Source organism: Fringilla coelebs (genome assembly GCF_963513975.1).
Source record: "Fringilla coelebs genome assembly, chromosome: 4".
In the NCBI taxonomy this organism is placed as follows: Eukaryota; Metazoa; Chordata; class Aves; order Passeriformes; family Fringillidae; genus Fringilla; species Fringilla coelebs.
The window spans coordinates 29,151,631-29,439,988 of NC_140032.1; the positions used below are offsets into that span (position 1 = coordinate 29,151,631).

Genomic DNA, 288,358 nt, shown 5'->3' on the forward strand with positions numbered 1-288,358 from the left:
TAAAATAAAATGCTGTTAATGAAAATGTATTTATCCTTCTTTCATTTCATTAAATGTGTATCTTTAAGTGGTAGGAAGTTTTTCTCTTGAGCCATAACACTTGACTCTCATTTTGTCATTCACATCTTGTGATATGAAAATAATTCTTTTAGTTTTGGATGAATGGCCCTAGTGGCAAAGCTGATTTCAAAAGCTCCTGTCACCTTCCAAACCCTCGCTGTGCCTGCTCTTGTTATTTCTCCTGCAACTTGGTAGGTTGTCAGCTGTTTCAAACCAAATGACTGCATGGCCAGGTTCAACCTGGACCAAAATATTCTCTTTAAACACTGATGCCTCTTCCTCCTTCCCTCCTTTTTCTTCTTTTTTTTTTTTTTGTCTCTGTACTCTCACACTTTATGCTGCCCTCAGTCCACAGGGGAATCCAGCAAAACGCTGAACAGAGGACAGTGAGCTGTGACAGCTTGCCAAGGCAGGAGCTTCCTAAGCCATGATGTTTCCACAAACCCTTCATCTTCAAATTGAGGCTTCTGTCTGTTAGAGAAGCTATTTACAAGATTGAATTTTTCCAGAGAGTCAGGAAAAAAGTTTCATTGCTTATATATAATGATCTGACAGGCACTGTGATATGTCCCTGTTCAGGGAAAGGCTCAGCAGCCCTTATTTCTCTTTTGCTGATAAAGGTGCAGCTCTTACAGGCTGCACTTTAGGTATCTGTAAATATTTTTTTAACTTGAAAAGGTGTAAACTGATAGTTTTCCCTTTTATAACTCAGCAGCTTCCCAATTCACATGATGTGCAGATAACATTTTTTTTTTTATTAAAGCCTTTCAAATATAGTGTGCAATTTTCACTTTAAATTAGTCAGGGAAGTTGTTTCTGTGCAGTCATTTCCTGGCTTTATGTACAGCAGTCAAGAAACCAGATTGTATTAAGTGATGCAGTAGGTATTTGTCTGACAACAAGGTCTAATTTGCATATATTTATCTTAGACATTCATGAGCTTTGTGTTTTACTCTACCTTCTTAGAGCTGCTCTTAAGGCTTTGCAGATGAAGCAGCAGAGACCAGCTACTAGAAAAGCTTCCCATCTTACAAAGGTTGAACAACAGCTGAAGCTCTCTGTCCCAAGGAGAACAAATAAAACTTTACCAGCAGCTTAGTTCCTCTAGACATGCTCTTTGTTCAGGTGTTGGCTTTTTTCCTCTGAGATCTCTGGCAGTTTTCAGGCCATTATTTATATCCAGGGTATAATATTTCTGCCTCAATTCCAGTGCAGCTTGTCCTGATCTGTTGCTGAATTCTGTTTTTTCCAGAAAGTTGTAAACACTTAAATATAACCTATAGAAGCTGTAGATCATGCTCAGAAAGTCATCTTGGGTTTATAACTGCACAGAGCAAGGTTCCTTCAGCAAAGTGTGGCTCCAAATATGTTGAGTTTATAGCAGCCCTGCCCATGTAAATACATGACATTAAGGGTGTTCTTTTTTTTTTTTTGACAACTAAGAACACTTTAAATGTTTCTAGAAAATTAATTTTTTTTAATGACATTTTTAGGCTGAAACTGTATTACTAAAGGCGAGAGTCAGTCATTGGGGAAATGAACTTGGTCTGGAATCTGGAAAGCAGATTTCTTTGCTTTTACTGTTCAAACTCGACTCCTGAACTTGCAATTTTAGTATGGAACAAGGAGGGAATGTGAAGCCCTGACACATGACAGGACAGTGACACTCTGCTATTGAATTTGCAGACACCTGGTCATGTCTGTATAACCAGTTTAGCCCTACAGTGCAGCTGCAGTAAGGCCCATGTCACACCAGCTGCACGGGTATTGCACAAATGATTTGACTTGCTCAGGGTGGGAGTGGGATATAAATTCTCTAGGATATAAATTCTCTGCCTAGCAGGTCTGACTCCAACAGGAGGTGTGAGTCTGACTGTGTGCATGCTCAACAGTGCCTGTGTACACACCTCTACTCAGAAGGGTCCCAGCCAGAAATAAGGAAGTTTTCCTTGGCAATTAGCTGGCATGCATATAAAAAAAGACTGATATGGACTATAGAACCAACATGTAATTAGTGCCATTTTCCCCTGTAAACTATAATGCCAGGAAATTACAGGATGCCACTATAATGTACAGGAAATTACTGTTAAATATTTTTGGGGGAGGGGGAATAATTCAATTAATTAACAAAAAGGAAACGTTTAAAATATGGTTTGGGGTTTGAATTTCAGCACTATGTCTTGGTAAAGACAAAGATATTTTTACTAATAATTCAGTCATAATTTAATTGATTAATTAATCTATTGTAGAATATATTTTAAGAAATTGTTAAACTGTGAACAAAATTTCTGGTTTAATATCATGGTTATTTGGTGAATCAGAGATTTTACTGCTGGTTATATTAAGGTGCACATTTAAGAGCTGAAAATAATATTGATGTAGATCATAAAAAATAGAGCTAAATTGCCCTTTAAAGAAGTTGTAACAAATTATTTGTAAGCATTATGATTAAAAAATGTGGTCACACTGACAATGAGGAACATCTACTTTCTACAAGACAATTTTTTGGGGGGAAGAAGAAGGTTAAAGGGCTAGAGGAGAGAGGGCTGCCTGATCAGAGATTTTCTGCAATTAAATAATTAACAAACAAACAGTTTCAAATCCATTCTATTCCATCAAACCTTGAGTGTTGGCATCCAATTTAGAAACCTCATTGCCAATTCGTATAGTTTTACCAAGTAAAGATAAATAAAACCTCTTGTTTTCAAGAAAACATAGTAATGTAACATTTGGTACCTTTTTCTTCCCCCACACTTCTGTCTTAATTTCTGTAATGCCTGGTATATAGGACCCACATGGACTTTTTAAGTCTTGTTAGAAATTCTCAGTACGAGTGATGAGCACATTCTATAGTTTTCCATGTTTCTGCATAAAATGAAAGTGTTTTTTTAAATAATACTCATTTCACTTGCAATCACAGCCCATGATTACTTTTTACCTGGTTTGTTGGGAGCATTTAAGACTAGTCAAAAATTCTTCATGTGAACAATCATCTGCTTAGAATGCTCTCTACAGGGCTGTTTCCAGTTTTGTAGAAATGGAAGAAACGAAGTTTGGCATTTTCTCACTACCCATGAGAAATTTGCACAGTCTTTAAAACTTGCTTAGAAATGTCAGCCAAACTGACACAGCTTTTGTAAACAGTTCAAGGTATGCCTGTGCTCTAGCTTCCAGCTCTAGCTTCCAGCTAACAGATGCTATGTACTACAGTAGGAGGGAAAGACTTACAAGAAGCAATGGAAGTGCTGCAGTGACCTGGACAGAGCTGGCTTTGGTGTCCAGGTACATGACACAGCACATCACCTCTCCTGTCCCAAGTGACCACCAGAACAGATGGAGACCCAAGTCACAGGCTAGAAGAACTCAGTGGGCATGCTTCAGGAGTGGGTTATAGATGAAGTCATTAACATCTACAAAAACCAAAGGATGGCAAGGGGATTGATGGCTCATGAAAACTTACAGGTTAGAGAGGGGCCTGTGAATGACCTCAGTGGTGTGGGATAAGGAGCAGAGATTATGCTGGTTTTGGTTGAGATAATTTTCCTCATAGTTACTGGTATAGTGCTGTGTTTTGGATTTGTGATCAAAACAGTTTTGGTAACACAGGGACATTTTGTTCTTTGCTAAATGGGGATGAACAGTGTCAAGGCCTTTTCTGCTTCTCATTTTGCTCTGCCAGGCAGCAGGCTGGGAGTGCCCAAGAAGCTGAACCCAGATGATGAAAGGGATCTCCTGTACTCCAGGATATCATGTTCCACAAAAAAAAGCTGGGGGAAGATGGAGGAAGGAGAGCTGTAACTTGGAGTTATAATATTTGTACTGTCAAGTGACTGTTACATGTGATAAAGTGCTGCTTTCCTTGGAATGAATAAATATGTGCCTGCTAAAGTGAATTATTCTTTATTTTACTTTTATCGGCACACAGCTTTTGCTTTAGTTATTAAACTGTCTCTATCTCAACCCACAGCTTTTCTCACTTTTACATTTCTGGTTCTCTCTCCATCTCGCTGGGATGAGGAAGCTGAGCAAGCAGCTGTGTGGTACTGAGTTGCCTATGGGGGCTAACCCAAAAAACCCACAGTTAGAGAAACAATGACAACAGCAGCATTGAGTAGAAACAACACTGTGAATGGTTTAAAAAGGAATTACTTTATTTTTAACAATATAGTAAGTCATTTCAAGTAGTGAACAAGTTGTATTATATATCCAGCAAAAATGATATATTTGACATAATTAGAAACCTGTGTTAGTAGGGTTGTTTAGATTAAACAGTCAAGTTTGTACTTCTGTAAATATTGAAGAAAGCTTTCCTTAGTAGCACCATGCTGTCATAGGGCTGAGTGCAAAAATCAAAACCTGGAGTGCAGAGAAACCTCTGATCGTCTTATCTAGAAACTCAAAAAATAAGGACAAAACTGAAAGAGAAAAAAAGCAAAAAAAAAAGGGCGTAACTCTAGGAGGAATCTCTTCACTAGAAAAGTTTTGTAACTTGCCATAAAAGTCAGGTGAAGCAGACAAAAGCCTACTAGAGACTGAAACTTTGTCACCTCCAGGGAAGCTTTTATGTCATTTCAATAATAAAAAGGATTTATTGGGCAACAGTATGTAACAGAAGAAGGTGCTTGGCAGACTGGCAACCTATCCTTGTAAAGAGTTTTCCCCACTCGTCTTCACTTGAGTTATCAAAGATGTTAGTCAATGAGCACCCAAGTCCTGACCTCAAAAGTGGAGATATTTGTCTTCTTTTGTGTTCTGCCACCAACAACTCCGGTCTGTGCACAGTCCTGTCTAAAGAGATTTTAAACAAGGTAGCAGTTGAACACATTTTCACCCTAGCAGTCATATGAAAAGACTTATCCAAGCTTGCCTGCACAGAGGTGTTAGTATACAGAATACAGGGCTGTCATTTACAGCACTAACTACTTGATACTACATCCAGATGTTGGCACTCACAATGACCATTAGTTACAAGCTTGTATAGACTTAAAGTTCCCCTGCTCTGGGTGTATCAGCCAGCAGGTGAAGGCAGACAGCTCTGTCTATGCTGTCTGAAAGAAGAAGAGCAAGGTAATAGAGACACTCCAGTGGAAAGGCCCATTTCTGGATGCAGCAGTCACGTTTGTTTTAGTTTTTCTACTTAATGCAACAGATTAGTAAACCACACTTCATCTAGAAGTGAGCTTAGTACTCTAGGCATCCCTTGCTCGGATCACTTCTCTGATTCACATTATAATATCTGTCTGCCTTCAGTAGACATTCTGGGTATGCAGCCTAGGAACAGATAATAATGATGATAATTATTATCATCAGTAATAATGCTAGAGGAACTATAAACTCACAACCTAACTAATTAACTTAATATTAATCTTAAAAGGATTACCTTGTCATATCTGGAGAAGTAAGCTAAAAAAATCTTTTTTTCTTTTATCTTTAGTAGGGCTTGTTTTAGAAAATTAGTGAAGTATTTGTATGATCAGTAATCCATTAAAAGCACTGCTTTCCCTATCAAGATCCTTGCAAGAAAGATAAACAATTTTATCATTAACAAATTATAGGGCCTACCATGGTAACCATAAAAGAAAGGAGTTATACAAAGTCTTATTTAATTACACATGCACACTGTTACATTTTTATTAAGATAGAATTATGTCAAAATTATTATTATTTCTATTGTGCCTATATAAAGGGAAAATTCAATATAGTACTAAAGCTTCTGCAGTTAGAGGACAGTTTTAAACAGCTGTAAAGCAAAAGCTGCATCTTTTAGATGCCTTTCAAGATTATTTCTGTCTTATTCAGTTGCACTTGACATGTGCCTTTTGTAGTGTGCAAAGCAATCAATAAATTGGTTTTAGAGGAGAAAACAAGTTACTTCCATGCTAGCTTCTGTAACACTCCAACAACTGAACCATCACAGTGTGTGCACTTTGTTTCACAAGCTATAGTGTAAAGTCCTGAGTCAGAAGTATCTTTATTAATGTAGAAATAAGGATTATACAAATTTTACAATCTGGATTATACAAATTTGACAATCCAGAATCAGTCTTGTTAGGGTTCCAGCATGCTCACTGTTAATTACAGTGATCATTGTGATAATTCCTTAAGAGCTACAACTCCTTTTGCCCCTGGCAAGGACCTTCAAAGATGCTTCTAAATCAGGAAGGATAGCTTTCTTGCAAAAAAAGACATATATTATCTCACAAAGGACCATACTCTACCTAGAAATTATGCAGATCTATGCAAAGAGAAAGAGGAATCAACTTCTTTTCATCCAGAGCCTGTGAGGCTTGAATAAGGATGTTGTCTAATTGTAGCCTTTGGACTTGGTGGATCACAGGGATTTCTCCTTTTCTACATTTCAAGAATTGTGAGACTGCTCCAAAAGTGAAGTGAGAGAAGTAGAATCCTTCTTGTAAACCACCTATGTCAACTTGAAATACGTAGAGGAGAGAACATAGGTGATGCATTTGGAGATTAATTACCCGAGCAGCATTCAACTGCCTTGGCTTTATGGTTAAACACAATTAAGAAGGTACCTTGTATGCAAATTATCAAAACAGACTTGATTTACTCATTTGCCCTTGAGGCATTGCTGAGAAAAAACCCAAGTTAATAGTAATTACCTCTAGAAACAAACTAAGCAATGTCTCAACTTATTTCCAAGGGCACATTCCTTCCATCAGTTTCTGAACTGTGAAGTCTTTAAGCTTAGTCATTAACATGTAATTTAGATATTGATTGTGAGCCCTTTAATTCTGGTCATGAAGTGTCTCATCAAAATCTGCTTATGAAGTCTTGCGCTTCCTTCTGATATGGAAACTTTCTGGATCTCACCAGGAATACCCATTTATCATGTGCACTTTTAAAGAATTCCTCTAAAAATTGTCAGCTTGTGCTTTAAACTTCCACACATTAAATACTTCAGTGAAATGTTTTAAAAGTAATTCAAATAAACTCAATTCCTGTTAAGGCATTATGTAACATACGTCCCCAATAAGGAGTACTACATTCTTGCCTTTGTGTTTTGTTCTGGAGATACTGACCCTGCAATTTTTAAATTTCCTTTTTCTGTACAGGACTTCTTAACAAGATGGCTACGAGTTCTATTCTTCATTCAGGATTATGGTGATGTAGCAATAAATAGTTGCTAAAAAATATAACCACTAGCTAAGATATTTTTGTGTGACTGGATGCTCCAACTTTAAATCAGACAAATCTATTAATGAAAAATCTTTTTCTAGGTATTATGACTAAAGACCACCTGAGGTTTCAGGTTACGCCATGAAGAAAAATATTACCATGCGATTTTTGACTTTGTTAATTTCTTGCACTAATTCTTTTCTCTGCAAATATAGTGCATTCTATTAATAGAATTAACCTTTATTCATTAAGAAAATATGTAAATAAGCTTAATATTTTTTTGCATTAATTACAATTGGAATAAAACCACCTCAATTTTCTTACAATTGGCAAATATTTCCAGATACTAGTATTATAGGATAGTATAAGGTAAGATACCCAGCCAAGGTTTTATTGTCTACTACTACTACAAAAAAAAAAAAAAAAGATTTTGGTAAGGATTTTGATTTTTTTTATGGTTGATATGGCTAAATCACAGAAGTATCAGACCAACTCTTACATTTTAACCCATAAATGAAAATTAGAGGAAAAAGAACAGCACAGAGTTGGTTTATCTAAGGAAGAAGGACTGAAATTTATATGCAGCCCTGAAATTAAGGTTTTGGACAGTTTAGACTGATTACCATTAATTAGTTTGGCATGCTCTTGTGGTGAATGGTACATAAGATGGTGAGTTGGGTGGGAGCCAGCCATTGCTGACGCCAGCCTCCCGATGCAGAAGACCTGTCCACACTGTAGTAAAGTCACACATAATCTATTAAGTATTTCTGGGCTCTCAAATAACTGCATGAAGTTCCTTTCCAAAGGACTTGGCCCTTTACATACACCTTTAAATTTTTCTGCTGAAGAAAGTGCTCTAGCAGTTGAGATGTGCATAAGAAGCAGGAGCAACCACATCACTAAACAGAATATCTGTGCTAAAACCTCACCCACTGGTTATCTGCTTGGTCACTTGATGAAGGATACCAGTGAATTGCTCTTGTTGGGACAGAAGCAGAACTATATTTTCTGGCGTTGGGCTCTTGCTGCTCAGATTTTGTCCTCACCACATCAAGTCTCCGACTTAATATGTATACTAGTGTTTGAGTTGATTACACTACATGAATTAAGTAGCTTTGTTTGCAATAATGCTCTACTCAGACATCTGATTGTAGAGTTCAAGTCCCAAAGAAGAAGATGCCTATTATTAGCATCTACTAATGAAACTAATTATTAGTGTCTACTCTGGAACACACTAGTGAATGCAAATGTGGTTCTGCTTTGTAGTTCTGATAATTTATATTCAGACAGGTAATTTTTTACTTGTGTATAATGCCAGAAGGGAGCATTATGTCATCTGCTGTGACCTTATGTATGATATCTGCCACTGAATTTCAGCCAGTTGATGCTGCTTATTGTTTAAAAGGACATTTGGTCTTGTACCAAAAATCAAGTTAGATTCTGTCTCTTCCTATCAGTTTGAGTCAGGGCACAAACATCCTTCTTTTTAAAAATTCATGTCCTCTTTCTACCTTGACTGTCTGGATTCTAGTTATTATGGTTCATTAAAGCTTTTCTTTGCTAAAATAGAAAGATCTTTGATGCCAGGTATCTGCTTCTCAAGGAAATACTTATGCATTGTGTCAAGCCACCCTTCAATCTTCTTTTTGACATGCTAAACAGATTAAGTTTTTAAGTCTCTTCCTCCAAGGCATTTTCTCAGCACTCAGTGATTTTTGATTCTTTCCTCTGCCTTCTCCAATTTGTTAAACGTGAAAAGCAGTAGAATATGCAGTGTTCCAACAATGCAGTCAGGCACACCACCCTGAGAGATTAAGTCCCCACTTTTTTGTTTACAGCCAAGGATCGGGTTATGCTGAGGTAACTGTGAAATGTTTTTCTCTTGTAAATACTTTTCAGGATTCCCCTGTCCATGACCAAGGGCTGAAACTATTTTTTATACATGCATAAAACATTGTGCTCTTGAATATCTTATGCCTGCTATGTGATCTAAGTGATTCAGCAAGACTGTTGATGATAACAGATAGAAATAAAACAGTCTCCAAGTTTTGTCAGCAGTATATCTAGGGAGATTTTTTGTGCTAGAACAGTAACAAAAATGCCCAATAGTAGCATTTAGCTGCTTTCAGCAGGGCTCCATCAGAAGCATTCTGATTTGATGACTCTATAATTTTGATACATGAGATGTAGCTGTTCTAGATCTACATTGTTAAAGCTACTTAAATTGTTCAATATGCAATTGTATTATTGTCTCAAAAGACCAAATGTATTAGATTTACAATTACCTTTATACACCTAAAATAATTCCATCAAAAGCTGAATATAATCCAAGTAAATACATAATATCCCCAAGAATTAAAAACCACAAACATTTTGATGAAGTTTGGAACCGCTGTCATTGTCACTTACCTTGATGTCACTAGGACATTACAATTTTATGGTTGCCATTCCAGTTTTTTTAATGCGCATCTTTGGGATGAAAGTTGCCCCTTTTTCTTTCTTTGTACCTTGTTACCAACAGTTTCTGAACACAGAAAAACATAGTATTGCTTTTTTTTCTCTTGCATTATGGTCTGTATTACAATATTTAACAGAGAATTTCAACAATCAGGAAAAAAATTAAAAAACTTATCAAGAAAACCAATGTACTATTGTCACATGTGTGTGCCTGTAACCCCATTAATGTGTTCAAGTAACTAAATAGATTTAGAAAGCAGCTGGTTGTACTTTTTTTTGCATTTTTAATGTGAAACATTAAAATAAAAACATATCAAGACATCACTAGGATTTCAAATTGAAGCAGGCATACAAAGTGGGATATACCAACAGAAAAACCTCATGCATAGCGTTGTTATCCGAATCCTGACACACTGAAATTTAGATTGCATAGCAAAAAATTGCATAAAATGTCTGTAGTGAAGACATCTTTCACCATCAGCATCTCAGTCTCATCCAAATTCTGTTCAATTATCACACAGGTAATGAAGAAACAAACCCACACCATGATGCAAGGGTAGATAAAGATGTGTGTCTACGTGGATGATAATAGGTACGCAGCTTAAATATGTTGCCTTGCCAATGTGTTATTTTTGATTAATTACTCTGACTTTCTTAAAGCAGAGGTGGCAGGGGTCTCAGAAAAATCTGTCAGTGGCACCAATGAACAGAAGTGGCTGCGCTGCTCTGTGTACCTGGAGCTGCACCATGTACATTACCCAGAAGTGGATAATCCTAGAAGTATTTGCACCACAAGAAGAATCAGCGGGAGTCATTGGAAATCCCATAGCATTGGAAACCCCCTGGAATCACCGGGATAAATAAAATAGCCAGAGGAATTGATGAAGAGCTGATCTCATAACAACGTGTTACCTCTCTTGGTAAAATAGAAATAAAATAGATCAAGATACTTCTACCATGAATCCAACAACAAGTAGGAGTGGATGAACTGCCCACGGCAGTTCTGCCAAAGACCTTGATTTGGTAGAAGAGATGAGTTCTGCACAACATCTGTGAGTGACTGACATGACAGGGTGGTGGAAGCAGTGGAAATGGTCTTGGCCTAACATTACCAAGGAGAAGGACGAGGACCCAAGGTGCAACACAGCCAGAAAGCAGACTGCCCTTGGCACTAGGTCAAACTCAGCCACAGCTTTGCATTAGGTCATGCACATGGTGTGAACCCAGGTGTTATTGTGTGGTTACTGTTAGTAATATTACACTTGGTTGGCAGAGTAGCATTTCTGTTCAAAATATCACAGAAAGCTGGAATAGCAATTCTTCCTCACTTTAAGTTTTATTAACCAAGTGGGCAAAGCATCCATGCAGCTGCCTGGCTGTGGTGGTTTAACTGGGACACTGACCATAGCGGGTAAGTGACAGTAGTCATCAGCTGATGTGCAACATGAACCACAGAGAAAAAGAAAAAAAAGAAACTGGGAAAATAAAAATAGCTCCATTATTAGCAACATGACTAACAGGTGAAGAACATATTAGCAGAGGGCACAGAAGTTTGCCATTTTTCTGATCTCTTGTAACTTCCTAAGCCAACCAAGTGGGCTTTGCTCTCAGAAAACAAGAAATTTCCAACCAGGGAGCAAATCTAAACATAGCAATTAGGAGTTGAAAACTAAACAAAAGTTAGTGGGGAGAAAACCTTCCAGAGCAGAAGTTTTACACTGTCTGAGAGTCTGATCTCAGGGGGTCAATTGACTAAAAGGGAAATAGTGTTATATTTGTTGTAACTTGGTGTGTATCATGTACTGATTACAATCTAACAGAAATTATTTAAAATCCACTGTGATGTGTGGTAAAACAAGCAAACTGAAAACCAAACCCAACAAACAAAACAAGCAATAAACAACAAAAAAATCACTTGAATTTCATCACCTGCAAGAAAAAAAAATAATAGGCATAGTAAAAACACTTCCTTAGTCCATTATGTGTAGCCAGTCAGCTAAGATCCCGTGTATGGAGGGTGGTTTGTATCCAGCACTGTTAATATCTAAAAGCACTGCCTTTCTTGAAGACACTAGTAAGCATTGTCCAAGTTGCTACAAGAGAGGAGCACTCGTAAATGTTCCTTTTTTCCTGCATATAGATTTGGACTTGCTGTTAAAGGTCAGCATTTCTACTTCAAAGTGATTTGAGTAACTTAAGAGAATATTACTCTGTCCAAAGAAAAAGAAAAGAAAAATACAGCATTCAGATCTGATAAAGTCTTTAGGATCAGTATTTTATCTTGCTCCACAAATCAGCAAGCATGAGAATGACATTTTTAAAGGCTATTTCTGAATCTGGCCATCCAACTGCTTGTACTGCAGTAAGTTACTGAGACTTAGTAAGTAGCATGTCAAAGTTAGTTGTCAAAAGTAGTAAGATCATAAGTGCCCCTGTTCTTTCCCAAGAAGGAGTCTAAACTACCCAGTTGAACCTGAAGGTTCAGGCAGGAATTATAGTCTTTCCAACACAAGTGCTTATTGTATTTTTAATAATGAAAGAAAAATTGTGAGTCTGTTACTAATACTGTGTAGGTGGAAGAATTTTCCAGAACATACAATCAGTGGCATTATTGACTCTATCTTTCAGGAGTGTCATGGGGGAGGGCAAAAAGGTAGGAGGAAGACGAATTTAAACACTCAGAGCATAACATGCAAAGTACTCACAGCTTTATTTAAGTCAAGACTATTTAGTAGGATATAGGAGAATTCAAACTCTGAAAACAGACTCTGAAACCTTCCCTAACCATATGTTAAGGGAATTAAAAAGCTAAATCTTCAGATTTCTCTTAAATAATTGCTGTTTTCTGGTATTGCTGATACCATATTCTGTGACTATTGTGCTAGAGGGTTGTACCTGTAGCAGGTACATTACAGTGAAATAGAAACAGGTGATTTTGGTATTTGAGGCTTAATTGCCATCAGCCTGAAATTGTTTTCCCAGAACCTTAGGAGACTCTCAGTAAAGCCTACAATGTTAAGATGCTTACCTCCCACGGAACTGCCATAAGTACAGTTGCAGCAACTTTATGTGTTCCAGAGGAAATTCAATGTAATTTTTTTTTTCTTAAAGATTATATTTTTATATGTTAAAGGTAGTGCTGCAGTTCAAAAGTTGCAGGTATTGTTTTAGTAGTAAAAAGCACAATTCTTGGTAAAAGATGCAGTCACACTTGTCTTGAAGATTAGTTATCTATAGCAGCAGAGGGAAGATGTGCTGGAAAACAAATCCATCTCCTCCTTAACCTGCACCATTCAGGTGTGACACCATCACAAATATGCTCTTCACTTTAAGGAAGGCATAATAATGGTAGGGTTTCAGGAATGAATGGTTTGAGATTGACTTACCCAACAGTGAAATAATGTGCAATATGCTTGTTACAAATATAATGTCAGCATCATTTAATTGGAAAATTTAATTATTCTAGCATCTCAAGTAAATTTGTGTGGGTAATATTAATTTACACCCATCCGATTTCAATGTAACAACAGCCTACTAAATAGGGATGGTAAATGATTTGCCTCTTGCATTGGGTTAAAGCTCTTTGGAGAACTAGGCTCACAGACTTACTTCAATATCCTTTCATGCTGGTGCTAATTCATCTGCAACAGGTGTGATTCATTGAAATATTTGTGAAGAAGAAATGCTTCAGTGTGGGTTTAGTCCAGATGATCAGAGATGCATACATGAACTTTACTGAATGGGATACAGCATGGTGCTCTACTTGCTTTGGCTGCAGTCTGAGACGAGAATGGGATCAAGACCTTGAAATGTAAATACTTAAAGTGTTTAAAAATTTATCTGCCTTTCATTACACCTATGAAGTTAAGTCCTCATACATTAAAGGACAAAATAGTTGGTTCAGACAGAAATAAATATGTACAATGTTTCATATGTATCCAGTCTGGTAGGGACAGGCTGTAACAAGTTAAGATATTAATAATTTTTTTTATTATGCTTTAGCTATACTCCCAGTTTCACATAGAGAAGGCTTCCTACCTAATTTGCTAGTGTATGGAGGTATTTTTTGCAATCTTTAACTTTCTAAGGGACTGCAGTTTTGCTATTGCAAACTGGTCCTTAGGAAAGGACCTGAAGTTCACTGATATTTTTCAGATCTCTTATGTGTTATAACATTCCTGTTCCTTCCAGAACAGAAACCATGTAATTATTGGCAGTTAAAATTTTAAAAAGCAGATCAAGCCAATCATTTAATAGAAACCAGAGCAGGTAAGAGTATGAGAGCTAGGTTGGGTATGTCTGATATTGCCATAACCGATGAATTCCAAGCTTCTTTGCAGGAAGGTGTCTGTTGCCCAGTTTATGGAACAGAGGTAATGAAAAGCAAATGCTTGCTCCCACTGAAACAGAAGACAGTGTTGAAGCATTCAACTTTCAAGAAAAGCCTTGATAATGATTTCAGATGAGACCCCCATCAGAGCTGCATTCAGTTTTCTCAGTCTTTTTGAACTTGCCGTGCAGACACATAGTACAGTTCAGCATACTGGCCTTGGGGTTTTTAAGTGAGACATACTTAGAGTGTAAACATTTTAAAATAGGACTGAATAGTGTGAAATAACCAAAGTTTTAATATTCTCTGGGCAAAATAAACTTTGGGTGCCACTTTCCACATTTCAGGACAACTTTTAGTTGCAATAATACAGATTCCAGTATTTCCTAGGACATCACTGTTTTAACATTTTATTTATATGGTCTGTTCTACAAAACTGCTAACTTCTTGTACCTAGTGCCTCTCAACAGTACACCCTTCTTTTGACTGATGTGTCATTTAGGTTTGTACACATATATGTGTGTGTATGTGTGTGTGTGCTGGAAACAGAAGCAGTATCAGCCAAGCAGTCAAGGTCCCTGCCCTACTGTCCTTACATTTTCTAAGGCAAACCCATTTTACCTGTTTACAATGGGAGTCCAACTATCTCTGGACAGAAACATGCTTGAAACTCAGCTTCTGAATATTACGGGTGAGGCTTTGGAATTTATTTAATTTAAAGTACCTTGTTTTTAAAAGCATTCTTGACTTGCACCTTGTTGGAGGTAGAAGGTCTAGTGTGAAATGTATGTCCAGGCCTGTGCTCAGAAATGTAGTGCCATGTATTCACTGCAGGAACAGTTAAGTAATTTTTCCCTGAATGTTTTTCTTCATAGCTATTCTCGTTCTCTAATGTCTTTTTTGTTATATATTTTGTTCATGACGATAAACTAGTAAGCTCTTCTGAAAGGTAATCCCCTGTTAGCTTTGCAGCTTCTATGCTAATCTCTTGTTAGCTTTGCTGCTGGTATTCCTGAAGCTGATTTGCATTTCCTAATCCAGAGCTGAATCTCTTTGCTCTGGGTACTTACATTTATATGGATATGTATTAAATAATTAGCTGAAAGACTGTCCCTACAGAACCTAACACAGACCAAAGACATTTTGTGTAAGCTGATGTTTAAATGGCTTTCAAACCAAGTATGACTTGTTTTTTTTCTGATTTATCTTTTCATCTGGGAACAGACCAACCATGGTGAGGCAGCTGTGCTCCTGCAGCTCATGGAAACCACAGTGGAGCAAAGATCCACCTGCAGCCCCTGGAGGACCCCTTGCCAGAGCAGGTGGATGCCCAAAGAAGCAAGATCCTGGCAGGACCTGCAGACCACTGGAGAGAGGAGCCTGTAGTTGAACAGTTTGCTGGCAGGAACTTGGGCCACACGGGAGGGACCCACACTGGAGCAGTTAGTGAATAACTGCAGCCTGTGGGAAGGATTCAGGTTGGAGAAGTTGGTGGAAGATGGTCTCCTGTGGGAGGATCCCTGTGCTGAAGCAGGGGAATCATGAGAGAGGTCCTTCTCCTGGAGGGGAAGGAGCAGCAGAGACAACGTGGGAGGATCTGACTGCAGCTTTCATTCCCCGCGACACTGGAGGGAAGAGGCAGAGAATTCAGGAGTAAAGTTGAGCCCAGGAAGAAGGGAGGGATGGCAGGGAAGTATTTTTAAGAGTGGGTTTTATTTCTCATTACCATGCTCTGAGTGAATTAGTAATAAATGGAACTAATTTCTCTCAGTCTAAGTCTGTTTTGCCTGTGGCAGGAACTGGTGAATGATCTCTTCCTGCCCTTATTTTGACCCATGAGCCATTTCCTATAGCTGTGGAGGGCAATGACAGTGGCATCCAGACAAGGTCAACACACCAAAAATTTAAAATTGTTTTACATTTTCACCCTGGATATGTTCTCACACCACAATGCTGATTTGGGTCTCATAAGTGTCTTTTCAAAAGAAATTGTGCAAAAAGGTCAACAGACCCTAACAGACCTCATGATACTTGAGGTAGTAACAGTTCAGTAACATAGAAAGCAGATTGTTTATTGGACTAGCTATAAATTACATTTCTTATATATCTATGTGTACTAGAAAATATGGTACTGATAGAGGATATAATTTGTGATGATTAGATTAATTAGACTGCTGGGATTAATTTTTCTAGATACTCTACTCTTTTCATGCTTATAAACCCTAAATTGTGATTAAACCATCATATTAATAGAGAGCTAAAGAACACTGGCATTTCTTATTTTTAAATACCCCCTAACTGGGAGAGAGGATTTAATTTAAGATTCCCATTAAAGCACTTAATAAAGAGTGCCATTTTTTTTCATTTGCTGTGATAATGGTAAAACAAGCATGACATGATAGATACCTTAACTATACAGCCACCTAATAGTTTAAACCATTAAATATAATATATATCCTAAGAAAATTCTTTTTATGCTAAGATTGCTGGTTTAGTTTCCCTGACTATATGGATTATTCTATTCTGTATGTGTTTGTTTATCCAAGATAACATGCAATGCATTCATCATAATATTATCAAAGCAATTTATGAACAAAGTAAAAGGAAAGTTTACAAACAAAAAAAAGTTTCAAAAGTATGGAGTGTTGGTGTAGATGCAAATTATTTCATGTTGAATATTCAAATCCAACTATTAATTCTTTGCCCACTATTTCTTGGATTCTTTGTTAAAGTCAGTGAAATAGGACAATATAAATATTTACATCAGTAGAACTGAATACACAAATTAGAAGTTTACCAATACTAAATGTAATGAAAAAAACATAGTGAAGTTGGTATGAGCTTTTCTAGTCAATCTGGCTTCTGAGTACTTATCTTTTATATGAGGCGTATAAAGCATGCTATTAAATTTATTTGCAAAAGCAAACACAGTTTGCTTTGTTGCAACTACTATAGCTGTATTCCCAAGGAAGAGATTGGTGTGTCTTGTTCAGGAACAAAACATGATGACTAAAATTGTTAGTCTGGTTTCAATTTAGGATGGTATTTTTCAGCATTACCAGACTGGGCAACTGTTCCCTTGTTTATTTATTTTTTAAACTTTTTAAAATACTTTTTTCCTTTTTCACTTTTTTTCCCTTTTTTCCTTTTCTTTTTTCTTTCCTTTTTTTCTTCTCTTCCTGCCCATCCCTCCCAAAAAGGAGGGGTGAAATAGGTCATTCCATAAACTGATAAGCTGGGATGGCTGACAGATAGCTAGGCAGTTTTATCTTATTTATGGAGAGCAAACAAAGCTCAGAACAGAAATCAGCAATTGCTACACCACTGCCAACCATTTGCATGAGCAGGTTTTTTTCCAATGGCATGCATCAAGATCTGTGCAATGCCAAAACCCTAGAGCCTCAGTATCCTGAAAAGCACATCTGTGAGAAGTAATAGTCCTGGTAAGGACAGCAATTGATTAATGGCACCTTGCCTCTCTGGGAGGCAGCTTCACTCAGCAACTCTTAAGTTTTGTTTTGCACGCTTCATCTTCAACAGCAGAAAGAGAATATATAACTCAGTACACCACCCTTCAGACCTGAATTGGATGTGATGTGGCTCATTGGGTAGGCAGAGATCAATGGGGCTTGAATGAAAAAGGGCTCTCTGAAGGTTGACAGCTGAAAGCCAAAAGAGGATATCTTGAAATTTTATTGTAAAAGAAAATCCATTTTTCAACATTAAAGTTTGCAACTTCTGACTTGTGACTGTTAAATGACCATATAAAAGTAGTGAAAATTTTCCTTAAGACACTGTGTTTGTCCAGAAGTTTGTAATGTATTCTCTTGAGGAAGCCCTTACTACCACCTTTGACACTTTGCCTGTATCATCACCTACACACCACACCTATCTCCTTAGAAGCAGGATTATACTAACTTGAATCAGTCTGCAAGCCCATTATCTCTACAAATTTCAGATGCAGGAATTAGAACAGAAGTATGAATTTCTTGCAGAGCTCTGACACATTATTTATTTATTTATTATGATCCCAGGTCACAATGAAATTCATCTTTTTTTTTTAAATATCCTTGCAGTCTTAATGAAAAGCATAAAAATATTTGAAGGAAGCACATAAGCATCCCCAGAGCTAATATGGTTCATCACAGTTCAGTAAAATTACCAAACTGTATCATTTCATGTCAGTCAAATGTTACCTTGCACTTGACAAATGCAATTCCTCTTTCCATGAAGCTGAAGCATATAAGCTTCACATGACATTTCTCTCATTGGGCCAGGCTGGCACTGTATGTAAATATTCCATAGATGGGCTTCATAAAAATCAAAATGTCTGAATAAGTCTGTTGTTTTGGAGCTTGTAATGCTGTACTGCTGCAAAAAATATTTGTAGGGTTGTGGCAGTTTTTCCAATTAAATCTGGAAAATGACAATACCTGACAATCAGAGCAGTAACTTTTTTTATATGTCTGTATATGGCCAACCCTAATTCCTTTAAGTCTTCTGTCAGGGCTTGATGGGCTATAACAAAAGTCAGATTTAAATTTAAGAAGACTGCTTGAAAAGAAAATAAATGCTGGCTTGAGTTCCACTTATAAACCTTTGGATCTTTATATTAAACTTTCTGGGTCTGTGAGAGCTGATTCTCTTCACTCATGAATCAATAACTAAATATTCTTATTAAAAACAAAAAAGTATGCATGCAAGATAGGAATAACTAATTTTCAAAGCATTACTATGATGCTTTTAATCAGTTCATTATTTTATTTTTTTTTCTCCTAGGGAAGTGCTAGACTAATGTTTCCCCTCCATGCAGCTTCCTTCAGTATTTACAATGTTTTAAATGTTTCTGGATTGCAAGGTCTGATCTGAGTTAGTGATCTGTTGACTTGTCATGTTCATGTTAGCTGCTTCTCACCTCATTCTCCCTAGCCAAGCTTCACAACACTGTTTGTCTCCAGAGCCACATATGGCACCTGCTTACTACTGCACCTTCTCTTCATTTGCTGTTGTTTTAGGTACCTTCTCTCCATTGTCTGCTCCTGAACTCATCCCATCTCTGCTATCTGAGCCTCACACTGCTTTTGTTTTTGGTCTGATAACCCCTCTAGGCAATTCCCCCAGCTCTTCTCTGGCTATTCTATTACATCTTAGGAGGGCTCCTGTGATACTAAGAAAGGCAGTCTTCCACCTCACAGGAGGCTTTTCAACACTTTTATTTAACACATCTCACAGGAAAATTTACCTTCACAAGACATGCATAGGTGACATTTTTTCATTAATAAGCCTTTAGAAGACTTTTACCCAAACTGTGCTTCCCTTGCTGTCCCAAGGTCATTTGCACTTCAGCCCCCACAAACATTCTGTTTTCTAAGGTAAGAATGTCCATTCCCCTCATTACTCTGTTAACAGAGCTAACTCTCAAGAACAATAACACAGAAAATGTAAACCAGTCAGATTTCATGTAATCCTTCACATTAATCTCACCTTCTCTAGCACTGCACTTCTTTCCAGGCTTGTACTCCTTCCTCTTTATATGAAACTCTGAACAGAAAAGAAATAAACCAAAACTGTCCATGTTGATGTTTCCTGCTTAAGGTATGGACTTCAGGTGATTGAGAATTGAGGTTATTGACTAAAAATAAGTGTAAGAAATTTGACAGTTAGAACTGAGTTGTGTCAAATGGGTGTTGTAGTCTTTTCAAGGAATGAAGAGCTCCCAGTTGTTTTCATGTTCTCAGTAGTTTTAATGCTCTTCATACAGTGACAATGTGAAGGGTCTACAGTTTATCAGGCTCAGGAAGATACCAAGAATTTTTCAAACAAGGTTCCAGTGAAATCGCCTTCTGGATTTAGCAAGACTGGCCTGAGATTTTCTAATGAAATTTTATTTTTTAGCACAGTAACTAACATATGCCTCTCCTGTTCCAGTTCAAAGTTTCAATTAAATTTTTATATCCTAACTTAATAAAGACAAGGAAAAAAGGTGTTTTTAAAAACACACAGATCTGATCAATATATATATCCTCTCTCTTTAGAGCAGAGGTCTTAGAAATCTCTGTAATCCAATGTCATGGTTGAATACCACTTTATGGTTATTATTATTGCCCAACAGTGGTCAGAATCTGATGGATGTGGACAACAAATGCTCTGAACTCTCTTGAACTTGTTGTTTGGTAGAATATTTGAATACATTCTACTAATCCTAGGGATAGATGTAACTTCTGAAAGACACGTTGCAAATATAACTGAAGAGAGAAAACTGGCCTATTTAATGTCTTAACTGCTCAGTGCTCAGATGCCAGCTGTGTCATCAGACTAGCATCTGATACTGTGATAATATCACCTAAAAATTCTCTGTCCCAAAAAAGGAGATACTTTAAAACATGTTCTTGGGGCCTCAGCTTCCTATTTCATTGTGGTGTTCTATTATAAAATGCAGAAAACTTTCTAGTGATTCTGCAAGATCTCCAAAGAAATGAACACTTCTGCTTTCTGAGTCTTCAGCACAGCTGTGTGTAAGTAACTAATGTAGCACAGAGTGTACTTGGAATTCTAGGGGAAAAAAAGAGAAGTATGTGCTCATTAATTTAACATTACCTATCCTGCGCACTGCAGTGTGCACTTTCAAGAAATACACAATCACTGATTTGAGGACTGTATCATGAATCAGAATATCAATTTAGAGCTGCACAGTTAATGCTCTGGGAATTAAACTCGAATTAATTGTATCAGCATATTGCATTAATATTATTTTCTGCAAATCTGGCTTTGTGCGTGCCTAATGAAATCTGAAAAGTGTATGTGCATAAACATATGAGAAAGAAGTCTTTATAGTTTGGGTCGGGTTTTGGTGAGGTTTTCTGGTGTTTTGTCTTGCCCACTTTTACAGTCTCGGTCCAGGATCGCACTGTGCGCTGCGGGCAGCCGGAGCATCAGTGAAGCCGAGCCCGGACGGGCAGAGCCCCCCGGGCGGGCAGAGCCCAGCTCGACCCTGCCCCGCAGTCCCTCAGAACTACATTTCCCAGGCGGCGCCGCGCCGCGGGGCGCTGCGATTGGCCGGGCGCGGGCCGGCTCAGCGTGGCGGTGCGGCAGGTGCCGCCGGCGGGGGCGGAACATGGCGCTGGGTGCCGGGGCAGCGCGGCCGCTGCCGCACCTGCCGGCCGGGGGCTGCCTCCCCCTGCTGCTGCTGCTCCTGCTCCTCCTCTGCGGACAGCTCGGGGGAGGACAGAAAAAGAAGGAGGTAGAGACGTTCGCTTCTTTCCCCATCGCGCCCGGCCGGGGGTGCCCCGTCGCGCTGCCTCCCTCTCCGGAGTCCCCGTGTCCCCGTCCGCCCGGCGCCCCCCGCGCTCCGCCGGCCCCGCTCCCTCCCCAGCCCCGAGCGGGCGCCGGTGGGGCGGGAGGCGCCGGGCAGGCGGTGTCCCTGCCCCGCTGGGGAGGTGATGGCCGGCGGCGGCGGCGTTTCCAGGGCAGCGGCAGCGCAGGGAGCAGCGCCGGGATGGCAGTCCCAGCGTGCTGGCCGTGCCCAGGCCCGTGCCCTGCGCTGTCGTGGGCCTTGAAATGGCCGGTTCTGAGCAAAGAGGGGCACGGGCTGGCCCGCCGGGCTGGGCTGGGCTGCCGGGCTGGGCTGGGCCAGGGGGGCCTGGCAGCCAGGAGGGGCGGGCAGCCCGCGGGAGATGGAAGTTAAAGCCGTGCATGTGGTGCCAAGGGAACGAAACGCCCGGAGTTAATAACCAGCGTCAAAGCCATGGCAGCAGGCGTGTGTGTGAGTGCAGGTGTAGGTGATGGTGCTCTCCGAGCTCTGGGTAAGAGAGACGTGGAGGAAGGAGCAGTTTTAATTCAGATTCGTATCAACAGCTTATCCTCACCAACTTTTGTATTTAAATAGGGAAGTGTGCAAAAGTGTGTAGTGTACATACTTGCCTTTTCCAGATTTCAGAGCTGCTAGAGCTGCCTATGGTTCTCTTCCTAGATTGCCCTAGATTTCAGGCCAGGCTTTTGCATACCAAGTGCTCAGCCGCCCAGTAGTGTCTCTGCAGTGTCACTATAACTTCATTTATGGGAGGAGTTAGCTTTTAACCAAACTGTAGACTCTTTATCATCGATTCTTTCTCTGAACTAGCAGCTCAGACAAAGAGAAGGATGGTCCAAATATTTGGGTTTTGCTTGTTTTGTTTTTCTTTAGAGAGCTATGTAGGTTATTAAGGTTTATAGGCCAAAGATGTAAAACAACTGGTGTCCAATGACAAGAGTGGAAGGAGTGGTTTAAATCAACTTCAGGAGGAGTTCAGATGTGATATTAGGAAAGAGATCCTAACTGAGAGAGTGGTTGGGCACACAGCAAGGTATCAAGGGAAGTGGTCTATGCCCCAAACCCGTAGTTGTTCAGAAGCTATATGGACAAGGTTTTTCTGCATATGGTTTGACTTGTAGATTGCCCTGTGTGAAGTTGGGAGTTGGACTCAATGTCCCTTCCAACTCACAATAATCTATGATTTTACAAGCCAAAGTAAGTATGTAAAATTCCTTTTAAAGTATTTAAATAATGGAGTTACTCTGGTCTTACCAAGATAAGTAATCTGATCACTGAAATAAATCCCTTGGGTGTCATTGTGAAAAATGAACACCTTCACTCTAGGCATTCATTGTCTTTTCCACTCTTTCTGGAATGAGTAAGCAGTAAATGTGTTGCCCTTCTGCTGCTATAATTTGCTATAATTAACTTCCTTTCAAAACTTTAACTTATTAGGTTTTCCTAATAAAATGTGTTTAATGTTTGACACTTGATTCTCTCTTGCTGTGATGTGCTGGCACTGCAACTTTTGTTGACACTTTCATGTGGAGTGCCAGCTGTGCTACCAAGATGGCTGAAATCATCTTTCTTTTAAGTGAGATTCTTTTCCTAACAAGTAAATAATGACAAATTAAAATGGACATGTACAACTACTTTTTAGAAAGTTTCCCAGTCCTACTGTGGAGGTAGTATATAAAAGAATGGAAATGCTTGTTTGTCCAATACCTATTTGGTATTGCAGTTCAAGCAGGTATTTCTCATCTGTAAAGCATGTTATTCAGGGCTTTCCTTTTAACTGATTTAAACTAACACATCCCAGTCTTCTGGATCTTTTTGCTGCCATTTTTCATTCCTGTTTAATATTTTGCTTTTAAGGCAATGGACTGCTCATACAGACAAACCCTTGGCTTTATGTAGACATAGACATAGTATCTATGACTGCATCTTAATAGAAACTTACAGTATTGTAAGTTCTTGCTTCACTTTAAATGCAAGCTTAAAATAAAGTGTAACTTGATTTTTTTTCAGGGTTTTATACACTGTATGGTTCTGTGTTTTATATGTTAGAGCTAAAGTCTGACTCTTCTTGCCCCATAACCTTCATGTTAAAAGCTGTAGTAGTTTACCCAATGTATATAATGAGAAAAACATCTGTATGTGAAAAATGAAACTTGTACTTACAGTAAGTAGTTTGGAAGTAACATTTTAAAACTGTTCTGAGGAAAATTACGTGAATTGAAAGAGTGCAGGCTATTGTGCTGTGGGACACTGCTGTTCACACCACTGTCCAGAAGCACAGTGCTAACAGGTAACGGTGACGGAAGTTAAATGTGTTAAGTGAACTGAAGATGTTCTGTACAAAGACTGGTAAGATTGACACAGCTTTTTTTTTTGGAAGTTGGAAAAATGGCTGAATACCCACTGAATTGTTTCAAAGTGAACACTGCAAGAGAAAAGCTAATGTAGTGGGGTTGAAATGTGTATCTCATGAGATAAAATCATCTCACATCTCAGTTTCCTGCTTTCTCTGTGCTTTGTGTGTGTGTTTGTTGACATGGTTGTCCAGAAAGAGAGGTAAAGGACTAGAGAGAAGAAACTGCTTTCCCAATCAATTTTTTTTTTTTTTACTTCATTACTTGAAAACTATTTCAAAATTACAAGAACTTGACATGCTGGAATTAAATCTTAAGGAAGGATAGTATTCTTGGTGAAGACAATGAATTTATTTTTTTATTAATTTATATTTTTAGGTGTTGACTACATAGAAAAGTATGCATAAAGTCTGAATGATTGGAGGTGTCTGGATCAGTTGTGTGAGCATGGAGGAGGTGGAGATGCCTTTGCAGGAAGGAGAGGACCGAGTTAAGATATTACATGTTTCTGAAGGACTTGATGCTAGCAGAGAAAATAACCAGGGAAACTGGAAAACATTGTCATAAATTTGTGTTGATTGTGAAATACTACAATAAAGCTGTATTTAGTAAATGTGCAAGTCCTTAAATTGCTGAAACACATAGTCCTATACAGTAAAATGTTCTCAATGGTAACTGAAGAAACTGTCTTCTCTGGTGAATTCCTGAGAAGTGCTAAGGTTGGTTTTAAATTTGATTAAATTTGCAAGAATTTAAAGAGCTATTTGGAAATAGATTTGAATTAGATTACTAGTCATCTGGTTTTGTGGAAGCCATTTTTAGAATGACTTAATGAACTTATAAACATACAAACATTCCTATTGTTTTGCTCTAATCTTGCTTATACCTCTTCCATATTTTGGACATTCATGACAGTCTTCACAAATGAGGAGATAAATAGAAAACATTGGAATGTCTAATTTGAATATGAGATGAAGAACAACACCACAGCTTTCCACCATAGCTCACACTTAGAAGCTAACTAGATTTGAAAAGCCTGCTTTTATGATTTTAATTTGGCTGCTGAAGAGTACCTTTATTTAAAGTGAAGTAAATATAAGTTCTTGATTGTGAAGTATCAACAAGACACTGGAGAAGGACTGTTCTCTTGGAAACTGTCTGCATAATAAGAGAAATAACAATTAACTCTTTCCACACATTTGAGATTATATAATTGTATTAATGTACATGCATTTTTTGTTCCCTGTTCTTGCAATGCCTTTTATATATCTTATACAAATTTGAGGTGGGTTAAACTATTAGAAAAATTAAAGTAATCAAAGTCATTAACTTTGAAATATACTGCTTGGCTTTCTATTATAGATTTTTCTGTGATTGAAACACATAGAAAGAGAACATTGAATTTGCAATATTAAAAGCATTTCTCATGGAGGATAGTGTTTGTTTTTGAGCTTTCAGGTGTGTGGCTCAGAAGCTTAGTTAAACCATTGATAGGCAATTGGATTAACTTTTTGTGCAGGTAGCTTATCATTACTGTTAAATCTGGCACAGGGAAGGTATCTGTTTAGATACAAGCTTTCTTCAGGTAGAACTATTTTGTTGAGCTGGAGTCTACTAAAAAAGATGCTGAAGACATATAAAAATATTGTAGTAATTTTGCTCTTCTGTAAGGCAAGGTTCTGTGATATCTTAGTTTGCCCTGATTATTTTTAAAGGATTTCAAGATTCATTTATTTATAATGTTCTTTACCTTTTTTAAGGTAAAGACCTTAAACCGTATTTACCTTTTTCTCCCTATTTTCCCCAGATGAGTGTAGAAGTTATGACAGTTGTGAGAAATTGTGGGAGATAGAGTTGGAAGGATGATCTTATTGATAGTTTATCCCAAAGCTCAGCCATACTTTTATTATTTTTGACAAATATGTATGTGATGTGCCACTGAAGTCTTTAGTGGTGGTGACTCTACAACTTCTGGCTTTTTCTTTTCCCCTAAAGATCTAACCTAAATTTCTGGGCATTCATGGCATACATTTTTGACCCTGTTAATTCTTGTGCTCATCATGACCATAAAGAACTGGTTATTGGTTTTTTGGTTGTTATTTTTTAAATTAAATGGAAACAGCTGTATGTTTTTTTTAAGGCTTAAAGTATTAAATATGATATCTTCAGTCCTGATCATACTTTCCTGTTTTATATTAAATTAACTGGGATAGATTGGCACTACCCCCTTGTTTCTGCACCATGAGTTTTTGTTTTCCTCTTCATTGTGAGCCTGTTGTGTTTATCTGCAGTTATTGGTGATTACCATGTTGCAGCCAGAATGGCATCTTCCACTTTAAAATGTTTTTCCCATCTAATTTTTGGTAGTGGTTCACCATAAAGGTAGCAATTCTCACCCATTTAGACCTAGAGCCAGCAAAACCTGCTGTCCTTGCTCTTGCTCCAAAATTGAAAGAATGCTACTTAGTTTCTTAATTTATCTCTTGGTGCTGTTTTCAATGGTCTGTAACATTCTTTTCTTCTGTTCTGTGTTCTGCGTGTGTATTTAATTGAAAGGAATATTAGGAAACATGGTAGAGCGAGCACAGAAAAGGCAAGGAGAGAAAAAAAAAAGGTTTGTGATAAATGGGAAGTGTTTAGCATATATTCAATTTCACATATAGTTTAAAAAACAAATTCTCCATTTTTCAAATCTCTGATACTATTTAAATAATGGTTATAATTAAAACCTAAGTTTCTCCTCCTGATCTACTGAAATTCTGTTTAAAATTAAACTTGAATATAAAGCCTTCTTCATCTTGTAATTGTGAAAATTTTGGGTTTGGTTTCCAGACTGTGGAGCACTGCATGTTTTTCCTTTTGACATAGGATGCATGAAGGCATTTGGCAGTTACACCAATTACAGACTTGCCTTTAAAAACTTTATTAAAATTTGAGATATGGCAAAGCTTTAATCTGTGGAGGGAAACTCAGGCCTCACTGTAGATTTGCCTTCAAACCATTTTAAAGATGTATTTTAAGTGGAGATTTTGTATGCCTTTATGTAAGTGGACATTTTAACTATTGTTGCAATAGAGAGAGGCTTTTTGAAAACAATGTTTAAAGCTTTAAAATAAGTGTTTTCACTTTGAAGTGAAATAGCAGTTCTAACCCATGCCTGAAATTATAAAATTCATTAAATGTAATTCTCCATTTAACATTCATGAAATGTTTTTCTCTACTCTTGTCCTAAAAAGAATGGGACAAGGTAGAGGAAAAAATATTTGCAAAAATTCCTTTTTTCTGCTGTTTTTTTACAACCCCATAGAATATCTATACCACTCTCTCCTTTATTTCTAATTAACTAAAGTTTTGCAGAAATTTGGCAAAATTGACTAGCAGTTCTGACTTTGACCAATCTGTGCAGAAAACTTCAGTGACTGCATACAGTAAGTGAAATAAAGGATGCTTATAGTGGCCTGATAGCATTTTGTGATTGGGTTACTGAAACCTTTTGTCCCAGATGTCTCTGTTTGGCATCCTTGCTGTCGTAAGACAGATCAGTGACATAATTGATCTTTTCCCCTGTTCTGTTCTATAACCATTTATACAGCACATCCTGTGCAAGCACATGGATAATACAGATTGTATCTGCTTAAATTCTACATGCTCTGGAAAAATCAGTCAGTAAAATTAGAATGGGAAAGCACTGGGGTTTTTTTGATATTGGTTTGGGTCTTCAGATTTATTTTCTTGATTTTTAGAAGTGTTTTCAAGGTCAAATTTTATTGTCTAAGATACTGGTCAGAACTAAAGAAGGATATTTACCTGGTATTTGGTTTAGGCCTCGTTCTCTTGCTCTAATAAATCTACTGAATAGAGTAGCAAAAATTACAAAAAACAAATATTTTCTTTTTATCTAGTGCTATGAGGTTTTATAAAAATATATAATAGTATCTTCTAAATTGAAAGATATTTTATAGTGAACCTGAAAGCTACATTTCAGACAGGGAAACTCATATTTTTATTTGTGATTTTCACATTTTGACATTTTCCTTCATATTCTCAGGTGGATAAACAAATTTATATGTGCATTGAGTAGATTGCTTCTGACAAAATTCAAAAAAAGGCCTGGCAATAATTTGATTACAGAAAATAGTCCCGTGACATGGAAAAGATTTGTACCCTTGTTATTGCAGGCTTCTTCATAAAAACACTCTTCTTCCTGAGTGCTAAAGTAGTGGCAGGACCAGCATTTCTCTGGACAGACTGTTCTCCCACCTAATAGGATTTGCTATTAGGATTTTACTTTCTTTTGATGATTGTATCTGATAATACCATTCTGGAATACCCCAGGTTCATAATCTCTTTTTAAGGAATTGCAGTCCTTAGCCCAACTCTGCCATTCCATTAATTTTTCTTATCCTTTGCTGCTGAATCTAAAGCAACTAATTTTTGAATTTCAGATGAACTGGTCATTAAGCTTAGCAGAGTTTGGCTGTGTTGCATAGAACATTTTGTATATCAAGTTCATAACAGAAGTGGTAATTATAGTTATGCAGTCCCTCTGGAATGACATTTTGAGCTCACAGAGCTGCTCAAGGTTATAAGCTGTAGCATCTGCTGCTTGAAGGATAGAAACCATTTTCTACTCTCCTTTTACTTTGGCTTTTTCATAGTTTCCAATCACTATTACTGTCTTCCTTGCTATTTAAAAAAATAGCATGTTCAACTGCTTTTGTTAACCAATTGCCTTAAAAAGGCCAGTTATGAAAGTCTACTGAATCTTGGATATTGACATTTCTGTTTAGCTTTTTGAGATTTCACTGTGTATGTATATTCATGTCTGAGCCATGTAAATATCTCATCGATGTAGATTTTTGAGCTTCAAAAAGCAAAAGTTTAGGTCAAGCAAAAGTTTAGGTAATACTGCAAAATTCCCATTTACAGATTAAGGTTCATTTCTGGGTCTTTTAAAATAACCTATACTATTTTACAATGGGGTATTTATTCCATCATCACTGTACATAGCCACTGCAGCATACTTCCAAGCTAATACATAAACATCACTTCTCCTAGAATGAATTTACATGTCTTTGGCCCTTACCAGAAGTTTTTTTTTATGGTCTTAGCAGATCATATAATGGTGGTTGTATTCACTGAGAGCCCCCAAAATTTTAAGGGACCTTGTCTTCAACTTCTCTTAGGGCATGCACTCTTCACTCTTTTTTTTTGTTACATGACTGCCACAAAACCACCTAGGTTCCTCATTATCTGTTTTTCCACTGGTTCCAGCTACATTTACAATCTACTGTCTACTTCTTCATTCTTTCACCTAATTTCCTAGTTGCTCCTTAAGCTGTATTTTGCAGCTTCAAGGGATCTGAACATTTCTCCCTGAAGTCTGTCATGAGCATTGCTAATCATTTTCCCCTTCAAATGCATTGTAAGCTTTTTCATTTTTTTTGTTTCCTGTAAGCTGAATAAATCAGTCAGTGGGGATGTGTGGCTGTGTGCCTGTATATGCACACACATATTTACACTAGATGAATAGCATCGTGATGATGGTCTAGATGAAATAGCATTTGCCTTGGTGTTGACATCTGTGGGTTTTTGTCCTGTAGCTCTAAGTGCTATAAATTATCAAAATGCTTTAAACAGACATCATGGAGAATGTAGCTTTCAGAGTAAAACTTTAAACTAAAATGCCCTCATGTAACTGCATATTGGTTTGTGAGGCTGCTAACATAATGCAATTTCTTTAAAAGTAATAGTTACCTGAAGTTCTACTTTAGTGCATAAAGGACAGTCTTCATCTGATTTAACATCTTGTATTTTAGCCCATTCTGTGCACAGAAACTAAGCTTTTTTATATCATTGTGTGCTATTAACTTGTAACATTCACAATAGGAGTTAAATTTTCAATTAAATGTGACATCTCAGCCTCTTCCACAGTAGAATTATGGTTAAAGCATATCTGGGAAACTGATACAGTGGGAGCAGTTGATATTAATTTGATTTCTGGGAAATTTTATACTGCTTCACAGAAAGTACCCTGTCTGTCTGTTCCTTTAGGGGCTTGGATCCTCTTAAGATGATCTTCATTGTTGTATTAATTCAAAAAGTTCTTGCTCTGAAGTACATCAGTTGTTTTTTCCCTCTAGAGCATTGTTTGCACTCTGGACTGTCCTCTTACACTGACACAGAGATTTCGGCAGTGTTGCAGAATTCACTGGGCGCAGAGGAGTGACAAGAGGAAGATAATTTTCTAGCTGAATGATGATCATTTGAAAGAGGAAAGTCCTGGGTTCCCACAGCTATTTATACATTTAATCCAATAACTGTTCAGTGTAAAACATTGTAATACAATCTGTTCAAGTAGGTTTACTTGTCCACCATCTGGACATGAGTACTGCCTGCCAAACCAGTTGGGAGGGCAGTGAAAGAAATCAAGGTTACTTTAAAGTATTGAAGGCTTCTAAGGATAACCTCTGTACACTTGCTTTCTCTGTTTAAGCAGCTACCACCTTCTCTGTTGCAACTTTGTGTGACAGTGGAGGTGGCTGAAGGAACTAAGTACAGAGTGCACTACGTCCAGCGCTCAAAGAGCCAGCCCTGGAATATTGAAAGGTAATAGGGGTCTTGGTGGGAACATAAAAGTTCTCAAATCTGCATTTTTCTTTCAGTATTTCAGGCCGTTTGGATGTTACAAGAAAGTAATATCCAAGCAAGGGGAGATTACACAAAATTTGAGCATGTTTTGTAAGTACCTGGTGGCAGACAGGAGAAGCTTGTTCAACTGTAGAATTGCCCACTCTGTTTTCTGTTTCTGTTTGCTGTAGATCCAAATTCCTCAATTAAGTGCTCTGTGTGGATTATTCGAAGTACCTCATTACTTCTACAGATTCCAAGCGAAAGAGTGTATAGCGCCAGATTATAATGATTTGTATAGGTTTATAGGTGGTCACATACCACATTATTTGAATTTGTTTTAATGAAATGATAAATGAGAGGAGAGGTAAAGCTGATAAATTTTAGTGCAAAATTTTTTATACTGTAGAAAACATATTAGCAATTGAGTTCCACCAGGAAGCAACGAAGCCTTAAGTCACCTCACTCTGGAATTCCATTATGTTAGTATTGGAGCTTTAGCCACCTGTAGGGCACAGATGGTCCCACCTGTGTAAGAACTGAATATTTCCCTCCTTATCCCCTTCATAAAGTTAGGACAGATAAGGTGTTCATTTTACAAGAGCCTCAAGTGAGCAGTGTTAGATAGGTTGTAAATTCAAGTATATATTGCACGTTCAGATGACATGTAGAATCATAGGAAGTAGAACTTTAATCTTTAATTTCATTTTTTTGTCCCACCATATTAAAATGATCTAGTTATGGTTGTGTCAGTGTATTGGTCTATTGGCAGAAATCTAGCTGAAGCTGTTCAGTTATAGCAACATCAGTTTTTTTGAGCAATGAATGCATTGTGCTGTCATGCAGAACTCTTGCTTGCTTGGCTGTGAGGGAGAAAATTACGAGTTCATTAGCTGATACAGCAACTTTGTTTGCAAAAGTAATTTGATGTCTGTACTTCTCCCAAGTGAAAATGGAACTTTTCCTGAATCTAATGAACTGTTTTGATAGTAAAAGTGTTCTGGAGGAAACACATGTTTACTTAAGTCTTTACACTGAATCTTGCTTGACTCTACAAAAAATTTTAAAAGTGTGCTTTAAAAGGGGCTTAGAGAGACACTTTTACCCGGTTTCCATCATTAGAACTCTACCAACTTTTTCTAAAAATGAAAAATGTTTAGAATTAGAAATTTGATTTCATGGGGATTTTAGAAACTAATTTCAAAAGTTAAAAAATATAGACTTCATGACAGTATGGGAATGTTTTTATGAGAATGAAATGTAGTTTTGGTAAGCGCATAATATTTTTATTTTTCTATGTAGACATTAATTTCACCTCCAGTTTCCTCAATGTGATTTATTGATTTATTTGCTGTAAGGTACCTGAATTTTTAATATTCAATATAGAAAATAATGCTGAGTATTGGTGTTTAAACAGCAATAACATATTAAAACCATTAGGTTTTGCATTAAAGCTTTCTGACTACTTGTACAGTCATGATTTAATATTCCACAGTGACCTTCTGCTTTAGTCCTACTAATCGCTTTTTTTTTTATTTAGATAAAAATTATGTGCTGGTATCTGTGAATAGTTTTTCCTTAAACTACTTAGAAGTAGATCTAAAAGTGTAAAGTAATTATTTTATATTAAAAGGATTAAGTGCTTTATCTAGAGATAAAGTGCCACTAGAGATTGTCTACCTCCTGTTGTACCACTGAATCCATTAATTAACTTAGCACCATGCTATGTCCTTTCTGTTCTAATAAATGACTTACTGGGAAGGTAGTATTCTGAGTAAAGGAATTTCTGCTCAGGAAAGTGTGATACTTCTGTTTCTTAATGTATGGGTAAATGGCGAGTGTGCCAGAACCTCATGTGGATGGCTAAGAGAGGTTAAAGGTTTTGTCGTTTGAAAATGCTGAGGTACTGGGCACAAGGAAGAATGCTGAACTTAGTGCTTCTGTCATATTTATGTGTGTGTTTTTGCCTCCTGAGAAATAGAATTTGCTAGGAAACTGTGACAATAAAGTGACCAATGAATGCATGGCATAATAAAATAAAACTATGGAGAGTGAATGTCAGAGGTGGCAAAGAATTTATGAATAATCATTAGCAATCAATTGACAGTGAAATAATGTGAGAGTACATGAAGATTTCTCTCACAGGGACCATGACTCATGATGAAAAGTTTGAAGAAAATGTTAGGAGACATAGTACTCTGAAACATACATTAAAATAGGTGAAATGGCTGTAATGTTCACGTTTTCTAATTTTTAAAAGTGAAGCTTACAAGCTTACACTCAATTCATTGTGATACCTTCAAAACTTTCTCTACTGCCTACTTCTCTAGCTTTTTAAAATTGCTTGTAGAATCTCTTTATTGAAATGTTTTATCATAAGGAACAACAAGGAAAAGGATGGTTTTGCATGTCTTGAAAAATAACAGTTTGAACTTGAATCCAAATTTTAGTGATTAAAATAGTTGTATAATATGAACATTTCTGTGTTACAATTTGTCATTTCTGGCAAGAAGAGAAAATGTGAATTTTCTTTAATATGAAGTAGGATTTTTATTACTTTTAATGCTTTTCTTTGGACCCTTCACTTTCTGGTCTGATGGTAGGTTGTCCATTAAATTGACTGGATTATGTTGCTATTGTAAACCATGTCAAGTGCTGTTTAATTTTTGATTGTCTTTGATAATTACTGTTAGTGTCCTAAAGGAGATTGACTGATATTTGGAGAAAAAAAAATTAGAGAAGTTGACTTTGAAACCAAAGTGGGCTTTCATTAATTTCATGTGAAGCAATGAAACACAGTACTGCTTTCTGAAGTCCTTGTAGAAGAAAGAAAATTTGCTGTCTTACTTTTTCAGCTTGAGAGAGAGACATTGATAGGATTGCCCCTAATGCTGAAGTCATCTGCAGACTTTAGGTATTTGAATTCAATTGTTAGATATGTAACTGGTTTCCTGTGTAAATTCTTTGGTTGCTCATCCATTTTATAAACTATAAAGGCTGGTACTTCCCTTTTTTCTTGCTTTTCCCATTTCATAGCAAAGAAAGGAGTACACATTGCTTCTTCCTTGTTTTTCTTTTCTCTTTTTTTTGTTGTTGTTATTTCTGAGGTATGACAACACAAATTATTTTCAGTTCTTCTTGGGAAAAGTAGTGGTCTTTATGGGCTCTGTGCCTTTCTTAATAGCAAATAATGGGTCAAATTTAGTAAATTTAATTTTGGAAAAAAAGTTCTGTAAGTGCTCATGATAGGTTTTGTCAATCTGCAAAAGTCTATTGTACTTAAAAGGGTTTATGAAATAGAGTTCTGTATGTTATGATGTTTTCTGAAAGCAGAACAAACTGAATGTATAATAGAAGTCCATCAAATATTTATGGTTGCACATGGTCAAAAAAACCCAGTTTCCCTGGTGTCCTTTAAAACTTTGACAATGCCAGCATGATATGGTCTTGAAAAAGTGTGGATGCAAGGGTGCCTATTTTTCTAATTTTATGCAGCTCTAGTCATAATGCTCATAAAGAAAAAACATAATAGTAGATCTGTCTCTTACAATCTCCTATCCTTCCTCTAATAGGGATTCTGCAGATTTTTGATGTTTGTAGTCATCTTCTAATACAGTTTTTCATTGCCTTTTTCACCTGTTTTTTTCTTTTGTTTTTCAAGATATAACTTGTTTTCCAAACCCTCTGGGTTTTTATAAAATGCAGATTCACCAGCTACAAACTCCACTTGGTACAGGAGAAGTTACTTTTATTCTTCCTGTGACTACATTCATAGTCTGTTTAACCTAAAAGTCTCCTTATTTCCTTCCTATGTCCCAGATGTGGGGGTTTTTCTGTTTGTGTGTGGATTGATTCTTATAATTCAATTCCTATCTTTTTAGTTTTTGTTATTATCTTAGCTTTTTCTGTTTTCTCTAGAAATAGAATATTCACATATATTGATGCAAACTTGAAGCCTGCTCAACTCAAAGAGCAGAATTCATCCTGGAACATTTGTGGCTGCCCTGGGGAAAGTTATGCATGTATTTTCTGCCAAAAATAGTTCTCTAGTCTGTTCGAAGACAAATTTCAGACTGCCTACATTCACTCCCTATATTAGGTTGTATGTTTCTTGCCTTCAGTGTAATACTGCATTCTTTTTCTTCCAGTCTGTTTATTCATGTTGCAGCTCCCAGTGATTCTACTTTTTCCTCACATGATGGTTTTCCTTTGTATATTTTTTGTCATCATACTTCTGAATTAGTGTCACACTTCTGTGATTATCTAGACGTGTTTCCTTATAGACTTTAGTTTCATCTCTTTTACCATATTTAAAACATTCTTCTCAAGAATTTCGTATTTTAAAATTTTCCCTTCTTTTTGATATTCTACTCTTCTTTGTACGTACAGATGGAGTTTGAAAGTATTCCCACAATCTGTTTTATATCTTTGTTTGTAAGATTGTCAAATTTTGCTTTCCTCTAAGGAGAAAGATGAATGAAATACAAAAGTAGGTTGAGTAAAATTTTGATGTCTCTGAAGAGACCTGTATTGTTTCAGTTGTTCTTTTCCGTGAAACCCTCTGGATTTCTTTGAAGTGGGAGCAGAAAGCACACCTGTAATCATTATAATATCTGGAGACAAATGTGGAAAGGAATTAAGTGTTTGATTTCATTATTTGGTACTTATCTTTTCTCTTACCTTCTGATCTGTGTGAATATTCTAAAATCAGAGACCACGTTCACATTTAATGCTGGTATTTATACAAGTATATCCTGTCAGGACCCAAATGGGCTCAGTTGACAGCATTCAAGAAAGACTAGGTCCTACTATTTTCTTTTTCCTCCTAGTGGCCATCAGCCTATTTCAGTCACAATTTGAGTTTCTCCCTATTGCTGAATTGAGTGAATGCTGTATTCGTTCTTAATTCAGTTATTTGCCTGGTGTCAGCTTTCCTTCCAGGTCTATACCCTTTGCAAGTAAAGATAGAAATTTAAGAATCCCTCTTTTTATTATTTATTTTTCAGCTTTTAACTTTTTAAACTTTCACTTGAATCAATCATTAATTTGTTTCCAGGTGGATAAGTCATTGTTTTAGAAAGTTATCTTGCAGTTCACACTGCAGAAGAAAATACTCAGTTGCTATTTCATGTGATTTTGTCTGTGGAAGTTCCTACTGATACTGATCTGATTGTTAGCATATACTTAAGTGTCACATGCTCTCCTTGTGTTTCCAAACACTGCAAAGTAACAACAACGATAAATCCTTTAGATACCCCAATTACTATTTTTAACTAAAAGATACTAAAGGACATTGAGTTTTACAGATTTTCAACACATTGTTATTCTGTTGGACCTGACTTTTCTAATCATGGCATAAAGTGTGGAAGCTTTCGGAGACTCATCATGATTCTTTTTGTCTGTGACCTTCTTTTGTCTTTGAGATTTAATAAGTTCCTTGCTTTTGACTTGGAGGTCTTCATTGTGACTTGTAGGTTCTAAGTTTGCATTTCTTCCCTGAAAATTCAAACTAGGCTGCATGAATTAGCTCTATAAATTCTTTGTACTCTGCTACACTTGGAGAAGAAAAATGGGATGACATAGTGTGAAATGCTATCAAAACAAATATTTCCTCTTTTACATGCTTTTATTTTTCCTGCTTCAGTCCTTACTGCAGTTCCCTGAAATACATAAAGCTAGTAATGGATTCTGATCTCATCATGATCACTCTCTGCTCTAATATATAAAAGGGATAATTCTCATTCATTAAGCTCTAATCATTGCCTCTCTTATCCATCTATTGACAGGAACCCTTATGGAAATGATTTTTGTCCTGTTGCTGTGTTCTGTTACGTGACAATGGTTCAGATGATATCTCTTCCCAGAACAGGAAACCATGTGCCATATTGTGATAATCAGAAGATATATTTTCTTTTTTAATTCCTTTCTGAGCAGTGGTTTAAAACTACTTTGTGCTTTGAATATTTTATAACATCAAATCATCTATATAATATGGGTAAGAATGACTTAACTCATTCAGTTGGAGTTCACCTCATCCAGTATTTCTTTTTTTTTCCCTAAGGACATCTGCAAATGCGTACCCAGAGAGGGAAGGCGTTATCTCCTCACCAACCTGTAATCTTCCACCCTTCCACTGTTTTCAGTTCTGGTTTTCTTGAGCCTATATTTTCCACTAATGGACCTCTCCTCTCTGAGGAATGCTCAGTCATGAGTAGTTCATCAATGCTAGGTCTTGCATGTCTCTTTCCATGCTTTACAGAATGATGCTGTTAAGGATTCTACATCTGTTGTTACAACTACATCGAGAGAGGATTGACAAGTCTTATGGCTTATGCCATGTCATTTTATTAATCTTCATCTTCGCCAAGTATTTTGCTGTCAAAGAAAGCGAGTGCTTTTCATCTCTCCTACTATCTAGAGTAGTGTTGTCCATTTGACATACTTCTGAATTTACTGAATAGAGTTACTGTTCAAAAGACTTTACAGCTACCTTGCTTCATAGTTAATTTGTTCTTTTACAAGAATCTCTTCTGGCCTGAAGCAGATTTTTTTTTTTCTATGTCGTAACCATGAATATTGAATGAAGTGAAGCTGCCAAACCATTTATATTCAAACTTATTATGTAAGCAGACCTATATTTTGCCATGTACAAAATGGATTGCAATAATGTTTTTACCATTTCCGTGGAGGGGCTTTGTTTGCATCTTAATCAGTGTAGTATGTAAACATGTTCTTCACAGTGGGTCATCATTCTGAAGAGTAGCATTCTCCTTTCCCCACTGTATACTGCACTAAGACTCTACCAAATATTGGCCTCTTTACTGCAGATGCTTAAGAGCCCATTTTCTTATTGAAGCACATACTTCTTTAATGGTAATCGGGTTGATATCTGGATCATTTATTGATGATGGTCTTAGACAGTAAATGCAGTTTCAGCTTTCTGGGACTGAGAGTAATTAAATAACATTGACCCAGGAGTAAATCTCTGATTGTTTGGCCTTTGAATTGGACATTACCTATTTGACTTAGAAGAGATTTAAATTTGCAGAACTGGACTTATATGTTGCTATTATGATAAATACATTTGGTTCTTCCTGTGTGCACAAATAGCTGATATAGCATATCAAACTTAATCAGTTTTTCAGATTGTGTAAGTTTTATATTGTATACGCTTTGAACAGGGATTCTTCCCTTCTGTAGATAACTATCAGTCTGAAAATCATGCAGTTTCTGAATTGCTGAAAGATCAGAGCCCTTCATTTTTTTTCTTCAGTTTTTTTCCCAAGAAACACAAGGAATGGATGTGTTATTCATAATCTAGTAATTTGCATAGTGAAATGACAGAGACAGCCAGAAGGTGCAGGAAGAAGGAAGTTTTCAGTGGAAACTAAAGGGAAAAAATAATGTCTGTAGAAGTTGCAGAATCTCCATCCTTGTAGACTTTATAAACTCTACTGGACAATGCCCTCAGCAGCCCGTGGAAACTCCTGCATTTAATTATTTTTTGAGGTGAATGTTGAATAGGATGACCTCTACAACATTTAAAATTGTAAAAACAATTTTAAGTATCAAGAATGTATGATTTTTAAAACCATTTTAATTGAAACTATATTACATCTTGATAAAAGGAATGGTGCTGCAGTGAATACTCATTAAATCTTGAAGTAACTGATAAGAAATGCTCATTTTATGTGAATGTTTTAAATGAGTTTATACTAGAAGTGTTTTTTCAGTCTAATATATTGGTCATCTTCCATCAGTCATTTGGAGGGAGACAAGTAGGTTTATGCATGACATGGGTTATTTCCTGTGATTAAAAACTAATGGTGCAGTATTTCTATATGTTGTACTCACCCACCTGATTGCTTTGTGTGCTTGGGAACAAAGTGTGAAGGTCGCTTCTACAAGACCATCCTGGAATACTGTGATGGGGGGGATGAGGGGAGAATGGCAGCCATTTGAAAATGATTACCAATTCTAAGCTGATGAGAAGAGGACAATTTTTGAATAAAGAAATGAGGAAGTTATTAGCCAATTATATTATTGCATATGCTTGTCATACTGGCATGGGATAGGCCATCGATAGGTAACGATAACCATTTCCTATATAACTGCTGATGAACAAAACACGGCCTGCGCAACGATAGACTAGATCCACTGTCTTGTTAATCATTGGGCATTGGGTAGTTGAAAGATGGTTGTATATAGTTTTTTAAAATATTAGCCAAATGTTTTATCAAAGTGCTCAGCACTGAAATTTGGTGCTGACATTATGGGGAGAGATAGAATGTAAGAAAATAAAGATAGTTCAGAAGGTAGTCTCACACCTGAGGTATTGCAGCTGTACTAATCACCAAAGATTAGAAGCAGGCCTGCCCTTAATAGGCCACAGCTGTGTCCGATAAGAAGCGTGCTACTAAAGAGTGGGTTATCTGGTTGAAGAGAGAGTTGGAGTTTGTTAGTTGTGCTGTGAAAAAGAGTTGGAGATTGTTGGCCGTGCTGTGAAGAAAAACGAGTCAGTGCTGTGAAGAGCTGCCCAAGAGAAATCACCAAGAAAGTATAGAACTTTTCAATGAGATGACAACAGCATTATAAATGCCATTTGTAGATCTCAGAGTGAGACCAGATGAATAATGCATGTCATGCTTTCTCATAGCTGTTAAATTTTCCACAACCAGAGGAAATCAACAGTGTGCAGATGTCTAATCAATCAATTAATTTATAGGGTTTTCATCACAAGCCTCAACGTTGGAATTAAGTTTTTTTTTTTTTTTTTTTTTAGACCTCATGTAATTTCTCCAAAACTAGTGCAGATTTTCAGTTCTTTGGAACATTTGAACATTGTTTTGTCCTCCTCTGTCCCCTGGTTGGCTTAAATATGCTAATATTATTTAAGAGTAGTGTTTGTTCTTAGGAGAAGATTATTTGCATGCATGCAGCCATTAGTATTCAGTTCAGTGATCTGTCATATCTATCTTAGGATCTTTGCTTGTCAAAGAGGTCTAATGAGTTACCTGAAGTAACTGTATTGGATTAAGTATTTTTAGGAATTACACTTATACTATCACCAGTTTCAATGCCACAATTCATATTTATGTGGTGGTGACACCACTAGAATGTCATTGGTAACTTCCTTGATGATCTTAAGCTGCATTATATGCTACAGTTTGTGCAAGCATATGAAAATAAGGCTGTCCACTCACTGTGGGTGGGTAGATTTCATGCTTAATTTCACATAATGATTAAAACAGCATTATTTTAATCAATTACCTGAGGAAGTGATCAGCTGTGGGGTTGATGATAACTTCTGCAGACTATATTCAGATGCTCTTTACTACTGAGGTCCCTGCCCTGAGAACTAACAGATGGAATTATTGCAAGAAAAGAAATTGGTAGGTAAACTAAAATAAATTTTTCCATACCATTAATTTGGGGAGAAATGCTTTAGGGTTTGCAGAAATTTAATAAATATGCATAAGGTGATATTATGTTTTCCACATCCTTTACATTTATACTGGCTTATTAAAGATTTAATTAAGTTTTCTGAAAAGGGAGACGATGCAGTCTTGCAAAAAAATGTAGATGACAGTGTGGGTTCACAATAATTAGGGCTTCGGGGATAAAATAAAGATTCGCTGCAGTTAATGAATATTAAGGCAATGGCTTCTTTGAAAACTTGCAAAAAATGACAGTGTTTTACTTACCACATCTGTCTCCTGTTTGTTTTCTAGCCCTAGTCCATCAGTATATGTGACAGATTACATATCATTTACTTCTGCAACTATGAATAGTAAACAAAAGTTACCGAAGATATTTTAGTTTACCCTTTCTGTGTGTAAGCAATCTTTTGTATCAACTTCTTGCTTTTCATTATCCTGCATCTTCTTTGTTGTCCATTTATTTAAATCTTGAAAATAAGTATCTCTGGGTTCATTTTATTAATATTTTCCTATTGAAACAGCACATCACAAAGCACTGCAAAAACTGGGTTTTTAAAATTGCTCTTTGAGTCCATTTTGCTGTCAAGTTTCTAAAATCTTGTCTGTGGTTAGACAAAAAATGTGGCAAAGCAACTGTTGGCCATGTTAATCCATGGTTGTCATTGGTCTTTTGTATTCTGTGTGTAGAAATTTATAAATAAGTAAACAACATGTATTTTGTCTTCTCTGGCTTGAAGCTTCCAAACTCTTAGGGACCAGAACTGTCTCTAATGTACTTCTCCAGTAACACACAATTAAATTCTGCTCCTTGATTAGGATTTCTTAGTGCTCTGATTACATAAATAGCAACAATACCAAAAGAACAATTCCTTTGCACAGCTGGTTCAATGTTAAGTGGAACTATAATATTATACTTGAATGTTTAACAATGTATTTTGGCCTATAAATTCTATGTCAGTAATATAATGGAAATATATTGTTCTGCAGTTCAAAGGCTGCACTGAACCCACTCAGTTGTGAGTTCAGTACAGTTGTCATGGATTCTGTTGTAGGCTTTTGTTTAACACTTTGAATGTAACTTCCTGCTTCTTTCAGCTTTATAACACATACTAGAGTATACTGTTCAGCCATATGCTGCACACGTGGCAGAAGCTTGCATCCTTTGTCCTTATAGCCCTCAACCATTTTCCAGGTCTGCTTTCCTCCCCGCATCATTGTTGATCCTGTGCTCCCTTTAGAATATCTCCTGGAAGTCTTCCTACAAAAAGAAATTCAGTTTCTTTTCCATTCTGTATTCTGCTCCAACAGTTCTGGTGGCCCAGTCTGCCATCAGTAAGTCAACAGTACTTACCTCTCCTTCTTCACATTAATATCCATGGGAAAAGTGGATGTTTTCCTAACAATGGGTGATGAAAAAGGTATAAAGTGAAAAAGGAGCTGTAGTGTGGACAGATCAGCAGATAGTAGAGCTTCCTCTAAGGGGTTTCTACAGTTTATTGAGGAACTGAATTCTCTCTAGGATAATTTTCCTTTAAAACCTGCAGCCTCTCTGAAAGCATTGCCTTTTTTCATTAATGTTTTTAAAATATACCCTTTCCTGAAACTTCTTGGATTCATTGAAATTTCAAGTTTCAATTGTCTGAAAACTGCTTTATTTGCTTATTGCTACTTCTCCCTGATAGTCTGTTTAAATGCCTTTTAGAAGTACCAGGAAAGTAAATTTTTCTCTTTGGTTAACTCTGTTCTAAATGGGAACTGTTAATGTGCCTCAAACAGACTATTTGATTTTGTATAAATATGAAGCTTTACTTTAGTGTTGAAAATTCTGGTAACTTATCCTGAAGACAGAACTGTGTATCTACAAATTGACTTAGTCATGCTACAGATTATTTCTCCTAGCCCCATTTACAAGCAGCTGGTGAAAAGCCATCTGGCTCACAAACCATGTCTGTTCTATGTTATGAAATCTTTAAATACTTGCCTTTCTGCACTCTTATTTGTCTTTTGAACCACTTATAAAGGAATATATTCCGATATTTGTCCAGATGGGACTTGTCCGGGCTTGCCTAGCCTCTGCTGCTTGGCCGAAAGGCGGCAACTGTGGTGTGTTCACCTCAGAGACACCTCCAGCTGGCCCTAGGGACGTGCCCAGACACACAAAGCTCTGCTTTTACCTCTGTGCAGATGTTTTAAGGCAAGGTGAGAGAAAGGAGCGCATTCTGCCAGAGACTTCGATCCAGAGTTTATTCCAATGGCAGGCTTCTGAATCCCACAACAGCTTCTAACAGAATCCCAAACCACGTGCTTGCTGGCTCTTTTGAGCCCAAGGAGAGGGGGAGGGCAGGGGCAGGGATCCCACCAAGCAGGTGCAGGGTGGGCAGGTCTCAGGTGCAAGGGACATCTGGGTGGGCCAATGGCCCCCAGGGATGCAGGGCATCCTTTGAACTCTGCCAATCACTCGATGCCCTCTGGAATGCCAGGACTGACAGACAGCACCAGCAGGGGTCAGGGGTGGGGAGAAGGAAGGTTATTGACATCTGGGAAAGGACAGGGACACCTGAGACAAACTATGACATCACACTGCTACAGCCACTCATAGTTTTTGACAAAGTGTACTTTTTCAGAAAAATATGGTCTCTTTTAACCGTGTGCCTCAGAAATAAATTATTAGGTATTTGGCCAAAGCCAGTGAGGCAAACTAATAGTATGTTACTTAGGCAGTCAGATGATTTCAGTCAAGTTGGAGTGTGTGTATAAAGCAACCCATTTGTGTTCTTGGTTAATAATCATCCAGCTTCAGTTCTGCATATGTAAGTCCATGGGTATACATAATGCAGAATATTTAACTGTGTTATTTTTAATTTTTTTTTTTATATTTATTGCGTTCTATATACATTGTTTTGCAGAGTAAATTCAGTTCAGTTTAGCTGCATCCTTGGAGTGGGAGATAAGGACTTGTGTACCAGCAAAGCAAATTGGAAAGTAATGCCTCATACTTATTTGTAAATGTGATTCAGACCTAAAACTTTATAGCAAATCATGTTGTGTTCTTGTAAAAGGATAGGTTTCTGTCAAATGGAGATAAAGTGTATTCTCAGTCTTTGTGTCTGTAGGGATTAGGGCAGTAATTGCGTCTAATTTCTGGTGATGCTTTCTCCTCCCTGTGGTCACTGATGTGTTATTTCACTGAATGTTCAGGGAGGAGCTGAAATGTCTGCAGTGGATTTCTTGAACCTGAATATAATTCCTATTACTTTACTCATCTTTGGGATTGTCAGAATTTCATAACTGTTTCCTTCTAAATATAGAAGGAGCAAACTAATTGTGTACATTGAGAATTTTAGTTAGGGACATGCACATATAGAGTGCAGGGAAAAAGAAATTTTGACAGAGTGAATAATACAGTTCTGCAGAAAATGTATTTTTTTTTAATGTCCAGTTCTTGAACTGTGAAAGCCTGACTCCCTTGAACAACATGGAGTGTAAATTGTGCCAGATGAGAACTGGAATGAATTGATAAGTACTATTTGCTTTTTCTCTGTCATGTTTCTAGACTGCAAGAAGTTTCTGTGATGAAAATCTCCCAGACTGATTATATTTAAAGTGGTGCAACCAGTGTCAATATTCCTGATTGGCATTTTTCCTTGTAATGAGGTGATTTACTGTTTGTTCTTGCATGTTCCATGAATATTCACCAATTCTGTTGCTAAGCATATTGATGTGCTTTGCACTTACTTATCACTTACAATTGGTTTCAGGGCTATCTAATCTTTCTCTCTATGGCAATTATTCTTTATCTATCAGAAGATACTCCCTCTTACTCTATTTCAGGGAGCAGGAGAGGTATGAGCTTATCAAAGATTTTTTCTCACTTGATCTTTCACTAGTTAACATGCCTCTTAGGTTATCTTTATAAATGATTTTGTCTTGTTAAATTGAGAAGTGAGCAGATTAGAACCACTCTGTGCTTTTTGTTCGGTTACTGTTTCAGTTTTTCTGAGTCTTCCTTCCAATAATACCTGCTTTAGCTTAGACCATTGTGCTACTGTAAAAAATAGTAGTGGCAATGTGTCCTGTCTTCTAACTGGCAAACTTTGTTAGTTCTTTGTTATGGCTGCTGTTGCAGCATTTGTAAGGGTGCTAGGGAAGTGGCTTTCTTAGAGTTCCATGGGAGTAAGCGGAGTACGGACACACTCAATAAGGAAAACTTTTTGTAGGGAAACTATTTCTGTTTATTCCCCAGGCTGTAAGTAAGCATTCCTGAGATGCATTTTTTATTTGCCAAACTGACTTCAAAATCTAGATTGAATGGGAGTTGAGAGGGGGAAAGCTGGAAGGTGGTGGGCTAGTGTCTAATATTGACCTTAAAGAATGCAGATATCAAAACTAGAATATTTAAATATAGGATAATATGTTGAATTAGATATGTTGAATCTTTTTCAGCTAGCTTCAAACCAAGACAGGACAAGAATGTGTGCAAATTTCATTCACAAATGAATTGTTTACCTTTTAAAGATTATGTAGTCTTTGACTTCAGTAATTTTTCATTGTTAATTCTTTGTGAAGTTATTTTAAATACAAAGGTGGTGTTTTCTACCTCAGCATGTCCTTGAGATGCAAATGATGAAGGCTGGGAAGATATATACTAGTGTATCTAATATGGTTATTAGTGTATATATTAGTGTATCTAATACATATTATACTAGTACCTGCAATAATACTTGGTTAGTGCCTGCAATAGTACCCGGGTTCTGTGGGAATCCACTACTGCACATGGACTAGGCTGACTTGTGGCCTGAGCTGGTACTGCCTTTGTTATATTCCTATGAGGATGGACTTGGGATGTAAAGAGGACTTCAGAATATATCTGTGTGCATTAAAGTAATCAGGAAATGTGATTCTTGGGAAAATTAGGAAAAGTGTCTTTTTCAACCGGGAAGAAAATAGGGAAAGTGCTTCTCAGATTTATTGTTCTAATTGTTTTCAAAGCAAAGCTCTAGGATGGGTCTGTGGAATATTAAATTTTACAATCATGCTTCCTTTCTCCTTTATATTTTTCATTATTCTATATCAACAGACTCCTTAAAATCAACTACAAAAAGCAAACCGCCAAATAATTTTTTTCTCTCTATTTTTTCTCTGTCCTTAAACACCCTGCTCTTTAAAAGTGCAAGTATTCTTTTTGTTTACCTAAACTTTAGATGCAGAATAATCTTAGATCTCTACTTGGTATTTTACAGAATTGAAGCTTATTATTTCTTGACTGGTTTAGGTCTTGAAATTATGTTCCTCTTTAGCAAAAGAATAATCTAAAAGAGTTTTTTGCTTCTTTGTTTGGGTGGTAGGTTTTTGTTGTTGTTATTTGTTTTGGTTTGTTTTAAATCTGTAATTGTTTTTAACCCTGATAGGTCTTACATTAGCCAAGTCTGGAGTTATCTTTTTTTTTTTGTGAGAACAGTAATAATATTTTGCATAATATTTATATATTTTCTACCATGGGAAATTTAATCCTATGGGTACTTGGGTTAATGGGTAAAACATAAAGAACACATGGAATTTTAAGGAAGAAGTAAAACTTGTATCTGTGGTAGGTAGTTACAAGATGTTCCAGTGCCTTTGGCAGTAACAACTTTTTCCACTCTAAAGATTAATTATTTTGTCTGCAATTTTGATTATAATTTTTTAAATTCTTTAATTTTACACAGACTAGTTTGTGCATAGTTAGATATCTTATTTCAGAAAGTACTTAATTGCCTTGTCACAAGACAGAAAGTGTTAATTACTTATCATCACCACATCTTTCCTCTGACATTACTCTCTTAATTCACTTGCTGTGAAGAGGCAAGTGAGAAATTTAATTCTGCTTTTTTAGCTTCCCAGTGTACTAATCAGCAAGATAACCTTTTGTATTAAGGTGCCAATACAAAATAGGTATTTGACAATCAGTAATACCAAAAAGACAAATTCATTATGTCTGCCTATGTGTTGATTTGTGGGTTTCAGCATTTTTGTTGTTGCTGGGTTTTCTGTTTGTTTTGGTTTGTTTGGTTTTTTTTGATTGGTGTTTTTGGTTTTGATTGTGGTTGTGTTTGCTTTTTTTTTTTTAATGTTTTGGAAGATGAAGAAGCCAGAGTACACATACCCAGAATTTTTCAGCTAGATGCTTTATGTATGCTCTGTATGAGAGACAACAACAACAAACTAGTTGTTCTTTGCTTGTATGGAGAACTCTGCTGATTTGTTGGTTTTGTTAGAGGTCACTTAGCTTCCTCTAAAATTCTTTTATATGATAGGCCCTCATTTTAAATGTCTGTTATATAGTAATAAAGAACATGGAAGTACTCTTGTATTCCTTGTTGGAACAATTTTTTTTTAAAAAATAAGTGTTATTCTTAAGGAAATTCTGTCAGAATTATTTCAGTGTGTTTGATTGAGGTCTCATTGCTTTCCTGTTCAAGTAGTTATATTTCTGATTACCAAACAGTGCTCATGTGCCTTGAAACAATTTAATGTCTGCCCCTTCATTCTGGTATATTTTCCCTCATAGAACCAAATCTTCTCTGATTTATTCTGTATTTACTCAGCATTTTACATTTCAAATTTTGAATTGATTTGTCCTTAAATTCATTCTTTTAACAGTAGCTGCTACTGCCCCTTGCCAGTCTTCCTTTATAATCTAATTCACGTTAAATTCTTGATGCTTTCCCTAGCTAGGCTTTCATAATATTTTTTTAATAAAACTTCTTTTCATTGTAGCAGTTTCTATTCTGTACTTCCAGAGATTGGAAATACAGCATCTGTATTTTAACCTGGTGTTTGGAATAACATAGAAGAGTGAAGAAGAGGAAGAAAGCTTTTTTCTTAGCATTAGCCATGGCTTGGCTGTCTGGGTAATTCTTCAGAGTAGCACAGTGCTTAAGGGCTTTGAGGGATTAGTCTCTATGTGGTTCCACAGAGAAGAGAGCTGAGTTATCAGTGGCTTTGTAAAATGTCTCTCTAGCATGCCTGTTTACAGAGAGCAAAAACGATCCAGTTTCTATTTAATTTTTTAATTTTTTGGGGAGTAAATCCAGTAAAACCCTGAACTTTTGTTGCTCCTCTGGCTTTTTGACCTCTTTCAAACTGTGATTTATTGGTAGCATTCCACCGAAGTCAAAGCAACCTCAAATTTCTGAGGTGAATTACCTCTGTGAAGTTGCTATCATCATTACTTTATTAGCTTTCAACATAAAATCTTGTCATTCCACAAATATGCAGGGAAATAGGCAGTAAGGGATAGAAAGGGAAAGATGATTGGCAGTACTTCAACAGTGAGTCAGTTTGGGAGTTACTTTATTGTGAAACAAGGAACAAATACACTTTGAACAAAGGAACAGTTTTGTTGGTGTCTGTCCATGTCACCTTTTCTCTAGATGCTCTGCTCTGTAAAGCAGAAATTGCTTTACATTAATGAAAAAAACAAAAAAAATAGGATGGAACCACTCTTCAGTCAAGTGATGTCTTTTCATACACATCCTTTAAATATCATGCTTTCCACCTAGTGTTCTGAAGTTGAAAATGTTTTGAGGAAGGGCTGAGAGAGTTGGGAATGTTTATCCTAGAAAAGCAAAGGTTCAGGAGGAGTTATACTGATGCAAATAAGTAGCTGAAGGGTAAAGATGAGAGCCAGAATCGTTGGTGCACAGTGATAGGACTGGAGGCTGTGGGCACAAAATGAAACACTAGAGTTCCATCTGAACATCAGTGATCACTTCTGTACTGTGAAGATGACTGAGCATTGTCAAGAGTTGTGCAGAGGTGAGGGGTGGCTGCTTGTTTTGTTTGGAATTTGTTGTTTCTTGTTTTGGGGTTTTGTTTGGGCTTTTTTTCTGGTTTTTTATTTGTTTTTGGATTTGTTTGTTTTCCCTAAGGAACACACTACATAAGTTATTTGATTTTTTCCTAGGGCAGCATATATCCCAGGGCAGTAATTTGGGGTATATGGGGTACTAGAGCTACGTGCTCTGGTGTGTACAAAACTAGTATATGAGCAATCTGATCCTGGATTACCAAGTTCTTATGGTTTACTCTGTTACACTTTCTTTTTTAATAGTGTAAGAGATTCAGCTGGCAAAAATATTTCGTGATAAAGTTGAGAGGGAACAGCTGATTATATAGCACTGTATGTAGAACATTCAACTTCACATACAGTGCTTGAGAGCAAAAGCAAGAACTCATTTACACATTTTCAAAGACATTGGACTCTAGTTTTACAATGAAGAAAACAGAGAAGTATCTGTAATGTCATACCTTTGCTTTTAGTAGAGAAATACAATTTCTTCAAATGATCTAGGTAAAAAAAGGCTGCCTGCTGATTTCAGCAAGCACTGAAGAAGTGAAGAGTTACTTATTTTTAAACATAAATACAATGTTAATACTGTCTTGAGAAGTCCATATTCTTTGTAGCAAGGAAGAGATACACAAAGTATATATTAGTTCCTGAATTTGCTTTCAGTACTTGACTCATAATTCTACTCTGTAAATTGGAATGCTCTGAGATGACTCTTGGAGAAAGCTGAACTTAACAAAAAAAAAAAACTCCTTGAGGTCCAGAAGTTCAGAATGATAATCTAAATAGCAACTAGTTTAAAAGGCTGGCTTAGTTAAGTTTAATTTTATGTAAAAACCAGAAATATTTGAAAATGGCAGGCCAAATAAGTTGATATTAAACATCTTGATAATCTGCAGGTTTGAGATGTGTTTGTGGATTTAGAAAGAGTTTTGATTTGTGAAATAATAATTGTACATAGAGTTATCTTGAAGTAGCTGCATAAAAATCATAAACTTAGCACTCTGAAAGGTATGGCTGAATCCAATTCCCAGGAATCTGAAAGTTCTGAATATTAAAAAAAATTATACTAATTTAGACTTAGGAGTTTGATCTTAATGAATTGAAATATATGTGCAGAATTAGTTTTAACTTATTGTGCATAATTTTAATATTTAGCTAAAGATTTCTTCCCATCTTTAAGAACTTCTGCAATATTTTTGCTAGGTGACCCTGAATTGTTTTCCACTGAGAGTAAATGGAGCTTTTTTAGCTTTTGTGTATAACAAGCACTCTTGGAATCATCCTGGATGTCCTATATTATGCTCTCCTGAGACTAATATCCTTCCAGTATAAAGGTGACCTAAGCAAAATGTACTTTGAGGTTTAGCTGGTGCTTTTGTTGTAGAATCTTTCCTCTAATTCATAATTCAACCTTTTAATATTTCTCATTATGTAATGAATTACTTGCATGCTTATAAAGGAAAAAAAAACAAAATAAAATTATAGGTGAAAAGCCTATACTCGTATAAGTCATCTTACCTAGGCTTATTTCTGTAAACTTAAACTATTTAACTTTTGTTTATTTAATGCAATGCAGTAGGTATTATCTTTCCTGAAATAAGCTGTGCTCTTGTTTACAGTACTAGCGTCTTACTCTGTAATTCATACTTTTGACCTTATAGGTTTTATTTAAAGCAGATGAAGTTTGTCTTTAAATGAAGTTACTATTTCTAGTAACTTCTAGTAAGTTACTATTAAGTTTGTGAAAACTTGACAAATTGTGAAAATTTTGAAAAGTATTAAATAGAAAACAGGGTGAATTTCTTGTGTTTTGAAATCAATTGTCAATTTTTGATTGTACTCAGTGGAAATTGATGATCTTTGTAAAATCAACTGGACAAAATACATCCATGTAAACCATTACACAGGTTATTTTCAATGTTGCATCTTACACAGTGTAAAAAAATATTAATGTTAATACTTTTATAATGTTCAGAAACTGACAGCTTCATGTAATAGGAAATGAACCAGATTTTTCTGAAACTGCTAATAAAACAACTTATGGGCTAAAATAATAAGAAAAAAAAAGAAAAAAAAAACAATATAGTTTTGATTCTCTGTTCATTTATCTACTCAGCCTTAAAAGGACATTTTTTAGGTATTATGCCACAATGTAGGCATTTTACATAAAGATGAAAATCAGTGTCTCATTCCAAAAAGCAAATCCTCAGTCACAGCTAAATGACTTTCAGTCAATGGAGCATAATATTAAGTCAGTCATACTGTGCCAGCTTACATGGCTTCTCAGTTATGCTTGGGCAATGGCTTTTTGTAAATAAATAAATAATCTGAGAAGGAAAAAAAGTTTCCAAACAGGTTTCTGTATCTTAGTGGTTAGTAATATTTGCATTAATTCATGCTTCTCTTTTCTTGCAGAGGAAAAATTAGAGAAGAAAATATTTGCGGTACTGATAGTCATTCTCAATAGAAGAATTAGTTTATGAGCATATGGCTGCAGAATAAATTGTCACTCACTGGAATATGCAGATACTTAATCTGGGAGTTCTCCATTAGGCCTAGGGTTGTGAATCAAGAAATCACAGTTTGTAACTTTGACATGACCCTGGTTTCTATTCCTGTTTAAAGACAAGTTCAAAAAAGAGACTGAGTATTTTTGATAAAGCTACTGGTGCTGCTTGCATTAATTTGAACAGGAATAAATTTTGATAAAAGTGAAATATATTCAAATCTTTTTCCCTGGGTTTTAGAATAGCTTAGAAAAAATTAGAGAGAAGATTGAAGATGTAGACAGATCAAAGAAATTACCTTTCAAGTCCGTGAGCTATTTGAGATCTTGTTTAGAAGACTTATGCTGGAAAGTAGCCTTCTATCTTCTCCCTTTTTGGTGTATGGGAAATATTGTATGAAATTATCTAAATAAATGCCATTATTGTGTGTTGAGTTTTACAAATGATAGAAATATTTTTATGTGTTCAAGGATACTGATATGTTGCTAGCATAAATTACATTTTTATGCAGACATCAGGTGACCAAGGGACAGCAGAGGAATGAATGCCTGTAAGAACACTTTGAATGTTGAATCTGTCATCTTTCTGCCACCACTTTAATGGGGTCAGTAATTGCATATCTGTGAATGTATCAGACACATTTTTAGAGAGGTTAACTGTTCTTACAACATATTGGTGAAATTGTTTATTAGTGCAATTAGTTTCTCTGTACTATTATTCTTAGTATAATTAACGACTAAAATGGAGTTAAAGTAAATTAGAATTTAAGCTACGTGCATTAGATAGATTTATGAGCTCCTTTACATGCAGTATCAGTCAGTGCAGCCTTGTTTTGTGGTTCGCTTTTTGTTTGGTTGGTTGTTTTTTTCACAATGAGTGTTGTCCTGAAATAATTGTGTACAGAGCTAGCATTTCTTGGGGATTTGATGCACCTGATTGAACAAAGCAGAATTTTCATGAAGGGTGGTTTTTCAATCTGCCTTAGCTAGTGTTGGTAAAATACACATAAAAGAAACATGAAAGTCAAGCCATCTTATTTTTTTTTTAAATTGCAGCATCATTTCAGAAATACTTAACAAAATCTGTAGTTAACTCATCTCCAGTAGCAAATGTAGAATCAAATCATTAATTAGAAACTCCTTTCTTTATTTCTTTCACTACAGAAACTGAAATTTGAAGTGCTGGAGTGAATTGGAATTTTTTATCAGGAAAAGGGAATGGCTCGGTAATAAGCAATGCTTCAGCCTTATTAGTAGATCGATTCCCTGGCTAAATTATACTTTCCCTAGTATCTCATGTCACTGCTTTTGATCCAGTCTTTCTAGAGCTGAGGTCTTAGTATTCCAGGTTCACATGTTGAGCAGTATTCAGGACCCTTTTACATCAGAAAAACCTGAAGCCTCTTTGGAAACCTGAAGGATGTAAAGTGTTAGATCTGGTATTTTTCAAAGGGAAGGAGTCTAATTTGAACACTGAATCACTCAGTAATATCACTTGGACTTAGTTCTTTGCTTCTTTTTTCCAATAGCTCCTTATGCCTTAGATTACCTGTGTCATGCTATTCTAATAGAAGGCAAAGTAAATGAAAGGAATTCTTTAGAAGAAATCTTGAAAATATCAGGGACATCCACTGGACAGACAGAGCAAGGAGCACTTGGGAAAATGTGTGGTATTTTGGTTTTTGTTGTTTGGCACCCCCTGCCCACAACAGTCTTATTTGGACCAAAAGAAATTTAGAAAATCTGGCCAAGAAAGATTAAAAGTCAAGTGAGGCAACACGTGTGTCTACAAGGTGATTCTTGTTGTTTATGCTTTGTCTTGTCGGCACTGTGTCTTGGGAGAATGAATAAGTAAAGCTGTGTTTTCAGTAGCTAATCTGCTAGTCACAGAGAATGAAAGGGAAGGCTTGTAGATGTCAAGCTCTATTGGGTTAAGAAACAGAGAGAAGATATGGGGGATCACTGAGAAGCAGTCCCTAATAGGGAATTGCTTCAGGTGCAGATGCCAGAAGCTTGCCCTACTAGCATCTTTAGTTTCATAACTTGTCACACTTAGCTTTTTGACAGGTAGCTTGGTTGTTTCATCACACCACTGGAAACCAAGATCTATAATAGTTGAAATTTACCTTTTTTTGGTTTTTTTTTGCTTTCTTCATGACTCAATAATAGGGAAAATTGCAAATGGAAAAATCATTTACTAGCTTTAGGGATAAAAGAGGAATTTTTTAGAATTGTTTTCCCAAGCAGCTTTTTTTTTCAGTGGGGAGTGCTCATCTGCTTAAGAGGATTGAGGAGAAGATACCAATGACTGTCACTATTTCAAGATCAAAGACAATTTTTTGTAGGTGATTGCTTTATGAAATAATCCCATTTTCTAAAAAAATTAACAGTTGTACTTGTTGTGTAAGAAAATTCCTGGATTTTGGATTTTCTCAGATTTTAAAGGGTTATTTAGTTTTTTTTTAATGTTGATGTGCCATATATTTTCACTTGGGACAAAATAGTGTAGGAGCAGCAAGTAATGTTGTAGTTCTGTTTGTTTACAGAAAATAGTATTCATTTTCTTTGCACACATAGGTCATACCTGTTCTTATATTCTGCTTGTGGCATCAGCTAATGAAAATAAGTAAATGATACATGGCTGCTTCTTCATTAATTGATTTAATGTTCTCAGTGCTTTTACAGACTGTTATCTGTTGATCCTTTTGTAGCTATTTGCAACATCACACCCAGAGTTTTCTTTATACAGGAAGAATTTCCTTTGCCATACTTAGAGTTTGGGTTTCTTGTTGTTGTTGGGGGTTTTTTTGCGGGAGGAGGTGGGGGTTTGTTTGGTCGTTTGTTTTTTGGGGTTTTTTTTTGTGGTGTTGTTGTTTGTTTGGGGTTTTTTTGTTTGGTTGGTTTGTTTTTGTTTTTGTTTTTTTGTTTGGTTTTTTTGTTATTTTTTCCCTTTAGTGTTTCAACTATAACCCTTTCAGTTATCCACATAAATCTGGTAAGTGTTTGAAGAATTCTGTAAATGAATTGATTTAAATATATGTAGAGTCTTTACTTGGAGAGACTATGGAAAGGAGCAGAAAATTAGAAATCTAGAGTGAAAATGAGGTAGTGTCCCTTGTTGTCTGGATTTGAGTAACAGTTGTTGTGTCTGACATCACTACATATGTTTTGTTAGATTTAGCCATTCTCTCCTACTTCCAGACTTTTTCTGGCAGAAGAATTTTCCCAGGGGGTGAAAAGAGGCAACTTAGTAAAATTTGTAAGTGTCTAGAATCCTAATGGGAATTCACTTTGATGATAATTGTATGTATGGATTGTATAGCTGGACAGTAGAGGGTAAAAGAAAGTATATTTGGTTTCAGTATCTTCATAGCAAAAACAGTTTGGGATAGACCATTTTCTTTTCTAATAGTGCTTTCTAGGATATTAGTAGATTATTTTTCTAAGAGTAGTATGAAAAATTTGCCTTTTCATTCTACATGGTTTTTTGGCAATTTTTCTTCACTTTTCAACACTCTTCTTCTGCACAGGAGAAAATTTTTGACTGACGTAGAGCTCATGCTTTTATTCAACAGTATGTTTTTCTGTTTTCTACGCTTCTGTCTTAAAAAAAAGAATATTTTTACAAAAATATCCAAATTAGATTCTGAATTATGAAGTCCTTAAGACTGGTCTGCTGGCTTCAGTATACATAAAGCATGCATTACCCTGCCCCGTGCCTGTTATCACACTGACCAATTGTCTGAGTGTAGTGTCTGTTAGGTGGGTGCCTTTGTGATCCAAAGCTGAATTAGGCAGATAGAAGTTTAAAATGTGCCATATTTTCTTAAGACTCAGCTTTAAAGTCAAATGCATGGCTAAAATGCAAACTTTGATTTCTCACATTTATTTCTTCGATTTCATTATTAAATGAAATGAGAAAAAGGTTGCTAACTTACTGAGCCGCATATTGTGAAAATATTTTATAATTGACAAAACCAATATCAGACCTTCGTATTTTTCTAAAGACTTACAAGTCAGAAAGACTGCACTGTGAATTCTAGAGATGTTAGTCACAAGGTCTCATCTATTAGTTACTCTGCAAAAGACATCTTCTGAAATAAAGTGTACAAAATATTGGTGGGATATTGAAGTGCAGTCAGTTACCTAAGAGAAGTGTAGCCTATAGCAGAATGTTTTATGAGGCAAACCACTTTCTGCAGTCTATTTCATAACTTTCTATTTGAAAAAAATAGATTTCTGGAGAATGCAGTGAACCAAGTATATACATTGTACCTAATGACTACACTCCTGAAATGTTAGCTTGATTTTACCTACCGTAGTACACAAATAAAGTTAGTGCAGTTACTGGCTTTTTACTTGTGCATGTAGGAAAAACCAAAGAACAACAAGTGATAAAAGGGGTTGAGAACATTATAGTGAATAGTGCACAAGAGCTATGTAAAGGTGACGTTATGCATGGCTGAATCTAAAGGAATCAAGACTAATTTTTATTGGCAACTAGCTTCCAAATAAAACTAGAATTGGGACTTCTCTGAGTAAGATTCTTCTATACAACTGTATTTTATAGAAGCAAATGATGTAGCAGTAATAGAGCTGGATTTTTTTCCCTCTCCTGTTTTTTTTCTTTCTTTCAAGATCCTGCTTTTGCTTTCATACCCTTAATGCTATTTCATGGGTTTCTTTTCTTTGAATAAGGCCTAATCTGAGAAGTATTTGTTTTCCTGTACCAGGTAGGATATTGTGCATCGTTCCTTTCTTAATATAAAAGTTACATCTTTTTATTAGTTCTCTTTCGTTTATCTTTTTGCTTGAATAATTAAAGCTTTTGGATATACTAGTTCCCATCGTTTTTAGCTCCTTATATTTTATTGTGCATTACTGGCTGAAGTGCCTGATGCAAAACGAGTGAATCTTTTGGAATGAACAAGGATTTAATCATGACACTGCTAATTGAAGGAAATCTTACAAATATCTAAGCTTCATTTTTGTGTAATTTGCTTTATGATACTTTTCAAAGAAAAAAACTTACATAATATCTTCTTGAGGCAAAACCACCAGAAACATATGTCTTTTAGAAGAAGAATAATTATAGTTTCAATTGAATCATTGATATTCTCATGATAAACAGAATTGTAATCTCTCCTTCACAGTCATGATTACAAATACCAGCTAAATTCTGAGAAAAGGAACAAAAACTAAAGGATTTTTTAATAGGGTCAAGTAAATGCAGATATTTCAGAACTATTCATGATCCATACTCATCAAAGCTTCTTTTGGACTCAGGCCTTCTGATGATCTGTGCCTAGGGGGGGATAGCCCCTCAGGGGTTCTGATAATTTTGAAGGTGGGAGTTCTGACAGGCAAAATACAATTTTTCTTTGTCTTTGCAGTTCATTCCTTCCTTCCCCTCATATATCTATCTCTACTCATTCATAGCATTACTGATTTGTCAAAATGTTACTAGATGACCTAATTTTCCTACTCTATTCAATTTTTTTAAAAATCTCAGAATAGCCACCTTGTCTTATTGCTCAGTTGTTCTTAGACAGTGTTTGCCTTTTACCTGTCATCACGCTCTCTTTTCTGAGAGTGTCCCTGTTTTAATAGTTTTTTTTAAGCTAGTTTGTTCTATCTCTCCCCAGTGGAGCCTGACCAATATGTAAACCCTTTAACTAATTTGTATTTTAAGATACATTAAAATTTGTATTTTAAGATACATTATTAAAATATGTATTTTAAGAGAGTTCTTGCATCTTCAAGTTTTCTGAAGTTAGTTTCCTCTTTGTTTGGTGTGTCTTCCTTACCTTCTGTTCCTGTCTGCCCCCTTCTCTGTCCTTCTCACTTTCTCTCTCAGCACTTAGCTTCTGAGTTGTAATGTTCTAGTGTCCTCCACTCTTATTTTTAGTTTTTATTTGATAAAGGCAGCTTCCACAGGGCCAGTGAGCATGGAGCTGATGACTTATACCAAGATAGATGCATTAATCCTGATATGCTATATGCAGCAATCCACCTACAGCATGGTCAGTACAAGCTTGCTGAACTTAGGTAACTTAGGAAACGAAACACTTCCTGCTGAGTGTGTGTGGAATCAGGCTTACTTGATTAAAAGAAAAAAAAACAAAAACCAAACCCCTAAATAGATTTTCATAGGAATAGGTAGGTAAAGAGGGCTGGTTTTTAGTATGTCTCATAGCTTGATTTTAAATCATTCATGGGATGGAATGCTTTCAAGCAAAGGAAAGCATTTCAAGCAGATTTTTCTTATACAATACTAGTTCAATCAAAATATTTTCTGCTTCTCAGTGTTGAGATCTACTTAAAACATTGATCTCATAATGGAATGTACCTAGATGAGTTTATATGACAGTGCAGTCTTGTCTCTAGCAAAATACAAAGCTTGCCTGAATTTCAATTCAGTATGATACATTTGTAGGAAATTCTAAACATAGTAACTATTTCTCTCTCTTTGTAGGTACATTTTTCTTTCATTTTTATACTCAAGTGACTGACAATATCCTGCTGTGAGTTTTATTAAATGGAGTAAATACAATATAAGGCTGTGTTTTCTAAAACTTTAGTTTTTTAAATGGAAGTTAAATGATTGCTGTACTGGTAACTTGTAGTAGTAACTTGTAGTTAGGCAGTGATCCTTACTCTACTCCTTTGTCTTTGGTACCAACCTGTTTGATTTTATTTTATGTATTCTTTCTGTTTAAGACCACATTGAATTATTCTTTTAAATACTTAAAGTCTCATTGACTACATGAAAGACTAAATTATGCTATTAGCTAAACTCTGCTACATACAGCTATATATAACTTCCATCTTGAGTCCAGAGAAGTTTGGAGGGTGCAAAGGCAGAATATAGATAAAAAGCACTTAAATTTTAAGCCTAAACAATCGTCATGCTTGTCCTCAATTACAGAATCTTTTGGCTGAGAAAGTGGAACAGCTGATGGAGTGGAGCTCAAGGCGCTCAGTCATCCGCATGAATGGAGATAAATTCCGCAGATTTGTGAAGGCTCCACCTCGTAACTACTCTGTGATAGTGATGTTCACCGCTCTCCAGCCACAGCGGCAGTGCTCTGTGTGCAGGTAATTTATACCTTGGTGACCTTTCTCATCTTCCTTACATTGGTTTTCAAGTGAATGTTGGAATCAACATGCAGTATGCATCGTCGGGTTGTTCTTTGCATGGGGTAGATGCTCACTAATCAACAGACTCGTGTGCTTGTTACAGCATCTTTTCAACCACGTTTCATCCATGTGTCACATTTTAGAATTCGTCCAGGTTTTGATTTTTAAATTGCAGTTGAATAAAATGTACGCAGCTGAGGAAGACTTACTCTTTAAGGAATCAGCTTTATTTTATTATCAGTTAACCATGGTCTTTCCAAAGACATTTTGTGACAAAAGTGATTCATTACCATTTAATAATACGGCACTTCAGTGATTTCTACAGTTAAGAGATGCCCAAGGTGCTCATGCAGATGTCTTACCCTCTGATTTCACAGCTTTCAACAGTTCTTATGTGCTAGCACATTTTTCCATGAGGTCATAGGTATTGTGGAATACTGTCTGTCACAGTAATTTGATGTGTTCTGGTAGCTCCATTCTGAATATGTATTAGAGTGCCTCTGGTAGACTTGTAAGTTCAAGATCTCTCTCTGCAAGTTCCTAGTGCAATAAGTTAATCCAAAAATGACTAATGATAGGGAAATAGGGCCAAGGCACTGAAAGGTAGTCATGCACTTAATTATCTCACTAAATCAGAAACTGTGCTAATAAAACCTTCTTCAGCCAAAATATGCATTAGAAATGACTGTGTTTAGCAATAAATGGGATTATTGAGCAGGGAGCTCTAAACACTATTTAAATAGGCAGCAGAATATTTTGTAAGATTTTGAAAAACGTAGGCTGTATATGAGGTAATACTATTTCTTGTTTTTAAATACATTTATTTAAACTATATGTGAAATTGGTAAATGTAACAGTGTGTTAGATTTCTGGTGTGTTGGAATGTGGCATTTACAACTGATACTTTAACTTGGGTATCTGTAATTGTCTATGTTTTTTATTAGATTTTTCGTTTTTTATATATTAATTTTCTGTCATTGAAGTCAGTTGGTCAGTTTTGAGGGAGAGTATAGAAGTTGTCTTTCCACTTCACCCTCCCTATATGAACTGTGAAGCTGAAGGATTAGGTATAGAAATTGTCCAATATTCTTAGGTGAAGTTAATTTCTAGTTCAGTAGTTTCTTTGCTGTTTCTTCTTTGTATTGCCAGAGTTCAACTTCAGGAGATGATACAGGAGTTGAAAGTTTACTATATTGTTTTATATCATTCCTTATTTACCAGTAGGTAAAGCTACAGGAGAGGCACCAAGTTCAGCTTTATAAGGGTCATTGCATTTGTCATTATAATGTCCATGGCAAATTCTTTCTGTGTTCTACATATAGGTCTTTTGTAGGGCATGTTAAACAATATAAATATTGCTGTTATTAAGGAAGTTTATTTTACTTGCAACTGTATATTGTTTACTGTACTGAAAAAGAGCTTATAAACTTCATCTTAGGAAAGACCAGACTAGATATCTTGTGCAGTAGCAACTGAAAATCTTAAGCATAAAATGAAGGAAAAATCAGCATAGAACTTTCAGTTGGGTTTGTTTAAATAAATGTGAAGATGCGATCCACTTGTTCATGTGAAAGAAAAGGAATTTAATGAGGTTGATCATACTGCACATAAAACCATTATCAGGAAAATCGACATTTTCAAATCGATGGTTAATTAATGGACAGGAGCACTGTAAGGATATATAGAACTGAAACGCATGCATTACTCGATTGTTAGCTGTTCACTAGCCTCTTTGCCTAAAGGCTAAATTGATTTTTTAACTTAATCTGTAATGTTCTGTGAAGATGCTCTTGTTCAAGGTTTAAGTTAACTGCTAGTAGTCAAAATATTTTTGGAATAATGGCATAGAAAGAAAAAATCAATGTCATATTTCAAATATGAAGAAGTACCTAGTCTGAAATCTTTGACTTTGAGTAACTTTGTCACAAGAGTGAGAACTTTTTTCGTCTCTGAAAATTGAGTGTGGTTGGTTTATGAACCACAAAACTATCAAAAAAAAAAAGTTTTCTTTTCCTTTTGGTGTGTAGATTTGACACTTCTGTATTTTATCTTTCTATGATACGTGTAGAAAGCTGACCAAATTCGTCTCACACTATTGGAGACATTTCTGTGCAGCAAGAAGGATGTTACAACATCAGTCACACAAATCATATGATTTGTGAAAGTGAATGGAAAACATATCAATTTAGTCTTAAAATGCTGCATAGAAAGAAGTCTTTGGGACATTAGATGTTTAAATAAAGCTTTTGTATGTAAAAAATATCCTTTCAGTCAATCCTGTCTGAATCAGTCTATTCCTAACACATGAAGACTTCTGAAAACCAGCAGCTATGTATATGTATTAGTAGAGCTCCTAGTCACACTTCTAGAATTTTTTTCAAGGAAATTTTGTCGTTATTCTAAAGTAGAACTCTTTCATCTAGCTTTGTGGACAAACAAACAAGTTCCAGGTTTCTGATCCAGAGAGTATTGAAAGACATCTGATGCCTTTACAGCTGTGTTAGTGGTAGCATAAATGTCAGCTTTTCTGTTGTCCCAGTTATTTAAGTTCAATATGACATAACTGGTGTTAGGAAATGAAGTAGGAATAACTGATTAGGTGTTCAATGTGCTCTCAAACAGAGCTGGAATGTGTTTCTAATGGCTTAGGATGGGGTTTTTTCCATGCATGTTTGGAAATGTGTTTGATTAAACTGTTCTGGTTACAGGAAATTAAACTTAGTTAGTTTTAATTGATTTACCTGTTACTGCTGTTCTTGGTGTATATATTCTTCAGCAGCACATCGGAAGTAGATACTGAAAGGCCTTTTGATGCACTGTGATGATGAATCAGTTTGGATGAGCAGTCAGAAATAATCTCACTCTAAATAGTAACTCAGGATGTAAGACTAGCTTCCTTTTTCCCTTTGTCCTTAGGTCTTCACTCAACTAGATAGTTTATCTCTGTTACCCACATCAGTCACACTACTGAAAAAAATTACTTATGTATGTAAGAAGGAGGAAAAAAACACATTCACTCTGACAGAAATATCTTCACAGAGATGGGGGGACTGTTCCTCAGCCTGTACTTTGTATTGCATACAGGCAAATGATAACTACTGGACTAACTTGAATGCATTTTTTGGGAAAAATTTGCTGCCAGCTTCTGTGCCTTTCATCTTCTTGCATCTTGCAATCTGCTCCCTCATTTTGTTATCAGTACATTTTTCCAAAGTGATCAGCACCTTTTACCAGCCAGAATTCAGTGATCCCCCCCTGCCTCACATGATTAGTGTTTTGATTTTCACCTGCAAAAGGGCTTTAGCTCAAGTCTGCTGGTGCTGACTGCTCCACTGCATCTTCCATTGTTATAATTAGCTCCTTTTTTTTTTTTTTTTTTTTTTTGTTGCTGTACCATCTGATCACTCCATGAACACATTATATGAAGTCTTTTAGTTGCTTTCTAAGGTCTGCTTCTCTTATCTGACTGGCAGAAGCAACCATCTCTGCTTTGAATACAGGTGCATACAAGCGGTGTTTTGTTTGTTATCAAACGGTTCACAATTTTGTCTCATTCATTTTTTAATTCATTGCTGGGGTATTTTAATTTGGAAAGGGATGTCTGGGTCAGAGGAATGAGACTGGTCACTTGAGCTTTTCCCCAACAGCTGAAGCCCATCAACAAAAAGATAGATATTTTGTGTTGGGTTTTTTTTTTTAGTGTTCCTTGAAAAGATGAGAAGGAAATGGAAAAATACATGAGAAGAGATTCCAAATACTTTTATTAGCATCTACCATATCAATGAGACCTCCAAGAGGAGGTTTTTTAATTCTGAAAAAAAAAAAAAAAAAAAAAGGAATTTTCTTGGTTTCCCTGCTTAAAAAAAGTCTCAGAAGACAATCAAGTAGCTGATGCAAGAGTAGATCAACAGCAAGAAGAATTGTGGCAGTCATCAGAAAGAAGAAACACAATCCAATGTCTTTTAGTTTTTTGCTAGCTGATAAAGAGCAGATAGTGAGAAAATCGTTTACAGGTCTCTTAAATGTAGTGAGACCTTTTGTTCAATGAAGGAATAGGAAATTTGGAACAAGCTGTTGAAAGTTCTGCAATTGCTTTTCCTGTGCACTTCAGGACCTTGATAGAAGTATTGATGAGTCCTGCTTAACAAGGCAGTAATTTTATACTTGGATCATAACGGACTCCTTATTCTTCCTGAGATCACAATCTTTTATTCTTTTACTTTGCAATTTCTACAAAAGGGGACCTCATATCCTCTTTTTCTCTGCAGAATATTGAAAATTTCATGGGATGCTGTAAATAGAATAGCATAGATTTTAGCTTGCTTTCTTCTTTTATAGATAGCTAGATTGCAAAACCTGCGTGGTTTTCAACGAGTGTTTATACTCTCTGTTGTGTTTAGTGAATTTTCTGGACACATTTGTAGATTTTTCAGTGCTTTTCATCAAGACATGAGTCATCCTAAACAAAATCAAATAAGCATTCTGAATTTATTGCCTTCTTGACCCTGAGAAGATATCTAAATATGCATTTAGCCCCTTGTTCCTTCTGTTTTGGGGAGCACCATTGTGAATAAAAGCCAGAAGTTGTATTGGAAGTAAATTGCAACAATGATCACAATTTACTTTAAACAGATGGATAAGAATGTGTAAGTAACCTGGTAGTACATTCTGTGCCAACTGTACATTTTTAAGAATTGTACATAGTGTGCCAGAAAATAATGCTTTACTACTTTCTTTCTCAAATAATTCCATACTCATTTATTCTTTTCCTAATATTCAGTTTATGTTTTCCTTACTATAATGTCAGACCAATAGAATAAAATTAATCTCATTAAATATAGCACAAGTTATACAAATCTGATTAACTGCTATAGACACACACATAATTAATCTTTTTAAATAAAACTTTTAATATTTCATGAGCACCTCTTGCATAATGGAAGAATTTCTGTAGAGCATTTGCTTAGCAGCTTACTTTCCAGTAAATTGAATTTTCTGATTAAATCTAGTAGTAGCATTCCCTTTTGATCTGGCCACTATTTTCTGCCAGCTGGTCAATATTACTGTTGTTGTTGCTAGCTCCTGTGTTGCTATTATGATGAAATTCTAAAGAGGTGACTATAGCAGCAATAACATTCAAATCTTCTCCATCTATTAAAAAATCCTGTCAAGCAAGAGAGCAGTGATAACATTATATTCTGTTGAGTTCAGACCAAGTGTAGTTCTTTGCTTTTATGCCTTTATAGATTTTCACATAATTATTCCTGTAATTTTGTATAATTAACATTATTTCCTAGAAACAAGCTGATAGAATGGGTATGAAGTAATTATAGAGATAGGTAGATAAAAACTTGACAGTTGATATTGTCAAGTTGATAAATGATAATTGAAGACTGAGTTTTTTCAGTCAAGTGCTTATGCTTTTTACTGTTATTGTGTCTAAAAAGGAATGAACCAGCACTACAAAAAGTTACTAATGTTATTCTGTCAGAAATTTTTCAACTGGCAATGATATAGTGGTGTGTAGGATGATCTTCAGTTACGTGTGTGTGGTAATCCTTTAACTTCATATTCCTGCTGCTCCTTGTTTCACTCTTTTCCACACCCTTCAAGAGCTTCTATGAGGATGCATCGTAGAATTCAAGAGCTTCTATGACGATGCATCAGTGAGAGGATGAAATTGTGCTTTGAGTCTCTTATAAAAAATGCAGCCTTTTGCAGAATAATACTTTAAATGTTACCCATTAATTCAGAATAGTTTAAAGATGCAAAATATATGGAGATCAATGGGAGCAAGAGACCTCTCAAATAGTGGGGCCACAAGTGGAGTATCTAAATTTCCCAGAAATACTCTTTCATCACAAGTGAAAGGTAGATAAAGAAGAGTGGCATCAAGATGAACTGATTTTCATCTTGTTCTTATAATAAAAATGGTTCAGCTTAAATATAGCAGATTTAACAGAAAAGTGCACTACAGATATTGGTTAAGATTTTACAGCATTCCTTTGATGTTGTCTGACTGCCCTCTTCAGGATGACAATGAATGTTAGTCTGCTTAGTGATAATATCTGTTTCTAGAAGTAACCAATCTAATGCCTAAATTGCTTCTTTTCTTTTTTTTAATTGCAAACTGCCCATTGAGTAAGGGTGTTAAGTAGTAAATTTTACTGAGTCAGGTAATAAGGGTGGAAGTTGAGTTTTATTGTGCTTCATGTTATTTAATTCTTTGCGGGAATAAGCGATCATCAATTTTCATTTTAAGGCTTGGCATTTTATGATTTTTTTTCATGTACAGTAGATTTCTAATATTAGACAACTGTGCTGGAGTTTTTATGTAATATAGTTCATGTCTAAGGTTGATCTCAGTTATGGAGAAATGGGGAAGGTCTTATGATATCTGTGATCCTGTAAATGTCTTCCCCTTCTCTGTTCTCTCTTATATATGTTTAGTGCAGAGTTTCTCTTGCAGCAAACAGATTTTTGCATTTACAGCTTTTAAATAGTGTTCTGCACCATGAAACACATAGAACTGTTTTTCTAGAAACACTGTTTTGAGAAAAGCTGCAAAACACATTTCTACTATTTCAGAATCTTACCGTATGCAAAGCTGAGTTGTCAAGTGGTAAAACACTGGTTTGGACTCTACAGTGGATGTGATTAAACAGTAATATGGAAATTAGCAAAGGAGTCTGTCTAAATGAGAAAGTACTGCAAGCATTCCTTCGTTTTGGGTTTTTTTTTCTCCTGAATTTTTGTTGGTATAGATTTGTCCTGCAGAATAACCTGTGGTTTTATGGCACTGTGTGTTTAGAGGATGTAATTGCTACTATTGTCCTGGCATTCCCTTTGTCTTTCCCTTCCTCTTAGTAAATTCAGAGCAAAATTGTTTGTTTTGGTTTGTGTTCTCTTAGGGTTTTTGATGGACTTGTTGGTTGGTTGTTTTTTGTTTGTTGTTTGGTTATTTTATTTAGAAGGATATTTAGTAGCAAACTACCTTCTAGTGCTGATAGAAAAGATTATATGTTGTATAAAATTACCACATTTAAAACAACTTTTAGAGAAATAGTCTGGAGTTTTTTATGCTGCTTACAAGCCTACTTTTTATTTCGTTAGGATCATTTCCCCAGTGCTTAGCAGTTTCTTTGGCTCTCCTATGGCTGTGCTATTTTAGGAACATACTGCTTTCACCTTTGTGTGTTATTTGTCCCCTGGTTTCAGAATTCTTTATGTATAGCTGTTTCTAACAAGTATATCCTGATAGCACACTCAAGGGCCGCATAAGCATATCCTTGCATGGACCTGCTAGCAGATCTATTTGATACTTGCAACTCAGACCAGTCCTATTTACTGAGACTTTAAATATGCAAAGCATTACTTTTTCTTAATATCATCTTGGGATTTTTCTTGTGTAGTTTAATTTTACGCATTTCTAATTTTGGAGGTGACAAGTTCGAAACAGAAAGTTGCTTAAGGAGCTGAAACTTTTTAGTTGATTGTATGTATGTTGAGAATGATACTGCAAATGTAATTCATCTAACCATTGCAGCTGATTATAGGATATTTTTTGCAAGTGAATGGCGTATGGATATACATTTGTTTCTTTTCCTTAACAGGCAAGCTAATGAGGAGTATCAAGTGCTGGCTAATTCATGGCGCTATTCATCTGCTTTTTCAAACAAACTGTTTTTCACAATAGTGGATTATGATGAAGGGGCAGATGTTTTTCAGCAGGTAAATGTTGAATACTGTAAAGCATTGTAATTTTTAGAACTACATGTCAATTTGTTAAATAATACAAGATAAATTAGTTTCTGTTTGCAGGTGTGTACCCCTGGTTTGTATACAATTTCCTCCTGTCTAAAAACACAGCAGTTTATGTGACATTAGTGAAGATAGACTCTTCTAATAACCATTTCTAGTATTTTCAAACTGTGGTTTATAGTCTATGTTTATAGATTGCATTATATGTCTATATATATGCAACTTTTTTTCTAAGCAATTGTTTAGGCTATTTTTTTAGAATGAAACACATTGTAAGTAACATTTTCATTTAAAGATTTCCTTTATTTTCTCTTTAGGGAAAAAAAAAACTCTTTAGTAAAAGAGCCTTTTAACTGCTTTATGTAATACAATATTCTTCAGCTTCAGTAATATTTAGTCAGGAAATTCTTCAGGGAAAAGAGAAAAGGCTGTTTTACATTTCATTTGTTAGCTGTGAAGAGTAAAAGTTGGAGAATAGTTTAAGGTCTGCTCTGAAATTGAGAAGTCAAGGAAAAAGGCATCTCTTGAAAATGAATACTAAATACTGACATGCTTATCTTTGATACTTGTCCATTGATTGAAGCTAAAAGTACAGATTAGAAGGAGTAAAACTTTGAAGTTATCTGTATATTTTAAATACCTTTTAGTGAAGTGTGTGCCTTAAAATGTTCAGGGAAAAAGATTAATATGTCTTTTTAAAATACTTACTTTTAAAAGTTTAAATAGTGTGTTTAATAAATATTTTTATTTCCAATTGAAATATTAGAATACATTGTTTAAAGAATGGTTATTAGCAGCGTAAGATTTGCTTTAAAACGTAAAGATTTTTTTGCTATAAACATTAAAGGCTTTATAACCTATAGAATATATAGACTGGAGAACTTTATATATGTTGTAACCTGCACGGGTATAATAATATAAAATATTTTGTTCAATCTTGCCTTAAGCCAATCAACATGTTAGAAGAGTCCAGTTCAACTTATTCCTTGTGTAACAGGGCACAAATTCAGTTTATTTCAAATGGTATGCATTTAAAGTCATGTTTACACTTAGACAAAATTAAACATAAATATGTAAGGGGTTTTTTTAAGAGACAGAGTGTTTAGACTTAAGTTATACTAATGACTATTTCAAGGTGGATTTAAGGGAAATGCAGAACTGACTTTACATTTATGTGTACAAAGTCATGTAATACTGATACCAAAGCAAAAAAAAACCCCAGAAAGTAACGTGATTTTGATTTTTGCTGCTTTTGCCATGTTTATAGAGAAATGATAAAGCAGTTCCAGATCAGCTACCTTCAAACGCTATACAATGTCTGAATGTTTCTGTATCTTATAAAATATTTTATTTAACTATTTCCCAACATGTGTCTTAGCCTTTCTTGGAATATTTTTTATTTCCAAATAATTTCAGTAAAGAAGAGGGCTATTTTTTTTTTTTTGCTTAGATGGAAAATATTTTAATAGTTGGTAATTTCTATTGATAAATTCAGCTTTGTACTTGATTCAATATAAAGTTTTGCTAATGTGGTGTGAACTTCATTTTTTAGGAATTAAAAAAAACTTACTTCTATATTTAAAAAGCTCTATATTGCATCATCTTTAAGTATTACCCCTGATTTTGTTTATGTTAATTTTCATTTTTTCAAGTGTTTTATTTTATGATTTCAGAAATGGTCTGAATACAGAGGAATTTTATGTAGTAAAATTGTATTTTCGTATACTATCTTGCAAAGCTGAAGTCAAAACTTCAAAAAGCAAATGTATATGTAGATCTACTTTTTTATCACTTTTGAATATTTTTTAATATACTGTGAATAGTTCCAGTGGCATCAACACATGAATTAACAGTAACTTCTAGGGCAAGTTATGTAGTTTAAGCTAGTTATCCAGTTGTTTTTGGATTCCAAAAAAGCCTAGTCACTAGTGGTTAGTCTCTTGTAGCCAAACAATGCCAAGCTACTTTGCTCCCCTAGAATTATAAGTTAATGTACTTTAATAGATTGGTTGGGTGCACGGTCTCTGTTTTAGCAATTACAGGAAAGGTCTTACAGTGTGTGAGAACTTTAAAGCATAAGATACTCTTATATAGAAAAGCTTGTGGGTGAAACATTCTAAATAATTAAACATCCTGAAGAATCTACTGGAAGGAATATTGTGAGCGCTCTTTCTGGAGGACCATCTATGAGAATATTTTAAAAAATGTAATGTATGGAGGCAAGTGATATTTTTATGCTAATTAGATTTTATTGAGGCTATTGTGGTGTTATATTTTGAGGATAAGGTTACTGATTTTTTTCTTGCTGTTTTTCCTGGTTTTGTAGCTGAATATGAACTCTGCTCCGACTTTCATGCATTTTCCTCCGAAGGGTAAACCCAAGAGAGCTGACACATTTGACCTGCAGAGAATCGGATTTGCAGCTGAACAGCTAGCTAAATGGATAGCTGACAGAACAGATGTTCATGTAAGTCTTTCAGCAATTTTAAAAGTGGAAGGTAAATGTATCTTTGTGGTTTGAGACAGGATGACGATAAATTCCATCTTTCCTTAATAACTTTCTTTGTCAAGTGAGGGTTTTACAACACTTTAAAAAAATAACAGTTTTGGTACTTGTGGGAGCTTCTGCAGATTATATTCCATTCTTGCTTTGTTATAATCTAATTCTGGATAAAAACAAGCGGTCATAATTAGTTGTTACTAAATAAAATGTGCTTTAAAAAACTATATACAAAACACTTAGATTCGAAGGTAGCTGCTTTTAGTTCAGACACAACCTGCAAATCTTTTGAAGAAATAATGTTTCAGACTGGCAAATAAATAATGTTTCACAGTTCCAAATTAAACATGAAGATTTTTCATAGTATGTGCTCATAAAAGAAAGTACTTTTTTCCTTATTGAAGTATATTTAGGGACTAGTCTTGCTGACTCTGAAACCACATTTCAGGTGCTCTATTATGTTTGGTGCTCCACATAGAAGATGATCTGTATGTAAGCATTTATTATAATCTGTATTTGCATTTTTCCTTCCAGATTAGAGTGTTCAGGCCTCCCAACTATTCTGGTACAATTGCACTGGCTCTTCTGGTATCTCTTGTTGGTGGCTTGTTATATCTGCGAAGAAATAATCTAGAATTCATCTATAACAAAACTGGCTGGGCCATGGCAGCTCTGGTATGCAGATTTTCCTTACTAATATGTTTTTTATTAATTTCTTATATTAGCATACATTTTTTAATTATTTACAGGGTAAATTAAAAACCATTGCATTAGTTAGTTGTTGAGAATGATACTGTCAGAAAAAGATTCATAATCCAGATTTTGGGTCTAATTCTCATAAGAAGTGAGTATCAGTTACTATGAGTGACTCACTGAAAATTAGCAAATTCTCTGAGAGCTGCAGTTTTTTATTTGAACTTTAGTATGAAAATATTTCCAATAATGGTTACTGATGTTTATGGCTATGGTTCAACTTGCCCTTTTTTGATAAAATCCAAAATGTCAATCAATTGATTTAGCATAGATATTGATGTCAGACTATATAACTTTGGAGTAATGAAAGTTTGAGGAAAAAAACCCAAAGGCTTATATGTTTCTAAGACAGTGATAAAAGAACTGAGAAACAAAGAAAAAGAGGAAATTGTTTCCAAAACTGGTTTCAATAGTACTGACCTTAACATTCTCCTGGTAACCAAATGAGTGTAGGATGATCTTAGCTCTGAGGAAAAACTAGATCTAGCCAAGTGTGTTAGAAATATTATTCAACTAAGTCCTCAAAACCGTAACTAATGAAGGAAGCTTGAATTTGCTTAATAGTGTATTGCACTGTGTTTATTTACATGGTGGTTTTCAAATAACTGAGTAGACTGATGAAAAATGTGGGATGTGCAACTTAGTCAGCTGTCTCAGTTTTAAACAGGAAATAGTATTCAGGGATGGTAGATGTTGGTATAGTGCATCAACAAGCACTCATTTCTCTGATATCCTTGTGACTGACAGAAGAGGAAAAATCTGAGGAGAAGCATCAAAGGCTTAATTTTCAGGGACATGGCATAAGAAGCATGGGTTTCAACACTAGAATAGTCTGTAACATTGAGTCCAATCCAGTATTTTACTGTACTAGTAGTTATGTCAGTGGAGAACAATACTTTGTAGAAATTAATCCACATGTTTTTTGCAATATAAAAAAAGCTTTTATTCTTTGCCATTTAAATGATTATTTATTCCCATGATCATTTTAAAGACTTTTCCTCAACTTGTATCAATGGGAATTAACCTTTCTTGAAAGGACATGGCTATGATTTTATATGGCATATGAGTTTTGTTTCTACATCAACATTTATGTTTCATTTCTCATCTAGGCTCCCTTTCCCAAGAAAGCTTGCACCAGGTGGTCTTTGAGGTCTTTCAACCTGGGCTATTTTATTGTTCTAGGTGTTTTAGTTCTGCTAGACTTAGGTTATCCTAAAGCTGGTTTTTCCTTTTCAATATCATATTACTGGTTTGCTATTCTGCTCTGATTCAAAAATGTGAGAAGATATCTTCTTTTTGTGTACTGTCACCTGATGGGCCTTTGGCAGGCTTTATCTCATAAAGGTCAAAGATAAAATTACCTAATATCTGGTAAGTTCTAATTTTTATGCCTAGATTATTAATAAGATCTTAAGGAAAGCTCTTTGCCCTGAATTCTTTAAGATCTGGCATTAGTCTTGAATAATGGCTACTGACAATGCTGTTTTTTCTCATGTGCTGTCACAGCTTTTCCTACTAGTGTAGGAAAACAACTTTATTTAAGCAGTTTGTTAATCTACACCATACATTGAAGAAGGAATACAGAACAAGTTTTCAAATAAACCACCACTAAGACTAGATTTCAAGTAGAATGAACTTTCCTTTTGATCTAGAAAGCTAGGATCAGAATGTCTTCTCTGTTCCAGGATGTCATGTGGAATATACCCAGATCTAGCTCAGAGTTTTGACATGTCTCTCCCGAAGTCTTTCTTGTTTAGTTCCATATATTTTTCTAGGCTACCATTATTTTTCAATGATAATACTTTCTAAAGATGCTTTACCACCGGTTAATCTCACATTTGATATGTATCAGTCTAACTTTTTTTAATTTCTAATCTTTAGCAAAAGCCTGACTAAAGCAATAATTATCACAAGAAAATAGATACTTGTGTAAAAAAAAATCAAATAAAGATATATAATCAATGATATTTCTTTTGTTTAACTATGCAGCCTGTCTCTGGAGACAGCAATTTCATCTCAATTTCATACCTCAGACTTTTCAGATGAAAAGTTTGTTTCAATGTTCTGGAATTGGTTTTTTTTTTTTTTGTCTTGCAGAGGTTAAAAATTCTTCAAATAGTAGAATCATTCCACTACAAGCTGCAATAAATAGTTGAAGATGTAATAAATTGAGAAAATGAACACATCAATTTTTTCTTAGAATGTTTGCTATTCTCTTTAGAAGAAGCTCAAGAGTTTCCATCTGAACACTCTTAATTGCTGTGTAGAAAATCAATAATGACATTCAGCTGAACTCCTGAGGACAGATCCAAATGTAATCAAATATTTTAAGAAATGTATTATTATCATTCAGTAATTGTCATCCTGCTGATTGTATAGACAAGCAAGTAACAAAAATGGCCTAACTAAAATGGCCTAACTAAAATGTCCTATATTGTTGCTAATACTTTTCCCTGTAAAATTCTGTTTATTTGAAAAATTAATAGCACTTGAAGGATGTTTTAGGAAGTGGTCTTATACTAAAAGTATGTTGTAATTATGGCATTGAGCCTATGCTTTACTATTTTAATTGTGATTGTTCTGACTTCACAATGTAGTAAAAGCCCCATACCCTGTAAAGTGATGGTTTAGCAAAGATCATACATTTACCAGTCGTCCTTTTGGTTTTATTCAGACCTACACAGACGTACAAGTTAATTTTATAACTTCTTCTTGGTGGAATTAGCAGGGACTCCAGATTGCAGGCTTTTGGACAGATGACTTTAGTTAATGACTAAAATTTATTGTGATTCATAGAAGAAAATGGGCAGTCACTAATATAATACTTATTATTATTATTATTATTATTATTATTATTATTATTATTATTATTATTATTATTATTATTATTATTATTATTATTATTATTATTATTATTATATTTTTTATTTTTTTATTTTTATTATTTTTATTATTTTTATTATTAAAGATAAGTGGATGGTGTCACTCTGCCTGATTGAATGATCTGTTGCTATTAGTTAAAAGAAAATTCTCAGCATAAAGAGTCTGTGCTGTTTTGACAGAAGATCCCAGAAATATTAATTTGATAACTTCATTGATATAAAAATGTTGTGTCTCATAGGCAGTATTTCCAGTAGTGTTTTAGAAGAATATTTAGGAATGCAGTTTTTAATGATGCATCTAATAGTTTTGATAGACTTGTACAAGCAAGACCACAGGGTTCACCTCACACATTGATTCCAGTGCCAGCTCACACAAGACCATCAAATTGGTTTTGCCCTCAGTATTAGGTTGCACCACAGCAATATTTGTGATTTCATCCCCTCATTGAAGCACTGCAGGCTCTTATAGTATCTTGTATGCCTTAGGCAGTTTCACTTGCAACATTACCCAGAAGAGTTTTAGGATGGCAAACCAGGATGACTTGAGTCCCAGTACATAATATCCCAAAAGATGTCTTTTGAAATCACATGTAAAATTTATCCCCTAGTTTATTTTGTGCTTTAATTCAAATTCTGCTATTCATCTATGGTTATTTTTCCCTCTGACATGCCAACACAAAGATGACAAAGGACTTCAGTCCTTAGATATTTGCAGACTCCTGTCCTTTTATTCTGGTAACAAGAAGCAATTCAGACTCTTCAGGACCCTTCATTTCTTAAGCTGAGAGAAAAAAAGGTCAGATGGTATAAACTAGGCAAGGTTCTAACAGTTTAGATAAGGAATTGCTGCATTTTAGACAACAGTATGTGTGCTGAGAGTTTCTGTTCTGTTGGCTAGACTGTCTTTTGACAGTGTTTTCTTTACCAGGCTGTTGTTTTCTGCATGTAATTTTCAGTTTTACTTTATGTGTATATTTCAGATTTGCCTATATACCTGTGGAGTCAGGGAAGACAAAATCTGTACTGAGATTGGAAGGCAGCTGCCTCGGATTTAATTCTTTTGGGCAAAATATGACAGGTCACTTGAATGAGGAGACAAAGTGTTTGTTTACTGTTCTCATAACAGTTAATGGGTATGAGAAATGTGTACTGTGTGGATACATTCCCCAGTACTTGCACCACATCGTGGATTCATCAGCAGTTATTTGTCCAAAGGAGCTTGAAGGGTCTAATGGCTACTAGTGACTTTTTCACCCCTTTCTGGAAATGAGGATAAAAAATTAATGTGCATTATTCAAAGATAAACAGACAAACAAAGGTTTCTCTGTGTGATTAGGCGGGCATCCAAAAGAACATCAATAAATTCTGATTATTAATTTTTTTTTCTTCCTATAGTTAGAGGTTTTAGAGATGTAAAATTTAAAGATACAATTCTCTTTGCTTCTGTTTTGTACTCTGTTCTTTAATTGTATATCTCTTATTGAAGAAGCTGATAAGTGATGGATTTAGAAATAGAGTACAGATCTCATAGAATGAGAGCCCTCCTTGAGTGCAAAAGCAAGGCTAAACTGGACAAGAAAGGATTACATTTCTTTAAAACAGTAATTCTGAAATGGTTAGAATTTACATATACAGAACATTATATAAATAAAGTGTGGAACTAGCTGTCATGTGTCCACTTTTTATTGAATCTATGCTTGAATTTAACTGTATTCATAAATGAATGTAAAATTTAATTATTTTTCTTACATTGCAAAGTTTCCCATGTTCTTGGGTCTAAACTTGCAAAGAAATCTCATTATTGGTTTTGTATACTATCTGCTAATAGGAAGGTTCTCTTCAAAAGGCATACTAAATGACTTTTTAAGTCTCCAGCAGTTTTGTTTGATGTGTTAAACAAAACTTAGGCCTTTGAGAAGGGGATGTATTAAACACAAATAAATAATTTGCCAAGTTTGCAAGACCAAGAAGTTTAGATATTCTGCTTATATACCTGTGAAGTTGTGTCTTGCTTGCAATTCAGTGTTCTGCTGGGACTCTTGGTGCTTAAGTTATCTTTTATCTGTTCTTAGAAGCCTTGTGATTTACACACAAATGCACCATGGGTGAGCTTAAAGCAGTCTCCCCCTTAGTGAAACTAAGGATGGAAGCCATCAAGGAAGTATCACTTGTAATTTGTTAACAAGCTCCTGCAGCAGATCCATCTACACATGGACTGTACTTACCTAGAACACCAGTGTTTGGCAACAGAGCCAAATACTCTGCTTGCTTTTATCATTTAGATGCAAAATAAACTACCTAAATCTAGAAGCTCTTAAAATAGCTTAAACCCTGAAAAGTACCCTGAACTCCATTGATAAATCAGGTGGCATGCAGCAGTTAGTGGTGTTCTTGGGGTCTGACAAGGAGAAAGAAGGAGCAGATGGAGGAAAGGGGTGTCTATAGTCTTCCTCTCTGTAGAACTGCTGAAATACAGACTCTGCTCTGTGGAAAAGTGGCATTGTGGTCAGAGATAAGAGCTCAACTTGAATCTTCTCCTTTACTCCAGTTTTCATCATTTGAACTTTGACAGGATCCAAGAAAATGGCAGAAAAGCACAATTTCTCTGCATATGAGAGTAAATATGAACAAGTTGATAATTTGTAGGAATTAATTTAGAAAAGTTTCTAACTGGGAAAAATCAACTCACATTAATGGTTAGTTTGGAAATATTTGGATCCCAAAGATTAGGATCCTATGGAAAATATGCCATTTGTGATGGTAAACTGATTGTATATCAGTGTGAATTACAGATGCACGCATCTGTTCTACAAATAATGGTGTGTATTTTACAGTGGAAGTCTGTAGTTTCCAATGTTGGATTTTTTTACACAGATGATTGTAATTGGAGAATATAGAGCACAGCAAAATGAGCTTTAATGTCAAGCACTATATGTAGCATACTAAATTCTTGCATAAGGAAAATGATGAAAATGCTCTGTTTTTAGGATACTTAAAATTAGATGAAGATTGGAAAAGGACAAGTAGGAACCTGGAAAATGTATTTTGGCTGACGAAAAAGTAATTTATAAAAACACCATAAAAGGAACATGATGGAAGGAAATCCTTGCAGATCCAGTGTGTGGTAGACCAAATTAGTTTTTTTGGTCACTAACAGTCTGAACTGAAAGAATATGAAAGATGCCTTCAGGTTAAATAACCATATTGTTGAGTCCTTGCTTTTTAGTTATGTTTGTACTTGACATTTTCCTCTCCCCACTATTGTGTCTCCTAGTTATTTCTTTTGCTAGATACTATACGGTCTCACAGTGTGGTATTTAAAGCATGAAAGATCTTCAGTAATCTGGGAGATTTATAATTTATTAAATATATGACTGTATATAAAATGGGGTAGACTCTTTTTGATCTTTCCATATGGAAGCAGATTTGGCCCTAGAGAATATAAATTACAAAGAGTAATTTAAAAATGAGAAAAAATACTTCTTATGGGAAGCACACTTTCAGAGAGGCACAGTATGTGTACTCTATGAATGTTATCTTTCCATGTTTGACTTTTCAGCTAATTTTTTGCCTTTCTAAATATCTTTCACCTCACTTTTAATACTTTCAATTTCTACACTTTTGTTCTTTCACCTAAGCTATTATGTGAGTCATCACCAAAATAGCAGTATAAATTTCTCTGCTAAAACAATCTGCAAGGTATAGAAATAACTATGTTACTCTTCTCCCAGTAATGTCACTGTATACTCTTTTCATTTTGTTGCATGTTATTATTAAAAACACAATCCATTTGCTAGCAATCATAATCAGTATGTCTTCATCTGCCATGTTATTTTTTATGCTGTTGCAATCTTAATCCTGTTTAAAGCAAAACGAAACACATTTTATATTAAAAATTAGAACCTTTTCTTATTGTAATTAAAATTGTAACACTACAGCAAAGTAGTAATTTAGCTGTATTTGAAAATGTATATTTTCTTTCTATTACAACAGACATCTCGTTAATTACGCCACAATTAAATCATTCTTCATGCATTTCTTGGTATCTCTTCATTTCTCTTATGTCATGGTTATTCTTCCACGGCTTCTCTCTGGATCTGCAGATTATTCTTTTGCTTTGGGGTGATGTGGTATTATGATGAGTTGTCAGCATTCCAGGATTTTTGCTGGGAGGAGTGTGATGCAGCTGCTTTCTTCCTCCTTGGTTTAGGGTCCATTTGGGGGCTATTTCATGCTTTGTGCTTGCTCACTGATCTGCAACAAAATTTTACATCAGAATTTACAGGGTAAATCGAGGTGATCTTAAATATGTTGGATGCTTCTCCTTTGTTTTCTTTGTTAGCACTAAAACTGTTTTCTACATGCTCCCATGTCTGTGTTTCTTTATTCACTATTGTAATATTTATAGGCTTGGGATCTCCAGTGTAATCCTGTGCATCATTTCTTGTCATTCCATACTGACACATTGTAGCCTATGTTTACACTTTGGCTGTCTCTCCTGTCATCTCATCACTGCTGCAATACATCAATATGTTGGTCATATCTCTTTCATCCTAAACAAAATAGGGGGGAAAACCTAATATGCCAATGTAATCTAAACTAGGTATGGTCACCTGGTCTTTGGAAAAATTGCTGGTTTAGCTAAATAGGTAAAACCTACCAAACAGCAACAGCAAAAAAAACCAAAAAAACAACTAAACAAAAATACCACCCAAACCCCAAATGAAAACAAAACCCAAGGCCAGGAAAGCCAAGACAGATTTGAATAAAGTTTGACAAGATTCCATAGTAAGGCTTTGTTCTTATTTCTAGAGGTAGCAATGCTGCATTTGCAAAGATACAGAGCTACACTAGCTTATATTTACTTCACAAACATGTTGCAAAATGTTTTTTAAAGAAAACACTCCAAAGGGTTTTAGTAAACCCTGGTTCAGTCAGTCACTATGGTACAAATTTTTACATTCATGATCCATCTGCCATATCTTTATGACTTTATGATGCTATTAGGAATAATGATGTACAGTAAAAATGAGCATGTACTGAACTTAAAATGTAGTTTTGTAAAGATTATCTGCACTAATAAAACAAGATATATTTAGATGATACATGTTTCCTATTTCTCTCACTTGGTAATCCAAAATACTATACTTTCTTCTTTAAAATAGTCTTAATGATTCTTGGTACGACTGGTGTTTGTCATGGACATTCTAAGGTCTGATTTTACAGTTGTCATGCATCCCTAACCTAACCTCACACTTTTTTCTGTTGGGAATTTTCAACCTTTCCAGCAAGTCAACCATTGCTATTTGTCATAGCTAAAATGAATCATAGCCATATAGGACAAATAATGAGAATTTCATAAAATAGGACAGTTGTTGTTTTTTTTTTTAAATAACTGGCTTTTTTCTGTTACTTAATTTATAATTTCAGACATGTGAAAACAAAAAGTAAGATAAATATTTGTATAAGATTTAGAAGCAGAAATATTTTAATGGCAGGTTGTATAAATATTGAGTACTGGTTTCCAGAACATTTGCAATGAATGCCTTCTACTGCTGCAAGTACTTATTGTCATGTAGATATGTAAATGTGGCATATAAATTTAGGATTATTTCAAGTGAGATTTGGAAAATCTGGCTTGAGCTAACTCATTTTCAGAATGGTAGAAATCATTAAGAATTTTGTGAAAGTAATGCATCTGAAGATACTATCCTAAAATTCGAATAGAGGTAGATGCTGTGTCTGGTTAGTGAAAAAAAATTACATATCTAAAGCAAGAGTAACCAGCAGAATGGTTTTCTGTTCAGTCCTTCACAGTAAATTAATTAATATATTGTTTTTCTTTTTTTTTTTTCTAGTGTGTTGTATTTGCTATGACATCTGGTCAGATGTGGAATCACATCCGTGGACCACCATATGCACATAAAAATCCTCAGAATGGACAAGTGGTGAGTTGGTTATTTTAATTTTATTTTGAGGGGAAAGGATGTGTAAACAGTCGCTTGCTACAGTGAGCCTACAATTGCAATACTTGCAGATCCATAGGTCTGTCTGAAAGTCTGTCAGAGTCTTAAGTCTAATTGCAAGCAGAGTCTGTTTTGGAATTTCAGATCTTTAGAAGGTGCTGCCACCTTTGATTTGAGCAATGAAGTGGTGGTTGTGTTTTTCAAACTTCTCTCTCTGCAGCTCCTAGCTGTAGTGAATGTGTTAAAAATTGTTCCATACCACACAATTCCCACTGCCCAAAGGCAAATGTAGATGTGGCTTTTGTAGAGATGTGCTTATTCACACAGTGGAAAACAAGTGTTTTGTTTTCTACATTTAGGCTACACAAACTTTTTTTACACAAACCTTTGAGGTTTGTAACCTCTTACCTTCCTCTCTCAATCATTTTAGTTAGAAAAGGAGACGCTCATGTGCTTTATACCATTTTCCATCATGTCTATAACTCTTCCACTTGCTTTTACAGAATGCTTTTTCCTGTATCTCTGTGCTCCTTCAATTTAATCTCTTTATCAGCTTTACTAAGTAGGTACCATTGACTCTTGACAAAATTACTTTTATATCCTGCTACTGCTGCCTATAAAGGATTACCTTATTTGCTTCTTCCTGCTAACAAGTTAACAAATGTTCATCAGATCTCAGAAGAATTAACTCTTTGCCTAATAGGAAAGTAAAAATGACCTTGGCTAGTTCCTAATCACTCCTCGTTATTTACCACTTTTAAAGCAATGTCTTGAGATGGAATCTACAAAACTTGCAATAACCAGGAATATTTTTTTAAAAATAATTCACAGTCCATTGAGCTATTTCCTGTTTTGTCCATCACTAGTTAAAGGAATCTGTATTACATCTTAAAGAAAAAACTGATTTTAAGCTCTCTTTGTGTAATATCTTAGTTGGAGTAGCAAAAAATGATGATTTGAAATTAATTACTGATCTGTGTTTTAGCAGGAATGAAGCAAGTATTGATGTCATAATAGAACAGGATTTCATCTGTGAACTTTGTTATTCAGATATAGATTTGATGATACATAAATAATCTCAATAGAATGCTGTTTATGAAAATTTGGAATTTTTCATTACTGCCTTGCAGGATTAAATTTATGACACTTTTCAGTGGAGTGACAGAAAGAAGAAATACTGAGTTAAAAAAACACTGTTTATGACAAATTAGTTTTTGCCATATCCAATTTTCCACACATTGCCTGTCCTAAACCCCTGTTTTGGAAGTATAGTCTGCATTTTATAATATTAAAATATTCCTAAATTTGCACTCGCTTGTCTGCATTTTCAGAGTGTGAACTCATATCCTGTGGGTCTGAAGTGCTACTACTTTGGGAATGTTAGAACACACAACTAAGTAATGGAAATAATGGCAAAAATGGTTTTAAATTCTAGATACTAATATATTGTACTGGTCAAAATAAATTATTTTCTGGCTTTGATGCATTTTATCACTTCAGGTAAGTTATCTGTGCCTCTGATTCACCTGTGTCTCCTTGTTCATATGTGTCAGTGCTCTGACCACTTTGTATGTGACAGGAAGTAAAACCAGTTAGATTCTAAGAATTAGAGGAATAAATGTGGGATTACCAAGATCCTGCTTTAATTAAGGTATCACTCACCAGTATAGTTGTCATTTAAAGCTCTAACTTGAGAAGTGTTAGAAGCTTAATAAAAGGCTATAAATCCTTACCTGTTTTACATTGTGGTTTGGTTTTTTTTTTCCTTCAAATAATACTTGAACATTTTCCTGTTTCATTTTTCTAACACTTATCTGTGTTTCTTTGAATTTGAAGCAATAAATCTGGTTATCTAGCCTTCTGTGAGATTTATTCAACCATGATAATTCACCATAACACTTTGTGAATTGTCCCTAGTTGCTGTCTTTACATCTGGATGAAATTTAACTCATCACTTTCTTTCCAATGTCTAGCATTTAGTAACAATTCGAAATTTGCATGCCAATTTTTTGCAAGGATTACTTGCATGTAATACTGTGAAACTTTGTCGACAGTCTTACCACAGAAATTGCTGGTTTTAAAAGGACCCATGGAATAGCTCACCAAGCTTAATAGTTTTATTATTAGGTTCAAAATTATGGATTCTTAATTTTTCTTATTTTGTATAAGTTAGTGGTTCAGTTCTATACTAGCCTGATATGCCAACAGACTTTGAAAATAGTAATACTCTGTCTTGACAAACTGTTCTTTGCCTCAAATTCCTCCCATTATGTGCTTTGTTCTTGCTGTAATTTTAGATGACACTTAATTTGTTCTTAAATTCCTGGGGGTTTTTCAAAAGATGAAAGGACATCTGTTTCCTCTGCTTAGACAACACTGCTTACTCTTGCCAGTATCTTGTGCACATAACATCATCAGTTCTTAAAACTTGGCTTTTGCATTGTGTTTATGATTACCTAAGCTGCTTTAACTGCATGACTGCACTCTTTGAAGCTTCGAAATAATTTTCTCTATTTCTGTGTGGTCTGTTCTGTAAAGCTGATGGTCTCTCTTATTGCAGTTGTTGTAGGTAGTTCCTTTATTCCCTACTGCTATCAGCTGATTTCAGGTTTTGAGTCCCCATGGAAGAGCATCCATTTTTATGTAGAAAGTTGAATCAGACTGTAACATTGTTTGCTATTTCAGTTCTGGTTTCGGTTTATGAAACTGTGCTAGTCTTTGACCTTGACACTTAGTTTATTTCTGTTTTACCTCTAGAGTTCTCCATCTTTTGCCAAATAATCTTGTTAGGATTGGGCCCTTATTGACTGTGTTATGCTAAAATCTGAACCTGTTTTACTGGGACTGAGAGTGACAATTAAACATTCTGTTGGTGTCTGTGTGTAAAGCCTTGTGAGACTTCTGATTTTTATTCAGAGCTTGACCTGTATAGAGCTGGTGGTGAGAGAAGTAGAAATGGAGAAAGCAATTACATGGGTTTGAACCTTCTGTAGAGGTAGCTCTGCTGCTATTTAATCGGCCTAATAGCAAAGAATTCTCACTAGATTTTCATCAACTTTTAAACAAATAGCAGCAATGGCTAAGAGAGCATTTATGTATATCCATCCATGAGTTCATGAGTTAGCTGCCTTTTAAATATTATTATTATTATTGTTATTATTATTATTATTATTATTATTATTATTATTATTATTGTTATTGTTGTTGTTGTTGTTGTTGTAAATTCTACAAGTTTTACTGTGCAATATGCTCAAGATTGCATCTTTAAAATGGTTGGAAGTTTGCTCTAAATGAGAACAGGGAAAAGGACAAACTTGTTCTAAAATGCTGAATTAATATGGTTTCCAAAGCTTGTAATTTTCTTGCCTAATCTTAAAAGAAAGTATTAGAAGTTAGAAAAGTTCTTGTTTGAAATATGGTATTTTATTATCAGATATTAGGTTGTTTTCCTGTGTAAATTGATGCTTTCTGAAATGGACAATAGTATTATTTATCACTATATTAATTGGAATTTTTTTTTTGTCTTATATTTAAAAGGTTGTTGAAATTCCTTAAGTATAATACAAGTTGTGTCCTTAGGAAGCAGTTTGTATATTAAAAGATCTTTATATTTAATGTGATATTATTAGGTGTTTACAAAACACCTTATAATGCAACATTAAATATAAATATTTGTTTAAATGTAGAGCTTATTCATCCTGGTTTTTTCCCCTACTTACCTTTTGTAGTTTTATAACCACTGATCTTTATTCACTTCTCTTGCTGATACAGTTATGCAGTAATCTGTATGTTTCTGAAGTTAAATGAAAAATATATTTGACTGCTGGTATATTTTTTAATACAAAACAAAGGTATTCTGAAAAATTTATGCTAAGAATATCGGGATTCTTAATTTGCACTATCCTGTTCTGCTAAGCTGGATAAAATGTCACTTACCAAGGTTAATTCTTCTATGGTTTCTGATACGAATCTAATTAAAATCTATGGAATGGTTTCTTGAAACATTTTTAAATAACAACTCACCCTTTCAAACTCAGTCAGCCACATTAAATTCATTGTCCTTTGGCCTTCAGTGCATCTGGAAGCATGTTTGAAGTAAAGTTTGCCAAGATTGTCTTTGTTATGCCTGACTTTTCTAAAAGTAGCCATATTGATGGTAGCAGTGCAATGCAGACAAAAGTCACTTTACTGTGTGATAAATTGTTTGTCTTTCTTTCAGATAAAAAAAGAGTTACAGGTTATAATCAGTACCTAACATAAGGTATCCCAATTGGCCTGACTTTTGCCACAGTAATATTTTGGTGCATCTGTTGCCACTAATCACAGCCATAGTACTGTTGAAAATGTATCTTAATATTTTATTGGAATAGCCAATTGTTTATAATGGCATGCTGGATGGAAATGAGTGCAATGCTTATGAGTGTTTTTTAATGAAATAGCCTTCCTGTTGTTATCAAAGCAGTGAGTCTATTCAAAAGCTACAAGAAGTAAAGGATTTCTAAAGCTTTTAAATTAAATTTCTGTCATGATTTAGTCAAAAAAGTTATCAAAGTTATGCAATGTTTTTAAGATTGCAAGGGTGATTGTATCTGACATTCTGTATATATAACCTGTGTTTCTACCTTGACATTAGAAAAGGGAAACCTTACACAATATTTGGTACTCTTTTTTTTATTGTGGGAAGAATTTACTAGAATTTACTAGAAGCCATTTACTTTCATTTGGAAGAACTATTTTCTGCAGAACAACTCTTATGTCAGAAATCAGGGAGGCCTCAAATACGTGAATTTTTGGGGTATCTGAAGATGGAAGGATAATGCAATGCTGTAAAATATACTTTAAGGCAGAAAACCAGAATGGCACATGGGAAATAACTGGTTAATGTTCTTCTGTTGCTAACAGAACAAAAGTCATTTTTGTAAAGCCAGCTTAAATGCTACGCAGGAATCTAATTTTTCTGTCTTCCTGGACTTTACTGGTTGTGGAGATGTGTATGGTAAGAGCCTTATCTATTAAAACAATCAATAGGTAACTTTGAAGATTGTGTAGTCCAGCTGCTTGCTCAGAGGTTGCTCTTTCTCTTAGACAAAGAGCTTTGTCTAAGACAATTTTTATTCTCCATGGTTAGAGATTTCCCAATCTATTCCAGTGTTTAACCATCCACAGAATTTTTTTAGTTTTGCCTTTTCATTTGTTTTATCTTTTGTTTTTAATCTCCCTCAGAAACAGTCATGGTAAAATTTATCTTCCTCTTCAGTAAAGCTGATTTAGCTGAGTTCTTAATTACAATTTACCATTGACTTTAATAAAATCTGGTCTTAGGTGAGTGGTACAGATTTTCAGAGCTTCTTTCAGCATACTTTTGCTTAAGTGACACTATGATATCACTACAAAATCTACACTGAAAACAAGAAAATATTATGCCTGAAGTACTCAGAGATGTTTCTCTGTATAGATTCTGCTCTCTCAATAAAGCCATGCAGATGTTCTTCTTGTACCTATTAAGCAATTTTTTTCTTCTAAAATCCTAAAACTTGGAGACTGAGGAAGGCAGAGGAGAGGAAAGGAGCATATTTTCCATGTTGTGCAACACCATCTTTCACTCTTTTTGATCGATTATTTTGTGAATTTTATCTATTCCCTGTAGAAACATAGCCTATATAATGGGTGCAAGATTCTTTTCCTGAAGTAAACTTGCAGCAGTTGGGAATTGTCTTGTGAACTACAAAGAAAGTCTCAAAATATTTTCTATCCTGCAGAACCTTCTAGAGTTGGTGAGCTTTTGCTTTTCCATATAGTTTTGCTAGTCAGCTCTAATGATGTCATTTCTGTGTAACAGATTCACTTCTCTTATGCCTGTGGACTGTGTCAAGAGAAGGAACTTGCATTTGAATGTGTTAATGTAAATGAAGCAGCATCCTTCAGATAGTCCTCCATGGACTAATTCACCCAGAACCTCTGGCTCAGAAAGATACTTTTTTATTGTTGTTACTCATTTTTTATGGTGGTTTTTTATTGAACGCAAGGAACTTTTGGTCGGGTTTATCTTTTTGGTTTTGTTTTTTTTTTCCTGCGAGGCAAAAATTATTTGCTATATGATATTTTATTAAATATTAAATGCTTTTTGTATGTTTTCACTGAAAAAAAATATTCTGACATATTTTTTTTGTCAAGCTCTGGTGCCAGCATTAATTCCTTTCTTTGGCTAAACTTTCATGTTAGCTGACTGTTACTGAAGGAAGATACAGTAGAAGAAGGCATAAGGACTAAATTAAAAGGTAAACTAAAAGGTTTAATTGTACATGCAGTCTCTTCTTCTGCCTTCAAAGGCAAGTAGGGTGGTGCTATATACCTCTCCTGTTAGATATCAAATATTTCTGAGAGTCTGGATATTAAGTATCAGTTTATACACTTTTTTCCATTTTTTTTTCTTTGAATCATTCATTAGACTTTTAATTTTTTTGCTTATAGATGTTGCCACACAAATTAGGTAGATATATGTCGTAGTCAGGGATAGACTCACAAACCTGCTTTCCTTACATTTTTTCATTGTTTTCATTACATATTCTTTTGCAACATTATAAATATTCTCAAAGTTAATGATGCTGTAACTACTATTATTTGTTCCATTGGGTTTGAAATTTAAAAGAGTCTTGCTCTTGGTAGTTTCCTTCTTTTGTTCCCCACTTCTAGCAGAAAAACTGAATTAAGATTAAACAGAGTCTGAGCCCTGGTAGCTGAGGAATCAGTTTTGACTTCATCTGGTGTGCTCAGATAGGCAAAACCTATTCCTATACTAAAATTAAAATAGAATAAGCTGGTACTTGGCAGTGTTATACATGCAAACAGAATGTGAAAGTAGGTGCTCTGGTAAAGGTAGGAGTTGACTGTTGGGTTCAAATGTTTTTGTAGTTGGTTGGAGCAGAAGAGGAGTTGGTGGTGTTTGTGACTTCTATAACAATAGACCTATTCAAAGCAACTGTGAAAATCAGCTTGAAGGAGGAACATGTTTGTATTCATTTTTCTTTTGGCACAATAATGCTTCAATACCAGAAATAAATTTTTTATAGCTTTAGAAGAAACTATGATAATCTTTCAATAAATTAAGGACCTTGTTTTCCGACTCTTCTGTATTTCTCAGAATAATAATTTCTTTATCTAATGTTCATTGGTTGGTGTTGCGCTTCTGTTTAGTCTAATTATTGTAATTATAAAAGAATTTGAATGTATGCATATATACTTTTGTCTTCTCAGTAGTCACTGTAAAATATCCTGGAAATCTGAAAACTATTTTGTAAATTTTTTGAAGCTTGTGTTGCCAGAAGTACCATACAACATGTGTTATTAATATTAAAGTTTTCTGCTCTTCTGTTATGTCCAAAGGACATGTTCAAGCAAAACTATTTGGTGAAAAGTTTGATTTATATTAGTTTCAATTAGATCCCTCTCAAGAATCGCTTACATGGCTCTTACATTATAAATGCTTATATTTAGAAGCAGACATTGCTTAGTCAATTGTCTTGCTATGTAAGCAGCAAGCAGTATTTCTCAAAAAAGTCACCCAAACGTTTGTAAGGGAATTATTGTTTTCAAACTGCTTTGTCCTTATTCTTGGAGTATGAAGAGGATATAATTTAACTTCTACCCTGATTTCTGGTCAGCATTCAAACTTCTTTTATGTCCACATTATTGAGAAGCAAGTTCACAAAAGGACTAGGCTTTACACAAGCTTTACAACAAGGAATTATTTTTGTTTCCCACTAGCCTTTAGGCACAAACACCTCTGTCTGTCACTTAAAAAGACATTGCAGAATTATAGCCCATCTTAGGAGGTTTTGCTTGTGCGTAACAGCTATAATTGATCTGTTCTTTAAAGATTTTAAAGGCATCTTGTGTCAAGCTAATATTATGTACAGAAGTGGGTTGAGGAGCAGATTTTGTGTGCATCACCTGCTCTTAGTATTCAGTACTCACAGAATCAAACTTTCATGTTTATTTGAAATAGACTGTAGTTCTTCTGTATATGTTTGTACTGCAAAAAAGAGGCATTTTTCACTGTTCCCCATAGAAGTCTATCATTAATATTTAAACCAAAGCTGTTAAAGGCTGCAGCTCTTCAACTTCAGTTACAGAGCAAATTAAAAAGAGTTCTTTACTGACAGTCTTGCAAGTCTAGCTTTTGAGCAGTAAACAAAAGCATGAAATAATCTTCTTCGTGTTTACAGGTCCTGGGGTCATTTAGCATAGCAAATGCTCTACATGAAATAAAAATAACACTACCATTTAAAAGAAGGAAGTTGTCTGCATTTACCAGTCTCTCACACTTCTGATATGGGTCAATGGAATGAAAGAAGAATTTGTTTTGGTTTTTTTTTTATAGTCAGTGTTCTAAAAAACATAAGAATTTATTTGAGATCAAAATTGAATTAAAATTATGCTGTTAGTAATTTTAAATCCCAATAAACATTCACTTACATTATTATTAATTAGCTCTGGAAAATATAGAACAACAAGGCTGTGATGTGAATAAATATGCTCATGATGACCTGTGGTCTACTGTATTGCTCTATTGTTTTAAAACCCACTTGATCAAATTCAGGTCTACAAATATTTTGAAAAAAGTGCAAAAAAACCCCAACAGGACAAAGACTTTAATTTGTTTTTCTTCTGGCTTCTTCTGTTTGTTTAATTTGCAAATTTCCTAACTCTGCTAAAATACTGGTAAGCTTCATTTAGTATAGAACAAACAATTGAAATCCCTCTACACAAACTTCTTTAAAGCTGAGGAAAAAATTTTAGAAGGAGTAGGTTAAAGACACATTCAAATCACTCTTACTCAGAGGATTATTATCTGTATAAATTTAAGAACATCTGTTCTGAACATGCTATCTTCCAAAAAAGACAGCGTATATAGCACAGGGCAAAATGCATCCTGAAAATAGACAGCGCAGCTGGAATAGTAAACACAGAACAACAATTTGAAAAAGAAAAGGATAGCTGAGAAAAAATCCCAACAAAACAAACAAAGAGCAGAAATATCTTCCAGCAGGATCCTGGATTTTATTGCTATAGGTGACAAGTATATGTCCACTGATTTATTTAATCAGCCTCTGTTCAGATATTAACATAAATACCACGCTAACAAGTTCAGCGTGGTTGCTTATGCATAATATTTGTTTGAATTTTTTCTTTCTCTTTTGTCCTTTTTCTTTTCATTTGGTCATCTACACAATATTACATAGTTGTGATCTCCAAAATACCTTTAAAGCCTAATTTGTAGTGCATGGGTATGCAGTAGCAGGAGGGTCCTTATGCATTGTCCAGTCATGGGCAAATATATCTTATCAAAGTCTCTCACTTAGGATTTTGCTCCTAGACTCATTTTGCAGTGCTATTTTACCACTTTTTGTATTCAAATGAAGTTTTTAATTATTGGGTGGATCATGCATGCAACACTTTGTACCTTGATTTTGACTTATTTGATCACGTATATTAATCACATTCAGCCCATACTTATAAAATGAATACTTTTCCCTGTCTAAGTTATTTCCAACAGAATTTCTGGAAACCCTTCTGACTTTAGACTCATATGACTTTCAGTTCTTCCAGTGTAAAGTAGTGGTAGTTTTTATCTCAGTTCCTTTCTGGCCTCAGTTGAAATCATTAATACTAATTTTTGCACCCAAGTCATCAACTTCAAATTTCATAAATTACTCCCAAGATATAGACTTCCTTTATGTATTTTTAAACAGCCTCTTCTGTCTCCTGTTGAGCCAGTTATTCAAACTGCTTACTGAGTTTGTTCTAATCCCATTTTTAACACCTTTGAATATAAAAGAATGAAATGCCAAAGTCTAGATAGGGTTTTTTTTTTCTTTTTTTTTTGGTCGGGAGCATTAATTACTTTTGAAAAAAAATATATATCTAATGGATCTGGAACTTATCTCTTAGGATCAAATGTGCTGTATTTCACCTCATTGTTCATGTCCCTTCGCCGGTTTAATTGTTCTTTATTTCAAAATTCATTCAGAAACATTTCATGTTACTGAAATTCTGGTTCCTTCTTTTGTGTTTAATTTCTGTGTATGCTCTTCTATAGATTTCCTCTAACATTGGCAGATAGATTTGTCTCAAATCAATACAAAAAATTGTTACTGGGCTTTAAGACTCATGTACTAGTTTTGGAATTCTGCTTTTTGAATTTTCCTGCAACTTTTTATGTAGTATAGATGCATCTTGCATCCTGTCAGCTATGGATACTTGTGTTCCTTTTATTCATCATAAGCATTCACAGAATTAGGAAACTGGATTATTACCACTATTTACTGCATATTAACTTTTTTTGCAATGACTGAAATGTGAGCTACCTGTTTGCTATGGGGCCACTTCAGTTTGCCTCCTTGCAACTTCTATTTTGTCCTTAAGTTTCTTGACCTTTTAAGAGGGAAATGTATTTGCTATTTATTTTCTTTCCATTCTTTCTGTGCTCTGGTTGTTCATTGTATTCCATAGTGGATTGTTCATTAGTTAGTTCTGGAATTCTCTGAAACATCAATAGTTTATTATTTTGCTTATTTATTTTTAAGGTGTGTGGGATATAAATTCAAGATAACTTAAGGAACTTCAGTGGTTAGTCTCTGACTCTCTCAGTTCACCAAATTTTTCTAGTGTAGGTGATTTCCCTTGTTGGATTTTCATTTCATTTGAGCCCTTTTCAGGTGCAAAAATCCTAAATTCAAAGTTTAAAATGTGTGGCTATTATTATTTCATTTTAGTGAATTAGCTCAAGTCATTTTACCTGAAACTATTTTGTGCTTCCTGTGTCCTTAAAGTGCCCATTTTTATAGAAAAAGCACACTTAAAGTAATATTGATTCTTGTGGAATCAGTGGGTAAATGAGAATGGAATCTGCCAGGTGTCATATACTGATCATTGAAGTCTTCTCTTAGTAGTGTTTGTTTCCATTCTACCTAGAAAATTAGTCTTTAGTCTACCCCAAGTTGTTTTTTTGCTGAACATTTTTCAGTTACTCCACTCTGCAATATCCTTCTCCATGAGTGGGGTCTCAGTTATCTCTCAACTTCATTGTCCTCCTCCAAAGCATGAACTGTTCACTCACATGGGTGCCTAGTTCAGGCAAGGGTTTCTCTTTTGATGCCCATGCCACATTTATGCCCACTTTCTGTACTTTGGTTTACAATAAACAGGGCACATGTCCTATGATCCTTTGGCATGAGATAATGCTAGAAGGTGAGCTTCAGGGATTTGCCTGTATGCTCCCAAATGGGACTGGTTTGTTCAGTCTGTTGGACCAAAGAGGAACTAGTGTGAAATAGAACTATTTGAGATGCATGCAGTGTGTATATTGGGTTTGAAGAATTAAAATGCACTACTTGCTAATCTTAACATAGTCTTTGGGTCCAGCAGCTCAACATAAGCATCTTCATATCAGTAATTGTGGTGTTCTTCCAGTCAAATATTGAAATTCATTCTGATACGAAGAGTGACTTTGTGCAAGAAGCTCTAGTTCCATGAAGATCATTTCAATCACAGATTTGTATCCAATATGCCTGTTTCTCAGAGGTGTGCCTTATGTTTTACCAGGCATATTCTGGTAAAAGATCATTAAAAGAATATGATATTGTATATGATAAATATATGTCCATTTCTTGCTGATAAACATAGATAGATAGATATGAACAAAAGCTATACAGCTTTGAGTCCTCTCTGCTTTTATGTTAGTAGCACTGTACTGCTCTTTTCTCTTATTTCTTGAAAACACCAAGTGTCTGTAGGCTCCTCACAACCTTGACTTAAATGCTTTGCTTTCCTAAGTTAAGGGCTTTGATAGACTGTACATTGGATACAAAAATATATTGTCTACTTAGGTTGAAGATCCTTTCTCTTCTATCTTGTAATTTTTTATTGACAGTAAAAATTTCTCTTTAAATGTATGTTTAGAAAATGAGGATACCAAAGGGTAAACTTCCTTGTTCCAAATTTGTAAAGTAATTTTGGTGTTAGGAGATGTGCTGGGGAATTGGGAGGGTGTCTTGGGTAATTAATAGCTAACTCAAATTCTCAATAATTTTAATTAATATTTCAGTTTAACATCTTGACTTAGTTCTTTTAGAGACAAGTTTGATGTAATTTTTGTTTAATTATCAAATTTAATTTCTCAACTGAGAAACTATAAAACAATTTAAAAGCTATTTATGCGTGATACTAATTTAAAAATATATTGCATCCTTTGTATGTAAAAACTTTTCAGTGTGGATTATCTGTAATTTTTGGAAGTATTAGAGTTGTTGAATCCTGGCCCATTTGTTATTTATTCATTTTTAGTGTACTATGAGGATAATTTGCTTTTTTAACATGCTATCAATACAATTTTTCTGTATTTAACAGGTCACACCATGGAAATATTTTTTTATTCTGTTTCCCCTGACTTTCCAACACAATTTTCAGTCCTTTAGTATTTTTATAATTCTCTAGGACTCTTTGGAAATTTGAGTGAAAATACGGGTACAAGTTGCTACTTAGATCCTAGGCATAATCAGTTTTAAAAGCTTAATCTTTTAACATAACTAGAAAACTTTTTGTATGTATAGGTATATTTCCTAATCACAGTGCTGCTTCTTTTAATTTTAAAGGTCAGTTCTATTATTCCTGAAGTTTTTTTTTTTTAATATGTCAAGTTAAAAAAAAAAACTGACTAGAATACTTTCTGTCCCGCAGTAGTTGCATTTTAATATCTACCCAAATAGAGTGCATTTCTAAAGAAAGAGTTTCCCAGAAAAGGCTTGCTAGATGGTATTAAAAATACCAGTTTCAAGGGAGACAAAAGAATGACCTTCAAACTTTTTCTGACTTTGTCTCTTATCAGTCATGCAAGTGTCAGAGTCATAATGTGAATACTTTGAATTGTCAGTAGAGGGAAGCTTCCTCTTTGAGGTTATATTTGCTGGAACAGAAGAGATAACACTATTATCAGTGCTTTTGTAGTGTAGCCAATTTCTTATTGCATGTACTGAAATTCACTTTTTAATACAGTTTTGATATTAATGTAATGATAAATATGTCAGACTGTTAAAATAAATTCTGAATGTTTCTGTCAATCCTGATACAGTATGAAATAATACTCTGGTGTCTTTCAGAGATTTTTATGAGCATTTTTGGGAAAAAAAAAGTAATTTTTAAACACATTTCTAACCTCCTCTTTAGTAAATTGACATTAAATATGTTTTTTTCTGGGGTGTGTTGAATTACCAAAGAGTTGGAACATCAAAGTTTAGCTCTGGAATGTGAAACACAGAATATAAACAAGCACACTGTGTAATGTACAGATATTGTTACATTCTATTCGTGATCACCATCATAGGAATTTTAGGCGTTTTTTTTATTATGCATTCAAGCTCTGTCTTTGAGAATTTGTTTGAGCAGCTCTTCATGAGCAGCTTATTAGTTTTATTTCTTAAATATTGTAATTTTTTTTTCTGTGGGCTACCTAATGCACAAAATAACAGTGCATTCAAAAGTGTTGTGCAAATTTTGCATGGTAATAAAATTATGCTAAACTTTCACATGGTCCACTTCAATATTGTTAGTATTTACATTGAAATTAGTCAAGGGCTTAACCACTACTGATGGACTGTAGAGAGCTTTGAAGTCTATCTTTTCATTTCCATTGACTTACTGGTCATTTTTAGCAATATTTCTCTTATTATTTGAGATTAACTTCTACAAGAATTATGTGTTAACTAAAAGATATAGGTAGTCTTATGAATAATTACTGCATTTAGGTATTCTGAAGTAATATTTGTGTTTTACTTAAATGAAATTCTGATCTCCTAATATATAGGTTAGCAAATAAAGATTCACAGAACTTAAGATTTCACCAGCAATCACAAATATTTCAAGTGCATGACAATAACTCTTAAATCCAATAAGTCATTCTTAGAAAATAAAAAAATCATCAAATATATTGATTGGAGAATTCTGTGTGGGCAGAATTGTGGCTCTGCTGAAAACTAGACTTTGTTAGTATCACACAAAATTGACCATATTTTGTAATGGTTGGGACTTTTATTACTGAAGACAGTTCTTTTGGTGTGTTAACAGTATCCCAGATCTTATATAGTTGCCTGTTTTCCCTGTTAGCATCACTCAAGAGGCTGATAACAAACATGTTGGTTTTGACAGGAAGATTCCAAATTAATTTGTACAATGGCCTTTAGTTGAACTTTGGATGTTGTGCTAACAATTCTGTAAGTTGTAAACTTCTGTCAGTGTATTACTGATTTTAGCAGGGTACATGGTTGATAGTACATATTTTATAGTGCATGAAAGGTTGGACTTCAGTATTCAGTTTACAGAATGAGGCTAAATTTGGGGTTATTTTTGCTTTGCTGTTCTTAGTTACATTATCTCTTCCCCTGCCAATCCTGCTGCCTTCAGGAAATCAAAAATGGTTGAAGCAGTGGTTAAGTGCATTCTTTCTCAATTTTCCTGTATTCTGATGGAGTAATAAAGTGCACTAAAAAAGATAAAAATATTTAATGTTAAAATCCTATACCTAAACTGGTATTATTTTCAAGTACATATTTTCATATTTCTCTTCATGCCTTAACAGGTTGAATCTTAGTAGATTTTGTTGTTCTAGAAGGTTCCAAAATGTAAAAAGAAAGTAAAGACAATTGAAAGAAATGAAAATACCGACACAAGATGAGATGAAAAATACTTCATTTAATATCCAACTTTTCTTTCAGTTACTTAGTTCATATAATGATAAACAGTATTCTTTGAGGAAGCTTCTGAAGACTGTCATCTACCAGAGTAATTCAGATACTGGTGATTCAAGTACTCTTTTCTGCTACAGAAGGTAGTTGGTTTGGTTTTTTTTTTTTCAATGTGTATGCAAAAGACTGTCTTCAAATTTCCAGGTACATAGGGAACTAAAGAAATTTTTGTTCAAAATGCTCTGACAGCAGCACAGGCTTACTGATAATGTTTTACTTATGATATCACAGACTAACTTTTAAAAGTAAAGGTATTCTTCAGGAAGTCATTGTAAGGTAATTGTAAAGGTATCAATACAGCTGTGCAATTATCCATATTTGAAGCTGCTCTTAGCTTTTTGCTAGACAGTTTACCTGTTTCAAAGGTCATCATAAATAATTTATACAGTGTATATACTAATTCATGTTCCTTGGAGTTAGCAAGGTGTAAAGAGGAAGGGAAGAAGAGATGTGGGCTGGTAGGGAGCAATACACAGTCGTGCTAATACATGTAGTTGCAGTTCATGCCAGCTGTTCAGATTAACTTCTGAGGGACCACAGATCACTGGAGACAGATATTTATACAAGATGTTCACTAATAGGGGGCTCTTAAACTCTTAAGGAAAGACATAAAGATGTACTTTCTAGTGCTGAAAATAGCTTCTATTTTGGAGTGCTTTATCAAGGTAGATGCCATATTGCATATCACTTGAAGGAGTTTTAGGACATGTAAAAGATAGATGGTATTGGCAGAAACTTGCCTCCTACTAGCAGGAGTTGAGAGATAGCAGTAGTACTAGTAGTTGAGAGAATAGTAGTAGCACACAGTTATTAGAGGACTGTGACTCTTTTCCTCCTGATGTGTGATCAGACCTTCCCTTCATAATTTTTGAGAAGGGTGAGCACCTACATTACATACAGAAGCTTCTAGCCATCGCTGTTCCTTGTTGACACTGCTGTAAAAGTTGGAGCTCTATCTCCAGTTAGTTGCATTTTGGAGTAAGCAAGTTATATTCATCATGTTAAAAAAAAAAAAGTATTCTCATAACAAGCAGAGAAAAAACCTCACCTGAGAAACTTCATCTGCTAAATGTGTCATACCAGATTGAATGTGGAACATTAGGAGGGTGTCATTAAACTTTTCTTACATGTTTTTCTTGTTCAGTCACTCAATGTAAGTCATATTTTGGTTCACTAAATAATTAATCTCCAGGTCAGTTTAGAAAAAACTTGGGAGAGAGGCATATCTAACCACCAAAAATGTGTTTGCCAGTTTAAATACTGAATCTCTTGCCCAAGGTCATTTGCAGAGCCTATTCTTCTATATTGAAAGCTTGATTTTTCTTGTGACAGCCAGTTTAGCCTTCTGCAGCTAAATGTTATGTAGAAATAAATGTTATATTGAAATTCTTTAATATAGAGTAAATGGTTTTACTTTATAGTTTGTTCTGTGCAATTAAGTGGCTTACTCAATATTATATATCTTTCTAAATATTAATGTTCTGAAATTCTATCAGCAATAAACCATCAGAATGAAATATTGGCTCGTTGAAATCAATAGCAAAGTGCTTATTGACTTCTTTTGAATCTTTATTTCATCCAAGTTATTTCAGGTACAAAGAAACTTCTTTGCTCTTCTACAAATATGTGGGACTGGGAATCTTCTTAGGTCAAAGTCACCTTGAGCTGTTTTACCTAAAGCTTCATACCTTGTATAAAGTAAAGAGGTGTGTGTTGAAACCTTTTTTTTATTTTTGACATCAGTACTTTGCCTTTTTCTAGTTAATTAAATGTGCTGTTCTTATAACTGAACCATCTTAAATCTTTTGTTTTTCAACAACTTTGCCCAAATTAATAGTACTTGCTTGCAAGCCATGATCTACTAAAGCCAAGAAACTTATTCTCTTACTGCAGAGAAAGAGAATAGTTTATCATGAGGTATTGTTTTTGCTCTCAAAATTCTGCTTTGCATTTCAGTCTTTGTTAATGAAATTCATTGTATAATCTTTGCCTTTGGCCTATAAACCTATTTGTTCGGTGTCGCCTGTTTTTTTATTTCAAAACAGTTACTTTGTTGAAAAGTACAACTTTGTTATTTTATTATTTGAGGCACAATAATTGAACATTAAATAACTGACTCTGATATTTGTAGAATATGACTAAGCTTATTCTCTCCTTTCTGAGCTGGAAGCAAGCTGCAATTTCACAATGAAGTACTTGTAATACTCTTAACTTCCTTGCAAACTGTAGTCCAAGTATCAAAGTCTCGCATGAACAAGCCCTTAAAATATCATAAGAGATTTTTTTATTTCACATCAAATAATTCCTAGTTTTCCTTGTCCCAAATGCACGGACATTCACTGTTCAATTATTTTTTTTTCTCCTCTTCTAGGTATTAATGTATTACTGTAGCTTCTTTAGTAAAGCTAGCATTTAAAAACTTCAATATAACTTTGAATGTAATGATAATTCTGAATGTGTATAAAACTTGTGTTGCTTTTTGCAGTCTTGGAACTTTTCAGTGCTTGACTATTTGGGTGTTTTTCTTGGCGACAGCAGATGGAAGAAGCTTGAAATACAGCTTGTCTTGCTGACAGCAGTATTTGATTTGTATTCATTTTAGGCTGGAGTACTTGATAATACAGCAAATAGATCCAAGGTTTTGTCTCATAACATAAAATTTTTAGTTACTGGTGTTTATGTTATATTCAGTGATTGCCTGACATCATAAACAAAACTTTATAAAAGACGTCATCAAAAGTGACATAAAAGATAAGTGAAAGATTCTTCATGGCATGCACTTCCTTTGAAAAAAATATTCTCACTCTTTATTCTAATAATTAGGAAGCATCTTCTAGTGCATTAAGAAATGCCTTTAAATAAGTGACTTATACCTACCTGCATAAAACATGGATTCAAAGAGTTTGTTACTGTGAAATAAATTCCTATTTGTCAGGTGTGCCTGCTTTCATACTTTATATTCTAAACATGGAGTGATTCTTGTATTCTCAATTTGTCCTAGTAAAGACTTCATTTTACTCAGTTGCTATGTCATGTCAGCAGTACTTCTTCCAATTTGCTAACTAGACCTAATACACCATACACAAAATTGCTCTGGGCAACACTTTTTTTATAATAACTCAGCTGTACAATTCCGATTAGTATAGGCTTATTCTAGGATACTAATAGAAATGTTAAAATCAAGTGCACCAAAAATTATTAGGAATTTGGTTTTGACCCTTTTTTTAGGTATTCAGTTCTATTTTGATTTTTTTTACAATCATGCTAGGCCTGTATTCTTTCTTAGTTCTTTTCTCCAAATGACTGCTTCTTTGTGATCTTAAGTATAAATTAGCAAAAACAAAGAGCAAATGGGAATGATTGTACTGCGATGAAGATAACAAGATGTTAACATCCAATTATTCAGAAATGCTCTACAAGAACTAGGGTGCAAAAGACATCCTATGCCAAAGTCAATAGTAGGGATTTTATTTACCAGTAAAATGGGAGGTAGAGAGATTAGAAAGAAATAGAAAAGAGAGAAGATCAAGAGAGAGGCCAGGAATTGGGGTTAATTCCTTTAAGGCAATCCAAAAGGGGAAGATTGACAAGGAGCCCTACCTAGTTAGGAATTCTGTAATTCGATACATGACTAGTAATAGTGTACCTTCAACAAGACTGCTTGTGCTTACAAAGTTTTCATACAAAATACAAAAAAGTTCCCATATAAAAGGTTTTCATGGAAACACATCTTTATTTACTCTATTCTTCAGGACATAGAGTACACCTCCATGTAATTTGATCCTGACACAAAACAGAAACGGTGGCTTTATTATTGATGGGGTCATAAAGGAAATTATTATCCTTTTTAAGTTTAGCTGCATTATCCCAGCTTGCTTTTTCTTTCTTTTGAATTTCCCCCTTCTGGTCTAGGAAGGGGTACTCAACCATTTTGTATGTAATATTTTCTTTTGTTTTGTCAAGATTGTTTAGTTCACTTGTAATATCTCACAATAAATCTAAAATTTCTGAGAAAGACCTGGGAAGCCTAATTCATTTTCCTTGATTCCAAATATGAATTCTTGTACCAACTCCAAGGCTAAATTTGGTTGAGACAAAATTATACTTCCATAAGATAATGTAAAAGCTTTTCCTTGCACTATTTTTTCAGTAAAAAGACACAGTTAGCAAAAATCAAACTAATAATAGATCAAATGTGCAGTCCTGCTAATATTTTTTTGTGCAGATAAAATGTGCAGTCCTGCTAATTTTTTTTTCCAAACAAGGTGCTTGTGATGAAAACACAGATCACAATAACATTAATAAACTGAAAATACAGGCAGTTATGGTGGCAACTGAAAGTTTCATCCATTCATTACAGCTCAATTTAATCTCTTAGCAGGTTCCTTAAAAAAGAAAAATGACAATTCGTCTACTATAGACCTTTTATTAAAAAAAGGAACAATCTATCAATTATGATAAGGTTCCTGTGCCTACCACAAAAGTAACCAAAAAGTTAAAAGGGCCTAAATAAAAGTGGTTTTCATATTATCTTGGCTGTTTCCTGTGAGCTTGCTCATGTAAATTGAGAGGATGGCAGTTCCCCCGAACTGGTTCCTTTGATCTTCAGTGAGGGTGTTCTGGCTTTATTCCTGGAATAGGAAAACAACACAAGTCTCAGAGGGGTTTGTCCCGATAGATTATCCTTCAGTGTTTCAAGTTGTTTAACCGCCTGAACTTGATATCTCTCAAGGTGGAGTTATAACTTTTATTTCATTAAATGCTTCCTGCACTGCTGGTGGTGCATTTCCCATCTTTTCAGGAGGATCTTCCTTGTTTAATTTGATGTCTGGAAGGAGTGAGATAGCTTGTAAAAGTTCGGCAAGCACAGCTTGTGCAATCATGGGTGAATGTTTATACTTATGCAGTAACCTATTAAAGGTGTATTGTCCTCCCTTCCAGATAAGCACCAATTAAACCTTGTCATGTTCCACAGCATTGGCACTAGAATTAGGAGAATATGAAACCGCCCCAGATGCCTGTATTGTGGCTGTTAGGTTTCCTCTCTTTGGTATTGAAGCTGTTCATGGTTCCAAAGCAGCTATAACTTCATACAATCATTTTGTGCTGCAGCAAAAATACGGCACTGTCATACGCCAGCAGTTCTTGAATTAGAGAGTGCAGGCACCCACCACGGAACAAGTGCACTTCAGTCACTGCATTGCTTTTAGGGTTAAGATGAGAAGACCTGTACTGCTTGCCCAGGAGCCACAAACTAACCTCAGCAGTTTGACAGAGAACACTTCTTGCTCCATTTACTGCAGTGATTTTAACTCTTTGCCGTCTGTATCATACACCCGGGTTCTCAGCATCCCACTGCATTAATGCTGTGCTCCCATATCTGTTAGAAATTTTATTAATTGGTGACAAGACATAGCTGGAATCTGATTGTATGGCTTGATGGTTTTGGGAATTGATAGGATTCCACTTGCTGGATTTCAGTCCCACCGAATTTAGGGCCAAACTTTGATATCTCTGTAGCTGTATACTTCACTATTTTAGTAACATTTTGCTGACCCTGACAATCATCTGTGGTTTCAGTTGTAGTTAAGGGTCCTAATGTTACTTTCTTGTCATCAGATGTCAATGTAAGTGTTTTGGTCTTTATCAGACAACAGACTCATTCACTGTCTCCCAACTCCACTGTTGTTAATTGGATTGTAGCTTTGAAGTAATTTGGCATTGACACCTGCTCTTGCTTCTGCTACAAAGTAAATTTCTTTTTGTTTCTGTTTTTCACAGCCCTTTGATTTCAGCATATTTTGCAACTAGCGTCATAGAAGTCTGTCTGTCTTCATTTCTGCTTGCAGCACTTCAGTATTTAAGTGAAAATACCTCCTTTGCCTCACAGCTTGAAATCCAATTGAAATAACACTTCAAAATTTCAAAAGAGAAAATATTGCTGTTCCCGACTAGAAAATTTAAAACATCTTTTGAGTTATAAATACTATGAAAAGGTATATGGGGTTATGCTGAAGGCTTTATCCAAAATGGCTGTAATTTCTTTGTCAAAAGGAAATATTACAACAGACACAGGAGAACAGAAACTTAAAGATACAAAATTTTTTTTTCACTACTCTTAGATTCTAAACCATAATTTAGAAAACACCAACGACATGAGCTTAGCTGAATGGCTCTTTCAGCTCCTCCATCTATATAGTTTGTAAGGAAACCTTCTGTTCTACTGTACTGTAGCTCTCTTTCCTGTTTTGCCATGATCATTCTTTGTCAGAACACCAATTTTGGGAAGATCATCACACTTCCACACTGTGGAAGAGATAAATATATGGCAGAATCCAGGTACATACTTTGCCTTTAATTTTTTTTTCCTTTTGAGACTAATGAGATTTATCCCATATTGTGCTCAGCATCAGACAGAAAAAGTAAAGAGATATTTGTGAAGTCAGAAAATAGTTGTTATTACAAATATGTTTGTATTTTTAGAGAAAGGACCAGGGAGGTCATTCTTCCCCTGTACTCAGCACTGGTGAGGCCACACCTTGAGTGCTGCATCCAGTTCTGGCCCCTCAGTTTGGGAAGGATATTGAGACGCTGGAGCGCGTCCAGATGAGGCAACAAGACTGGTGAGGGGCTTGGAACACAAGTCCTGTGAGGCACGACTGAAGGAGCTGGGCTTGTTCAGCCTGGAGAAAAGGGAACTCAGAGGTGACCTTACGACTCCCCTGAGAAGTGGACATAAGCCTCCTTATCGCTTCCTGAAAGGTGGTTGTAGCCAGGGGAGGGTTGGTCTCTTTCTCCAGGCACCTCTGACAGAACCAGAGGACACAGTCTCAAGCTGCACCAAGGGAATTATACGTTGGATATTAGGAAAAAGGTTTTTTACAGAAAGAGTGATGAAGTGCTGGAATGGTTTGCCTGGGGAGGTGGTGGAGTCACCATCCCTGGATGTGTTTGAAAAAGACTGGATGTGGCACTCCTTGCTGGGGTGCTGGGGCATGGGTTGGACTCAATGATCTTGAAGGTCTCTCCCAACCTTGTGATTCTGCGAAATGCTGTTAATGAAAAACATCTCAATTTTTTTTGTTTCCTAATTAGAATTATTATGTTTTGTCTTCCATGTGGTATGCAAGCAGTCCATATTCTAGAACAACTATTAACAGTTGAACTTTAATCACAGCTTTTCTTTCAGTAGAATCACTGTTTTGGTTGTCCAGCTATAATTAAATGTGCAGGAGCATCACTTTTCTCTGAGATTTTTTTTACCATTTTTTAAAGTTGATTAAAATGTAGTCAAGTTGTTAAGCAAGGCATCACAATTGCAAAAAAATTTATTTCCCTAGGCAAGTAGGCTAAGCTGTGTCGCTCAAACTTCCCCAGCCTACCAACATGCTGTTTCAGAGATCCTGGAAATCTTCATCTTGGTTGAAGTCTCTGACCTGGGTACTCTGTGTCATATTGCACATTTAGAGGGAAGTTATCTGTTGCATCTGTTCTATCCATTTTGTAACATGGGAATTAAGGCTTTAAGGGTAGCAATGTTTTATTCCTAGTGAGAGGTTTAAGTTCTGTTTTTTTTCTGAAATCCACAAAGTATTATTCTTTGAAGGCTTGCTGCATCTTTTGTTATTTTATTATTTTGTGGTTAATAAATATGGAAGAAGTCCCTCAGAATTAATTCTTATTCAGCAGGTTACATCAAAGCCTCTATATCTGAGTAGAGTGTTTGCAGTTTCTAGATTTGTGAGATAATCTCTACTAGTGGACTCCTTTGATAGTACTCCTAGAAACCCTAAATAATGCAGTACAGGTATAAAAGCTGTCTAGGAACAACCAAAGCAGCAGCATAAACCAGGGTTTGTATGCTGTTTTAAATTATACCAGCTACCCTTTCCAGCCTGCTAGTCTTCAAAAGTAAGGCAGCATTTTTCCACTTTTGTTCTAGGGCTGGAAACCCAGATCATATTCTGTGCTTGGTGCCAGATGGACTTCATGGAAGGCAGCCAGCACAAGCTGTTTCAGCCAGCCAGTCCTATGAAAACTGGTTGCTGTCTCTTGTCTCACTTTTTGGTTTGAGCAATGGTGAACACAGGAATGAGCTCAGGTCTGGAAAATGTAACTCATATTCACTGAATTTAAAAATGAGGGAATCAAAGAGTCTGTATGAGATTGTTGTGTGTATCTGTATTACAAAGAGTCTTCAAAAACCACCAACGCTAAATATTTCTTTAAAAGGGTTGATTTCATCCATAGTTATTAAACCCACCCTTCAAAAGTGGCTGAAACTATTTATGGTCTTGTTTAGTAAGGGAGTCTGAATACTTGCACTGACTGTTGCACCAAGGATGCTGAAAAAATAATAAACACATGGAGTTTTATTTGAGGTCTGGCTGATATTCTAGATGGCCTACTAATTTTTAGAATAAGGTGCTTGAATAAATGGAATAAAATTACTGAAAGTACATAAATACAACATCTAATAATTCTGTCTATTCCTCACTATTTTGTATGTGCTGGTGTATGCACTTCAGCTGTTTTCTTAGTGCTGGTCCTGCTGGTCTCTAACTGAGCTAGATGGCATTTCATGTAGAGATATTGCTTAGAGAGATTGCTTGCTAGGATTATAATACATGAAATTTTCACCAGGCTGGTGAACTGTTGGCTTATATTTGAGTTAAAAATGTTTCTAAAGCTAGTAACTGTTCAAAAGAAATTGTTCATTTCAGGTGGGTTAGTGTTAAATTAAAGTTTATTGTTTCTGTTTATTGTTAAATAAAATGAAGATTCCTAGAAAAGGTGGTATCTCAAATCACTGACTGCACGTTTCTTACTGTCATATGTGGTCTTCATTTTGCTAGAAAGGTGAATTCATTTATTTAGGAGTTCTGTTAGCAGTAAGTGAGTTTAGATTTATTTTGTGTTTAATACTACAGTAATTTTTGAAGCCATTAAGCATCATTTGAAGATGCCCCTTTTATATCTGGTTATCTACAATAATACCAATTGCCCTATTAAATACTTAGACATTTTCCTAACTATTCAATAATAATATGTGATTAGACTAGTCTAAGGTTTCTTTTAAAAAATTAACTAGCTTCAAGATTTCTTGTCTTTCTTTAGTTTTTGAGATGGGATTCATATATTTATTTACTGAGATTCAGTGTTGTTTAATTTCTTTAAAATAAACTCATACCCATATTACATCCGTCTGTCCCAAAAAAAGGTTTATTAATTTGGCAAGTAGCATCCATGTTCTAAGAGATCTTCCCAGCTGGTAGCCTTTCTCACACATGTGAATAACTTAGGCCCAAACCAATATCATCTCATGGTTTTTCACGTCATTTGTCCCAAGATGAGCTTTTTAGGGTTGGCTGCTACAGGAGAAATAGGTCACCAAACGTGCTATCCCCAGCAGATAATAGTATCTTCTGTGATGGAAAGAAAGCAGGGAATTAGGTTAGGCTTCTATTCTGAGATTTTCACAGACCTGACTAGGCCAATAACTTCAGAAGAAGTCCCCTACTGGGCTCGCAAGTGAGCTAAAACTGATTTTCCTGTATGAACTGAAGAAGTACTACATTGGAATTAAAGAAGCATATTTGGAGTGTATGCTTCAAGTGAAGCTCTGTGAAACTGCTCTGGCTTTAGAAACCATAATATTTAAATAGGTGGCTGCAGTAACAGTCAGAAAGCTTTAGCTTTTGAGCTGTATAAGATTTTTTTCTTAATTTTGCTGGGTAGTTTAAGCTGCTTTTGAAGTGTTACATAGTTTGCTTAGAAGAAAACCTGTCTGGAGAAATGCAGGTATGATCATGAAATCACACTGTTAAACATTTATTTATGTACCTTGATGTTTGGTTTCAAAGTGTTTGCTTTACTTAATGAATCATTTGTCTTTCATAAAATGTTTAAGCTTGTTCTGCACTCAAAATGAAAAGGTCTTGAAATGATATTGTGGAACAATGTTTTAGAACTTCTGCTTTTTAAACATTTAAATACTGCTGAATGTCCTGCTGTTCCTGGACTTGGAAATTATGTAAAATCTGAATTAGTAGAGAATGTTGTATGGTTCTTTTTCCCTCTAAATTAAGAGAAAATAACATCTGCTTATATAGAATGAATGTTCTTGGCAAAATTTGTGGTCTTTAATTAAAATATGCCATTCCGAAGGCTCAATCATAATTAAGTAATCCATGGCTTTCTGTAATGTTCCTTTCTCTGATGAATTTCACCCTGAATGTTAATGTGGTGAAAGAAGACAGATTAATAGTGCCTATCCTAATGGTGTGGAATTCATAACTCTCTCTTTGGGGCAGTTAACTACTCTGTTGCTTCATTGCTTTCTACACATGTTAGCTTGAACTTGGCCTGTTGTCTCCTTCAGGGCACAGTCTCCATCTAGGGATTTCTTCAACATACAATCCAAATTCAGTTCATCATTTTCAAGAATAGCTATTAGCAAAATTGTCAGCTTTTGATCAGTTTTCAGTACACTTTTTAATTAGGTGTGTGTCATATCTCGTAAACTCAGGATGAGTTATTTCTCAGTTATCCCAAATTATACTTTGTGAAGTAGCCTTATATTTTAGGCTGTTACTAAACCCAGCTAGGTTTAATCAGCTCCCTTCAGCCTAGTATCTTTCTTGTGCATACTAATGAAAATAAACATTGTGATGTTTGTTTTAAGAAAGCACCTGAAATCATGTTTTAATTTTGGATAGACCTTAAGAATTAGCGCATGACTTGCAGAGGTCTTATTTCTCCTTACTTTGTTTCTGGTTTATTTACACTGCTTTAACAGAAAGGGAAAAAAAAGCACAGATTATACTTAAGTATATTACTGAACCATGACAACTATCACTCTTGAAGGGAAATCACAAACATATGCTGCATTTAGGGAAATTAAAAAGGATACTACATTGCTGTTATCCTTGAGTATTCTGGTGTGGGATTTTATATATATTTATGTATATATATGTGCGTACCATCTGCAGTTCAATAACACTAAATATTTAATGAGTTTATGAATAACAGATAAACATTTAACACAGTTTTGTAAAAATATCTATACATTGAACAATTGTTTGTCACTGCCAAAGAAAATGACCTGATTTAGGGATATGATTATTCCAGTTCCAAATTCAAATAGCCTTTTTGAAATAAGACCTGATATGGGAGAATGTTGGAGTTGGAAAAGGACTGGTTGTTTAAAGGGTGAGTTTCTCAGGTCTGGTTCCTCTGTTAGTCCTATCACCATGACATTTGCTGTTGTTTGTTGTGTGGAAGTGCTAATTGTGTAGCTGTCCAGTTTTCTGCTCAAGCTATGGTTGCCTCTCCTCTGATAGATTTTATCTTTGCATCTTAACTGGTCCTCCCTAAGCTGCCTTTAAAATGAAAGAGAAAATCTGAGTTTATTAATGAATTTATTTAAAGCACTTGCCTAAAGCATTTGCAGCCAGATAGACTTCACAGAGTTTTCAAATATTAAGTGGATTCAGTGTCAAAAAGCAGAAAACTTAGCAAAACCAGAAATTGTACTTCTCAGTGTTTTAATGGTTTGTAGCTTCAAATAAAATTTCATGAGAATGTAATTCAGCAGTTTTGTTATAGCAGGAAAGAACCTCACATGTGATCAGTTCCGTTCTTTAGTTTAAGAATTGATAAATAGGTAATCCTTCAATAGTCCTTTAAAAATGTTTCTTCAAGTACGTTTCTATTTTGGGCAAGTATGAGTCACAGAGGGACATGAATTTCAAAACCTGATGAGTCAGTGGCCATTGCAGTGTACAGAGCTGGTATGTGGGGGTATATTTGCATAAATATGTATCAATAGACATATAATCCATTCTTCAAGTGGCCTCAAAGTATTGCTCTATGCCGTAGGGATGGACACAAAAACAAATGCCATACAGTTCTCACCATTCACTCTTCAAGAAAAGCTGTTTGCCATAATTTTTTACATTAAATACTATTCTTCTGTCTTTTGAAAACTTCTACTTTTTTTTTGTCTTAGAAAGTAGGTCTGAAGGTTCACTGAGGAAAAAACACACCCTGCAGTTCTTTTTGAAATGGTTAATAGCCATTCCTCATAGGAAATGGGATGAGGCACTGTCATAAATTCAGGTGATTCACAATGCCTTGTCAAATGTAAATTATTTTGGTTAATCTTCATCCCTGTCATTTTCTGTACTTACCAAGCATTGCTCCACTTGACCCGTAGCTACAGAGGAAATGTGCCATGCTACTGTTTTGAGCACTTGGAGAAAAATGTCATGGGGAAGCAATTTGAGGACCCTGTTGATCACACACAGATCTATTGCTAGGTAACTTTTAAGAATAATCTAACTAAAAACATTTGTAATAGAACAAAAAAGTTGGTAAGTTGGTAGTTAAAATGATGATTTCTCTTTTTTTTTTTTTTTCTTTTTTTGAAGGCAATACTGTACAGGAAACATTTGCTTTATCTAATACTTGAACAGAGTGGCTTTCAATTAGTTCTTTCGATTACTTCAATTAGTTCTTTCAATTACTTCAACTCTCTGTTGACTTGAGGTCTCCTGACCTCTCAAAGATGAAACTTGGCTTTTGTGTTCAAGATGGCCACTGCCTTTGCTTTTATTCTTTTCTGTTCCCTCTCTGGAAATGTAACAATTGTCTCCTATTGGCTTTTTGATATACACATGAGATTTCCAGAACATCCACTTCCTTGTAAGCAAGGCTGTGCCTTTAGCATTTCACATTTAAAGAAACAGAGTTATAACATGGGTCTCTATGAGAACATTTAGCCAGAAATTAATATTCTAGGGTTTTTTGTCAGGTATTTTGTTTCAGATTTTTGTTTGGTTTGTTCAAGTATCACATTTGCAAATACATTTTCAGTGTCTAGTTCATGGGGTTTTTTTTCTTTATACTGAGTATCAGAGGGCAGCTATGACTCTTATATTTCACCTGATTAATATTGGTAATGAATATAGCTTTATTTTCATTTTATTTTGTTTTCTAAAGGCTTTTATCTTTTGCGAGCCTGTTCGAATTCTGATATAAATATGCATATTTTGCATCATGTAATAAAACTAATTGCTCTGTTAATTTAACCAACAGGCAGGGAAAGATATTCTGCTCTAAATTTTTTGTTGTTATTAGGATTTCATTACAGTGATTAACAACGAATCAGAAGAGAAAGCACTGGGGAGACCGTATTGTCAACTTTCAATACTTATAGGGATCTTGTAAAATGATGGGGACAGATGTTTTAGACCTGATGCAATAGGACAAAGGGTAATAGTTTTAAACTAAAAGAGGGGAAATTTAGACGAGATACAAGGAAGAAGATTTTGTCATGAGAGTGGCATAGGTTTCCCAGAGAGGCGATAGATGCCCCCTGCCTGAAAACATTCAAAGTCGGGTTGGACAAGAGCAACCTAATCTAGTTTATGGTTCTACTCACTGCAGAGGTATTGCACCAGATGACCTCTAAAGGTCCCTTCCAACACACACCATTCTATGATTCTATTATTCTAATGAGAGATTTCTGAGAATGTCTTTTCAACAGCTGAATCCTTATATTATTATGATACATAGCCTGCTAGTGCATTACATTAAATCACTATACCACTTCAGTAACGTTCAAAACCCTGCAGTAAAGTTTTTTTAAATCAGAATTTCTTCCAATACTACTTCTTTTTAAAACCAGAATGTGATTTTAAAAGCTGCAACCATTTAATTCATTTTTGAAGCATTTAGTATTTTTTTGTGGTGTTTCAGCTTTGCATTATAAGTGATCTACATGGACAGTATTGCAGACTGAGTTTCCTGCAAATTCTGATCATCCTTAGATGATAACTTTTTAGATAAATAAGATCCTTAGGATGATTTTTTTAGTCAATTTTTCAAATGTGAATAGCAACTAAAAGATCATGTTTGAGATTTTCAGAGTTGAGAGCATATTTGCTGGCATTTTTAAAACCAACATTACAGCACAGGTTTGACAGCTACATGGTTTTGAAGCTGTCTTATTTCATCAATAAAATTCTTTGTAGTTTTTCTTTTATTCCCAGGTGAAACCAGAAGTCACACCAGCTGGAGTGATATTTTTAAATGAAGTTACTATTAGGGACAATGAAGACCAGCACTTAAAATGTGATTCCTCCCCAGCATGGAACAGGTTTTTGTCATCCGAAGCAATAGCACTTTTTGGAAGTGACTCTCTTCATTCCTATTAGGAGAAAAACTAAAAAATGTAATGTCAAAATAATGAAAGAAGGTCACTATTCACAGGACAGTGGTCACAACTGAATCAGAATACACGATCTATCAAACATTTTAACTTTGTCATTAATTTTATTAATGTGAAATTGTCTCATTTCCTTCCTTTCTATTATGTACATGTGAGCATGAATAGATGTGTGTGTGTAGGTGTATATGTAGCCTTAGTGAAATTTATAGGAAGTCATGCAAAAAAAAAGATCTAGAAATACAGTTTGGCCCATTGTCATATCAGACTTCAATGAGATATTCTTATGAGATCAATGATTTTTATCTTGTTAAAGAAAGAGAGAAATAGAAACTTTAGGTACATTAAGATCTTGCCTGGTTTAGATTTGAATTGGTTATTTGAATGAGCATAATATGATTGAATTTTGAAAACAATAGATAACAACCTACTGAGTATATATAAATTACATGATCTGACACTGCACCTAGCATTTCACTAGTGTGGGTGAAGGCATTCTTTTGTATGCTGAAGCGTCCAATTATTTCAAATCTGAGTTGTTCTGAATCATGACAAGGATGCTACTAAGCCAGAATTATTCAGAAAAACTGAATAAATCACCGCATGTAAGTTAAATAAACAAACAAACCGCTGCATTTAGACTGAGGGAAAAAAGTTTTCTCTTTCTTTACCTTACTAGGGAGCCTTTTTCTTTCCATTTAGTTAGGGCAAAAATTTTATCTATGCCTAAGAATAATATATATATAAATAATACTTTCAGAACATGGATATATTTAATTTCACATAGTATGCTATGGCTAACTGTACTCAATGTTTGTAATTGATACAGGAGAGGAAGACAGATTCTCCCTCATTTCATGCATGTTGACAGTCCTTCAGATTTTTGCTTCTATTATTGTTGTCATAGATAGTTAACAATAAACACTAACAGCTTTTTATTAATATACAACAAGTTCTTAAAATAAATGTTCAATGGGAGCCCATTAACAGTAGTTATTTGGGATAGAGGGCAGTAGACTGTGTTAGACTAGTTTTAGTATTAACATTTATTTTACAATATTTTCAGATAAATAAGATGGTTTATGCATTAGAAACTTTGATGAAAACAATTGTACCTTACTGGAGAATGACAAAATAGACTTTGTGTAAAGAAACTTCACTTAATCTGAGAAAGACTAAAGTAGAATGAGTAGAATGATTTGTTTAAGGCAGGCTCCAGTTTTCACTTTTGTAAAAACCATGCTGTGGCATGCCCTTGATTTCATCACCTCCCTTCTGAAAAATTGTATCACTTGAGCAAATAAATGCATATTCTTTATTCCACCTAGCAGCACTGTGAAAAACAGCCCAGGATAATGCTTTCCTGTTTGAAACATTACAATTATTCCATATATGTGTTTTGCCTAAATTTTTAATATTCCTTTTTACTAAACCTATATACATAAACTGTGCTATTAATTTCTAGCTGTTGCTGCCTGCATTTTTCTGCCAAACAGGTTTTATTCTCACATATCTGCTTGTGCCATTTTCAATGGATTTCTTAAAGAGGAATGTTTTTCATTTTTATTTTACAGAGTTACATACATGGAAGCAGCCAGGCTCAGTTTGTGGCAGAGTCACATATTATTCTTCTGCTGAGTATCCTTCAAACTGGTGATAAACATTAAAAAAACAATATGAGGCACAGTGTGCTGTTGAATAAAATTGCTCTGGCAGTGAATATCATTGAACATTTAAGCAGGTATTGTATTTTGGCTTACTTATTATATGTTGAAATAAATATTCTTTGTTATTTCTGTTTACTGCCAAGTAACACTGGCATTGCTTTTCACCTATGTGCACCTTGATATCTCCTTTGTTAGTCTTGTGCCTGGTTACTATTCTGAATTTTTTTTTTCTTTTCAGTGTTACCTTTCCAGTGGAAAAAAACTAATTTTCTTATTTTTTAATCTTTCTTATAATAGTTAAAAATACAATGAAAAAATAATTTTATTTCTTTTTACCTTGAAGAAAGGCATACAGAAATTTACCAAGTGAGCATAAAGATGATTTGCCCTCCAATAGTCCTTGGATTTTTTTTCCCCCCACCTAATATAAACCATTTACTACTGCTTCTTGAAATGAACAACTCAGTCACTTTTGCTCTGACATCACCTCCTCACAGAAAGACTTTGAGACCTGCTTTTACTCTTTCAGTCTTAATGAGTCAGAGAAAGTTAAGTTCAAGTTTTCGGGGGAGGGCTGGGGTTGGGTCTTTTTTTCTTTTTTGAAAGTTTTAATAAACTGTTAGAAAAACTTCTGTTCTCTCTGGGGTTTTAAAACCCTGATTCTTACTATCTTTCTTCATTGAATGAGAACTAATCACAATTAACCATTTTGAAAGTTCAGTAGTTCCATCATAAATACCTTTCTTTAAGGAGAACAAACAAAAGAAAATTATATATCCCCATCTGCAGTAATAGATGGATCCCAGGTTTATGATCATGGCTACTCTTTTGTTCTCTCTCTGAAGTAATGTTGCCTTGGAACCTGCCCTTCCCCTAACTTCCCTGTCTACCTTCATATTTGGCATTTCCTATCCAAAGACAACACCCTCATTACACCTTCATTGCATTCATTTGCCTGGCATCCATTTTGCTACCTGTGAAACCTTATATGCTTCATAAATAGCCATTATTAATTTAGTTTCAAAGTTATGATCATATTTTGCAGAGCAAATATAATATTTGCAATTGGACTGGAATGCTGTTCCTTGTTCTGGATCTCCCAGTACAGGAATGTTGCAGACTTAAATTGAGCTAGTCCAGCAAAGAGCCACTAAGGTGATAAGGGGATTATCCTGTGAGAAAAGGCTGAGGGAGCTGGAACTGTTTAAACTTAAAGAAGACTCTCTGGGAGATCTCATCAATGTGCATAGATACCTGATTGGAGGATATGAAGAGGAAGGAGACAGACTTTCTCAGTAGTGCCCTTTGAGAGAACAAGAGGCTGTGAACTAAAACTGAAAACCAGAAAAATCAGCTTGAAGACAAGAAGATGCTTCTTACTTGAGGGTGCTCAAGCATGGAAGCAGGTTACCCAGAGGGGCTACAGAGTTTCCATCTGTGTATAGTTTCCAGCTGAAAACTGCCAAGTCAAAACTCAGTGATTATTACTTTTAATGCTACATTTTTTGAAAAACAGGTTTTGTATTTCATGTGAAAAGTTTCTTGTTTATTAGATAGAGTATCTTACGGGTATCATCTTTATGCTTTCCTTCGTAGAGCTGCAATTTATGATTTCACAGTTTTCTGCTTTTCATGAACTGCCACAATTTAAACAAATCTGTTATCTAAAATAATCCCATTGACTGCTTGAGAAAAGTAGGCCCCCAAACCAGAGAATATTAAAAAAAAAAAATTCTGTTGATGACATATTTTCTCTGACTCAGGCATAAAAGTGGTATCTTTTTGTTGGCAGATACTGTCTTTAAACCAGGAAGTTGGCTGGCTACATTAATGCTGCTGTCTGAAAGAATCCCTTCAGTGATGTTGTTCATTGCCACTTGCAGAAAGAATTCTCTAAGGTTTCATTTCATGGCTCAATACTGTTGAGATGAGTTTTTAGTCACACACAAATTTCACAATGAAATCTTTCCCACAAAATCTTGACAGAGTTTAACAGTTAGTTATGAAAATTAATATTCCTTTATTTTTTCATTGTTGTTAGTAATTATGAGCTCAATTGCTTCATTATTTTTTTGTTCAGAAAGTGTTGTTAGAAAATGTGGAAAATAGAAAAAAATATGCCAGATTAATTTTATCCTCTGAAAGATGCATTGAATTTTAAACCAGGACATTACTATTCTGGTAATGTACATGTTTCATTTGGTTGCTTCTTTTTTCTTTGTAGTAGTAAGCTTGTCACTTCTTGCTAGATGTTGAAATGCAATGTTTTATTTCTCTATAAAGTGAATTTTTAATACCTGAGATGAAAAAATATGAATTTCCTTTGCATTTCTGTATTTTTTTTAAGATAGTGATCTTACCCCATCTGCTAGGTGATTTCTGTGTAAAGATCTGGTTTTCCATGCTGTAGCTACATAAATAGGACTTGGAAGGATTTAGGAAGATGTCATATACAGTTTAAGTCATTTCATAAGGCAAAATTAAATTCAGTAACATCTATACCAAGTTACTGATTACCTACCAGGTAGATATTCACATACTGGGTACGCACCGAGGACTGGTCATAGGGGTGAATTTCCTTGGCACTAGGGGTGGGCTGACCCTGGCTGGACAGGAGCCTGCCAAAGCCACTCAGTCACTCTTCAGCTGGTCAGGGGACAGAAAATGTACCAAAAGGTTCGTGGGTCAAGATAAGGACAGGGAGAGACTCAGGGAAATTAATTGAATTTACTACCAGTCAAATCAGAGAAGGGTAATGAGAAATAAAAAACAAATCTTAAAACGACTTTGCCCCCACCCCTCCCTTCCTCCTGATTTATCGACCTGGTTTTCCACAGTGGTGCAAAGGGATGGAGAATGGAAGTTGTGTCCAGTTCATCACAATTGTCCCTGCCTCTCTTTCTTCCTCAGGATGAGGACTCATCACACTCTTCCCTTGTTTCCTCCTATGGGAGAAAGTTCTTAATGAACTTAATGAACTACATGTCTTCATGAACATGTAGCAGAGAACAGTGAAAAGACATGGTTGGATATCTGAGAATCATTAAGGTTGGAAAAGACCTCTAAGATATCATGGTGCTTATACTATACACTTCTGTCACTTCCAGGCTATTACTTCGAGCAGTCTTTGTTATGCTGACAAGATGATTCTTACTCAGTTTTGTTCTTTGGCTCCCTTTTCTCTTGTATTGGAGAGTTAACCTCAGGACATAATTATGGAAATCTTAAAATTGTTGCTTGAAAGGGATCTCAGAAGACTACATACTGCAGTCTTCCTGTTATTGAAGGATTATCACTAACACTGGAACTTTTCTTTCTTGGTGTTGTCTGAGTGCAATTTTTTCAGAACTTCTCAGATGGAGATCTCATAATGTCTCTGGGCAGTTTCAGATGTGAAGTTTTTTTTCATCCAGTCTGAACCTTTCCACCTACAGTTCATGGTGCATTCTGGTATGAATTACAATCTTGTCTGACATAACATTTGGCTTCCCTTTGGATTTCTTTTGCCAGCCTTATAGAATTGGTGGAAGAGCTTTAGTGAAGCTTTCTTTAAAAGATGAAGAGAACACTCTATGGAATAGAAGTATGTGATCCATTATGTTTTAGCTTTTTATTGCTTAGGAATAAAACAAAAGCCAAGGTTTGCTTTTATTCATGCCACATTATACATCATTGTTCACCATAAATAGACAGGTTAAAAAATTTTTAGAAAGAAAATATTTTTATCATTATTTCCAGAAAAAAAGTTATATGGAATAAGAGTTAGGTACAAATTTAATTTGAAATTATATCCATAAAAATATGCCAGTCTTTTCAATCTGCTTTCAGTTTTCTTTGAAATTGGCCAAATTTTACATGCTCTCCAGAAACAACAAGTCCTTGTTATCATATGTAACTGAGAAGGAAATTTTTCCCCACATTATCTTGATAATCAGTGCTTCAAGCAACTGGGTTAAATTTACACACATAATACTTTGGAAGGGGTTGTAGAATTATTTCAGTATAGAGAGTTTCTGATGAAGTAGAAAATTTATCAAAAAGTCAGTACATAAATAGAAGTATAACTGCTGTAGAATAAATATGGCAGATGACACAAAGAAAAAAATTTTAAGTAAGAGCACGGAATAGTTTTTTTTAAAGTGAATTTTGTTTTGATAAATTATATAAAAGCAGTAACATATGCGGAGCTGTGAACATGCTAGGCTTTGTGCAGTCTGTAATTCAAGGTTTTGTTCTTGAAGAGTACAAGTATCTGTAAGGACCCTAGGACTACATAGTTTACACAGAGCAGTAACTTAGTTCACAGTCACAATCCTCGTAAGGCAGTCTAATTGTGTGCTAGATATCCAATTCTACCATGCAAAAAGAGGACATATCTAAACACATTTTGATTTAGCAATAAAGTTTAGCATCTTCTCAAGTTATCATCAGTTTGCATGCACATGTATTAGTGCAGCAATTACTTTTAAGAACATAGAGAAAAATTGTGCAAAACAAAATAACCAAATGGAATAAATAATTCAGGGATTTGAGCCAGATCGACTATAAAAAATGTTATAGATTCTAGTAATCAATTAATAAATTCTTCGTTCTTTTTAATCATTTTTAAATTAATTATAGGATATTATTCTATAGCAATGAATTTTCAGTGTAAACTTCATGTAGTATGCAGAATTTATTCCTTTAGGATTTTTTTAGCCTATTATTTGCACAATAAATGCAACTTTAGTATATGTCATGGGAAGTAGTCCATTCTCTCTCTTTTTTTCCCTTCTATTTGGAGCTTTATAGAGTTCACCAAAGATACTTCTCTTTTGTTCTTTCCAAGTTGAAAAATTCTCTTTCCCCATGCAGAAGATGTTCCAGGCTTGTGGTGTCTGTTCTTGCAGCGCTCTTGTGACACAAATTGGGTCATAGATAAGAGGAGTGAGTTAGCAGAAATGATCGGGTACTAATAAAATTTTTTTAAATGCTGAGTAGGTTGACATTCTTGAAGAGACAAGAAAGAGAAACGAAAGACAAGGGCATTGAAGTACTGTTGCTAGAGTTATTAAGAAGACATAAAGGCAAAAGAGAGATAACTTTGGAATGAAGAGCTGTCATTGCCTAAGAGAAATGACATGCAGTAAACTGCCCAATCAGTATTACTGTTGTAATTAATTACAGTTGAATACAGATAGTGTATATGGCTGTTATATCCAAAAAGGCATTGAAGTGTGCAGCTGTAAATATTGCTCTGGGTGTCAAGATACAGCAAGAAAGATAAGGAATAATAATGTTGAATAAGCTGTGTTGAAGTTAAAAGATTTCTTAAATTCTTTTATTCCTCCTTTTTGTAGACACTACTCAGTATTTCTAATGAATTTTCATCACGTTTTTATGTCATTCCCCAGAGAAATAAAACTGTTTTGAATGTAATATGTCATAGTTTTTTCCCTTTTGTAGTAACAATGGATCCTGACTTTTAGGAGTAAATTTAAAAATAAATACTTTTATTAACAAATGAGTTTCAGTTATTTAACAAACTACTTACTTATATACTTATATAATATATTTATATAATATAGCTCCTATACAGGAGATATATTAACCAAAACCCATTATTATAGGAATTAGCAGTTATGATTAACCTGATACGTTTTCTCATTTTTACTATTAAACTTAGCATGCTGATTAAACACATGCACCTACGTAAAAATAGAAATGTCTTTTCAGTTTCCTAATTTGAATTCCCAAGGCAAAGTTTAATGGGACACCTGAGTAGGTGGATACAAGATATTGATCAAAAGGGAAAAGGACAAAGCTTTAAAATGACACCTATTATGAAGGAGATTTCCTGTCCTACAGAGGAAATTCAAATTGAGTGTATTAAGTGCCTCTGTGGTATGAGGAAACTTTTACATAAGATGAGTGTAAAGAGATGACTTTCTGTATGTAGAGTCACTGAGCATAAGAATCTGAAATTTTGAGTCATAAGTTAGTAGAATAATACTCACTTAGCTCTCAGTAGTAAGATTGTGTCACTTGTGTATCAATATGCACAGCTAATTGTGTGTTCCCCAGAGATTATATGGTAAAGTGAATGAGGATGGTAACTAAAGCAGTGAGAAAGGATTATTGTATTCTTGATCTTAAGGATAAGAAAGAAAGAAGGAAGACCATGGTGGATAAAGTTACAACTAAAAACACGACATTAAAGCATATTTAAGCATGCTTCCTAATTAACTTTGGAAATCATCATCCAAAGCAGGAGAACATCCTGTACATTTTCTGTTATTTACTTGCATTAGCTGCCAGTACTGCCTCTTAACCTTGTAACTTATTCTGATTCTACTGGAAGCTGTCAGATTCCTCCTAAATGTAATGAAGCATAAGGAGATCATAGCTAGAAAAATCAAGACAGTTTTATGTTACCTATGTCTTCTACTGCTTGACCTTAAAGCAATTCATAACGTGACCCTTTAGAAAAGACAGTAAGGTTCCTTAAATGTGAGCAAGATATGCAGAGACCTTAAATTTACAGCTGGGCATTTGTTAACACAACATGAAACGTAATTCATAATCTTTCATCAGCTAATTGCAGTACTCTGGAATTGGTGAACTACTTTCTCATATGGTGTGTGTCCTCTGCATGAATTTACCAACTCTGAATTTCAGTGATTTTCAACCATTTTCAGTTTCTGGTTAAAATTTTCCGATGAAAGTGCAGACCCTTGCAAAGCTAATTTAGCTGTCAGCTGCTCTGGCAATTAGCCCATTTTTATTCACCTTTCACAAACAGCTGGCTATTAGTCCACACAATAAGGGGCATTCACTGACCACAGGCTGAAAATATTTTTAAGGGTTTGCTTAGGCTTCAGTTAATTATTTTAATGGTTAAGAAACATATTAGCTTGAATGGATAAAAGATGCAGAAATCTAGTCCAAAGTTAAATGTTTTACCTTTTGGATCCACAGATACCTCTTACTAAATGGAGTAGCCCTCAAGTGCATTCAGCTAAGAAATAAATTATATTGCCTAGATCCTAGCAATGTTGGAGAGTAAAACAACAGCCTGGACTCAAATTGATGGTGACATATGGCATAGAAAAAGAATGTGTGATATTCTCAAAAATATTTATAGGTTTTTAGGGAAAGCAAGAGAGATTTTGCCTGCATGCAAGTAACAAGTGTGTGCCAACAGATGAGACATAGTAGGTCTAGTGTTTGAAATAATGTGCTTGAAAATAAGGTAGATGTTTGTAATAGTGTTAGAATGCCGAGAGAAAATTATATAGCTTCATAAATAGTTAAAAATAGCTCAAATGAAGTTTGTTTTAGGAAATGCATCTGTTTTTAAAAGTTAAATAAAACTGTTAAGAAATTCTCTCATTTATTTGTTTCTCTGGTATGTTTAACATTAATGTAAGTAAAGTACTGTTATACATCTACCTGTTCTACAGGTGTTTATACTTTTGTTATTTGAATATTTATAAATATTTGAAAATTTAGAGAAATTGATTACAAAATATAAGTAAAGCTAGAAAAAGATATTATGGGGCAAACCACACTATGGAAATTTGCAAGATGGACAGGACTAAACCTGAAATTTCATTAGATGTAATGTACAACCAAAAGGGTCATAAATAATAAATGTAAAAATCATTTCCCCAGTGTTAGTTTTAGCTGATCCTAAATGTGAATAATTAGGATGCAAATCAGGCTGAAAAACTCTGTATGTTTGATTAGTGATTTAACACAAACTTAATCAGGTATCTCTAGCCTCCATTTTGCAGCTGAATTAAAACAAATTCCAGAGTCTTTTTCTTCTTCTGATGCTTTTATGTGGCCTTTCCATTCTCAGAGCTCTAAGAACACCACAAGAGCAATGGTTCCTTCAGATTGTCTGTGGTTCAGAGAGACAAGTTCATAAATTGAAGCTGAAATTAATCAAATTAATAATAAACTTTTTCACTCTAGGAAATTCTGTATTATTTTGAAATCTATTCTCTGCTCTGTTAAAATGATGAAAAAGTATCAAAAAAGAAAGTGGTATAGTATAGTTGGCATTTCTATACTATATAGTGGTATAGTATAGTTTGCAATGGTAGAAATGCAAACTTTGAGCTACTCCACTGTTGTGACATGCATATTTCAAGGAGTTGAGTAGAATCCCATGAGTGCCAAGACTTGTGTGATACTTCATAAAATTACTGAAAAACCATTCAGTTAAGCTGAAGCCAGAAGGTTTCAAACAGAAAGTATATTCAGGGTTGTTGTTAGTATCATTACAACTGGATTTCAGGCCATTAAAAAATACTTAAATACAGCTTCATTGTGTATTCATCCATAAATCCATATTCAGATAAATAATTTTCAGACTGTTCTCTACTTTTTCAACTTCTGATTTAGAAATCATCCTTCTTCAGTGAAATGAAACATACAGGAGTTGGCATCTTAAACATAGAAGTTTAAGTCTCAGTAGAAAAAGGTTAAAATAAATATCTCTATCAGCATAAGGGGCCAGGAAAGAATTTCTCATGTTCTAATCATCACCCCCAGCAAAAAAACAAACCAAACAAAAACTAAAATCAAAAAAGAAAAAAAAAGAAAATTGAAAAATAAAAAGAAGCCAGACAAAACCTCCCTAGATCTTTCCACTGATGATATTACTCCTTGACAAAAAGTATGTGCTTTTATTTGTTCCATGTCTGATAAATTAAACCAGCAATTTTTAAAGATTGCATGTTAATCTATCACCATTTTAGGTAACAGTAAACTGAGCACAGGCTCAAGTGGATGAATATTTTGTTCTCTAGTTTTTCTTGCTCATGTGTTATTAAGCAACTGTGATCTGCATTTTAAAAGGTAGTTTTTCTTTATGTGTCTGTAATGATAATGCCAGATTTTGCACCCTTGGCAGAAAAACAACTGAATATGAATGAGACCACCAAACTTTTTTCACAAAAGTAACCAAATGCTAGTCATGCTATTTTCTCTCTTTCTTTCATTCTTCACTTACTACTAATTATGACTAAATTTTTGACAAAGATATAAATTATTAATTACATTAATAAACTTTGGAATGATCAGGTTTTCTTCCTTTTGGGCATTCTGTGATCAAATTTTCTATTAAAGTATGCTAATAATAAGTATCCAAAATTTACTAGCAATTGGTTTCATTTTGTAGAATATCTATAATTTTGGATTTTATTGATCCAATATTTTTTGTTCTGTGTTGTTTTGGATTTGGTGGTCTCGTTTTTTCCCTATTTCTGATAACACATCTGAATTTTTCAGGGCTCAATATTTTATTCTGCTACTACTGATCATTTTCTGTATAATCTTATAAATTGTGATTATTACTGTCTTTTTCATGTTGCTTTAATACTGTTGTTCTTCCCGTATCAAAATTCAAAACCTTTTCAAAAGCCCTATGTAAATAATATGTTTTCAATTTTTATGAAATCTTGTATTGGCTGGGAAAAGGAAAAGCAGAAGTTTCATATGTAAAAGCATAATAATTTGAGAAGGTATATAACAGGATTTACACCAAAAAATTCAATAGAGGAATAAATTCATCAGAAAACATTTGCTTTCCACGGCTTATCTGAGTGCCACATTCCCCTCATCTTTTCAAAATAGTTTCATAATGCATAGTGAGGCAGATAAAGAGGAATTGGAAAATAAGTACATCTTTTGATGCATCATTTTTTGGAGATGAAAAACTGTTCAAGTAACCACTTGCTAAAATTTTACATTCTTCACTATTAGAGAATTGTGATACTGTAAAAATTATTTTCAGAGGTGGGACTGTTGCTTTATGTTGTATAATATCAAGACATAAGGCATGTGAAGGCATAACATAAAAAGTTAGAAATTAGTGAAAAATAATAACAAGCTATATATTCTGTGGTAAAAGCTAATTATTATGTCAAAATGATAACTCAGGTTGAATTTTTATTTTAGCAACAGAGAGCTGAGGCAAGTTCTGCGCACAGTGTTACAGTGTGGCTGTGAAGCTGGTATCATTGACGGTAAAAAGCAGCCAATGAGGCTGAAAGCTCAGCAATGTTGATTAAAGTTAGAAAGCAACAACTGAAGCAAAAATAGTGACAGCGTTAGGGAGGCTTTAGGGATAATGATGCGAAGCTCCAAAAGAGAGGGGAAGAAAAGCCCAGCACAATTCATGTGGTTACAGACCTAGAATTCTCAGTTGCAGAGCAAACAACTTACTTTTGTGAGATTGTTGTTCCTGATGGTAAGAAAAGTGAATTAAACTCATGGTCTGCTAAGAAAGTAAGAACTGTGTTACAGAAGGGATGTCTCCCAAATGGTTTTTTAGTGTGTGGTTGGTTGGTTTGTTTCTCAGAAGCAGCCAGGTAAGATAAATAGCAAAAAACATTTACAAGGCATTTCAAAACCTTTGAATTTTTTTTTTTTCTCAGCCCTTTTTGTGGCAACTGCCTCAATTAATTCATCTTTATGTTTTTGTAACATTGAAAAATGAAGAATTGAATTATTCTCATTACACTCTCCCCAGTTCTTTTTCCCTGCTGGAAGTATAGCTTTAGAACAGAAAATTCCCAGTCTCATATGCTTGTGAATCTGAATCTTAACAAGTAAAACTTTTAGAAAGCAATTTTTGTATCATGGATTCCAAGATTAATTTTTTTTCACAATATTTTGCCTTTTTTTTTGTTAGTATTTTTTCAAGTGCAGTCGTAAGCTTTTGGAAGACTTGAATGTAACCAATTATTCACAGACTGGCTCTGTGTCTTGCAGCTTGTACATGTGTGAGGAATTTAATATGAGCTACTAGCATGATTTTAATTGGGGCTTAATTTAGGACTGTAGGAAGATGTCTGTATCAAAGAGGTGATGTAAAAAATTATATTTTTATGTTGCCTGTTTGCTTCTGCCATCTTTCACCATTGATGTTTACTTTTAAAAATCTTATTATTCTTCATTTGATTTTTCTCAGTTTGTGTGTGTAAAAGTATGGAAGTCAAACCTGAATCAGGCTGCTCATTTCTTAGTAAGTGTGATTGTGTTAGTATTGGCAGTTCTAAATCCTTTTGCTCAAGCTCAGCTTAATTAAAATTTTACAATGAAAATTTCAGATGTCTTTGAAGATTTTTGTCTAATTTTCAACATTCTTAAAATGAAAAATATAAATATATTATGATTAGTGCAAGTGTGATGTTACGAGATGCTGATATTACTTATGGATCTAGCACATTTGAAGTATCTTCTTGAACAGTGTGCATAAATAATAACATCTTATTCTTGAAGTCTGTAGTCATCATGCCCTGGGTTAAGTATTGTTGCAAACTCCAACCTTATTTGACCATCTGTAAAAGTGTGTTGAAGTTTGTGTTTGCTGCTATTGTGACCTATGGTTCTCATGATTCACACCTGCATTCAGGCTGGCCTCTGCTTCAGAGCAAATGTTATTCACAGTAGTAACTGTTCCTTTTTGTTGATATGGTTTCAATTAAACAATTAGGAGAATGGCTTAAGAGCTTGCTGGATTAGTGAAATTGTTTTATTGTTATGTTCTTGTTCACATTTGTAACAGTTATAATGAGACAACAAAACACTGAAAGTGACTGAAGACTTTGCCTCTGAGATGTTTCTTTGCTAAACTGTTAAGCAATATGACACTAAAGAGGGAGTTAACGTCTTAGCTAAATGCAGAGGAAGATAAACCAGTCCAACTGCTTCAGTTTGCATCAAATAACTGGTGAATTGTGTGCAATTGCAGTGAATGATTTCTGGATCTTACAGTTTTTGTTTTTTAAAACTCTTTTGCTACCAGTATACAGAATATTTTAAAATATTGGGGAATGGCTATTTCCATAACTGTACAAAATTAGTGTCCTACTTGATGACTTGTCCTTTAAAGCTTCTTGAACCTTCTTTGATTTTTTTAAATCCAGAATGCACAAAGATATTTCTGCACATTTTTCCACAGGTGAGTGTATCAGCACAGTACAGATTGTGATATGCAGTTCTTATATATAAATACTTTCTTTCATTATATGAACTTGAGAGCTGTAGTTCATAGATGTACCTTTGTGGCTTCCTGAGGTATCCACATGCTTTCCTTGACAATGGCAATTCAGATGCTGCTATCACCATGGGAATGGTACTCCTGAATGAAGCTGCTACCTCCAAAGGGGATGTTGGAAAAAGAAGAAGTAAGTTGTACTTCATAGTTAAAGTAATGCTTGGACAATTAGAAGACCCTGTGAAATTGCAAGTGAATATCTGATTAAGTTTTCAGATGGTCTCTACCTTAAACCAATGTTTACCTTTAGTTGTTTGGAAAGTAGGAGAGCATAAAAATTCTGTCGATAAAGCTACATTCACATCAAATAGTAACAGTAAAAAAATACTTTAAGCATTTTCAGCCAAGGTATAGCTTGACTCGGTATCTCTACTACATTGCATAAATGCTTTTTGGCTCTTGAATTACATCAGAAGTCAATGATATTAAAGAAGAAGAGTTTCAAAACTGTTTGTTTTAAGATTACAACATCCAAAAGGGTGGGAAAATTCTTTTATTTGTACTCTTGCCAGTATCATGTCTCCAGAGGAAGGTGGAAGCCCAACAGTAGGTGTAATACAGAACATACCTAATCTGAAATGTCTAAAGATATTTAGCTTGAAGTGCAATTTTTAATGTTTTTCTGAATTTGTTGTTACTCAGAATATTTGTGAGATTTTTTTCTCAATGGATCACATAAACACACAATATGAAGGTGTTTTATCCAGAATCAAACTTCCTCACTGTTATGTCAAACAAGGTTTTACTGAGTATGACATAGGTTGAAACAAAGATGTCCATCTGCCTTTGCACCTTTTATATCCCCTTATTTTTCTCATATAAGCCATTGAAGGTCTTTGGAAGATGCCAGATTTCCTACACTGCCTCCTTTTTCTTTTGAGGTCAGTTCTTTAGCTTCCCTGTAACACACAATATTGCAGATAGAGCTGGCCAACTATTTTCTTTAAAAGCATTCTAGAACTCTTCGTGATAACTGAGTGAATGGCTAGAGATATCTCTAACCTATAGTGATTTGAAGGTCTCCTTCAGCAAGCTAGAGATGTGTCATTAATTCTGAATATCTTCTTTAGTAACTAGCTTTAACAATGATGTCAAAGTGATGCCTTAGGTTTTAGCTTTTATATTTTTCAGATTCTGTGCTGCTTTAGTGCGTAGTTCTGAGCTTCCTATAAAGGGATGCTAAGCTCTCTTCACAGAGTAGGTAGACAAAACAATTCCTTCTGTAGCTTGGGACCAAGAACAACCGATCCAAATTTCAGGTCCAAGAGCATAAACAATGGTGGAATGAAGAGAGAAAAACAAGGATGTGACTTCATAACCTAAAGCTATAATTAGATAATTAACTCCAATATGCAAATGGGTCACGACTAATAAAAGTGTGAGACCTTGTGACTGGTTGCCCATTTTGTGACCATTTTGGTTCATCTTGGGTGTAGCCCTGGCTGGGCTCTTGTGCTGCCCAAGGTGGATCCATTGAGGCCTTTTAATAAATACCTGTTTTATTCTTTAGCTCTGTCTAGTCTCTGTTCTAGGACAGCCTTCACAAGGTAGCAAAAGGATACAGTGACATAATAATTTATTTAATTGGAATATGATCGTAGATCTGGGCCTGTGGACACAGGTGCAGTGAAATATCAGTAGACTGCAGTAAAAATTCAGGCTCTTGGCTCTTTGTGGCCATTATACAAATGCTTTCTGTGTATCTGCCTTGCACTGTTCATGCTTCCAGTTTATTCATCCATGCTTGTAAATCATATTTGTGAGTGGTGATTCCTTTATAATGAAGTATGTTTATTAGGTTTGTACCTGGCTAGTTTTCTGAAAATAACTGTAGAAATTTTATATTCCAGTTGACATGTGTCACTTTCCACATGGTCAGCTTTAATGAAAAAATGCGTCATTGTCAGTTCCTTGGCTTCATGTTTTCTCATCCTTCACTCAAAGGCAGCACACTTTTCAAGCATGAATATTGCAATTGAATAGGAAAGGGTTGGCTAAAGTAGGAAAAGTATAAGAGGAGTTTTTAAAATCAAAGTAGCTCACTAGAATCAAAACGTTATCTAATGTAGATGAGCTGCATCTTAGTTTGGAATGTCCCCCTTTTTAAAAAATTATTTACTTGCAATAGGCTAGGCTATTACAATCAAGAAGGTTTTATGCTATTAGTCCACAGGATGCCTACAGATGTTCCAAATTTTGTTGGTTAATTTAGGCATTTACTTTGTTAGTTCATTCTTTGTCTGAAAAGATGCAAAGCACTTTCACCTGAATGGTATTAGAAGATCTGCTTCATTGTTATTTACCTTCAGAACCTGAATATTTATATTGCTACTGAGCTAAGAGTAAAAAGTGATTTGTCTGCCAGCCTTGGAACTTAGAACAGTGCCATTTTTAGCCATTAGTAACGAGATAAAGTAGTTACCAAGCTGCTTTTACTACTACTTCTGCCATAGATGGTTAGCTAGAGACAACATGATTCCATTAGTCAAGGGACATTTTTCTAAATGGAATTTTATTTCCAAAAAGAACAAGCAAATACCTGAAATGACATTATTTGATATGTATAATTTAATGGGCTATTAAATCCATTATCAGCAGTGAGGTGTTTGCATCCACATACATTTGACTTTCAAATTTCTGCTTTTTTCTTGAAAATACATTTGCCCTGACAGGTTATTTTTTCCTAATAACCATAAATGTTATTTCCATATCTGTTTGAAATCCTGTCAGAAGATAGTGGGCTTCAGTAGTCAAGGCAGTAGCATTTTGTATTTAACTGTGTCAAAATTCTCTATATATGATTGACATAAATAATATTGTTTGTAGAGATTGCAGTTTTAAATCTTTTATGTGCTAATAAACAAAGTTATTTTCTTTCCAGTAATATGTCTGGTAGGCCTTGGTCTTGTGGTCTTTTTCTTCAGCTTCCTGCTGTCGATATTTCGCTCCAAATACCATGGCTACCCATACAGGTAATCTGTCTTTAAATTCTCATCCTACTGTAGTAGAAGTTTAAGAATTGCTTTCAGCTAAACAATCTTTACTACTGAAGTCAATGGCAGGTGGTAGAAGCAGGAAGAATGGTAATTAATTTAAGCAAACCAAAAAGGACTGGAATGCAACTGTTAAAGCAGACCAGTTAAAAGGGTTTGAGCACAGATGCGTGACATATGCAGTGCCCCCTGAAAAATGCAAAAAGAAAGCATTCTTTAGTTTGTAAGGCATTATTAGATATTTATTTTTGTATAACTAAGATGTACATAAGACAGGGCACAAAAAACAAAGCACTGTATGGTGCTAAGATTTGACCTCAATAAAAGTACCCTTTTCTTTTGTCAGCCACACCATGCAGGAGAGAAAGGATTATAGTTTTTCTAAATTATACATACACCTGTCAGTTAAACAGTTGCAATTTTTTTGACAAGTGAAAAAGTAGATTTCTCTGATTGGGCCACATGATTAGTACAACAGTCACTTTTGTATTTTTTGTTATATTCCACTAAAAAGGATTCAGCCTTGCAAAGCCAACTTAGATGTAACATTTCAGCTATAACCTTACAATTTTTCTATTAGTTTTTGCTGTAAGATTTCAGAACTGTTTTCATTTTTATAGAGCTTGGTCTCTTTACACTGTTTAATTGACATTTAGGTTGCTTCAGATTAGTTTTATTATTTAATAACACCATACTGAAGACAAGGAAACTCTTCCTGTTGCAATATGTGCACACGGTATGCTCCTGCTTTTTAGTAGTTTCTGGTAAGGGAAGAGGTCTGTAAAGGACTCAGTAGCATCATACTGCAAAATTTCATCAGTATGAAATTAACAGCCATTTGGGATAGACTGTCCTGCTTCTCACCATCCTCTCTGGAGATTATTTGTAGCTTGACTTACTTGGGGTGAAAGGCAGAATCCAGTTTTCCTAAGTGTGAGGTTTTCTTACTTTCCATTAACTGTTCAAATCTTAAACTTTAAAAAAACAGGATTTATGAGCTTAATCTGCAGCTGAAAGCAGATTAAGCTTGAGAAGCATTGCCAAGGAATGGCAACCAATAGTCTGAGCTCCCTTCCAACTTCTCGTAACAAGTTTATTAAATGGAGAAGATGGTGGTGCTGCTGTGTTCCTTGCCATGGAGTTTATCAGTTGCTAAAGAGAACCTGACAGTTGTACTACTTTCATTTTTAGTTCATGTTAGGAACGTTCATATCACCTATTAACAACATGCTTATATATCTGTGCCAGAGCTTGCATTTCTTTTGTGAAAGTTTGCAGTAGGGGTTTTCGGCTGCAGTCAGGTACTGAGCAGCATTGTGAGCATTAGTGTGCTCTGTGAGTTTGCATGCCAACATGATACCATTGGTGTTAGTGCAAACTTAATCACTGACTATATCTTGTAGTATCAGGTACTATAAACTCTGGGAATCTTCATTTATATAATGTAGGGCTTTTCCCTCTTTTCTTGCTAATCTGTTTGCTGTAAATGCTAGGAGGAGTGGAGTTTAAAATTTTATTCTACCTACAATTAATCTAGAATTTATTGAAATACCAGATGCCTTTTAATGGGAGTGTCTAGCAGAAGTTGGAAGCCTATGTAAATTTCATACTTCTCTTTTATTATCCAAATAATAATGTCATCTTCCTCACAATCCCGTAACATTTTTTAGAGAAGCCTCTTTGTTTCTTATGGCTAGTTCTTATGAATTTTAATGAACATGCAAAACACTGAGGAGGACCAAGTATATAAACTCTGTTATTTTCTCTTTCCCCTTTTAATTTAGTGTCTTGCATTTTAACTTCAGTCACATGTGCTAAAATACATTAATCTTTTTGTCTGAATTCCTTAAGATCTTCCAAGAAGTTCCACTTCCACACCTCATCAATTGATCCCAGTGCAGATATATCTTAAGATGTGAAATATGTCTCTCCTTTTCCTTTCACTGGTTGTAAATTTCACCTTGAAACTATCAGTCTTTATGTGATGAATTGTCCTCAGGCTAGCAAAGTTTTGCCTTTAACAATACTAACAACAATGCATACTAATGATCTGTCAGGAAAAAAGTGACATTATGTTGGCCTGCCTAAAGCAACAGTTAAAGAAAACTGAAATTGCTTTAATGCTGTATGCATGACCTCAAGCATCAACTTCCCTATCCTATTTAAAAAAGAAAAAAATTCAAATGTCGTAAATTGTTTCCATTCTCTGGCACTGAACAACCAAGTCAGTCCTTTGTGAAACATCATGCATTGGTAAGAAGTGAAATAGTAACACAACCTGCCTGTGCATCCTCTTTTCTGCAGTGACCTCCATGTAGCAAAGATAAATCAAAAGAGAGGTGGATAAGCATAAAGCCAGAGTCAAAAACTGGAGAAAGACCATTATTTCTTTTTCTAATGGGATCTATAGGATGCTCATTAGAGGGCATGTATATAGGAAGGGACAGGAGTTTTGACAGACTTTTTGATCTGCTTCAGATGTTTCCAATTCTGATTTGATTCTTTCTTTCACAGGATTTTCTTCTTGAAGGCTAGTGTTAGGCAAAAATTGTTTAATTAATATGCTGCTAAAATACTCTTACACAGTATAGCATTGAAATGGGAAAGTTATTCAAAGTGGGGGTCATCATGAAGGTTACTCACTAAGCAAACACAATTATGATAGATGAGCTCACATGCAGCAAATCTTTCTCTTAGACCCATTTTTGCCATGGCAGGAATTTTTCATGGCTGTATTAATCTACCTTTTTTATGGGAATGAGATGAAATTTTTCATTTTGCTAAAACTTTCACTTTAATTGATATCATTAACTATTGAAAAATTATGTAATAATTTTGTGTTATACTCTTGAGCATTTTCTCTTTATAATTCTTTCTGGATAAAACACATGTGCTGATATATCTTAGACAATGTTTTTAGGAATCCTTTTCACCCTATTATTTAAAGTGAATAAATGATATGTTAAATATCAGGTACTCAGTGACTGAGCAATAAAAGGTAACTATAACAATACAGAATTTAATCTGTCAACTCATACACATGGGAGTGACACAGAGACTGTTCTTCACTATATGCCAAAACCATGAACTCTACGTTGATTTTGCAAGTCAGGAAAGAGCTTGGCTTTCTGGAAACCACACCTTGGGCAGTGTCAGCCCAAAAAGCATACAGAATATGAAAAAGAGTGAGAGAGGATGCTAAGAACAGAAGATATCAGTACATAAGCACAGTATTGTATTATTGGGAATTTTAGGTATGTAAATATTTGTTACACTGCTTCAAGAGGACACAGAGAAAAGTTTTATCCACACTTTACTGATATTAAAAAAAAATTGTTTTTTTCTTTTTTTAGCTTTTGCTGCAACTTAAGTGCCCTAGATTGTTTTTTCTGCTTTTTTTTCTGAATGAAACTTCTAGCACAATTTCATTAGTCTTAACACTTTAAATTGTTCTTTCAAGCCTACATTTTATCATTAGTTGTTTTAATCTCAATTTAAATGAAATAAACACCTGAAAATTTTATGTTTTCATAATTTTTCATTAAGTGGATTTTGAATTTTTTCAGAACCTGCCTTGCAGTTGAATGTTTCATTATCTAATTACCCTTCCTAGCCATTATATTTCAGTATTATTTACAAGAGTAATGTGAAATTTTTTTAGTTAAACCATAAAAAATAATCAGCCTTCTGAACTATGTATTGATGGAATGGAAAATACATATTCTTTATTGGCTAGCAGAGAAAATAAACTAAGCTGTGCAAATCATGATAAATAAGAGATGCCTTCTTTTCATCAAAAACTCAAAACCCATAAATGTTAAGTCAGACATAAAGTATTCATTTATTGCTTGGGGAAGAACAGTCAATGCAACAGGACACACAAATTGTAAGATGCCCCAGAGCTTGAAAAATCCTCACATTTACCATATACATATCTATCCCATGTTGCAATTAAATTAGTTTCAGTAAAGAAATCCTGTATAATATTGAAATTGAAATTAAATGCAAGTGACTAAAGTAGAATAGTTATTTCTTGGAAATGTGATGGAAAAAATATTAGTACATAGAACAAATAGTATTTACAGACACATGAAATTAAATGTATTAATAAACATGAGCATACTACTAACAGCTTTTTAGATATTTCATGCACAATTAAATTTATTTACCTTAAGTTTATGAATTGGTTAACCTACTTCTGATAAATACCAGGATTCACAATTTGATCTATAGCGCCCAGCAAAATTAGCTACTTTCTTTAAAACAGCAGAAATCAAGATTATTTTAAAAGACGGGAAAACAATAATACACATTGGTCAAAACAAAGCCTTTACATTTAGTATTTTCTATACTACTATTAATGTGGCTAAATGGAAGGCAACACAGTATAAAGCCCCTCTATTCATCTAAACTAACGCATGCTGAATTCATGAAAAGCCACAGACCTCCATATTCTTCTCTATGGGAAGTGTTGACATCAGTGCTGGTTTCTAATCCTTTAAAAAATGGGAGATCTGAAATCTAGATGTCTGGACCTGGAGCAGGTCTCTTAGGAAAGATGTGCTTCTTACTGCGGCAAACAGTTCGGATGCTCTTCTCCCAGTAGGACCATTCTTCTTTGATTATCACCATTAAAAACACCTCTTTTTGCTTGTATGCCTTTGCTATAAGTCTTACAGTTTGCCATTAACTTTTACCTATTTCTATCCTTTCTCATCTAGTTTATGTCTGGAGGGGCACAGTTTATCCAGGCTTTCCTGTTTTGCTTCACCCTGTTTTGCAACATGTTGTCTTCTGTCTTGTCTGCAGACCTATCCCAGGAGATGTTGTCCAGTTTGTTACTCCTGCTGTTTTAGAAACTGCCCACCCCCCATCTCCTTTGTGGCTACTCAGTGGGGTTTTGGCTTTTTGTAGTTTTCCATAGAGTCAAAGAATGGCTGGGGTTGAAGTGACTTCTGGAGATGAGAATCACTCTTGTAAAGTAGGTTCACTTATAGCAGTTTGAACAAGATCACTTCCAGGCAGGTTTTTTGACAGAAAGAGCCCCCACAACCTCTCTGGATGGCCTGGTCCCCTGCTCTCTCACCCTTGAAATAAGAAAGTTTGTCCTCATACTCAGATGGAACTTGATGTGTTTCAGCTTCCTGCCCTAGGGCTTTTCTTTCTTACACTTGTTTTAGAACTTTCAGTGTTTGTTTTATCTATATTTTGTATCATGTCTCTTAGCTCCTAAAGGAGCAGTTCCCTTATAGACAGAAAGGATCAATAGCTGTGGTAGTAGCATGTTGATCCAGCTGCTGTATTTGTATTTCTTTGCTGTTACAATATTGAGTCTTTTACACCTCTAAAGCCTATCAATGCTAGACTTAAGAAATCTTCAGCCCTTCCTACTCTTCTCTCCAAGCTTTTTCAGTACTATTAGTCCTCTCTCTTCTCCTCTCAGATCTTTTTCTATATCTCACATATCTGTTCTAGAACTGGGTTGTGTTTTCACTCACATGTGCTCAGCATTGCCTTACTTCCCCCTTCAGCCCTGTGCAATTCTTCTCTCCATGAAGTTGTTCTTGCCAGCTTTTCCCTGTCATTAATCCCTTCACCCTCCAGCACCAGACAGTTGCCGTCTGTTTTGCCTTGCTTTCTATGTTTTGCCTAACGAGCTTGTCAGCTTTTTGCAGCAGTGAACATCTTTATACTTACACAGTCTTTTAAGCTTGTGGCACTTACTTGTATTTATGTTTTGTAATGATTAATTGATTAATGCCATGAGTGGAAAAACTGGGGAAATTACTACAACATGTATGCTAGTGCACACTGCATATCTAGGAGTTGAAAGACCTACCAGGCAAAGCTAGAGGCAGTAGTTCTATTTAGTAGTTCCTAGCTTGAGTGTTTGTACAGTCAGTCCATAGTCTTGCACAAGTCTCTGTCTCTCTGGGTTCCCACTTCCCAGTCTTTGTGATTTGTAAAGTACTTAGAAAGGTGTGACACACCATATATATATTTACATTTTAAAAAATAAAAGTTTCTTTCCAGGTGTAAAGAAACAGCAATATCATTGGAAACTTCTTAATTTATTAAAATGCTAAGAATTTAGAGTCTGCAACCCTACAGAGCCTTGCCAATCGCTCTATACTCTCCCAACTCTGGGGCCACTTCAGCAGTAAAAGAAGATGGTTTTAAATAAACCTGAAACATCCCCTGAGAGAGATTTTTCACTTCAAGTAGTAGGAGCAGATGCAGAACTTGATTAAAGAGAACAGATGTTTGAAGAGCGTTTTTCTTTTTAATTTTTTTTAATAGGCAAATTTAAGTTTCAATCACTTATGTTTTATTTGATAACTTTCATGCTTGCTTAGTAATTACTAAATGGAATATAAAAACTTAAGAGATTATTACACAAATGTCAAATGACTTTTCAAATTAATGTTTTGAAGTCCTTGTTTATTATTCTTTTCAAATAATTTCGGTGCTATGTTTTATACGCATTTTCAGCATTTAATCATGTTTTCTTTCTTTTCAGCTTCTTAATTAAATGAATTCAGGTGGGATTCACTTAGAGCTGCTTACCATGAAGATAAGCTCCAACTGCTATTTTCAGCTTACCAATGTTACATGTATTCAAGAATCTTTTGTTGGTTCATCTGTTTTTGTGATAATTTATATAGTATGGTGATAGAGAAATGAATGCAGTTTTATGCAATGAAAGCATAATTTATAGAAACATATAGTAAATATCTCATTGGGAAGTGCTAAAATGTTATGAATATAGTGTGCTCAAGAATTTAAATAAATTCCAGTATAATGGGCTTCTGTTTAAGTCTTCCTTATTAACTGTACTTACATGGATCCAAAGGGTATTTCTGAGATTTTTCACCTGAAGTTTGTTTTGAGATGTGTTTTTGAACTGAACAAAATAACATCAGATCTTTAGCTACAATTAAGAGATACACCCTGTTGGAAACTATTATTTAATGACTTCATCTTACCCTCACTTTGCTTTGTAACAGAGTATTCGTATAGAGTCTCTGATCCCCTCTGACATGCTGAGCCATTAACATAAAATTCTATTCTCTACATTTTCATCCTGGAGTTCTCTTCCTGACTCAGCAGTGTGTAGAATACATACATTACAAGTTCATCTCTCTCTTATGCCAAAGGATGCAATTCATAATGAAATTCATTGTGGAATCTTGAAGGCAAGAAGGCTTACAGCAGTCAGAATTCAGATCCTTTTAAGCTGAGTCTGTGGTGACAAAATGGGAGGGTGGGGAGCAACAATATTTTATAACCTAAAACATGCTTATTTTCTGAAGTAGCAACAGGAGGAAGGTATTATCCTGAATGATGCTTGTAACACAGTACAGGTGAGTCTTTTGGAACTGGGGTTACAGCAGTTGCCAGTTTTATGTGTCCACTGAGCTCTGTGAAAAGCCTATATAGGAATTAATAATGCCATTTAAAAATGCCATTTTTTAGCAGTTCTCATCTCATATTCTGTGAATTACTCATAAATCCTTGCATACACCTCCATAGTATATTTTCAGTGGCTCAGGAAGCATCATCACGAGATATTCTACCTCACTCCTACTTCTTTTCCTCCCTACTGGCTGTTTTGCAACTGGAACTTTTTCAAGTACCAATTCACTATCAGTAGCATTAGGAATTTCTTCATTCATAAGATAAAAATGCCTCTAAATATGAGGATAAGATTGACTAGACTTCACAAATTTACTTTGTCTTATGTTTTTACCTATTTCTTCTCCAGAAATAGGAACTGGTATGTTAAGAACTGGGAAACATTTCTGGACAAGCAAAAAAAAAAAAAAGAAAAAGGGAAGACAGCTTATATCTTACACAAAACCAGAGCAAGACCTACTTGTTACCCTAGTGAAAACACTAGAAGGTTGTAGAGCAATATTTGAATTAGAAACTGAGTAAAATCTGAAACTCAAAACACCTGGTTCACTGACTGATGTGGACTCTGAAGGGGGTTGGTGGCTTTTCAGAGATGCTTCAGCTGTTATTCAGGAAGGCAGATAAGCTTGCCCATGATTCCAGTTGATGGCACATGCCAGTGAAAAGAAGCCAGGACAGAATTTGCAAGATCTTTAGGTCAGTGGTAAAGGCTTGAGAAGGGGATGGAAAAATTAAGATGTATGGTATTGAACAACAGCCCTGGTATAACAAGCACTCAAAGCCCTGGTAGGAAAATTAATAAATCACTAGGACAGTTATCAGGCTAATGACTTAAGGATGGCACAGCTGGATCTGCAGGTGACAAAGTGGGGCTGTATGGGAAAGATTACACAGAGTGCGACAGCACAGACATCTTACAGGAAAAACAAGAAGCAGAGCAGTAAGTTTCCATGGTTGGAAGTTGTATTCTTAAAAAAAGAATTAGAATTGTGCTACTTGATCAAGATGACAAGTGACTTGAAAGTGAAAGAAGAAAAACTGCAAGTTTCAGACAGGAAGTAATAGTGAGAGATCTTAAGACTTAATGAAACTAAATATTTCAGCTTATGATGAGGTAAAGCATTACAGTGACACATGACTGCCTGCTGGAACAACTAATAGATCTTAAATAGTACTCAAATCAAAAGCAGCAGCTTAAGTCGTGCATGGGTGCTTAACATACTATGTAAGAGGTATTCATGGGATAGCTACTCTGTAACAAGAACCAGGGTATAGTAGGGTACATGTTGCAAGGCAGGACAAAGTGAAATCTGAAATAAGTTGGAGTATATTAGAAATAAAGGCAGCTAATAATGCAAACAAACCTACCCCCCTCATACAACAACAAACAATAAGCAAAAAGTGAGACACCTACAAACAGCCTGGTGGCTGTTTAGTACTTCATTAGAAGCATAGATAAAATATGTGCCACAATTCAAAAAGAGATAAAAAACACAGCAGCACAAAAATCAAGTGTGAAAACAACAGGTTAAAAAAAAATCATCTCAAATGACGTTCATCATGCTAGCACAGGCTTCTTAAAATACAGGGAATTAAAGGGAAGCACGGAACTAGTCAGAGTTGAAGACAAAGGTAGAAGAAGGGGCTCCCATTGATAAAGACTGCGACAGAAAAGCCAAATTCTCTGCAGCAGCTAGGCCAGAAGATTTAGGTCAACATGGTCTGGCACATTTTGTATAATTGTCTTAAGTAGATAAGCTAGGTGCTGGTAAGATCTTGGGACCAAATGGTATTTATCAAAGAGCTCTGAAAGAAATCACATGTGAGATTGCAGAACTGCTGAGCAAGGTGCCTTCACCTATCATTACAGATTGCCTCTGTATCAGAGGCCTGACAGATGGCCAACACAGCTATCACCTATAAAAAGACAGTGTAGAGGGAAAGGTAAGCCACAGACCAGTGAACAATTTCCAGTCCTGATGGGATGGTTGAGTTGGCAATAAAGAGTAAGGTTACTGATAGCAAGGATAAACAGTCATCTGAAAAAAAAGTAAAACTTGCATAAAGGAGAATTTAGGTTCACAAAGCTTGTAGATGGCTAAAATAGCGTCTGAAAAGCACAAGGATAAAAATCCCTTGGTCAGGATTTATTAATGAACCTAATATGGAATTGGAATAGATGTCCGTCTCATGATGTGAAAACCAATTAAGATACCAAGAGAAGGATAAGGCTTAGTGGTCACTTTTTATGGCAATAAAGTTAGAAATACAAACTTCCTGAAAACTAGTGCTGGGACCACTTGAATACAGCTTGATCAGTGATGTGTAGAAAATGCATGTGCAGTGTGTAACCTATGTTACAGATAAGCTCACAGTACTGTGCTGATAGGGAGAAAAGTTGCCTAAAACTTTCATGGAGAAGACTGGGATGTTTTGATGGGTAAAAACTTGGGAATACATCTAGAGAAAAAAATAATACCTCATTCAGCTAACACTCAGAAAAAAGACAGCCATAACTGAACAAATTTTAGCTGAGTTGTCAGTGTGCACTGACAGCCAAAGAGAAAATGTTTTGTGTCATCAGTAGAGGTGTTTGGGTAACAAGAGGGGACAACGTTACAACTACACAAAATCTCCGTAGATTCCTGTTGAGTTCTGATCCATACATGCCAAAGACTGAGCAGTTCAAGGTACAGGTGGATAAGCAAGCTGTCTCTTAAAAGAACTCAGATTCTATATAAGCAGGAGTATGGGACTAAAAAACCTAAAGGCAATTTTCACTAGTTCATGTTTGCAGCAGTGAACACCTAAAAACTTTTAATAAAAGAAATCCCTGCTTGAGGATCAAAGTATAGGAGATTCATAAAAGCAAAACCCTGCAATTGAAGTTGCAAAGAAAATTAAAAAAAAAAAAATCACTATTCTTTTTTGGATTAAATTCAACTCCAGATACTCTTCAAAAAAAGCCAAATAAATCTCTCTTCACAGTGATGTTAAGTGACAAGGTTCAGTGTCCTGTTAAGGACCTAGGAATGACCTCTACATGATTGCATGTGTCTCATTAGGCAGAGTCACACACAAATTCAGGACCTCATTGTTAAATTATTTACGATATCCTTGGAGCAAGTTAGAAACTCTGGGAGTTATTCTTCCAATTCTTTGTAACACGTGAACAATTGAGTATGATTTTGCTGTCTATGTTAGGCAGTACTGAATATTCCAGAGAAAAATGTAATATAGATGTATTCTCTAGTGTTAGCTGAAGATTTTATACTCTTGTTGAGGTTTTTTACTCCCCTATATTTTCTAGGTCTGTCCTAGAGGATTTTGACCCCCATATCTTTCATTTCCAGATGCACACAGATATATGTACAAAAGAATGCCTCATTAGGAGTGCTTAATGAAAAGACTTCCTGTTAGAACATCTCAAATCCAAGAGCAAACATTCCACTATGCTCAGTCCATAGGAATGCTATGTTTTTCTCTGAACTATGGATGCACAGCTCTCAGTGTATGTAGCATGTAAGTTCAGAGCTGTCATGTGGCAAACTGAATCCCCATCATCCATAAAGATATGTCAAGCAATTCAAGTCAAAGTTTATTGGACATTGTCATATGGAGACAGAGGAACAGAGCTTTATGGAGTTGTTTTTAATTTTATGTTACCTGTGGTAAAAATTTAAATTCTATGCCCTCCATTTACCCCAGTTAGCTATACCACTACATACCAGATAGATGACATGAATAAGCAACCCCAAATTTCTTTCTTTTTGCAACACATTAAATGTATGATGCCCAAAGAAGCATCCATTTGTATTTTCCAGGGATGTTTTTACTCTGCATTAACACAGGTCTGTATATTTTCATATTAGTAGGTTTCATAACATTAGTCAGTGCTAGTCCCTCTAGAAGTACTTGAATGAAAGAGGGAATATTTTTCTGGTTTATATTTAGCCTTTCTGCCTTGCATTTTAAACATGCATCACAAGTACACAGAGTAATGAAGAAGCCTTAGAAGTTCCAAAGTTGGAAAGCTTTGTTTTATCTTCTAATAGTTACATTTTTGCTCCAGGAGTCTTACTCTAGAGACAAAAAAAGCCTCAAGGTAAGTCATTACCAAGCAGTGCTTCAGGCAAAAACAGTGCAAAATAAGAGTTTATCTAGGCTGGAGAGCACGCACTACCATAAGTATTTGTTTCCCCTCCAGTAGCACTTGGTGCAGGAGTTTCATTCTTTGGTTTTAAGAATAAAGAACAGGAAGCTTTACATTGTGTTTAAAAAGCTGATGGAGTCCTGTTCAGTTGCAGTTTGTTTTGTAATAGTATGTATTTTCATTAGAAATGGAATCATTTAGCAGAATGAAGGTAAACGTTCTGCTACATTACTCCATTGCTAATGAAAATATTTAGGTTTTAGTTATCTAATTATTTAGCTAAATAAATAAATTTATCTGAAAGTATTTTCATTGGTCAAAGCTAGTGGAAGTTATTGTTATTATTTAAAGAAGGTTGTAGCCAGTTTTTGCCCTCAAGAGGGCTATGTACCACCAGCACATCTAATAAATCTCCTCAATTCTGACTTTGGATGTGGCCATCTACCTGTGCCAATAAAAAGTCTTTCACTAGTCAGGGCATCTGAAGCTAGGAATAATCATACCTGGTGCTGAACAACTTTTATCCCTTCCTTTTCTATAATTTCTCACGCTCCTCAGCCGTGTTTAACCCAATTCTTTCCTCCACCTCCATCTTGGATGGAGCCATGGCAGGTGGATGACCCAACTATTATGGCAAAATCCTCATCAGATAATTGCTGTTCAGATGCCCTATTTTCTCCAGACATTTGAATCTCTATCTCACCACTTCTAAGTGAGAGCCACAGAGCTCAACTGGATTGTTCTGTGACTTCTTGGAGAATTCCATTAACTCAGAGGGGGCCAGCCCCAGGCCAAAGCTCCCTCTCCTCCTACACACATATCCCATGACTGCCTGACCCAAGCAACCTTATTTCCTTACCAGCTTCCCTGCAGTTCTCCTTCTAAGGGGATGCTCTCAGAAGAGGTCTGGACTGGCCCAATCCCCCTGCACTTTGAAGCAGAATGATCTTTCCTTACCACATTTTGCATATTGTAAAATTCCAAGAGAAAACAAAGTTAAAAATCAGCCTCTGCTGACTCTGTACAGTCACATCAGTCCAGAGCCCTTCCTGCAGTTAGCAGTGCATTTGTTTCTAGAGGACAGGCTTAAAGCACAACAAAATAACAGATACAGCTTGGCAAAAATAAAAATTTTCAAACAGTATTTTTCATGCAATCATGCAATTACTTGCACCTAAGATGTTCAATTAACATACAGTGCAACAAAAGCTTGAATACAGAGAATATGTAGAAAGAGCAGAGTAAGCATTTCTCCAGCACTTCTCACTCAGGGAGAACAGGTTATAGTCACAGTTCATTGCTTTATAATGCTGCCTCTCCCTGAAGCCATTGGAGGTTCATTTCAACATTACCCTCACAGCTCAGTTATTTAGAAACTTTTATAAGTTCTGGGAATTTTAATGAGCATTTTAAATGCCTCAAGACATTACTGATAGTAATGGTACAACTTCATCCTATATCCCTTCTGTAATCACATCTGTCAAAACATTAGCCCAGCCCTCCTACAAGAGCTATCTTACTGGAATTTCCTCAAAGGAAGATTTTCACAAAAAAAAAAAAAAAAAGGGTAAAACAGTGTCTAAACCACAGGCACACACATTACAGCAAATCTGAAGATTGCAATTTAGTTCACAGAATCAAAATAGTGAAAGCATTCATGCCAGTGCATTATGACAGTGAACGTAGCCACTATAATGCATAGTTAAGGCAGACCGGTAACACTGAAAAATCTAGCCACCACAAATCTGGAAACAGGGTTTTTTCATGTATGAACTGTTGCCAGGTGAGGCAATCCTTAAGAGGGTGAAGAAAATTAGTCTTAAATGGCTACATAGCTAAAATATCAAAATAACATAAGGTCCTAAGACCTCTGTCCCCGCAGAGACTCCTGCTAGGAGAAGTGTGAATATAATGTACCTACAAGTAACCTACACCTTTTTTCCTATATATTCAGGGACATCTTGAATGCCTCTAGAGTGAAAATGAAAAAACCCCATTTTGATCACTAAGAGGTCTTCAAAAGAAATTCATAGTATTACAAGGCACAGCGCAATAAGCCAAGGAGTCCACTATCCCATATTAAACCTGTCTGTCCTTAAAATCCACTAATCTAATGATCTTTCTTTCAGCTGTCCTTTCCTGCTAAATCTTAGTTACATTAAAAAGCCCTTCAAATTTACTGTTCCTTCAAGAGACTCTCTACTGCTAGTAGTGCACAAGTATCATCACTTTTCTTTCTGAAGTGGCTTGGTACTTTCAAGTGTCATTCACACTGAGAGATACCTTAAGAAGTGCATTAAGAGACTTTGTTTTCACTTGGTTGTGCTTTCTGGGTCACACTTCCTTTAAACACCTCTTCTGTCTGATTCATTTCAGGAAAACATTAACATTTAATGTCATTACAGGCTTAAGTAGATATTTATCATCCTCCTGAGGAAAGGAATTTCCTTTTTGCAGGCTGCAATTTTTGTGACACTAATATAAATCAGCACTGAAAGGTGCTCTAGTGTGTCATGTATTAATAAAGACAAAAAACTGGGCAAGATAATAGAGATAAATGAAGATGTATAATGAAATGGCTTGAAACAGACTAGCTTTCAGCACAATTTTCAGGTGGGACAAGGCAAGCAGTAGTACTCCCAGGAATGTCCGAAGTTTAAAAGCAAGAGTACTTCTCAATATTTATATTTACAGTATTGTTATGTCAGTGGATTTATTGACAAATTACGGGTACAAAATGTAGTTTTAATACACACCAGCTCTCAATTATCACATGCTAGCTGCAATTAAATAACAAGTATATCTATGCAAGCTTTCCTGGAGTCTACTTGCCCTACTTCCCAAACCAATGTTTGCATTATGAAGAAATAAAGGAATTAGGTTTCATTCTCCCTATAAATATTATTTGCATTCAGATATTCTGAATTCAGTTTAAATAAATCCATTATTTAAGCTTCTAAAGGTTAGTTGCAGTCAACAGTATCAGGTATTCAGGTAAGTAACTCCTAAGTCTACTCCTAAATAACAAAGTAAACAAAAAAGTTGTTCTGTATGTATGTATAATGTAAGGAACTGCTGACATTTGGTTCTCAGTGCTAAAACATGCACAAAGAACCCAACTGCACTATTTTTACAAGGCAGAACATAAAATTAGGTTTTTACATAGTACTGATGATAGGAAATGTTTGGGAGGAGCTCATTCAGCACAAATTCTCTACAGAGAGGATGCTGTGTGTGATTTGAGTTTATCAGAACAACCGTAGGAGTAATTTGGTTTGTGGATCTGACATGCAGCCTTCTATGTAATTAGGATTACAGCTTTATGAGGTACAAAATAATGAATAATCTTGGCTTATAAAAGCAACAATTACATTTAACATTAATCTTTTCTTATGCAAAGTAGTTGTCTTCCTACTTAGGAATAATTGATTGGTATCCAATTTGCTTAGTTTAGGAGACTGCTGGGCTGAGTTCTTCATGCATGCTACCAGCAGGCACACATTTGTGCTAATTATCAGTATCATCTTCAAAGTCCTGATAAAAAGTGTCATGGCAAGAACAAGAGCACTTAGTGCTTCTGATAAAGAAATTAAATCAAGCTTACAAGTCTCATAATATAAAGCAACTTTATATTTACAAGTTATGTCTCCTATATTTTCCATAGCAGTTATTAGTTTCAACACAGAACTCTAACAGGAAAAGAGATCAGGCAATATAAAATATAAAAAAAAAAAATTGAAAATTTCCAATCATAATCACGTTATGAATTTCCAGCATTTGCAAGCAGATGTGAGCTCCAGAAGATGGTAAAAGTAACTGGAATGTAAACAGATGCAGCTGATAAAAACAAAAACAGAAAAACCCCAATGCATCTATATAGTGATCTTCCCCTCCAGCTGCATGTAGTTGCACGTCACAGGGGCTCTGATGGAAGGTACAGGCTGCATTGCTCCCAGCCAGACACACAGCCAGGAGTGAGGGAAGTGGCTCACTCTCCAAGGGTGCTGCCCCTCCTCTGCTGGCACAGTGTCAGGCTGAGGAGAGGCAAAGGGAGCCAGGTATCCACAGCACAGACTGACATTTGAGGGACTCTTAAGAAGCAGAAGAGAGAAGATTCATACCTAAAACCCACATATGGTAGAGTTCATCCTGTACAAGGAGAGCACAGATAATTTTGGGGGGTCTAAGAAAACCATCAGTGGATCATCATCTGGAGCATGGATACAGTGGGAAAGATAACTCTATGTTAAATGACTCATGTGTTGGTCCATTTTCATCACAGCTCCACACAGAGTACCTTCATAAACCTCTGCCTTTAAAAACTGCGTGGCCTTTGTCATCCTATTCAAGGAGGGAATAGAAACTACTCAATTTCAGCTATCTCTAGTCAAGAAAATCAGGAATCTTAGACACAGCACTTGAAATGGCATCACATGTCCTATACAGCAGTTCTGACAAGGAGACTTGTCCTTTGGCTTGTTGGCTCCCAGCATAACACAAAAAGGTCTGAGTCAACAGGATATGCAAGGAGGGCTTTGATGAAGCTACACCAAACATTTACATACATGTTCATATACCAATTTTCAGAAAGCATCATACCAGTACCATCCCACCCCTGGGCTGAAGTCCCTCAGCTGTGCCTGGGACAACCTCTGCCCTCCTATAGAGCCCCTCCAACAGCAAGGACAGCTGCTGTCACACAACACTTGCTTATAGAACCCATACCACCCACCTCTCTTAGGCTTCCTTGCTCTCTGCAAAGCTTTGGGCTCCTCCTCCTCCTCTTTTATTCCCGGCAGCTGAGCCCATTTCCTTCAGCTGTACTTAATCATGAGGTTACCCCTGGCCTTGCCCCCAGCATGCTTGCAAACCCTGGTGGTGCACGTGTAGGTGTTTATTGGAACCCTAACAGAAGCTCAACTTGTTACATGTGTGAGTGTGGCTACTTTTTAGAGTAGCTAAATTAAAATTAGCATTGGCTATTTTAATTCGAAAGTACTTTCCCTAAAATATGTATACTCATTAATATACTATTGTATAATTAGATATATCTACTATCTTCCTAATTATACTAAGTATATTATATTAATTAATAGGCTTCCTTTTTTTATGGTTCTATTTTGTTCAAAGTAGAGAACAGTTCCAGAATTCAGAACACAGAAGATTTGAAACTATCAATATGAACATAATAATGAAAGCTACTGCTTGCACTTCTTTTTTCCTTTTTTGATTGACATCATTGCACTTACTAATATATCTGAGCTATTGCCAGAATCTCCTGCAAAGGATGCATTCATTAAATTTTAAAGCTCGGGTGTGCAGTGAGTGACTGCCTGTGAAATGAAAACTCTGTTCTAGTGAGATTCAAAGCTGAATACAAGCTCAAAGGAAAATTGCTTCTCTTGTCAAATCCTTCTTAAAACTTTGAGCAGATTTCCACTTAATCATCTTCAAATTCACTTGCTTCCTAAACTAGTAATGCTTATGTGTAGTGTGGCCAAGATTATTTTGTATTTATTGTTGAAGCTGGGCACTACTTCCAGGTTGATTATCAATAACTGGATACCTTTATCTGAGACAGTCCTGGAAGGGGTGTTTGTATTGAAAAAAAACCTGGAAGGGGTGTTTCACTTGAAAAAAAACCAAACAGATAATCTGCCAGACTCTAGCTATAAAGATGAGGCTCCTATTTCTCAGGCTCTGGCTACAAGTGTATGGTCAGATAACACTTTTCACATGCTTTTTCAGAAAGTATCATGCCAAGTACTTTAGCATAAATGTATTTTTCCTTCTTTGATCTAGCTGTCTTTGATCTAACAGCTAGTGTTTAATTAAGACTAATCTGCTAACGAAGAGGAAAAAAATTACAAAAGGGAAAATTAATGGTCGTGCCGTCGCACATAGGTTACCCTCTGACGAAGTCTGCAGCGTTTTCAGTGTGAATCCTTTTGATGGACTTACTGCCTGCCATTACTACTCTTGTCCAATGTCACAGGGGTACAGTCCATCAAAGTAACTGCTCCTGAAGTATGTTGTACTGGTGCAAGCTGCCAGGATGAGAGATGTAGTCACACTACTGAGCAGTACTGTGGCTGAATCCATTTCCTTCTTTTCCCTTTACGCTAACAAGGAAAATGATTAAGAGAAAATGCTAACGACTTTGAAGAACATTACTGTCCTTGCAGCTCCAAATGTTAAACCCCTGCATCCTTTTGCTAATTGCAATGAAATGAAAAACTTGCAAGAATAAAAATAAAATTATAAATAAATAAAAATAATGCAAGTTCATTTTTCTGAGAGGTGTAAAGCTGTCAGTGACACCCTGTAGTTGTACTGCTCTTGGCAGAACCACACAGGTGGATATCCCCTAGCTCTTGTCAAAGCCCTTGATGAGTCCCTGCAGGGATTTAGCACAAATCTGGATAGCCACTCCACTAGGCACCCACTCCCTTTCCCCATCAGGGCTTCCTGCACAATAGACACCATTATCTGAACCCATCCCAGGGATCAAAGAGCAGCCACCCCACCAGCCCCAGCTGACACAGGGAGGGATAAGGGAAAGAGGGAGCATATCACCACTGAGGGTACCTGGAGCTCACCCTTTTTTGCACACTGCTGTCACAGCTCCTCTGTCTGGAAGGCTTCTAGAGAAGTGACCATGTCTTCCCCCACCTCTCCCCTTCTTACCTGCAGTGTTTCCTGCCTCTGGAGACAGCTCCAAGTGTGTCTACCCACAGTGGGGGAGCTTGCTCTCAGAAAGTATAGTAAGTTCTCTGCCGAGCAGTTTACCAAACTCCAAACATTTCATCTTCATGAAATAAACCATTAAATAATACAAAAAGCCTTGCTGCATTTCCTGCATTGAATCCTACAAACTTTGTTGATTCTTGAGGAAAGGTAGGCCCTGAAGTTGTCTAAAGGAGTGAAAGATTTTAGCTCTTTCTGTGAACATCAAGAATATGAATGAAAAGTAGCAGCACCTATCCTAGAGAAATGTGCAAGTCACAGTTGGGGTTTGCCCATTTAACTGGGAAGAAGTAATATGGCCAAGGAAAATGGGAGGTTTTAGATGCCAAAATCTGAGCCTACTTGGAACTATTGATCAGTTAAATCAATAAAATAAAGCAGAAAATAGAATAGAATAGAATAGAATAGAATAGAATAGAATAGAATAGAATAGAATAGAATAGAATAGAAGAATATAATAGAATAATAGAATTGAAAAGACAATGAAGTGAAATGAAGTGAAATAAAATAAACAAGATAAAATAAACCAATAAAGTGGAACCCCCTCCATATTAAATGTCATTAACTGCTGGAGTCTAATCAATATCTTAGAATTGTATCAAATCTACAGAATTCAGTGGCAGTGTTACTGAACTGTGTCTAATAAGCTGTAATGATTGATAAAATTATCCACCATTTGCAATTACACAAAAATATTTTATGGAAAAAAATCACAGTTGCAAAATTTGCTAGACAGAATTACAATTTGTGTACATATTTCAAGGAAATTAGGTGTAAATTGTAAATAGATTTTGATTATTTATGTATTTTTAATGTTTCCTTAAATGCATGTTGACAACTTTTTTTGCTTAGTTAAGTTACACATTTATAAATGTATATTTCTGTTGGCAATAATCTTCCTTCTTCCATTCTCTGTGTTAACTTTGAGAAAAATTGCTGATCATTTCATAAAGAATCTTGAAGAGTTTAAAGGTTCATAAAATCTGATTCTAAAAATCTCTTCACATGCTGATAGCACGTGGAATAATGTATGTGTTTGTTGTCTTATCAATATGTTTGTAAAGCAATAATCTGCATAATTGTTTGGTAGAGATTGGTGTGGCACAACTCTTTTGCCAGGTGTCTTTGCCTTTAGACCTTTCTCCCCTCTGATCACTGTTTGCCCAGCACCAGCTTCTCTACTTTGCCTTGGTAAATGTTGTTTCCCAAATAATACAACGAAACATCATTGACTACAGATTTCCCCCCCACACACAAAAAGTTTTGTTTCACATTAATTTTTACCTGTTACCATTGTGGTTGCACTCAGGCAGGATTGGTGATATGCAGTGTGTAAGGGCAGGCAGCTGCTGGGGAAACTGCTGCAGTGCTCTACCTTTTTCCTCAGAGGGCCACAAAAATCAGTGCATGAGGTGTGTGAGCACACTTTGATGTATTTGAAAATATTTATGAATAGGTGTTTGCAATAAACTTCCAGGGATCTGGAATTTGCCCTCCTGATTGCTCTGAAATAATAAAAATACAATGAGCCTCAACTACATTCTGCCAGTCATTTCACCCTTTGAACCTTTTAAAGTAAATAAAAACTTTGCTGATGTTTATTTTCTAAGCATGTAAATATTCTGACTGAACAATCTGCATCTGCTTTGCTTTGTCTGCATCCCATGAAATCATTACATTGTCTTATTAAACTCTGCTAGGTTCTGAATGTCTCTGTGCTTGCTTGACAGACAATGCCTACATGCATCACTTGCAAGGGACCTCGGGAACTTGCACACAAAAGAGCACTTGGTCCTATCTTTACCGTAATTCCATGATTTTTGTGTTTTGTCAGTCACTGATGTTATCAGAATTGCATCTCGTTTCTGCAATGTCTCAAGAGGAGAAATCGGTTCTAATGCTGTCCCTGATCCATGGAGGCACACTAAAGCAATGGGGGAAAAGCTATGAATGTACTTGAAGAAGGAAGATAAATTTCTCTTCTGATGATGTTGTGAGATGTTTTGCTCCTGACTGCATCTGACTCTTAATCTGCATTCTTTTTATTCTGTAAAGGGAATGGAGCTGCAATTCATAACTACCTTCATGTGCTTCTCATCAAATTCCTTGGGATTTACCCATCAAAGAAAAATGTTTAATTACATTGTCAAGATTCATTTAATTGCCTTTTGACTTGAAATTAATTTTCTAGCATGAATGAAAAACTTTTAAAAAACATAGGTCCCTTAGGAAAATTATTTGAATTCCTTTAACAATGACACTGATATTTTACACACTAGAAAGAGGCAACAAATCTAACTTTGCAAACACTTGGCACAAAAAATCAATGTAAACAATAATATGAGCAAATATTTATAGAATCTGAAAAGGAAGTAAATGTTGCATAAACAAGACAAGAAAAAAGGCCTTGAGAAGGGAAGGAACTGCCAAAATAAAATAAGCTACTGCTGTCAATAGCTTGGCAACAGAGAAAAACTGCTCCCCTGACTCAGCCTGTTGTCACCAGCACTGGCTGAGCTCTGCAGGCAGGATGGAGCAAGCAAGATGATAAAATCCAAGAGCAGCCAGGAAATGTCAGCAGCAAGGCATGGCAGGTGAGCACTCCCTCACCTGGTTTCCTGGCTGTGTTTTAAAGAGAGATGTATTTATGGAGTTAACAGCAGTGAGTACCCAGAAAGCCTCACCTATCTCAAACACTATTTCTGTTTAATCTCTGCCAAGCTGTTTTTCTTAATTCTTGTGCTAGGCTGGTGGTAGGAAGATGGAAATGGGAGGTCTCAGGTGGCCTCAGAGAGGGTATCCAGTGTGAGAATCCAACTTATGGGACTGATGGTATCTACATTCAAAAACCTGGGTACAGGAAACAGTTTCTTACATTCTCCATTTAATCAGATTTCTGCACACATGATGTTCTCCAAAGTCTAATTAACCATTAGGTTAGAGATCATCTTTTACATCTAGGATCATTATAATGATCCCTTACGTATTTCATTTTTGGATACCCAGTGTACTTTACTTTCACTTTTAATCTTTTTTTTTCTTTTTTTTTATTAAATCAAGCAATAAGAGAAACCTGGATAGCTTTAAACACCTTGGTTATAGTTTTTGAACTGAGTCTTTGACTGTTCTTTCTGCTGATTTACAGGAGCTGACAGATGATTAAAGCTATGTGTGTCCAATCACCAAGAAGTTATTTCCCTTTCTACATTCCCTGATTGACGTGAAAGGTGAGAAATGAAAAGTTCAAACAGGCAGTAGCAAATGAGATAATTTTAAATTTATCACTGTGAAGAGAAAGCAGCACTTTGCATTACCAAACAGACAGAAAATAGTGCCCCAAATGTCAAAATTCTGACAGTGTGATAATTTTTATCCAATTATGGTGTTGACTTTCTTTTTTGTTAGCACAAACTAAGATATTATTATGTTGTATCCTAAGGTCAACAAAATGCATTGCAATATATTTATGTGAAATTGAGAAAAAGGGAAGGGAAGGGAAGGGAAGGGAAGGGAAGGGAAGGGAAGGGAAGGGAAGGGAAGGGAAGGGAAGGGAAGGGAAGGGAAGGGAAGGGAAGGGAAGGGAAGGGAAGGGAAGGGAAGGGAAGGGAAGGGAAGGGAAGGGAAGGGAAGGGAAGGGAAGGGAAGGGAAGGGAAGGGAAGGGAAGGGAAGGGAAGGGAAGGGAAGGGAAGGGAAGGGAAGGGAAGGGAAGGGAAGGGAAGGGAAGGGAAGGGACTCTTGAGATAGCTGTGGAAATAATGCCGGTTGAGAAAGATGACAAAAAGATGGATGATATAAAAAGAGTAAAACAAAATCAGAAGTGGGTGTACTTTCTTGTAACTTGATGGGGGCTGCTGAAGCAGGAACTGCAGTTAAATCCTGGGAATGCATTAGACAGGGAGACAGACAGATTCCTTGCAGAAATAGAGACCTCTGTAGCCAGTCCCTCATTGCTGAAGGTGTTCAGAAGTTCCACATGCACAGACTTCTGTTCTTTAATCCCTAGTGGTCCTGGGTTGCAAAATACTCTATTGGGATTATGTGAGTCAATTTATTCCAGACTGACAACCTGTCACACAAATGCCTGAATCATGTATAGATACGGACAAATATGCACACAACTATGATGCAAATTTAGGTGCCTTTGGAAAGAGTACAGAGACTCATACTTCTTGATTATGCTTCTCATGAGACACTAACTGAACAATATCCCTTCTCAGTCTTTATGCTGAAATTCTATTTTAGTGTAAAATAAGCTTATTAAGTTTCCTCTTTTCATAGCTAAAATTAGCCAGCAGACTACAACTTAAGTCAAATTTGGACCACTTTTCTTGTCCAGAAAATCCTTAAACTCAGTATGTGAAATCATCATTGCCTAATAAAGTGCTTCCAGTAGTTTAGATGGCAGCATAATTGGTCCTCACATCATGACAAAACAGGTAGCCAGTATTTTTAAGACTTACAATTTTTTGGTGTTCCTGAAAGGATGTTTGGTGTATGTCAAATTCATTAAGCTGTGACATAACTAATACTAGAAGTTTGTGCCTTGTCTGCAATATTAGATGAATCTATTGGAATATAAATTCTAGTGGTTATCTGTGTCTGCAGAAATAATTCATGTTATTGTCACATTTATACACCGGCAATAAAAAACAAGGAACAAATCCTGATGAATGAGATGCAAGCAAATCCCTCTTGTCTTTGTGTCTCAGAGTCTCAACAGGTATGCACAGCATCCACTCTTTTTTCGAAGCCTCTAGAGCAATCAGGATTCCATGAGATTACATTTCCTGCTTCAGTGAATATTTGGGAATTTATTAACCCTCTTAATCTCATTTGGGATTATTTTAAGACTTGGAAGAATGAGTAAAAGAGAAAAGTAATTAGCAGGCTACACCCAAACTACACAGCCTTGTGTTTGTCAAGCAGGAAACTAATGGCAAGTGACTAATAGGCCCTGTAGAGAGAGTTATGCTCCTTTATTACACATTCTCTGAAAACATTGGGCCAGCTTCCCACTACAGAGGGGTCACAGTGATGCAGAGAAGGAATTCAATGCCACCTCACTTTCAATGTGTCTCACAGTCTCAGAAATACAAAGTATGCCCAGGGAGCCTGTAATGGTTCATGTTGTGTTCTAGGTGCAATCTTACTCCATGTTTTCAACCCTGACAATAATTCTTGTCAGTGAATTCCCTCATGATTTTGGGTTCAGCTGAAAATGCTAATGTATTGGAATGCATTTGCTAGCAGAATAAGAAAGAAATTTTAAACTTTATAGTTACAGATTTTTATTTCAGTCCCAATGTATTTTTATATTTCAAAGTATTTGACACTTCATCTTTGAGATAAATTTAATAAGATTAACCCAAATTTTTATCCCAGCTATTTTAATTTCCATGTAGACTCTATGCAGTGTAGGATTTGGTCATGTTCCAGGCTCATAATTGCCTTACAGCATGGCCTTCTTTGAGAGTGCTGTGGGATCTAACCTTGAAATACTTCCCTAGTAAGACAGTAATTTTTTATACATTTCCCAAAGGTTAGCTACTTGGTAAGGCTTTCTCTTTCTTTTAATGGCAGTTTTACATCTGCAGAGCTCATGGTACTACTGAGTTCACATCATTTTCCCCATAACCCAGTTGGTGTGGTGGACTTTGAGCACATTGCATCCTCCTTTATGTAACATCCTCCTCCTCTATTTGAAAACAGCCTTATGTCTCAATATTTAAGTCTCAATATTCTTGTGTATTAAAAAAAAAGTTTCAGATTATGAAGCTGTTGAGATTTGTATGAGATTTCCTTTAATGTGTCAAATAATTCTTACTTCTAGCATTATCCATGAAAGACAAGAAATGTGAAACATAAGCTCTGTCCTCTGTGGGCAGATTGCCTCTGGCAGCTAAAACTGAAGGAATGGACTTCGTTACCCTACATCTCCAAAACAGCAATAGTTGCAAAAGTCACAATATTGCCTTAAGGTTATTTCTTATCTTACCAAATGCCTTGAGGGGACAGTCAATCTTTGTTCTCTCACACACATTGAAACACAGCTCACATTCATTTTTAAGGGAAAGAGAGGTAAGAATTTTTTACATTTTTAAAATTCTTTAGATTTTTTTTTTTTTAGAATAAATAGGAATAGCTGGTGTCTGGGTATGGGCAGACTGAGAAGATTTCTAAATTTAATGGAAATATTTTATGCTTTTCTATAAACTGTGCAAAACTCCAAAGTTAAAGTACTGATGAAATATATCTATGTTTATATTTTATATTTTTATTTCTATTATTTATATTTTATTTCTATTATTTATATGAAAAGTAAATGCTCTGGCCTAAGAGCAGGGGAGAGCCAGGAGGTGATGTGCTATCATTTTAACAGCATCTAAGATACCACAAGGGCTTTACAATGGAAAGCAAACCAAACGAGTGCCAATGTTCTGCAGTTTTATAGTCTATAGGTAAAAGTTTCCAAACATCTTTTCTAAAATCATCCCAGTCCAAGACCACTGTCATGACTGAATGTCATGCTTGTATGGCAAACACAAATCATGTCAGTGATCTGATGACTTGCACACAATGACACATTTAGTCATTTTAATTTAATATCGTGGACAAGGTGGAGAGAGACAGCTAGAGGCAAGTAAAAAAGGTAGAAATGTGCAGGAAGAAGAAATTTCTACCTTCAAGGATAGTCTAGTCAAAAAGCTTCCTTAAAAGTTGAGCTTTTCCTCCTAGGAAGAAAGAGTAGGGGAAATGCCTTTAAAGTCAATACTGTATCAGTTTCTGTATAGATAAATGTCATTAGGAAGGAACAATGCAATTGAGTCAACAGGAGGTTGTGGGCACACTGGAAATGTTCCTGGATAATGTCTAGCTAGCTCTGAGAGAAGTGAGATATCAAACAGTGGGCCAGACTGAAAAAAAATAAAGGGTAATTTACCTTCTGAGAATACGGAGAGAACAAAAAGTACAGAGAGAGATGTTTTATTGAAATTTCATCACTTCTCAAGATGATGTGTGCTGATTGTTGTGCCAGCATGTGACCCAAGAAGGGAAAAGCATCTAATGTATCCTGTTGTCTGCTTGGGATGCAGCTCTTTCATCTGTTCAGACATCCAAAAAACTTTCTTCCAAGTACTTTTTTCCTGCTTCCTTTTGTGGTATGCCTGAACGAAGAAATATCTTCTGAGATGTAATTCAAGCTTTCAAAATGTTTTAAGTCCCAGTTCAGAAGGACCCAGGCATAAAACATCTTCTTTTATAGCAGAAAGAACCTGCCACCTTGACAGCTAAGACATCCTTGTTCTTTCTGAGCTGGAGGCTTGACAGGAGACAAGGAGAAACCACCTTTCATAAAGGCTGTAACTTTGCAAAAGTTTGTGACTTCCACTGTGCTGTGTGACTTCCACTCTGTCATGGAGTAATCATAAGAAATACTTCCCCCCACAGAAGTCACATCCTACACCTAGAGATAAGTGCTCCAGTCTTTCTGCTTCCCTTGGATTCACATCTTTGTGAGTACAGGAATGCAGATTTGGGGTGAACCAAAGATGGGTATGAGACACCACAGATCATCAGGAATTTGCAATGGGAGTGGTGCTGCTCTGGAGCCAGTCTGCTCCACCTGGAGCTGGGTTGGTACTGCTCCTGGTAGCAAACCACAAAAAATCCCTGTCTCCAGGATGAACATAGGAACAGGAAAAGGAAGAGCATATCATCAGAAATATAATACTCCCATATATATCACCAAGTTTTTCATTTTCTAGTAAGTCCCATATTTCTGGCCCTACCTTTATTTACATTCTATTTTGCAAAGCTGATCCTGGTCATGAGTAGAGCATGCAGGCACAAATGAGAGCACTTTTTGTGATAAAGGCTGGAGCAAATCTGGAGCCATGCATAGCACTGTGTGATTTATTTAATGTTTATCCAGATCACAGCAGTATTTATGGTGACAGCCATTATGCAGTTCTCATTTAAACTAAAAGAGCTACTGTGCCCTAATATTTTTCAAGTAATGTCTGACTTCCTTCGTTATCCTGCTGTAAGGAATGCCATCAGCATTTCTTTTGCATGGTTGTTTCTACCTAGGGTAACAGCCTATATGAGTAAATACAGGTCCTAATCTTATAAAAAAGATCATTACCTGTTTGAAGAACATACTGAAGATGATCAGTAAGTTTCACAGGAGATAATTGTTTCTGCTAATTGGAAACTCCTGGAAAAGGAAAATATGATAGAACCTATGAATTGTATAAGCTTTACTATACTGATGGTTCAGGATTTTTATGCTCCTTTTAATCTTCTGTTCTAAAAATATCCCTTCAACTAAGAAAACAAAAATCAGAAAGCTTCCCAAAAGACAGAAATGCTATTACTAAGAGCATGGCTTTTCTGACAAGTGCCAGCTGACATTGCCAATGATTATAGCTGCATACATAAAATATAAAAGCATCCTGCAAAGGGTGTGATGTTCAAATTCTGTTATGAATTTTAATCATAGAAAAATATGGTAGATGACTGTGCAAAAATAGTTACTTCTATTTGCCTGTGTACATCAGCCTTGTGAATTTTGAGAGACAGTGATTATGTCAATATCTAAGTGTAAATGCAACCAACTATATTCTTCAGTTTATTCTGATTTATTTTGGTGATAAATATTGAAAATGACTAATCCAATGCATCTGTTGTGACAAAAAACCCAGGCTGACTACATGTGTACCTAGCACTGAGGAAGGCAATTCTGCTGCAGATCTAGTTTTATTTTGAGTTTGGGGAAGGTGTTTGTTGCATACAAACTTGACCTGATATTTAATGACATGGGAATCCCCTTGGATCAATTAGTTATTTTTTGTTTACATTTCCATTAGGTGAAATCATTTTCCAGTTTGGCACTGCTTACCACAGTTTCAGAGCCTATGCAGGATTTATGCTGCACATGTTTTCAGCAAATCTAACATATTCAGAGAGATTTTTCTCCACAAACCAAAATTATATTATCATTTTTTAAGCTGCTACTTTTCACTGAGTATTAGATCCAAACTTATGCTCTTTCTGACACCAGCATTTATGATATTTGATGTTTTAAATGGAATATGTATTAACTGCTAAGTCTGGTTCGTGTTGAGTTTAGAAGGGGTGCATGGGCTGTGAAAGAATATACTGCATCTAATGACCTCTTGAAAAAGTGGTGGTGGAGGTAGTTGGGTAGAATGCCACAGAAGGACATCATCTTACAAAAGAAGTTACTCCAGTGACATTACACCTATGAGAATGTTTACCTGCAATTTTCACTCCTCTCTGATTCATTAAAAGTAAACAAAACACTACAACTTTCATTTTCTTGCTGTGGTGCGAACTTTACAAAGTTTTTCAAACTGCAGTGAGGTTTTTTTAAATCTTTTATCTGTTTGAGGGTGTAAATTTAATTCATGTGGTGCAGCTGACACAGGTTAGAAGGCAAAAACCACAGATTTTTTATTTAATAAAATTAAAACAACATCCGATTATTCTCTCCTTGAAGACAAGGATCTTCAGAGTCTTCAGAAAAAGGAATTTCTGGAAGGAAAGGAGATAAGAAACTGGATGGGGATGACTCAGGCACTACTGCTTGGACAACTGAAACTGACAATAAATGCTGACCATGAATGAAGTCTACATGCACAAGAAAAAAGATTAGCATATTTCAAGTATAAGCAAACAGCATCCACTTTAAAGAGTCTTGTTATATATGATAGATGAAACTTTGGTGAAAGGAAAATGCATGTAAAACTAAATAGTGGTAGGGATTTGACTTCTTTATTTCCTTTCAACTGAATCTTTTTCAGTCCAAAGAAGTACGGTAAGTGCTGGTGTGAACTATCACTTTAGGAGGGGTATAGTTTATATTTTCATTTATACAAATACTCTAGTGAATGGCTATGTGACAATCTCATATATTATTGTTTCAATATTGATCAATATTGCAGACGTTTAAGTGTGCTGGAAGATAAAAAAATCATTCCAGCTTTGAATAGAATTGCCAAAATTAAGCATTATCTTGACAAAGAAGTTTCATATCCTTGGACCTGAATCTGGACTTTAGAGAAGTGTGAAGATCACACCAGCCATGTTCCATAAATCCCACCCTTTCAGTTTAATTAACTTTCATACTTTATTCAGCTTCAACGGCATTTAATCAGCTATGGCTTGAATATTGTACCTAGATTTTCCAAAATACAATAAATATCTTGTTCTACTTTTACTGTGATCCAGGGTCTACTTGCTCTTACTCAAAAGACAGCAGGATCATACCCCATAACAAATAACTCCCAGACAGGCAGGGACAAAGACTAAAATTAAGTTTCACTCCATAATGCTTTTACTCACTGGGCTTGGTCTGGTGGGGATGGAGTTAGCTTTCTTTATAGCAGTCTCTGTGCTCCTGTGGTTTTGATTTGTGGCTAAAATGCTGGTGTTCACACAGCGATGTTGAACTGCTGCTGAACAGGACTTGCACGGTGTCAAGGCTTTCTCTGTCTTTCACTCTACCCCCTACAACGAGGAGGTTGGGAGTGGAAACAGCCAGAGCAGCTGTCCTGAGCTGACCAAAGGGCTGTTCCATGCCATATAACATCCTGTGCGTAATTATAAGTGGTGGAGCAGACTTTCCAAGTCTGGCTGCTGTCCAGGGACTGACTGGGCACTTGTCTGCTTCTGAGAGGAGCTGAGTGATTGCCTTTGTATCAGCACAGTTCTTTTTGGCCTTCCCTTCGTTTATTAAACTGTTTTAATCTCAACCCACTTATCAAGTGAATTTTTCTCAGTTTTGCTCTGCCAGTTCTTTCCCTCACCCACCCCATGCTTCCTGAGATGGACTTTTGATCACGCACCTTTGCTTCTTTGTCAGTGACTGCGCCATTGTTTTTCTGTCTATGACATGCTAAGTGCTGTACAATGCCAACTGTGCTGAGAAAATTATTACTCATAACTTGCAAATTCGAGGTGGCTTCTTATTTTTTGCTGGAAACAATTATAATGTCTGGGCAAAGTTTATAGGATTTTAGTTTTAGAGTTTAATTTTCAAAGTGGCGCAGATACCCCCCCTTAAATTCTGCCTCTGATGGTTTTCTGGTAACTAAACTTTGCCCAAGTACAAATAGAGTCATTTGCTCAAATGCAAAAGTGCTTGAAAAAACTCATCCATTCTATAATATTCTTCCTAGCTTTTGTACTCTACATTATTGTCCTTAAAATTTGATGGGTGTTACAGAAATATCCAAATCTATACAGAGCTTAAAACTCAACCAGCCTTCAGCACTTTATTTTCACATATTTTGCATTGTTTCAGGCAAACAAAACAAATTTACCCTCATTAATGTATGCTATATATATCAGATACCCTTATATTTCTAAATTCTTACAATATATACGTACGCCTACATACCAGTTTCAAAATTACTGCAGAATCAATACAACATTTTAAGAAGTGTGATAAAAAAACATAGCAGCTCAAGGCATTTCTGTCCAAGTTGCTTTCCATTAAAGGTATTGTTTCATATCATTCATCTTCACCATGTTGTGTTTCCTTTGGGCTTCTATTGCTATACCTGTTATGTCAGTCCCATTGTAGCAATGACAGTGATTTATCAAGCACATTAAATCTGCAGAATCTCTAGGTAGAAAAGCTAGTTTTTCAAATATTAAATCTCAGATGTGTCACATTTAACCTGCCCTGAACTCCTGAAACAACTCTGTGCTCCTTTTAAATTAAATAATATTTGATTTCATTAGCAAACTTTTTGCCTCGGTGTAACATAAAACATCAGCTGCTGAAGTTAGATGTCTTGCAGAAGCTTAAGAATTATTTACACAAGGAAAGCCAACTTATCCCAGAGTCTGTCCCTCTTAAGCTTATCTTTCCCTTTACTCTCTGATATGTCACTGTCTCCTTCAATTTTCTCTCAACATAGAATTGCCTGGCTGTCTCCTAAGATGATTTCTGCCATTTGCCTCACTGGGCACAGTATGCCAGGCTGTGCAGGCTAGCTTGTGTTACTTTGTCAAACCAATTTCTGATTTAGAACTATCTATTAGATCATCCTGAAGTCTTCCCTTTTTCTGTGAGCACTAATGTTGACACATCTAAGAGAGCACAGGGAGGAACATAAAAGACTACAAGATGCTAAAGGAAAGATGAAAAGAGCAGAGCACATTTAGCTTTGTCAGACACAAATGAATAGATGTAAGATGACAGATACAAGTGTAAGGAGTTAGAAGAATTTTTCAGGTTGGTCAGAGGAAATAATCAACATTCATGGAATAACTGTATGCGATGGATGTTTTTTATAATGGTATATATAATGATGTCAAGTGCTTTCTGAACTAGGAAAGAAAATGTTATGTTTTGAAGAGCTTGAAAGGTAAGATAGACATTTTCAGGAGTGGGGGCAAGAGAATAAGCAGCACCCATAGACCTCCTCCTACTGTATGTTGTGGGCAGTATCTGTCTTTCTGAAAGTCTTTTCTCTCTCCTAACCCTTTTTCTCTGCAATAGATTAAGAGCAATGAAGAGAAACACAACTAAATGAATATTGACTAAACTAGATATGCACAGAAGTGCATTTTCAGAGGAATAATTCACATTTTCTTTCACATACTGACTGATAGGTGTAAGAGATCCTCACTAGCTGGTTTTTTTAGAGTTGATAAGACTTCTTTTGGGGGAAGAGCTGATTTCTTCTTTGAAGGAAAGATATTAAGGTTATAATCATCTATCTACCTTTTAAAATTATTATAACATTTTCCAGCAGTGGAATCTCTAGACTACAGAGAGTAGTATAAAAGCTTTGTGCTGACTTGATATACATGGATGAGTTTCAGCATGTAATAATAAAAGATGTATTTACTATATCTCTGATGTAGCTTTAAAACCTAAAGTCACTTTATCCTACTCATAAATACTTTCACTCAGTACCAAATCTCCATTTTATTTTGGTCAGTTGAAAAACTCCTTTTACCTGCAATACAATAATACAGACCCAATAGATATAGCCTTTAGATAAGTTATCATCCATTCCTGTTAGGCATGGCTATCACTTTCAGTGTAAGATTGTATGCCAGTGGGCTGAACAACTAGCCAAGGAAGATGAATAATGTTCTCACCAGTGCCAGAGTTTCAGTCCCTGTCCTCAGGGCTTACTGTTATTGATTTATAAAACAAAATATTTCAAACAAAAAATCCAGCCAGAAAGAGACAGAAAATTTTCAGCTTCATCCCAACTACTTCTGCCCTTCAGGCAGGGTCGATAAGGTGGAAATTCTGGATATTACCACCGTGCCTTAATAATTCTGCAACAGTTTCTACGTTGCCCTCTCTGCATGTAGGGGATCAGGAAATTCTTTCATTTCTGCGGAATATTTTTCACAAGGGTGCAATTACAACTGATTTCATGTGTAACATAAAAAACAAACACATGATGAGGTATGGAAGATATATTCATGCTTTTAATCTTGCTTTATTTGCTGCTCATTTAAAAACACTGAATTGCTGTTTATAGTTATCTTGGTCAAATAGTGAGAATATTCAGCTGCTGGGCTTTTTCACTGTACCAGCTCAACATCTTGGGAACAGTCTTGCATTTTTAGTTTGGAATTTATTCTCTGCAACTCTTCAATTACCATTGGAAGGTGGTAATGAAAACACTATTGTTAACTGTTTCATGAACATATTTTCCCTGAACTCTGATATAAGTAGGGCCTGGATTGGAAATGAAGTGAGAAACCAGACTGAAGAACCACTGTTTTCTGAGCTCCAGTGGAAACATACCACATGATGCACCATCCCTGATTCACTTGAATTACCAATAATCCTATGCTTGTCACTATTATTTTACAAATAGATAGCATTACATAAACACATATTTTAGAGCATGCAGTTTGAGAGGTGTCCTGAAGAGCAGGAGGTTTCCACCTTCATTAACCTGCCTCACCTTTGGGAATAATGCCTGGAGTTTCAGAAGACTTAAAAGACATGGTAGTTTACATGAAGATCTGATTCCATATTCTTTTCATTCACTGACTAAATTTTGTTTAATTAGATGAGAGCTGTACTCCCACGTTCAGGACATCTTAGAATCAGAATGGATTTCACCACTTCACTTTCTTGTGCAGTTCCAATTACAGTGTGATAAATTAATGTCTTAACATAAAATTCATGGCTGTTTTTCTAATTGTCCCATTATACTGACCTATTAATGCATGAACTATCCAGATTGATTGGTTGATTGTTTTTACATAAACACAAAAAGAAAAATAAACCAACATAATCCTGATTATTATAATTAATGAATTAAATCTTGCCACAAAGAGTGTCTTTTCTACCAGTATAATTCTCTCACGTTTGCAGTCTCTGCCAGGAACTCCATTTGAATTTGGGAAAGGAGAAGATCTGACTGACAGGAGCAGAACTAAGTTTGGCTGAACCTTTCTTCTGATAACAAACCCCAAACCTCCTTGAACTCTGGCTCTACACATGACTTGATTGGGTCAGCCTGTCCCACTATCTCAAGCACAGCAATCAGACAGTTGTCAGCCAGGAAAAGGTTGTGTAGCAAAAGCAATGTAAATTTCATACTGCTAAAACTTTTCTACTTAAGTGGGAGCAGCAGGGAGTTTGGCAGTGAGAATGCAACAGCCACATACACTTTGTGCTCCCTGAAGAAAAGGTTCCTCGGGGTTATGGGAGGACTGACATGAGTAGCTTGGAATATGAATACATTTCCTCATCTCCTGAGTATCAGTGAGAGGAACTGCCTTGATAGGAATGAACATTACTCTTTCATATTTTAAACTTGGCATATGCATAAGTTCTAATCTAATGTTGTGGTTGTAGAAAATGACAAGAAGTTGTTAATAATAAGGTCAGATACAGAACTTGTGAATGAGTCTTCACCTATAAAGCAAGGTATTTTCTCAGAAGTATGTAAAAAGCTTTTAATCTCCAGATACCAATGCCAAGTGCATAGCTGGACCAGTTCCTTTGGACTAAGTATGGAGTGAATTGGTTTGCAATCAAGCCAGCAAAAAGTTGGCAAAGTAGCCATTAATTATATGGAAGGGACTCAAGCATCTTGTCAAATTGAGATAGGCACTATGACTTGGTATCAAGAGACAGCCTGAGAATTTCTGGCATTCTTTGTTAGACAAGTGTTCACCAGCCTTGTATGCACTTCAGAGACAACTGTCTTTTTTTTTTTTTTTGATTAATCTTTTCTTTTTCACGCTGAATGCATTTAGTTATTTTGTAATACCACTCACATTTTCATTTTTTTACTAAGAACATTAATAAAAAATTTCAAAACACTGATTCCCAAATTTCTCTTATATATATAACTCCACTAAAATTTCTTAGACAATAAATTCTCATGTTTTCTGAGATTTTCATCCATCTTACAATTTCTTGTTCTCTCTTCATCATCAGTTATTTCTGTTAAGTCAAATTAATTTACTTATAGAAAAATCAAAGACAGTTATTAAATTAGAGTGGCATGCTATGAATTTGTTAGAACTATTCTGCATTGTCTTCAGTTTTTAATTTGTATCCAGGTTGCATTATATTCTTCTTCAAGCCTTTTTAAAGTTTTTCATAATTATTTGTGAGGGGATACATGATGGGAAATCCCCAGGACACTTCTCCCTCTGTTAATATAGCTTCTCTCTGCCTTTGCTTTTCTCTATGGCTGTGACTGCCTTCAAATGAAGAGGAGAGGAGAGGAGAGGAGAGGAGAGGAGAGGAGAGGAGAGGAGAGGAGAGGAGAGGAGAGGAGAGGAGAGGAGAGGAGAGGAGAGGAGAGGAGAGGAGAGGAGAGGAGAGGAGAGGAGAGGAGAGGAGAGGAGAGGAGAGGAGAGGAGAGGAGAGGACAGGACAGGACAGGACAGGACAGGACAGGACAGGACAGGACAGGAGAGAAGAGAGAAGAGAGAAGAGAGAAGAGAAAAGAGAAAAGAGAAAAGAGAAAAGAGAAAAGAACACATAATCTTGTACTAACTTTTCCAGGCTTGGAGTATCCAGCCTTCTCAACTGGCAGCAGCAAACTCCATCTCCATGTTCATGTGTATGTCTGAGTGGCCAACACTCTCTGTAACAAACACTGAAGCTAAATATCAATGCAGCTTAGGAACCATGCACTAGCTCTTCTCCCATATATCAACATTATTTGGTTGACTGCATGTTCTATCCCAAAGACCAAGCTTGTTTTAGTACTTCTCTGTGCTTCTTCACTTCTTGTCTGACATACTTTGTTGATAATCCCTCCATTTCCCCTCTCCTTTCAGACTATATATATATATATATATATATCTCAAGGTGTTCATGCTGTAAGTGTAGCATTTTTTCCTCCAAGGATTGCTCTGTCTTTTTCTGAGATTTAGAACCTGAGTATTTATAGTACCTTCAACTGAAATTAATTCTTGTCTTCTGACACACTTCTGTCCTTCAGCAGTTTGCTTCATCTTCTCCAACTTGTTTCTGGTTTTGGTTTTTTCTTTTTCTTTGCTGTGCTTTTTTTCCTCCCAAGTCTGTCATTTTAAAATTAGATACTTTATTATTTCTACATATTTACTGTTTAATTTACAATCTTGCAGCTCTGGTTATTTTTAACACCATGTGTAGTTTAAGTACTTACTGAAATGAAGTTTAAAATAGTTCTTCTTCTGCATATTAATTTTTTTGAGTTAATCTCTCAACTGCCATGTCCAGGATTAAATGATTCTGTGAATATTTGCTTCATTTGTTTCCCAATCTATATCTAGTAACTGGAGATTCTCATAGATATATTACTACTGGAGTTATTTTTTCCCTCTAGAAGCACCATGAAGCTCTCTCTGCTTACATATCTGACTCAAAACTTCCCAGTGTCATGTTTGTAATTTGTCTTTTATCATGTGTCTCAACAGGATTTTGTCTCCAAAAGATTGTGCTTTATCTCTCTCATATCTTTCTTATTTCCTGAAGTTTTTTATATCCTTAAAATTATTCACCTTATGTCTTTATTTTTTTTTTGAGTTCTGAGCAAAGGAAATCTTTTCATACCTGTGTTCCTGCCATGGCTGCTCTTCTAACATGCTTCTGCTACCTGGAGAATGTTATTTCTCAGGTCCTGCACTAAGAGTTCTTGTTTCTCAGTTTTGCCACTGAGCCTGCTGGCAATAACATGTAGCATTTCAATTGCTTTCTACTGACCAGAAACTAATTTCCTCAGCTGCATTAATCTCTCACTATCAGTTTCAGCTAACTGGCTGCAGCTCTCATCTGTATGAGTACCTTCTGCTTACTATCCATTCTCCTGACCACTGATAATCTCTTATCCACTCCTGTGCCTTATCTATCTGATTTCTTTTTCTCTGTATATTAAAACTACAAAAAGATGAGTGGAAAGGTTAATAAAACAGAATATTAACCCTCAGCAGGAGAAGCAAATATTTTTGCTTAGTTTAAAAAGTCATTACAAAATTTATTTCTTATGGATTTGAACAAATTTGAGAGAAAGGCAAAAATGCTATGTCATAAAACTCCTTTATCTCAAAAAATATGCATTAGTGCAAAATGAGAAACTTTAGAAACTGCTGTTGATCATCACCCCATTTTTTTCTGTTTTTTTTTCATGAATTGCATCTGAGCACAATGACAACTAAAGAAGGCTGTTTCCTTTCCTTCAGGCATTATGGTGGAAATTATTTCATTTAAACATCTTTCTGAAATGAATGTAAAGCAGGCATCTGTAGAACATATGAAAGCCAGCTATTTCTGAGATGCCTAAGAGGATATTTACAGGACTGTAAATGACTGAGACACCACCACTTGTTGAAACACCCCTTGTAAGCTTTTTATTCAGATTTGCTGCTGAGGTGCAGTAAATGCATAATATTTGTCCATTGCAAATATGAGATAAAATGCACTAATTTTTATAACCTGAAGACTGTTTAAAATAAAAAAATAATTTGAAATTTCATTTAAACCCATGTCCTTCAAGATTCCCTTTAGTACTATGAAGGGATGGATGGCTATACTTTGCTTAGACTAATAACCCAACAGGTTTAGAACCAACTGTCTTACAAGACAATAAAATTATGGGGTTTTAGTGATTTTATTTAACCCTGAGTCACACCGTGTGCCTGAGAGCATTGTCTGAGCACTTCTTGAACCCTGTCAGGCTCAGGGCTGTGATCACTTCCCTGGGAGTCTCTTCCAGGGCCCAACCACCCTCTGGGTGAAGAAGTTTCCTTCATAATATCAAACTTGACCCTCCCCTGATGCAAATTCAGGCCATTCCTTCATGTTGGTAGGGTCTGACCCAGCATTAGACCAAATAGCTGCTATGCTTTCCCATGGCTTGATGCTAAGCATGATCCTCAATGATTGCAACTGCTGATCCTTCAGGTTGCAACTGCTTTCTATATTTGAGAGGGGAAATGGAAGGAAACTGAGTATTTGTTCAGAAACACAAAAATCTGGCTTGGAGAGTTTCAGTCCAAGGCTGAAAAGAAAGTAGGACAAAATAAATAACAGGTATCTGAAAATCTATCTTGCTGGGATGATAATTGTAAATTGATTATGGTTCCTTGTTTCTACAGTATTAACACATAGGAAATTACATTAAATAGTAATTGTTTTTCTAAAAGGATAAAGTTCATTTCATGCTACAGTACGTTAATACAGTAGCACACTGCATTAATACTTTAATTTAATTTTATAGCATTCCTTTATTGCAGAGCTCTATTAAGGTACAGAGCTTGGCTTTGCTAAGCTTTGTAGGAGCCTCTTCATTAGTTTCAATTTACATGGATATATGTCTCTTGTGATGCACTTAAATTTGTGAATTCAAAGCCACAAATAGTACCTGTGTTCCCTTCAAAACATAAATTACACGCACAGAGTTAGATCCAAAGGATTTATACATAGTCAAACTCCTCAATACCAGCCTCTGTTTAACGCTGGAGATGCTTGAAAATTCCAGACACATCAGGTGTCGATACTAATTTTGACTAAGCCTCCCAAAATCAGCTTTATGGTAAGCCCTAAAGCCCTGAGAGAGTGTGCTGTACAGCTGGCTATGTTGCTCACACCCAAACTCTGACAGATGCCCTCAGTAAAGGTATTTCTCTTTCTTTAGAGGTGATGCCTTGGCAAGCTCACTCAGGTCCCCATGAAGGGAGTGCCCTGAGTTCACAGTCCAGGGCCAAGAGCACTATCCAGGCTGGGGAAGATGAAGGCTGCCCAAAAGGAGGCCAAATGTTCAAGGGAACAGATTGTCAAAATAAAAATGTAAACACTGAGAGCACGGACTCAGCTTACCTCCAATTTTCTAGTCAGCCTCTGCTTACTGCTATTTGCTGAATCACCATCAAAAGAAATATCTGATAACAACATTCTGCCTACTCTTCTGAACTATTGGCTTAGACCAAAAAATATTTGCCTGTTATGGAAATATTTGAGCATGTACATGGGGATTTGAAGAGGAGGAAGATGGAAAAAAACTAGGTGTGACCTTCATGAACACGCAGTGCACACTCTGATACCTCACTGCTGCACCAGTTTGTGTCAAAGTCCTCCTCAACAGTTAACCCTGGAATTTAGTGCAGATTCATTTCTCTCCTGGCTCTACAGGATGAGTTCAGTAATTTGTCTGAAACAGGATTTTTAAAGAGCTACTCTCTTTGGTGGTGTGAGAGAGAGGCAGAGAGAGACACACATGCACTCTTGAGATCTCCAGTGCCTGAGGGCATTTCCTATTTTTTGTAGCAGTGAACTTATCTGTGCTCCTTCAGAGGGCAAAAAACAAGATGAAATAACTTCTACTTTATCATCAGCCTCAGAATGTTTCTGTGTTACCCTTTCCTGTCAACCAGCGAGGGCTGCATTCTCCTTAGTAGTCCCAGGTGATTAAATACTGATTTCTCTTAGACTTGAGAAAGCTGCTTTTGAGTTAGGAGTATTAAAAGGTAATCACAAGGAGTAGTCCTACTTGAGAAATCTTCAGCAATTTTCTGTCCTCATTATCAGTGGGATAATCAACTGAATTTTCAAATCAGCTTTTTTTCCAGACAATGAGCTCTTTGAGGTAAACAAAACAAGGCAAAGGCTGCTCACTTTCCTGACTGATTCCTCTGGGCCACCTGAAATGCATTTATAGTCCTAATTTTCCAAGAAGTCAGCCCTCTCTCAAGTAACCTAAATGGCCCGGCCACATTTTCAGAATTGGTGGGATCTATTACCTTCCTGCACTTCCAGCTGTGCAGGGTGAGCTCTCTAATCCTGATCAAGAGAACACAGGCAGAGTATGCATCTAGGTCACACAGAAAACATGCATTTGTGCTTCTATATCCATATATTTTTCTAAGCTGTTAACCACTGTAAAATTCAAGGTCTTCCTGTACCTTTGTGAAGCAGGTTAGTATTGTTGAACACTATTCTACAAATAAGTTCTTTAAAAATTTTGCCATTCTAATTCTCTGGGGATTCACTTCCCTAAGCAATTTCAGAGAACATGTCCCACATCTGTGAGTGACTCAGGTACATTTAACACACTAATTCCCACTGAAAATGGGAGGTATTCTGGCATGTGAATTATCTACGAGCTTTTCCGATATGTATCCTAAATAACTTGCTAGAGGTTACAAAGGGATTATTATTTAGTGAAATTAGGAATGTTGCTTTCATTTCCAGCCATTACATCTGGTATTTTTACTACCTCCACAACCTGCCAGCAATTCTAACATTCCTCAGAAAACCGTATTTCTAGTGACACTTAGTGCAAACCACTGCTGGTTTTTGATGTAGCTGTCTGTTAGCACAACTCAAATCTGTTTTGAAGAGAACCTAAACTTTGATGAAAGCTTTGTTAATACAGATAATTTTTTTTTAAAGGGATGCAATGTTTGGAACAGTTGAGTAGTGCACAGCAAAGGGAAATAACTTATGTTCTTTTGTCTTAATTTTAGCAGATACATAATGATCTCTTAAAATTGTTATGTCTTGAAAGGCCCTCATGCAACTGACCCCTCCCTCCATGCACTTGAATATATCCTATTTTATCCTGTGATGTGCTGGTTATTTATGAGATTATTTAGGATATGTAACATGTGCAATAAGCAAATGTTTTTGAATAGTTCCAGAGTTACATTATTCTAAGGCTGTACATGAGCCCAAAAAGCATCACAGATCTAAACTTTTTGGAGAGGTGGTAGAAGGGAGGTGAGTCAGAAGAATAGCCCTTACTCCCAGGGAAGCTAGCAAGAGTTGTTGAGGTTTTGAACTGCAGTGAGAGTTGTTGAGGTGCAGTGAATTTAGAATGAGTCAATTAAAATTCTAGACAAGCTCTAATACTAATGAGATTGGCACAGTTTAGTTAAAACCATACAGTAGGAAAGATCATTATAAATTAATTTTTATTAACTGAGATGAAGATACATCTAATGCTCTCAGAGAAGTTCCAGATTAAATGACAATTGAGTGACCAGGCAAGCAAGCAGCCCACAGCTGAGACAGCTGATGTCTGATGTCCAGCAGTTCTTGTTTATTTGGGGCCATGGTATGTCCATGGCACTGCCAGGTAACACACCCACGCTTGTCCTTCAGAAACCTGCACACCTAACAACACGGCATCAGCTTCATGCAAGGAGTGCATGTCACCAGTCCTTATGATCCTTACAATCCTGTTTGTGCTTTTTAGGTTGCCTGTGCGTGGTGAATCAGGAGAAACCAAACTGCACTTACAGAGAAGAGGCCGTGTTGGGCAGCAGTGCTGGCCGTGGGCCTGGAGGGAAAGGCAGATGCTGGGTGGGTGTCTTGGTAACAAAGACAACTTGCTTTTTTCATATGCCTCATTCTGTTCTGCAGACAGAACTTCTGTTTTATCTCCTGGAAGCTGCCTTTATTCACAGTGCATTTTAAATAGTTGTCTTCTTTCACAGTAAATGATGAAGTTCTTCCTTGAACTGAATGCCAGAATTTTATTTGCAATACCATGTTTGTTGGATTTCCTAACCAACTGTATAATTTGATGAATATCTATAATGAAAATGAAACTAACTACACAGTTTTTTAAACAGAATTTAAACAAAACCAGATCCTGCTTTCCCAATCTATCTCAGCTTTAATTAGATATTTTGCACTTTTCACAATAATACAACTGCAAATCATCCCTTAGAGAGAAAGACTTAATTCTGGCCAATACTGCTACTCCTCAAAGTTAAAAAAAAAATTAAAAATAATTTCAAAAATAATAATAATAATAATTTAGAGATTTCTTGTTATCTGAGAACGAACTATTTCAACCTTTAGTTTTAGAAGTTTGAGAGAGATCAGAGCAGAAGACAGTCCTTTTCAAGTCACAATCAGATTATTTTAGCGCATTCAGTTTTCCTGATATGGTAAAGAATTTCCTCGTGAAATTTTTTTTTCTTTTAATTTGGACTGGAGGTTTTGTGGCACCAGGACCAATTTTTATTTTACTTTAATTTCTGTGCTATTTGTAATTTGCTTCTTTATTTGCCCTAGGCCTATGTGCATAAAACTCATCTGATCTCCAAGTTGCCCAAGAGCCCAACATCTCATTGGAATGTGAAGAAAGCAACAAGAAAAAAATCAGCAAAAAGTTATTACAGAAAAAACCCTAGTAGGGCTAAGGTACCTTTTGGATGTAAGAGCTCTTTGAAGAGTGTGAGGAGAGATTATTCCTAGTGGGGCAGCCTTAAATTTCTGGCTCTCCTCAAGGTTCTCAGTGTTGGCACTTTTGTACATATACAAGGGCTCATCCCCACACAAAGACATTTAAGTTTCTAAGGCCTGCTGACTGGTAACTGGTGGAATTTCACGGGAGACCAGGTTTGTTTTAAGCTAGGAAGCTCTCATTTTTCACTGCATGAAAGTCAAGTACTAGTTTTCCTTTGCCTGGATATCAGCCAGCAGTAAAAAATAACTCTTAAGATTTATTTTAAAACAAGACTAGATGATAAGTGCAGGATCAAAATGACTGTGGAAAAACAGTACTTTTGACTCAGGGAATATAATAAGTCTGTTTGACCATCAGCATCTCATCTGATTTATGAGAGCCCAGAAGCCACAACTGCAGAGGGCAACTAAAATATTTTACATGACTGATAATGACCACACATTCACCTCCCGAGGTAGAAATGTCTCCTTTGTATTCATTAGATCAAAAGTGACTCTTTCTCACAGCACTGTCCTTTCACCACTTGCAGTCTTTATATCCTAAAGGTAAAAGACATCTTGTTTTTTTGAAAGCAAAAAGTTTTATGTTCATAAACATGCCAACCCATACAAAAAAAATGACATCTGACAACGGTGAGATAAATCTACAATAATAATGAATTGCAATACCTACAATAAGTCAGTTGTAAGAGCTATGAGTTTTTCAAAGGAGATCCCCACCAGAGAGAGCAAGCTGACTTAGGTACACACTTCCTGCCTGGCATTCTTTCCTGTATCTGAAAGATATGTAAAGTTATTCTACACTGAAGGTGTAAAAAAAGCTGTGTGGCTCTAGTTGGATTTCATTCTTCCCATGACTGCTAGTTATTCCATTGTTATGGAGTAATATTATAAATTAATTTTTGTACATGTTTTATTAATTTTAATTTCCATGGATTTTGTGTCTATTGACAAATGTCAATAGAAATCATTTTCCTAAATAATTGGGAAGCTTTAAAAAATTGTTTGCCATCAAACCATTAAGCCTGTGAAAGAAAGGATCTTTATGTTGTACAGCACAGGCAACAGTCCTGGATTGTAAAACCATACATTTTGTCACCTCTGCAGTAGAAGGAAAACACTGTACAGATGAGAATAGGGGCTATGGGAAGGTTCCCAGGTGTTTGCATTGTATTGCTAACTGTTTTTGCATAATTCTGCTGAAGGGTGAAAAAGAAAGGAATTATTTACATGTAAATCATCTGCTAGGGCCTAGTCAAAACTGATAACCACCCAGAAATTATGATTTCATAACAAGTAGGGCAAGCTTTTAGTGTACAGAAGTCACAAAGCTTATGGATTGCAGGTAAAGGGAACTGTCAACCTCAGGTCCTTCTTCACAGCAGCTACCCTATGAAGCAAAGCAAAAACCCCAAACCCACCATCTGATGGAAGATACCCAGAGTACTCTGTGTGATCAAAGGCATGACCATGACCTTGACTGCTTCAGCTCAGGATATTCTGAAGCCAGAATAATAAAGATGAGGAATGTGTAAGACTTCAACATGCTCTCAGGTTTCCAGTAAACATAAAAGCTGGTTTTATACAGGAGCTGTCATTGCATAAGGAAGGGAATAAGAAAAACAAAAACCCAGCAAAACCCAGAACAAACAAAAAACTCACTACCTAAATTATTTTGAAATTCCATTAACTTATTATGATTTAGGAGCTAGGAATACCTTTCTATTTGAAAAATGTGATATTGCTATATAATAATATGAGTAAATTTCTAGTCTTAACTTTTCCCCATTTATCCTTATAATTCTTACTTTACCTGCTTGGAGCTTGGCAGCTTGCAAACAGCATTAAACCTTTCAAGGCTCGACTTTTCAATGTGTTAGCAGCTACTTTAATTAAAATGGTAATGCTTTAAATTACCACACTTCATTTTTATTTAAGTTGAAAACTGTACACACATTTTAAAGTCATGTACAGTTTCATTGAAATAACTTTATATATATTGATTTAATCTATGAATTTTAATGAAAAATCTCAAATATTGGTTAGTATCTGATACAAAAGCTAAAGCTAATGAAAACCAGGTGTAATTCACATAGAATTCTCCACTAGGATAAGTTTTCTTACTGAACATAGGGGAAGTTTTATAAATAAGGTGGAAGAATAATAAAAGAGAATACAAACCTCTATTTTGAAATATGCTATAGGCTATATTTTAGAAGTCCTTATAAAACTTCAGATTAATCTTTTTCATTACAAAAAGCAGGTTTATCTTTCAGTATGTTTTATCAAGTACTAGTGTCTGGTGATTGGTATCTGGTGGCCTCAGCTCTCCCAGAAGACAACAGAACACTTGCATATTCTGCTTTCCTAATTTTTCCATGACTCACTAAAGTAAGAAAAAACTGATGCTCAAAGCCAATGTCTGCAGTATTCCATTCACATTGCATTCCCTTCCATCAGATGGAAAAGAACACTTTGCATTTAGCTGTTACTATGTCTCAGTTAAAAAGATTACAATCTACAAATAACGTTTGCCAAAACAGACAGGGGCTGCTTGGCTTGATATACATTGGTTTACCTTCTGTACATAATGTGTCTTTCATATGTACATCCCCAAATAATTATGATTTAACATTTGTACCTAAAATCCAGCTTCTGGTGTGCATTACTTCTCAAAGAGTTTATGTCTACAAAGTCTGCTAACACAGTGGCAAAGAAACTCTTCTGGTTTTCTGCAAACCTCTCTCTGCAACTCATCACAATATCCAAACGCCCCAGAGCACATCATTCTCGTGGCTGCTGGGTCTCCTTCACCCCCTTTTTTATAAGGCACTGCAAGGTTCCACATTTTTCCTTTTCACCTTTTGATTGTTATTTCCTGCCACACTCAACCCCCCTTGCCTTTGCTGCTTTCTACAATACTGCTGAACCCAAACACTGAACATTCTGGGATGTTACCCCTCAAAAGCACTGTGTTTCTAGGTGATACTCTGGGAAGGTGAAATCAATTTGGGATTCTGAAATTTTATGCTGCGTTTGAATCACCTTTCAACCTCTTCCTGACGATTGTGGTGTGCAGTAAGATTGCCAGGCAGAGCTGAAGGACACATGGCCACTGCAGTTTCACATCTGAAAGGGACTGCATGTAAGCTGCACTGCCTCTCATTCAGCAGCAGGATAGAGACATTCTTCTTCATTTAATATGTGTGCAATATGCAGCTTACTGACTAAAGCTTACAAAAAACCAATCATGTTTTTAGAAAAATATACCAAACCATTTAGAAAAATCGAGAGCATCCTTTGGTTGAAAAAAAAAAATTACTGGGGATAATGAAAACTTCCAAATGCTTGATTCTACCATTTCAAATAAAAATGTTTCAATTTCTTCTCTGAAGATAAATTCCCTTCCACAATGTATTTAATTAAAACACAAGGACAGAAAACAGAATGAAAATTTCATATTTGGTCAAATAACATATTTTCTCAAGCAGAAATTATTTGGGTGTTTTTTTCAGTGTGTTATTTAATTTAATAGCAATTATAAAGGAATTAACTTCAGGCCATCACAGAAAAATATCTGCCAACACTTTTGTTTGTGCAACAACAATGAAAATAGTTTATATATCTAGGTCCAATTTACTTCCTAGAACGCTGATTTGGATTGAAGCTTGGACTGTGGTTTTACTTGATCTATACGTAGGTTCATGTTAATTATCTAGCATGTAGAATACTTCTTGTAAACCCCCAGACACTCTTATATAAATTGAGATTTTATCATTATTGTTAAACTTCCATCATAATAGCAAATAAAAATGAATTGCCGAGCTAGAACACACACTTCCAGGTTTTTTAAGGTTTTAAAGCAATATGCTATTCTATAATCATCCTTCTCCCATCTCAGACTCTGTCCACTCTTTGCAAAGATGGTTCAGGTGGCTAATCCTGAGCTGTTGAACTGATGAAGGACTTCACAACCCTTTCCTCTCAGGGTAGCCCAGACTGATCCTGGATGTGCTCCCACACATCCGAAGTCAGTATATTGGAATGGGACAGACTGGTATGACATTAAGTAACAATTAAGGAGAAAAGAGAAAGAAAAGGTCACCTGAGAGCTTTGTGTTCATATCGTGCAGCCTGACCCATCTTTTCTGAGCCCATTAGGAGCAGAACAGATCATTACTGAGACCTAGCATTCCCTGGTTTGCAGGGTCAGGCTGGGCAGCAGAGCCATCTCAGTTGTGAACCCAGAGATAATAATGCATCCAGCAGGAAAATAATGCATCCATCCAGGAGAGACAGCTCCTGCCCATCTGCTACCCCCCTGCCTGCAGGGACTGCTATGTTTCCACCATATTTTCTGTTCACATCAGGTTCTTACACTATTGGTGTCAGATACGAGGTAATTTCTCACAATTCTTCTATGTGAAAGTTAATTTTATGTTATGATAAGACTAATATACAGACAGATAAGAAATAATATAAAAATATTTACATCTAGGTGATCAATCACTTTGGGTTTGCTGGTTTTATTGCCAAATTCAGTGGTAAGAACCCTTGGCAAAAACATTGGCCTACGTGTTAAAGACTGCAGTCTCTTAAGGTGAGGGAAACTTTCCAGAACTGACATTTGTCTTTGAAAGAGCAGTCTCGAGGGAGATCTGGAGGATCACAGAACAGAAGGAATCCCACAGAATTTGTTCTTTTTTTGATAAATTCATCTAATATAAATGTAAATCAAAGAAAGGCAGTCATTAATAAGAGTAAGTCGACTTAGAGTAATCCAATGTAGAATAGAGAAATCAAATGTAAAAAGAGACCATCTAACTGTACACTGTAAATATTATAAATATATACTCACTGTAAATTTTATAAATATATACTTTAATGCCCTTCTTCCTTCATTCATCGCCCAAGATTGGTTCTATAATGATGTTTCAAATAGTCAGGTCTCTTGTACAATTGTGGGCCATGAGTCTTTTTAAAACATGTAAAAGTTGTTAGAGAGACAGATGCATCAATAAAGTGAGCCTGTTTTAATATAACTTCTGTTGAATTCATAAAAATGGATCAATAAGTGTTTCATTTATTTTTGTGATATGCCATACGAGCAGGGCTTTGTTAATACATTGTCTTGGCTGGCAAAAATCACATTCAGTAATATTGAATAATTTCATTGATAAACTACTATTTTCAAAACTCTGGGGAAAGGTCACACAAGTTTACCTTTGTTTTCTAAATCTCTTGCAAAAATAAATCTATACTGGAAGCAATTATTTTTTAAACAGAAAGTCCTTCTTAAAATAGAGTTAGGAAAAAGGGTCTAGGCTTTATTTTCACATCTGCTAAAAGGTTTCATACCTTGAAGAATATTTTATCCCTTCCAATACCTTATAATCTTGCTGATATTTTTCAGAATTTCTTTGTATTTATCTAATCCATAAAAGTGGCAGAACATCAGAAATTAATAAATATTTTTCTGTCAAGGACAATCTACTGTTCTTCACCATGCAGACTGTAACCATAGTAATTCATATGCTCCAAAACCCCCTGCTTAAACAAAAAAAGGCAAACACTAATAATCCTGAGATAGTCATTGATCAGGAGTTCTAAAATAAGTGATACTACATGAAGAAAAGCACATTCTGCATCTGCTTACATTTAAAAAATTATCTGAATTTAATGGTTACCAACACAAGCCCCTTCAAAATACCTTAGATGCCAGTTTTCAGCTATTGTGCTAGAGATCTAAAACTGGATCTTTGTCTATTGTAAAGCTTTACTAGACAAGCCCAGATAGGCTACCTGTCCATAAAAAAAGCCACCTAATTCAGTGGGGGAAATAAGGATAGCAATATTATTGGAAATATGTTCTCAAGTAGTATATTGCTATTATTAATGAATGAATTAATTATTTTGAGGTAACATATGATTATCCTAAATTTACAGTACAGAAGCTGACACAATGAATTGATACTAAAAATGTACTTCGTGTTCTTCAGTTCAAGTTACTTCCATTTCCTGAAGCCCAGTAATGCAGTACCTGGCATGTGAATGATCAGCAATATTCAGTCAGTGACAAGAAACTTTGACTGATATCTGAATTGCCTCATGGGGAAGCTCTACCTATTTCCTGATTTGGATTTCAGATTTGAAATGAGAAGGTCAGAGCTGTAATGTCATCAAAGTGCCCTTTTTGGGAGAGGTTGAGCTATTGACACTCCCACTATGAAAGCTCTAATTGTACAATGACTTTGAGGAAAAAAATTAAACACCATTCAGTTTCTTCAAATAAGATTAAACCAATTTTATTAAACACAACTCAGTGTTGACAGAATTTCATATTAATGAATATTGGATAAATGTCTTTTGATGTTCAGAGACACAATTTCTAAATATATTATTTTGAAAATTAGATTTCTATTACACCAAGCAGAGGTGATATGAAATAAACATGTTCATCTACACAATAAATTAGACAAATGTTTGAGCCATGTATTAGAAGCAGTTTAAGATATGTTTCCAGATATATTTTTTCTTTACTTAACTCTGTCTTTAATCCAAAATCAGAATAATCTAGAATATAACTAGTCATTCAGGTATCTTGTGTTTAAAATTTCTCCAGCATCCTTCTGCACATGAATTCTCATTGGGAAGACTCACACTTTCTATTTTGTTGTTCCCTTGAACAAAGTGTGCCTGGAGTCTGGTGGCTGACTGAGAATGGCCATCTGGACTTCTAGGTCACCAGAGCATGATAATTTTGACATTAAACACATAAAGCTGGGATGATATGGAATCTAATCTGTCCATATAAGTCCTCAATGTGTCTATATCAATTGAGGGTCACCATCCTTTCAAATAATAGTATCTTGTGAGGCTGAGATGCCTGAAGAGTTCTACAATATCTTCCTTCAGTTGCTCTGTAAGACACTGCGATTTTCATTCAAGAATTTAGAACACTAGAAATTCCTCATGAGTATGAAAAAATTATCTAATACTCTTAAACAAACCCCCAGACTGTGACATTTTACAATGGGAAATCAGAACTGGCTGAGAGGGTGGAAGAGCAAGACTGTAAAGTCCAATTTTAAAGCGAGTTGTTCACAGCCATGCCATGGAGTATGCTGAAGAGACCAAGAAAAGTTCCAGGTGCTAATTTCTCCAAGGAAGGCTTAAAGATGGGAACTAAGCAAGGTGGTCAATGTAAAAATAGAGTGAGAGTTTTCCACACAACTTATCTATAACTGCTATCCAGAGGTAACTTCTCCCTAGAGGGGCAGTGTTGTCATGAGGCAAGGATGCAAACAGCTACTCCTCCTTCAAGGACAACCTTCCCTACATTTAGCTTATACCACAGCAGTGGCATGTGAAGCAGGGATGAGATTTATCCCTTTAGTATTATAAGATGCTAAAATTATAGTACTACAAATTGCAAATTCCGTTAGTTCTACATGGAGGTTGATAACATCAGAAATTATAATATACAATATTAAATAATATGAAATGTCTGAAAACTCTGTAATTAGACATGTACTACTACATCAAAACATTTTTCAATTGTCTAGCACCCACACTGGTAGTTATCAGCTTCAAATGGGATATCTTTTGCTTTATTGCCAAAGATGTCCATTAATTTTTCCAGTTAGGAACCATTTCCACATGAGTTTTCCCAGCAAATATAACTATATACTTTGTGTTTATTTGATATAAAGAAAATAAAGATGTTCATCCCAAAAGACATTAATTCTTAATCATCCTACCTGTAAAATTATTTCTGATGTTTATTGGCAGAAGAAGAGATTTTTAAATTATAAAATGAGGTCCACTTGATGTACTTAGCATGACAATTTGTAAAGCTACATTACTTAAAATATAAAAATATGAAAAATTGAAATGTTGGTTTGACAAGGACTAAACTAAACTAAGAGACTAAGACAGAAATGACAAAAAGAACTCAGATTGGAGAAGTTCATGGAGAACTTTGATGGCAGGGACCCCACAGTGGAGCAGGGGAAGAGTGTGAGCAGCGTGTACACTGAGGGGAGAGCAGCTGAGACAACGTGTGATGAGCAGACTGCAGCTCCCTGTTCCCCTAAGTTGCTGTAGGAAGAGGAGTCAGAGAATTCAGGAGTAAAGCCCAAGAGGAAAAGAGAGATGGGGGAAGGTGTTTCTAAGATTTAGTTTTATTTCTCATTGTCCTACTCTAATTTGGTTTGTAATAAATTCTATTAATTCCCTTAAGCTGAGTCTGCTTTGCCCATGATGGTAATTGCTGAGTGATCTCCCTCTGTCCTTGTATCAACCCACAAGCCTTGCATTATATTTTCCCTCCCCTGTCCAGCTGACAAGGGGAGTGACAGAGCAGATTCAGTGGGCACCTGGCAAGCAAGGCAAACCCACTGCACTCTCAGAGTGGGCACCACTGAGAGATTCTCTCATGAGAGTTTCCAGTTGTATTTTATTGAAATTTGGATAGACAGAGCAAACAGTAAAACATTTACAATATATTTACAATGCATTGTAAAAACATTTAGAATATATTTACAATGAAATTACCCACAAGTTTCCTACTATACACTCTTTAAAAAAATGAACCAACAAAAACCCCCAAACTATACATTTAAAACATTTTTCAAATCTAAGGTACTGTGTGTAAAGTGCACAACTCTAACACATTACATACATTATTCTTCCCAGAAAACCCTCCTTTAGAAACAGGTTCATGAAGTCCTCAGAATCCAAATATGTTACCCTACATCAGCACCCAGACAGCTTACTCATCCCACTGAGCACACTCATCACACACTGGGAGGAAATACTTTTGGCTGGGGTTGGCTGCACGCTGTGCAATGCAGAGGCAGAAGGGCCCTCAGGTGTGTTCAGAACACCTGGAAGCACTTTAGAGACAGGTCAGTGAGAAACCTCTACTGTAGCATCTGAGGTTTGCCCTATTGTACCATGTAGATCAGTCAGTAAAACGGCCTCAATTAATTTTGGACAGATTCTCTAGAGCTTCATTTTAACTTTCTCACATCAGTTTTTGTTTTTCTAATTTGAAAAAATATTTAATGTTGCCCACAGTAAGCAATGTTTTAAAACTTTTCCTCATTTCTGTGGTAAGCAGAAATGAGCTGTTCTGCCTAGGACCAATGTCTAGCAAATTCAAAAGTTGCTGTAAAATATGTTATTTCCAGCATACCTATTTTTGTTCCTTGATGAGCTACAAATATGTTTCTTAATTCAGGCTGAAAGGAAATGAGGAGGGAAAAGAAAAGAAAAGAAAAGAAAAGAAAAGAAAAGAAAAGAAAAGAAAAGAAAAGAAAAGAAAAGAAAAGAAAAGAAAAGAAAAGAAAAGAAAAGAAAAGAAAAGAAAAGAAAAGAAAAGAAAAGAAAAGAAAAGAAAAGAAAAGAAAAGAAAAGAAAAGAAAAGAAAAGAAAAGAAAAGAAAAGAAAAGAAAAGAAAAGAAAAGAAAAGAGAAAAGGAGTCATTGAAATGCTGTAAAGTTTGTTTTAGGAACATGACTTTAAAGACATAAGATCCTCTGGAGTGACATTTCAGGTGGTGGAGGTAGATCATTCCTGACAGAGCCGGAGCAGGGATATTACTGCAGTAAGCATACTATCTTTCCTAATTGTTAGAAAGTCATCCTACTGCCTGGTTTAAAGGATAGAAATATATTATCAGTATTTCTCAATATTTCTAATAATAGACATATTCTCGTCTGAAATTTTAGCTAGCTTTGACACCCAAATACACCAGTCATTCCCTGGAGTTCAGTATGGCCTCAAATAGTGCTACTGAGCAGAGAAAGGCAGTTTGGAATTCTAGGTTCAGCCTTTGAGTAGGATTAAAGCTTCCCTGTACCAGACTACTTGCCTGTACTAAAAGTCTTCATACACAAACTGACTGGTCTCCTGATATTCTGTGGCTTTGCTGCCTCAGTTATCACCCAGACTTGAAATGTGTTCCTAGCTTCTTGGAAAATCAAGACTGAAAGTATTAATTGCCAGGAACTGATCAGACCAAATTAATTTGCACTTCTGAAAATGTGTCCATTAATTTTTCTTGATATGATTAACTTGTTGTCTTTGTTGGAAAAGAAAAATTGAACCTTGACATTAAACTAGAGCAAGTAGGACTGCAGAAAGATTGAGGGACAAAAAATAACTTTTTATTTTGTCTATATAATTGGAGAGTCATGGAGAGTTTCTGGATTTGCCCCTAATGAATTTTGGCCATACTTAGAATTCACTAGGTTTACTTAGTTATAATTTAGGAATCTTTCTAATAAACAGAGAACCTAATAAAGACAACAGAATACTGTTTTAAAACATCATATTCTAATGTCAAGAAAACTAATCTAAGGTGGGTTTTTTTCACTAAAATTTGATACAAGTGGGAATACTGTATGAGCAGCTCAGTGAATCAGATACTTCAGAAGAAAAAAGCATCACAAGCACAAGTGGCTTTGATCTCTCAGAAGAAGGTTCTTTGAGGGTCAGGATTTTCTCAGCTCTCATGTAGAAACAGTCCCTATCATTAACAACCTAGGCAAGGCAAGCAACAGGGAATGGACACTTGAAAAGAGGAATCCTTTTCAAACCTTCCTACCCATGCAGACAGTATGCAGTCTGACCCTAGCTGCTTTTTGAAAGGATTCCCATTTATCATGGGAAAGAGAGAGCTCAAAATACTTGATAGAGAAAAATTAAGCATATCTAAGAAAGAAAAAGAAAAGATCAAGCTCTTTATCAAACCCTGCATTGGAGGAGAATAATTAGCTTTGTTTCAATCCTTCAGCAATATATTTAGAAAGTTATAAGCGTCTTTATAGCACCTCAATCATAATTTAAAATATCACTAGAAAAAAATTAATGCATATGCAGCTAGAAGAAGGCAGAGATAACTTCAGGTTTTCTCTGATTATAATTTCAGGAGAAAAAGTATTATAGTTGTCCAGCAGAGGGGTGGATGGTTTGCAATGCACTTGAGTAGCAGAGGAAGTGAATATTTGAATGGTTTGCATATATTATGTATATATACAAGTGTGGAATATAGCCTATATATAAAAGACCAAAATGAACCAATATTTTCCTTTTCTGTACATTATGTTGCCTGAGGTGAGATCTACTGTTTTGTTTTGGCAAACAGGCTATCTTGGTTTCGAAAGACAGGTGTCTGCTAAGGAAGGCATGAGCCTTCCCTAAAATGGAAAATGTAAACCCCCTCCCACCAAATTGCTATAAATTTTAAATTAAGGGGCTCTCAGGCAAAAATATGGGAACAGGAATAACATAGGGAAGAAAATAAAAAGATAAAATAAACAATGCAGTAAACTAAAACAACACTGACAGAGTCAGAATTCAACTGGACACCCGGCTGGTCAGGGTGTTGGTAACAGTCCAATTTGGAATTGTGGCTGCAGTCCTCCTGGAATGTCAGGTTCTCTTGGAGCAGGGATCCTGTAGAAAGGGTGTAGTCTTCCTCTGAAGATCCAGTGAAAGAGGAGGCAACTGTTTCCTCTGGGAAATCCAGTGGAGAAGCCATGCTGGTGTGTCAGAACCTCCAGATTATATCTGGGTAGGAATTCTTGGCTCCTCCCTCTGGGTGGAGCATCTCACAATGGGATGTTTTAGTTCTTATCAATCATGCAGTGACATTCAATAGCCTGTTATCAGCAGATGTCTCCCTGGAGGGAGGATTGGGTGTGGAAGAGATAGGAAAACTGTCCACTTAACAGAACACAACTGCCATACAGTTGGCAAATAGAATACAATCAAGAAAGGCATTAATTTAAAGATTTTTGCTCCTGCCCCTCATCCCACAGGTCACTGACAGACTGTGCTTTAGCTCAGAAGTTTGAAGGGCAGCTATGGACATCTAAATCACCCTTACCATGCAACTGGGAAAAGATTTTACTTCTCTGACCTCTCCCTCTCCTACATATTAGTTAGGAAAGGTCTGGTTTGTTATGCATGATCTCTGAAGGTACAATCAGTCATCTTCCAAAGGAAAGAAGAAGACAGCTTTCAAATATCATCTCTTCTGGCTCCTCAAAACCTCAAATGCTGTCATTTCAGAAAGATGCTATGAGACACAGGTGGGGTTTATTTTATTAAAAAGAAATCCACAATGTGCTTACTGGTGTGCTGGAATGAGAATCCCTGCCTCTTACAATATATTGGATAATGCCAGAAACAGAAACATTCTGCTATTGATGAAGCTTTTAGTTATGCAAGGGTGGCATTTTTAAAAGGAGCATGCAACTCTGAGACTAATGGTGCTGTTAGAGGTATTTGAAAGTGAGAGAAGACATTTTTTCCTGGAAAATAATACATCACTTGAAACCATGCTGTCACTGCAATGATTTCAATTTCTGTCCCTCTACTTCATAAGTCAGAAGACTCAACTTCTGCAAAATGTAATCCACATAATATATCATATTGAATAAAATATTTTATTAGCTGAAATAGCTTACTGAATATGTCACAGGTGATGATGTAGAGCAGTGGATGTTACTGAAATTTTAATACTGGTATTTAAAAGTTAATTTTTACAACAGATAAAAGCTTATTGTGCATGATGGAATAGACTAATACCTTGTATGCTAGGTGTGTGGTCTTCTAAAACCACTGTAAATATTGGAAAAGACTTGTTTTCAGTTTGAAAATATTAAAGAAATTACATTTAAAAATCACACTTCTTTTTTATTTTTCCCCATTATGTCTTTGAGCAAGTTATGTAGGTAAGGAGAAAGAGATCTTGTTCTTGTTTCAGAAACCTGAAAATGTCTATGACATGTAGCTGGCAGATTTGGCTGCTGATTTTTTTAAATGAAAATTGAGCCTGGGTACAACAGAATTATCTGTATGCAGAGTATGCAGCTAACCACTGCTATTCACCACCAATAACACAGATGGATCTGACAATTTAAGTTGTGAAACATATGGCTTTAGTAAGGAGGAAATGACAGCAGAGCTAAGTATCTTTGACAGAGTAACTCTAGAAAAAGAATATAAAGTTAGTTGCTTTGAAAATTGCCTTGCTTTCTTCAAAGCCTACACTCTTCACTTCACCCTCTGTCACCTTAATATCCATGAGTTCTGTTTCATGTAAGAAGTTTTTTGTGTCTTTGTACCTTTCAAAATTATATGAGCTACATAGCCAGGAGCAACTGCCAGAATAAGCATTACTGAGCACAAAACACACTATTTCTTTCAAGTCTGAGAAACCAATTGCTTTTATTACATTAAAAACTGACCATGGATTATGTATTTTCTTCCATTACTCTTAGCCTTTCTTTCAAAACTATTACTACTGTATAATTTCATTAAATTCTAACTTGTCTCCATAATAAAAAACTTTCAAATTCTTCTGGTTAAAAAAAATGTAAAAGGCTCTGTAGGACTTATATTTATTTCACCAGTCACTGAGAGTATAGTTCTGAGGTAACATTTCTGACACATAAGTACAGGACTTTTAAAACTCCTAGTAACTTTTGTTAGTCCTGTCAGTCTGAAAATTAGGAAAAAATGCCACATAATTAGCTTTATCCTTTTCATGCAATAATTTTATCCAAATTATTTTCATTTGGGGTAATTGATATGGAGAAGATACTGCAGTTTTTCATGTTTCCACAGAGATTAAGTTTTGCTTCAGTTTTAGATTCAGACAGTCATGGTTCATGCTGTCATTTATACATTACTAGTAGCATTACTAAGGTTGCAAACTGTGAAAACAGGAAAGAGCTTCTGATTGGCTATCAGGCATACATGAGGCTTTAAAACTGCATCATGATTCTGGAATATGAAAACATTAAGACCTCAGGGTTTTTCCCAGAATGTTCCCTAATGCTCCCTGAAGGCCTTCTGAGAAAGCTCAGTGACACAAATGTCTGGTTCTATTTTCACACTCTCTCTTGCACAAGTTTCCTTTTACAAATCCTGCACTTCTCTCCTGTCGTGTTCTCCAGGCATATGAGATTTTCTGCTTTAATGAGACAAGTAAAAATCCCTCCTTACTCTAGGCAATATTACAAAATTCAACAACTCAGCAGAATTATTTTTGTCTAATCCTGTGCATATAAGGATTTCAAATACAGCTATCTATGACTAGATCTGGTAGGTATTAGGAATATTACTATAACCTTATTACAAATGAAGGATGACTAGCAATTTATTTTTTATTGGATCAGATTTTTACAGTCGTTTGGATAGGATATAGACATGTATGTCAGCAACCTTTTTTGAAGAGGAGACATTTATTTTTAAGATCCACAAAAAGCTTGTACTCAAGCCATAGAAGTTTGAGCCTCAGCCAGCTATTAATTTGATGGAACTATTCTTCTAAAAAGTCATTATAGTTTTTCCCTGGCATCCCTAGATAAAGGGTTGCTCATGGCATTCAGAGAGAATTTTGGGGGTCCCAGAGCTCTAAGTCTTTCAAGACAGGAAACACAGAAAGGCACTTGGTGACATTTCTGTGTCTAATTTAGGAGTGTGAAAGTTCTTGCTTCTGTTTGGTACTAAAATCTGAACAAGAAACTGTTTCATGACTGAACATATTTCATGACTGAAACATTTCTTTTAAAATTTCCTACTAGACATAGAAAATTTGGCTTATCTCAAAGGTGTGGCAACATGCTGTTGGTATGCCAGCAGTGTAAGAATATTAAAGCTGAGATGGAAAAACTTGTTTGTTTGCCTTTTTTCACCTTCAGTCCAGTTTCTTATTCATGAAAGAACAGCAGCATTAAACTTCCCAAGAGCTAAGAGTTCCACACTAACAACTCATGTCCAATTCTGGTCAGTATAACTATAGCATTAGAGGATTTAATGTTAGGAAGGAGAAAAATATTACACCAAAAGTGTTTTATATTTCCTTTGCATTCTTAGATTTTGTTTACTCTCAATGGAATTAAAATAGTTACCAATTTATTTTTGCTGTCCCTTGTCCTTATGCAGGGATATTATGCAGTGGTGGTTTTTCATGTAACATGTTGGATTTGCCATGTAATTGGCATAAATAAAATGTATTACCATAAGAATTTAGGACATTATCTGTCATTGCTGCAAATAATTTATTTTCAGAAAAAACCTGATGCCGTGTTTCATACCCAATATGTATCAAATGATCTACAATGTGTATCATTGTCCTCCTTCTTACAGTGTGCCTCAGGGGAAAAGAAATCCAGCAATGGGACTAGAACATTTTCATCTGAACATCAGCTCAGAGCAGTATTTTCAGTCTTAACTGATTATTATTTATTAAGGTCTCTACACACAGAAAGTTGGGAGTTTAGCTCTTACAACATATTTTGTGTAAATTTTTGAGAAATGTTAAAATACCAAAAGTAGACTTGTTTCAAGAATGACTGAACTTTCCTGGCCATTTCCAGAGATTTAAATGCAAGGTTAAGTTTGGTACACAAATATAAGTCTACTGGCCTAGCTTTCGTGGGAATCACAATGCTTCTTGTTATAGAAAAACATACTGTAAACTAAGGAAAAACAATTTTCCCAAATTGTTTGCTGTATTAAATCAAAACTACTTGTACATAGTTGTCTGTGTGCACAGTTATGTTGCACATTTTTTTCACTTAACTTTATCTACTGTAGGATTTTAAACATTTATCATAAACCCTTAATTATGACTTAAAAACAGTTTAAAACAGCTTAAAAAATTGAAAAGTCAAGACTAGAGAAACAGCACAGACAAAAGTTATGAAAGCAGAGAAACACAAACAGTAATAGCTAAATAGAATCAATAGGCATATAATATTTAGCACATGCAATTCAAACTAAGAGAAAGGATTGCATCTGGATTTTAAAAATAAAAAGGAATTAAAATTGGAAGTTCAATTCTTTGGCAGAAAAGAAATATTGTTCATAAACTGGTCATTGTAAGGGGTCAAACCTATATCATGTAAAACCAGATGCAAATCATAGCTCAAGAGAAATAATCAAAACTAAGTAGAGAGCTAAGAGCAGTGATAAAAAAAGCTTGATTTGATTTAGATGTTGCAAAACTTGTGAGACATTCTTAAGTATTCTTAAATAATACCCACTGTTCCATGTGAGAATGAAAAGCATCCTGAAACAAAGTATAGCAAGTTTATGTGAGAAGGATAGGAAAAGGCAGCATAGAGGACTGAGTTTCCAGTATTCTCTAGAAAATAGTTGGCACTGTGGAAGTCAGGCATGGAGACTCTCATTAATTTTTAGCCTTAAACATGCTAAGGACTTCTGAAACTTGTACTTCCCCTAAATCTGTAGAAGATAGACAGCTGTTCCCAATGTCTTGCTAATGCTGCATCTGTCTCTATAAACACTCTGTGAAAGATATATTTTTTATTTGACAATTAGCAAAAGTGAATGATCCACAAAGGACAACTAATCAGATTCTACAGACCATCTAATATATTAATGCCAGAAGGAGAAAATCATAACAGCACAAGATTCTTGAAAGCTTGATTAAATGTTTAGTGACCCTATAAAAATGCTTTTATTGATAATTGTAACATTCCTGAACATGTGTCATTTGAGACCTATGATAAGTATTTCATGCATTTGTGAAAATTGAGCTGTAAATCTGAGAAAGCAGCTGCCATTAAAACCAAGATGTCTGTATTACAAGCCAACAAGACATAAAAGGATTACATTTAGGAGGTTAAATTCAATGTCATTCTTTTTTCAGTAATGAATTGTAAAATCCATTCTGTTGGCTAGAAACCAGAAGTAATTCCTTTGAAATATGTATTCAAGGGGGATGGGGGCAGGATGACAATTAGTTTTGGAAACAAGAATGTTATTTCTGCTTGCAACTGTAAAGGTCCATGAAAACTGTCCTTGACTATTAAATAAAGCCAATGGTGTGTGTTTTGTCATGGTATCTCTTCGTTTCTGAGATACCACTTATTCTGAACATTTCAGTGATCTGTTAGCTCTCAGAGACTGTGAATGTGAGAAACAGCTGGGCTATTTCCATGAACTCCCTCTATGGTTTGTGAATTTTTCTGGTGAGGGTCACAGAGAGTCAATATTGAGAAATATTTTTTTCTGTCTTGGCTAATAAATGGAGCATATTTTTAATAGGGGAGGGTAAAGTTGGACTTGTTTCAGTCAAGAAAATGCAAGCTGTGGAGGATAACTGTCCATAAATATATCAAAGCAAAACCAGTCGTGGGGGGTAGGTAAATGTGTGCTAAATGACAAGTATTGACACAAGAAGAAGTGGGTATGAAGTGGTTATGAACAAACTTACTTATAAATTGGAAAATTCCTTGTCAGAGTAACAGGAAGATAACCTAATTGCTTTTAAAATGGGTCACTTCATGAAGGAGTAATATGGCAGCAGCGAGGGGGCTATTCTGAATGCCCAGCAGGTTGGATGAATTATTTCCATGCCCTCACCCCACAGGCCCTAGATTTTTTTTCTAGATTTTTACTGACCTCTGTAGTTTTTGTGCTATGTCCATTTTGAAAGGATAGAAAAAAGAAAAATGTTAATTACAGTCTGAAATGAAAACATTCCTAAAAGACACAACATTTATCACATACTTTAAAAAGGTATTTAAGTACATTGTTAAGATGGAACAAATTGTATTGAATCAATTATATTTCCCTCTTTGGATAAAATTAATTGTTCGTGTGAAACGAGGTCTTCAGTTTATTCATTATCTAACCATTATCTACACTACTATTTCTGTCCTACAGTGAAATGATTGTTGTTTCATTATTTACTCTTTGCTGCTCAATTAATGTTGGGTTTGGTTTTTTTTTTTCTGTAATAATATGTGATTTTGAAAGGCAAAAGACATGCACAGACTTGACTGACCACAGCTACTATCATAATAATACAGTTTTCATTGAAGTGCTATAAGACAAAAACCTTAAGAATCTTAGAAGCTGGAAGGAGAATCCAGGACTGTTCCACTGTGGTCTTATCCTTCCCACCAGGCATTCTGTAAACACTTATATTCCCAGCTGTAGAGGTGAGGAATGACTCAGACACAAAAAGACTGAAGTCCTACCCTCCTGTAAGGCTGTAGCCATTCTGCCAGCTGTGTCCTACCCACCACTCAGAGCATCAGACATTTCTGACTGAACCCCAGCTTCACAACTACTCCTCACTGCTGCCTTTGGTTAGAGCTCCAAGAAAGGAGCTGTATTTCCATCTCTCTATCATTTAAGTGTTTAGCATCCTTCTCTCAATTCTGTGATTATCCTGAATGCATATTCCTGGTGTCTGCTTGAAATTTGCCATTTACATCTTAGGCAGTCTGACATTGGCTCATACAATCTGGTCCCTAGTGTTTTCTTGGTTCTAGTCAGATCAAGACCTACACTTTGAAGTTCCTTTTCCATTTAGTAAGCTGGTTCCTAGAGGAAAAAAAAAAGCCAAATATTTCTCAAAGAGGGAGATTGTGTAAGTATTTCAACCAAGGACAAAAAATGTTGTTTTTTCATGAACAGAATTTAAAATGTTAGTAGGAAGCATTTTAAACACTTTAGCAGTGTAAGCAACTCAGAGAATACATGGAAAATGTCCACAAATAACTGAGCCAGTAATAACAAGGCAAGTCAGGAGCTGGAGAGAAGAAGGTCATATTCTTCTTTTTCTTTCGTCTGTATTTCCAAAATTATAGCTGTGTTCAAATCAATGTTAAGGGTGGCACCTAGAAGGCAGATGATTCTGAAAACAAATATGTCATCTCATTGGACTGATAGAAAAAAACAGAATTTTGAATGAGTCTTGAATCTTTGACATAATATGAAAACATTATATTTTTATAGGATAGACAACAAAATGTAAAATTTTAATAACATCTGGATCTCATTTCAAGCCATAGAAGTGGAGAAAAAAGTCAGGAATCTGATTTAGGTGTATGTGCTTGGCATAAGTAGAGTCATAAATGCTTGGGATATTATATTCAGGCAGACAGACTGGAGCAGAGCAGAATGCAGTGATATATTAAACAGTTGCATTTCTATTGGATTGTAAATAGTATTGGTTGTTTCCCAAATATAATTTGAAAAAGGCTTATATCAAATTTTCTTTTGTTACAGTCACTAGGGAATTAAAATGTGACAGTAAGTAAGCTCAGGCAGCAATGGTTTTATGAACAAGCTAGCATACATTAAAAATGCTGATGTGTACAATATTACCTCAGGTTGCAGTGTCAACAGAATATAGATTTATTCCAAGAAAAAAAATCTTTTCAGACAAGTTTGCTTATATATCTAGCATTCATGTAAATTAGTTTATGGCTCATGAAAAATACCAACCTAGAAGAGAAGAACGCTGGAGCCATTTTTTAATTCCAGGTGAGGTATAAAATGGACAGGAGTGCAGCTTTTTTCAAACTGGTTTATCAACCTATTTTGCTTGTGCATGGGTAACCCAGGATGTGCCAGAAAGGAATAATGGACAGTTCTGCCCAGGACATCACAGCTGTTTGTGTTGGAAGTGTGTTAGCTTACACCCCAAACCCCAGCACTTAGCTGAAGCACACATCAAGGCTCCTTTGTCTTCCACATCTTTTCAGAAGTACTGTGCATAGTGTAAGTCTGTTGTGTTTAAAATAAAAACTGTAAGGGGTTTATGTACCTTTATCTAGCTGAACTTTGTCTCTGTTCCTTCTGAGAAGTGACATATCCAACATTTCTATTAAGCGGTTGATATTTGAACACAATTTCCATAATCACCGTAGTGTCTTCACAAAAATCTCCCTTCTAACTGTTCCTCTAAAGCCATAAAACACACTGTCATAAACTGCACGTGAGACTGACTAACAGATAATGGCCAAATTTCTTATGTCTGCAATCTGAAGTAACACTAGTGTAAGAACTCTTTGACCCTCTCTTGTTGGTGGTTGTTTTCACGCTAGTACTCATTTTCTGCTGTGGCTGGACGTGATGTCAGGGACTGATAAAGCCTTTATGTAATCTGATTTTTTTCCTGTTCTGATCGATGCACTTCCGCAGTTTTCCAGACCTATTCTGTTTCTCCGGGGTAGCATTTTGCATTAATGACTTACATTAATGAATGTCTTAAAATAGATAGGAAAAGGATTCAATCAGAAGAAATAGTCAGAGTGTTAGGAGAGATGGTTCACAAAACAGACACACAATTTCTATCATCCTTTTCATTCTGGCTCTCCTCCTTCTTTCACTTTTTTATCCCATTAAGTGGTAAATCACTAGCAGTGAAGGCAAAGAATAAATAAAAACAAAAAGGACAAAAGATGGCCGGTGTTACAAGGAGCAAACAACTGCTGTATGGATATTATTTGTGATGTGTTCATATATATTGCTTGTTCTCTGTAGGAAGAGCAAATTTGCCTCAAACATTGTTTTTTAGATTTTTATTAACAAACTGGAGGGGGGGGGTTGGTTGGGAAGGGATCTTTTTCTAGCATTTCCAAGAGTAGATGAAGAAAAACAAGCAGCCTAAGATATAGGATTTACCTTGGTAAACATGATATTTTTCAGCAAAAATATGTTGATACATTCTACCAATCTCATTTTAAAAGGGACTGAAGAAGGGCTGTTGTGTGGTTTTGGGATCCACCCCAACATGTTTGTCTTTGCCTAAACATTTATATTGACTAAGCTTAAATTATCATTTTAATTATTATGTTCTTTTTCCTTTTATGTATTTTTTTCTGGAAAAATGGGTGGGGATGATTAGATGAAATAATTCTTAAATTTCTGTTTTAACGGTATCTTGGCATAATAGCAATGAAAAAGTCTCAAAAGCATAATTCCTATATTGTAGCTTGAAAAGAAAAACATTTCAAGTGTTGATGAAGAGATGTACTAAAACTTGCTATAATAATCTTTTTGAAAGCAGTTATTTTGCCTTTATTTTAAAATAGAAATTTGGCACATTACCATAATTATAATCCTAGATATATATTAGTTTTAATAAAAAATGAAAATCTCAAATATGAAGTAGCACCCATAAGAAGCATCTAAAGCTCTAAGGAGAAAGCTGGAGGGTTGCCAATATTACAGTCATTTGAATATTCAACAGAAAACTTATATGCAGCACTATGGAAAAAATGCATTAATTTTAGAGCCTCAGAGTAAAAATAAAAATAAAGGTTTGTTTACTTTTATTTACTATAATTAATACACCACATTTTGCATTTAGGATATATAGGTATCATGTAAATTGTGTGGATGAGTCAGAGACATTTTAAGAATGTCTCTTTATGAAGCAAAAATATTTTTAATATTTCCCAGGGACCCTTAAGAGCATTGGTAGAGAGAGCTAGCAGTGCTAATAAGTCATAGTTAAAAGTAACACATTTACCTTTTGGTTTCCATGGGAAGCAATGATAAATAATAAGTTTATAGGTATTTATTATAGCTATCAATTATAAGTATTAATAGAATTAATGGAATAATAAAGTATTTCTAGTTTCAGCTTCTATGTTTAAATTCACTTAGATTAATGAATGCATAGCCAATAAAATTTGCATTTTTCTCAGTTCAAAAGAGCGAATAAGATATTTCAAATTACAAAAGGGAGTAATTTCTGAGGTACCTCTGGGTGAGATGCACTACACATCCATGCTTCTCAGTGAAAAAAGCCACACCTCCCTCCCACCTCTGAAATCAGTCTATGAAGTACCACTCATGGCTATTGATTTTGGGAGAGTGGCACCAAACAAAAGGATTTCTATTTCAGTTGGATTGTACTCCCCATTCCAGGGACTGTCTTTAAATACAGCAATATTTAGTTTTAAGCTTTATATTCAGACTTATGAGTATTAACTTTCTCCCATACCAGAGTTAATCAGAGCAGTGTCTGAATTATGGACTAATATAGACTGATCCAACAAAAAGGGTAATTTGTATCTTTCTCCAGCTCCCCTGTTTTCTGTAAGAAAATGGGAATATCTGTCTTGCTTTTTGCTTTGTATCTACAAAGTATGTAAACTCTTCAATCTTCACATTTTATATTCCATTCTTGTTTTTTCTTCATATTTCAAACTCTGTGAATACTCTAGCAAGTCATTTGTGCACCTTCAGCTTTGGAAATTCAATTCCTGTCCAGATAAACTCTTTGCTTTATTGAAACTAATCAGCAACCTAATTAATTAATCCATCATCTATTAAAATGCTTATGCCTGGAATGCATATTTTGTGGCTCAGATATTTCTTTTTAATGTGCCATGCATTTTTAATGCAAGGAATGAATATAGTCTAGATAAAAGAGATGAGATACTGCTGGGTGCTGCAGCATGGCATTCAAATTTGGTTGATATTACTTTGGGAAGTCCATGAAGTTTACTGAGGAAGAGAGTGAGCAAGTACCATCCAGCCACTTCTGAGACAAATATCTGCCACCACTTCACATTAGTGTCCTCCTGACAGATACACAGTGTGGGAAATGGGGGTACAGAATTACAGTACTTGAATTGCCTTATGAAGCTAAAAACAGAAACCAAAGATAGACTTGCAGAAAGTTGCATGAAAAGTAAAATTCAAAAAAAGTAAGGGCACTCAAGACACCTGCCTGAGCAGTCAAGAAGCAGCAGACTTGAAGCTTCCCAAAGCAGAGAAGCAGATGCTGTCCTCAGTCCTCAACTCCTGATCTTTCAGTTGCACACTCAGTTATAACCCTACGTCCTTGAAAAAGCAAATATTGCCATTTTGCTACATATTAAAAAAAAATAGTTCTGATTAACACTTAAATTAAAGTAATCTTCAGCTCTACAAGGTGTCAAACAATTTATATGTCTTCACTGATTACAGCCATAACAATAAAAAGGGGAATAGTAGCTTATTCAGGACACTTTTTTAATTAAGACTTTGACCATAGGGAACTTACCTTTTATTAAGCACCCTGAATGCCACACTAACCTCATTATACACTGCAGTAAAGTGTAAATGAATAACCTGAAAGTGGGATTCACTTGTCCAGACTTTGCTGTTCTTAAGCAAAGAACTCTCATCATTTGTGAGGGCGCTATGGATGCCATGTGTCACTTTTGCTGCTAATTCAACCTTAATTATGCACAAATTCATGTTCAATTTCTATTAAACTCTAATGAAGAAATTACTTTGAGGCTTTTTCAGCTCCTGCTGGGAAACTCTTCTATTTCATATCACTAATGAATTACATTCTTAACTCTATTACTACATTTCTTGAACAATCAGTTTCTGGTCCATGAATCACATCATTATTATTTTATTATGATCTTATTTTGTTTGATACACTGTAGTTCTGATTACAGTTATAGGTGGCCTTTGTTTTCATTCTGTTGTCTGCCAAGAGGAATGCACTGCTTTTTTCCCCATTGTCACAACTGCAAATCCTTAGAGTAGCATGTGGATGTGTCTACTTTCCCCAGCAAAAAAGCAAAAATATAAAAGTAGTAATATGTAGGAAAGCTTCAAATACTTTTTGCAAGATGAAAGCAGTTTGTTTCCATATTTATATGTAGAAGCTCACAGTGTATAGACTGGCACACTGCCATTTAATTTCATAGAACTATGGAAAGCTGAATGTTTTTAATCCTGCTGAGATTCTAGGCTTTTTGCTTCCTGCAACAAATCAAAATTATTAAAAATATCTGCACTCAAAGTTTCCATAACTGGAAAGTTGTTTAATATACTCCAAGTCAGAAGGAAACATAGGTAGAAGAGGAAAAGTTATTAAAAGTTGATCAGTGGAGACTGATGGAAGCCACATCATAGGGTAGAGTGACTAATGCTAGAACTTAGAGGAAATTATTAGATAACAAAAGTCTGTTTCAGAGGATCATACTGGATAATGTAACAGGACATATCTTTTATCTGAAAAATTATAATAAAACCTGTGGAAAGGTTGAGACTGACAAAGTGATTTGACTGAAAAAATGTAACACCATTGGTTTTAGAATGATCAGCTTATCTGTGATTATAAACATCATATGACACAAAATACTTCTTATCAGAAGTATTGCAAAAGCAAAGTCAAGTCATTTGGAACATTGTAGAATTTTCACGTTTTTTGCCTAAGTCCAAGTTACTGGGTTCTTTTCCTTGTTTCATTAATATATCTGTTAATTTTGGTGCAGAAATGCATGGTAACTTAAAGTAGTAGAAGATGATCTAGCAAAGTGATTTTACCTTTTTTATCATTGCTGTAATCTATTTAACAACTGCATGTTTCATACACTGCCCACCAACCACGTGCTCCTTGTGACTATTAATATTTCTCATTCCTCCAGGGCTGTGCCACTGTCAAAAATTTGAGGAGGTGAGGTAACCCTTGGCCTTAACACCACATTACCTAATTTAGGCAGAATTTTCATAGGACACCTTTTATAATTTTTATCTACATGGCCAAATAAGCAGAACCAAAGCTATAGAGAGCAGCAATTATGCTGAGTATGTGTGACTGCAGACTGAATGAGGAAGCTTTTTCAGCAGGTACCTCTATCTCCTCTTCCACGTCTCTCCAGCCATTCTCTTCTGCCCTGTGCTTTGTTCAGGCTCAGAAGAGCGCAAAGTTCCAACACAGCACAAAAAATTACTTCACACAGTAAAAAAAAAAAACCTTGAATATGATTTTGCTCAGACTAGGCAAGATGCAGGTTAACACAGGATCTAATATTTGATGTAAAAACTGTGATTCTTGTTCTTGATTACTTATGATTTCTTCTTCTACTTTGAGCTGTTAATTTATCCTATACCGAAGTAGGTAATGATGCCAAACTCTGGGACATCAAGAAAATAAAATTGCTGTTTGCCAAATATCTTTTCCATAAAAAGACTCTGTTTACCTCGCTTTTGACTGTTTTCTATTCTTTACCTTATTACAACACTTCTGTAAACTGTAATTTTTGCCTTATGCTTTTTCTTCTTTAACCCAGAAGGTTTGGGATTTCCTAGTCACCGACACCTAAATCTATATTTTCTTTTAGAATATTATCACAGATTAACTGTCTTCTTCTGACCCCTCAATCTAAATATAGGCAAATATAAATCTAGCCATTCTATAAATTCTATAAATTCTGTGTTTCTTCTTAGCATTACCTTATCTTGCAATATGCCCTTGTGCTTTAACTTCATTTCCACACTTCATTCCAAATCCTATTGACAACTCCTAGAGCAAACATAAAGGCCACACAGAAAAGAAGGTTAACCCTTCAGTCTCAAAGGTAAAGTGACTTTGTCTGGATTAGTGGAGAAAATGTCAGTAGGGAGGAAGACAGAGGGCACCCTCATTTGAGTAAAGGACATTAAATAAGCACACAAGAAAAATGCTGCATAAATACTATGCATTTACTGCTAGCTTGCTTGTGGAACATACAAATTTCCTTTGCATAATAGGCCATAATTTACATCAGAAATATGTATTTTCAGGTTGTAAACAATCTGACAATTGTTTAATATATTGAAAATATTACCAGTAAAAGAAATATAGATGAACCTAGCATCTAGTATGGTTTGCCTGGAGGACAGAAAACACAAGAGGCAAATTGTTCCTCTTAATAATCTCATTTAACTACAGACATTGACAGGAAAATTGCAATCATAGAATCATCAGGGTTGGAAGAGACCTTTAAGATCATCCAGTCCACCTTCCACTTCAGCACCATCACCATCACTCAGAAGAAAAGAAATCATATCAGCACTCTCAAGATTCCAAAGTTTCTGAAGCCTCTTCTGAACCTACTGAAAGTATGTTTGCCTCTAAAGTCTCATGGAATTGAAGTCCTTGCCCTAAGTCTGCCCACGTATTGAACAAATAGTAAATTCCATCTATTCTATAATTTGGATTTTTTAGTCTTTCTCCCTCTGTTTTTCCACATTCAACAATTATAAAAGCCTTATATTATAACCTAATTTAACTTTTTGGACACCACAGATGATAGGTTTCTATAGACAATCTCTAATTTTGAGCTACATACTTTTTTTCTATCTATATGATGTTTCATTTGGTCATGCTAAAGCACACAGTGTTTGCTGGTATTCTGTGACCTAACATAACCATCTCATTCCTTATGTCATCTGCCAACTTTGTCAGTATGATTTCATGGGTGTTTTTCCCAATAATTATAATATTAAACAGAATGAGACTAAGAATGAATCTTTGTGAGACCCAACTAGAATCAACCCCCTCGGTGACAATTACTGTTTTGGCTGTTGGGTATTCAGCTTCAATTCAGTCAATGCATGTCATGTTGACTTTGCATCATTCTACTTTCCTAATCTACCTTCCTGCCATGCAGAAAGAAGACAAATGCCTTACTGATAATTACTTTTTATTAATTGTCTTATAATCTTTCTGGCAAAATAAAAGAATTTAAGATGAAAAGTATTGATACTTTCATATTTTCATATTTTCATGAATTTTTTTCATCTTTAAAAAAAAATCCATTTCATTTTCAATAACTACCTTACCTGACTTTAAATTTCTATTAGTCAAGTACCACCATATCAGTTCTTCTTTTACTTTGCTGGGTTGATACTTAGGCTGTACAGTGTTGTACAGTGGAAATTGCCATTCAGATCAAATACCTGACTGTTGTCTTTTGCTTAAAAAATAAGCAAATTATTCATATCTTATGTTCATCTAGCCCCTTGTAAATGGTGGACATTAGAAAGATATTTACCTTTTAGGGGAAGTCAGTGACAGTTTGGAATTACACACCAGAGATTCCTGCTATTTGCTTTGATACAAGACATGGAGTAGTCTCCTCCTTTTAGCCATAACACATAATCTATTATGTATGTGAAGAACAGACTGAGCTACTCAGTTGAATTTCTTTTCTCTAGTATAGCCTACTCTTATAATTTCACATCTTTTTTCTCAGTTTGCCCCAGGTAAACCAGTTTTCTGGCTATGTTGTTAAACTGCTAGGATTCAAATCATTATTTATTGTTTGATTAGGGCTGTGAAGGAGCATCTGCTAGATATAAGCAACCATTATGTGAGTAAGCTCAAAAATACACTGGTATTTGCAACCATTACATTTGCGAGTGAATTTGCTACTTTTATTATCACAGCTATTTATTGTTCTGTCTTTTCTCTTTTTGAATCTTCTTCTTCTTTAAAAGATAGCATCCCTAGGCAGAATTCATGCTCCAATGTGACAGGTCATGAGCAAGTACACAGCATGTGTTGTGCCTTCATTCAAGAGGTGAGTTTGATATGCGTGTGTTTTGCATCTCTCAAAAATATAGAAACAGAGGGTAGTTAACAATAGCAGTTATACCATTGCTGTATTCTTACTAACTCACTATCTACAGACATTTCACAGATGAAAACAGCCTCTGTTCTGAGCTGATGCAAAATAAATTCATGAAGTCTTCCTGTTTTCAATATAGTGACCATAATTTGGTTTTAAATTTGTACTGCAGGCGAACATTTTGCATGGTAGAGACAGTGAGGCACTCACTCATAAAACTGGTTACCAGTTTAAATTTCATTGAGCATTACATAATGAACACTGCATTAACAAAAACAGACTTTGGAGTTAAAAATATAGTGAGCAAAGTGGGTATTCATTAGTGTACCTGGGCATCTAACAGCAAATGCCAGGGGAAAAAAAAGAAAGATTTCTCAGTGAAACCTGAAGATTTTTTAAAAGATAGTGATGCCATGAAACATTCAGTTGTGTGCTTACTGAATTTTTAAAAAAATATTGATTCATTAGGTATACTGGTTTCCAATGCCTCGACTTCCATTTGTCACCAAACATTCCCAAATATACACACAATGTGTATATCACCTTTCTAAACCCTTTGGGATTTTCAAAATTGTGCTTTCGACACCTAATCTACAAAGAGACATTTGAAAAATATATCCCAGAGAGAAACCCTTTAAAAAGAGCATCATGGGAAGGTGGATGCAATAGGAGACAAAGAAATCCCTTAACTGTTCACATTTTTGCTGAGAGAATAATTGCAGTATATATTTTAGGCTTCCAATTATTAGATTTCAAAACAACTGAAGTAAGTAAAAAAGCTCTCCTATAAAAGACAGACATTTTGAGAAAGCACTCATAATTGAAATACAATGTATTTTTATTCTTCTAGCACTTCTTTCTATAGTAGACAATAGAATAAACTAAAGAAGGCAAAAGGCAAATAATGCATTTATATTTTCTGCATCAAATTTTCCAATGAAAATTCCAATGAAAATTCTAACCAGATTGCAGTTTCCCATTCAACATCTGAATACATGTAATAAGCAGAGAAATAAACTCCAAAGGAAGAAGAATGACATTGAAATCAAAATGTACTTCTCACAAAATACTTTCTATCTTGTTTTGAAGTCTGTGAATTAACTGATTCAGGGTCACTCCTTAATATATTTCTTTAGCACATTTATTCTTAGCCCTTCTTGTCCAAATTCCTTTAAAAACTGCAGCTCAGAATTGCCCTCAGAAGGTCAGTCTTTGTCTAATCCAGAGCCAGACTCTTGAGTTTTCCGACAGATTTACATCTGAAATGAGTCTAAGTGATCAAGCCCTTTGAAAGTCCACTGGGAATATTTTGCTTGGCAAGGAATAAACCCACAGACTGTAAAATAGTTCCAGTAATGAAATAAGAAATAAGAGATACTGACAACTTCCCCCTGATTTATCCAACTTAGATTTTAATTTAGTTCTCCCTATGCCACATAATATTTGGTTCTCCGTGTTCTCAGTGAAGTTTGTGGTGCTATCCTGCAAATAAGCATGGATTGTTTCACTTCTCAAGGCTCAGCCAAATCCCTAAAATTTGTTTGGCTTTGATCATATGGGCAAAACCTCTCCATCCAATGTTCTCAAGTTCAAGCGTGAAAATGACATAAATTAATTTCAAGTATTCAAAATTATGTGCTAACCAGACATCTAGGCTGATTTTATAGTAGTTAGATTGTAATATGCCTCCACAGATTGATTAATTCTCTCCAAAGATGGACCCTAATAAAGGTAATGTTATTTGTCCTCCAAAAGATGTTTTCTTTTCAGCATTAATTTTTGAGGAGGCCTAGACAACAAGGTAGAGCAAGGAATAAGATGCCTTCCAAGGAGAAAGTAAGTCCAAATATCTTCAGTGGGATTTAAATAACTCTAGCTCTAGTGCTTAACAAGGACAACATTTCTATAGGATCATGCAGAAGATAAGGCAGGTTAATCACGGCTTTGTGACTCAGGAGTACTGCTGGTTTTAGCTATTTTGCCAAAGTACAATTAGTGAAAGTAAAACTTTTTTTCTGTATTCTTTTCTTTCTGAGGCTGAAATCTATATCATTTTCAGGGATCATAAAGTACTCTGAGCTCATTGTAACTAATCTCATTTTTAGCCTTTACCATTTTTTGAATGGGTATTTAGTTCTGACTGCACTTAAGCTTTCTTTTAATTTCCAGTGACACTACAAAGAGAAAACAACAATCTTGCCAACCTGTTTTATGTGCTCTTTTTTTGCTCATTATGCTTCCACTGAGACTCTTTCACCACAATTTTTTCTTTACAGAAAGCTACTATTCACTCTCTGCTTGGTTCCAAGCTATCACCATGGACATTTGTTACTGGGTATATAATTTTATGCTTGAGGCTCCACCTATCAAAATTTGCTGCATCAACATCTTGTCCTCTGATCATAACATAATTATTACTTTCAGAGATAATGAACCTCATCAAGGTCTTCTCTTCTCATTTTCATTTATGAATAAGTTTGGCTACTGCCAGGAGTTAATGAAACTAAAAGGGAAAGAGAGGAGGCATCACTCAGACAGATTGCTGAGAGAGACATTGCTGAGAGAGTGACAGGGTGGCTTTTAAAAGATCACTGATATATATTTCCTGCCAAATATTCAACTGAAACCTAAATTGGACCAGGTGTCCTGCTGTAAGATTTACAGGATTTTATGGGTTATTTAAAAATGTGTTAGACATTATAATTAATGACTAAAAAGTTTTCTGATTTCAGAAAAAAATTGACATGGTTATACATTGAAAAATAAAGTGATTTTCTACTAAAATTAGTATTTTCAAATATTTAATGACAGGGAACATAATAATCCCTGCTGCAGTTAATAAAATCTAGCAATTCATACAATTCATTATTCTCTTTTTGCCAATAGCTGGCACCAAGTGTTTGAGAGAAAGATGAAAGGAACATAGTAATGAATAATTATTGAAGGAGGTTCTCCAAAATCCATAATCAGCTTATACAATGAGGCAGGTGAGCCATTATTCTTTTCAACTTTTTTCCTGTAACCCAAACCAAGTAAATAACATTTTCTGTAATGTAACTAAGAATAACCTTGTTCCTCGACTGTTCATTTTCACATAAACATTCTTTTCATGTAGAATCAATGACAATAGTTAATGACATAATCTGGGTAATCAAAAACATATGTTGTGGTTCCTTTTACTTAATGAATCAACTCTAGAAGAAAAATTTTAGTGAGCTAGTTAGAATAAGTGGGGAAAATGACCAAAACCAGCACTGAGAACTTGATATTTAGTGAAATTAATAGAACAGCTCCTCAACTCTTTTCAGAATACAAGCTGAAATTGCTATTCTATTGTTAATATTTTATTATCTTAGTAAAAAAAAATCTTTGATTCACATTAAGCACATTTTTATATGCTTATCTGCTCTGGGGACTTTGTTCACACAGCTGTAATTTCAACATCTGGAAACACCAGTTTGCAATTTATATTCCTTATATCCAGGTTTTAATATAAAATGTAGGAAAAAGCAATACCAAACAAAACAAAAGCAAAAAAATCCACAAAGGCAAAGGAGAAATGAGCATTCAAGGAAAAGGCAAAAACATGGAAATGTAAAAAGAAGACTCATGTTTATTTAATGAGTGCTCCTGCTGGGGAAGAGAGCCAAAATAACCACTGACATTTTTGTGATTTTGACTTTTTAATTGCTTGTTTATTCCTTTGGGAAGACTGCTCAGGCATCCGTTAGATTTTTGCTAGCTAAATAAAGTGGTTGTTCATGTACTTCAGATTGCATTTGTAACTACCTTCATTTCTTATTTGTTTTTGAATTCACTTTGAGTTGCATGCTGATTTGAGTCGTAATGCAATGTTGTAAAAAACGAAAGTAATTGTACATTAAAATTTGCATATTCAATTAAACTATACAGTAACACAGAAGAAAAATAAATGCCATAGTGTGTTCACTGAGCAAATATTTTATACTGTAATTTATGTTTAAAAAGAGAAGAACTAAGAAACTTGAGGGACTGATTCAAGCATTCTGCAATTGGCATAGGTATGGCACAATGACCCCCACATAGGTCATCCTCTCCTTTCTAATTTTTAGAGACTGATTTAAGCATAAAAACCATAAAAGGCAGAATTTAACATCCAAATTTTTATTTATCACTATTTGGAGAACTCTCACTTGGTCATCATATAAATATTCAATTCCTCTTTGAATCTCACTAAATTTAGCTTAAATAAACTCTTGAAAGTAGAAGTCTAACAGTTTAACTGCACTGTATGTGAAAAGATACAGATAATCTTTCAGGATTCTGCCTTTGAACTAAGTTGAATGTCTCCATGTTCTCATGTTATGAAACAAGCAGATAACTATGTTCACTCCATCAGCCTACCATTGATTATATTGTAGATTTTCCGAATATTCTCTCTTACTCATTTCTTTTCTAAAGCAAATAATCCTAAACTTTTCAGCCTCTTTTCCCCCTACAGCTTCAGTTTTTTCACCCTTCTTGAGCTTCCTTCATTTTGAAGCATCTTTTTAAAAGCACAGTCACCAAAAGCCCAGATGACAATTTGCTATTGACTTGTAGATTTGTTACCAATTTGATACTCACTTCATTTACGACTGGAATTTTTCAGGAGAAAGATTTGCATTTCTCTTTCTTATGCACTTTACCTTTTGATAATATCACACAGTTGTCACGTTGCCCATTGTCCCGTTTGGTTTTAGCTTTCTGGAGCTCTTTCTGGTCCTGATTAGCCTAAGTAATCTTCCCATTTGTTGTCTCATTCCTCACTTGCTTTCCAGGGACAGCTCTTGTATGAAAGACAACTATTAATCATTTCTCACAATAAAGCATTAATTCTCTCTTGTCCTGTAGGTAGATATTTATCCATAACAATACTTGGTCTTTCCATTCATGTTTAATTCATTTCTCAGACTTCTCAAGTCTTTGACAAGACAATTAAATTCTACCTAAACTATACTCACAGGAATTCACAAAAGTATATTCATAGAATTCTGAGAGATTCAACTATGTGTAATTTTTTTTTTCCTTGGAAACTCAACATTCTTGTCAATGTTAAGATTAGACGTCTTATTAATATGTCCACTGCAAGAGAAGACGTAGTGTATTGAAACCATGGGGGAAGGGAGATGTGTTGTAATATTTGAATCACAGGGGAAACTCCTGACAGCTTACACCTTATTGGATATTTGAAAATCTATATCTAAATGAAAATACAATTTTTGGTGTGGCTTCTTTAACATGTGGTATAGCACAAGTTTCAGTCGATGTAATTAGCTAAGATGAGAGAAAAGGAACAAAAAGTCAAGTTTGATAGGCTCTGATGATCCTCAGGCTACCACTTCAGGTATCATGTTCATCTATCAGGTAGGTGTTTCCAGGTCTTTTTCACTATTTGTTTTTTTGTGTTTGTTTTTTTTTTAATAATGTCATTGGAGTCAATATTCAGATATTTTTCTCAGTTTTACCTTTAGCTCTATAAGGGACTTTCTGATGTGGCTCTCCACTGATTAGTAAAAACTTAAATTCTCTTCCTTCAATTTATCATTTCCCTTTGTACAATAGCAAGCCTGAAAGAGAGTACAAAGGATTAAAAAGAATTGCCTACAGTGAATAACAGTGGAATTGTGACAGGAAGGAAATACTGAAGGAAGATTTTTTTTCCCTTGGCTGACCAGGAAAACCTCTTGTTCAGCTTTTACGGTATTTAGGATTAAGCTTCTACTGGAAGTATTTTGCCAGAGTGCTAGGGTAGAGGTCTGCAATCTGACTGCTCCTCACACAGACAAATTCTTCATTTCTTGCTGGGATTCTTTTGTTGAAAACTTAAAAGTTTTTCTTTGCAACTAAAAACTCTGAGTGACTTCTCAGGTTACAGGAAATTCAATGTCAGCTATTATTTTTTATGGTAAAATACTTTTTTTTATTTCCAAGTTCCACTGTGGAATTATTAGAAGTTCCTGAAACTGAGAAACTGAGATGAAATAATAACTATTTCTATTTTAGTAGCCTTCTGTAAAGCATGAGACTTTCTCACAAATGAAGCAGATGTTCTGCCTTGCTAGCCTGCATCTGCCAGTTAAAGTTTACAATGTCTTGCAGGAAAGGAATGGTGGATTTCAATATAGCTTTTACATTTCTTTGACATTAATAATATAGTGCATCGTTTCCCCAATATATTTCTCCTGCATTGCCAGGGGGTTTATTTTAGCATCCAAAGCAGTAACAAAATTTTGTCATAGTTTTATTCAGTTTTTTATCTCTGATTCTGATTTGAATACAGTGAAATACATGAATTATGTTCCTGAAACTTAACTCTGAGGTGCTTTCAATAAAATATGTAACAAAAGCTGGTCATTTTCAAAGAATAGCATTCAGCATAGCAACCAATGAAGGAAATAAAGGAGTCTATTTGTCCTCCTCAACTGATGCCAAAGAGCCTTGACCAGCCCCAGAGGGACTGTGTGAAAGCATGGTTTAAGTAGAAAGAACTTCAGCCTCCAGGGGAGAGTAAAAGTCTTGAGAAGATCTCGATAAATGGAAGATAGAAATACTGGCAGTACTGTTCTGGTAGTACAGTTCCCCAGTACTGGTATTACAGTTCTGGTACCATTGGTGTGAAAGAAGCCGTACAACTAACTACAAGATATTATGGTCAGAAAAAAATAGAAGAACATCCAGGCACAGGGAATTGTTTGAGATTCTCATGCATGAAGAATAGAGAGTATCCAGTTACAGAAAACTCTCCAAATATGAATAAATCCTGATTCAAGCAATTTAAAAATAAGAAATTTTCTAAAGTCAGACAAGGTAGTGGAGTTGATTCTTTACTGAGGGCTGAGTAAAACTAGAGAAATTAGAATCAAAATCTGGAGATTCAAACTTCTCCAAATTTCTGTATCTCACTTTGGATTACATTGCTCACTTGAAGCAGAATCATCCTGGGGAGAAGCCAGAAAAAGTTTCCAAAATGTCAATAGCTGGAGGCATCATGCCCATACAATGCAAGAGAGCTCTCTCGCTCTATTATTCCTGACATATCCCTTAGATGCAATTATTCCACTGGATGCCTCCATTTGTGCAAAGGGAGAAAGTTAGTTGTAGGCCAGCCAAATTCTAACACACAAAGCTAAAATTCTCTCTGGATGAGTTGCAGTGCTGTCAATGTGTGCAGGATTCCCTCTTTTCCCCTTAGGTACTGCAGACTCCACAGGATGGAAGTCAGACGATGTGCAATGAAGCAGCTTAAGCCAAAGCTTGCTGCAGAGAATTTGGGACAGTGCTCTTCCACAAACACCTTTAATAAAGAGGGTACCTGCATTTATTGCTTTCCCATCCCACCCCTACAGCTGCACATGCTGGAAGCAATAGCCTTTGTTAGAGTCAGTTGTTTGCTGAGATGAGCAAGTGTTGCTGCCTAGTCTGCAGCCCTCCTCCCTCACTGTGATTGATGAGGCAGAATACTTTGTATTTGGAATTCAGCTTAGGATTTAAGTGACCTAATATTGTCCCAGAATTCAGCTAGATATAATTTGATTTTCTATGTTGTTGAGTCTGAATAATCTCTTTTTAATTAAATGTATCTTGGATTTAGCTTCATGCTCTTTGCACAAATATGTCCAGCATATCTTGTGCTATAGTTACTACACATAGACAAGTATTAGTATTCATTTATATTTTGTAGTACATTTTGGTAACAAATAAACAATGCAATGAATCAAATTAATGGAGAGAAAATAATTACTGTTCCATATCCTTTCTGTAGTATTTTGGTTCCACAAGATTGCTGTACTTAGGAGCTCGTTTAAAAATGCAGCATTTTTCACTGGATAACAGCCATTTGCTGTCTCTGGACATACACACTGAAGTGGTAACTGTGAGCAGTTTCATTTGCAAAAAAATGTATCAGTTGTGCCTCTTAAGTGGTCTGAATATTATAACTGACAAATCATTCACAGTAATTAAAAAATATTAATAAAATAATAAAAACAACACCGAACTGTCAACAGCAGCAACAGCAAAGTTTAAAAACATTTGAGGAATATTTGTAGTTTTCATTACCTACCACTTATAATTTTCAGCCAAAAGGGAGTTATAGACAGTTATTCCTGTAGGGATTAGCCATTTTAATAACTAAGTTCCCCAGAATTATGTGTCTATAAGTTAAAAGAATAAATTTGTCTCATCAGTAAGTTGGGGGTTATTTCATTAAACATTTATGTTCCTAATTTTACGTGCACCTATAATCTGCTTGAGTTAGCACATCAACGTTTTCTTCAGTATGGCTTGAAAATGTCAAGGTAAGAATATTAAACTATTCCCATGGCAATTAAACACATTCAAGGAAAAGACTTTTTGAAAAGTTTTATCCTGGTATTTAGAAGTTTGGGACAATCTCTCTGTAAAGCAGGAAAGCTGATGTGCCTGCTGTAGTCTGATGAGGTGTTTGATGAAGCACAAAGGCAGAGCAAGTCCCAGATGGAGTATTACTGCCTTATAGATGCAAAAATTTGAAGTTTTAGTGTATCCTCCCCATCTGTTACATCTTTAACTCATATGCTGTAGTCAGCAGCCATATCACATCTGACCAGATGAAATAAAATATACTGTCAGAAAGTTCATTGGCAAACATTTTACAGCAAGAAAGAAGTAGACTTGCTTGACTACAGGTTTCCATCTCCAACCATGGAAACTGTAAGAACTGTCTTTATTTAAGAGTTTTGGAGTTTATTCATTGTACTCATTCTCCTCACAGAATTACAATTTGCAAATGGGGTCTCAGCTACAGCATCTTACCCTTAACCTGCTTTGTGCAAACCCTTCTTGTTTAATACCTCTCTTCCTCCAAAACAATAAAGGACAAGTAGACTGTAGCCAGGTGCAAATTTATCACAAAGAAAAAAAAATGCATTATTTAGTGCCTTTATTCTTTTCATTAAGAGGAAATCAGAAACTTCACTAACTGGACAGGCTTAGTCAGGGAGCCAGTCTGTGGGTTTCGAAGCCCTGAAGACACTTCAACCTTCGCATAGTCAATGTAGCAGTGCCCATCAAACTGAAAAATAATTCTCCTTTACAGTATCCTTAAATATATTACAACCAGGAAAATGGAAAGCATAAACATGCATGGAAGTCTGAAATATCATCATATGAACTTAGCAACCCTATCAGGGTCAAGCTATTTCTTTGAGAAAAAACATCTAGATGTTAAGAGCCCTTCTCATCTGTCCATTCTCCTTCCTTTTAAAGTGACTAAAAGGAAAAAAAATTACAGTGAAAATGTGTCGTGCTCAAGAATAATGGGTGAATGCATTTTTATCAATACAGCAGGAGTAATAAATAGTTGGTTTGGGATACCTTCTCTGTTTCAGAACTGAGAGAGGAGTTCTTCTTTAAGCTTATGAGAGTGTACAATGGTGTGGATTCGAACAGTGTGAATGCTTCAGCTGAACTTCATAGACTGGTGGACCTGAGGGCCTCAAGGGTCAGTCTGATCATAATGTTGGATCACTTCCCACAGGTCATTATATTTTACCCAATTGCCTCTGAACTGAATTTAGTAACTTGCATTTCAGCTTAAGTATACCCTTCAAGAGTAGAATACAATTTTCATCTAAAAGGAAAAAAGAAAATTAATTCCCTTAAAAAAAAAAAAGGAAAAGAGACTTTGGTAGATGAATCATAACAGTTTGAAGTTTCTTGATCAGTAATATATTACTAGCCAACTGTGGGTCAATGACCTGTATGAAATACAATAATGATCTCAAGGTGCATCACAAAATCTATCTTAGCTCCAATTAATTGGCATCCCTGTTGGCAGTTTTGGAAGAAATTGCAAGAACTGATTGAGCACTGAAAATTGGCCACTCTCTCATTCCCACAATGTAGTCTTTTCAGCTTAAAATTGAAGGTGTTTTGGAAGACATATAAGAAATTTGCAGAACTAGTGGCTCTGTAGTATCTGTTATCTCAGAAAATATGGCAGTGTATCCAGAATACTTGTTGAACCAATTCTGTGAGTGTCATAGTTATTTCAATTAATAAATGAGGAAAATCCAGTAGGTGTGAAATGAACTGATTCATTATACAAACATAAAGGCACAACTCGGTTGTACCTCCATGGCTGGATATTAGAGATGGTGGGACAGTTTTTTTCTTCTTTATATCTTCCCTAAGATATAGTGTATTTAAAACAAATTCTTCATCTACTGTTCTTATTACTTTGGGGAACACTAAACAAGCATGCCAGTCATTTTACTGATTGTTGTCAACTCCACTTAGTACTTTGTTATATTAGTGTACATTAACTTGTTATTTTATTATTGCTGCAGGGCATATACACGTCATTATGTTTTAGGGTAGAGGCTCATCCTTGTGGTGATTATTCAGAATGATGTGTTGATAGCTTTAATGGGCCAATAACCCAGTAATGAAGGCTCTGTAATGGAATTCAGTGCTGTTGTGAATTTTTTCAGTGCTCCATAGTGATATGATTTGCAGAGCTGTAAAGCTGTGCAAGTAGAATAATATGTTAATATAATTTTCTATAGGTCTGCAGGTTTGCTACCTATGTGTTTGTTTAGAATACTGCTTTTCACAGATGAGGTATTTCCTTGAGCTACTGAGGACATTTTTGATAATATGGCGATTTGTGCATTATTTTACTACTTTTCCACAACTAGATTTTCAGAAAATCTGATTAAGATAATAATTATTGGAAGAAAACATGACATTCTGTGATGAAATTAATTTGTTGTACTTTGCAAATTAACTTATGAAATGGACATTCCTTGTAACTTGAAATGATAAACAGTACAATGAAATGATAAACTGGCATACCTTTTGCTACATTAAATATTTGGTAAATAGTCAGAATAGGTTACATGTAGTGTATATAAATTGTCATAGCTAATGAGGCCTCTTTGTTCAAGTTGTATACAATGGTAACACCCAGTTTGTGTAACCCCTGGCAGTACTACATGGGGGATTTTTGGATATGCAGCCGTGAAGAAAACCTGACATAATCTAGTGCTCAAATATCAGACTTAATTTTTAACAAATCTTTTTCACTATTTCATAACTTTCTTTATTCAGGAAAGAAATTGAGTGGTACTGTTTAGAGAATACAAGTTTAATGCATCATTTGTGATCATTTTTAGCTAAGAACTCATCAGCTGTTTTTAAAGCATACATGATTCAGGTTGCACTGCCTTCACTGGGTACTAAATTTCGAAACCTAAATTTACTGTTGGGAAGCTGAGATAAAAGCCAAATACAAGATGATAAGAAGTGATAGTCATTATTTTATCTTAGTGCAGTAAATTAAAGACACTTCAGAATCAATCTGATAACATGAGAAACTTCATAGAGGTCACTGTTAAAAACAATTAGGGTGAATACTGTAAAACTAGTATGCACTCAGAAAAAGGATGTTGCTTTTGTGATAAACTGTGAATGTACCACACACCATAGATTAAAAAAATAAACAACAAATCGTTAATATTTGAAGGTATAATCAGAAAAACAATCAAAATATTCCAGAAAGTAGTGCCTAGAAACACACAGAAAGACAGCAAAGGTATTCCTGTGTGAATGACCACTATCTGTGTAAAAGGGGAAAAGTCTTTGTATCTCTAGGAAGGGTGTATTTTTGTTTTTTTCTTCATGTGCATCAAGTTAAAATATGTCTAATGAAGCAGAACCTGCACCTCAAACTCCCACACTTCTTTGTACAAGTTAGCCAATCTGATCATTCAGATTCTAATAGAAGGCACACGTCCTGAAATTAATTCAAAAGGCAGCCAGCCTGAGAGCTTTAGGAAGTTCCGTGGTTGATGGAATGTAGGATATTTTCATGGAACTTGACTGAACAAGAACTTAATTCCAAATATTACTCTGCTATCACTTATTTTGTATGCCACTACTGATTTAGAATGCCTTATCTGTAAATGAAGGCTTTTTTCTTTTTTTCTTGCTAATTTTAATGACGTTATGGTTGCCTTTTTCTGTATTGATTATAAAACCCAACAAAATAAACGTTTGCAAGAAATGGTGAGCAATCAATGGGTAAAAGACAAGCTTTCGCTGAATGAACACACATTTCCTTAATAAAAGGCCAGAAAAAAACCCTGAGCTTCTATTTGTTTAATCTATAATTCACTTTGATGAAGCATTGTACCAGAATACTCTGATTTGATCTCTTGGATACTGTAAGGAAATTTCTCTATTTAAGTGATTTAAAGCGATCAATCCATAATCTCTGTTGTTTAGTCTGTCAGAACAGAAAGGAATTCTGAGTGTTCAATATATTTAGTATCCATCTGACACCAAAATGAAGGAAATAGATGAATAGATGTTTGTACTTCAAGTTCAAAGAATCATTTTTTGCATATCTGTGTAGGTACTTTTAAATGTAATTTTTTATTTGGGCACTGGAACAGACTCCCCAGGGAAGTGGTCACAGCACCAATGGAGTTCAAGAAATGTTTGTAGAACACTCTCAGGCACATGGTGCAATTCTTGAAGTTGTCTTGTTCAGGGCCAGAACTCGGATTTAGATGATCCTTGTAGGTCCCTTCCATCTCTGGATATTGTATGATTCTGTCAATTGAACTTCCCTATATGCATAAACTTTCAGAAGGGTGATACAGAATGTATGCTGCACTAAGAATGGGAACAATTTCTTTATTTTTCCCTAAGTGCTGGTCCACATGGGTAGACATTTCAGACAGAGACCAAAGTACTAAAACCTAGAAACTCTGTCAGTAAATACCTATATTAGCTGACACGACCTCCATAGCTAATAAAGATACTTCTGAAACCTGGTCCAAAGTGGCTACAAATCTTCAATATTAGGATGTTATATTAACTTATGCAGCTGTCATTACCTTGGGATATCAGGGGGTTAGATAATTTTTTTTCTCACCCCATGTCATGGTTTAACTCCAGCCAGTAAACAGGCCCCACACAGCTCCTCATGCAATATCTTCAGGGGGGATAGGGGAGAGAATTGGAAGGGTAAAAGTGAGAAATCTCATGGGTTGAGATAAAGGCAGTTTAATATGTAAATTAAAAGCCTCACATGCAAGCAAAACAAAGCAAGGATTTCATTCACCCCTTCTCACGCGCAGGCGGGTGTTCAGTCATCTCCAACACAGCAGGTTCCACCACCTTTAATGGTGACTTGGGAAGACAAGCACCATCCCTCGAAATGTCCCTTCTTCCCCCTTTTTTTCCCAGCTCTATATGCTGAGCATGATGCCATACAATGGGGAATATCCCCTGGGTCAGGCAGGACTGGCTGTCCTGGCTCTGTCATCTTTGTGTACTTGCAGCCTTCTCTCTGGCCAGGTGGGGTGAGGACTTGTGCAAGAACTGTTCAACAGCGATGGAAACATCCCTGTTATTTGCCCTGTTTTCAGCACAATCCAAAACTTTGTACCTACTTTGATAAAAATTAACTCTATCCCAGTCAAACCCAGAACTCACCACCATAAGGATTGAATTCTACAGCAAGATTGCAAGCCTTTAGCAGAATGTAGCTGCAAATGCAAAATTTTCTTTCTTTTTTCTTGTTGCCAAGTGTTTCAGCCATTACATTAAGCTTTTGAAGAAATTTAAATAATTTGTATTATTCCTGGACTTGGTGATGCATAAGGTTGTCCTTTTTCTTCTAACTGATGATGTATTGCACCTATTCTTCACCTTCAAAAATAGAGTATTCATGGGCTGGGAGACAAGCCAGCATCATTTTCACAGCTTTTCTAGATTCTTCCTAAAAGACATGACAAAACATTTCACTGCTCCATTGGCTATTTGGGCATTAGAGAAAAACCAGTCATGACAAACACATTTCTTAATATATTCTCTGAAACAATGAATGACCCCCCCCCCCCCAATTAAAATAGGTAGAAAACACTTCAAGCCTTGAAGTAATCATAAAAATTGCTGGTGTGCTACTTGGCTTGTCTGTGCACTGTGCAAGAGCCTCAGGGAGTATGCCAGAGATGTAAGCTTGCACAGTGTAGTGCAGGGTGAGGGTGAAGCTGTTGGAAAGGACAGTCTCATTCAGATGCAGCTCACACTGTGTTGTGTAAGAATGCATCAGAGTCTTTATGACTTCCTGGGGTAGTAAATTTTCATCTTGCTGACAACAGGAGTAATTCCTGTGTGCAGAATAAAATCTTCCATTTTTATGAACTATGCTTCCTTATTTCTGTCAAATATCATAGTTGCTGTTATCACTAATCATTATAGTTATGCTTGTGCAGAAAGCATAGAAAATTTTGTGAATTAATATGTTACTATGGAGGACAGAGAAGTAATGCCATTTCCTTGGATCTGGAAGTTGTATATTGCACATTATCCTTTGTATTAATTGTGATGCTTTAAAACCCTTTTGGCACTATGTAGGTCTCTGCATTGAAATTTCTGCAAAGGAGTTCAGGGGTCTCTTGTGAAATGATGTTGCACATACTCTCCACTAAAAGTACACAAATTAAAGGAATGCCTTAATTAATAAGCGAACTCTATAGATATCAGACTATGGACAAACTCTATGGATATCAGACTTGTCAGAGATGTCTTTCCTTGTGCTATAATTGTGTTTGAAAAATAGTACCATGCGCACATTGGGTAAGAAGAATATTAAAAAAGTGAGAAAATGAGAAAAAGTTAATATACTCTAGATGATGTGCCACAAAGCAAAACAAAACAAGACAAAAAAGCGATTCAGGATGGCTTTGTAAGCAGTGGCTCAAGCAGAGCTAAAAAAACCCCTTTTTTCTCCCTTAGAGACGCTGAAAATTGCATATGCTTGCTCAGTTGTTGGGATTTTTTTATATCATAGAATATATCAGCTGAAACTTCCCTTGAATTAAATAGTCCACTTTAAACCTTGATTTTTAAAACTGCTTTCCTTGGACAAGAAAAAAACCCATCAGTTGCGGCAGGTCTTACAAGGCAGGTATCCTGGTGGGGTACACAGCCAGGGCAGAGAGGCAGCTGAAATATTTCATAAGCAGCTGGGAGAAGTCTCACAGTTGCTGGCCCCTGGGGGGGACTTCAGCTGGCCAGATGTCTGCTGGAAATACAACACAGCAAAGGACACAGCCTAGGAAGGTTCCTAGGCTGACACACAGAGCTGGAGAAGGAGCCAGCTAGGGAAGGTACCCACTGGACATAGTGTTTGTGTACAGCGAAGGACTGGTGAGGGATGTGGTGGTTGGAGACCTCTTGGCAGTCACAGAACAAAGGAGGTGCTCAGCAGAATCTTGGACTTCCAGAGGGCAGACTTTGCCCTGCTTAGGGGCCTGGTGACAAAGTCTCTTGGAGGGCAGTCATGAAGCACAAAATGATTTCGTGACTGGCAAATGTCCTGGGATCCTGGACGTTCTTCAAGAGGAGATCTTGAAGGTAGAGAATCAGGTTGTTCCCATGAGTTGAACTCATAAAATTCCATCAAGTTCTGTTGGGTAGATTTCTGTTATTGGTAGGAAAAAAGCATTGTTCTTACATAAGGAATATGATGGATGCCCATAAAGAAAGGTTTCATCCATCACAAAGACATTGAGTAAGAATATCAATGAATTGTTACTATCCCTCGAAGTGTAAAAGATACTATTTATATGATACTATGTTTTTCCCACACAGAATATCAAAGCCTTGCAGTGAGATATTTCAAATCTGTGTCACAAAATCACTTTTTTTTTTCTTGAGTTAGAGTTTAACATATTGGAATTTAAACATTTTATTGATCTCACACATAGTTTCCCAGAAAGTTAGAGTGTAAAATAAATATTATGGTGATCTTTTTTTTTTCCAATAAAAATGTATATCTTTAGAAGAATAAAGCTAACAATATTAGTATTTCTGTATTTATTTAGAAAATTATTTGGAGTATATAAGTGTATCCTTCTGAGATTTCAAAGCTCAGAAATGCTTCATCTAACTTATTACTCTCTCACACATCTCATTCTTTCACATTTACCAGTTTGCAGATGAGCTTATTCCTCTCCCACATTTCCCATGATATTTTCTACTTTGAAGAAACAGAATTGAGGTCAGTTCTTTCACATAGGATTTATAGTTTATACGTCTGGTTTTAGCAATGCCTTCAGCATACCCTGTTCTGACAAAAATCTCTTGTACCCCAGGAGAAGAGAGGGATGTTTCTTGTCTGGATTCTTAGAGTGTTCCTTCCACAAATAAACAGCTTTTTTTTTTCCCTGTCAATTCCTTCTTGAAATTGGTTAAATGTCCCTCTCTACAGGCAGCTAATCTATGCAATTTGTAAAAGAAAAAACAATAAGCACAGTACCTATTTGAACATTGCACGTTTCCTTTTTCTCATAGAAGTGATTATGCTGGCACTGTTTATGTATTTCACGTGTCTAGTTCTGAGTCTGCAGGGTTTTCTCACTGAAAGGGCGAAGCACTGGAATGGGCTGACCAGGGAGCTGAACACATCCATCCCTGGAAGTGTTCAAGAAATGAATGGACATGGCACTTGTGCTTTGGTTTAGTTGACGTGGTGGTATTCAGTCAAAGGTTGGGCTCAGTCTTGGAGGTCTTTTCCAACCTTAAAGATTTAATGACTATATGAGAACTATTATAATATAATACTGTGCTTCTGCATTATTCATATTTTTGCTTCTGCACATACAAAGGTAAATATCTTCTGTGAAACACTGGCCATTTTCTAAACCACCTCCCTTTCTGTGTTTGGGTATAGAAATATTGCCAACTGAACCTCTAAAATAACTTCATAAAAGAATTTAAAGCAGTCAAAAACAATAAAATAATTTGATTGGTTCAAAATACAACCTCTATTGCTTGTGAGGAGGTAGAATCTTAATTAACAGTTATTCACCCCTGAGATAGTATCCAAGTAAACTTTTTAATGCTTGCACAGATATATGCCTTAATTGGTAAAGGTAGGTAATAGAGTCAGGATTTTGTAAGGTAAGTGATAGAGGCAGGTAATAGAGTTAGTTTTCCTCTGGCTTTCCTTTGGCTCCCTTTATGACATTGGACAAATAAATCACTTGTTTTTGGCAAGATGATGTTGTATAATATCCTCTCCAGATGAAATACTGTTTTCAATTTGAGATTAGGAATGGGAACACTAAAAGTCTTAAGGAAATTTGAAAGATGCCCGTCCCAGATATTATAGTTAAGACAAGTTCACAGAAAACAATTTCAGAAACATTTTGGTGAGCATACAGCGCTCATAATAGATAGATTTTTATTATTTGTTAATCTACATGTTCCATTTATGTTTTGGATTTATTTCTGTTCAAAAAATTATATTAATTAGTTTCTTAAAACAGAGGCATTGTTTTTTAAGATACAGAAGAAAATAAAATTATCTAACCCTGAAATCTTCAAATGGAGATTTAATTAATTTACATAGTGTTGTATTTCCAAACTACTAGTCATCATCTAAAGATCACTTTTATTAAATATTAAATCAGACCATAGTTCTAAAACTAGAGATGAGGACTTTTACCAGGCACTGATGAAGACAATAAAAGACCTAGCAACACACATAATAATTGTAGAATCTAAACTGCGTCCTTTCATCTTCCTCAATTTTTGCATAAAGAGAAATTTAGTCTCTCCACTTAGATTACAGGACCAAAAAGTTTTATCTTCTCTAAAATGAAGGAGATTTTGAAAATGAAACCTCATCTTATATAGAAAAGGTAACTCCAGACAGAACGAACAGAAACACAGATTGTTTCTATGCCCACTAGGTCAGGTGTCTAGATTTATTACCAAGAAAATAAGAAAATGGAGCAAGAAGGAAAAATCTATTGCACAGCAAGTGAAAACCCAATGCAAAGCAGCTTTCACCCCACTGCAGGGCAGGGATGTGCTATGTATACACTCAGACCCAAGAACCACCACAAAGTGTTGTAACCCATGCACAGCTATGCAAGCACAATGCCATGGAAAAATATGTGCACTTTGTGTGCAGCATACAGACAGACCATGCTGGGAATCACTTGATAAAAACATCTATTTGAATAGACACTTGGCAGCTGCTTTGTTAAGGGTATTTCACATGTTCACAACACTGTGCTTATTTCTGAAAGTAAAAATTTTTTTTTCAAGACTCAGCAAGCTCACTTGCATCAATAAGCTTTATACTGAAATTGGCTCCCTTTTCTTCAAGCCATTGAAAAAGATATTTGTTTCACTGTTGGATAAATTATTGGCAAACTTTCCTCAGGAGTATTTCAAAAGAATCCAGATTGTTTGCACATCTATGTTCATTTTTGTTATAAAGTGAAAATGTTGTACCCAGGTTATGCTTATGCTTTTTTTACTGCTTCTACAAAACATAAACTTCAGAGCTGCTGTGTTCATCAGGGTTAAACTCAGAAATATGCTCTTAAATAATTGCTGAGAAACCTTTATGCTACCTTATTGAAGTCAGATGAATTTTCCAGAAACAGAACCAAAGTCTTTGTTACAGCAGAGAAAGAAGAGAAAAATGAGATAAGGTGTATTGTGGCATATAACTTTTTTTTTTCCTTTAGTGGCTTAACTTACTGCAGAAAGAAAAAGGCTTTGTGTATTATACAAGCAATACATGTTTACTGTCTCAGAAAATGTAGCTGGAAAAACTAAAAAAACTGTGATCTTCTGTGTCTGCTATTGCTGATAGCATCAGTTATTATTTTGTCTTGTCCTTTCCTCCATGTCTCTGTCAGATAGATTGCCATCACATATCTGGAAAGGGCACGTGTGAAATATATGACATGATTCATTTCATCAAAGGTCGAAATGAGATGAAGCTTTGTCTGACCCTACAAGAGCAAGTCACCCACCATAATTACAACATTTGCTGCTGAGAAAACAAGACTGCCCATGCACTGAAGGAGAAAACAGAAACCTCTGTGGAAGTAATCCAAATATCCATGGCTGTCTCACCCATGCAGTGTGATAGTGTAAGGGCAAAGACAATAGTCAAGAGGGGAAGATGAAATATACTTCTGTGAAGCTACCACACAACCTGGGGAGCAGATGCAGGGGAAGTCAGATTTCTCTGCTTTCCCTCAACAGCTGCATACAGCAGTTGTTTTAAGCAGGAAAGTCATTCTTCCCATAAAGTCTTAGAGACTTTGAAGTTCAAAGTAAAGCTTACATTTCTCATCATCACATTGGTGGTGCCTTACCACTCTGCATATTCTGTGATTCTGTGAATTCTATGAATGAGGAAGCCAAGAAAAAATACTTGTGTCACATATCTTGAGCTTTCTTGTGTCTGGAAGGACAAAACCAAGCCCCATTCTTAAGTATTATGTTTAAATGCACGTGTTTTGTGGGGTGGTGGGTTGGAGACAGACACACATGGCACAACACCCATGGGTCATCAGCAAACAGCAATGGGTTTAATATGGCTTATTAAATTTGTCTGGGGACTTGTTTTCTTCTAGGGAGCAGCTTCAGATCAGCTGCAATGTGACAACATTAAGTGTCAGAGGTGATTGCCTCTTGTCTCACCCTTGGGAAACTGGAGAAAAGCAGATGCTTTTAAGGTTCACCTATAAAAATAAAACTTCATATCTAGATGTCAGTTTACACAAACACACCATCCCAAAACTGAGCTCAAGTGTTGATAGGGAAAAGGTTGGACAATCTCCTTCACAGACAGCTCACTTAAAGGAACTAATCATGGAGCATTAACCTGTGTAAATATTTGACTCACCTGGGGTGAATCAGTGAGAGCACTGACCCCACATGTTTCTCTAAGAGATGGGTATGCAGTATGTCATCAAATTACAGCTTTCAGTCTGCATTATAATATCCCTCAATAAAAAGAGACCAAGCTGAAAATGAAGTTGAGAGCTTGAAATCTCCTCAGATCCTGTGTATTGCTTGAATTTCTCCGTAACCAAGTCAGAAGAACTTATACATTAATGGAGCATTTTGAATTTTCCAGTTACATCATTTGGTCTAAGAAATATTCTCCTTTGTGTCACTCATATTCTTAGACAATTATTCATATATAATTAAGACTGTACTGATAATACTGATGTAATTATATAATCAGGACTTGGTATTTTCTGCTTATTTTACTTTTTGGTCTATTAAATTAGGAATTTAGTTTGTTTTGGTCTAATTTCTTCTCTTTCAGGCAAGGCATGATGATGTGTATATCATGATGTATTTTGCTCAGGTTAAGAATTAGGCCAGTCTTCATGTTGTGAGATTTTAGCTTCACTTACAGATTCCAAAGTTGTACAGAATGGGGCATTTGGCCGGTAGGAGAGGTAATGAGTTAAACTTTTGTCACAGTGAGATCAGTTAGAGCAAACAGATATTGTTAACAGCTTCTTAACACTGCTACTTCCTTCACTTATGTAAAATGTTCTCACTCTTTAATATCCATATTTATCTATATCCTTTTAACAAAAAAAAAATTCCAAGATTTATGCTTTGGTTACATGTACTATATGTGATACAAAGATATTATTTGAAGTTATATTTATCACTTGAATTATATGAATGTTCTTCCTCCAAAGAAATAAATATCTCAATGTGTTTCTTTGCTTGAAAACAGGGGCAGTGTTGTTTGAAAACTACTATTCTTTATTAGTCTTTCCAGCCATGAGGAGTGACATTGTCATTTGTTTATGCCAGGTGAAAGCTTTTAAGTAAAATCACAGCCTCTCTCACTCACATAGTATCTAATTTATGTACTCTGAAAAAACCAAATAAAATTACAGCAACATTTACTTTTTAATATCATACAGAAAAAAACCCTTCAAAGTCAGCCATGCATGAAGCAAATATACGGGAAGGGACCTTAAATCCTAACTGCTGATAGATCATGAACCAAAACTGCCTTTTATGTAGCTTGAAGAGAAAACTTTGTAATCATCTATGCCATCAGTAGTGACAGTATATTCACTGAAATCATTATACCAAAGTGCAAGCCTTGGGTTTATCTGAAGGGGATTGTTCATTTATTCATGAAGTAGAACTGAAAAGCTTCTGTGTAGTATTGAGCTTTTCTTTAATTAGTAAGTCAGGGAAGTTAGGCATTAGTTAAACTTTCCCTGAATAGATGTTGATTGTTTAAAAGAAAAGAAGAAATCTGAACATTTCTGACAGAAGAACAAACAGGTTAATCTCAGGTATTTATTCTTAAAAGGTTGTCAAGAATTGTGCTACACCCAGATGCATTTGTTAAGCAGTTAAAACAAAGGATGTTGGATTCACTCTAACAGTGAGACTAGGGAAACAAATGACTACTCACATTAAATTTTTTTCTAAAGTCCTGTAGATAAGATTTGCCACTTGCCATCAGAGTTAAAACAGGGACAGGCAGGAGAAGACTTGACAGCATGTGTCTTCCACAGACCCACCTTAGAAAGGCCAGCCTCTAGAACTGAGATGAATAGTTTTATTATCCATTCAGCCAATGAAAGACCCCCAAATCATATGAGAGGTCCTGCAGGTATCTGGTGCATATGGCCCTAAACCACTGTTGACCAGAGATGGTTTTCAGTTATTCTGAAGCATTATTTAAAGAATCTTACCTCATCCCTTCCACTCACAATTTATCTCTCATGACAAAAATGTTTGCACCGATTTTGCCCAAGAAAAGGTTGCTTGCCATTAGTAATAACTTTTATCTCTGTGTTTGTTTTGCATCAATGGCTAATTTACAAAACACTGAAGAATGGTGTACATAAACATTCTCTATGAAGAAGGCAATAAATTTTATTCAGAGTACGAATTTGAATAAATCTAAAGGCATCTAAAGACTGAAATATTGACACTAATTTTATATGCACCTTGATTCCTAATTGATAGGTGGCATATTTTTTGTGCTTTAACCCTAGAAGAAAGATGTATTTCTGAAGTTGCCACAGTTGCCATAAAATAGAAGCGCAGACTACATAAAGGGTTTTTAAAATACCTTAATTTGTAATAAACCTAGGAAAATTTTGGACATTAATAGAAATCACCAAAAACCTCCACTTAGACTTGTGACAATACCTAAGCAAGTTTATATTCTGGCAGGCTCTATTAGAAAATTTCACACTCCAGAGAACATTATCATATGTTGTCTCAAAAACAGAAGTGAAAAACACAGAAACACTGTGCACATTTCCAGAGGCCATTGTATTATCAAATACAGTGCATGTTAGAATAGAGATGAGACTAGTGGGAGTACACCAATCAAATTAATTTAACTTTAAAGGCAGACAACTAAATGCTGTATCTCTTTCACATGACAGCTTTAAATGTCATAAAAATATTTGCAACCCTTGACAGCTTTTAAAATCCTTTAGAGAATATCCCATATAGCTCGTAACCACGATAAACAAATTGTTGGTAATTTCCAACTGAGCAATTATGGCCTTTACACAACAGTTAAGACTGTTTGAAAATCTTCAAAAATCTTGAAGCAATTTCATAGTATTCCAATGTTAATTGCAGCATTAATTTCAACAAAAATCAATATCAAAGATTTTTCATTCAGTGTGTAAGAATAACATTTACACTTGTGAATGATGTTGAGTATAATCAAAAGAACAAATACAACACTCATAAAGCATTAAGTTTCAAGCAATTTCTGAGGGAAAAATAGATCTCCATTAACAAGTCAAAACAAATTTTGATAATCACACTGTTCTTTTGGTAAAAAGCCAGGATCTGTTCCTACAAAAAAGACCTAAACAATAAATTATAATACGTATTGTTCTATGCTTAGGTGTCTAAAACCTGCTTAGGACCTTGATCTTCCATTTGCTTCATAAAATTTATAATTTTTTGATGTAGGATAGTCTGTTAAACCACACTCTACAAATGTTTGATGCTGCAGATAGTGTGGTCATTGTAGAAAGAATTCCAACTGTGGAACTAAGCAAAAATCCTTTACTGATAAAATTTGAAGTGGATGAAGATACAAAGCATAGGTGCAGCAGAGAGTGGGAGGAATGGCTGAAGAATGACAATGTAGTGCAGGGTTTCCCTAGACAAGTATAATTTTCTAATGACACCAATAACAGCTAATCATATAGGAAATCGTATAGGGATGCCAGTAGGGGATAATGTTCTAGTTGATATTTCCTTTTCCTTTCCAATCTCCATCTTAGGAACTTCCCATTCCTGAGGTTTCATCCAAGGCTTTTTTGTTTGTAGTTGCCAAGAATTTATTTTACATGAATTTGACAAATTGATTTCTGAACTCATTAGTAGCGTCATAGTCTTTCTTTTTTTTTTCCCCAGTTCCTCTGACAATCAGATTCCCAGTTTAATTATGTCCTGTGATTGTATGGGAAAATACTTCCTTTTATTTATATTGAGACTACTGCTCATTATTCTTTTTGAAGACCATTATGTTACAAGAAAAGTAAAATCATCATTCTTTAGTCATGTTTGTCAAACCTTTTAGGCAGCATAGGTTACATTTCAATAGATATGTCTTTCCTGAATGAGATATTATATAAAATCTTATAAAGTATTGTCATATATATGTAATAAAATCTTGTTTAAGTTGCATAAGGAAATCCTTGTCTTTCTGATAATTCCTTCTTGAATTTATTCCATTTATATGGTATCCATTTGAGGTTGGATGACAAGAATTTAACTTTAGTATAATTTGGATCAGTTAAATATTTAGTATTTGACTTAGAAATATTTTCTTTTAGGACATTAGAAATACCTTTTATAGTCATATAATTTTTTTTCTAGTATGTTTGCTGTTTTAAGTATAACCACAGCAACAGATAAAATCATAAATGTATTCAGGATGCATCTTAATCTTCAGTCTCGTGGTCCTTTCTATATCCATGTAACTACATTAATTAGCCCACTACTGCAAAAATTGCAAGTCACATTATGCTTTTGTAATGCTTGATGTATGTCAGCAAAAGGATTTCAATAATTCTTTCATTTCAGGATGAAAAACATGCTTTAACATTTTAGTAACCAAGGGATATGACATACTTTTCTTATTACTTTGAAGTGCACAATTGGCTTCTAAATGAAGAAATTGCACATTTGTATCTGCACTTTCGTATACAGTCTGTGAATAAAGAAACTCAGTTCTTGGGGTAATGTAATCCCTGGGGTAGTTAGAAGAGAACTTCTGAGAAGAAGTGCTACCAGTGGGATTTTACAGGGAAAGCCACTTAGGTTATAAAGAGATGTCAAAGAGAAAGAGATAAATAAATACAGGGTAAAAATGCATTTGTCAGCTCTGGTTAAGCTATGAATTTTTGTTATAATGTCTTCTATGGAATGAGATGTTATTACCAAGTTGTGCATTGCTCCAACACAGCCATCCATTACAGTGAAACAGAAATAGCACATTCCATTAATCACAGACAAGAGGTTAAATAAAGATGTAAGCATATCGGGAAAGCAAACCTTCACGTGCACAGCACCTTGATATATTAACCAAATGTCTTAGAAGGGGTTACAGGTCTTAGAGAAAAATAGTAGTAATCATATGCAAAGTTTCATTAGCCATGCTTAACTCAGTAATCCAAATTTGTATTGCAAAGCAATTGATTGTTGTGGAGTAAGCAACATGAGGTACATAACATTTGGAATCAGAGGGAATTTACTGAAAAAAAAGAAGAGTTCAAATTGAATCAATCCATTAGTTTTGATAAATATTCCTTTCAAATCTTTTTTTTTTCCTTACACTTTACTAAGCTGCTCCTTCTACATTACAGAGATGGATACACACAGAATCCCTGGCCAATTTATTCTCATGTCAGTGGTCATTCCATTCTGTACTTTTATAAAAAAATGACCTCCAATATGAGGCAGGATAAGTTTTTGGGATATTATACTATGGCAGGCTGACTATTATATATTAGGAAAGGCTGTTGGGACAATAGCCATTCCCATTTTGTTGCATTGTAAATTTTCCATTTTGTTGCATTGTAAATTTTCCCTTTTTTTCTTATTTTTTCATACATCAATTCTGTTTTTTTTTTCTTTTGAGATGTTGTTTCTGCATCCTTCCTGTTGAACATCCATTTCCATTTTCTTTCCAGCATGGTTCAAAAAGCATCATTGCTCCTAGTTACTCCACAACATTTATGGTGTTCTCCAAGAGTAAAATAAAACAAATAACAAAGTCCATGCCAAAGTCAGGTTGCAATCTAAAGGATCAGAAATGTAGTCATTGATGCCTAACTACATTTCCTGCTTGCATACCAGCTTTGAACAGATTTGGTCATAGGGGGAATTTTTTCCTTAGCATTATCAAGACTTCCCTGCATAGGACTAGTTAACTTCCTAGTTCAATTTGGACACTGTCATCAAGTTGACTTTTGTCATACATATCTGCTGTTAGTTTTTTAGATATTTCATTGGCAAACATTCTACCCAAGTGTTCTCAAAGCTGAATGTTTCATGGTTTTTTCATCTCATCTGTAATTATAGCTAATGCAATCCATATCTAACTTCTATTGAACTATCCCAATACTTTAAATCAAAAGAATTTCTGTAATGCTTTTCCTCACAATATTTACTTCTTACAGCCTTATAGTTATTTTCTTTTTATGCTTTACTGCAATATAATTTCTCTGTGCTGGTGTGGCCTCACCTGAAGTCCTGTGTGCAGTTTTGCACACCACAGTATAAGATATAAAGCTTTTAGAGAGCATCCAAAGGAAGATAACAAGGATGGTGAAGGGTCTAGAAGAGAATATATGAGAGGAATGAACCCTTGAATTGTCTGAGCTTGGACACTGGTCACAATTACCCATCCTGGGCATTACCAGCCAGGGTCCTGGAGTATCCTCTGACATCAGGCTTCATACATCTACCTCATCTTCAGGATATGCACCCACTTCTGAGATCTTTCCTCCAACCTGTCTTGCAAAGACAGCTTCTTTTCGGGAACTCTTCTTTTGGGGCCAGCTCCTCTTCCCAGAAGAAGCCCCCACCGGTTTTCCCAGCCTCTGTGGTCTCTAAGCAGCATATGTGCAGAAACAGCATGCACATTCAGGCTCCTAATCCATCCTGCCCCATGACTCTGTACCAAATGGAGGAAACTGAATGTGGCAATTCTGCTCAGCCCAGGCACTTTCAATATTTAAAACTAGCCCATATAAGTTGCATCTAGGAAGAGGCAGGCTTCAAATTGAGAGGACAAAAGCTCTGTTTTGGACAATCACATGCACTCAATTCTTTACTGTCTGTTAGCATTCACAGAAACTATATTTTCACTGACACCCACTTATATACAGTCTGATACTCTCTGAAATAAGTCTGTCAAACTGTGAAGTCCTTCTCTAGTCCTGTAGAAAAGGGGTGGAAATGTCTTTTGCACCATTTAAACTTCTAAACTTTCTTAAGGACTGTGCTAGCATTGTCCTACAGGAGTAATCCTACACACTATGATCATGGGAAGGGCAATGTGAGATATATTTTTGAAGGTGCTCGTAATGAGGTTTCACTTTCTACTTAAACCTGAATATATTGATGAGAAAAAATAGAAGGCAGAACTGATAAAAGATAGGAGAAAGAATAAATTAAATTATTCAAACTAAAATATTTTAACCAGATACAGTTCCTTAAACCTTCACATTAAATATCATATCAAAGAAGTTCAGTTTAGAGTTTCCTGCTGTGTGTGTATGTGTAAGCCCCAGAGTTTTCTAGAATCTCTGGCAATTGGTGTGTTGTGATGTGACTTCCATATATATGGTTAGCTATTTCCCAAAATGATTACTTTATGTGTAAAAATCATAAACCTGTTTCTGAACAAGGTTTTGGATATTTTTTTCTTTATTGGTCTATTCAGTTCCTAGCACTGATTTTTGCCTCCTGCTGGGTAGCACAAGCAAAAATATCTCTGCAGTGTTCTCCCAAGTATTACAATTTTATTTCATGCTTCTCCCATTATCATCAAGCTTTTTAATCTCTTAATATCCTAATTTCTCCTTAGCCCTTTTAATACATCTTTCTTAGTCTTTCTTTTCATCCACTTTTTATACTCCATCTTCTCAACCAAGCCACAATTTTGTCATTTCATAAAACATGTTTCTGACATGTCTGCCTGCTCCCATTAGTCTCCACCCTTCATTTCTGTTTGGTACCATCACCAGTGTTTCTTTTTTCTTTTTATATATGTTTATATTTTGCTATTACTAAAGGATTTTACATTTGAGAACAGCTTGTAATGACATAAATTGACGTCAAAATTTTTTATTTGGTTGAGGAGTTGGTCTCATCACTGTCTTCTCTATTTCAATAATGACAGAAAAAAAACTCCAACACATAGTCCATAGGTAATTAGAATAAGAAATCAGACAGAAAAAGTGAAAAAGGTCCTAAAAATTACCAAATCAAATTCTTGTTTCATATGCTTTTTCTTCTTAGGAGACCGAGTGTATCAGTAAAAGATTAAAGAGAAAATTCAGAGGAATTGAAAAATGCTGTATTTCAGCTGCATGTCTGTCCACAGTGCTTGAGAAAAAACAGCCAAGGTTTACTTACATAAATGAGAGCAGAATGTTGATCTTTGACACTTGGTTTTCTTTTTGTGTTGAGTTCTTGGGTGCTCAAGACAGTAGTTGGATGATGTGTGAGTCAGTTTCCCATGTATTTGAATTTCATATATATATATATATATGTACAGTTAGTCAGATCTGTCCTGTGGTCTATCTCTACTCATTTTGAAGGAGATTCCAGGCCTTTTTTTTCCATTTTGGAGTCCACTCAATGAGAATTAGAAGTTCTCCAGTCAAAGCTCACATAGAGTGTGTTTTTGCAACAGCTCCAGTTGTATGGAAAATCTCCAGTGGCCTCTTGTCTAAATGGCTGATAGACCTCTTAGCACTATTAACAGGGATTTAATATGAACCATACCTGAAGCACAAATTGTGAGTGTAGAGGGAAGGAGATCATATGGAAAGGAATAGGATGTCACAGCTTACTGGTTCAAAACATTCAGACTTTTATTGCAAACAAACAATTTTAAAGCAGGTCTTATCTCTATTAGTCTATAATTAGGGCAGAAGACAGGATGTTCTGAGAGCTTTTCACACCTGTCAAAGAGCTAAGGGGAGTATAAAGCCTCACAGAAGATCTAATTCAAGTGTCTCACTTAACTTTACAATCTCTATCACAGTAAGAGGGAAAGATTCAGCGCTGCCTCTGGGGTTCTACTAAATCTGCTGCTTGTGTCTCTCTTAGAGCAAGAACTTCTCCTTCTCTTCAAACTGTAATGATAATCCAGTGGCAGACACCATCAGTTATTAAAGTTGTGTTCAGGCCTCTTTTCTGCTTCCACTGATTTTGGTTGAGGAAGGAGAGGCAACAGCTGGCCTGAAGTAAATCTGAAATCTGCAGCATTGGCAAAGAAGCAACTGCCTTACAAAACACCTCTGCACACTGCATTGCAGAGGGCTGACACCGGCCAGGGTGACAGCTTCCTCACCAGTTTTGTGTTACAAGAGGAAAAAAGGAGTAACCCACCAATCAACAGCAGTAGGGGGAATTTGCTTTGCTCTTTTGGCAGCAATGAAGACAGTAAAAAACGTGAGTTTGATGTCGTGTTTCCCATCAGTGTCATAATGACTCCATATCAAATATGGTGATACCCAAATATGGGTATCCAAATATGGATACCCAACACTGTCTATGCTCTAGCATACCCGAAAAATGTTTTTTATAGTCTGACTCAGACTGTTATCAGTCTCCCTAATACTGTATTTTATACTCTGAAACACAAAGCAGACATTTCTATTAGTTTATTATTTTCTGCCATAACAAAAATATCAGCACTTTGTGAAAGAAGGAAAAGGATAATAGAGAGTTCAGCTTAAGGACAACAATGCAGTGTGGTGTATCAGGACTGGGGGTTAATCACCACCAAGAGGGTCACCAGCACATGTGACCCACAGCCACAGTCCCTCAGGAAACATGCATGCCATGACAGCTGATTTTGGTGGATCATTCCTCTGAAATTTTCATGAGATGAGTATGTAACTTTGTATGGAGTTAGTGGTGTGAATATGTCACCCATTCTCCCACATTAAGAAATTATGCTCTCTCTTAAAATGTGGCTACAAAATAGCTGTACTTTCTCCACTTAATTTTTATTTTAGTTAGGCCTGAATTTTGCTTGAGCTGTTGGCTTGCATGTGGATATATGCCCATTTTCTGCAGGGGGTTAATCGAATTTCTTTAAATAAACTGTATTTCTATATATGTAGTATATTAATACTACCTACCAGTACTTTTGTGTTATCCCTTGCTATCTAATCTTTTGCTAATGGTGAATTTCTAGTGCTTCAAAATGAAATGAGAATAAGAAATTTATCTGATTAAATTAAGGCATCCTGGAGAAAAGAATGCTATTTAGGTAAAAGTCAGCAAAGATCTTTTTTGGCAGGGAAAAGAGGAATTTCTGAGCAGGTTTGGTAAACAGAGGTCACACTGTTATTAATAGATGATTAGTAAGTTGGTTTAGAACACTGTTGAACTAATATAGCCTTGAAAAAGAGATTAAAAACTTGCACGTCAGGATGAACCTTAATGCTCCATTTAATGTCATTGTGCCTAAAAAGACAAGACAGATAAAACATTGCTTAAAGGATTTTTTTCCATCAAAATACATTTTTTCTCTTTCCTCTCCATTTGTTAGATTGCATGTTTGCAGAGAGAAAACTGAGAGCTAAGAGGTGATATTTGGTACTGCAGCCATATTTAATTGCTTTTAAAGACTCTTACAATGCCCTTATTAATTATCCTTCTTCTTTAAAATTGCCTCATCATTCCTTTGCTATTTTATCTACAGCAAAAACTTTCTTTCTGCTTCTCTGGCACTGTCCCTTCAAAAGCTTTTGCATTATCATCCTCTATTATGTTGATCTCCCATGTCTGGAACTTGTGGCACTTTGTAGATTCAGCTACAGTAAAGTGGATCAGGTCTCTGCACACCTGGTACCTACTATCTGTTTTTATATTATCCAGTTCATCAATCTCCCTCAAATCACTCCTGAATGTATTACCACCACCATCCCCTTCAAGAACACTTTAATTTTAACTTCTGTAAAGCTTTCAGCAGTTTCTCACCACTTTGGGTACATGCTGTCAGTCAGATTTTAATATTCCTAAGCTGGTTTGCTTGTGTCTGACCTACATTGCAAGGTCCTTGGGGTAAGCTCAGTGTCCTCTTACTTGTTTGTACAAAGCTAAGAATACATTCACCACTCAGTCAATAATACAGTACATAATGAAATACTTCTATTTTAACACCACAGCTCTATGCTTGAACTCTGGGGACAAGAGGATGTAAAAAGACAATTGGCAGTTGGGGATATTGCTGAATTTATAGCCTAAGGGTAGAAAAAAATTCAGTTTTCCTAGGTAAGTGGTTTTTTTCCTCCTTGTATACCACTTATGCACAATATTTTTCTATGTAATATATTTGGAGTTACCCTCCAGTCTCAAGGAGATGTTAAGGCAACTGTGTTTCATATTCTTTCAAACTTTTTTCCACTCCCATTAAAAAATAATTTGGCCCATTAGCTTCAGAGCTGTACTGAAACCTTAGAATTAACCCCGAAACTAGATAAATTAACTTCATGTTTCATTGTAACCTTAACACTTGAACTCCATTTACTTGTCTTCATTATTTTCCCATCTCTGTTTCTTGATACAGCTAGAAAATCTTCCATCAAGATTATTAAGGACAATTTCATGATAATGAAAAATTTTTTCCTTTCCACAATTTCAAACCAAAATAACCCAGCTTGTTGTCGGGTTTTCACTCTTCTCTTCTAATTGTAAGCCAGATATATAAGGTTTTGGCCAGTGTTAATATGGTAACAATAACCTCTTGGGATAAGTTTTGACTTTAAGAGCAGATGCTTTATAATAAATATATTTATTGTGTGAAGTTTTAGGAACCATTTTACTTCTTTTTTACACAGGCGTTATCTAAACATGCTACTATGCAATCAATTTACTCCAAAGTTAAATAAATCAGAGAGGGCAAGAGCAGATGAGCGTTCAGTGTAACTAAAGAGGCTAAAATTGGGAAGGCACGACAGCTCTGGAGTTCTCAGCACAGCAAAGACATGGATGTGTTGGAGCAAGTCCCAACAATCCCCACAAAGATAATCACAGGGCTAGAACACCTCTCCTATGAAGACAGGCTGAAAGAGTTGGAGTTGTTTAGCCTGGAGAAGAAAAGTCTCCAAGACCTTATTGCAGCCTGCTAATACCTAAGGGGGACAAATGTTCTCTAGGGCCTGTTGCAATAAGACATGGGGTAATGGTTTTAAACTAATTGAGGGTAGATTCAGACTAGATATAAGAAGATTTTGGGGTTTTTTTAAGTGGGGATGGTGAAGCAATAGAATAATTGTCCAGAGAGGTAACAGATGCACCCCCCCGGAAACATTCAAAGTCAGGTTGAATGGAGCCTGATGTAGTAAAAGATTACACTCCTCATTCCAGGAGGCTTGGGTGAAAGGACCTTGAAAGTTTCCTTCCAGCTCAAACTATTCTAGGATTCTGTAATTCTACATTTTTCATACTTGCACTTCGTCCACTCACGACTTAGTTACTCTAATATCAGACATAGACTGCACAAGGAAATAGAGGTCAATGAAAAGGGTTTCATATGCAATTTTACATCTGGCAGCTGCAATCCAGTCTGTTCACTAAACATGAATACACACAGACTATTCCAGCACCTGTTAGTATGGGCTGCTGCAACAATTCCAGTCATGTAGTTCTCCTTTCCTTCAGCTGTTTGCAAACAGGTGAGAAGATGAAAGAAAGTTAACCATTTGAAACTTAAAGAATGGGGAAACTAAGTCAGAAGTTATGGCCTCTATTCTTTACACTCTTAACAAGATTTCTTGTATGACATTGGGAGGCACTTAGCTTCTCCATTTCCAAATCTGCAAATTAGATTAGTGCTTGGCTATCTCACTAGTCAGAAGGTAAATCCAATGATGTGTGTGGAATGTTTAGCAATTTTTAAAAGAAATGCTTCCTACAAAAGATGACACTTAACCTGACATGGAGTCATACACTTGCAGTCATACACTCTCTTCCAGAGACTTGATTTTGCTAGTTGATTTGATTACAGTTTTTTTATAAAACACCCAGGGTACATTTGCTTCACTGTTTAAGAATGTCTGTCTGCAACTGAAGATGTTTAGTGTTCATTCACATGCATAACTTCAGATGATAGTGCCATATAAATAGTGAATATTCCTCATCTTATCTGGCTTTCAATATTTTCTCAGATTCTAAGGTAAAGAAATAACTTTTTCTGACCTCTTTGTGCTCCATCAAAACATTTCTTGCCTCATCCTGCTTGTAAAACCAGAACTAGTAAAATTCTTTTAAGAGGAACCTACGGGCCATATATTTCTCATGTCCTGTTGAAAGCCAGCTCATTCCCTTTGTTGTGAAAAGCATCCCTATTCAAAGACCTTAATGCAGGCAGCAGAGACAGGACATAATACTCTGTGCAGATAAAGCAAAGATGATACCTGTGTGTCAGGAAGCAAGATGATGTGTGAGGGTTAGTTCTGCTCCTCTGTACATCTAGTCCAGAGGTCTGATTAGCTGCACGAGTTCCAATAATGATCAGATAGCCTCTGACATAATCTTTCCATTTCCGCCTTTTTTGGTGGCTTTTCAAAGTGCTGACCAATATTTTTTCCTGAAGATGTGGTTATTACACCCTATTTTGTCCAAATTTCCTCTACAATGCTATTTGCAAGTGTAAAATTATAAATGATTACAATGAATGGTTTTCATATTTGTAGAGAATTACTGTAGTTTGGAAGATTTGGTTTTCTATCACCTTATAATAAAACTTTCTTGGTCTTTAAATTGCATCTTTTATGATATAACATGACATCAGAGTAGGGTTTAATTGCAAGGTATGCATTAAAGTTTGGCTAAATATTTCCGAAAAAGATGAGCAACACCAAAGACAAATTTTCAAGTCTATAACTCCTTCAACTGATTTCTGTATACAAAAGTGACAAAAATCAAAAATATTTTCATATTGAAAACTTGAAACTCGAGAAAGCCTTCTTGACAATAATTTATTTGTGTCACAAAAATAGCTAATTAACCTGATCTGAAAGAGTTATCATTTTACTAGGCAACATTTTACTCTATTCACCCTTTTTGTAATCTATTAAGTGCTGTCAGCATGGTTCTTCTCATACCCATTCTATTCATAAGTTTTAGAGCTTGAACACTGTAAATCAGTTTAGTTCATAAAAATGTGATAATAAATAGGCATCCAAGAAGCATCACTGTATAAGCTTTTTGTCATATCAGTTGTTGTCAAAGTTGTTCAGTGAAAAACATCCATGGCAACTCAGTACATTGCTTCATTGAAGCCCAAATATATGCAGCCTTTCAGCTCCTGAAGTTCAGTCACAGGATTTTGTTCTTTTCTTTTGTCTCTTTTCTCTGTCAATAAAACATTACTAATGCCAGATTTTTGTATAGTACATTAGGTAGGAAAAAAGTATATCTTCATAACTGCTCCCTCTGCACAGTTCCCGTATTTGATGTCATATGACATGGTATCTAAAACATTTTGATGTCTATGCAATTGATTTATATTGTGGATATTCCTGTACACCTCCATTTTATGAAGAAGCTTGCCTGCAAAAACATCTCACTCTTTGTACTTGTTCTGGTTTTCATCTTTAGCATCCAGATACAGTGCATTATCCAGGTAGCCTGCATTTTAAAAGAGAGACTAACTTCTTTTCTTTGCATAACACTTCTGTGAAGACTTTTCTAAAGGTTCCACGGGTCCTTTTGAGCATCTAAATCTGTGCTAGCTGTAACATCGTTGTTGATTGAAGCCTTTGCATTACCAATGCTCCAGGGCAGAGTGAGGGATCATGGTTTAATTTGCTGCTCTTGGGGTTCCAAAACCACAGGTTCACTTCATGTCTTAACCAGATTGACACTTAGAAATTGTCACTTGCCATTCATAGGCATCATGCATGTGCAAGAGGTTCTGGTGGATCCTGTACCTTCATTTCAAGTGGGTACCTCTAGCTGGAGCCCTTCAGGTGGCTTCCATCCCAGTTGTACCAGGAGGGAAATCACTTTGATGTCAGCAGTGGTGTGCCCAAGTGAGTATTGAACAATATTCAAAATAATGTACATGTAAGTAAAAAGCAAGTCTACAATGAGAAGAAAGCTCCCATGTACCTATATAGATAATTTTAATATATCACTTCTTCATCTTGTTTACTATTCTCCTATCTCATGAAGATATTTTAAAGTATAAGAAAAAAATCCCTGAAAATTTTGGTTTTTTATCACAGCGAACCCTCCAGAATGCTGCCAGATATCAGAATGGAGTCCAGTTATGCACATGGATGAACAATATTCCAGAGGAAATTCACTGTTTAAGTTAAGCAATGTCTATATGAAAGTTAAATCACCAATAAAAGAAGCAAATTGAGCAATCCACTAAATATACCAACCTGAATATTTATAAGCTTGCCAGCACAAAGTGAACATTAATTGTTCTAGGAACCATAAAATCTACTAAGGATTCAGTCACAGATCATTTTTAGTCATGCAGTGAAAAAAACTCACAATTTTCACCTTCTGTTTTGACTTCCTTCTTGTTAAGTCTGTAATCTTTTCAACATTACCTGTGTTTAGAACTAGGTATATTTAAATCATGTCTCAGTGTAAAAAAAAGATACTTATTCTCCAAATGAAATTCCTTTTCCACTACTCCCTTTCCGGTAGTAGATTCAATTCATCCCATACTAAAAGTTATAGAAAGAGTAAAAAAATTTGGGGTTGATTACATCTTATTCAATCACATTGACAGTCAACAAGTACATATTTTAATGCTTTAATCACCACTGATTCCTAACTTCATACAATATAGCATCCAGGACCATTACCTATATTTTTATATTGACATAACTCCATAGATTAATGTCACACTAGAGGAGAAAGGAAAATATAGTAAAAACTTTCATAAAATATGAGAAAGATTAGGATTCCTTAAGGCTTTGTCATACTACAAGTTAAAAAATGTGTGTGTGAGTGACAAACCAATGACATATCAAGGCAAGAACTATAATAAGACATTTTGAAACTTTCTAATTGTAAGTTCTAGGGAAGAGACAAAAGTCAAGCATTAAATTCCAGCATAATAATTAACCCATTTTCCCAAAAATACATCCAGAAAAACACATTACCAATTACCATATTTTATGGTACGAATAAAAAAGTGAATACAGACTTGTAAAAAGTGTTGTTATTTGCATTTTCCATTATGATTTTAATTCTGTAAATTAAATTATATATTTATATATTAGTATAACTTGTTTTCACCATATTAATTTGTTTATTAAAATTTTTCTGCTTAAATATATAAATAAATCAAGGGGAAATAAACATATCCAGCTGTTTAATCAGATTGAGCACTTAACTTCCAGAAAAGTCAGTAGGAAATTTGGACTTATATCAACAGCATAATGAGAGGCTAAAAGAAATTACTACTAAAATTATTATATGATAATATTACATAAATATACATATAAATACCCTGTTGGATCCAATGTTCATCTTGTTTTCCTGAACACAGACACTGCACCAATTCACACAGCAAGGTAAAACATTTCTGTGTTTTATTTTAGTTTGCACAAAGCACAGAGGAGGTAGTAACCCTCAAAAGGCTGGCTCACCTCAGAAGTCATCAAAACTTTGCACTGTTTATACATTTTAACGAACAAAGGCATCAGCATTCACTGGTTACAAATTGCATAAGTTTTCTTTTAATTAGTACCCAAAACCCTTTTTTGCTAGTTATACCTCTCACATGTCGTGCTAATTAGTCCACAGGCACAGTTCTTCTCCCCATCTGAGCCTGGGCTTGGTTGTGAGTAGGTGGTCAATGAGTCAGTGGTTGCAATCACCCACTGCCAGAATTACCTTCCCCCCAAGTTCCTGCTCATTTCTGCTGACTTCACTTGTGGTGGCTCTCATCCAGACAGACCATTCATCTTGGGATAGTCTTCTCTTTTCCTTAAAACAAAAGATTATCCAAGCATACAACATTCGAATGCAATTGATTAATCATAACTTTCCAGCTATCACTACTGATAAACACTAAAAAATAAAAATTGCAGTTTGATTCAAACCTTGAGGGGCTCAAACCTCAGGGGAGGGGCTCAATATCAATCTGAAAGATTAAACACATGGCTTGCCATCTGCCACTCAACCAGATGGACCCAGAAAAACATGGTGATTGAGGTTCTGTCTGGATAGGTGGAAGGCTTGTGTATTTATGTACCAACTATCTGGGAAGGAAAATAAATGTTTTTGTCTGCTGAGAAATTTAACAGAGGTGTGAGACAAAAGGGGAATCTCTTTCTTCTGCTGGTTTCGAGGCTTCCCCTCTTGACTCCAATCATAAAAGTGGATAACTTCCACATTACTGTTTTGAAGACAGAAATATAAGTTGTCACACATTTAAAAATGATTTTTTTTAAAGTGCTTGTGCAGATACTGCTCTTAATCTATGTCATGATCATTGGAAGAGGATCTATTGCAGAAATATGTTCGTTTAATTTATAGAATAAATAAATTAGCAGAATAACCATTGAAAATCCACCTTTTTGTAGACACTTGAAAGCTGTAATACACCTGTGTGAGCTCAGAGAGAAAGGGTAAGCACCCAAGAACTGACTTGGCATGTGATGTTTTTGGTAATAGATTTTGCATGGTTCACCAAAACTGCTGCATAAAAATACAGTTGGCATATTGGGTAAGAGTGAGTGACATGTAAGATACAGCAGCAAAAGGACTGACTGTTTCTCTATTTACTGAAGCATTTTGCAGCATGATAGACAAAGCTGAACTAACTGCGATTTACCGAGTTCAAAGTAACCACAACAGCAAATCTGGTAATATAACTTAAGCATATGCTCTAAAATCCTGCCAGTGACACTGAGTGTCAGTATGGGACAAATATTATACTGCTGCCACCTGCACTAGTGAGGAGAAAAGTAGTGAAAATATATTTATTATGGGATGATGACACCCAAAAGGCTTATCTACAAGCTAAGGGGAACGAGAGGTAGTATTAGGAAATTGAAAGGAAGGTGTAGCTAATCTAGAACCATAGCACTTTGCAATACAAACAGGTCTCTGCCCATGAGGCAGTTGTGGGTGCTGATCACAGTAAAGTTTACATAGCCAGCTCTAAAACTACTTGACGTGGATCCTGCTAAAAAAAGAGAGGTATTTGAGAAGACAATATGAAAAGAATATTGCGCTGGACAATACTGCGCTGAAAAGAATATCGTATTGTTCCTGACTGCCAGCACAGTTCATCATACTTCCCAGGCAGCTAAAAAAGAAGGTATCCTTGATAGACAAAAAAAGCTGCCTACAGGAGCATTACCAGAAGAATGCAGAATTGTTTTTTTCCTAGCCCTGGCCATGCTGGCTATCTGGTAGGAGTGGGCCAGAGACATAGGCAAGAGTTCAGTGCAGAAGGCTCCCTGACACATGGCCTAAAGAAGAAAAGAAAATACAGCTAGAAAATCTGCACCAAGGAAATACTGGCCCTTGAAAGCAAGAGAATTTTTTTTTAGGATATAGTGGATTAAAACTTTCTATACCTGGTGTAAAGGAATTATCCTGTCTACAGCTCTCAGTATTCAGGGATTGTTGCAGAGCTTTATTATTAGTATTAGGTATTTTCTTTCCAAATGTATCACTCAGGACAAACACAGCAATGTTCAAAAGTGTCTTTCTGCTTGAGAGGCAATTCTTTTAAAAACATAAATGGAAGGATAATGGGTGTCTTATACCTTTATAAGTTTCTATTTAGTGCTAACATTGTATTGAAAGAGCACAGCTACTTAGAGTATTCTAGCTCTTAACTCAGTTGTTGAAACAGGAAAAGGAAAGGGATATCAGCGTTTGAGCTTGAAGCCTCTCCAAGCAAATTTAATTCTATGTGAGCAATTAAAAATTTCCTTCTGAATTTTTAAACTGTTAATATGACATCATTAAACAAAACTAAGTTTCACTGATATTTATAACATAGAAAGGCAGAATAGCATTAAGCAAAATAGTGTTTAAAGAGAAACCCATTACTATTCTGAGACCAATCTCACCAATTGTTATAAATATTTTACTACCTCTATTAAGCAATGAAAGAACAGAAAGCAAAAGAAAACTGTCAGAAAAAAAAAATTAAAAAAACCAAAACAAAACAAAAACCAAAAAACAAAACAAAAAAGCCCCACCAAAACAAAAAAAAAAAAAAACACGCCAAAAAAAAAACAAACCAAAAAAAATCCCCACAACAACAAAACAAAAAAACGGGTATGAATTCTCACCAAATTGTCAGTGTTTCAAATTCTCAAACACAGGTGGAAAATCAGTGCATGTTTTCAGCTTTGATAGTATGAAAATCTCAGACATATAATTATTATTACAATATGAAACACTATTTGCAGATTTCCTTCTTGTCTACTCTTTTGCAACTACAGCATCCAATGGGAAGAGAAACACTGTAATTTTCTTTTTCTGACATCATCAATTTTAATGTTTTCTGTTATTATTGTCTATTAGGTCTTTCAGTCAGGACTCCAAGTTGGCTTCCACAGTTGTTCACAAAGCTCTAAGTTAAAGCTTTGTGCTGTTCAAAATCTTTTGCATCTGCTGCCATTGGCTTCAGCACTGAGTTTCAGTATTCCAAGGAAATGTCCTATTAGACAACTATATCTCTAATACCACATCCAGGTGTTTTGTAGTTCTTGACTTTTTTTTTTTTGCTTCAGATTGGATTAATAGACTCACTGTAAGTGAAGACTGGAAAACACTGACAGTAGTTATGGAAGGACCACATGTATTGTCCCTATCAAGCCAGCAGCAACATTTTTACAGAAGAACCTCTGCCAACTTAAAATGCAGATAGGACCTGGGGAAAAAAACCTCTGAAATTTCAAATATTGTTGCTATTCTTATCTGAAAACTTCTGTAAGCTTATGGTGTTCTGTCTTCAATTTTAGCTCTGTAAATACTGAGAAAATAACAAAAAACTACATAAACCATGGTATGTAGCAGCAGTAGAATGCCAGTAGGGTCAAGGAAAACAGGTAAGTCATGTCAGTTCCCCGTGAAAACTTTCACTGCAGCTGTGATATTAAGGAGTATTTATTCTGTGAGACCAATTCCAGCATCACACTACCTTAGGGAAACCCTCAGTGACAATGTGGCTTTTAAGCATCAGGGATTGCTTCCCTCTGGGTGTTTGCAACTGAGGCAGGCTGAACATCCTGGGAGTTCAAAGGATCCAATCTCCCAGCTGAGTGGGTTTAGTAGCTGTTACCTACCCATTGCCAGAAAATGCTCCAAGTTCCCAATCAGCCACAGACCTCTCACTACAATGCCATGTCAAATGCCCTTCCTTACACTTCTCAGCATTTCCTGGATGTTACCAGCAAATACTGCTGTTAAATGTGATCACAAATTTTTCATTCATCCACTCTGGCAAGGCTGTGTAGCAGCAAAAAAGGCTGTTGACACAGAACTAGATGTTCTCTCCTTGGATTATGCTTTCCTTTCTGATGTTTTCCAAATCTCTATAGGCCAGACTTCAGGAAGCAATGAATGATGCATGTTGCTCACTGCATGGCTGCCAAAACCTGGCTCCATATGGAAGCAGTCACTTCTGAAGAATAAGGCAAAGAGATTTTTTTAGGAGCTTACCTGTCTGTCTGACAAATGTTTAGGCATGTAGTAGGCCTGTACAATAGGCAGCCATGCCTATTGCTTTTTCTTGCAAGGTTTCAGATTATAGCTGAGAGACATGGCAGGTTTTCAGGCTCCCTTATTCAAATACAAAAAGGAGGGAAGCAGTTTATGAAAAATAAGGTTTCATGCTGTCCTAGGCCTAGATCAACAGGACTGAGAGGACAGACTGCCAAGTTTCAAAGAAACATTACTTGGTGATGACCACATTGTCCAAACTCTCTACTTCATGAAGAGCTAGGTCTTGGAGACCTCAGTGTAAATAACCACATTACAAGAATGCAATGTTTTTCCTGAATTTCAAATGTAAAAGCATAACTTCCTCCTCAGGAGATAACATTTCCAACTAACTTAGACCAATTTGTCATGTATTTTATCTACACCATAAAAATGTGCTTCAAACATACGCTGTATTACTATAAATGTAAAAATTGGTGTTACAAAGTTGTTACCAACTTTCAACTGCACCATTTTGTTGAAAATTAAAAAGGTATAAAGGAAAATGAATAAAATATGTACATATATATTCCCATCTTTAAAAAAAAAAGGAAAAAAAACCCCAAAAAATTTTGAAATTGGTTTAAGGAAAAATTAAAGAGCTGCAGGGAAAAGCAGGAATCAAATTCAGCTGCATACTTGATAGCCTGAGGACCCAAAGGATACATGTCACAGCAATTTGGTGTTGCATCATTACTTGAAAGCAGTAACTATCTTACTGTATGACTCATCTTCCTGAGTCACAAACACATAAACCATTTCCATTATACACACTCTGTCAAGTAATGAGGTACTTCTTGGTAAATATTGGTGCTACAAGTGCATTCAAATGGTTCCCTGACAAAATCTGTCTTTCTAGTGCTTACAAATCTGCAGTGACATATTGCCTCTGGAACTGCGGTAAAAATGCCTGAGAATAGAAAAAATTTTGATATGTTTCATAACAAAGTTATTTATTTTTTGCTTTCCTTTGATGCTAACTGGATATCTTCTACTCAGAGAAGTTGAATATCAACAGTGTTCCCAGTTGACTCAGCCTACAGTTCATCTCTGAAGATGCATTATCAAGAATGTTTTTGAGCAATGGTATGTGATATGCCAGCAACTGGCACTCAAGGGACGTGTTTTAGTGATGGATATGGCAATGGCATGTTTATAATTAGACTTTATGGTCTTAAAAGTATTTTCCAATTTAATGGTTCTATGATTCTAGGAATTATTTTTTTCGACATATAAAGTAGGATTAAACAAAGATGACAACTATAAAAGTAAGAAAACCCAAGCTCTGATTCTCTATCCTCGTATTTTTTCTTTCTCCCTTCTCCTTCCTTATCACTTTCTTTCTAAATTTCCCTGTCTTTTTGTTATTTTTCTTTGATGTCATTGTCTTTCACCTTACAATTTTAATTTTTAGATCAAGATATTTCTTTGCTTGGTAATGAAAATGGCAAATCTTTTGTCTAAATAATTATATATAATTAATATAAGTAAATGTGCTACCAAATCACATATATTATTGAACTACATAACAATTCATAGCTGGAGGAAAGCTTTGAAAACCATATCACATGATGAGTTTCTAGGATTATTTCTTTTAAGAGATTTTTATGAATCATCAGTTAATCTTAGTACAAGGTTAGAGACCTTATGGTACAATTAAGTCATTTGCAGCCATGGCGTAGAATGTGAAACATCTCTCTGCAGTTTTATTACAGAAAACATACCTAACAGGCTGTATGGGCAATCCTGTTGAATTTTTTCTTTAATTCAGCCTTAGCAACAAAGATATATCTCCACTTTCTTCATCACACATATGTACCTTTGCTCCAAAATGACTCGCAATTGTTTTTTTAATGTATGATTTCTCAGTTCTTTGAAAGCCTCTATTTTAAAAGTCCATTGCATTAGTGTAGAGATGAATGAAAATTGAGTATTTTATAATCTGGCTTTTTAGCTGATGGTGAATTCCAATAAATAGACATTCTCAGCATCTTTAAATGCATAGTGTCAAATTCAGAGATGTAAATGCTGTGTGGCATGGATTTCCTTGCACTTTGAGTTGCTTGTATTGTACTGTGCTGAAATGGTGTTGTATTGTATGGACTCTCTTAATCCTGCTTCCCTCAGTGCAATAATAATCTACATTAAAAAAATCATAAGGAGGGAAATATTAAATTGAAAGGAGGGTGTACAAATGTTATAGTTATGAAGGAGTTGATCAAAGAGGAGGAGTTCATAGCCAGATCAAGTGAACATTGGCAATAGAAGAAAAAGAACCAATACAGACAGTTTTGAATTAGAAAACTGAAAGACAGTGCTAAACATAGAAATGGAGGGAAATGAGACTGAAAAGTTTTAGAGAAAACACCTGAAAAATTGGCAGCAACAATGTCAAAACACTGCAAGTCAGCTGTCACAACAGCACTTTACGGAGAAGTGAAACATGAAGAAAATCAAAAGTATCCTAGAGAGGACAAAACATGGATGCCAAAAACTTGCCATCTCTGCTACTGTGGAATAAAAAGTGCATGAATACCCACTTTTATGCATGCCAAACTTGCATACAGGACTAAAGGAGAGCTTGGCATCCATAGAAGTCCTCTAATACTTCACTCATTCCCAAAAATGATAGGCTGCCAATGCACCCTACAGTGGCAGCTACTGCTGTTTGTAGACACATCCTTCCTGCCATACCTGCATGCATGTCAGAAAGAGACTTGTCACAGGCTGTCCAGGACAGAAGGCTATTAACCTGATTTTCATATCATTTTAGAGGTCCATAATGATGCAAAGCTAGGGGATTAAAAATTGTTCCTCCTTGGTATATCTGTTTGCATAATTTTATAAGTGGCTAAGGCAAGGGAAAACATTCCCCCTCCTACTCAGCAACATGTTGTATAAATTGTGGATGTGGTAGAGGTGAGATTCTCAAGTTATTATTCTGGATTGACTTTATCAGGGAATTCTCTCACTGTTAACAGCTTGTCCTTCCTTAGAAAAACAGAGGACAAGTATCATGTTTGAACATTGTCTGTGTTTCTGTTAATTACTTGCTTTGGGCATTATTTCTTGAATTTCTTTTAATATCTGTTGGCTGGGATTCTACAGAAAACAGTGATGTCCAGCAAACCCTTAAGGTGTAAATGAATCCTTTTTGAACCAAAAAAAAATGGGTCACTGGAAGTTTCAATATAAGCCAAATTCCCTGCTGGGGTAAAAGGACATCTGTTTCATTTGAAGAGGGCATTATAAAGCACCTTTATGGAAATGAATTTTTAGCTGTCATAATTTTGTACTCCATGAAAAATATTTTTGATCCATAAAAAGACTCAATCACTTCTCCAAATGAAATGTGTCGAGTCACATTTACAAATTGATTTCATGGCTTTAAGTGTGAGTTTAATAAGTAAATGCTATGTCTGGCTTTAAAAATGCTGTTTACATACATATAGATTTTAGGGAACTAACTAATGTTGCTGACCAAAAGTAACTCTATTGGAACATCTAAGCAGCCAGACAGAGGCTTTGTGAATCAGTCTGAAAGAGCTGAGCTGCCTAAGCTGCATTGGAGTTACAGTTTAGCTGATTAAATGCTGATTTGGCTCTAGGCTGTGACTCCCAATGTCACAGTGGCAAACCAATTTCCTGCCTGCTCTACACCACCACAGTTCGTTTAAAATCAGTGTAAGAAGTTAATGCACTTTAAGTTAATACTGACCTAGGCCAGTACTTTTCTAAGAAATTATTAGAGTGCAGAACATCCTAATTAATTATAGACTGATTGGAGCTGGTTTTATATTGTTACTGAATGTAACCTTGATTCTGTTCCACATTTTAAAATATATTACCTCTTTTTCCATTTCTCACAAACAGATGATGCAACTTTTTTTCACCATTAGGGAGGGATCCATCAGCACCTGTGTTAAGCTAACCAGTGGAATAAATAAAGTACAAATTTTTTCAGTATTCAAGTTTTCATACTGTATAAAACATAATTGTATTTAGACTCACAGACTGTACTTGATCTGTGGGTAGTTTCCCATCAACTTTTCTGGGAGCTTCACATGTAAATGATTCAATCTGAACCACAGTCATTTAACAGTGTGTCATGGCTGTGAAAATCATGATTTTGAGGTCTTAGTGTATGAGTTAAAACATCACAAGAATTTAGTCATGTGCTTTTTTCAAAAAGGCCCAGCTGGTTTTTATTTCAGCTGTATTTCATACTTTTCATACCTAAAATACCAAGAAAAATATATAGGAGCATGTACTGAATTGAAACAGATGTCTTTCAATATGTTAAACTGCAAGAGAAAGAGAAACATAGTGAAACCTTGCTTTGAAATTAATTTCACAGATCTTTAAAATTAATGAACATTAAAAATATTTGATTTAGAATGTTCTTTATTTGTTTGTTAATTTGCTTGGGGAATTTTTGTTACACAGTGGATACACTCTAGAAACTAGAAGTCACAAACAGAAATCTAGTTGTACCATTTATTTCAAAACAGCTGGGCAGAGTGTTCCGAGAAAGACCTAGATCAAATCCTGATACCAAAGAAAATCAGTTTTTACAAAGCACAGCTTTTATTTCATCAAGGAAATTTTTGCCTGACCTTGCAAAACATTCTAGAGTTGGCTCAAACAACCAATAAATGCGCAGTTCATTACCCGACAAACAACTTACCTCTGAGTCTTGAACTGTTGTTGTCTGTTGGTCTCCTGCATATTTGTCTCTTCTCTTTCCACTTAGGACTTTAGGAGATAGACAGGCCCTGCATAAAGACAGACATGATAATACTTTCATTTATGTAATTGAAGTATAAATTAATTTTCTTTTTTCATTTGTATTGCTTAGAGGAGAGTTAATCTGTCGAGTTGATAACTAAAACATTCTACACATATAGAGATACAATTACACAGAAATGTTAGAATTAAAAATAAAATCTGATTTTCATAGAATCACAAAGAGTTGGAAGTGACCATAAAGGTCATCTAGTTCCAAGCCCCCCTGCCATGGGCAGGGACACCTTCCACTAAACCAGGTTGCTCAAAATCCCATCCAGCCTGGACTTCAACACTTCCCTCAAATGGAGCATCCACAACTTCTCTGGGCAGCCTGTTCCAGTCTGACTATCACCTCTGTAAAAGATGTCTTATTATTTATTATCTGATCTAAATGGTCTCAAATCGTGAAGTAGAAATTAAAGGGAGGATAAAGTAGTATTTTCTGCTTTCCAAGATAAAAACTGCAAGTAAAATGCAGCAAGATCAAGATTAGATTTCAGGACAAACAGCATTAAAAAAAAAAAAAAAAAAAGAGCAGCAAAGCATTGAATAAATTGCCTTGAAGTCTTCACCTTTACAAGTTTTCAGCATTTGGAAGATAAATATCTGCCAGAAAAAAACCCAAACAAATATACCCAGAAAAGTGGACCAACAGCTCCCTTCTACTTCTTTTCCCTTTGACTTTTTTTTACTGAATCTGAACCTCAGCCTCTTATGCTTACTATGCCATTAAAAATTCTAAAGGTACCTGAGATTCTATCCCTGCTCTACCTCTAGGTGCAAAGTACAGCTGTTAAGAGAGCACATCATCCTTTAGGAAAATTGCTCAACAGCAAACTGGATTATTCATGTTTGCAACAACTAGAACATGAATTTGGATTTCTAATAACATAGAAAGTATTTGTCTGCTTTCAATGATTATTAGGAACATAACAAAATATCTGAAAAATATTCACCTTTTTTTCCAAGGTTTAGTTAAGTTCTTATCTAGTTCCTGCTGTCTATCCTTTTCAGGTTTCCATGTTTGCAGCATTATAAACACCAAACTCTAACACAGTAGGAGTACCACACCAGGTGTCTACAGTCGACTTTGTGTTTAGAACTGATTTTTAATATATAAAAACCACAATAAACACAATTGAATGGAAAAACACCCAGCCAGTTTGGTACTTTTATTCCCGCTTTCAGAAATATGAGCAGACATTTCCACTGACACCACTGGAAATCTGTGATTGGAAATGACACTGGAAATCAAGAATGACCAGAATCATCACCTGTTCCCAAAGTGTATTTGGCTTCAGAGGCATCCAACTCTTTGGTGAAACTGCAATGAAAACAGCAGTTTTCTAAAACTGGACCAACACATTAAAGGCAGAATGATTCACAAACAAAAGATTTACCATTAAGCAGCAATGACTGTAACAGCTTTAGTATTAGCAATTCTGGCAGGTCAGTGCTCTTCAGCCAGGGTTGTCTAGGATAAGGACAATCATATCTGCATGATATATTACTGCACCATTAAGTAGATGTGAAGCATACATCACTGGTCATCACTAGAACAGGATATGGAAATCACTGAACCAATATTCTGCTCTGGAACATTTCTTATGTGCAGAAGCTCTTGAGCACTTGACCTTCAGCAAATACATGCATACCTAAAAATAAACTCATGAGTAAATGTTTGCAAAAGTGGCACAGAAAAAATACTGACAGTTTTGGTGACAAATTTCCCCTCTCTACTAACATATAAACATAGCTTTAAACAACAAAGTCTGAACCTTCAGTACAAGCCTGTCTACCTGAGGATTTAAAACAGTTTTTCTTATTTATGTAAACCAAAAGACATGAAAGCAATGCTGCTGCAATATGTTGCAACATATTGCAGAACAATGTGTTAATGTGAAATAATATAAAGAGGTTTTAGACTTTTAATGTGAAAACACTACTGATATTGAAAAGCATAATTTACCATCTTAATTCCAGCCCTAAAATAACTTGATATTCTTCTGTGGTCACAATAGTTTCTGATGTGTTGTAGAAATGATCCCACATTTTTATGATGGCCTGTCAAAAACCATAATAGTATCATAGGATACATTGTCCTTTATTGTCAGAAACAGATGACTCTAATAGACCTTAGTCATTAAATGGGCTCTGTTACTGGATTCTTATTGTTTGGGCTAGCAGTTGAGACTAGCAGAAGAAGAGAACACTTCCATATTGCAGCAGCCATTCCAATAAAAGCAAAATTTTTTCCACCAATCAAATGTTTACAAAAACGTTACGAAATCATTTTAAGCTTTTGTAATTAATTTTAAGTAATTTACACCAGTTAAGATTTGACACAGAAATATAGAGTTATTCGGTTTTCAGGGACATTTTTAGACACTTTCCTTCTTTTAATTTTATCCAAATTTGAGTAGCCTGCCTCAGAAAATTTCATAAAGAAAGAAGAAGAGTGCAGAGCAGAGGAAAAGTAGCCCCTTTTGGATTTACTTAGTTCACATACATGAATTGTCCCAAAAAAAGCTATTCCTCTTGGCTTTTAGAAGTTTCTCTAGTAGACACAGTTCATCTTGCTTCTTTTGCAATTAAGGAATCTTAGCAACTACTGAAATCTTGTGGAGCAAAAGCAATTTTCTACCTTGCTGATTCGTGCTCTCATGGACATACAGCATTCCCGAGTTTGGAATCATAATGAAACACAGACAAAATAGCTTAATTTTGCTCCTTATCTTTCACTTGCCTTTGACCATGGATTGCTGTAACTTCAGTTTAAAATCAGTGGCAAAAACTTTTTTTCAATTTTCATATTTAGATTTTATAAATGTTCTGAAATGATTAACAAATTGATTTAAGTTTCCATGTGATATATGGTTGTTTTTCTGAGGTCTTTTCCCAAAGGCATTGAAAATGAAAGTAATAGATTAAGTACTCTTCAAATTGATTTCCTCTTTCAAAAAAAGTTTCCAATGAACAAGTTCTGAATGAAAATACAGTGATATTGTTTAATCTTTGGCATTAGCTGACACATATGCTTCTTAAAAAATTAAATCAATGGTACAAGTATCAAGTATCCCCTTAGAATTTTGGGAGAGGATTTGTCCTCCAGTTCCACTGGACTGCTTCTTACTACAGTTTATCAGTCTACAGTTTACTATTCAGACTATTCAGACTATTCAGTAAAATAAAATCTTAAAAAATAAAGGTAAATAAAGGTAAATAAAAATATATTAAAAATAAAATAAAATAAAATAAAATAAAATAAAATAAAATAAAATAAAATAAAATAAAATAAAATAAAATAAATAATAAAGAAAAATACAGTCTTGAATCTAGAAGAATCATAGTCCCACCTGAGGATGATTTTTTTTCAGCATTTTCTCTTTTCTTACCCTTATTTTTTCTCATTACCCATCTTGAATATTTTCAAAATTGATTCATGGATTCCCACATGGGAAGGTATTTGGGTTGCATAAAACCTCATTAAAGTCAATAGATGCCCCAGGGCATACTAAATTCTCACTACATCAAGCTCCTTTGTTGGATGAGTTTCTTGGAGGAAATACTGGTATTTTCAAATTTGTATGCCTAAAGCAAGTAATTTATATGAAAGTGGCAGTAGTTCCATAAGGACTGACAACTAAAAATGCCCTGGAAACTAATGTGAACAGCAAATGATTTCGAAATAATTGGGCATTATGTATCTGCATGATCACCAGTGAAAATAAAATTAGAGTACTGCAGCTCATTGAGACATCTGCCATGTAAAAGGGAGATTGACAGATTGAAGAGAACTGAACAACCCCAAATCTTAACTGAGGTACAAACGCAAGAAGAAGATAACTAAGGAGGCAAACCAATTTACTTCATCAAAAGAGAAGCCTGAGATATTTAATCAAAGTATTGGAATTCATCCAAGAAAACATAATACCAACCTTTTTACCAATAGAAATATTTTACTTTAATGGGGGAAAAAAGCCTGCTTTTAAATTCTGGCCACTAAATCCATGGAGATTTATATGAAAAATAAAAGCACACATCTGCCATTATGAGAGTGGTGAGTGGGTCAACTCTCAAAATAAATTACTGATGTAAAGAATAGTTCTCCATTTCCTGACAACTTCATTTCAAAACTGATTTCCTTTCTTTAAAATACATTTTAGTCAAACAGAAATGTGACAGCTTACCACAAATGTAATTGGAGGAAACTGTGTGGCATGTGGTTCCATCACCAAATCAGATGGACATTTCTACATTTTAGAGCATAAAAATCAATGAAAAGATCTCAGAAATAAACAGAGGTGTTAGATCCCCACTTTTGAAAATTTGCTTTTTAGATAGAATAATGAATGATAAAGTATAAATCCAGTACAAAATTCAGAAGAAAAAATTGTGGAATATTAAGGATACTAAAACATAACTATTTTTTTAAATTAAGGTATATAATTTGTGTCTAAATAGAGCACTTTTTGTCACTGACTTATTTTTCTTCCAATTGAAATACATTTTGAAGGAGAAAAAATCATCATGAAATTCTGGTACAGTAACTGAATACCCTGAAAGATTTTGGGGTAACAACACCAAAGTGGAAGTTGGTCATTTCATCCTCTATTGCATCCTTAATACATTAAACCTCCCTACTTATAAATAACAATACCTGAGCTGAAAAAAAATGCTCGTGAGTCCATCTTAGATGAAATATACTAACTGTTCCCTTCTAATCCTGCTCCTATATGCTACTAAGAAACCTCTTGATAAGCTCCTGAACGCATAATAACTATTTGCCAGCTTGTAATAAGGCTTTCTCCCAGATCTATTGCACTGTACTGCACATTCACACACCGTAAGAGAATAAGGACCAATGTGTTTTTTGCAGATCTAATTCTGTCCAGCAGAATTAGATTGTTTCTTCTAGTTGTGCTCTTTCAGCTGTGAGGAAATATTGCCTCTAGACACGAGTGCTGCAGACACCTGGCAGCCCCAGGCAGGGAGCAGCCAGACCCTCACCCTGTTTCATTTCCTAAAAGCTCTGAGGAGTCAAGGTCCTGCTGAAATGAGGTATGAAATATGTGGGGCAATAGCTTGATGAGTCTGCTGACTTAAGAGAAAAGAGTTTAGAAGATGAACAATATTCAACAGTATTTTTCATCCAGAGGTGTATCCTTGGCAAAATTAAGGATTCATTTCTCTTAGCTTCCTCCATGAATTTCTAACGCTCTTCATTCTTTCTGTTTTGTCCCACGGAATTTGAAAGAGTCTCATGTATTTTCCTAAACACTTAGTTGACTCTTCCTGCATTTCTTGGAAACCTGCAGCCAAAAGAGCTGGGGAATAAATGGCTTGAAATTAATGAGACTTTTGCAGCCCTTCCAGAGGCTGGGAGAAGAAGATGGACCAGAGATAAAGAGATGAAAATATTTCACAAAATTAAGTGTAGTATAGGCAGGAGGTTACCAGAGTAACATAAAGCAACATGCTTTATGGAGCATAAAATAGCACCATCGCTATTAGACCCGGTTCAAAAGTGCAGAGCTAAATATTTTACACTGTGAGGGAGACTAGTGGTGCAGTTTACTCTGGGGATTGTATTCCACAAAGAATATTGAGATAATATGTTTTCCTGGAATCCAGGATTTTTTTCACTCTGTGATGATGAAGCTTTACTACATTCAGGAATTCTGATCTGACTTCCACATTCTTCACTTCATTTATTGGAAAATTTACCAATTTCCCCCCTGTGTATGGAAGACAGTCCCATGAATCCTACATTCACACTACTTTGCATTCTCTCCAGAAGAAGAATAAAACTCATCTTTGCTTTTGTCTCAGGTCACACAATGCTGGGAAGAAAAGATATCAATATATAATGCAACTGAGAATTTTGGTTTTATCAGCCCCTTCCACCCCCTTAAAGAGGCAAAAAGGAATAATAAAGGAATAATCATAACAAAAGTTCAAGTTTTTAAAAGGGCAAGTATCATGCAGCAGGTTTTTTCTATAGCAAAACAAATCTGAATGCTTCTTTGAACCAAAAATCATATTAAAATCTACAGTCTCATATAATATTTTTAATTGATTCAAATTAAAGAATGTGTCCAGTTATGCCACAGAATGTCAAAAAGTCTCTTTCTTCCCCAAGTATCATCCCACATATCCACTGTTTTGACTACTGACCCTTTGCAAAGTCTTATTCAAACCAGACACTGAGTTTCTTTGACAGACCAAAAAAACTTTGTTTAACCTCACGTGGGAAAAAGGTGCATTTCTTTCTCACAGCAATAGTTCTTGAAGTTGAGAAGAAGCATGATAGGAGTGGTTCACTGAGGCACAAAGCTCTCCACTGCCCTCAGCACCCCTGTGCTGTCAGCATCCCCTTGGATGTGCAGCAGGAGAGCATTGCTATTCTGCTCTGAAGAGAGGAGCACAGGGGGCTGCAGAGCTCCCTGGGAGCAGGGGCACAGGGGGGCTGATACCAGCCACAGCTGAGGCTCAGAGAGTGCCATGGCAGTGAGCTCCAGCATCATCCTAAAGTGCATCATCCTGGAGGCTTTGTATTCATCTCTCATCCTTTAACTGTTCTTCAGTTCTGTAAAAATGATCCCTGGTATACACATGATCTAGTGAGACTATTGTCTAAGAATATCTACCACAGAAGCCTCAGTTTAAAAAATGAACAGTAAGCTTTTTTTGTATGAACAGCAAGCATAGCTGCCTAATGACTGCAACAATGGCAGCAAAACCAAGCAAAGAAGCAATGAAGGTAATCAGAAATACCCACAGTTCTTCCTGAGTGACTCTATTAAAACTGGAAACAAGCAGAGATGAAGGGAAATTCTACTGTTTCCTCTTGTTCTGCCAATAGAGAGTGTTTGGCCTGAGTCAATACAACGGAAGTTCAGGATATAAAGGACTGCTTGCTACATTTATTGATATGGACATCCCAAAGAGCTCAATGAATATGGGAAATCCTTCCTGTAAACAGCCAAAACAATTAATTCAACAAGGATTTAAACAATTAAAAAATGGCACCAGTTCTCATAGAGAGATTAGCAGTAAATAAGGTCACTAAAAATGATGGATTTTCAATCTCTTTCTGCTAGGACTATTCTACGATTCTGTGCTTCATAGTTTCCATTAGAAATTTCTTCCCCTTATATTTAAGCTCTTTCCCCTTTGAATGTTGTTTCAGCCCAGTTCTTTCTCTCTCATTGGACCACCAAAAGATAGAAATCTTCCATTCTACTGAGAAATTAATTTGTTCCTTTGGGAAAAAAAAATTGCTCAGGAGACCCAAAATAATAAAAATGCTAAGTCTAAGCAGCTTCTGCTGTGAAGACATCAGGAAATCACTCAGGACTCAGGCTGGTCAATAATGAAATATTCAGTGTATCATTAAGCCTGAAAATACTGCTGTATGCAGAGTAACTTGGGCCAGATTTGAAAAAATGGTGTTTTTAAAGATCTAAAACCAGCTTCCTCAATTAAACAATTTAGAAGTAGTCAGCAAGGAGATCATTAGAGTGATTCCTTAATTAAATGAGAATGGTCCAGAGGACTAGGAATATATTATCACTCCTAGGATACTAAGCATTCAAGATGAAGACATTATTAAAAATCACATACAAATTCAGATACTGTAATTGTTCAGAGAAAGTTTTCTCTAAAACAACATTCACAAATATATAGACTAAAATAATGCCACCATTTATGTCTTTTATACCTTATTTATAAGCTGCACTTGGTAGAAAAAAAACTTTTTGATGAATATGTGACATAAAGCAGTGTAATTCTTTTCAACATTCGTACAACCACATTTTCAGTGCACAACAACTGGAATAAAAAAACAGAGTTAACTTTTGACTTGGTTTTTAGTTCAGCATTATTTTTCTGTATACTTATAAGCATATCTTCAAAGTTAAAATTTCTTTTGAGAAACCATAAGTAATTTAAACACCTAATAGAGATTGCACAAACTTAAGAACCTGAAGCAATTCTTTGGAAATTTGATTCATATTTATGAATATGTGTGTTTTAATCACTAAAAGGTGCTATTTGTATAGATACCACGTTCTGGATAGTTTGACTATGAAAAATAGCTCTAAGACATAATTTACTGAATAGTCAAAAACTTTTTACTTTGAAAAACAGAAACAACAAAAAATCCCACAAACTTTGATGTTCATCACTCAAAGGATTTCCCAGATTTGCTGGTGGTGCATTCCTGCTGCCCCTTTGGTCTGACAAAAGGGCTGCTGGGAAAGGACCTCAGAAAACTTTTTCACCAGCCAGCCTGACTCCTGCAAGGCTTCCAGCTGGTTTGCTGACCTTGGCTGTAACGTGCCAGTGGCTGAGGTCAGATCTGTGCTTACAGGCATCACTGCCCAGCCAAAACAGACAGGTGGCCATGCGGGGTCAGGTAGCGCAGATGAATTTCTCTGTCAATGACAAACACAGTCAATGCAAAACAAGAAAGACATATTTTCTAAAGCAGAAATTAGTTCAGGATAAAGTGCTCAAAATTGGGAAACAGAACTTTTCGAGGTTCCTAGCTTTATCTTTCAGTTTTGTGAAATTAGTAAATTATCCTATTTATTGGAAGTCAATTTTATGGTGGAAGCAATCTTTTCCCTGACAAAAAACCCAATGTGACTTGACAGAGTCAGATTTTTTACACAGACATGTGATTGTGTGCGAGCTCCTTCTTACAATTTGCCGTCTTTTGAATTCCCAAAGAAAGTACATGTACCTTAACACCTTCAATCTCAACACCTTCACAAATACTAGTGAAATCCAGGATTAATTAATGGTGAAGAACCTGTGTGGATTAGGTCTCCTAGTTTTCCATGTCAGAGAGAGAAGCCACTTCAGAGCAGCAGAAATGTAACACAGGGAAGCACATAGATGAGCAAACTCATTGTGGCTGACGTACCAAAACATGCCATGTCAAAATCCTGTAACAACCTTGAAACCTAAGAAATTAGTTATATTTCCAGAAAGCAAATACTTCATATTTTCTAGATGGCCTAAAAATTCACTAGACATCTTTGTAATTTTGTGCATTCCAGACTTCTGTGTAACAATTTGTCGTATGCAGAGTGTTCATCTCTACACAACTATGGTAATTTCCTACAGCTTTTCATAACATCAGAGAGAATGATAAGTTATTAACTGCCTGCTTCTATTCCTCTTTCCTCTGGTAATTTTTGTTAGTAAGTAAGCCTTCTCCCATGCTATTATAAATGCCAAGTATTTTTCCCTTTGAAACATAAACAAGAAAATGAGAAAAAAATCATGACATCAGTACTGTTTTCTGTCCTGTGTGCCTGGAGATAGAATTTCGACAATGTCTCAGTTATTGACAGCTCAGCTCATCAGTGATACCAGCTTTGACAGAGAATTACAGAGTAAATGCTTGTGGTTTTTAGTGTTAAATCAAAATCTGTTTTTCACACTGTTCTCCAACTTTTCAATCAGACACTGCACAAAAAAGTTCCTTACTGCCATAAAGTCACCTCTTCTCTTGAGAAGATACCTTGGGTTTTTTTTAATTCCTGAATCATTTTCACTTTTACAAGTGCTTTTTTAATGAAAAATCATTCAATGCATAGGTGAATACTACTCTACTTGTTTTACAAATAGAAAATTCTTACACTAAAAATTACTCAGCTAGCCAAAGGTCTTGCACCAAAACTGGGACCCACAAAATCCTAATTCCCAGGACAGTGTTGAACTTTTTTTCTTCAACACACTGCCTTCTTTCCAGAGCAGTTTAAATAACAGTTCAAGTCAAACATCTGTTGATATGAAAGCAGAGTTACATATTTAATATTTTGATAAAGGCAAAATACTATCTTCTCTCAAAGATATGAAGTGTAGATTAAAAAAAAAGGAGATTTACTAGACTTCCTAAAACTTCTTTTCCATATAGCCCAGAATGCAAAATGTTTAATGAGAAAAGCAGTGTATTGTATGTGGTGGTTTTTTATATTTAAAACGTAAAATATTTTTAATTCTTTTTTTTTAAACAGAGACCTTTTAAAAATAGAGAACTAGTTGTCTTAAGCTATTTAATAAAAGTTCAATAATTAAACAGTCTTTGGTCATTTTTACTGTATATTAGAGAAGTCTTAATCATGGTCTTTACAGGATATGAAGAATTCTGGCCTCTAGTATTTAGTACAAATTGGATGTTACTACTAGATGAAGTACTCCATCTAAAAATATGCTACATTTTGTCAATGTTCATTTGAAGAGCCGTACAGTAGTCTTAAAATAAAACGTCACATGGATTTACTTTCCTAGATCCTGGAGCAATTTAACTGCATTAAAATACTCCATTTCAAAATTTAATCTTCCCATTCTAATTAAATGGTATAACTAGTTACAAGATAGATCCGATAGGAATGGTTTTAACTGAGATTCTATCATCTCCACTGTGACAAGTGACTTGGTGGGGAATTTCTCATTACAGGTAAAGCATTTCAGTGACTGCTGAGTGTACCTAATTTGTTTGCAAAAAAAAAGACCCTCAACAAAATGAGCTCCATCCTAGCAGAATTGAAGTACTTAAAAAGATTAATCCATTTATCTATAGAAATTCAATATAAAATGTGATTAACAGCAATAAAAAAGATTCCAAATAATATTGAAAAATATAAAATTTAAGTGTTTGGGAATAAACATCTTATTGAAAGACCTGCAGATTCCTTTGGAGTAAATATTCACTGACAGCTGATTTCAGTGTCAAATGACAGTGGAAGTACTACAGATTCATAGGGTAATATGCAATTTTCAGACTGGTCAGCAGGAGAGCTTCGCACTAAACAGCACCTCTCTCATTTCTTCATACTTTGTGAGAATGAGGTAAGGGAAGAAAATTCCTGCTAGGGGTATTTGCAAGGCTGCAGAAAGCACAGCAGGACTTTGGCACTCGGGCACTGCCACTGTCTCACCCGGTCCTTGGGCGCGGGTGTCACAGAGCAGCCCCAGATCCATTACGGCAGAAGGGACTGGTGAGACACCCAGCACTGCACAATCCATTCTTTGTGAAATACGGCCTCAAGTGCAAAGTAACACGTTCTGTTCACAGTGAATAGGCTTGCACATAACTAATGGAGACTTGCAAGATTTATTAGAGGGCAGAAAACTGTTCCTTTCTGCGCTGATCTCACTGGATATAAAACTTTCTGTGAGTCCTATATCATGTATAACATTTTTCTATTAGGTAAAGAAGCAGCTTGGCTGTAATAGAGATACACGTTTCACAATGCTGTGAGAATGGTAGATTGAGTAATTTAAAAAGAATTATATAAATTTAATTAGCATATTAATTGTGTTTAAAATTACATACCTTCTTTTTTTGCAATTGGTGTTTAGTTAGAGTCTCATCTTCAGGATTAGGAGAAAAATGCATTTGACTCTCGGAGTAACTGGTTTATTGCCCATTTTTTGATTTTGTGAGCTGACAGAAAACATGCACTCTATGGACAAGAGCAAGATGACATACAGCAAAAGAATTAAGAAGACAAATCCTTTTGGGAAGGATAGAAACAAAGAGTAGTAGTAGAGGCGGATCTGGCAAAAGGCACCAATCAAGGAAGAGAGAATTCAGCAAAAGATTCTGGATAAAAACAGTTGCCATGGACAATAGCTTTTGTATGAGCTCCAGGGGGTTTTGTATCTGCTCCATGTTTGGAGATGCAGTATTTTAGAGTGAAAAGAGATTACACCACAAAAGAGGCATGAAGCCAATTTTCCCTCCTTTTCCTCAGCGTAAATCCAGACCAGCTCATGAAAGATTTACAGAGATAGGCTGGCAAACAACATTTGATCCATAAATTAGAAGATATAAACCTGAGATGAAGAAAGGAGGAAGAAGAGACAGAACTAGAGTGTGTTTTAAAGGACAAAAATTAGTGATGAAGGAAAAAAAAACTATCAACTTTCAATGAAATATAAATGTTAACTATCCCTTATTTTAAAAATACCCTTGCAGTAAAATTTTGTGAAGTTTCTCAACACAGACTTATATGAATACTTCTAAAGACCTAAGATGAACAAAAAAGAGCTTAAAAATCAATAATTAAGGAACTGTCCTGAAAAAAAAATTCTGTAGTCTACTTGCAACTTTGCGCCTCTTTTTCTAGTGAATATTTCTTGATTTGTTTCTTCTTCATTTCACTGATACCCCATTTTTTTCTCTCTCAAAGAGGAAAACAGGAGTAAATAGCATTATAGGCGATAACTGAATAATTATGTTGACTGTACAGCAATTCTATGGTTGCATTCCATCAAAAAGTGTTCAATAGCCCATTTAAGACATATGGGTGGGAGCTGGAAGCTTGTTTCCTTGCAAAAAAGAAAGAACCACGTTGCTGAGTAGCCCAAAACATAAATTAAGGTATATGATACATGCAGCAAATTCAGTTGTGCAATTTCTAAAATATTATGCTGGTTTGTCTGCCCTTATTACCCATCTATAAATTATAGTAGCCTACATTATTGTCAAAAAAATAGTCACATGTGATCCATACTAGATTAGTGGAAGGGTCAAACCCTTTAAATGGAGAGGCAGAGATCTACAGAAAAATATCTACTCTTCCTTTTAGTCTACGGACATTGTCCTGCTAGGAGATATCTCCATGACTTACCAAAGTTTCTTGGCAGTTCAATATTCATCTTAATATTCAGATGAAGGAATTATTTAGCATTATCAGAAAGTCTCTTTTCTTATTATAAAAGAAGGTGAACTTTGTTGTATAATGTTAATAATGTTTTTTAAATGTTACGTAAAAAAAGAATGTGGAAAGGCAAAAGTGTCCATTGGGCACTGCACTTTAAGCTGATTTACAGTTTTTAATAGAATCTTTGTGTTTTTCTGACCATTTTTGTAGTCGTGTTGTCTTGATTCTATACTTCATTTCCAACTCACAGAAAAATTAGACACACAGATGTCTGGTCCATAACTGACTGAGGTTTTCTATAACTGAGGTTTTGGTAATAAGGATATGAATTTTAATAATACTATCTTGTGTGATTATGTCAGTGGTGTTGTTTTTAGTAATAAATAGACATTTGAGAATGAATATGCAAATAGATTCAAATAAATTATTTGTCTTCATTCAATTAGTCTGAAAAAATCACCTGTCCTATTATTATAATATTGTGGTATTAAATTTTTAGTATAGAATCTGAAAAAATCATTGTGCTAAAAGAAAATAGCATTGCAGGTTGCTGTTAAGGGCCATAGTACCATTCATCATCTATCCAGACAAAACAAAGAAGCAAACAAACAAACAAACAGCATATCAGTGACTACTGTGAATTTTCTCTTCATTTTCTGTGCATAGTAAAATATTAATTATGAATATTTAGATTCAAAACAGTTCACCATCAGAGGTTTTGACAAGATGTTTTGGCATCTGGATATGTTTTGAGACGTGGCTCTGGCTCCACTGCTTGCTGCATGTCCTAGGGCGTCAGGAAAAAAACGCACACAAGCCTCCAGGGATTTCAGGGAAATTATCAGATTATTTTGCTACAAAATTAAGATTACTGCATACTGTGTCTGTTCCTACATAGGTTTCCTGTTGCTCATGAGGTTTTCCTCATCGACACTGTAGGTGCAGCACGACAACAAAGTAGGAAATAGTGAAATCCTTTTTAAAGAGAATGGCCTACTGATGACACATGAATAATGTTTAAAAGTAATGACAGTCTGGATATTTTCTTGGTGTGCATACCAGTCTTCTACATATTAAAACTGACTCATTTTTTAAACTGTCCTGGAAATTTAAATGCAAAACACCCCGTGTTTATGCTACTCCCTATTGTATAACGCTGCTTAACCAACTCGAGCTATGACATTTCACTTTACTGAAAGCCATAAACATTCAAAAGTTAAAAGGCCCTAACCTCATAGGTTTCAAATAGTTTTCAAAATGTTCTTTCCATTCTTCACTGCACCCTAGAAAGCTCACTTTTCCAAGCTTTAATCTCTAACTTCAAGGATTAAATCTTCCAGAGTGGGGAGTTTAGGGTAGGTAAAAATGACCAAAGTGAGGCTCACGGTTTGGCCATCTGATTTTAAAAGCTGGATATCAAAGTAAAGCATAAAACACCACAGCTAAAATCACATAGGTTGATATAATAGGCTTCCTTTATAACAGGTATTCTTTCAAATTATTAAATTAATTCAGTTTTGTGAATTGAATCAAACTGCAAATTCCTCAGGGCATGGCACAATCCTTTTTCAATAGAACATTAATACAGAAGAGGCCTATTCCTAATTGGAATTCTTCAGCACTTCTCTAATATAAATAAAAAGCATAATTAGAAATGTACTAAGATAAAAAGAAAGAAAAGGTCTTGTAAATACCACTGAATGTTCCTATTGTCCTTGTGGCATTAAAAGTTCACTGCTTATTTTGTTACAGAGCAGTTAAAGGCAGTTTCAAGGCTCAAAAAAAAAGGAGTGAAGACTTTCTGTGAGCATGTTCTCTTCCATGAAGCCAAGGACGGAAACAGATAGCAGACCTGAACTGAAATTGAGAGGAACACATTAAAATCAGTCTGAAGGATTGTCTTGAAGAATTGTGAAACTTCACAGAACATGAAGGTAAGAGGAATTTTATTCATATAGCATGCTAATTTTATTGAGGGAAATAATTCATAAGGAAACTAACTCATTTTTCAAAGACCTGTGCTTGACCAGTCAATGTGGGGGGAGGTAGGCACCTGTCAGACAGAAATGCTGGGGTTAATATTTACAGACTGGAAGACAGGATGACATATTAGCTACTTCCCTATGAGAAGTGAATGACAAAAGTCTTTTTCGTTCTACACTCTCTACAAATAAGGCAAATCTATCCATCAGAGGGTAGATTCACTGAACATGGTTCTATTAGCTCTTTCCCTCTAACAGAGCTCTGAAATTTGTACTACAGTCAACAGAAGGAATAGAAGGCATTAATTTATTTTCTAAACATAAGGCTATAAAAGTGGCAGTTTAGAAGCAGAAAAAATATGCAAAGAAATGTTCTATCTCACTAATGTTAATGCATAACCAGCATTTACTTTATATACATAATGCAGTGAAAAATAAATTAGATGACAGATGTCTTCTCCCTCACCCTTGTCAGTTGTAGCATGAGTACACAAACAATCTAAATCACTGGGAGATATGTGCTATGGAAACACTGTGCAGAGGTAGTTAATTATTCCTGTCAGAGAACAAAATGCATTATTTATTTTGAAATCACAAACATGGTAAACCATAAAATAATCATTATTGACATAAAGGTAATTCTGTGTTCATCTCCAGGAGCAATCAATAAATCCATGGATTCAGTAACTGATAATTCTTTATAAGTGAAAAGGAAGTGTCTAAGTGAAAAATATTCACCAAAGGTGTATGAATGCTGCTGACATAAACCCCTAAAATTAGCAATTATCTTCTACTTAACTAGACCCTCATGCAGGTAAACATAATGCAAAAATATATTATGTTTTGCTATAACTATCTTGGAGGTAGAGTTATCACTTACTATAATAAATGCATCTGTTTCCTAGTCATAAAAGAAAAAACATCGCCTTTGGAATTGCGGTTAAATAAAAGTATTTTACACACACACCTGTTTGATTTTCTAGTTCAGTACTAATTCTTCTCTTTTGTCAAAGTAGCAGACTCTCTTGGAGGCACTGGTATTTCAAGATGCACCTAGCAGAGCACATCCTCCTTTCCACCATGATATTTAGATGATGTGACTTGATGGCAAAGAGGGTACAGACCCTAGGTGGGAGGGAGGAAGAGAGACATGAAAATTTTTAACATCTAGGGAAACTCATACTCTGATAAAAACCAAGATAAGAGAGAATGCAGCAAAATCCAGTTTTGCTGTGCATTGGTCACTCTTTTAAGAAAAGCTGTCTCTCCCATACATTACAGTCTGTGTCATCCCTTACTGCCAGAACACTGATTGATATACAGTACTGGATAAGAAAGGAACCAGTCTTTCCCTTTTCTGCACAAGTATTTTCATAAAGATAAAAGTGGAAGTTGAAAATTGAAACAGAAATGCTGAAGAAATATGTGATTAATACATATTTATCATAGATTGTTAGTTGCCAACCATCAGTGCATAAATGTACCCTAAATCATATGTTTTTACCTAATAATAAAAAGAATGCATTTCTACAATGGAGTGAATAGTGTTCTAAGCAATTTTTTCTGATTACAACAGTAGGAGGTTAGAAATGGAAAAAAAACAATATATTACAGGCTAAGACAGACTTTACATATTGCTATTAGTGTTTAACACAAACTATATTTGTATCAGCTACTATGGTTTAAAATGCCAGAATATTAGAGGAAGAAATTCTGCAGTAAGTAATTTACCTCAGCTTTGTCAGACAACCATTTCTTAGCAGAGATTTCTGCATGTAGAGCAGAGGCAAGAATGATGGTAAACAGAAGCATGAATCACTCCTATAACACGTTCTGAGTTCTGCTGACTGGAAAGAATTGGTCTCCACACATGCAGACTCCTCAGACTAAGGCTTACGCAGTCTGGGAGTCAAAGTCCATCTCACTCCTTGCTACCCAAAGGAATGCACTCTGAGGTTTGCAAAGCAACAGGAGGAGCAGGATGCTATTGACCAAAATCATCACATCTATTAACTCCATGGTACTGACTACAGCTGTAATTCAAACTCCCTGTCCTGTAGTGAAAGCCTTCCGATGAATTATCTCCAGATACTAAAGCAGCTGTCTCTGTGAATACAGCAGTTATGTTCCCCTGGGCCCACCATGAAACTGCTGAGTATTGGAGGAGTTTGAAAAACAGTATTCAACTTGAAATGACTATCAGAGTTATTTATTTTTAATATAGTTTGGTATTATGAGGAGTTATATGAAGGAGGTATGCCTGTGGACATGATGGTGGTTTCTTTCCTAAAACACACCTAAAAAGTAACTGGGCTTTGAATAGTTATAATTTTTCAGATAGTGCTTATTTAATAGCAATTAATCAATGTTTTCTGGTAATCAGAATATGGATTATTATTTTACACTTGTTAAAAAAATGAGGCTTTTTCCACCTTTGATAATGGACCACTTGAGATTAATTTATTCATCTTTGCAGCAACAGAAACCCTTCTACATTTGTGATTATAAGAATACTTAGAAGCGAGATAATGATGAAGACATGGGTTTCAATACAGATTTTACAGAATCCTGCAGCTCTCAGTAGGGTAAATACGTCATCCAAAATGCACCCCACCAAGAAAAAAATACAAAAAGAACAGGATAAAAAAAAAAAAAGAAATAGCCATTTGTTTCTGCACAGAACAACATGAGACAGTAAATTGCTAATATTGTTCTATTCAAAAAGACAACAGAAGAAAATGAAAGTCAGAAGAGTTCATAAGATTTTCAGAAAGTAAGCACAATATTCTCATGGTAGTTTAATGAGAACTGGTCTTTAACTCTCATCTTACAACAAATATCTGAAGAATAAACATCTAAGAACTAAATGTTGATAAAGCAAAGGAGAATTACAAACATATACAATATTGCTATGATATAACATTTTTCACAACATTAAGAGACTGTGTCTAAAATTTAGTTTCATTATACCACAAAATCAATTTCCATGGGATTGGTCACAGCCTGCTCTCACTCATATAAAATATTAGTTTGCACCAAAAAAAAATTTGTTTTATTGTCTTATCTATTTGATACCTTTAATAAAAATGCTGGTATAGTTTCATGGACTCCCTAGCTGAGCTATCTTCATTTCCTATACATCTGTATTCAAAGAAAACCAATCCCTTAAAAAACAAACAAACCAACACAAAAAACCCAAAAATAAACACAACAACTAAACCAGACCCAAAACATTCTAATTCATTACTTCACATCCAAAAGGTAGCATAAAGCTTTTTCTTGAGTTTCTATCAAGCTAACCAGAAGGGTGAAAATTTAGGAGAGATCATGGAAAGCTTTTTGTGACATTTACTTGCAACCACACTGCAGTCTAAAGCGTAGAACTGAACAAAACAATAACTGCCTAAGAGTAAAGTCCCAGCATTTTCACTCTCTGAAGTGTTTTTTAAAATCTAATTTCCAGGCTTATTTTAGGTGGCTGTAAATAAGCTTTCCAGCCATGATTATGGAGGACCTTGGAGAGCTGGGAGCTGTCTGAAATTCAGCAGAGGCAAATGCAGGGTCCTGCCCCTGGGGAGGAATAGCCCCCTGCACCAGCACAGGCTGGGGACTGACCTGCTGGAAAGCAGCTCTGCAGAGAAGGACCTGGGGGTCCTGGTGGACAACAAACTGTCCTTGAGCCAGCAGCATGTCCTGGTGGAGAAGAAGCCAATGGGATCCTGTGGGGCTTTAGGAAAAACATTGCTAGCAGGTCAAGGGAGGTGACCCTGCCCCTCTACTCAACCCTGGTGAGGCCACATCAGGAGTGCTGTGCCCAGCTCTGGGCTCCTCGGGGCAAGAGAGACTGGAGATCCTGGGGCAGGTCCAGTGGAGGGCAACAAAGATGAGTAAGGGATTGGAATATTTCACTTATGAGGAAAGGCTGATGGAGCTGGTTCTCTTCAGCCTGGAGACAAGTGGGAGGGACCTCATAAAGAGAATGGAGCAAGGCTCTTCTTGGTGGTGACAAGCGGCAACAGGCAGAAACTGATGCACAAGAAGATCTACCTGAACATGATGAACATCTTCTCTACTGTCTGGGTGATCCTGCATGGGAACTGATTGCCCAGAGAGGCTGTGGAGTCACCCTCACTGGAGATGTTCAAGAACCATCTGCACACAATCCTGTGCCCTGTGCTCCAGGATGACCCTGGATGAGCAAGGGGGTTGGACCAGATGACCCATTGTGGCCTCTTCAAACCTCACCCCTTCTGTGATTCTGTGAAATATATCTGAATCTTTCTAAGATCCTTCACAGAGCCTATCTATACATGTGTTGGAGAATAATGTATTCTACTAGAAATACTGCATATTGCATATAAACTGCATATGCATGACTGAAAAAAATTCAGAGAATTTGGAGACACATTTTAATGCAGAATATAGAGCGGGCTAAGTAATGACTTAATAATACTAAAAAAGGTAAGTAAAAACTATGCATAAAGGTAGTGGGAAGTGAATTATTTCATACAGAAAATAATAAATACACTGAATAAACTGTCAAAATTGAAAGACTGGATTTTGCCAGAAGACAGATGAATTTCACACACTAAGCAGCAAAGCTTTGAAGTGAATGTATCAAAAAATTGGAAAGGGTGGCACAGCGTTTCAAAAAAAATATGTTCACTGCAGAGAAAAGTCTTCAAACCCAGGCTAAAAAAAAGTAAATACATAAAACCCCCATGCCTCTAATTCTGCTACTGCTATTTTCTGCTGTAAGGGAAAGACCCGAGGAATTTCCTATTTAAAAATGAGCAAATGAACAAAATCTATGTTTTGATCATAGTGTTTGAAGTCTGAGTCCTAAGAAAAAAATATCAACTCATGTTCCATATGTTCAAAAAAGGAAGATGAGATATTTTATTAATTTACAAAAGAGTTTCAATGATATTCAAAAGTCTGTGAATATGAACATTTTGAAGGGATTCATTAAGGAATTTAGGAATTTTTCAAAATACTGACTTTAAGACAAGAGGAAGGTCCTGTATTACAAAGAAGTGCACAAAAATACCTCTATAAAGGTTACCACAAATAAGCAAATCAATGAAAACTAAGATTGAACAAGAAACAAAACTACATGTAAGAATAGAAAATTAAGCAGGTTACCACAAACAGTGAAACAAAAAAGAGAATTTTTCATACAAAGTAGAGAAGAACAAAGAAAAAGTTATCTACATCTTAAGGCTAGTTAGAGACTTAAAATTCCAAAAATTAAATTAAAACCATGGGTTTAATTTCCATAGTGTGGAACCACAGTCAGAAGTGATCAATCTCATTAAATGCAATCAAGGAAATATTTGAAGCATATAGGAGTAAATGTCTCAAAACCTCTCTAATTAAATATCAATAGAATGGTACTTGGGACTCATTATATACAGTATAATCACCCTATACGTATATAGCGTGATTATATTGTATATAATATAATATGCCATAAATAAACAATATAGGCACACCCTATCTCTCAGAATACATATCTCACTAACTAAAGTAAGTGGTAAGACAACATAGTTAGAAGGCTTGGTTTTATATAAATGACAATTCTGTCATTTGAAACACGTTTATAAACACTGTAAATTAACATTCCAGTTACATTCAGGAGTTATATTTTGAAAAAGTAGCTATTATTTCATAGAAAAAAATCAGCAGTGCTGCTAAGAATAGCATGATGATACTCAGCACCAGCTCCAGAAGAGCGAATTGTTGTGACAGCTTGCAGGGACATCAAAAGCCTGCAACCAGCTCCCAATTCCATATCTGAGAGGGAGCAGCTGCAGAGAAGGACATGGTGGTGTTAGGTCACTGCAGCAGCAACATCAGAATATAAAAGATGTCAGACACCTGACCTTGGACCTGGATGGGGTCCTTCAAGTTTAGGAAGACTAGCAGTGTCCCAGAAATGAAGAACTCTGTTTTTGTTGTCAGCTTTGCATATTTTTTTTTCATTGTAGAAAATTACAGATTTCCCATGGAAATTCACTGAAAAGGTGTGAGGATGCAGGATAAAATCCAGTACAGAGATGTGCACTACAACATATACAACATATACAGAGGCTGAACATAAAGGCAAGTGTTACAGAGATTAAATGGAAATATAAAGCATATATTGGGATAAATAAGAAGTCTTACTTTAGGGACCATTTTGAAAAAGTATATAGCACCAAAAAATAAATGACAGCATAGCATTATTAACAGGGAGAATAAAAATGACCGGCTTCATCCTACGACTGCAAAACAGGGAAATTTGCATTATTTCTTGCATGCTAGTCTTGTTTTTGCAGAAAATATAGATAAGTTAAGACAGTTACAGGGCACAATGTTTTTTCTGAATAAAAAAGAAATTAAAGCAATTCAGAAATAAAAGAGAGCTAATCTGTCAACTGAGAAATTACATCCTTTCATCTTGTGTTTCATTAGCAGGTCCCAGACTCCTACATGCTACTGGTGACAACAATAAAGTGAATCTATACTTTATTATGTCATATCCTTCTGTCTCTCCATTTCCTGTCCTTTCCTGCTGTTGAAAATCAGTTAGTTGCTACTCAGTCACGGTTTGTAATTGCATAGTTGCAGAAATACAATGCTTTTCATGGCTGCATGGTTTTAATGCAGCAGTAGAACATAATATCAGTGAGAAATAGAACACTACAATCCTTGTGGTCCCATGTATGGTGTGAAAAATATATTATCCCCACTCCCCCTTATAATGTAGAATAAAACCAAAATGAGCCATTACCAGAGGCAAATAATGAGTTTGTAAAAATTGAAGTGGATGGATGAATTTTCCTTCATTTTGCAGTAAGTTATATCTACCAGAGGCACAAACATTTGCATTTTTATGAATATAGCACATAACACTTTATGAAAAATTAGGTTTGGATTTCACCCGTGTCATGATTTGAGCCTGTTATCAACCTCCAGAGCAATATTTCTATTATGGTATACCTGTATGCTGCTTCTCTCCTGGGACACAGACAGAAAAGCAGAAAAGGAGGAAGCTAATATGGGAAAAAGAGGCCAAAAGTATGCACAAGAAACATTTACCAGCTGGCCAGTGAATACCAGTGTATTCAAGTCAGCCACCGCACCTATATTAGAGGTAATGTTCCAAAAACACACTCCAGACAGAGCAAACTATTGAATAATCTTTTCTAGAGAATTACTTCATACAGTATCTTGCTACTTGAAAATCACATCTATCTCCATATTTTTTAGGTTTGTTAAATCAGTCAATCTGATGCAGTAAAACATCTTAATAAAAACTGAGCTCACGCGTTTTAAAATGGTACAGTAGAAACCCCTTGCTGTTACACAAGGATAAAGGCAATCATATTTTTAAAGAAAATTGTATAAGGACACATAAATTTTCTTGCCAACACTCCAGGCTCCCACACACTCTAAGACATACTCACTCTCATGCTTTATCTTGTAACATTTCTATAGCAAAAGCTTTGAAAATTCTTCACGTCATCTAAAAGATGTAAAGTGGAATTCCAAGATGATGTTTGAACTTTATTGTAGCTTTTATTTTAGAAAACATGAATGCCAACGAAGTCATAAGTCTGACATCTTGAACTTGAGATATATGCCTGTGATAAGTGAATTCAAATTCATCCTCAGATTTTATAGGGATATAAAAAACCACCTAGATTTTCCATAAGAAGGCTACCTCTCTTCTTTTATCAATTGCTTTTCCCTATTACATTTTAACAACCTACCTTACCCATAGAAGAATTTCTCCTTTAAGGTCCCATTTGGTATTTATCGAAATAATTTCATCATTGTCGTTAACTTCCATGGAAACTAAACCACTTGAGTTTAGTTCATTTGCAAAGAATTGTACACTTGTATTTACAAAATCATCTGCCTAAAAGTTCTAAAATCTACTAACAAGCAATTTGTTTTCAAAATATATTTAAGCCTTTGGAGAAACAATTTGCAGCATTTGTAATATAAGTCCTGACTCAGAAAGAGGGGTGTAAAGAAGGAGCAAGAAATCAGAGGACTGGTACCTTTCTACCACACATTTTATTCTTAGTATAGATATGGTACAAAGAACATGGTGCATCCTGAAGCTAAACTCCCCAGTCTGCAGCTGGGTGCATGAGTATAAGAGATGCATCTACTAATAATTTTTCTCACATATTTCTTAAACACTATTACATAGAGATCCCAGAATGACAATAATACTGAGTGCATGCATCATAGCTTGCAAAGAACATATCTTCTTCTGACTTTTAGAATTCAGAGAGAAAAAAATAACTATCTTAATACCAATATTTTTTTTGTGTTTATGAATCAGATAGAGCACAAATACAGAAAGGCCAGATTTGTCTCATTCTCCAATATGAAGCGACATCAGGGATGAATTAAGTCCACTAACTACCTGCAACACAGATTTATTAGTCCCGCTGTGATTTTTTTTTTAATATGCTTTCCTACAGTACTAGCTAGGGAGTTGTTTAGTGTGGCTGCTGAGCTCTTGCCACAAAGATTTTGGGTCCATTTCCCAAACAGAAACAGACAAATTAATGATCCTTTGCTAAATGCTTGACCCACTGAAGTCTTTCTTTAGTCTTTTAACAAACAATATGCCATAAAATAACCTGACATTTTTGCATTAAATCTAGCCAGTGTTTCTTTGATAGTGTACTGGGTTTGTATGGAAAGGTTTTGGTAGCAGGGGCACTACAGAAGCAGCTGCTTCTCACAGAAGCTTCCCGTGAAGCTGATGCCACTTGTCTCCCAGACAAACCCAACTGCTGGCCGAGGCCAAGTCCATCAGTGAAAGTGGTGGCACCTCTTGGATAATGTATTTAAGGAAAAAGAAATTATTCTACAGTAGCATTGGCAGCCAGAGAGAGGAGCGAGAATACATGGCAGTCACAGCTCTGCAGTGCCCAGGTCAGTGGAGAAGGAAGGGAAGAAGGTGTTCCAAGCCCTGGAGCTGAGAATCCCCCACAGCCACAGTGATGAAGACCATGGTGAGGCAGCTGTGCCCCTGCAGCCCATGGAGGACCAGGGGGATGCAGAGACCCACCTGCAGTCTGTGGAGGGCCCCAGGCTGGAGCAGCTGGATGACCAAAGGAAGCTGTGACCATGTGGAAAGGCAGTGCTGCAGCAGGCTCCTGGCAGGATCTGTGGACCTGTGGAGAGAGGAGTGCATGCAGGACTTGTGACCCTGCAGGGGACTCAGTTTGGAGCAGCTGGTTTCTGAAGGACTGCACCACTCTGAAGCAATTCATGAAAAACTGCAGTCCATGGGATGGATTCATACTGGAGAAGTTCACGGAGCGCTGTCTCTGTGGGAGGACCCCATGCTGGAGCAAAAGTGTGAGTCCTCACACTGAGGAGGAAGAAGCAGCAGAACAGATGTTATGAAATGACCACAACCCCCAGGTCACACCCTTATGTTCTGCTGAAACGGGGAAGTAGAGAATTCAGGAGAGAAAGTGAAGAAGGGAGTGTGGGAGGAAGATGTTTAAAGCTTTAGGTTTTATTTCTAATTACCCTAATCTGATTTGATTGGTAATAAATTCAGGTAATTTCCCCAAGTCAATTCTGTGTTGCCCATGACAGTAACTGGTGAGTGATCCTTACCTGAATTGACAAGTTCTTCATCCTATTTTTTCTCTCTGTCCAGCTTAGGAGGCAAGTGACCCAGGAACTCTAGTGGGAATCTGGCATCCAGCCATGGTTAAACCACCACAGATACAGTGAAATATAAATGTGCTAAATGAATTTTCATAATCCAAATAGAGAGGAAATTATATTAAAAAGTGAAGATAGAGTATCTAAGTAGATAAAAGGCAAACAAAAAAATATAAAACAAATAGAAAAGGCAGCCTAATTTCTCAAAAATACAACAGCTTTTCCCAGATGTCTCCTGGGTTTTTGTTGTTTTTCTTTTTAACGAGTTTCATTCTGTGGGGTATTTCTGTTTGAATGGCATATACTGCACTTGAATGCTAGGAAGAAATCTTAGCAAAATAAAAAAAAACCAAGAAAACAAAGTCACAATCTGTATCATAAATTATTTCTCTTGTTGCTCAACTTGGAGATATGTCTTCCCACTCATTGACAAAATATTTCCCACTTATCCCTGTTTCCCAGATTCACAGATTTGTAAAAGATCACAGAATCATAGAATGGTTGGCTTGGAAGGAACCTTAAAAACCATCTAGTTCCAACCCTCCCTGCCATGGACAGGGTCACCTTCCTCTAGACCAATTTGCACTAAGACCCATCCAGCCTGGCCTTGAACAACTCCAGGGATCAGTAGTCTCTGGGCACTCTGTTCCATTGTCTTACCCCTTTGAAAGAATTTCTTCATGATAGCTAATCTGAATCTACCCTCCTTCAGATTAAAGGCATACTTTCATACATTAAAGGCCTACTTTCCCAACTTTCTAAAAATCCTCTTACCTTTACTATTTCCCACATTCTTGTACTATCACTACATGCCCTAGCAGATCCTTCTAAAATGCAGTGTTTTCTTGATTGATCATAAAAAGATAATATATATAAACTTACTTGAAGATGAAATCTTTCTTTTGTTGGCTTTTAATTTTTTTATAATTAATTAAAAACTGCATTGCTGTAATCTGTCTGGATGATAATGCTGGGATGCTGTTTTCAAACATGAGTTAAAAGTGCTCCAAGAAAGCACTCTTATTTAACATACATATATAATTAATTATTTTATTAAAGCATTCAGATAAAACTCAAAATGAAAAAATATATGTTAGTTGCAGGGAGAAAAAGAATAGTTAGAAGAAATGTTGCACTCCTGTGGTATTGCAGCCTGAATTATTGCCAAAAGGTCTCTGTGAGATTTAGTCAGAGCAAAAAGTGACATAATGTAAAAAGTTATGGTGGTTCATAGCCTTCATAAACCTTCTAGAACTTACTGAATACAGGGGACACTAAAACAAATAAATTAAAGCATTTATGCAAGTTCATTGGTGACTTTCCTTTAGTAAAAGAAAGCATAAATTTAGATATTTTATATGTTTAATGTTAAAAACTTCATTGTCCAAAGAAGAAGTCACCTTTGAATGTAAAGAACCCTAATGCTGCACAACCAATAAAATGAAACAGGAAACCCTAGAAAGGATTTTGAACACAGTGGCTTTTGAATATACTGTCCCCAGGGGAAAAAAAATAAATTTGTATTCAAAAAGAATACCAAAGTTCAAAGAGGATCAGAGAGGAGAATTAATGTTTATTATTTCAGTCTTTTTTACTCTTTGTGTCTCACTTCTGCTGCTGTTTTTTTCCAATTTTTATATAGTGTAAATTACTGATACATGTGTCATTTTATGATCCTTAAGTCCTGCAAAGGATTGAAACAGGTAGTTAGAATTGAATGAAAATATTTGTTATCTATGGCCTGAAAATCAGCAACAGGAGTAAATATATTTGTGTTTTCTAACATAGTTTTTTTATTGCCTCATAATAGCACTTTGTTCTTCCACTTCATTAACTAGTACCAGCTACCGTGGAGTGGTAGCTCCATGTAATTGATACTGTTGTCTGCTTGATCTGGAGTAAAATCAACGATTAACATAACTATTTTGAGTGTTTTTCTATTTTATGTACATTCTGCAAGCTCTACAGTAAGCCTTACAGGAAATAGAAGTGTTTGGAATGCTGCACGACGCTGTAGAGATGTGGTGGTTACAGACATGACGCACGTCAAGCAGAGAGTAAAAAAGTTAAGTAATATTTTGAATGGCTTGAAATTACAAATTTCTTGACAAGTGAATAAATTGATGACAGTGTGGTTCCCTTTTTTCTATTGTTTCTAGGGTCTTGGCATGCTTGTAAGTTCTTGAATATTCCACACAAGGGAAAAAAGATCCTGTTTTAGGAAAGGTGGAGCACAACCTTTTTTTGGTTCATTACATTATGCACCTATTGTCAACATTTTGCAGCAAACACAAGGAATTTAGAAGCCTTTAAATTCATTACACTGAAAAAGTGCTTAACAGTGATACAAGAGTTAAAAATAATAATATAAGAAAATTGAAAAGGAAAAGACTGACGAAGTTCCAGTAGAACTCACTGAACCAGAACAGAAAATATTCCGAAATCAAAAACAAATAAGTTTTCTTTTTTTAGTGAGGAGATGTTTTTTCTCAGTTTTCTGCAGTTGCTCTGAAGAAAAAATGAAAGGTTTTTAAATTTATGTAGTCCAAAAATACATAGATACCACAGCCTCAGATGCAGGTACAAGTTCTGTGCATTTTAGGAAAGGGAATGGAAGACTGGCCTTAATCTGATTTTCCAGGTTTTTAATGCTTGCTATGACAGAAGCCATTATAAACTAAATCAAAATTTAACCCACCCCTAGAAGGCACTTCAAATTAAACTTTTTTAGAAATCCCACAGAGTCCTGGGGCAGCTGGGTCAGAGGAGGACATGATGTCCAAAAACACAGCTCTGAGGAAAAAAAGCATGATTCCTAGAGAACCAAGCTGTTAGGAAAAAAACTCCATTTATGAAGAGCCTAAAATTCTTCATAACACCCTAAAGCTCAGCAACACGTAGCCTGGAAGCTGTCATTCTGCTCTTTGGGTATCAAGCATCCATTTGGAGCCTGGGATACTTGTGGAGCACATGGAAATGCTCACAATATGATCAGCTGGAACTGAGGTGACGGAGACCACAGGTCTTTGTCACAGGATCTGAACACGTCACTTGCTATGGACAATTAGTACAAACACAGCTCTGGATTCTCTGTCACTGACTAAAGCTGTGGTAGGTGGAAAAGACTCGTGCACAGCTCAGCCTTCTGCCCCAGGCAGTGCCTCTAAGGGCACTGGGAAACCGAAATATAGGGAAGAAAAGAATACTCTGCTTTTTGGTTACATTGCAATTCTCTTGTGTATGCTTGCATAATATATTTTCCATAGTGTAATAACCCCCTAGCCTGTTTTTAGCTCTCTGTCTACAGCAGAGGATGAATAGCAGGATTAGAAATGTCCTTGTTAGAATTTTATTCCCTCTGCATGCCGTTTTTCTCAGCACTGTACTTCTTTTCCTGTTCTGTACAAGACAATAAAAGAATGGACTACCTTTCCTGTTATCCAGCTATTCAGCTGAAAATAAGAGGATAATGAAAGAATGATTCAATGTCCATTTGGAAAGTCAATCAAAGTGAATTTTGATCTATTCTCAAAGGCTTACAAATGAGCAGAAAAAAATCATTACATAAATCCTGATTCACAGTCCCTTTTAGTAATATGGCTAGGCATTAAGTATACATGACATGATTTTTAAGGGAACTTGTAGCTCCTAACAGTCATCAAATGAAATTTTCAAAGGTACCTAAGTATCTAATTCTCACTGGTGCTTATCTGCATCTTCATGAGCCTAAGTACCGTAAAAAAATCCATCCTTTGATCATCATCAAGTGCATAAGGAAACTCTCAAAAGCATGTAAATAGCTGGCAGATATTCATTCAGAGGTGAAGAGGTAGGAGGTAGCAGAAAGAACAAATAAATCACAGAATCACAGAATCAGCTGGATTGGAAAAGATCTTTGATATCACTCAGTCCAACCTATGACCTAGCACCACCTTGTCAACTAGACCATGGCACTAAGGTCAACTAGACCAGGACTGGGTCCAATACTCATCCCTGGGGAACACCATGAGTGACCAGCTGCCAACTGGATGCAGCACCATTCACCACCACTCTCTGGGCCTGGCCACCCAGACAGTTCTTAACCCAGCAAGGGATGCTCCTGTCCCTGCCATGGGCTGCCAGCCTCTCCAGGAGTATGCTGTGAAAAACAGTGTCAAATGTTTTACTGACACCCAGGTAGACAACATCCATACATGGGCCACCTGTTCATAAAAGGAGGTCAGGTTGGTCAGGCAGGACCTGCCCCTCCTAAATCCATGCTGGGTGAGTCTGATTCCCTGGCTGTTGTGTAGGTGCTGCGTGATCATGCTCAAGATGATCTGTTCCATAATATTGCTGGGCACTGAGGTCAGGCTGACAGACCTGTGATTCCTTAGATTTTCCTTAGGGCCCTTCTTATGGATGGGTGTCACACTGGCCAGCTTCCAGTCATCTGGGATCTCCCCAGTGCACTAGGACTGATTATAAATGATGGAGAGCATCTTGATGAGCTCTTCTGCCAGCTCCCTCATCCTCCTAGCATGAAAAACTAAGGGTTTTGTCCATCTAGTCCCGTGGACTAGCCGGTCACTAACTGCTTCCTCCTAGGTTACAGGGAGCTATTCTGGTCCCTGTCCCCATCTACCAGCTCAGGAAGCCAGTTGGCCCGTGGACAATTTGGCTTATTGTTGTAAACTGAGGTTTTGCATAAGTAGTACAAAAAAACATGTTACTTCATAAATAATCTACACTCTGTGTCAGAAAGCCATGGCTCATGTAAGAAGTCATATAAGATACATTTCCCTCTTCCCCCAAAGCCTTTGGTCTTATTTAGGCACAGACCCCAAATCATAGTATATTGTAGCATTTATATTCCACTTTCACTGACCCTAAAGATGAAGAAGAAAACAGAAAAAAACTTGTTTCCTGACTCCATTCACTCTTTCGCAGTAAATTCAGGCTACTGCAGTGATCATCTCTTGAATCCTTTAAGGGAGAAATTTTTTTCCTTTACATGACCTGCTCCTTTGTGTTATATTTTTGAGACCAAGTTTATCTCATTCTGCTTTCCCACAGAAATGTTGCTTCTTCTCAGAACAGAAGAAATTGCTCTTCCCAAAATCTCAAGAGCTTACTTTCTGCACAGAATTCAGCTAATTTTGTTTAAACTCCATTTTTCCTGAAATATGGAAGTGTATCAGTCTTCCAAATATAGTTTGAAAATGACATGTAACTTCCTGCATATTCCTTAAATTTAGAGAAATTAAACACTCTTTGCCAACACGCTGGTTTAGGCTGGGATAGAGTTAATTTTTTTCCCAGTGGCTGGTGGTGTGTTGAACGAGGTGTTAATAAAATACAGACATTTTTGTAACTGCTGAGTAGGGCTTACACAGAGCCAAGACCTTTTCTGGCAAGGAAATTGGGGGTCCTTGGGCAGCTGGGAGGAGACAGCTGGGACAGGTGACCCCAGCTGACCAAAGGGATGTTCCAGACCACATCATGTCAGTATATAAACTGGGGGAAAGAAGGAGGAAGGTAGGAACATTTGACTTGCCTGGTCACTGTTGCACACGATGGGACTCTCTTGGAGATGGCTGAACTCCTGCCTGACCATGGGAAGCAGTGAATTAATTTCTTGTTTCCTTTGCTTGGGTGTGAGGCTTTTGCTTTCCTTATTGAACTGTTTTTATCTCAATCCATGGTTTTTCTACCTTTCTTCTGGTTCTCTGCCTGATCCAGGCTGTGGGGGAGTCAGTGAGTGGCTGGCTGCATGTGGTTGCTAGCTAGGGTTAAACCAGTCTGCCAAAATTCAATATCATTCAAGGTTAAGCAAAACTAAAGCAAGCGTGCTAGAAAAAAAAAAAAGGCAGAAAATAAAAACTATATTTGATAGATTGCATCAACAAAGTTCCAATTTATTCTCTGCTCTTATCATGCAACTATAATGATTTGTTTCATCATAACTGGATGCTGGTTCTTCTTGGATATTATTTTCTGGCTGTGTAAGTGAAAGAAATTACTTTTTACAGTTAGTGTGAGAAATTATGGTTATGATGGTGATAGACAACAGAAAATAAAGAAAGGAAGTGTCTGAAGTCATCACTGAGGAGACCCAGAAGCTTTTTAATTTCGCAAACCCACAATAGAGTTATCATCATGGATTGCAAACTTTGGATTCCTGGCACATAAATCAAAACAAAAGCTGACTTCAGCTGCTCATTTCTAAGCACTGAGTGCCACGTGGGACCTGCTGAAACATCAGCATGAAGTTGGCAGATACAGTACAGAACCTGTGGGAAACACTCCCTCCTGGATATCTATTTGGAGCCTCAGCAGCAGACCCCACGGCCCCTAAGAGGCACTAGATAGATATGCTCAGGCAATGGAAGAAAGTCTCAGGAGTCTTCAGTGCTGGCAAACTCTGCAGATTTTCCTTCTGACAGAAAACTATAGCAAGGCACTCAAATTGGGATGAAACCTGAGAGTCATACCAAAGACTTAATGTCAGACAAGGCAGAAGAAACAGAGATGTGGTGTAAGATTTTTCTGAAACTAAAAAAAGCCTCCTAAAAACTGACTCAAAAGAATGAATTTTTAATGAAAATCTGAAGTGTTTGTGATTTTGTTTATAGCAACCTATAGAATTAGTTTGGGGTTTGTAAATGTGACAGAAAAAGATTGAGAATAGTCTAAACCTCAGATAAATCAGGTTAGACTTAGAGAATAAATAAAATGCTTTTCCTGGACAGATAGCGGAACAGAAAGTCTACTTTTCCTATAATTAATTCTGGGCTGAGAAGTACAGCATTTTACATACAAAGAAAAATTAGTAATAAAATATGGAATATTCAGCTTCTTCTCTAAACTCTTTTTATGAGATCATCTAAGCCTAAGGTTAGACATTAATAGCAAAGACACTAAACCGTTTGTGCTTCTAATGGGATGATAGATTTACTATTGTAGGATTAGTAGAATTAGTAATGGATTAGTAATAGTGGAATTAGTAATTAATTTGCAACTGAAGAATGTTTTTCAAACATCTCTAGCTGTATTTAAATAAATGATTCTCTGATGTCGCTGTCTTTATTGACTACACAAAGCTTCTGTTCAGGCTACAAGAAAGAGACAAATACAAGGTCAGGGATTTATTTCATTTTTCATAAAGCTTCTTCAGTATCTACTTTACTTTGCGTGCTTTACAATCCAAAATTTACAGTTTTGCTAATCTTCTAGTCTTTGACAAGTACAAAATACACTTTTTTCAAAACTGTTTATATTACTTCAGATTACTAGTATCTAAAATACTATTCTAAATACCAGTAAAAACAAATTAATGCTAACCTTCTGCCTAAATCATCATGTCTATAGACTCATTGCCAAGATAATATTAAACTTTCAAAATTTTGAACTGGAAAACAATGTGCTACAAAGTGACAAAAAATCTGGGGGCAAAGAAAAAGTCTAGATATTAACTACTAACAGGGAATAAATGATTGTATCTACAGGAATTTTTAAAAGTGAAGGTGAAAATAATGGAAAAAATTACTTCAGAGCACATGGCACTTTTCACTAATAGTTTACCTAAAGTAATCTGACAGATAAATTTTATTAGCACTACCACAAGTCATGTGAAACTATAAATATTCTTTCTTTACAGAGGAATCAAAAAAGATGCTAAGAAACCAAAATATTTCAGCTAAAGTGACATTCTGATGCTAATTTATTAATTAGGTGTCTTTAAATAGAAAATATTTTTATTTAAGCAACTAAAAAAATCTTTCCAGTGCTTGTGGCATCTATCCAGCCTTTTCTACTTAAACTCCTTTTAATGTCTCACTAATTGATAGGCACGAAATTAAAGCCTCACACTCAGTCTTGCCAATTCAAGGCATACATAAAATTGGATTCAAACAGAATAAGCCACCACAGTTTACATTAGAAAGATGTCAAAGTCCTAGGCCTTTTCTAATAAATAATTCCAGCATTTCCAATGAAAGGGGAGCAGCAGAGCAATAACAATTTGTCTGGCATCAGTCTGTTCAGAATTCCTTGGAAGGCGCGTTGAGAGGGGAGTCTGCAGCACAGTCCCCCAGGAGGCACTGGCATGTTTCATTATGACAGTCCTTGGCAGCTCATCAGTCCTACACAGGAAGTGATCAGCCCCTTCCAGCAACCAAACTAATTTGTCTCCTATTCCAGCTTTTTAGGTTCCACACCCTCTGGCCTTGTTCTTTTCTCTCCAACGCATCCAAAGCAAGCAATCCCATCTGGGCTGTCCAAGCCAACTCTCATCAGAGGGCAAACATGCACCATACCCAACATCACCTACTGTGCTGCTGTGGGCACAAGAACTTGAAGGGAAAAGGGATGGCAGCCACTTCCCTTGATGGTTCATGGTTCTCACTAAACTTCATGAACATCTGTTAAATGGTTTAGGAGGGAAGCAGGCTGGACAGATATTTTTAACGTTGTTCTTTTTTAATGAAATGCATCTTTCACTAAACTGATCACTTTTTCAGCCTTTCAGTCCAACAAACTATGAGCTTCCTTCAGGACAGTGCTCCCTGAATGGGGAGCCTTGATATCATTCTTCATTTAAATTTTGATCAGTCTGAATGTAATTTGTATGATACTTCCTTTGCTACATTCTGGATTAAATTACATCGATTTGTATCCACTTAGTATTAAGCATGCAGGTGCAATTAAGCCACAACACTAAGTTTCTGTACAGAAATAAGAACCTTTGCATAAGTAATCTTTCACTGATATTGCCACAAAGAAAATTGTCTGCCTTTGGCCAAATAAAAATCATGAGATGCCTCTTGAGAATGGTTTGAAATTCAAAACATCCCTGTCAAAATAGATGGGAATCCTGTTCAGTCCCATTTTCCTTGGTTAGTAGGATATAGGAGCTCAGAACCTGGGATAACTCATTCATTGTGAAATACCTGTTCTTGAAAAATCAATAGCAAATGCTTGTCCCTAATACTGGAATTTCATTTAAGGTCTTCGTATTTTCTCATTTTCTTCTGGTTAATTTTAACAGATTATTTCAAAACCAGCTATTTTTACCCAAAAGTTATAGAAATACCCACGAGAAATGCTACAGTTATGATTCATACAAGAATGCTGGCCACTGTTAATAGTTGTTGCTGGGAATTGTAGTGGATTTAATGAAGGTGATGGAGACAGCACAGTAGATCTCATTTTTGTGATCTGGGAACAGGAGTTTCTGGGTCACTACTGAGACTTTCTGTCATTATAGCACATTTTTATGTTTTTTCCTCTGTAACTTTTGTAACTGTATTTATGCACAGATAAATGCCTGGTCTGTGCCAAGAGACACAAAAAAAAATTATAATTCACACTCATGTAAGTCTTTAATTTAAATCTATCAGTGCAGTTGCAGCTATCTGCACAATTACCTTGTCAGATGATAGGAGAGGAGGAGGAGGCTTAGCTTGAACCTGAGTTTGAGAAAGGAACGTGATTCTGCACACAGGTGAAGGATTTTCTGCCAAAAAGGTCACTAAAATGGAATTCCCCAGGACTGTCTTTCTCTTGGCACCCTAGTGAGTAAGGAAGCACACACAACAGTGATGCAGCAACAGAAAAATGGAACACAAATGTATGACCTACCCTACCCAGTTGAGAATTCAACAATATTTTACCCAGTCCCAAGAAAACTCCTCTTAAGAATGACATGGACCTAAAAAAACTCAGCAAAACTGTAGAACCTACCAAGCCTTATTATCAATGCTTTTATTTTTATTGGGTTTTTTCCTTCCTCACTAATATCTGTTTTATTGATACAGCTCTTTGAAACAGAGAGCTGCTCAATTCCACATGGATACTATCATTAAACATGAACATGACAGCAAAGCTCCTTGGACTGTAGGTGGCACCTTCCTCTGTATGTAATGCAGACATCCAGAGAATAACAGCATCACAAGTCTTAAGCCTTTTGGCTTTGCTGTGTTTTCTCTCTAGGTAGGTATAAATGTTGCGCAATAATCATCAAAACTTTTTTTTTCTTTATGCAGATGTAATTTTACCTTCTTTACAGGGCCCTACTTAGCTCTCTGAACTTTGAAATCTTAGCTCCAAAAAAAAAAAAAAATTGTAATCATTAATCATTTACAGAAAATATTTTTCATCAGCATTTCATTTCTTTCTGTGCGAACATCCTGTTACTCTGCTCTCAATGCAACAACAGCTTTCCTTTCTACAGGAAACACTCAAAAGGAAAAGATGGGTCAGAAATAGAAACAGCATCAACAGTTCAGCTCACCCAAAGCTGCACAATTCGGCAGAAATTATTCTATTGCCATAGGCCTGAGCTGTGTACTGCAAACCACCCCTCACCCTCAATATGGTAGTGCCATCCTTAACTATTTAGGGGGAGTTTTAGTCTCTGAATTCTCTTCTAAAGATCATATATTTTGATAAAAATTTGTTAATTTAACCAATATTTCTAATCTTTTATGCATATTTTTAAATTTAAATTATCTATCTGTCTAAACAAATGCAGCATGATTGAAAATATTGGTCTGTGTTTATAAACAGTACAACAGTCTCTGGCTTTTCTCTTCTGTGGCAAATGTGGCAAACCTTAACGTGATAAGAGGGAGAAGGACAGAATGTGATAACATGATCAAAGCAGTGATGGAAACATAATAGTGTTGAGTGGTTACTGTCAGTGACCTGATTTCAAGGGAAAGTTCTCATTAAATGCCTGAATCCAGTTAGAGCATATTAGCAGAAAGAAGAGATTCGACAGAAAAGAAAATCTCAGAGGACTACCATTATAGACAGTGCATCAAAACTCTGAAAAATCAAAATGCAATAAAAAAATTTACTTATTCACAGATATGTAGAATCTCACTGTGCAGACAGTTGCCAATACAAGATTAACATATTGAATTATAACACATTCTTTCAGGTCCCTGTTCTTTAGAAAGAAAGTCTCTGGTTGTCCTTATGACTCATGTAGATTTGGTTATGTAAACTGATCTCCAATCATCTGTTTTCTAAAGTGAGTTTCTGCATTATAATAACTAAAATAAATGCAACTCTTGGAAAAGTATAAAGCTGTGAAATATGCAGTAATCTCTTTGTAGCTTGCTCAAATTTTTCCTCTAAATACACTAGCTACCACATCCCAATCTTGTCAAACATCCAGCACTGTTAAACCTAAAAAGACAGAAATAGCAGCACTCCAAGAGGTCTGATTTTTTTTCTTTTTCACATGGTTTTCTGGCAGCTCAGCTGAAGGGACAATGATCACCTACTGCCAGGGCACCAAAGGCAGCTAAACAAAATTTCACTCTGTATTTGCATCTGCATCAAATTTTTCATTTACTTGCAGGAAGACTGAAACCAATTCAAATAATTTAAAATTTTTTATTAGAAGTTAGCTTTTCTTTTGAAATAATTCTTTAACTATTTCTATATTGAAAGTGAATCCTGAATGAAAATAACAACAGACATTGAATATATTGTAAAATGTTTAAGAGTGCAGGAGGAGGAAAAGGTTCATAGCTCTTCTCAGATTCTGGAATAATTTTCCATCTCTCTTGAAATCTTTCCTGTGGCATTTTTAACTAATCATTTCAGTCTGTTCATTGCATGCTTCAGTGATTTTTTTTAAAGTATCAGCAGTCTCCAGCTGTTGTTCTAAAATTCTATGACTCATATGCAAAGCACTGGATCATATAAAATCTTAGTGGATCCTATTTAAGATGATATCATAAATAGTTTGTAAAAAAATGATTAAGGAATCAGTGTGAGAAGATATTTTCAGCCTCTCATTCCCTGACCTCTACACACAATCAGGTGCAGAATGCAGCACTTGACCCTGTAAACTTCCTATGGTTGGTGATTGCCCAGACCTCCAATTTGTTGAGGAATCTCTGCTCCCTGCAAAGTAAACTTCTACCTCAATGTAATGAGAGCCCCCATTTAAACTTTCCCTGAATTTTAACTTAAATCCTTTGTCAGTCTAGTTCTATTCAGTCATCACTTGGCCCTGCAACCAAAGAGTTATAGATTCATCCAGCAAACAAACTGTTGCAACCATCTGATTTTTTCCTTTTCACTGCTTCCTTCTCCTGGATTACAGCACAGTAAACACCCATACCTTGACAAATAGCTGCTCATGATATCACTTCATTCCAGAGGCATGCATCTTGTTCTCATTGAGATCACTCAAAAAGGCTTTCAATCTTGCTGGTTTGGTCAAAACATCCTCTACTTTAATTCTCCTGCTGGTTACAGCCTTAAAAAGTTGATATAGTTGCCTCATTTCTAGGATCTTGAATAATTTGATTTCCTTGCATTTCCACCCTTGTCTTCTTCACCTGTATTATCTTTCTTTTCTATAATCCCACAGAATCCAAGCTACCTCTCTTTGGGAGTTCAACCTGACATCATTCTCACTTTCTTAAAATATTCTCAGCACTAACTTCTATGTACAGTCTTATAAAAAAAGGAAGTAATAATAAATGTATACATATAGACAGAGTTTTTAATCTTCATAAGTGTACACAAAAATTAATCTAATGGCCATATATTGTACTTAATCTCTTTCCATGCATTCTATAGTCATTTTATTGGTTTTTCTTGTATCAAATCTAAATTCACTTTTGGGGTGCTTTTAAAGAAATAATCATATGTATGTCAGTTCATCTTTGGGGACTTTTTGAAGAGACTACTGTTTGCAAAATTCACCTAATCATATTCATATTATAAATAATGCATGCACGCTGTGCAAGTGACTAGTATATGCAACAAATACCCAAGAAAAGAATACTTCCCATACATTCCTCATGTCTAGAAATCTCAGAGCTATTTTGGCTCTCTTCTAGAAACAAACAATTCACTCTGCAGTTCGCTTGTTGCAAGTTTGATGAGCAATTCTACTACCTAGGTATTGATTATGTCTTTTACTTCACAAACTTCAGTTGTATGTTACCTCCCAAAGTGTAAATACGTCAGTCCACACCTCACAGCTATAGTCATGAAGATTTCAAGCAAACAATAGAACAGTGATTAAAAGGAACATATTTCACTGCAGCTTAACATGCATATGATACACAGGCTATTTTTTAACTTGATAAAACAACCAATTTATTTCTGTGTTTGGAAAACATCAAATGTCCATTAATACCACAGCTGTTCTAAGTGCATGAATCCAATGTGGTTTTCTTTAGAAACAGCTCTTTCAGGGTAAAGATTTTAGCTGGGCTGGTAGTGGAATAGTCGCAAAAGTTTCAGCAACCAGATCAGTGGGTCACATCTAGAGGAGAGAATTTTCATTGTAGCTGGCTTCAGAACTAACCACAGACCTAATTCTGTAATTTTTTATTCTGTTTTAAGGTTTTGTCTCACCTTTCCATTGGTAAAATAAATAGAAACATAAATCAAACTTGTATTATAAATCTCTCTCATTTTTCTTGGACCTGGTGTCTAGCTAAAAGGCAAACTATAGATTTCTGAAGGTTATTCAAACTTGTTTGTGAGTTCTGAACTAGGTTTTTTCCATTTCCAAGATAAGTTCTCTTGTACAGCTGCAAGGTGGATAATATGGATAACTGATAGTTGTTTCCTTCTTCTGATAAAAAAATAACCTTTCCTGCGAGATATTTGCAACTTACTGAAGCAAATAACTGATTTCTATAAAATATATTTTGCATCATGGTTTTCCAGGGAGATAAGCTATGAAATCAGAAAAATACAAGAGCTTTACATCTCTTTCAACTTGTCTCAAAATCAACAATAGCAATTATATTTTGTTATATCAACTTTGCAAGGTGGCTCTCACCAGGCCTAATGTTCCAGCATGTAATTATGTCATTTAGTTTGCAGTTTGGTTTTCTTTCTCTTTAAAGTGCTTGAAAAGCAACATCTAGTGAATTTCAAAGTTGATGAAATCTTGGCCTTAAGACAAACACAGTAATCTCTCTCACTGATTTCAGCAGGTCCCAGGTTATCAGTAATGCCTTTCAAGAACTTTTACCCTAATAATATAATATAAAACAGATATTAAAGATATTAATAAAAAGGTACTTTAAGTTTTCAAAAGCTTTGCAAAAATCTTCAGAGAAGCAAAACCTCTGGCTTTTGTTTCTCAAAAGAGTCTAAAAGATAGGTCCTAAAACTATTGAGTTTAATGGCAGAATCCACATTACCTCCCCTGCACTTGGGGATAATTGGCAACATTTAATGAAATAATGAAATTATTAGGTGCATAAAATTGTTATTTCATTCTGGGTTGGGCTAATAGCTTATTTTAAAATAAAAGAAAATATTCAAGAAGTTCTCAAAAATATGTCATTTCCCTTTCAGTTCTCTAAATAATGAACTTGATGGTACTAACAGCTTAGCCCCAAAACAGACAAAATAGCATTCAATTTATTTGCAGTGCTTGACAAAATGTAGCGAGCATATTGAGACAATTTTTTTCTCTTAAAATCATAATATACATATGTATTCTCACTCAGATTCATACCTTAAGCTTCTGGGACCTTTGTTTCCAAAATTGAGACTCCCTCCTCAGATAGAATCACAGAGAATCAACCACAGTATTTTTCACTGTTTGTCAGAGACAGATTGGCCATCCAAGAAATTATTTTCATGTAACCTCTTTCCTAAAAATCAAGAACAATCTAAATATGAAGGACAAATATTTATGGAGTGTATAATCAGTAAAGCATAAAGTGGTGAGTACCAAAATAAATTTTAAGAAAAATCAGCTGGAGGCCCTACATAAACTTGTGTAACTAAACTCTAGCCTGTGCGCAGGTGCTCTGGGGAATGGTGATGTTACACAGAGGCTTTTCCCTTCACCCATATAAAGTAGTGCCAAAAGAAATTTCTTATATGTCCTGAAGAATGCAAGCACACCAGAGAGTAATAGGAAGAAAGCTTGGCTTCTTGTGCCAGCAAAGCAAATGACCATGCTACTGACCAGGTAACATAAGTATCTCACTTCTAGCATGTTCCCTATACATGAAGCAAATATTCTTTCCTTTTTTTCACCAAAGAAGAAATTGCCTTGATCTTATACACCTTACCTCCTCCACCACATATATTTTCTTACTCTCAGTCCCTCTGCCCATAGAGAAAAGGAAGACTCCTGGTCACAGTGTGAGCAACCGCTCTGCAGTGCCACCCACTCTGCATTTCAGTGTAAAGCTCTGCGTGTAAAACAGATCTCACCTAGGAAGGCTGGGCTTCCTCTCCCTCATGCTCAGGTTTCTGCCAACAATCTTCAAGTGAAGGTGACCACTGGCTTAGCCAGCACTGACCTATGGAGGAAGGGTCTTTTCCTATTGCCCAAAAACTCACCTAACCTACGTCACCACTTCTGTCTTCAAAGTACAGTAATGCAGAGTTACCTTGTCCTGACATTAAATTCAGCGTGTGTTTTCAACCAGCTCTTATTTTTGATAATTTGTTGAGACAGTTATTAAAACCAATCATTGAAATAATTTAAATAAATTTCATATACCAAGACAGGCTGGTGGATACCAAAACACTATCCAAATACCCTGACTAATTAGATGTTGTCGACCTCTATTTAACTGTTGACTGCTAATATTTTTATGTTGGTGATAAGGTACTCAATATCTAAAGCTGTTAAATACTTCCTCTAAATTGCAAAGTAAATTGCTCAACCAGAATTAAAATTCAGGCATTGAAGGACTTGTCCAGGTCTTGTTCAAGACCTATGGTTCAAGTGCTTTCTCAATGAAGTAGCAGAGTACTTTGGAGGACCACAATAAACAACATGTGGTGGCAAAGCAAACCTCTCTAAACTTTCCTATAGAACTCTGTCTTTAGTTGCAGAGAAAAAAAAAAAAACCTAAGCCCTGCTTAAAACAAACTTCGTAGTATCTAGTTTTCAGGCTGGGAACTTTTTATCCAATATGTTGTTGTTCTCATTGATTCATTAATTCTATGGAGCTGCATGTAGGTTTGCATTCATTATTTTATCTGTTCTGAAATAGAATAGGTTACAAGGGTCAAAAGCTCTATTTGAAAAAAAAACAAAACACAACAACAAACAGCATATGAGATAAGGCTGTACACAACAGCATTTGATGTATTACATCTCTCTGATATCTGACAACCTTTACTCCCTAGTGATGCAATTCTTTTCTAATAATTTAGTCTCAGTCTATTAAAAGACAATTACAGATAATGCATCCAGACAAGTGGTGAAGGATGTCTAGAATAGTATTTGTAGAGAGGTTATCAAAACACAATTCTCAAAAAAGAAGTGGGGTATTGATTTTTTAATCATTTCAGATAGAGACTGTTATATAGATTTTCTAAAGGATTGAACATAACTAGAAAAAGCTGGAAATGGATTTTCCCTTGCAACTTCATAAATCATAATAATAGATTTATATATATATATATATATATATATATATATATATATAAACATTTACTGCTAAGTAAAGAATATAGCTAGCCATTCAGAAGTTATCTTATGATATCTAGAGATTTGATAGACATTCAAATCTGTTGTCATTTTGAATGTTACCAGACTTCATATTTCACTCAGCTCCAGATGAACAACTATTTCCACATTATGCATAAATTAATACAAAATCAGAAGTATTCTTTGAAGCTTTTGTTCTGTGCTGGTGTCATCTGGGCTTTTAGTTAGGAGATGGCCACAGAGTAAAATAGGACCTTTAGTAGCATTCTGTTCAAGAAAACATCTCTGACAAAGGGGTTAGGTTGACCTTCTGAATCTGAAAATCAGAAGAACTTGGAGCCTGCTTACCTTTTGCTTACCATTAGCATTGTTGTAGGATCATGATTGTCACTGCAGTGGAAGCTCAAAGAAACAAGCCCTGCTCAATAAGGCTCAGAGATGACAGATGTATTGCCACCCCACTCTCTCTAACCACATCTTTCACTTCACTCTCCAGCTTGAGAAGGGGCTCTTTCAAAAGGAAAACTGCTCTGGTGTGTGATAGGATCCGTATGAGAAGGATTTGTGCAGTCAGCTGAATCTCCTTGCCCGACATGTTGGCATATCCCTACAGAAGCATCCATGGGTCTCAGGGGCCATAGCCAGCTGTGCTTCAGCAAGCAAGGGGCCCGCACATGTGTCCCACTTCCTGTTGCTATCCAGTACCTACCAGCCAAAGCAATGATTTTAAATCATGGTATTGTAGTCTTTGAAGTATATGGAAAAACTTTTCAGAGTTTTGTCAAGCCTGGTGCAGATGTAAACCTAAACATGAATGCGCATCTGAGCAGGAATGGATTGGGTGAGCCATACAGTTATATGTAAAGGCACACATACAGTTTTATATAAAGGCACCCACAGACTTTAACTGTAATTTTTTACACCTGTGATACACTATCAAACCATGGTACAGTGTTTGTCTTTGTCCTCAGGCTCCAGGGAATCTGCTTGCTGCTTGGGTTTTTGTTGGGTTTGCAGAAGAAAGGAAGCCATTAGGATGCCAGGATGAGCAGCAACAGCAGTTCGTCATGGTCTTCAACATTATCAAAACACTGTCTTCACAAACACAGAACTGCAGATTTCTGCATTTCAAGAGGCTTAAACAGGAAGTAACTCAGCCTCTATGCTGAACCCTCCATATTACCCCTCCTTTCCTATGTACTGTGTATCTGAGAAGTGAAATGTGTTATAAAGTCTTTAAAAATTACCATATTCCTGAATGTTCTGTTTGTCTCTCTAAATCTAGTAGGTAACATGCAATTTTATTACAATATTATCTTCCTGCCTATAAAGTATAGCTAAAAGTTTTTGATTGCAACAGCACTTCTTATCACGCATATCCACATTAAGAAAAAAAGTTTGTGGTTTAAAGCACATCCTTGTCCAGACTAATAAATAATGAAGTTATCTCAACCTCTAAGATATGGAAATGTCATTAAATGTACTACTTGCATATTCTAAATTCCCCAACATGCCAACATCCTAATGAGTTCTAGGACTTCCATGAACATCAGATGTTTACAGTGTCCTGACAAGGTTGTTTGAACACTGTCCCAGTGCTTCCTGCTAGGTTTCAATATGTTGTCCACAGGTCACCTAGCAACCATTAGTTTGGAGGAAGATTGTATTCTAAATCACATAAAAATTCTGTTTATTCTTTAATGACTATGACTTTGCAGTATACATTTTAAGTGTACATGCACATGGCTCCCTCTTCTGGAAAATCCACACGAAAAATAAGAAATACTCATTTAGAAATGAAGAAAAATAATCATAATAAGAAAGGGGAAAGAAGGAACAAAATGGGGGGGGGGGGGGAAATGAAATTTTAATGTAATATAATCTTTATCAAACCTATATAATTTCAGCCACAAAAATGTTGAGAACAAAGACATCATACACATTTTAGTCAAAACACTGTTGTCAAATAATGTGTAAGAAACTGAAAAAGAAGATGACAGAACAGATTGGTGCTACAGTGGAAAAATGTTTGAGTATGTTAAAGAAACCAAACAGTGGAGCTCAGGTGAGTAGAGATTTGCCCACTGCTAACACAATACATAAGAGATTATTGTCACCCATATTCATAAGGTCTGGGAAGGAAAAAAAAAAATGTTTTAAAACACAAAAATAAGTTCAAATCATGAACTGAAAAAACCAATTAACTTAAAATATGTCTCCTATAAAATGCATTTTATATCTATTTTAATTGAAATTGAATGAAAATCCCTTACAAGAAGCTAACAAGAAGAGACTTTTTTTCAAGTGTGACAGAAAAGTTTCTATTGATCTTTTATTTTCAAGCTTAAACAGTTAGATCAATATACTACATATGACAGTTTTGTTGAAAAATTGAAGCAGAAAATCAACTGTCTGTGTACAGTATATTTGAAGATGAATACAATCAACAGGACAAAACTTAGAGCAGTCTCACTTAGAGGCAACACCTTTACATTCTCACCTTTGATTATAAGGAGCTGGAGAGGTAAACTGAACTAAAGAAAAACCTAACTACCCCATTTAGATGATTAACTGAAAGGAAATATTATATGGATATTCTATAACAGATAAAAATAATTATATATTAGAATAAGAACAAAGAGGATAAAATTCACCTTCTGAATCCAGCTTAATAAAATAAATTAGTAATATAAATTAGCTTGAACTGCAACATTGCTTTCTCATTAGGAATGTAATTTCTTAAGAGTGTTAATAGCTGCAGGATTAAAGCAGATGGACAAGAATTTCCATTTCCTATAAGCCCTGGGAAATGGGATATTTCTCTTGTGATTTTGATTGGCTAAGCCAATGTAATTTATCAGGCAAGTAAATCCTTTTCATCAGTACTTTTCACACAGTTTTCACAGAAGAAAAAGAGCTTTGAGTACAGACTTAAAGGCCTGTCTTCAGGGTCTTAGTTTTTATTTTTAATTTATATCTCTGGGTTTTCAGATTTCCATAATTTACTCTATTTTCCTCTCATAGATCTAAGTTCTTATTGGAAAGTAGTGCTACATATTAAGTTAAGGGCCAACAGACAGCTAGTTAGAAAGAATATTGAATATGAGATTAAATCTTTGAATTTCCTTATTTCATTCCTTAGTTGAATTACAAAAATAATATAGACCTTCCTTTATTCTTTACAGAATACAAGAGAAAAAGGAAAAAAATAATCCAGTCCATCTCATTTACTGTGAAAATAAGCCACATTAATTAACTTTTAAAGGGCTGTTGCGCAGACTTAGACAAAAATTAATAAAAGTACAGAACTTAAAAAGCATATTTTAACAGTGTACTAGAACTCTTTAGAAAAGCTGAAAATTAAATGAAAACTCCTTCATAAGCAGCATCAAAATATTGCATGATGATGGATAAAGATGACATTTACAAGGTTTGGGAATGCAAAATGGTGAAGTTTACAGGAAATTAATCTAATATGGTAGACATATCATTTCTCACAGAGGCTGGATCATAATTCACCTGTCTACACCTGACAAGGTCAAAATTTACTACAGTGTACACCAGACAACTGTGACTTGAAGAGGCTCCATCACATCTTAAATCAGTTTCTGCATAATTTCAGACATAAAAATCTAATTCTCTGGCAACCAGAGGATGCATCCCTGCTTTATTAAAAGGAAACTCTCTAAAACTTTTGATTAATAAAGAGAAAAAAACTCTTATCTACTTAAAAAGGCTGTTCATAATTAATTTGATTTATCAGAAAGCAAACTAATATGCAGTTATCCTCAGAAAGATAACACATATAAAAAAACATCCCTTTCTTTCAGCATATCAGCTTCTTTTCAGACTAAAGTTTGATTCTAACTAAGGTGAAAACAATACAATCGATTAATAAATGCAGAGGTGCTCTTTAGGGTACAGATTACAAAATCAGCATATTCTGTATATGTTTAACCCTATCTGCAAATTCAGTTCTTATCTATTTTTATGGATTCTTCCAAAAACATGATACACCAAAAAAGAAAAAAAAAAAAAAACCAAACAACAAAAAAACCCAACAACAACAACAAAAAATCCAAACACATAGAACCTCAAAACAAACAAAAAAAACTCCTAATTTTTTTAATCTGTTCAAGTAGAAATCATCATTATTTTTGGTAAGGGTAAAATTTTAGGACCATTGAAGAGGCTCTTCTGATCAATATTAAGGGTCTCTGAGGCATTGCTGTATCTTTTGGCATTAACCTATTCAGTAAATTACTCATACATATTTAATGGCACCAAACATTGAAGGATTAAATAATTGTAGAAAATATTGACCCTGGTCAATTTATTATGGTTTCACAAGAAATTACTGGCATCCCATAAACAGGACCAACGTGCTTCAGTTCTGGTGGAGTTCTTCACTTTCTTATTGACACATTAGACCCCTCCAGAGTCTGCTTTTCCCAGCAGCCAGGGCCCAGATCCATCACTGATATCATCTCTGGAACTTCAGGAAAGGTTCCAGGCTGCCAAGCACCAGTAATAATTGGACAAGTCGAAGCAAGTGCTGCAGACAGTCCATGAAAATCACAAAATTCTTTGACACTTTCACTGAAGCAGGAAGAAATATTGTATCAAGGGTTTGCAAGGATCAGCACTATGGTGAAATGTCTGATTTCCTGAATGCAGAAGGGCATACAGCTGCAGTCATGTGCCATACTTGTCAAAATCTCCAGAGAATAAAGATTAAAAAAAGCCAAATTTTGACAGTGGGATGCTGGTTTTCATGCTCTAAAATCATGATCATCCACTAGAAGATTTCTGGGCCAAAATACTTGAATTACTTAGTAGCTAAAAAGTTTGTTTTATAAGGAAATATTAGATTTATCAGCCACCTTTCAGGTATCCAAGCTTATCTAGCCTCACAGAGTTCTTATTCTATGTAACATATAGGGAAATATAGAAGCATGAAGCTAATCAAAGTGCAATAGACACCTTTACTCAAATCTTTTCAGCTCTTTTTCTGAAAAGAGGTATTCATTTACAGCTCTGCAAGGAGCAACAAATGAGTAGATGGTGATCTAAATGAAACGAGGAACATTTTCCTGTGCTTTTCATCTGTTAGAATGGAAAAGAGGCAATGATGCAAAAGGATAAGACCTGGCTGAATCCCAGCTGTATGTTAGTAGACAGAAAGCAGGTGGACATGGAAGAGTGTTTCCCATTGCTGCTGCTGCATATCACATACTGGAAAAGCAATAGGGAAAATGCTTCTAGTGAAATGGAGTGAAATTAGATATCTAAAAAACAGAGGAACTGCTCTTTCCTTCTTTTAATAGGAGGGCAAGGAATTATATGTGCAATCTGTTAACAGGTTACATGTTGATTAAATTTTCAGAAGTATGTTCAGTAGAATAAGTAGCAAAAGAATGAGACAATTACCTGAAACCCATCAAGGTGTAGCTGAAGGAGGCCTTGAAAAATGAAATATGGGCTTGGACCTAAAAGGGAGTTTCCTTTTAAAATAGTTAATTTCTCTTTTTGATTTTCTGCCAGACTATTTTAACATATGCTTTTATGTGTAAATAAATATGTCTCAAAATAAGTCACAGATTTTCAGTTTTTAATATTTCAAGATAAACATGCCATGCATTATATATTGAAACCATATATTGCAGTCTGTTTTTTCCCTGTGTAACAGAGGATAACTAGGTATATTATCATTAGAGTTTGTTAAATAGTCTTATTTATTACAAGAACAACAGTTATGTCCTCAGATATAATGATGTGACTACCATAATATCAACAGCATTTTTTTACTACATTAATTTTCCTTTCCCTGGCAGTCAGGGAGCGCAGCCTACAATTTCTTTGTGGACCTGCAAGTGAAAATCTTGGCAAAAGCCATTCTTTGGACTGCATGCTAGTAGTGCATGGCAGAGCAGGCCAGGTTAATTCGTTGTTGGTTTAGCTTTTGAACCTCAAGACTGCAGCATGAACATGAAATACAGTGAGGGGATATTCTGCCTGAATATTAAGAGATAGTGCCTTCAACTACCCCAGAAGCATGACTGCAGTCAGAGTGTATGCCTTTGATTGCCTTATTGATGGTCCCAAAGTGATTTATATTGTTATAAAGTCGACTTTAAAAGACATTCTATGAAAGAATTAAATCAGTGATTTATGTTATCCTATTATGCTTCAAAAGCAGTTAATAAACTCCTGCTGTTTTAAAGACAGGTTGGGTATGGATTTGCTATAAAGATATGGCATCATGAGAACATCAATCTTGATGCTTTCTCTTTCTTTCCTTATTGCAAGGGGGAGTTGTAAAGGTTAGGAGCAGAGAACTTACAAGAAAATGTGTCATTTTCTCTGCCTTTGACATTCCTTATCATTTATATGCCCTACTGTACTTGCAGTGGTCACTGCACTGTTTTTTTGGTTGGCTAATTTGAATCCTGCTGTTTGATTAACAGTGTCTTACATTTTCTTTGGGCTAAAAGGTTTTCAACTGCAAAAATTTCTTTTTCAGAAATTTTCAACATTGATCTGACTAGCAGGCAATAGCCCCTAAGAGTTTCCAAGTGGCACCAGTAAAAATTATTCCACAGGATCTGCATTCTGTTTGCTGTTCCCAGCTCTGTTTCTGTTCCTTATTCATTGTAATCTAAATTTGCATTCCAGTAAACCAAAAATTAATTTAAAAAATAAGGGGAAGAACCACATTTCAGGATCACAATCTAATTCTCATTGGAATTAGAATCATTACGTTTAATTTTTAATGACACATTTATTATTAGATATCTGATCTTCAAAGATAACCAAAAGCAACAGATAAGAATAATTTATTTGAAAATGTCTGTCCTTCACCTTGTCTTTCTTAACACACAGTCATAGTTTCCACCTGTGGATAAATGCAGTGGATTCATGAAATTTAAAATTGCATGGTTAATACTTTGCAAATTTTCTCTGGAGACAAATATTCAGTAAACAGAGAAGCTGCTCTTACCTTTTTTTTAATAGGAGTGCAAGGAATTACACGTGTAATCTGTTAACAGGTTACATGTTGATTCAATATTCAGAAGTATGTTTTATTAAAATATAAAATTTACATTTTGATAATATAAAAATTCAAAGGCACAAGAAAATACAGATAATACAACTGGTGGATTATTATTATGTAATACTAATATATAAATTTATAATTATTTTAAATTAAGTTCACACAGAACCATAGACTTGGCTCAATTTCTCTGTTTCAATTTCCTTTTGTTTTTCCACTTAAGGATGATTGTGCAAAGGTCTGTAGCAAAGCTTAGCAAATGGCTGGATTTCACTCAGAGCATTGACCAGTGACCTTAACAGCTACTTGGAAAATATTTAACTAATCTTCATAACTAAAACATCCATTTTAAGTGGCAAAATTGCTGTGGACAGTAGCAATTTGATTCTGTCTCCATCAATTTTCATAATTTTAATATATTGATTCTTTGAGGAGTGCTGTGATTTTACCCTGTGCCAATACTTACTGTCACATTCATAGCACAGCAAAATGAAAGCAGATTACCGCAAAGAGATTTTTGAAGGTTCACATTTCTTAAATAAATCACAATTTCTCATATTATTAGCATTCATGTTGAAAAAATTGTCTTCACCGCTTTCAAATGTCTTCCAGTCATTTGGTATATTTCCTGTAAATTGGAATTGCACTGCAGAAAATGTAGGGGTTTAGTCAAATAAAATTACATGGCAGCTGGCTTTCAAATATTCTAAGTATGGCAAACCTATTACACGTTTTATTTATGTAAAGCCTCCCACCGCTTCACATGTGAAAGGGCAGCATTAACAGACAAAATTAAGATACATCATACAGACAGGATGTCACAAAAAATATTCTCAGAGATCCAGAGGATGCCTATCATAAAAAGGCTTGCTGGTATAGCCTGCTCTCTATTACCTATTCTGTAAATAAAATCAGCCACAGATACATACCAATTCCCCCTTGATTTGGGAGACAGAGAGACTTCCTGGATCAGGAAGAAGTGAGAAGCGGTTTTAGAGCAATCTTTTTACTGCCAAATAAGTAATAAAAGTTACTGTAGCTGTCATGAATGCACATGTACATCATGGTTGTTCTCTTTCCCCTTTGTTCATCCTGTTGGAAAACCAGCAGAATTGATTTTGAAGCTAGAAAGTACCATTAAATCACATACCCTACCTCTTCTGGCAATTCAGACAAAGATATACATTCATCTGTACTGAAGCCAGCAATGGATGTAGCTAAAAAGTAATTTCCAGTTATGACTTAGAAAATATATACAATTAATAATTTCTCTTGATAGTTTGTTAAAATGCTTTATGGTCTTTCCCATGAGATATTTGTGCCTATTTCTAAATTGTCTCTAAATTTCAGCCAATACACATGTTATGTCTTTCTTTGCTGAATCACTTCTTAATGTTATTTTTCAGTAATGTAGAGGGTTTCAAAGAGCAAATCTGTGCTCTTATCTGGTTGATTTAATTTTTTGGCATGTTTCTCTTCTATTTGTAATTTATTAAAAGGCCTGCTCCCCTGTTTTCCTTCACAAGACTAGTTTTGTTCAGTCTCTGTTCGTGTTGTCCTGTGCAAAATATATCAGCCATGTAATTTTGATGTAGACATCATGGATTTAATTTCATCCCTTAATTTAAGACAAAAATGTTTGTAACTAACAAGTCTTATTTTAACAGAAATCTAAGTCTTGCCTGATTAAAAAAAAAAAAAGGCCAAGCAGATTAATGTAAGACAGCCAAATTCTCACAGTTTGTCTGTTCCTCAGCAAAATTTCAGAATTAGAGTAGCACAAACTCATTGGCTTATGGACTAGTTAACCAGTACCTTCACTGGGCTGCTACCACCTTCTCTCAGTTTGTGAAAAGTCTCTTCCCCACTGCCATGCTCTATTGTAGAGGGGACAGCCTTTGGGAGGAGGAGAATAGATCCCTGTGTTACCCAAACAGAGACAAAAATTTCAGGACAGTGAAACCACAGTCATTACTTTTACTCAAGATACAGCATTTCTATCCATGGGTAAGTTATAACACTGTTTTCTCCTTAGAGTATATCTATCAATACTATTCAAGATGAATAAATACTGAGAAAAGAACGCTTATATGCATTAATTTGAATAAAAACTATTAATTAAATTTGACACAGTTGAGAACCTTTTTAATTGTTAAGAATATCTAAATAGGGTCTTTTATTTCACTTGTCAGAGAAATATAGCCTTGCAATTGTTGTGTACCTAGTTTCACAATTCTCTGTATGGCTAGCAGGAAGTCTTGTTTAACCTGCAATGAAAAGAGTAAGCAATAATAATACCACTGCAATCCACTGCAATTGCTATAAAGACACAACACTTCAAAGCAAAATCAAAACAAATAGTTCATGAATAACTCATAGCTTGATATGTTTATATAGAAGTGTTCAATGAATAAGCTCCAAAACAAACATGCTCATGCAATCAATTTTTTTTTTTAATAATGTATGAAGACAGACATGGCAAAATTTGCAAACATTATGAACTGCAAATAGCCCATCTTCTACATGCCCTAAGAAAGAGAACAACATACAATGAGACAGGAGATACAAAATGGCAACTAATCATGGTAATACCTCACTTTAAATTTTTATGGTCCCAAGAAACCACTGGAAAGATTTCCTCAGGAGATGTTAGATTAATGTGATGCCCCGGCACCCAGCAAGCCATCGAGAAAAAAGTCTCCGGGGAGAAGAAATTAAGATGCATATGACAGCTGCAAAGGCTGCTAATGAGTGAAAATGTCATTGGCTTTGGCTGGCTTATGTACACCACCTACTGATGGGCTGTGTGCTTTAGTTATGCCCCAAACCTTTCTAGATCTTTTCATGCTGGCTCCACACTGCCTTGTAGTCATTCTTTCATCCCTTCCCTTTTCCCCCTGGATGTTGTTCCCTCTCTTTTCCAACATACTGTCTTTTCACTGTTCTCTAGGTTTCCTGCTAATCAATTCTTAGCAAAGGAAAAAATAAAAAAAACAACTCATGAATAAAAGCCTCCGTAACATTACAATGATCTTTCTACCTTTTATAATATACATTAAGCACTATACATAACATCATTTTATGTATCCAGCATTTGCATTTTGTATTATGTAAAAAGATTTTCAAAGCATTAACCGTCTTGGTCCATGTGTTCCCCTGGTGTTTCAGCTCTAAAAGCCTTCAATGCACATTCTGCTTCATCCTGCTCATCTTCTTTGGCCTCCAGACCCTTTGGTACTCACAGTAACAAGGATTTAGTACCAACCTATCTCTAATCACAAATTCAAATCATGACTCAAATGTCTGAGTAACTTCCAAAATCAAATAATTCATAATGGATGATAAAGTTTTGTTCCACCTTCTAGACTTTTACCTTAGTCTGGGATTCCCAGTTCCCTAGGTGACAAAACATTCCCTCCGTGTCCTCTCTCTTGTCCTGCATTTGGTTCAGTTGAAATAACTTCAATCAGTGATCAGCTCTTAGCACATACAGCATAAACTTGGCAACACAAACATAAATGAGCATTTATCAAGCTAAGAAATCTATTCTCACCACTTCCTCTTTATGAGTAAAATATGAAGAACTGACATTAAAAATAAAAAAAAAAATACTGAGGGGTTATTTCTAATGTGCTTGTGTATATTTACTGATCCTGGAATGAAATCAAATATTGGCAGAATGACTTTTTTTGAAAGGTTTGAATACTTCTGTTATGCAGTGTTTTGAAGATTAACAATGGCTTAGCTTCTAAACAACCATTTCTGAAATAAGCTAGGTAGCCAGTCAAATGGTAACTTTTCATTTTTGATTCCAAAGGGTGTTCCACAAATACTTGGATAATTATAGATAAATTGCTTATGCAATTGCAGTTCAGTCATTGTGTTTAGAAACAATGTTGTTGATTGTATACTGAAGAACACTGAAATTAAAAGGACCCTACATTCTACACACAACTACAAAATATTAAAATCCGCAGAAAGCAGTTTTTGTTTATTTGGTTTTTTGGGGTTTTTTTTTAACCAGATGAACAGCAACTTTCCTTATACATGATACATTTCAAGCTGATGAAAAAAATTTTTCCTAAGTGTGCCTCAGTTTTTTAAATAGTAAGCTATCCCTTACCTCTGTGAGTAAGATCCAGTAATTTAATTTTTTGTGGGGGAGGAAATTCTATTGAAACACTTCAAAAATATTCTCAAGTAAATCATCCTCCTTATGAACATTTTTTCAATTTGCAGTAAATTCAGCACAATGATGCTTTATACATACATAATATCTCCAAAATACTTGAAATGAGGCTGTAGATTTCCCAAATACACCAGCATATCACAGTGTAACTATGAACAAGAAGTTAATCCTGTCTTCTCACATGCAATAGCATATCACAGTCCTTCACAAAGACTGTTTGTGCTGCTCCCTGTTCCTGTTTAGCTGATGAGCTTTGATGTCACACAGAATATTTGCTGACACCAAAAGGTGATCTTTGCCTTCTGCGAAGATGCTTGTCACATTCTCTTGAGAACATCTTTGCAATGTGTCATTTGCCTACCTCTCAGTCACTTGCTAAATGTAAATGGTTATATAAAATAGCCTCTGGCAGCCCACTAACAGCTGCTTTCAGCTTTGCAGGGTAAAACATTTACCCTACATGTTGCAAGCATTTGGTGTCTGATGGTGACATCCAACCTTGTACTAACTGCTGATCAGATGAGCAAATGGCATCACACAGCAGTCAAGCGACTGACACTGAGCTATAAAAAGGCATTCATAACCACAGCATCAAGGAAATGTTAACTTTTGATTCATTGGCATCCCGTCAGCATGTCTTAATCATCTTTTTGAAATATGATTGTCTAGCTCTAAATCTTGAACAACATGAGTTTTCCTGACATCTCTG

The 288,358-nt window shown here is 35.6% G+C and overlaps 1 protein-coding gene across 1 annotated transcript; it reads left to right on the forward strand.

Moving 5' to 3' along the window:
• Window positions 1-21,101: 21,101 nt before the first annotated feature.
• On the forward strand, window positions 21,102-129,472 carry TUSC3 (tumor suppressor candidate 3; the record flags this gene model as incomplete). The annotated part of the gene is made up of 10 exons (XM_084204415.1): window positions 21,102-21,227; window positions 56,986-57,155; window positions 64,811-64,928; window positions 67,285-67,425; window positions 67,993-68,133; window positions 76,952-77,041; window positions 107,662-107,725; window positions 119,862-119,936; window positions 122,688-122,778; window positions 129,320-129,472. 10 exons carry the CDS (start codon window positions 21,102-21,104, stop codon window positions 129,333-129,335), a joined length of 1,032 nt encoding a protein of 343 aa, XP_084060541.1. The 3' UTR covers window positions 129,336-129,472.
• Between the last annotated feature and the right edge of the window lie 158,886 nt (window positions 129,473-288,358).